This window comes from Rhinolophus hipposideros (assembly GCF_964194185.1).
Source record: "Rhinolophus hipposideros genome assembly, chromosome: 1".
NCBI lineage: Eukaryota > Metazoa > Chordata > Mammalia > Chiroptera > Rhinolophidae > Rhinolophus > Rhinolophus hipposideros.
The window spans coordinates 110,123,924-110,385,058 of record NC_138047.1 but is presented as its reverse complement, the minus strand read 5'-3'; the positions used below and the strand labels follow the sequence as shown (position 1 = coordinate 110,385,058).

The following is a 261,135-nucleotide window of genomic DNA, read 5'->3' as shown; positions in this document are numbered from 1 at the left end:
ATCAGGTCTGTCCTGCTCGTGGGAACCCTCGGGGCTCTTGGCTCCACCCCCTGAAATCTCCCCTTTTCCATGAAGGATGCCCCATGTCTGCAGCTGGGTAGTTTTCACAGCCTGTGGACTCCCAAGGGTCCAAATGCCTCCTTTCTTTTCACACTGCCTGTCCCTTTCAGTCCAAACTGGCCGCGTCTTTGCCAATGTAATCCTTTCAAAAGCTTTTTGAGTATCCTGTGAATCTTACTGGGATTAATCAGACAAAAGCCACATGCACAGGTCTCCTCAAAGCAAGCCCTTCTCTGTCTTGGGCTTCTGCCAAGGGACAAGCTCCTGAGTGTCAGAATTTACCAAATTGTCCGATGCAGCACCACTTCCCCAGCCCTAACCAGCGTGGTCCTGCCAGTCTCAGCTCCCTGGGCCCCATCTGTCTTCCCGGCTGGGCTCTGGGTCTGGTCTCTGCTCAGAAGCCCAGTGCCAGCCTCCCTTGCCATCTGGGGAGGCCGAGAACGAAGACAGTCCAGTGCCGCTCCTTTCCGCTCAACACCTTCTGTCGTGAGCAGAGGGAAACTATAGGTACCTTAGTTCAGTCTAGAAAGTCCCCTGGCTCCTCAGGCCCGTGTCACACTTTCTATTGCCCACCGGCGCTTTCCTCACAGCTCCCCAACAACCTCCCAGCTCTTGCGCGCGGTTCAGCCAGTGCCCACATCTGAGGGTCTTGCTGGCAGTCTACACACCACAGCCCACCTCAGGGCCTGTGCACCTGCTGCCCACTGGGGTGACTGCCCCTCCCAGCACCGCCCGCGGCCCTCCTCCACGCTTAAGTCTTACCTGACAGCGTAGTCTTCTGTCCCTGCTAAGTTGTGAGTGGACTTCAGAGCACCGTCCACTGCATGTCCCGTGTCCAATGGACTGTACCGACACAAAGTATGGGATCGACAACTGTGTCAGGTGAACGAAGGGCTTCTGCCCCTTTGAAACGCCTTGAACAGCTGCCAGAGCCATCCCTTGCGGAAGCGAGTTCAGCATCACTTCAGAGGGAGCGTCCTGGGACATGGCGCTGTGGGCTGGTGACCATCTGCCAGCAGAGCAGCCAGGGTCCGAGTGTGGGAAGTGGCAGACACGCCGTGGGCAGCACAGCCCGCTCAGGACCCAGGTCCAACACTTGCTCTGCTCCGGGGAAAACTGTGCAGCCCTGGTCTGTCTTAGGAAACAAGGAAACGCCCTGTCACCCCAGGTGCCGAGAAAGAATCAAACCTAGGTCCCCGGCCCCCTCGGCAGGTCTGCTGGGCACACACTTCGCTCAAGCAGGACACCTGGCCTGAGGGAAGTGCACACACGCACGGGATCTGGCCCCAGCTCCACACCTACAAGGTCGTCCTCGGCGGGCAGGGTGGGGTTTTAACGACCCTGGGCCACGGACTCTGTCACCACCGTGTGCTGTCCTCCCCAGTGCCATATCCTCCCAACAGAACTGTCGCAGCAGTTAGCCTATCTGGTGACATAAGCAATCAGTCACATAAGGTCCTTTACTTTTTATTTTTGCAATGTCATTCCATACAAAAGCAATAGAAACATAACAGTCTCAACAAGGAGTTTACAATTGGATATTTGAACAGAAAATCTGTATACATTCTCATTTACAGCAATTTTACATGGTAAATTAACTGTGTAAAAAACGTTCTTTCGAAATCCCACTGCTGCCTTAACTTGAAGTATTCTTGGTAGAATGCCTACCTGGCGCTATTTACAAGTACCAAATTCAGATCGCATAACTTACATAAAATCTATTCATTTAACAGCTCAACATCTTCAGCTATTCAGTGTTCTGTATGAGGGAAAAAGCCACCTTGCCATATGGATAAGAAATCAACTTACGTTTCCACAAAGATATGAAATGCATCCAGTTGCGAGAATACTCAGATACCATTAAAGAAAGCTGATGCCAGACTGAGCCCGTGGACACCAGTTAAACTCAAACCCACCATCTGACAACTAACTTCTAAAACACTGTGGAAACGAGTTCAAGTGTGCTTGTCTGGACGGTAGGGATTAAGCAAATTAAGTTTGCTGCGAGATTGCTTCAAGTTCAATTTTCATTGGATTTAGTTCCATTTACAATTTAAAACATGCAAAATACATTCACTATACATAAAATTGTTTCTTAAGAAAATAAGGCAAGAATAACGATTCACCACGACATAATAAACTATTAACAGAAAGCACGGGTTACAAAGGCACCATGCATGCTTGGCTGGCCCTCCCCTAGCCGGGAGATGTCAGTGGTCTCCACAGGGCACCAGTTAGCTCATGGCCGAGAAGTCTTTCAACGGTTCAGTTAAGCAAGCTTCCAAGTCAAACTCGTCCTCCGCTTGGCAGTCCACATGTCTAACTTTGGTGGGTGTGCCAGAGTACATATCCTAGAAAACAGAAGCAGGGGTCATGGCCAGTTCCTCAGAAACACGGGACTGCTCACTCCACCAAGGGAGTGAAGGCCTCTTCCTACGCCCACCACACTATGGGCCTGAGTCTGGTCATTACCAGCAAGGCTCTATGAATGCTGGAACACACGACAGGACACACGGATACCACCCAACTTTGCTGTAGCAGGATGTACCAAGTTCCCACCCATCAACCACCTCCCAGATTAGAAACCAACTGATCCCTTAAGGCCTCTGAGTAGTAGTGCCAGTCAGACAGGAGCTGCTGTGTGGCCTAGGCATCACCCTCAAGACAAGTGAAGTAGAATCACATCGAATCACCAAGCACCCTGTTCTCCAGCTGAGGAAGCTGCCTCCGCACTAGCCGAGGGCAGCCCCTTCCCAAGCCCATCTCACCCCTGAAACTTCTGGGGACCGCACAGGAGAACATACATCAAGGCCTGGGTGTCCGCTCACGCTGGAAGGGATACCACCCAAGGGAGCGGACGTACTGCTTACACAGCACTGTAGAACCCAAAGCTAGATGTGTGCACCCATGGATGCCATGTACAAGCAAAGAGAGCGCCAGAAGGCTGGACAGACGGGACAGGGGCTCTCAAGGCACGAGGTGACAACATTTAGTTTGATACATTTCTGGATTGTTTTAATAAACAGGTTTTGCTTTTTTCATTAAAAACGTTTAATTGAAGGGTCATACATTCAAGTATCAGAGTTTACAATTTAGGCAGTTTAAACCAGTTGAAGCCCAATGTTTATAGCAACTAAAACCAAAGTTTTAAATGAATGTTAAGAAAAAGTTCCTGTTTTCACAATGGAGAAATCTGGCTGATTCCACAATTTGACATCACTAATGACAAGACAAACTGCTATACACAACCCCCACTGTCATATTCTTGCCCAAAGCGTTCAGTCCGAGGCTGAGCCTTAAGGAAACAATGGGGCAGCTCTCGATTGAGGAATGTCCTGCCTAACCAGCCTGAACTCTAAAAACGTCCGAGTCATGGAGCAAAGGCAAGGAGGCTACTCTAAGTTAAAGGGCGTGTAAGGAACACGGCGATTCAAACGTGTGATCCTTGATTAAATTCTGGGTCAGAACAGACCCAAAGAACATTACTGGACACCTGGGAAGCTGAACAGACTGTTTATTAGACAGTAGTGTGTGCTCGATGTCACGTCTCGAGCACAATAACGAAACTGGTTATGTGCAATGGTTAGCGCTGACGCTTGACCCTGCAGCTCGCTTCCAGTGGTTAAAAACCACGCAAGCTAAGGTCTCAGCCCGGCCTGCTCCCCTCCCCTCCCTTCTGCACATCAGCCATCTCGGCCGCGGATGCCCCTAGGACCCCCCCCCCCAACCCTGCCCCTTGTTTTCATAGTCTGGCTCCCCTCACACACCTGTGGTCTCCCCTCCCCTCCCCCAACCTCTCTCAGTACCTAACGTCCCTGACACTGTGAGTGGCTTGTTCAAAATCTGTTTTTTTGAGTTGGCGTAAGGGTTAGTCTTCACCCCAACTAAGGATGCCTTCCCGAGTTTCTTTCTAGTCCTGCCTCTGTGTAAACAGACACCAAATCAGGACCACCCTATCATGAGATAACCTGTTTTCATTTACCTCAACAATTTCCCCATGTCATTAGTCTTCAAAACCAGTCCGAGACAGCTGAATTCTTATGACATAAACATAACCTTGTGTGGGGACAGAGCCCCAGAGAGCAGTTTCCAGGCTCTCGGCCTCACGTGGAGAGGTGCTGGCTCGGGTAGTAGATGGCCATCCACTGTTACCGGTTAGCCATTAGCCACTAACAAAACTGCCGTGGCTGCGGACTGCGCATCCTGTGGAGCCTGCTTCCTGTGTCTCCAGCCCAGCCGCCATCGAGAATACAGTGGAATGAACCCCCTATCTGTGACTCCATGGGTGTTCCTTTTTGGCCGCACCATGTCCTACGTTCCTGTGCGGGGAGCGGGAGCAGAGTCCCTGCATTACACCTTGCCTTTCCTCTATTGTTGGACATTGCTGCTACATCTAGCCTCTGTCACACACTGTCAGATAAAAGTGTGTGGTTTCAGGTGGTCCACAAAAACTAAGAGACATGTAGCAGGCTTGACACAGGGATGACACAGATGGCAGAAGGCAGGAAAAGCAACTACGTATCTTTGCATTTCCTGTGCTTCTGAACTATTCAAACACAGTACAGGACTATCTTACACAAAGCATGAGTATTTCACAAATAATTATGTTTTCTAGTTTTTAACCTATTTTTACACTTACTATGCTAGATATTTCCACATGCAAATATTGGGGTGGTCTCCTTTATGAAACAAAGGGGTCATTTTATTGTGGATGCTGCTATTTGCTGGTATACACACAGTCCGGAAGAACGTGCACCCAACCAGTAACGACAGGATTAGAGATGAGGCAATTTTGTATGCTGCTTTTGATTTTTGATATTTTTCCCTCAAAAACATGATTTTTTTAAATTGGCAAGTGTGGGGCAGAGCCCTCGGCCCAAAGCATCGCTTTAGCGAATAACAATTAGCACAAGTCTCTTACACTGTAAGTCAGCGGCACGAACTCGTACAGCCTAAAACTGATGCCAGCAGCAACAGCTGTGCGGATGCCGGAACCAGAGGAGAAAGGCCTTTTACTCTGAAATTAACTGGTGGGACTGATGAGTCGGCCTGAACCAAAACCCTAAATTAAGGTCACTTCTGGGAACTCCATTAATCTGACATTTTGATGGTATCAGAGAACGGGGTAAGAGGCCCCTCTGCCATAAGCAGCAGAATCAGATGTCAGCTCAAACTTCAGCTTATAGAGTGGCACATACTGTCCAAACGATGAGAGACAAAACCAAGGGAAGGAACTTACAAAGTTATCCTGGGAGCTGGTCTGGGACTCGGAGCTGCTTTCTGTGGATTCGGTCTCCATTGCTCCAAGGTCTACGGGATGTCTGTGAAATCAAACAGATGTGTTTGTCAGTCACCACGTCACAAAGTCAGGAGACACATGATACGGAAACCTTCTCCCAGTCTGTTCGCTCAGAACAAATACTATCAACCCCACGCTGCCCCGTGAAGACACTGACAAGTGTCTCCTCTGCTCCCCGGGGGACTCTATGTGCAGACTAACCCCCTGCCCAGTCAATCCAGAGGTCAAGCCAGCTAAAAAACCCCACCTGACTCAGAGCACACACCGCCCATCGCCCACTCTCAACTGCGGTGGGATTATTCACACCAACTAGCATCCTTCTGAAGGGTCGGGGGTGGGTGGACACTGCGACAGACCGAACTACATGTCATTGCTAATCTTTCCTATTTTCTACTCATATAGAGAACGGGGGGGGGGGGGGGGTGGCGGTGGCTCAGGCATTTGGAGCGCCGTGCTCCTAACACCAAAGGCCTCCGGTTTGATGCCCACATGGGCCAGTGGGCTGCACCCTCTACAGCTAAGACTGTGAACAACGGCTCACCCTGGAGCTGGGCTGCCGTGGGCAGCCAGAGGTCAGGGTGAGCTGCTGTGTGCTGCTGCGGGCTGCTGTGTGCTAACGTAAGTGGCTGGCAGCCAGCGTGAATGGCCAGCAGCCGTGAGTGGCCGGTAGCTGACGAGAGCTGCCGTGAGCTGCTGTGAGCAGCCAACCAACGACCGGCAACCGACTGCCTCATCCGGGGGGGAGGGAGCGCAAGGCTCTTAATACTAGCATGGGCCAGGGAGCTGCATCCTACAACTAGACTGAGAAACAACGGCTTAAAACAAACCCAGAGGTGGGAGGGTAGGGGGGTGGCTGCAAAAAAAAAGAGAGAACGGGACAACAGTGTCACACTAGAAAAATACTGGTGTGACATCCTGTGAGGCCAAATTTGTAGAGCCATATTAGAAATCATTTCAAACACGACAGTTTCTAACACATTTCCCCAGCACAGAGCAAAAACTCAAAAATGTGTTGAGTCAAAGTGTCTGAGCGGAGAGGCTCAGGTCAGAAGAGCTGAGACGAGGAAGTGCGAGGAGGTGAGGAAGCCCATCCTGTCCACCTCCCTGTCCACCCAGCACCCTGACTGCACGGCACAGGTCCAGGCCTGACATCTTCCCAACCAGGTATGAGTTTAAAAACCAGCAGGGAGAAGATAACAGCCTTTCCTAGTTAAACTATTTCCACAGTACAAAATAAACTACTGAAATGTTTAGAACGCTTATGTTAAGAACAAACAAAACTCCACATATTGCCAGCTTTACTAAGCTGCATTTTTTCTAACTACAGAAGTCAGCTCAGTCCGGGAAGCAGACTCCTCCCTCCAGGCCCACCCAGAGCCCACCTGTCCAGCCATGCACACACGTGCATAAAACGGACATGAAGCTGTGCAACTGGTTGCTCTCCCTTCGAACTTTCAGAGGGACTTCACACCATGACAACCTGCCTGCCACTCAAGAGACAGAGCCATTGCAGACGTACATTTCTTGAAAATCACATCCTTCTTCAGCTGGAGGGTCCCAGAAATGCAGAGCCACCTTCCAGAGCTTGATCTGCTGGTCCCACGATCGTCTACTGTACTTCTTGAATTTGTTGGGGGTCTTGGGGTGAATGCCAGGCTGTCGAAGGTGTCTACAGGAGAGGGAGATTACCCGCACACCAGTCACATTTGCACATAGCTTCAAGATGAACGAAACTGAGGTTGGCATTATTAAAACATTATAGATCAACTGATTCTACAAAATAAGCAAAGTGACAGATAAAAAAGCACATCCGACTCTGCTGTTCTTTTGCAGAGAAGTACATCTGAATCCTGCAAGGTGACACCCTTTCTGGAGGGGTATGTGCCCGCAAGGGGTGGGGGGAGGAGCACGCTGCCTGTACAACACCGGCATTGCTCACTATTTCCTCCAGGAAGAGCTTCAATCTGCAACTTGAACTTTTCCTTTTTTCCCCACCATGCATTTTAATAACTTTACATTTATAAGAATGTATTCTAAATAGTGAAATGTTGTTTTTTAAATCTTTCTGCCCTTGGCTTTTTCGTCACCAACCCATCCTTATTTGTTTATTTACATAAGTGCCTAGAAGTCCCTATCAATAGTTCTTGGCAGCTGTGACCTAAGCAGCTCGTCATACTTCTGGGGACACACTAACGAGACAAGACTACCTGGGGACTTCTTTGATATAGCGATCATAGGCGATGGTGTTCTTCCCGTAGTTGATCTGCTTCTGTCTTCTCATCAGGACACTCTCATCTGTCTCCAAGTCGGCGGGCGCTACAGATGCAGACTCCCTAGAATCAGAACTGAAGAAAATGAAATTAACAACCGCAAGAACCTTGCAATTAAGATCACTGTGCAAGAAGACGTAGACACACAATAATGACGGTGTCTTTGTCTTCTGGATTCTAAACTACATTAATCGTGGGGCAGTCCAGAAGCTCTGCATACGCGTATGTGGGAACTGAGTACACAGCAGACACGCTATTTCAAACTGGTGAAGAACAGACTAATCCATAAATGCTACTGGGACAATCAGCATCTTGTGTTCAGTTTTTTTCATTAACAAATTACAGGTCTATCAAAGTAGAAAAAAAAAACATTTTCACGGCATTTACCTTCCCGATGATGATTTTCTCTCTCTTCCAAAGTCGTTTATGAGGAGTTTTCTTTTATATCTGGAAGCAAAACAGATGTTGCTGTTTTTTAAAAGGTACAAACATGAACACCGAATGCTTTAAGAACTAAAAGATAACCTCGGGAATGAAGCCTTCTTCCTGGTGTGGTCTGAGTGGGTGGGTTAGGGTAAGAGCTTGTTGCTTCTTTGACTTTAAACCTCCCTCAATCACTTTGCCTTCTAAGAAGATGGTTATTTGCCCGAACTATATAAAGTGCTTGAGGCCTCAATGCCTCCAGGCACTACTGTTTATAATGCAGGAGTTCTCCAGGACAAAGACCCCAACAGTTTCAGTAGTGAGAGCCAAACATAAAAATGAAGTATCCCCAAAACCCTGTAGCCTTAGGAAAAAAAATAAACCTGGGGGCAGGCCCAGTGGCTCAGGAGGTTGGAGCTCTGTGCTCCTAATGCCAAGGGCTGCCGGTTCGATTCCCACATGGGCCAGTGCCAGATGGCTCAGTTGGTTGGAGCGCAGGCTCTCAACCACAAGGTTGCCGGTTCGACTCCTCGACTCCTGCAAGAGATGGTGGGCTGCACCCCCTGCAACTAACAATGGCGACTGGACCTGGAGCTGAGCTGCGCTCTCCACAACTAAGATCGAAAGGACAACGACCTGACTTGGAAAAAGTCCTGGAAGTACACACTGTTCCCCAATAAAATCTGTATTAAAAAAAACAAGCCTGAGTTGAAAGAAACAGTTTTTATTTCAAACACCATAGTCGGCACTAAAGGGACCCATGTGCCTGCTGGGCACTGCTCACCACCTTCTCTGACCTTGAAAGAGGCTGAGCACCATGGTCGTCTTGCTCCTTGTGGATTTCCCGAGACCCTTGCTTTCTGTCACAGCAACTACCAAACCCAGCTCTGCATAGTATGTCACCACAAGGTGTGTAGTGCAATCCAACCCTAAACCATGAACCTCAAGCTCATCTGAGGGAAAGTTGTCGCGTCACTGCATCTCCTTCCAAAATCTAAAGCACTCGCCCCTCCCAAGTTTGCTCTGGCGTCGCTGTGTAGTCTAGACACAGGAGTTAGTGAACTAATTTATTTCCTGTGTATCTAGAACAGCAGTGATTACATAGTGTCCTGTGAGAACTGAGAAACCAGTCCCTGCAATCATTTCCAGTGGGGCTTCCTTCTCTCCAGGACCCCTTGAAAAAGAATGGCTTCAGGTATAACTAAAACCCATGTTCAGATTTCCAGACAGCTGGTGTATAGTTCTGTTAACGTCCTTCAAGGACGAGCTGAATTCCCAGCCCCTTCCTGGTGGGGAGTAAGGAGACTTCGCCATCAGGGCAAATCCCCTGGGTATTACTCAGAGCAGCAGCATTTCATCAGAAAGGGTGTGATCAACAGTGACCCACAACACAGCAGGCCTGTTCTGCAAAGTAGGACAGTTTTCAGAGACAGGCCCTGGAGACAAAGAGGCCCGTGAGGAACAGAGGGTCCACCCACAGGAGGGTCAAGACAGACAGAGGTCTCCCTGCATAGAAGTACATCTGCATAGAAGCATAGGGGTGGTGACCTGGGGGTGGGGCGGTTACAGCACACAGCTATGTTACAGTCGTTATAAACTTTATGAGAACACAAACTGCAGAGATCAAGTCAAACATCCTAACTTTACAGGTGACAAAATTGAGATCTAGACAAAACAACTAATTCAAAACACTGGCGCCCACCCGTCAACTCCCAGGTCCCTTTTTCTACCACCCCACACACACATTTTGATGCCAAAAAGAAAGTAAGTGGCCCCTTGAATGTTCATAACCAGCCCCTTGGGTGCCTGTGCCTTTCCAAAGGAGGAAGCTACAAACGCCACCAATCACTGCAGTCCGTGTGTGGAGGGGGGGTGGCAGCCTGGCCTCCTCCCTACCAACTGAGGACACATTTTTCTCAGCAGAATTAACAGCCAGTGGACTCTTGGTCCAACCCACTCCAACTGATTATGAGCCACATTTTAAGTCAAGGCCCATTCTCAGCTGGGTTGGAAGGCATATATCAAAGGGGAGAAATGCCCCCAAATACCAGTGAGAATGTCCCCGATGGAGATAAGCGGTGGTTAAGGAGCACCGTGAGCTGTAATGAGTCCAGAAGAGGAAGCAGCTTGCAGTTTGTGAGAACTTGGATATACACGGCTTTGGCTACAACTGCAAGCTGTTCACAGGCTCCAAGCTGGGTACCCCTCCCTGAGCTCTGGCCACTTCCAGGCTGTTACATGAGTCAGCTGTCAGTCATGAGTGCACCCGTTTGGAGAGCACACCCGTATTTTGCAGGACTGGGAGCACCCCGTAGAGTAGATTCTTTGCCTCCCTCCCCCCATCTGGAAGGATGGCCACCAAGACAGAGGTCCTCACTCTGAGCAGACTCATCCGGAGAGCTGAAGGCACGGCTGGGCGGGCCTAGGAGTCTGCCCCTCTGACGTGTCCCCAGGAGCTGCTGATGGCGCTGGTGTGGGGACCAGAGTTTTAAGACCCATCGCTCTAAAACATACCTCACACGTAATATATAAAACACCACAGATAACATTTCAAAGCAGTCTGAAATGTGTACCTCGCAATTTCTTTGTTAACTCTGGTCCTCATTTCATCTTCTTCGACTGCACTGGCCCAGTCTGTGCATCTAGGACGGGGCTTTGGGCCTTCAGGAGTGGTAAAGCTGCAATCAAACAAAAACACGAAGCATGGCACATACTTTCAGTTTCCTTTCGCATCGTACATGAGGAAATGTTCAAATGTTTGCAGAGTGCCAAGTGAATGGGCTCAGGGGTAACCTCTGCCCTGTAACTTCCTGCTCGCTGAGTTTGGACAATTCGCTTAAGCCTCTCTGGTCTTCGTTCATTATTTTCTGTGTGCCCATCATGTGGCAGCATTGGCTAAATCATGAGGACAATGTCCACCAGGGAGAAAGGCAGACAAAGCCAACAGGCAGCATCATCACTGAGGAGGGTGCCGAATACAACTTATTCTTTTATGGGCTAAACCAGCTGCTTTTTTTTCCAGGATTTTAAAAGATTTCAAATACGCTTAGTGCTAAGCAAAGTACCTAACACATTAAAATGTACTGAATAAGCAGTGGCTACTAGTTACTTTCAGATGCACACAATTCATGATTCAGAACGTAGCACATCATAATCAAAGTTGGGAGTAAGAATATAGATGGGAGTCATCGCTGCATTAGCACTTAGTCAGGTAAAGGTCCCCCTAGGAGCTGGGTTCCATCCAAAACTCAAGGAAATCTTTAGTCAAGATCAGGCAGTTTAAAAACAGGCTTGATGCCAAGAATTCTAGCAGTTAGAATTGCTGGTATGTCTGTTCTTTATAGATTAGACGTAAACTTAGGCTTTTATATTTCCTCCTCAATTTTCTATTGGCCACTACTGGTATATCAAAACTAGACACTAACTTTAAGTGCAACAAAAAGCAACGTTGCATATCTAGCTGGGAACCACCCACAGGCTTTGAAAATGCAGCTGCAACAACAATCCCTCCAGGTAATCATCATTTCTTCTGGTTATCGCCCCTGCCCACAAAACTCAAATGAGATTTCTAAAAGTAAATTTCCGGTCTAAAAATGGTTGGCAGGGTGTGAAATCAAATTAATTGTGTCGCAGATGCAGAGAAGTACATGGAGGCTTCTCCGTGGTTGGACATCAACACCCTTGTTAGCCTATCAAGAGGTTCAGGTCTGGGTCTCCCCAAGACAAATACCCGAACTTTCAAAAGGTGCTTACAAGATGTACCTTTCGCTTCATCTCAAATTTGGTAGTATAGAAAGAATACCTTTCATGGAACTAATACCCATTTCTTAGATTAGGCAGTTTATATTCACCAACTTATCCTATCTTAGGAAAGTGCTCCAATGGCAAACAGCTTGTTTTACACACTGAGCTAACCTCCCTCCAAAGAAATCACTTTTTCACCCTACAAAAGGGATGTAGCTGGCTCTACTGCCCAGGCACCCACACGCATTCCCCCCAGGGGCCTGTGGGCAGAGCAAATGGCAGGTGAGAGGGCCCAGGGCGTGAGTGTTCCTCCCGGGTTAGAACAAGGAGGCCCGTCTGGCTGACTGGCGAGTTACAGGGGTACCCAAGGGGATACAGAGCACTTTTAAGGCAAAGTAAGGATTTCTCATTTTATCTTCAGCTAAATGGAAGGCCACCGGAGGTTTCCTGAGAAGCGTGGTTCCTCCTGGTACATCTAGCCGAGGGCTGTCTAGAGGCTCTGCCACACTCCTCTCTTCCCCGGTAATCGCATCTAGTCCCAACTCTTGAAGTCACCCGTGTATGCGAGTAACTCACACTTGTGCCTGACGTGAGCAGCGTCCCCATGCACACTCAGATCCCATCACCTTCCCAACCTCACCTTGCTCACCTTAGAAGCTTCTAAGCCTAACCACCCACTCCTTCCCCATGCCAGATCTCGTCTTGGCAAATGGTCCCACAAATCGACCAAGGTGTTGAGGCCTAAAAACTTGAGTCATCCTTTATTCCTCCCTGCAGCCCCCCCCCCAAATCATCACAAATATTTCGGAGTCCTGCCTTAAAGTCTATCCTAAACCTTGCTTCTTAGCACCTCTGCTCCATCTTTCACCTAACTTAGCAGTGGCTGTCCCCACTTTGTCGTCCTCTAATCAGTCCTCAAACAGGCCAAATGCACCCCCACCTGCGGGTGTTGGTACATGGATTCTCACAAGGGACAACCTTCCATTGCATCCCAGTTACCACACCAAGGCCTTGCCGGCCTTCACCACCATCCCCCTGCTTACTTTCTCCAGCCCTCCCCCTCCCTCTGAATACCTGTGGGACCTGCCGACACACCCACATTAGGGTACAGTCACAACAAAAATAGAAGTCTTCTTAGCATGCCATCTTGGCCTCTCCGGCACACTACCCAGCCTAGGAAATACTCAACTAGGTGTGCAAACGCTGCGATAAAGGCTCACCAGAGAGGCTGTGCCTCGGGAGCCCCATGATGGAAAGGCGGCGTCTGGACTTCAGTCTTTATGATCTGCATAAAACCACACGCCAGTCTCAAAAGTTTGCATCCTGGCAGCCACCTTTTGTGACTAGTGTGATACCCAGTTTCTCTGCATTGACTCTCGTAAGAGGAAACCTAACAGGCTTCAGTGGACCCTGTAAGGAGTCCATAGTGGCCCTCACGCTGTCCCTGGAATCTAACAGGCTGGCTGGCTGGCTGACTGAGGCCCCTTTCTGTTGCCACCTATCACTGGGACACCTCACAGGACCCTCAGGTGCCTCCGAGTCATGTTGAGACACAGGAACCACTAATCAAGTGTGGTGAGGGACAAGCAACTTAACCAGTCAAAAACACTGTGACCCAGGGGCACCACAACTAAGTGTTATGAAGCAGTGGCGCCTTAACTGGGTGGTGACCCGCCCGCCCGCGCCTTAACCAGTCGGGGTGGTGACCCACTAGCACCTTAACCAGTCGGGGTGGTGACCCACTAGCACCTTAACCCGTCGGGGTGGTGACCCACTAGCACCTTAACCAGTCGGGGTGGTGACCCGCCCGCCCGCGCCTTAACCCGTCGGGGTGGTGACCCACTAGCACCTTAACCAGTCGGGGTGGTGACCTGCCCGCCCGCGCCTTAACCCGTCGGGGTGGTGACCCACTAGCACCTTAACCAGTCGGGGTGGTGACCCACTAGCACCTTAACCAGTCGGGGTGGTGACCCACTAGCACCTTAACCAGTCGGGGTGGTGACCCACTAGCACCTTAACCAGTCGGGGTGGTGACCCACTAGCACCTTAACCCGTCGGGGTGGTGACCCACTAGCACCTTAACCCGTCGGGGTGGTGACCCACTAGCACCTTAACCCGTCGGGGTGGTGACCCACTAGCACCTTAACCAGTCGGGGTGGTGACCTGCCCGCCCGCGCCTTAACCCGTCGCGGTGGTGACCCACTAGCACCTTAACCAGTCGGGGTGGTGACCCACTAGCACCTTAACCAGTCGGGGTGGTGACCCACTAGCACCTTAACCAGTCAGGGTGGTGACCCGCCCGCCCGCGCCTTAACCCGTCGCGGTGGTGACCCACTAGCACCTTAACCAGTCGGGGTGGTGACCCGCCCGCCCGCGCCTTAACCCGTCGCGGTGGTGACCCACTAGCACCTTAACCAGTCGGGGTGGTGACCCACTAGCACCTTAACCAGTCGGGGTGGTGACCCGCCCGCCCGCGCCTTAACCCGTCGGGGTGGTGACCCACTAGCACCTTAACCAGTCGGTGTGGTGACCCGCCCGCCTGCGCCTTGACCCGTCGCGGTGGTGACCCACTAGCACCTTAACCAGTCGGGGTGGTGACCCACTAGCACCTTAACCAGTCGGGGTGGTGACCCACTAGCACCTTAACCAGTCGGGGTGGTGACCCACTAGCACCTTAACCAGTCGGGGTGGTGACCCACTAGCACCTTAACCAGTCGGGGTGGTGACCCACTAGCACCTTAACCAGTCGGGGTGGTGACCCACTAGCACCTTAACCAGTCGGGGTGGTGACCCGCCCGCCCGCGCCTTAACCAGTCAGGGTGGTGACCCACTAGCACCTTAACCAGTCGGGGTGGTGACCCGCCCGCCCGCGCCTTAACCCGTCGCGGTGGTGACCCACTAGCACCTTAACCAGTCGGGGTGGTGACCCACTAGCACCTTAACCAGTCGGGGTGGTGACCCACTAGCACCTTAACCAGTCGGGGTGGTGACCCACTAGCACCTTAACCAGTCGGGGTGGTGACCCACTAGCACCTTAACCAGTCGGGGTGGTGACCCGCCCGCCCGCGCCTTAACCAGTCAGGGTGGTGACCCACTAGCACCTTAACCAGTCGGGGTGGTGACCCGCCCGCCCGCGCCTTAACCCGTCGCGGTGGTGACCCACTAGCACCTTAACCAGTCGGGGTGGTGACCCACTAGCACCTTAACCAGTCGGGGTGGTGACCCACTAGCACCTTAACCAGTCGGGGTGGTGACCCACTAGCACCTTAACCAGTCGGGGTGGTGACCCACTAGCACCTTAACCCGTCGCGGTGGTGACCCGCCCGCCCGCGCCTTGACCAGTCGGGGTGGTGACCCACTAGCACCTTAACCAGTCGGGGTGGTGACCCACTAGCACCTTAACCAGTCGGGGTGGTGACCCACTAGCACCTTAACCCGTCGCGGTGGTGACCCGCCCGCCCGCGCCTTAACCAGTCGGGGTGGTGACCCACTAGCACCTTAACCAGTCGGGGTGGTGACCCACTAGCACCTTAACCCGTCGCGGTGGTGACCCGCCCGCCCGCGCCTTGACCAGTCGGGGTGGTGACCCACTAGCACCTTAACCAGTCGGGGTGGTGACCCACTAGCACCTTAACCAGTCGGGGTGGTGACCCACTAGCACCTTAACCCGTCGCGGTGGTGACCCACTAGCACCTTAACCCGTCGGGGTGGTGACCCACTAGCACCTTAACCAGTCGCGGTGGTGACCCACTAGCACCTTAACCCGTCGGGGTGGTGACCCACTAGCACCTTAACCCGTCGCGGTGGTGACCCACTAGCACCTTAACCCGTCGGGGTGGTGACCCACTAGCACCTTAACCAGTCGGGGTGGTGACCCACTAGCACCTTAACCCGTCGCGGTGGTGACCCGCCCGCCCGCGCCTTAACCAGTCGGGGTGGTGACCCACTAGCACCTTAACCAGTCGGGGTGGTGACCCACTAGCACCTTAACCCGTCGCGGTGGTGACCCGCCCGCCCGCGCCTTAACCAGTCGGGGTGGTGACCCACTAGCACCTTAACCCGTCGCGGTGGTGACCCACTAGCACCTTAACCCGTCGCGGTGGTGACCCACTAGCACCTTAACCCGTCGCGGTGGTGACCCGCCCGCCCGCGCCTTGACCCGTCGCGGTGACCCACCAGCGCCCTCCCCAGCCCAGGCCGCCGCCCGCCCCAGCCGCCCCCAGTGCCGCCCCGGCCGCCCCAGGCGTCCCCGCCCCCGGAGCCGGCGGCCCCGAGCGCGCGCGCCGTAGGGCCCACCTGTCAGGTCTGCGGTCGCCCTCCGGCTTTGCAGGGCCCTCGGCGTCCTCCGCCGTCCGGCGCCTGCCATCGGCTCTGCGCTTGCGCCCGAGGCTCCATCTCGCGGGGGGTGGCGGGCTGCAGACGGGAGGCCGCGTCAGGGCGGGCAGGGCAGGGCGGGCCGCAACCCCGCCGCCCCGGCGACCCGCCCGACCCGCCCGGAACGCCCGCGTCGCGCGGCCCGTCCTCACCTGGCGTCGCGGTCGCTGCGGTTCCGGTACCTGGGGGGGCTTTGCGAGCGGCCCGCCATATCCAGCGCGGCAACGGCCCGCGCGTCCTCTCCGGCGGCGCTGACAGACTGCGCGGCCCCGCCCCCAACCGCCTTTATCCGCCGCCGCCCCGCCCCGCGCCGTTCCCGCGCGCCCGGCCGGGCGAGACCATCGGGCCCCGCGGGAGGGGGGAGCCCGCTCGGCTGCGCACGCCGCGCAGACGGCCTAGGCCCGCGGGAGACGCGAAGCCGCCTCCCGGACGCTGCCGGCTACGACCCGGGTCGACGCTGTGGGGCTGACTGAGGACAGGGACGAGAAAAAGGTCGCCCCCCGGCGTGGAGGCTCCCGGGGCCCCTCGGACGCTGATTGGACGCGCCTTCGAGGGCGGGGGGAGGGGTACTGGCGGGAGATTCGGAAGCGCGCGACGCGGTCGCTCGGAGGGGCCAGCGGCACGTCCCCTGTTGGCCGGCCCTCCTATTGGTCCGGCCTGGGAGGGGCGGTCTCCGATTGGGTGGCCCGGCGGCGGCGCCCTCCGCGCCGGCGGGCACAGAACCCGGAAGGGGCGGCAGCCGGGCGGCGCGGAGGTCCGCTGCGCTCGCCCATCGCGGCTCTGAGGTAGCGCGAGAGCCGCCGGGCGCCGCGCTCCGAGTGGGCGCCCTGCCGAGCACGGCTCGCTTCCTGTGACTTCATCGCCCACCCGTGGGTCTTCCCCAGCCCGCCCCCGCGGAGCCCGGGCCAGTGTCCCTGCCTAAGACGCCGACGAGTGTGTGCACAAGGACAGTGAAGAGAAGCCGCGGTGGAACGACAGACGTTCGGGACGCAGAAAACGATTCCACCCCTCGTGGTTTTCAAGGCGTTCCACGGGCCACTTCCCGAGAGACGTTAGGGCCCGGCAGCAACGCGGGGAAGCGCCACGTGCCGGGGCCCTCACCCCCAGGACCGGCGGCGGGGCCGCCCACGCCGCACGGGCCAGGCCCACAGCGCAGGCCGGCCGCGGCCCCCCCGCCTCACTGGGAACAAGATGGGTGATGAGACGGCCGCGTTCCCACCCCCATCCCGGCGGGGATCAGGAACCACGACATGGCATCTGGAGAAAGCGTAGGAGCCGCGGGCTGATGCTTTATTGCACCCTAACGTCACGGCGACAACAGCCGTCCCCAGCCCGCAGGCCGGCGTCCCGGGCAGCACACGGGACCGCAGGCGGCGGCTGGCAAGGCTCCGCGTCGCCCGTCGCGCCCGCCGCACCTGCTGAGCACCCAGGGGCCCACGGTCTCTGCGCCCAAATCCTCAGGCGTCGCGTGGCCTCGGCTGAGTTGGCCCGGCCCAGCCCAGCGCCGCCTCCACACGGCCGGCCGGTTTTAGGGGACGTGGGCCTGGCACGGACGCCCCCGCCCCACCGGCACCCCCAGGAAATGTAGGGCACATGAGTGCCTTGACCACGGCCTGTCCCCCTCCATCAGCTGAACCCCGTGGAGCCAGGGTGGCACGGGTGCTTGCGCCTCCGCTCAGCGCCCACCAGCGGGGAACCTGAAGCCTGGCCCTCCCTGGACTCGGGGGCAGAAGGCACATAGGCGCTCACCCCTCCAGGGCATAGAGGGCCCCCACACCACACAGCGGAGGGAGGGCAGCTAAGGGCAGCCAGTCCCTCGCCCACACAGCCAAGGCCTGTGGGAAGCCTGGGGTCTCCCTGGGCAGGGAGCAGCCACCAGGCAGTCCCCGGCAATGCTCACCCCGCAGTGGCACTCCAGGTCTCCCCTCCACTCGCAGGCTGCCTAAGGTCCTCAGCGGCTTCCGTGAGGCCAGCAGCCGGCTTGGGAACAGGAGTAGGAGGACTTACATTAGCTGGTCTTGGACGAAACTGCGTCTGGCATGTAACCAGCAGGCAGACGTGCTCCACAAAATTAAGGCAAGTGGCCCAGCTTAGGGCCATCTGGGGCAGACGCCAGGGCCTCCGAAAAGCCAGCTCAGGGGACCCTGGACTACTTTGCCGATAGGCCCAAGGCCGTGCTCTGTGACAGGCACCCACCCGCACCCGGAGGAGTGGGAAGTGGAGGAGGCAGGAGCGCTGAAGACCCAGCCCACTGCCAGAGCTTGAGAACTTCCTTTCTGAATGAAAGCCCTCATCCTCCTGCAATTGGGGGAGCCCTGGCCTGGAGGCAGCGGTGGGGGCACTGGCAGGGGCTGGCCAACTCAGCGCACGGCACACACGTCCAGGATGCAGAAGCGCGCACGGCAAGTGGGACAGGGCACGCGGCTGGCCAGCCAGGTGTCAGGGCGTTGCGGGTCCTGGCGGCTGGCGAACCACTTGCCCATGCAGATGAGACACCACATGGGGCGGCAGTAGCACTGCTGGCACTCGCCTTCGGCCGCCTCCTGGCAAGTCTTCACCAGCTTCACGCTGGCACGTGTCTGCATGCAGCCGATGCATGCCTCCAGTTCCTGCGGGCAGCCCAAGGGGGTCAGAGGAGCCTGGCTGGACACCCCCATAAGGCCTCCAGCCCCCCAACCAGGGGACCTGGCCTGTGGGGATCTGGCTGTGGGAAACCACCCGCCCCTGCCCACCCCCCCACCTGGCTGCTGGGGACCGAGTAGGCCGGATTGGCATCCACCAGGGAGGCAAACGTGTCCAGGAACAGGTCACTGAGGCTCTGGCGGATGACCACATGGGCTGCACTGCGGATGGGAGCCCGCAGCTTCTCACACAGCTCGCCATACTCCGTGGAGTTGAGCCTGCACGAGGCGGGGGCCGCGTTAAGGCCGCTGGGCCAAGGCTTCTGTTCCCGGGGGCCTGGCGAGGACCCCGGGGCAGGCATAGGGGAGGCCGAGGCTGTGCCCCGAGGGTAGTGGAGGGGCCCACAGCCACACAGAACGTGAGGCCCCAGGCCCAGCCCAGCTTCCTGGTGAGAACCAGCCAGCAAAGATGGCCCTGAGGCCAGAGCCCACAGACTCGGCACCACGTGCTAGCCCCCACGGGACACAGGAAGGGTGGGAGGATTGCCACTGAGACACAGAGCATTGGGCAGGTTCCAAGTCGTGTCCTAGGAGGGGCCCAGCAGGCCAGCCATGGCCTGAGGTATGGAGGACCTCAGCTCCAGCCCAGGCCCCACAGGTGAGGCAGCACCACACCTGTCCTGTCCAACCCCCAGATGTCGCAGTGTGCTCCCCTGAGAAGCTGTGGAAGCAGCTCAGAGGACAACATGCATGAAAGGGGAGCGGAGGATACCTTTGGGAACAAGAGGGGGGCAGAGGGCCAGGGAGGGGGCCCTGATGGAGGGTCACACTGGAGGGGCCACTCCCACCCATCACCACCTCCCAGAGGGACACAGACACCGGAATGGGGCACAAGCTGGGCACACGCCCACCCGTGAGCCCCAGCCCGCCCTACCCCACCACAGGCGTGCCTACCGGATGTCGAAGGCCTGCACGGCAGGGCTGGCACTGGCCACACGGATGGTGAGGAGCTGCACAGGCAGGTTTGAGTCCGGTGACAGCTCATGCTGCTGTGACTCTGTCACAGTCAGGTGCACATCCTGCTGCTGGGCCACGTGCACACGGTATGTGGTCACTTTCATCACCCACGTGTCCGTCACGATTACACGGGCACCCGGTGCCCCAGTGGCAAACTTATCAATCCGCCGGAACTCAGTGTTGACTGAGGAAGCAACAGCCCGCCAGCCTGACTGCGGGAGGGCATAGAGGGCCAGGGTGCGGGCCAGCGGGTGGCGGGCCCACCGGTCCCGGGACCAGTTGTAGATGAGGCTGCAGGCGATGGTGGGCAGGGTCACCGCCAGCAGGAGGAAGAGCTGCCAGCCCTCAGAGGCCTGGCTAGGGGAGTAGAGCCGCTTCTCCAAGGCTGCAAAGCACATGCCCATGTAATAGCCTGCAAGGGACGGGGCGGCCTCAGCGAAGGTCGGAATGCCAGGCCCTCATCCTGCCCTGGTGGTGCTCACCAAGAGCTACAGTGCTGCCCCTGCACCTCTCGGGGGCCACTTCCTTTCATCCCCAGCCATGGGCCTGGCACTCTGCCCTGGTCAGCTCCCAAGGTGAGGCTGTGTACCTGAGGCCAGGTGAGTCTCACAGCTGGCCAGGTTCAGCCCTTGCCCATGGCACTAACACAGTAAGTGAAGGAAAAGCATTTTTAATTTCACACAATACGTGAGTACGGAAAACAAGAAAAACCTAGAAAAGTAAAATAAATACTAGGATCTGGTGTCACCCTATACAGAGCTGCCCACTGGCCCTCCCATTGGCCTACTGACCCCACACCCCCTGAGGAGGCTCATCCTGAGCTGGCACATCACGTGCCAGACAGTAAGCAGAGAAGGATGGGGGCACATCAAAAGAACACAGGAGCCCGTGCCCGGGCCCCTGTAGGCCAGGTGGGGGCCATCTGCAAGTCAAATGAACAAAGCAGATAGCGAGCAGCTGCACAGGCAGGTCTGCGACTGCAAACCTAATAGTAAACGTTTGCTGTTAGTCAAATCACTACCTTTTAGGATAATTTGTTAAGTTGCAATAGATGTTCTATCTAGAAGCCTCAAAGCTTTTCAAAATAAATTGAAAATCAGCCCTGTGTCTGGCCACCACCAGGCTTCACCACCTCTTCCAGGTGTGGCCCCCTGAATCATTCGGCCACCTAAATTCTGGTTTCCCACCGACAGGCCCCATGCGCTTGCAGCCTCAGCCCAGCCCCCTCCCGGCTGCTCTCCATGCCCACAGGGCTGTTGTGCCCAGCTGCCAGCTGAAAACCCCTCCCTGTGTGCACAGGGCTGCAGGTGGGGCGGGCCACCAGCCACCTGCTGTCCCAGACCTGCTTCTGCCTCGTCCTCCAGAAATCCTGATTAGTACCCCACTCTTTAGCCAGTCCCCCGACCAACCAGAAGACAGACTGGCCTCCCGTGGGCCAGCTAGCACCTGGGTCAGCGCCCAGCACAGTCTCTGGACAACCCCTGAGCGTACTGGCCACACACAGGCTTTCCAGTCTCTGCACCTGTGACACCCCCACCTGGCGTCAACCATCTCTGCCTGCCCTTTCCACACCCACCTTCCATGGCCTGGGCAAGACCACCTCCTCCCTGTGTTGGAATCAATTAACTTATGCTCCTCTCCTGGGAACTGCCACCCACGTAACATTTGGCGACCTGCCCCAGCTGGGGGAAACATCCCCTCTAGGGCTCTGCCACCTGCAAACGTCCAGCTGTCGCCGGCAGTAAACACACGGGCCTCGGCTCTCGGGGCGACCGGTGTTCCCGGCATTCTCCCTGACTATTCCCCATTGGGCGGTGACCCCGCGACCCAGCCACCTCAGGGGCCCTGGGGCTGGGCTACGCGAGCCCTTGACCCGGCCAGCTGCTTCCCTCCACCAGGGGAACAATGACCAAGAGCATCAGGCGCCTCACCCAGCGGCAGCAGCGAGTGGCACAGCAGCGTGGCGGCCGTGCGGCGCAGGTGGTAGGGCACGAAGGCGGCGTCCTCGCTGCCCAGCCAGCCCGACAGCAGGTTCTGCACCGTGAGCCCGGCCGAGTGGAACTCCGTGGGCGTGAACACGAAGCACACGGCGAACACCAGGTAGGCCAGCGTGAAGGTGACCTCGGGACTGTCCATCGCGCCGCCGCCGGCACCACCAAGCCGTCCCGGCAAGGCCGCCGCCCACGGCGCGGGGAACAGGCCCGAGCGTCCCGGTCCCGAAGACGCCGGGGGATGGGCGCCGGGTACTGTGGGAGATGGAGTTCCCTTCCGCGGAGCGCTCTGGGAAATGGAGTACCCCGCCCGCCCCCACGCGCAGCGCTGGGCGCTCTGGGAGATGCAGGCCCCGCGGAGCACTCCGGGAAATGCAGTTCCCCCGCTCCGCACACAGGCGTCATTTGTGAACCAGCCCGCCTGTCCTCCGAGGGTTTGGCTCCTCCTCACGCCCCGCCCGGAGGGCGGTGCTGTACCTGGTCCCATTTTACAGCGGGGTAAACTGAGACCCGGGCGAGCGGCTCAGGCCCCCCATTTCCGTTCAACCCAGTCACGTCCGCAGCAGAGCCCGAGACCTCCGGTCGACGGCGGGGCCTGCAGCCATCGCCCGTCCGCCGCTCGGCGCGCCGAGGCCCGCCTCGCCCAGCGTGCCCCTAGCCCCGGAAGCGCAACCGCCGGCGCGGCCTCCCATTGGCCGCGGGCGCCCCGTGCGTTCCGCCCACGGCCGCGAGCTGATTGGCCGCGCGCGCCAACCGTCGGTATTTGAATCGGCGGCGGGCGGACGCAGCCCGGGACTGCGCGCCTCCCGCTCCGTCTGCTCCGTGCGGCGGCCGGCAGGTAAGGCGGCCAAGGCCGGCCGACCCCCCACCCCTGACGCTCCCGCCGCCCCTCCTCGGGGGCCGCCGGCCGTCCTCGCGGCCGCGCGTCCAGGGACATCTCCCCGGTCCTCAGCCCGGCAGCGCGGCCGACGCCGTCCGGCCACTTGGTCTCCTGGTCGCCCTCCCGAGGCTCGGCCGTAGGGCACGGTCCGCAGGCCTCCTCCGGCCCCCTGGGGGCCTCGTCCCCGCAAAGTCCACCTGCGGCTGCGACTTGCAAGGGCCCGTGTCGGGCCCGTGTCCGCCCCGCCCGCGGCCGCTGCCGGCCCCGCGAGCCGCTTCCCGGCCCCGACGGGGCGGGCCCGCCGCCGTTTCCACCACGGCGACACCTGCGCTCGCGCCCTCCCGTCCACTGCACTCCGCGCGGGCGGCTTCCGCTCGGGAGCCTCTGCCGCGGCCTCCGTCCTTAGGGGAAGCCGAGCCCCCGTGGAGGCCGCCGTCGCCGTACTGCCCCCCCCCACTTACGCCGGTCACGCCGCCCAGAAACCCGAGGCAGCCTTGCGTGCTGTCGTTTCTCCCTCCACGCGCGGCGGGCCTGCTGGCCACGCCAGGCCGGCCCCTCGGCCTCGGCCCACCCCCGGCTCCGCGGGTCAGGCCCGCCGCCCGCTCTGACCTTGGCTTCCAGGCTGCCCCCCGGCTGCCGCAGCCCCCAGGGCCCCACCGTCAACAGGTGCCGGTAGGGCTCCTTGAGCAGCTCAGTGCTCAGCTCCATGGCAGCTCCTAGTTTGGGAGTCATGGCCGTGACCATCTGGAAGACTCTAGGAAGAGTGGGCTGTTCTAGAACCTTCTGGGCCTGACTGGAGGCCGCTGGTGCGTTTCTGAGATTCCAGGACCTCATGTAGAAGGTGTTCAACTCCCTGCTGAGTAATTCTGCCCGTGGCTGCTGCTTCCCTCCAGCTCCTCCCCTGGGCCTTTGCCCACCTGACACCCTCTTCTGGTCCCCATTTTCCAGCCCCGTGAGGGTGACAGGGAGCAAGCGTCAGCACCCTCCTGCTTTTCTGTTGTCTGCTGACTTGGCCACCTGCTCCAGCTCTGATGAGGCCTCAGCCCCTTGAGTGGAGGCCTGTGGGGAGCCCCACCCTTCCTCGCCTCCTGCAGTTTCTCCAGGCCAGCACTCACCTGGCTCCTGACTTATGCACCAAATCTGACTTAGTGCGAGAATCCGTTCTTCCTCCTTACCCCGTGGGCTGAAGGCCCTTCTAGCTCTTGGTCCTGGGTGGTGGCCTCTCCCCAGCCCAGCTGAAGAGCCACAGTCTCCCAAAGCAGGACAGGGGCTGGTAGAGGACACGCTGCCTGAGGTGTGACCCTCCTGTGCTGGACGGTGCATCTCCCTGTGACACTGCAGGGTCAGCTGTCGTCACGTCTGCATGTCTGTACGACACAGCCCTCAAACTGACAGAAACTGTGTTTCCAGAATGAGTCTGCAAATCTTCGATGACGAAAATGTCACTGGTGACAGAAGTACAGAAAACTGCGACTTCCTGTTTTCACCACTGGAACTTACCGGAAGATCCTCTGTTCTCTGTGTGTCACAGAAAGAAAATGTGCCGCCCAAGAGCATAGCTAAAGCTATGAAGGTAAACGTGTTTTGCCCTTATAAGAGTGACTGTGTGTCACATGTTAGGTCACTTTGGGACCTGGTGACTTATTGAGCTGGCAGGGCACACACTGCCAGCGTGGTGGTTGGAAACTTGAATTATTGAACAGGTGCTCTCCTCCCTTCCCAACAGGTGACTTTTCAGACACCTCTGCGAGACCCCCAGACACACAGGATTCTAAGTCCTAGCAGGAGCAGCAAACTCGAGGCCTGCTGTGGTCTGGGCGACACCTTTGGATTAGAAAACTCTCAAGTCTCGGTCCAGAAAGAGAAGTAAGTGTCGGTGCTTTTGCTGTACTGCAACATCTCTGATGGACTTGGCGGGCAAATGCTGTTTTGTTATCTGTCACATCTGTCGGGCTTCTCCTGGTCTCTGCTCTGCATCTGTGCAGTGCGTGGCCCAGAGCATTCAGCATCAAGTCATTTGTCAGTGGGAAGATGGATAGTGAGATACTGAGAATAAGTGTGATTCAGATTCCACTCCCCTGGCATGCCCTTGCCACCAGAGTGGCCTTGGCTGTTGCTTCTCTAACTTCCTGAAGTGTCCTGACCATGTCTCCAAGGAAAGACACGCTGTGGTTTTCTAGTTTTGCATTCCACTGGGGTCTCCCCAGCCCCGTGTTCTTAATGTTAGGCCGCAGAGATAGGTGTTCCTTTTAGAGGCTGAGGTGTGTCTGTCGTGGAATCTGGTCAGAAGACAAGTAGCCGAAGGGATCGGGTTTTGAACCCTTGACTTTCACCAGGAAAAGCTTCTTGGCAGCCTCACCAGGCATTCACTGTCTGGCTTGAGTATTTGGAAAGAAGGGTCCTGGTGGCAGCTCTTTACCCCCAGAGTGGGCTGACTGGGGCGAGGGGCCTCACTGGCACACTTTTGAGCTAACTTCTATAGACTTAAACTTCAAAACTTGCCTTTTATACAGATTTCAGATGTACAGAGAAAGATGTACAAGCAAAGCATCACTAACACATCCCTCTCCTCACTTAAGTAAAACGCCCACAGGGCCCTGCTCCCATCTCCCCATGGGAGCTTCTTGAATCAATCTTTTCCTCTCCCCAGGTTTCTGTGCTATTTTTCAACTTCACTATTGTGGTTTTCCTTTTGAGATTCAACTGAAGGAAATTAGAGTAATTCAAATACTGTTCTTTGTAACAACCCAAGACGGAAAGGAAACCCTATTGGTGTCTCTGGCGCTGCCTCCCCTTCGGGTTCCCACCCGCTCAAGGGCAGCAGAGCAGAGGCATGGGGGGGCCAGGAGAGGACCTCGAGAAGGTGACCTGGCTGGAGGCAGCCCCTGTCTTCCCCTCTCTGCAGTGAGGAGCTGACCCTCGTGTGCCATGACTGTCCCTGACTGTGTAGCCGGGGGCCCCTGACTGACGGGTCGATAGGCCAGCATGGTCACCTGTGTAGCACCTCCCTGCCCTGTCTCTCAGTCACCTGGGAGGCCTCCAGCAGCAATTGATGGGAATGTGCTCGTGTAACAAGGAGAGGGTTGACTAAATGTTCGTTTTGTCTGTCTTTAGCTAATATTTTCAGTGTGGGCTGAAATCTACACAGAAAGCTAAAATAGGTTCCTTGGTGTTAACTAAGTCTGTTTCTAAAAAGCCAACAGTTCCCCATGGAAGTGGACACCAAAACGACCAACGGGACCCCTCAGAATCCAGCAGTAGCTCATGCCACCACCCTCCCGGAGGACCTGGGAGCTGCCTCTGAGGACAGGCATTCCGGTGGGACCACCTCCACACCCCAGGCCAGCCTGGGCCCCCCAAGCTCTCCCCGGCCCGCAGCAAGTCTTGAAAACCAAGTGGCATGTGCAGGACAAATGTCTGCCAGCCCTGTGCAAGGCTTGGAGGACAAGGGTAGTTGTGATTTCCTAGAGAAAACCGTTGCATGCGCCTCCGACATCCTAGAAGATCCTCCCAGCGTGGCAGTCCAGGGCAGAACGGGGGAGTCTCAAAGAGCCACGGGAGAAAGGGTGAGCGGAGCCCCTGCCTCCTCAGCTGGGGCTGCGTTGCCCCCTGGTACTCACCCAGAAGTTGCCCACAGAGAAGGCCCCCTCGGAGGCCTGCCTGGGGCCCTGGCCATGCCGCCAAGTTCTCAGAACACAGAGGCCGAGGGCCAGATGGTCGACTCTTCAAGGAGTGGGCCCAGGAGGCTAGAATGTGACTTCTCTAACAATGCCACCAGCAAAAGGCCACTCCCACCCAGGGACCTGGGGAAGAGAGCCGACCCCCAGCCTCTCCCAAGAGCAGAGGCGAGGCAGGAAAAGGCCCCGGAGGAGGAGGGTGAAGATCCCGGTCCCCCTCCCCAGGGGTCTTATGACCCGGACTGGGACAAGCTGGATGACCCCAACTTCACCGTGTCCGGAGGTGATGGAGGAACTCAGCCCCAAGAACACCCCCAGAGCAGGCCTGTCGGGCCTATGGCCGAGCTGCTGAGCTCTGGGCCTGCGGCTGCAGGAGACTCATTTCCGAGCCAGTGAGTAAGAGGTGGCTGCTCCATGGCGTGCGTGTTAGAAGACCCGGGACCAGAAATGCCACTTACACAACCCTGAGAAGGGATCTTGGGGCAGGCAGGCTGTTGTGAGCTAGCGAAGCAGATCGAGGCCACACCTGGCGAGGTCCCCTCCACGAGTGGGGGCTGTCCTTGGCTTTTTAAGGGGATTGTCTAATACACTTGGGAGGTCTAGAAAGATATCTGGGGAAAACTAATTCCCAAGGCACTGAGGGCTGGTGGTAGGTGGCGCCTGCTGCCTCCCAGTGTGTTAGCCCTCTCACGCCACTCACTGCTCCCTGGGGGCAGCTGCTAAGTGGCCGCCAAGTGTTGGCTCATAAGAGCTCTTGGCCAGTGTCCGGCCGTCCAGCACTCACATTTGACGCAGAGCTACTGACTGTCCCCAGACTGCCCTCCTAGCCCTGGCACTGCACAGTGAAGCTGAGGGAGTCGTCACCCGGCACCTGGCTTTGCCAGTTTCCTGGTAAAAGGGGCAAATCTCAGGGATGCTGTCTGTTGCTCTGAGACAGCCTCAAAGCTCGCACCTGCTTCCGGTCCTCCTTCGAGGCTCGGATTCTCTCAGGTGACGGGGGCTGCCCAGCTTAGCCCTGTGCCTGGCTTTCTAGGTGAGAGCTCAGGACAGATGGCAGCTCAGTGCCCGGGGGGTGAGGGGCAGGGGGGGCAGGCCCTGCTGACCCTGTCTCTTCAGGCAGGTGCCTTCAGGCCCAGCTGATGACACACCTGTGACACAGACCACGGTGGGGACCACGGGCAAGGTACGGAGTCTGTGTGCCTGACCATGAGCGTGTCCTCCCACTGGCGCCACCGTTTACACATGGGGAGGCCAGTGGTGACAGGTGGACATGCTGCTGCCCCCCACCCGGGCCCCGCGACTGCGACATGCCCAAACTGAGCCCCCGGGGGGCCCCCACCTTCCTTCTAGGATGAAACGGCCATTTCTCCAGGGCCTGCAGCTCTCGCCAGCAGCTCGGGCAGGGAGCCCGCAGCCCTGCCTGCTGACCCAGCGCCCCCTACTCTGGAGGGGGGGCCGGAGCCTGTCTTGGACCTGAGTGAGGAGCGCTTCCGAGACCCAGCCGAGGGTATGTTGTCCCTGGGTCGCTGCTCGTCTGGCCGTGCCGTCTGGTGAGCGGGTGTGTTGAGTGGCGTTTGCAGGCGGTCATTCCCCAGGCAGCTTGGTTCCCAGCCTTCTGTGAAGCATTCACGTGGAAACTGCTTGGTCAAAAGGGGGCGTTTTGAGGAGGTGCCTTTAACATAAAGGACTTCTAGAAACGGGCTTTGTAGACTTGCGTAGGAAAACATGCCAAGGTGTGAACAAGGGATGAGGCCGTGCCCAGCACAGGTCCGCAGTCGCCGCTGGGGCCTCCGTAGTGAGGGTTTCTCAGCGAGCCTGCTTAAGACTCCGTAATTGACAAAAGTTTTCTCCCATTCTGGGGGTTCTTTGCACTTTCGCGATGTGCCCTTGGAAGACATGTTAACTTTGCAGTCTAATTTATGTGTTTTTTTTTCTGTTTTATGATTTTCGTCTCAAATCTAAGAAATCACTGCCCGAGTTTTCAGCATGAAGATTTACCCCGTATTTTCTTCAACAATTGCATAGTTTTAGCTTTCATGTTTAGGTTTTTGACCCATTTTGAGTTAGTTTTCATATATGGCATGAGGCATCCTTAGGTTTTTAAGGGAAGGTTATGTTACCAGAAATTAAAGGACTTTTCCAGGGTGGTTTTAAACAGTGCTTCTCAACCAGGACGATGGAGCCGTTGGGACACTTGGCTGGCACCTCTGGGGGTGCTTCTTAGCACCCCATAGGGCCCAGCACGGCCTCACAGCATGACCTGGCCCAGCCCCCAGGTGGCATTAGGGGGAGGCAGAAACTCCAACTTAAAGCAAAGGACCGCGGGTCCCAGGTCCAGGGTGGGCGGTGGGCGGGAGTGGTCACAGCTCAGGGTTTGCACAGCCAGCACTGGGGATTCTGGGCCTCCCCTGAGGGCCCAGAAGCCACTGAGCTGGCCCTTGTTTCCCTGAAGAACCGTGTCATGCCTTGAGTGGGGTGATGACCGTGGTGCTGACGTGTGCCCTCTCAGTCCTAGGTGCAGGGGCCGAGGTGGACTACCTGGAGCAGTTTGGGACTTCCTCGGTGAGCATGCGCCCCGTCACGACCCTGCCAAGGGGCCGCCTCGACCGTGGTCCAGGCCAAGTGGCAGCACCATGGCTGCTGGGTCTCTCCCAGCCCTCTCCCTGCACCCTCTCTTAGCCGGGCCCCAGGTCCCTGTAGAGGCCTGTGCCGGGCTCGCCCCGAGGCAGACTCCAGAGCACCCTGCCGCGTTCCGGGGTCAGCCGGGCCCTGGTGGCATCTCACCACGTGTTGTCACCTGCCCGGCCCATTGGTCGCCTCGCACTTGCCGCTATCTGTCAGGGACCACAGGGACCCTGCTGACTTGCCCACCCCTTCAGTTTAAGGAGTCGGCCCTGAGGAAACAGTCCTTATACCTCAAGTTTGACCCGCTCCTGAATGACAGCCCTCAGAGAGCAGCGCCTGCGGCCGCCGAGACCCACAGGTACGCCTCCCGTCTCAGTGCGCCGTCCGTCAGGGCCTTCTCGACCTCTGGACCGCGGGCTCAGAGGAGCCCCTTGGGTGCAGGACAGCGGTGCCACGCCTCACGTCCGTGGGTCTCTGAGCCAGGAGACAGTGACAGGGGCAGCACAGCCACCCACTGCCTGTCCTGAGTAAGGTCTCACCGCCAGTCACATGTCCCTCTGCACGGCCAGTCGCACTAGAATGGCAGCATGGCCCACAGATCCTGACACGTTGGCTCTCAGGCCCTTTGCGGAACCTGGGCTGGTCCTGCTCTGGGGAATGACACAGGTCCCTTCTGTCCAGTCTCAGTGTGCAGGGCGCGGACCCACCTACCTCGGGAAGTCCGCCTGAGGCCAAGCTGGTGGACCTCGACTTCCTGGGAGCTGCAGACGTCCCCGTAAGTGCTTCGGCCCACATGCTATGCAGACGTGTGTGTTAGGGCCTTGGGCTTCCATCCCAGGATCTGAAGCTTCTAAAGGTCGGCTGGGACCACGGGGCCGCTCCTATCACTGGTCACTGCTGTGCTGTCCCAGGAGCCTCCCTCATGGCAGGGAGAATGCAATGGGGGCTATGACCTGGCTGGCCTCTGTCACCCACAGGTATTGGGCCCACCTCCGTGTGTCCTCGGGCCCGGGGCCCCACTGCTGCCTGTGGGGCCCATCGTGGACGTGCTGCAGTACAGCCAGAAGGACCTGGACGCAGCGGTGAGGACAAGGCGTGGGGACAGGGTTTATGTCACGCTGGGCCAGGGACTCGCCGAGAGCTGGGTGGATAGCTCCAGGAGGCGTGTGTGGCCAGCACCTCACAGAGCCTGTCCACACCCACCTGCGGGCCCTACTCTAAGCCGCCTATGAGTGGAAGCCAGCTAGCGGGCAGGGCTGGGCCTCAGGGCCCCTGACCCCTGGGCGACTCCACCAGCAGCTGGCCTGGCCTGGCCTCATTGCCTGGCAGCCACCTGCCCCATTCAGAGCCAGCCGAGAACTCCCAGGGTCGGGCCCTCAGCCTCCCCATGTCATGTTCTTTCTGGCACCGGGCCTCACCTCGAGTGAGAGGTGTACCCAGGCCACACATCTGCAGGCCCCTGGGGCTGCTAAGGGACTGGGCTCTCGCCGGGCACCTGCCTGGCCCAGCCTGGTGAGACATGGTGCAGAGCCTGGCCAGGAGGGGCCACAGCAGCTCCCTGTGCTTTGTGCAGGTTGAGGCGGCACAGAAGGAGACCGTGGAGCTCAGGAGCACGTGTGATGCCCTGCGTGAGAGGAACCTGGAGATGGGGTAAGGCCTGCCGCAGGGCCCACTCCGGCCACTCGGATGCCACGGGCAGGCAGTCACCACACATCTCTCCCACAGGAAGATCATGGATGGCTATGAGAGGATCGTGTACCAGGCGATGGGTGAGCCGGTAGCCCACGGGCTCCCTTTCCTAGCAGCCTTTCCCACTGGGGTGAGGCAGGCACAGCCAGGCCCAGTGTGGGAGCGGTTAGGGAGACCGGTGAGGCCGTGCAGCTGGCATCTTTTGCCCCCAAATTCAGCAGATCCTGAGCTAGCAGCTTGGGTCCCTCCCACACTGTACATCCAACTTTGGCCTCTCTGGGTGTCAGGTTCTGGACTGGAGGGTGGGAGCACCAGACCCCACCCCCCGGCAAGGACTCGGGTTCCTGGAGGTCCCTGAATGTGGGGACAGGAGTGGCCGTGGGCGCTCGGCACCGCCCATCTTCCTCAGGGACCTGAGCTGTCGGATTTGGGGTGGACCTGGTATGGGGGAAGCAGCTGTTTTCTGGGCGCGGTGCAGAGCCCTCGCCACCTTCCTCCAGTGGGCCCCGGGCAGGCTGCAGCCACTGCTCCAGCTGCCCCCCTGTCCATGCCTTTCGGCCCCTGCCTCCTGCTCCCAGTCGCCTGTGTGTCAGCCTGGAGGCTGTCCCCCAACCCCACATGCTTGCTTTTCTCAAGAGGAGGCTCAGGAACAGAAGGAGCTGGCCAAAGCTGAGATCCAGAAGATTCTGAAAGAAAAAGACCAGCTGACTGCAGACCTGAGCTCCATGGAAAAGTCGTTCTCTGACCTGTTCAAGCGGTTTGAGAAACAGAAGGATGTGATTGAAGGTTACCGCACGGTAGGTGGGGGCCGCGCCTGCCCACCAGCCTGGCCGCACAGGGCTCTGCTGGGCACAGTCGGTGACCCAGCTGGGCTGCCGTGTCCTCACCTTGTAACCGGGAGCCCAAGTCCCTTCGGACTAGAGGCTGCTCTCCCTACTGTACCCGGTTCCTGGCCGTGGCACACGAGCAGAGGAACTGGAAGCCACAGCCTGGAGGCAGGACCGCACTGGGCCAAGGGGATGCCGAGGGCCAGCAGCTGCCTTCTGGACGGGGGTCTGGGCTGCTCGGACCTCAGTGGTCCCCCTGGGTGGGGGTGTGGAGGCGTCGGGGCCACACACAGGGCTGCCAGGTGAGGGACATCTCTGGTGCCAGGCAAGCTGAAGGGAGAGGCGATGGCAGCCGGGAAGGGCTGGGGGTCAGGCCCTGTGTCCAGGTTGGGAGGCCTGGGGCTGTGTGTGTGTGGAAGGGCCTTCCAAAAGAAAACAGGAAGTGCTGTTTTACTAGTCCCAGGGCTCCCAGAGGGGGCACCTGTCCACACCTGACCCAGGGCTTGAGAAGCCAAGCCTGACGCCCAGAGCAGCGTGCTGTCAGCAGCTGGTGTCCCCTCCTCCTTGCAGAACGAAGAGTCACTGAAGAAGTGTGTTGAGGATTACATAGTAAGGGTGGAGAAAGAAGGCCAGCGGTACCAGGCGCTGAAGGCCCAGGCAGAAGACAAGCTGCGGCTGTGAGGAGTGGGCCCGGTGGGCGGGAGGTGGGGGGGGCGGGGGCGAGGGCGGGGCGCCTGAGCCGCCCCCTGCTTGTCCAGGGCCAACGAGGAGATCGCGCAGGTGCGCAGCAAGGCCCAGGCCGAGGCCGTGGCCTTCCAGGCCAGCCTGAGGAAGGAGCAGATGCGCGTCCACTCGCTGGAGAAGGCCGTGGAGCAGAAGGTGGGCGCTGGGCCTGGAGGGGAGCACCTTCCAGAGGGTCATGGGCCACTGCCCTCCTGCCTGGCCTTGGCATCTGGCCAAGGCAGGGCGGCTGCATCTGGGGCTTGGTGTTTCTCCTGCAGACTAAGGAGAACGATGAGCTGACCAGAATCTGTGACGACCTCATCTCCAAGATGGAGAAGATCTGATGTGGTCCTGGCCCTGAGCCCACCCACCTCTGCCCTGCCTGTCTCCCTGTCCCTGCCTGTCTCCCTCTCTGTCTGTCTGTCAGAAGTTTTCATGTTATTTCTTCTCTCCTAACCTCAGCTCATTTTTAAACTAGATTACTTTAGAAAGACTAAATAAAGTTTCCCTTAAGTTTAAGCACTGTAGTTGCCGGGTCTTGATTCAGACGAAGTCTCTAGCTTTGGCCAAACCGCCCACAGCTGCCCACTGGGCCTCCAGCCCTTGCCTGGCTGTACCTTGGAGCTGCCAGTGGGCAGGTGCCCTGCTTGAGGGACAGCCACGCAGTCCTGGGGCGTCTGTCTTGTGACCAACAATCAAAATCCAAAGGGACTAAAGCCTTAATGAAACAGCAGGCAGGCAGACATGGTGACAGCTGGCCCTGTGGTGCCTGGCGAGCCTGCTCCCCATTAACGGGGCTCGCCCAGTGGGTGGGCAGTTGGGCTACTTAACACAGTGCCAGCAGTGACCTCGCCGCTGCGGTGGCTTCCAACCTGCTGAAGCCTAAGTGCAAAATGCTCCCCTAAGAAGAAAGTCTCCAAGTGGTCTGCTGCCGCCCGATCCCCTGGTGCCAGCTATACCCCATGACTTCCAGAGCTAGTCCTGGGGGGTAAGAGCATGTGACACAGCAAACAACCGAGTCGAGCCAGGGCTTGTGGCCTGCTCTCTGGAGAAACCCAACCGGAGCACAGTTGTGGCTCGTGACAAAAGTCTGAACGCTCCCAAGAAAATGTCTCAAAAGGGGTCTCAGAGTGGACATCTGGGCCACAGGGGCTGTCGAGCTGCATCTGAGCCTCACACCCCCCTACCCCACCTGTGGCCCACTCCAGAGGATGAGCCTGTCTCGCATGCTGGCTGGGCCCTTGGATACGGGCCTGAGCACTGTCCTTACCTGTTCTCTTCCTCACTGACCATGTGGTACAGGACATGAGGCACTCCCAGGGTGGCGGAGAAGCCCTGGGACAGGCACGGAGAGTAAGGTAGTTCCGAGGGGCCTTTCTGAACAGGCAGGGCCAGGCCTGCAGGGGCATCATGGGACCTCAGTCCCAGGACGCAGGTATAGAGCTGTCTGGACACTGATCACAGTGGCTGAGCTGTGTCCTCACACCTAGGCCCCCAGAGCCAGGTGGAGGGCACAGGGATGCTGAGTGCCTGACCCAGCAGGTGGGTGGGCTGAGGGTCTGCCTCTCTAACCTGTTCCGGCGGCTGGTTTTGCTGGGCCGACCTCACTGTGCTCCAGGAGCAGGCAAAGGGTACAGGGGTGTGAAAGCCACCTGGCCACAGATAAGGGGGAACCGTCGGCAAAAGGGTGTCTTCTCTCATTGGTAGGGAGTGGGGGGAGGTGTCCCTGCACAGGGACCCGGGCGTAGGCCTGCCCAGGCAGAGGTTTCTCAGCATCCCACCGGTTAGGGCTGCGGTACACACCCAGCCGCCAACAGAAGGCACTGCCAGCCATGGGCAGGGTCAGGATAGGGCAGTGACGTCCTGGCTGGGGAGCCCCACTGGGCGTCCAGCACCCCACAGGTGGAGGGTGAGTTTGTTCTCGGCACATTGGGAAAAGTGCCTGGTATGAGGACAAAAGGCCAGGCCAGGCACAGAGACCTGGGGGGCCACTGTACCCCAGGCTCCAAGTCCCCCATTTTCCCCCCCTTCCACCCTGTGGCCCCACTGTGCTCCAGTCCCATCATCTCCCCATCCCTGTGGCACCTTCCTCCGGCCTCTGGGACCACTACTGCCCCCATTCTCACACACGTACCCATGCAGTCAAGACCCTACAGTGACTCCCAGCTCCAGGTGGAAGGGCCAAGTGCTTGGGCTGGGCCAGCTGGACGCTGCCCCACAGCCATTCACTCTGTTAAAGCCACTTCTCAGGGGGGCTTCCCTTACACCCTCAAGTTAAACCAGGTGTGTCTGGCACCCCACCCAGGCCAGCCCCAGGATGTAGCCCTGTGGAAATAAGCTTGGTGGCATCACGGGTCCCTCCTATGCAGAGGCCACCCAACAGCTCCTTCCAGCAGGCAGGCCCATCCACCCATGCTGACTGGCCAGCTTCCCTGCTCAGGCCTCTGATCCTCCACGCCATCGGCCAAGTTCCACTCCATTGGACCATCTGGGCGGGGTGGTCGGCTTAGGGCGCTCAGCCCCTGGAAGGCACCCCACAATAGCAGATGTGATGTCGCAGGATTTGAACGTCTCCAACTTTACCAGGCCCCAGGGCACTGGCTGCAGGGGTGTGAGTGACAGGCGTGGGACCACCCAAGCCAGGCTGGAACCCCGTCAAGTCCTGTCACACGGAAGCAGGCTCTGCACCCCTCCTTGTCACGCTGGGCCCTTCCCCAGAGTGACCTCAATAGGAAATCCCCCCACCCCAACCAAAGTAACCTCTTCCCTGCCCCCACCCCCATGTCAGCTCCATGCCAGTCCCAGGCACCCCTTCCACGAGCCCCTGAACAAGAGCCTCCCCATCCCACCCTGCCCCTGCACAGGGACCCCATATCTCATCCCCACCGCTCGACAGAAATGGGGTGCACTCCACCCTGGAGGAGATTAGAAGCTGAGGGGCTTTCATGAGCTTGCCGGGGTCCACTCCACAGACAAGGAAACAGGCCCATGGGACCAATGACCATTGACTGGGGAGCAGCCGGGCAGGGCAGGTTGTGGCAGCACCCCTTCTGCCTGGGGTCGAGATGCGGGTGGGCGACGGGCCAGCAGGACCTGCAGCCTCGGGGCTCGCCGGCTGCCCCATGGCTCAGAGGGGCAGACGGCACCTGGACGCCTGGCCACGGTGGGTCTGGCTGAGAGGGTGGGCTGCCGGGTGGCCTCAGGGCTCCCCCCTTTTCTCTGTGGACTCAGGCTTATGCAGAAGGGCCTGGAGGGGCACCGTCCTCACCCAGCTCAGCCTATCTGGCCTCTCCGGCCAATCTGACAGCTGCCCAGCGCCCTGTGCCCCTGCTGGGGCCTCTCTAAGCCGGGCCAGGACGCTGCCCAGAGAAGGCCATGCAGGGCTGCTGGCAGTGCTAGGGCCACAGGAGTCCGGGCAGCATCCTAAGCTGAGAGCCTCAGGGACAAAGGGGCCTTGTGCGGCTGAATGGCTGTTTATCCTGGAGTCCGAGTTAACTCGGGGCCGCGAGGCCGGGTGGGGCCCTGGCGCTGGCCTTCCGCGGGTAAACATGACCCAAGCTGGGCATACAGTGGCGGGTCTGGACTCCCGCCCCTTGCATTTCCTGTCCCTTGACACCCAGCGCCATGGGGCCTCCTGCCAGGATGGGGACACGGGCAATCAGGAAGCTGTCCTGGGGGCAGCCTCCAGGTCCCCGTCGCTGAGCAGTGAGGCCTGGTGCACTAAGCCCCCAGGACTGCCTCCCAGGCTCAGGGTCCCCACACCTTCCCAGTGCACAGGAGGCGAGGGTCGCTGACCCCCAACCCCTGGTATGAGCCTGGGCCCTTAGGGACCTGACTAAGAAAGACCCCCCAGCCTTGACTGAATTTCTGCGTCCCCCCCAAACTCGTGAAGCCCTAACCAATGGCCGGTGTGTGCAGGGGGGCCCTTCGGGAGGTGAGTAGGGTTAGATGAGGTCATGAGGGTGACACCCCCAGGATGGGATTAGCGCCCTTGTCAGAGGAGGACGGGACCAGAGGCCCCTCCGCCCTGAGGACAGTGAGCAGGCGAGAGGCAGCGGCTGCAGGTAGGGACCTGGGTGCTCACCCAGAAGCACCTTGATCGTCACCTGATCTGGGACACGCAGCCTCCAGACGTGCGTTCTCTGAGACCCCAGCCCGTGCTGACTAAGACAGCCCTGTGACTGGGGCTCAAGCTTAAGGCCACATCCCACTGCCCACCTGCCTGCAGTTGTGGCCGCCTCCGGCCCTCAGAGAGACGCAGCTGGAGCTGAGTGCACGTGACCATCCCCTCCTGTCTTCCTTCAGCCCGGCCTCCCCAGCGAGCGGCACGGGGCTGAGTCTTGGTGGGGGAGGACCCACATTGGTGTCCATGTGTGCAAACCCAGGCTCCGAGCTCCCTCACTGGCCCCTCAGGCTGCCTTGGGAGAGATGGGCTCATGTCCCTTGTGTCCGGTTGGAGTGGTCCTGGGAGGAAGAGCCAGCAGGAAATAGGAACATACTGAGGAACAGCAGCCTGTCACCGTAGCTCCTGGGTCTGGAGGAGGCCGGAGCAGGGGTTCCGAGGTTCTGTTTGCAGGCCTTGTTGGGGGCAGGCGCACACACGCTGGCACTGGCTCCTAGCACCCTCCACTCCCCAGATCCCAGGAATCCTGTGCGCCCAGGCACCAGGTGTCCCAGCCCCAAACTTGGAGGCCCCGGGCTGCTGGGGTCAGGCAAGCTGGAGTTGCTGAGCTGGCCTGAGCCTCTGGCCAAGCAGCCACCATGCCCTGACTGCCGGGCACTGCCTCCTGGGTCCAGGCCTCCCAAACCACCCCCCCCCCCGGGACGCCTTCCCCACGCTCCTAGGTGTGCGGGGTGGGGAGAGCCATGCCCAGGCGGCACCATCGCCCGCTGAGCGAGAGCAGGGGGCTTACAGCCAGCCCAATGGGCCACCAGAGGTCGCTGCTTCCCCGTGCTCCCAGCCTGGCAGGTCGGGTAGCCAAGGACAGTTCCGCAGGCTGAACCAGGAGCCACCAACTGGCAGCCCCAGCAGCGAAGGGGCTGAGGGGAGCCTGAGGGTTCCTGGGCTTCTGCCCGGAGAGTCTCCTCACCTGGGGACCGCCCACCCCTGCCCAGAGTCTCTTCCCGGGGCGCAGTGCTGTGTGCTCCACAGTAGGGCTGGCTCCAGAAGGCAGCAGTGGTGCTGGGGGGTGGGGGGGCCCAGGCGTTAGCTCTAGGTAGACCCTAATCCAGAATCCTACCAACCCCCAAGCTGAGTGTCTCCATTAATCAAAAGGGGAGTGGGACCCCGAGACTCTCAGATTGCTTCTCACAGGGTCACTCATTCATTCACATGACAAACGTGCTGAGAACCTTCTCATTCCAGGCACTGTTCCAGGCCCTGGGGGATAACTGGGGACAGATCAGCCCACTCCCGGCCCTGGTGGGAGCCGACCTTCAGGCTGGGGGTGGGGGAGCAGACAGGGAAAGAAGAAACAATGAAATACAGAACATGCTGGGAGGTGACAGCACCACAGGGTGGGGGGGGCAGAGAGGGGAGGAAGTTAGTGTAGCTGCATCTTGGGGGGCTCCAGGGGCCCCTTCCAGCCAGTGAGGGCTGCTGCTTCTTCCCAGCGTCTCCTGCCTCAGCAGCTCCACACCCTGGAGGGGCCCCACCTCTGTGACACTTCCTGGGTACCTGAGGGTGCTCACTCCCCGCCTAGGCCAGCTGGGCAGGGGATCCAAGGTCCCTGCCGTGTTCAAGGCGGGAGCAGCGTGGGAGATGGACCACGGCGGTGTTACCCCACCTGGGGAGGGCCGGCCCCTGTACCCTGGCAAAGCCGAACATCCCCATGGGGCACAGACAGCCCTCGTCCCCGCCTGGCCCTCATTCCTCTGAGTTGCACAGAGGTTGTCCCCTGGACCTGGAAGGTGGCTTCCTGTCAGGGGCCAGCCCCCTGCCCCTGAGACGGGCTAGGGCCACGAGGTGGGTCGTCCTGCCCCAGGCCAGGCAGGCAGACGAGGCGGCCTGGGCACTGGGAGGGCTCGTGGTGGGGGGTGCCTGTTACACAAGCACCATGCTGGGGAGGGCTCGAGGAATCAGAAACACATGGTCAGCCCATCCCCATGTCCCTGTGGCCCTGAGTCCAGCCCTCGGGCAGCTCACACACATGCAGAGCCAGGAGGAGACCCAGATGGCAGGGCTGTGCGAGGCCTTCCCGTCACCACCAGACACGCCGACAAGTCTCAGGCCCTCCGTCATCCAGCTCTGCTTGCTTGCTTCCTATGCCTGGAGGCTCAGACCTTTACAAAAGCCTTGTCAGGTGAAGGTGGGTCCTCGGAGCTGAGTGTCAGCCCCAGCACAGCGAACCTGGCACCTGCAGGAGGCAGGCCTCTGGGCTTCAAGGGATGAATCAGACACACAAGCCCCAAACACCGTGCACCCCTCCTCCCGAGCTCCCTGTCACTGTGTGCTACACGCCTGCGGGAGGCGGGAGCTAAGGCTTCCTTTCACATCAGGGACACTCTAAGTGGCAAAGGGGGCCCACCCCCCGACCAGTGGGCTCACCCCACGCTGCTGATGAGGCCTAGGCCTCCAGCCCAGGCCACAGTGCTCACCACCCTCCCCGTGGGGACACACTGTGGGCCAGCCCTCCTTTGACGGGCTTCCTGGATTAAGAGGCTGCTGAACTGGGCTCTGAGGGGGAGTGGGCACTGCCAGGCCAAGCCCTCTGTCCTAGAGGAGGCTTCCAGAGCCACTGGGTACCGATGGGCCCAGCCTCTGACTGCGGAGGGGCTGGCCGTGTCCCCTTGGAGAGCCCCCGCCTGGCTGAGGGCCACGCGGGCCAGGCGAGCGTGGGCCGGGTCTACGCCCGCCCCGACGTGCCCTGTGCTGCTCACCTGCCAGGAGCATGATCTCATTTCACCCCCTCGGCAGGGCGGGCTGTGGCGACACCCCACCCCACCCCACAGGCGACGTGACTTGCCCGAGGTCCCACAGCCATCTCGCTGGCTCCCCCACTTGGCCCGATCATCTGCCCTCTTCTGCTTCTTGAAACAGGCCCGGGGCTCGGGAGCCTACCTGTCCTCGCATGGATAGTGACAGGCCCTGAATGGGGAACCCAGGATAGTTGGATGGACAGCAGGCATGGTGGGCAGGGGCTCAGCACAGCTCGGTGGCACCGAAGGAAGAAAAGTGATGGGACTCTGGCTGTGCCAGGGGCAGGGGACATCAGCGCTGGGCCACGTGTGGTCAGGATCCCTGGGCAGGGGGGGAGACCCACTAGGCAGAGGGGGAGACCCACTGGGCAGAGGGGGAGATCCACTGGGCAGAGGGGGAGACCCACTGGGCAGAGGGGGTGTTCCCCGAAGGCTGGCGATGACGTTGCTGCTTGCTGTTGATGATGTGTTTCTCCGGAGCCCTGGAGCCCTCCTCTCATCAAGCAGGAAGTGCCCGGGGTCCTCCTCTGGAACGCGGGCCAGACCTCCTTAGCACTTCTGGGAACCCCCTCCCCACATGCTCAGAAAGCAGGAATGTGCCCTTCCTTGCCCAAGGCCCAGGCTTGTCTGGCCCCGGATACCCCATGAGCCCAGCTTGACATACCTCTCCCTGGGGGCAGGGACAGCGGGGTGAGGCCAGCTTCCTGGAGGAGGTGCCTTGGGCCTCAGGAGGCCAAGCAGAGGGGAGGAGGCTGGTGGGCTAGGTCTCCGGGCGGAGCTTACTTCCTGCAGAGGAGGAGACGGATGGAGACAGGGAGCAGGCCACAGGGCTCCGGGGCCCCAGGCCTTTCCCTAGCTGTTCCTACCACCATGTCAGGTTCTGAACCGCATCTTCACACTCACTGCTCAGACCCCAAAACAAAGGGGACCTGGCAGGAGGAAACAGACATTCCCCTAGAGCAGTGGTGTGACAGGGACGATACTGATGCCGCCAAACCTCCTGCTGTCAGGCCAGATGTGTCCCTGCCCCTGCCTCCAGCCCGTCCACACAGGACCTGTACCCACTGTCCTGCTGAACCCGGGACTCACGGGCGGAGCTGGGCGCTCCCACAGGAGCCCCTCCCCAGTAAAGCTCACAGCACTCCCCACCACCTGCAGCCCAGGACAGGCATGGCCCCACTTCCCAGACCCCAGACCCCTCAGAGATGGTCCCACAGCTGGGACTGGGTTGCAGACTGCAGGCAGGGGGAGGTCAGTGTGTCAGCTGTATCTGTGTGGGCAGCCTGGGCTGGGGACCCACGTGCAGAGACGCAGCATGTCTCGGGGAAGGCCGAGTGTGGGGTGAGGACGGGGACCTTAGGAGATGCTGGGGAGTGGCAGGGATACTGGGTCTGAGGTGTAGGCACCAGAGCAGGGCTGGGGGGTCATGATGGGAGCCCAAGCGGCAACAGCTGCCGGGACCTGGGGGAGTGATTGTCACTAGCAACTGAGGGTCTCTGAGCTGCCCCTCGCTCAGGGAGAGGCAGGTGACGTGGCCACAGCAGGGCTGGCCATGCTGTCCCAGCAAGAGCCTGTGGAGGCAGTTGTCCAGGCCATATCCCACTTATTCTGGGTGATAACTAGAATTCCGCAGGTCCCCAGGCTCCTTCCTTCCCCTGGCCTGTCACCCATTCTGTGGCTGGATAGGCAGCAGGGAGGGGGAGAGCTAACCCCTGGGGCCTGTGCTGAAGGTCCCGGGCCAGGCTGCTGGGGACTGCTCAGGACACACAGCAGGCATTGACCGACCAGCATCTCCATGCCCTTTCTGTCCATCCCCTCCCTGAGGGGTATGATGTGGCACCCAGCACAGTGACAGGACACAGCAGAGCTTTGAGCAGACGCTCCTGGCATTTTCATGGTCACCCATAAACCACCATCATCCCCCCACAACCACCAATGCCAGCCCCAGGCCCTCAGCCTGCAACACTGAGCCCAAGCTGGGGGCCAGGAGGTGGCCACTGCTTCAGGTTAGTAGGGTGGGGACAGGGTCTATGCCTACCTTGGCCCCTCAGGGGGACTTGAGTTCAGCGTGTGATGAGGGGCCCAGTGCTACAGGCTGAGGGACAAGCAGAGAGGGCTTCCTGGAGGAGGCAGCAGCCTGTCCAATGCCCACCCCACGCCTGCCTCTTGGGCTACCCGTTCCCAGGGCTCAGGCGGGCAGTTCTCATCAGAATCCTGGAAACAGGTTTGGTGGAGGCTCCTGGGCTGGGGGAGGGGCTGGGCAGGCACCCCTCCAAGGCCCCTCACACCCCAAGTCTGTCCTGGTCCCACTCACTTCTTGGGGGACCAGGATGACCCTTAGATCTCCCAGTTGGGGCATATGGGGGGGCAGCCCTCATCCCTTGCGGGGGGGCTTCCTGGGAGAGGTGAGGATGAAGGACAAGGAGAGGGAAGGCTGCTCCCAGGGAGGAGGGGCTGGATGGCTACAGCCCTGCAGAGTGGTCTCACTGCCGAGCTCTCAGGAGGGCGACCCCCACGGGAGGAAGACAGCCTCCTCTGTGGGCAGGACCCCTGCCCAAGGCCTGCAGAATATGCCCCTGTGTGAACAACGTCACCCGCATGGGACAAGAGGCAGCGGACACCGGAAGCTGTGGCTGGCGGCCCCGGAGGCCCCCTGCTGCGTGCTTTGATGCCGGCCTTGAAGGCAGCCGGGCGGGTGTCGGACGCTCCCCATGCCAGCGTCAGCGCGATCAGCTTTCATAACCAGCCTGGACGCCGCCCCAGCTGAGGAAGGAGCATAAAAACCCAATATATTTTAATTATATCTTTGAGGGCCACGAGCACAATCGTTTCCAGATGGGGACCCTGTCGATGGCCGCTCTGCATTGGGCCTGAGCCTGGGGAGGGGAACAAGGGTTAGGAGCCAGGCTCCTCCTGGGTTATGGGGACCCTGTGACCCAGGGCTCACTGCCCAGCCTATGGCCCAGACCAGAGTAGCTGTTATTGGCCATGATTCCCATTTTACAGAAGGGAAATCGAGGCTCAGGCCTGCTGGGCCACACAACCTGAAATACAGGGGATAATATCCTGACCCCAGGGCCCTTCCAACCCGAGAGGTCCAAGGGCTGGACCCAGACCCTGGAGCAGGGACCAGCAGGAGTGCGGTGTGTCAGGGATATGGGTCACTCGTCAAGGTCCCAGGTCAGCAGAGGGCCTGGACCACACTGACCAGGAAAGCCATCTCCATGAGGGTGTGCTGAGCCCGAGCTGGCTGCTGAATGACAGCTCCATCCTGTCTCTGGGTGAGTGGGGGCCAGTCCTGAGCTTCCTGTCCCAGCTGGTGTGTGGGACCAGGAACTGGATGGCCTCCTTCAGCTCCCTCCAGGCAGGGAAGTACCTGGAGACCAGGCAGCCTTCCCAGAGCTGGAGTGAGAGCTGGGGGCCCAGGGAGGACCAGGGTGGCCACAATCCGGCTAGAGCACTGATGGAAGCTAGAGGCCCGGTTCTCCTGCTGGGAAGTCACAGCCCCCGGTGGGGGGGGGCATGCACAGGGTGGGTGGTGGAGGAAGGTCACTAGGCGGTCAGCAATGGGACTTCGGAAGTCAGCTAACTAATAAGATTTGCCCATCAGCCTCCCTGGCTCTTCCTGTGGGGATGGCGCGTCTGCTTGGGGCCTTCCCTTTTTGCTGCCCGCGGTACCTCCCAGTCCGGCTCAGCCTGGCCAGAGTGAGCAGGACAGACACGGGCCCCGGCTCCTTGCATGGTGATCAGGGGATGGGTGGTGTTGCTTGGGACCTCGAAGGGCTAAGACTCCATTTCTGTTTCTGCCCTGGCCTGGGGGCCTCCACCCTGTGGGCGGACGGAAGTGGGTGGACGTGATAGCAGATGTGACTATGGTAGCTGAAAGGGTTTGCGGGGAGGCTGTCCCCATCCTCCCGGGTGTTGTCAGAAGTAGGCCAGGTGGACCTTGGTCAGCCTGGCCCTCTCTTGGCCATGCTGCTGCTGGCCGGGACTGGGGGGCACCAGCCCATCAGGTGCGGGCTCTGGAGTCAGTGCCACAGGCAGTCCCTGGCCCTCTACTGCTTGGCCTCAGTGCCCACCTGTAAAAAGGGCACAGACAGAAGGTCCCTCCCAGAGCGTCCAGGAAGCTAGGGAGGGCTGGCTGTGTCCTGTGGGACCCCAGCATCCAGGATGACTGCGTTGGCTCTCCTGGCTCTGCTCATGGGGGATGCTCTACCATAACCACCCCTCGCCTTTGGCCACAGCCAGCGCCCCCAGAGGTGACCCAGCCTGCCTGACTCCTAGAAAGACTCCAGAGGAGTCTGAAGCAGGAGACAGGCTTGGCCAGGGCCAGGCTGCCACAGCCCAGTGACAAGACCGACAACACTGGGAGATCTGGAGACACCGCCCAGGGAGGACAGCGGGGTGCTCCTTCCTCCTCGCCATCCGCCAGTTTGCTGACCCTGGGATGACCCTCAGCTGGCAAAGGTCAAGGTGGGACCTGGGGCAGCCTCAGGCAGGTCACCTGACCTGGCACCTGGCCCACAATGCCCCTGGGCTCCGTGCCTGCTGCCAAGCCCCAGGGCAGCCGCAGCAGACGTGAGGTCATCCCACTGAGCCCACTGAGGCACGTGTGGGTGCTGGTTCACACCAGGCTCCCCAAAGCTGGTGACTTACCTCCTGCCTTCCCCCCGCAGCCCCCAGCTCTGCTCCAGGAGGAGGAGGCAGAGGAATGACCCGCGGAGTCCAAGACATCCTGGGCAGGACCCTCGGCTGACCCTGGTGGGACTCGCCTCCTGGTGCTTCCCCGGGGCCCCCATACTGCTAAAGCCAGCTTCCACCTCCCAGCCCCAGGCCCACCTGGTACTGAGTGGCCCCACAGGTCACCATCTCTGACATATAGGATTGGACAGGTCATGCCCACCCTCCTTTGGGACTTTCACCACCTTCCTGGCATATCAAAACCACACCCACTCGTGGTGTCAGCTGATAGGATTCTGGGAGATGCTGACTTCCATTTCCATGTTGTATCCCCCAAGACCAACCCCTCCCTCCACCGACCCCTCCGTCCTCCACAGACTCACCCCTCCACCCCTCCATCCTTTAAGACTTACCTCTTCACTCACCCACCCCTCCGTCCTCCACAGACTCCCCCCTCTCCCACCCTCCCCGCCCCCACTGCCTGAGTCCCGTGTGTCCACCGGCCATCCTGGTCTCTTCACCCTGCAGCGTGCACTCAGCCTTCCACACACTACTTGCCAACCACAGACCTATTGACTCACAGGCACCTACACGCACTGCTCTGGCCACCACTCTGCACCCTCCTCCCTCCACTGAACCAACTTCCCTGGTCCTCCAACCATCCGACCAGCATCTACTGACCATGCAAGTGGCCCCCAGCACTGCTGGGGCGAGGCCAGGGGGACTGCAGGGAATAAATGGATTGCAGTGCCACCAGCTCTGACGGATGTGGGTGTGTGAGATGCCACAGGCAGGGGGGCTGCTCCAGCCCCAGGCCCCACCAGGACAGTCCTGAGCAGGCGGGATGGAGGCAGGCTCAGCGTCTGGAGCACCTGCACACCTCCCTTCCCTCCTGCTCCCCCTCCTCCAGCCGTGCCATCACCGCCTGGCCAGAGTCCTGCCTAGGGAGTGGCTGGAGCATCCCCGCCAGCCCCAAGCCAGAGCCCACCCCAAAGCTGCCTTTCATGGCTGATGGTGAAAGAGAGTCTCAATTTGAGGGTGCCCACCCAACACGGATCTCACAGGCACTGGTTCAGGAAAGCCGCCTCTCCTTGGGTGTTAGCCTCTGCCCGTCTGGGCCCTCCCAGGCCCTGGGACCGGGCCAGCGGGGACAGCGTAGAGAGGCTGCACCGGTCAGGAGAGGCGAAGCTGACCTGCAGAGTCTGCCATCCACTGGCACGTCCACCCCGGGCCAGTGGGACGTGGCCACAGCACCTGAGGGTCACGATAGTCCTTCTCACTGCCAACAGTGCGGGTGGGGGTCACTGTGGCCCTCGCCAGATGTACAGGTGTTGGCAGGGTAGAGACCAGAGGGCATGGCAGCCCACATACATGGTGGCTGGAAACTAAGTTGGTACAGAAGATGGGGAGAGAATGCGACTGCCCAGGGCTGGTGTGCAGGGGTGGGCCAGGCACAGCTGGGAGCCCTGACAGCTGGGGTGGACACCAGGTGCACCTCCCATGGTGCACCTGGGCCAGACCATGGGCGGGGGTACACTGGTGGCTGGCAGAGGTGGAGGGAGGAGAGGCTCTTCTTGGCCTTCCTGTAACCCCAGGCCTGGGCACCGCTGAGATGGAGCTGGGAAAAGAGGTTTGAACCAACGATGTCTCAACAATGCTTCCCTTTTCCTGTGCTGGAACGTAGCCAAGGTCCCCAGGAGGGCCTCGTGGGCCATAAGCCCCTGGGATGGGAAGTGGGGTCCTGGCAAGAACCTGGTTCAGAATCCCGCTTTCATCCTCTTCCCCGCCTCAGCACACAGGAGGCACAGAAGGGCCTTTCCTCACTTGTACCCTCTGGGCATTTTGTCCATGTCCACATGTGCCCCAGAGCACAGAGCAATTCCTTGGGGAAAAGGGGGCCCTGGGATCCAGGCTGGCCCTTCAGGGCTTCTGGGTCTGCAGAGCCCACCAGCCTTTTCACCTCTGGGCAGGGCCGGGGCCTGCCAAAGAAAGCAGGGTTGGACCAGGTCTGGCATGGAGGCTCCTGTCCCTTCCCCCCAGCCTCCGCTGGACTTGGCCCCAGGGCCCTACCCCCCCCAGGATGCCACCCTGCCCCCCTCCCCAGGCAGAGATAACAGTGTGCCGCAGGCACAGATAAACTTCGCCTGCCCCGGCCCTGATTACTGGCAAATCCCAGGAAGTCCCGCCCCATCCTGAAACCCCATCTGGAGCCTGGCTCAAGCGGCAGCAGCAATCCCACCCATCCGCAGGCCAGCCGGGTGCTTCCACCACTGCACGCCCACCCCCCACCCGCCCCCAGGCCCCAGCCATCCCTGCCCAAGCGTCACACCCACTTGAGGGACGAGAGGACTGAGGGGTCCAGGATCTGACCGGTGCCCCCATGGGCCTCTCCCTCTCTTTATTTGCTCTCAATCAAGTGCAAAGACCCTGGGGGTGCCCGCTCTTCAGAGGCCAAAGGGGGGACCAAGTCCTGCTGTGGCCAGGGCTCCTAAGTGCCCAGTGGAGCCCTAAGGTCCTATGATGAGGGGTCAGTAAGGAAGCTGACCCCTTGTCATGGGAGTGTCTGGGGGACATGTGTTTCTCATGTCCCCCAGACACTTCTCTCCTCAGAGTCCCCCATAGGCTGGACTCTTCCTTTGAAGTGTTGGGGTCTATGCAGGCAGGTCCCACGTGGCCCTGCCGTGGAGACCTGACAGCCTGTGGGAGGTGGGACTGGCAGAGATCAGCCCTCACAGAGGCCCTAGGAAGGGAGATGGAGGCCCCCAGGGACCTAGGGGGACACTGGGAAGAGCAGAAAAGGCAGCTTGCCCCGGCCAGTTCCTGGGGCCTCATGGCAGCACCCCCAGCTCAGACTGGAGCTCTGGCTGCAGGGCATGGGGGGAAGGCACTTGGAAGGGCTTTAGACACCTGGGTGGGTCGGGACAGTACAACCCTGGCACTGGTGTCTTCAGATGTTTGTCTAGCCTCTGGGGCAGACGGGTACACTGAGGCAAGCGGCCTTGGCTGTGGCCACCTGCAGGTCAGCAGCAGGGCTGGCAGGGTGTCATGGGCACCTGGGCAGTAGAGGCCACAGGGTGGGGGATGAAGCCAGGACAGACACCTCTAACCATGTTGGGGTGCCTCATACTGGCCCCAAGGCAGGGCCTGGCTGGCTGCAGTACTACAGTGTGGGTGGGAGTGGCCCTCGGGTGGCCGGGGGCATGCGTGGCGCCATTGCAGTCGGGCAGATGACTTAATCACAGGCGGGCTTTGTCCCTGGGTACGCCTGCGATCCCGGATCCCCGCCAGTCCTGCGATGGCTGCGAGCCCCCACCCCCACCCAGCTCCTAGCAACCGGCAGCCAAGCGTGGGCGAATGTAAGGAGGGCTGGGGGCTACACCACGGGCCTGGGAATAGCGCAGGGGTGGCCATGGGGCGCGGCCGGGCAGATCACCCCAGGCTGGACTTGGGGGACGCCTGCCCAGCTGGGCCATGCCAGCCCCCCAGGAGGGCATCCTGGGAGTGGCTCCCAGCTGGCATCCTGGCAGAGAAGGCGCCAGGGCAGGGGCCGGGGGCTTTGTATGCTGTGGGCCGCTCTCTCTTCCTGGGCCCCCACCCTGCCATCCTGTCAGAGCCTTAGAAAGTGAGACAAAGGCCCAGGAGGCCCTGGGAGGCCCCAGGAGGGCCGGGACACAGGCAGGAGATGGGGTTTTAATGACCCAACTCTAACGTGGCAGCCGAACAGCTCATTAACCCTGTCATACCCTCACACTGGGCCCGCCCACTGCTGGCCAGGCCCCCCATCACTGACCCATGAGACAGGGAACAACGGGAACCAAGTGAAAATCTCATCTCCAAAGAGACAGGGCCCCCTCCCCAGGCAACCTGTGCCCTAGAGGCGCTGGGGAAGATGAAGCTCCAGAGGACGGCCGGGCACAAACCAGGAACACTCGTCTGTCCTCAGTTCCCTCTGCACTTACGATTTTCCCACTTCCTGACCTGTGACAAGGACCTGAACTCTGGTGGATGCGGTGTCACATGGCCTGCTGACCACCCGGGGGAGGCTCTGCCACCCTCCCCCATCCCTTCTCACAGCTTCTCCTCACACAGGCAGGAAAAACCAGGGCCCCATGTGGGCCATGGGGCCATGGTATGAGACGGTCAAGGTACCAGCTTCCTGCTTATGCCACACCATTCAAGAGCCTCCTTGCCCCTCCTGCCTCAGTTTGTCCACCTCTAAGATGGGCACATGGGCGTGGAGGAGGCTGAGTGTGGGTGGAGAGTGATGGGAGTGGTCTACCCCAGGTCCCAGTGTGGGGGTCCTGGCGGAAGGAGCCCTGTGGGCAGGTACCCTGACAGCCCCCCACACTCAGGACTTTTCTGCTCCCAGCCCCCTGAGGACCTCAGAGGCAACCCCCAATGCCCCTTACACCCCATTCCCCCCACTCTCAACGCTTCCCACTCCTGCCCTGAAGTGCAGAGCTGGACCTGGGCCTCTACCCAGCTGTGGCATTGGACTTGCCTTGTGCCCTTGGCAAGCCCCTGGGTGCCCTGAGCCTTGTTTTTCTGGAGGGGAAGGTGTCCAGGGACCTAGGGCAGAAGTGAGGCAGCAGATGGAAGTTTCCAGTCTAAGCCACACTGGACCAGCCACGAAAGCACCAAGGGTGAGGGATTGGGAGTGAGCAGCCCCCGGGAGGCGGGCAGGCCGGGACTGTCCATGCGGGGCTGTGGTGGGAGTAGGTACCTTCAGAAGCACTGTGCGGCCGGCAATTCTCCCAGCAGGCCCTGCAGTTGGTGTGAGAGCAGGAGCCCAAGGTCCAGACAGGATACATCTCCCAGGTGCTGGGTCCCTGCGTCCACCCTGAACTGGCTCCCTACACTGCACTGGGTGGGGATGCAGGGCTGAAATCACAGACTCCCGGAAGTGGAGTGACATGATTCCCACTCCTGCTGTGGGGCCGACTTCTCAAGATGGCTCAGGGTGAGGGGTCTTGCAGCCCGGGCAGCAGACAGAGGTCATGGTTTCCCTGCACGGCCACCCCAGCTCTTGGGACCCCAGTGCCAAGCATCTGCAGGGGGCAGTGGGGCCCACCCGTATCTCATCAGGCCCAGAAGAGTGTGGATGAGGACAGCCAGGGGCGGCCCAGATCAGACGGGTGCCCTGGTTTTCAGAGGCTAGGCATACCCGTCTGTGTCCAGGCCTGTGTGCCCTCTGTGTGTGCACATGGGCCTGTGTGTGCCGCCCCAGAGCTGGCCTGGGCCCACAATGCCACCAGGGTGGGTCTGAGTGGCAGGCACTGGCATCGAGGTACTCTGTGTATCCCTGAGTCACGGGCAACACCCCCTCTGAGTGGTCACACAGAGTGGTCAGGGTCCCTGGGGGCCCTTCGGGTTCTGCCCACCACAGCATGACACGCCTTCTCCAAGGCCTGGAGCTGCAGTCCATCTCTAGGGCCCCCAATCCCTGGCACCCCCCTTCCTCCTTGGGGAGAAGGTCCTGGGTTGGGGGGCTGCACGCACTGGCCTGTCAATGAGCACACCGTGAATGAAGCCATTTCCTGGCCTCGGGCAAGCAGGCTTCCAGCCGGGAGGGAGCCTCTGAACAGGACGAAGTTTCCTGGACGTGATTGAATCTGTCAATCCATATTCCTGGGAGGAAACTTAATCCAGTTGAACCGAAAAGAAGAAACTGCCCCTTCAGTGGCTGCCCAAGTCCCCTCACCTGTGGCATGGCCGGCTGAGGGGGCCTTGCTGTCCCGGGGCTGGGTGGGGGGGAGACAGCCCCGGGTTAGGGGCGCCGCGTGCTGCCAAGGCACAAACAGCCGGCTTGTTTTCGCCCACGGGGTTCCGCAGGGTTTCCAAATGTCTTAATAAGGAACGTGGCCTGGGCGGGAGCGTGGCGGCCGGGACGTGAATGGCGCCTGTGAGCACCGGAGAAAGGCGGTCCTCTGCGGCCGGCTGGGGGGGCCCGGGATAAATGGCCCCAGTCATGCTGCTGGCTGGCCCAGCGCGAGTGCGCTAAGTTGAAGCTATAAATTACCCCCGGCCGAGGCCAGCGCCACCGCAGGGCAGGCGGGGCGGCCCGGAGGGGGGCGCGGGGCTCCGTAAATCGGCCCTTTCACCACTGGAGGCCTCGCACGAAAGAAAAACTTTGTTTTATTAAAGCAACATCAGGGTTGTGGCCGCCCGGCCAGGAGGCGCCAACAGCAGGGCTGGGCACCAGGGGGGCTGGGGGCTCCTGCCCCACCCCGGAGCCTGAAGAAAGGCTCCTTCAGGACGGATCAGCTCCAACCAGGGGGGCTGGGGGCTCACTCCTGTACCCAGCCCTGCAGGCCCATGGCTGCAGCCTCTCAGGCAGCCTCACCCTTGCCCCCCATCCCAAGACACTGCCTGGAGCCCGTACGGGACCCCTAAGACAGCCTGTGACCAACTAGAGGGCCCTGTGCACAGAGCAGGGGTCCTTGGTAAGCCACCTCCAACCCCAAGTGCTGTGCTGTGTCTTTCCTTCAGGGTCTGGGCTGGATGAAGGACAGTCTGGGGGCCAGAGAAAGAAGGAGGAGGGGCAATCCAGGTCCTGTGCTCATCCCCCAGTGGGGTCAGGTACTGATTAGAGGAGCCCCATTCAGCTGTGGGGGCCACAACCACACGCCAGCCCTCTATTGCAGCTCCTAGGCAGAGGCTTCCACTCACTGCCTGCTGCTCCAGCTTGAGTCAGGGGACGCCAGGGCCCCTGGGAGCTGCCTAGGATAATATTTGAACAATTTAAGCAGAAATAAATGAAAACTAGGGGGCTTATCTCCATTCTTCCCCTGGCCAGGAGGACTCTGGGGTCCTGCAGACCCCAATGTGGAGGGTGGGTGGAGATCCAGGGGTCTGAAGGGGGGCACTTCTCCTGTCACATGACAGCCCCTCAAGGAGGCCCCTGGTGAGCCACACCCATGACACCCATGTGTTTGCCCTTATAGGGGCTCCCCTGAGCGAGGTCCTCTGCTCCTCGCCTTCTGTGCCTCCTACATCCTCCCCCAGAACCCCCCCAAGTACCCCAGCCCAACAAGCTGCAATGGAGGCTGCAACCTCGCCTGCAGTCTCCCTCCCTCCTCCCTCCTCCCTCCACGAATGCAGGAGGACAGGGCTCAGCTGCTTCTCCTGCACTCTGTACAGGATGGGTGCCTGGTGGCAGCTGGAGCCGGTGGGACACCTGCCTTGGTGGTGTGGCCTCAGGCACCAGTCAGGGAAGCCAGGCTTGTTTGGGGCAGAGGGTTGTCAGGCGTGTCTGTGGAAGGTGCAGCAGCTTGGGCCCACACCCTCTGGGCTTTCCAGAAACAGCTGAAAACAAGGCCAGGTGGTCAGGGTTAGGGTTCACCCTGGGCTTTGCTGTGAGCCGAAGCCCACCCCTCTGAGTCCCTCTGCCCCATCTCCCACCAGGCTGCAGATGCCCACACTGAGCCCCAGCCTGGCCTAGGGCTGTTCCATTGCTGGTCACGCGTGGCTTCCCTGGCCCCTCCAGCCCTTGCAGCCAGGGTCCTCCTTTTCCAGCCTCAGCACTCAGGGGAATGCAGGTTCCCAGGGGCACAAAGAGCTGATGGAGCTGCAGTCCAATGGAGGGAGAGGCTGCTAGGACCAAACATGACGTATCCAGGCAGCTCCTTGTCCCCAGGGTCCATGGGCCAGGCAAAGCCACAGGAACAACCTAGAGTCCCAAAACCCAGGCCTACCTGCCTGGCCCAGTTCATGCTACCACCTCCTATGTCACCTCTCACACCAGAGAAAACCCCCCTGACTTGACCAGGTCAGGGCTCATACTGACCACACATTCGCTTGGGTCTTGTCCCCTTGCCCCTGTCCTGGGAGATGGTGGAGGGGAGGTGCCCTGGGCCTGCCTGCTCATTCTCATCTCCTTTTATTTCCTGTGGCGAGTCAAAAACCCAAGTTCCCAAGAGTCACACAGCCATTTTCAGATGCCAACCCCAAGGGGCACCAACAACTGTCATCTGCCCTCTACCCTGGGTGGGGGTGCTGTGGACGAGGCTGGCCATGGTGGTGGTGGGAGATCACCCTTCCAGGGGAGAGAGACCACAGCCTGTGAAAAAGACCCTCCTGGGATTCAGGCAGTGACATGAGTGTGTGGATAAGAGGAGCTAGCACAGAGGGGTCAGGGAGGGCGCCCCAGGCGGGCACTCTGGAGCTGAGACCTGAATGATAAGGAAGTTGGCCAGAGTGGTCCCGAGGTTTGGGGCACCTGGTGGCCCAGCGGCTAGAGCAGAGAGAGCCAGGGGTCAGGTTGGAGGGAGGTGCTAGGGCCACAGGGCACTGGGTACTCTGACCTCGTGGGCACTACATGGGCTTTGGCTTTGACACAGAAGCCCCTGCAAATGCAGAGTGGCACATGGATTGAGGGGGCAGGGCACCCTGCAGGCAGCACAGGCCCTGTGAAGGGGATGGGGTCTGGGTTCGATGGGGGGCAGGGGTGGAATGCCAGGCTGCCGTGCTTGGGCCCTAGGCCAGGGTACTGCTGGCCTGCCCTGGCGCTCCTCCCTGATGTGGCAGGAAGAACCCAGGCTGGGCTGGGGTGCCTGGTCCTACCAGAGTGCTGGGGGAAGTGCCTGCGCGGCAACCATGCCAGGATCATCCACACCCCGGCCTGCCACCCTGGAGACCAAAGGTCCTGTCTCAGAGGGCCCCAGGGCCCTTTGAAAGCTGTCACAATGCTTGCAGGGCAGAGGGGTGCCAGGCACTGGGAGGGGGGCTGCTGGTGCTGTGGCTGTATCTGACACGACCTTCTGGAAGAGCCATGCCCACCCTCCCAAGGCCACACTATCATGCCCTCACTTTGTTCAAGACACCAGTGGGCAGGATGGACCACCTTCCTTGACCCAGCGGCAAAGAACAAGCCCTATGACCAGGGCCTCCCCATCTGGACTGCTGTATAGACAGAGGGCCTAGGAATGTGGGGGGAAGGGGAGCAAGACTACATCCCACCCTCAGTGTCAGCCTTACAGGGCCCAGTAGAAGGCAGGACCTGGAGGCCCCTCTCTAACCTCCGGTCCAGGGTCCAGGGTCCAAGGTCTCAGGAGACACTGCTACCACTTAGTGGTCAGCACAGCAGCTCCAGCCAGAACTGGGATGCCCAGCCTGGAGCCTGGTCCCTGCCCTCTTCAGTCCAGACACTGACTGGGGAGACGATGCCCTGCCCTGGGAGGGTGGGCAGCCTCCCCCATCACTTTGTTCTGGCTGGTGACACCTGATGGCCTGACCAGGCTGCCACAGGGGTGGGGGTGTGGGGTGGGGTGTGGGGGGTGGTGTCATTCTCTCAGGACCTGCTGGCAGGGCGGGGCCTGTTGCTCCCCAGGGCTAGTCTGGGGCTGGAATGTTTGCACTCACTGTTTGCCCGAGGGGGTGCCCCTAGCCTCTCCTGGGGAGCCCCTCCCCGAGCCTGGGGGCCCAGGCCCAGCTGAGTCCACAGCCCCAAGCAGCTGGGGAGGAGGAGGGACCCTTCAGCTGGGATGGGGAATTCCAGGGCTGACTGTGACACCAAAGGGTCCATCCTGAGTCCAGCCTGTCTGCTGGCCTCCTCCCGGCCACCTCTGTCCCCTGGACTTGGAGACCCTGGCCCAAAAAGTTGCTGAGCGGGCTCCTCCCCCGCCCAGCCCTCCAGCTTGTCCCGGGCTTCCCAGCCCGTCTCGGAGATTATGCAAATCCCGGCGGCTCCTTAATTAAATCCCTAACGAGGCGCTTGGGGCCGGGCCAGGGGCGGTGCTGGGGTCACGCTCCGGAGGGGCCTGGCCCGTCTGCGACGTGAACCCCCGCGCCCCTCCGGGGCCTGGGAACCTCCGCCAGCCGAGGGGGCGCAGGTTGCCCCTCCCGGATCGATCCCCGCCAGCCCAGCGGAGGGGAGCAGGCCGCCCCCCTCCCCGCTGGCTCCCCACCCCCATCCCGGGGCCGGATCTCCCCAGCACGCACGAGCCGGCGCTCGCGGCACCTGCACCCTGTCCCGCGGCTCGGGTCCTGGCGGGGGGCCGCGGGGTCGGAGGCGGGGCGGCGGGGGCAGCGGGGGCAGCGGGGGCAGCGGCCCCCCGCACCCCGCGCTCTGCTTTCAGACGCCTGTTGTTGGGCCAACAGCCCGGCCGGGCCGCCTGAAAGGCCGGGATTAGCGAACATTAGCGGCCCTTTGAGCGGCGCCCGAGGCGCCCCGTCCACGGCCGCCCCGCCCCGCCCGCCGGCCGCGGCCTCAGTCCCAACGCGGTGCGCGGCCGGAATTCCCCCAGGCAGGGTCAGGCCTGGGGTCAGGCTTTGCCCTGCTTTGGAGCAGAGGGGCGCCGGCTGGGCAGGAGGCCCGCAGCTCCGTGGACCTGGAAGCCCACCCTTCGGAGGCAAGCATCACCGATGGGGAGGCCCCCTTATCCTCCATGGCTGTCAGGGGCTGACCGCGGAGGTCTCCAAATGGGAGGAGCGGTGCTGCCCTCGAGGCTCAGCTGGCCTGGTGCAGGGGCCCCTCAGTCCCAGCATTGCCCCAAGGGCAGGGCTGTTCCCACACCCACCTTCAGGCCCTGCCTCCAACCTTCTCCCACCAACCTACACAGCAGCCTGCCTGGGTTTTCCCAAGCTGAGCTCCAGGCCCCTGGGTCCCCCAAACCACCCTCTTCTCCTGGAACCCCTAGCTCCAAGATCCCATGGATGGGTTAGCACCCCTTCCTCATCGCCCAGGGATGGAGAGTGTCTCACTCTCTTCTCTCTAAATAATTCCTGGGCTTCTGATTCCCAAGGGGGCCAGAGAAGAGGCTACAGAACCGAGATGACCCTGTCCCCAAATGGAACGCAGAGCTGACAGGTACTGAGCTCTGTCTGCATGCTGGACCCAATCCTAGACCCCTTTCTCAGATCAAATTACAAGAAGAAGCTGTAACTATTACTCCATTTAACACATGGGGAAGCGGAGGTGCAGCTGGGGAAGCAGCCAAGGTCACGCTGCCCGTGGTTGTGTAGCGGGCATTTGCCCCTCAACTTCCATAGCCAGCTGCCTTTTTGGGGCAGCTATTGGCCCAAGGTCCCTCAATATCTGCTCTGCGTGGGGACATGGGGTGTGGGTCTCAACCATGCAGTGGTGGCCCTGCCACCCCAGGGTATGGCCTGGCCTGGGCGTCCCCTCTCCGAGCCTCCGTTCCTGCTCATGGCTAGTGCCAGCTCAAACTCCACATGCCTCCTGAGACCCACATACAGGCATACACGTGTACACACGCACATACATGTACACGCACGCACTACAGCCAGGGTCCCCACCCCGGGAAGAGTAAACAGCTTCACCAGAGGAAGTGACAGGCCCGTCTCCCAAGAGAAAAAATGTGGCCAAACCAGACCCAGGCAGCCTGTGGGCCCCACTCTTGCTACCACCCCAGAGTCACGATGGCCTCTCAAGTTTGGTGGTAAAACATTGACAGCCACCCCCACGGGCCTGCACCCACCCCACGTGGGCGGGTGTTGGAGATCACAGGGCCAGTCAGGCCTGTGGGACCCACATGGCACTGTGAGTGATCCCGTCCCCTCAAGGAGTGATTCTCGGGTCCTCTCTGGCCCCCAGGGCAGCCCCATCTGTTGCCTGAGAGAAAACCAGGTTGCCCTGCCCATGGGCCCACAGCCCCACCGCTTGTGTCTCTTTGCACGCCGACCCTGTCCCCAGATGGCTCAGGACTGGCTTTAGGCAGGCATGGAGCCTGTGGAGCTTGAGGGGTACCCTGGCTGTGAGAGGCCCCAGATGGAGGCTCCCTAGGTCCTGGCCCCGTAGGATGACCCTGAGTCCAAGAGTCCTGCCTGTGCTGGCTGATGGAGATTTTGACTGACTCTGACCCCTTGCCCTCTGGAAACACAGGAGAGAGGCAGGCCCAGACACCCCACCCCCCCAGGAGCCTGCGCCCCCTGGCCAGGACAAGGACAGGCCTGGTCAGATCCTATGACTCTGGAGAAACCACGCGGAGCCTGGGGTTTGCAGTGGGAAACCTGATCGAGTAATGACAGGGTTGGCGTGGGGGTGACCGGCTGAGGGAGCCACACGACGGGCCTATCAGCAGCAGAGAAGCCCCGTGTCCCCCGCACTTCCCACTGACAGCAGGCTCCAAGGCCGCCTCATCATGCTCCTCATCGGGCCCCTCTGCCTTTTCCCCTGATCCCCCAGCCTCTCACTCAGCCGGGCCACCTCCCCACCCTGGCCAGCCCACACCACAGCTTTCTGGCACTTCTGGGACTGCTCTTCTGGACTCAGCCCCAGCAGGAGTGTGAGGCAGAGGGGAAGCTGTGTCCCCAGCATTGTCATCTGGCCCCTCTGTTCCAGCCCTCAGGGGCCTCCACGCCCCCAGGCTCTGAGGTGAGGGCCTGAGACACCCGGGAATTCATATGAAGTCAGAGAAACAAAGGTTCACAAGTATCCTGCAGTCACTAACCCCAATGGACCCGTCCCAGCAGCCCAGCCTAGTAGAAATACACAGGGACCCACACACGTACACACGCGGGCTCAGCCCAGGCCTCCCGGAGTCCTTTGGGGGCTGCTCCCCTCTTAGGCCCGGAGTCTATGCGGGACCCCTTCAGGCCTAGTGTCCAGCGCCCAGCCAGGCCTTTGGGCAGCCCCTAGTAGGCTGGAGGCAGAGGCAGGCCTGCAGTGCTCGGATTTGTCCTGAGTGACTGGCCATTCCCAAAGCCCCATTCAGAAACCAGAATCCACTCAGGAGCCTTATTTTACCCTCCACCAGCAAAACTCTGTGACTGGTGCGCCCTATCAGTCCAACTTTCAGAAGGGGAAACTGACTGCCCTGGAGGGCTGGCCGGCAGGGCAGATGTGACCTCCCAGGACTCCTGGGCTCGGGGTAACCCACTGCAGCCTGGAGGGGCAGGGCAGCGCCAGAGCCTCCCGCTGCTGCTGTAGCCCTGCGGGCAGCTTTAATTACCGCTCGCTGGGGCCATTGAGCCGCGCTAATCCGGGCTGCCACCACGGGCGGCTCAGGCGGGTGCCCCCTCCCCCTGCAGCCCGGGCACGGGGTCCCCGGGTTCTCACGTCCCGCAGGCCCCAATTAAAGCGAGCTTGGCGGGGCTGCTGCTGCGCTAATGAGCTCCGCGGGCCACTGGGCTCCCAGCCAGGGGGGCGTGGGGGCTGGGAGGGTGGAGTTGGCTTGGGTGGGGTGACTTGGGACTATTCCTGAGGAGAGGCCCAAGGGACTCCCCCTATCTGTGCCCACCTGCTGGATGGAACTCTGTGACCACCGCCCCCCCAAGGAGAAACACCTGACTGTGAGAAGCTTCAGTGCCCCCCTCAGCCCCCTCGTGTAAAGCTCTGTGACAGCCTGCTGCAAAAGTGCTCAGAAGTGAGCACACCCACACTCAGAGCAGGGGCTGGCAGGGGCTGGGGTCCACAGGTTGCTGATGGGGTTAGTGGTGGGGTTGGTGGCCTGGCCAGTGGCTTCCTCTTCCTAGTGTCTGGCTGATGTCCAACACCTTGTGGGGCTTAGACACCAGGGCTGCGTCCTCTTGGCATTTCACTCAAAGGACCAGCCTGGGGCCTGAAGGTCAAGGGGTGAGAGGCTGGAGCGTCCCGGGCCCTGGCACTCCAGGCTCTGCAGCCCTGGGTAACTAGAGGGGGTAGGGTGGCCGTACCAAGAGGATTTGCCAGAAACTTCTGAGGCTGCCCTGGGGTGCCAGCTCAGACTGGGAAAAGCAGCCTTGGGAGGTCCCTGGAGGGCTTGGTGTGTTTTACAAACTTCCCCCAACCCAGGGCTTCAGATCACTCAGGTGCTGAGCAGGTTCCTGGCTCAGAATTGGGGTTCCTGCATAGTGATAGGGGGCCTGGTATAGCACACATGACTCACCCAGTGGGTGGGGGATTGGAGGGTCCCTAGCCAGATTGGGTGCTGGTGAGTAGCGACAGACGGCTGTGGGTGCTGCATTTGGGGTGTCACAGCAGGGAGTGCCCCCATTCTGCCTAGCCTGGTATGCAATGCGACTTTGGAGAAGCCATCCCTCTTTGGAGGCCCGGCTGGGTGTGTGGGGACCCTGCGGGGCTAGGACTGCAAGCCTGGAGCCCCCTCCCCCTGCTAGTCTGCCAGGTGGGGGACTCAGTGCTGGGCCTTGTGGTTTCACTGGGGCCTCCAGGTCTGGCTTGTGGTGCAGCCCCATTCCCACTCCCATCCCCCGAGTTATGGACCGCGGCTGTGGGGCCCCAGACTTTGAAGGGGGATGAGCGGGGCCTTGGCAGGCAGAGGCCCCAACTCCGCCCGCAGAGGCCCAGAGGGGAGCGACCGGCAGTGTTGGCTGGGAGTACAGGCCTGGGTTTCCTGGTGTGTGCGGCCTGTGCGGACCCGGACTCTGCTGACCTGAGCACTGAGGGGACCCAGGGCCTGATGAGCAAGGCCTACCAAGGACTCTCTCCATCCTGGCCCCTCTGGGCACACAGATGTGGAGGCACACATGGGAGCAAGGCCCTGGGCAGCCGTGGGCCCCAGGCCGGGGAGGGGTCATGGGCTCAGTGAATATTTGTGGCGTGTGGCAGTGGAGGAGGCTGAGAGTTTGTGCAGAGGGAGCTGGAGGCCACACAGTGACCCAGTTTCCTGGGACAGCCAGAGCCAGGCAGGGAGCCCAGGACGGGCCAGGGCAGTAGAGGACTGGCCAAAGCCAGCTCCAGGCCATACGGAGGAATGGGCACCCAGACACCCTGAAGACGCAGTGATGGTGGGGGGATCAGGGACAGGCCAGTCCATCTGGCGGGGCAGAAACTGAGGATGTGGGAGGGTGTTGCAGCCACTAAAAGGTGCCCCTGGTTCCCTGCTCACAGGGCAGGGCTGGTGTCACAGAGCCAGACGGGGAGCAGGCTGGGCTATGGGTCCCCAGATGGGATGGCCCACCATTTCCAGCCTCCCTCCACCTCCACCCCTCTGGCCACTTCATCTGGCCCGGGGTTTGGGGCCTATTGGATGCAGAACACATGTCTGTGTTCTGGAGAGGAGGGAACCCTGTTGGAGCCCCCCACTCTGCTCCTACCTCGCCCATGTCTTCCAGGAAGCCTCCCACCTTTCATGCCCCTGGGGGCCCTGGGTTTCGGTGCTGGGGCCACTCATGATGTGGACGAGGTTTGAGCTCGTGGGAAGCTCATGAGGGGGGCAGGCTTCTCACTTCCAACTGCCCCTCCCCTGGGCCCTGGCCCACTGCACCCACCTCCCTGCCTGGCCGGAGCCCGGTGCCAGCCCTTGTTCCCTGGACAGCCGGTGAGCGCTGGAGGTGCTATCTGTGGCAGCAGCAGAATGGGCCCGTGGCACCCAGGGCAGGTGTCGGCGCCTGGGACGGGGCCAACTGGAAACCCAACCCCGCCCGCCACCCCCCACCCGCTGCAAACCTGGCAGGCCCTCCCCAGAGACTCGAGATTAGCAGGGCCCTTGTCCTGGCCCCTCCCAGGTTGATCTGCCCCAGATATGGGCAGGGGCCGGGCCCATGGGGCCTGCAGCCACTTCCAGAGTGAGAAGAGGTGGGTGGGGGCAGGGGAGGGGACAGGCTCTCAGAGCCTACACTCTCAGTACCCAAGTGGGGGGGGGGGGCAATCTCAGATCCCAGCTCCCTTCCTGCTCAGATGGCAGCAAGATCTGGGTCAGGATGGGGGCCGGGAACAGCAGTGCATGGGTGTGGGCTTCCTGCTCTCACACCCGCCTCCCTCTGGCACCTGGGCCCAGACTGTCCCGGGGGTGACACGCGGGCCAGCTCACACATTGCCCACCTGTACTTGGCCCAGCTGTGGCCTCCACCTAGGGCCACCCCCGCAGCCCACCCAGGCAGTGCCCCTTCACTGGCCATGCACACCCGAGTTCCCTAGACTTCATCCCAGCTGCTGTGGAAGCTCTTCCGAGCTCCGACTCCAGGCCCTGCCCTCCTGGCTGGACCCCCAGGCCCTCACCACCTGGGATGGGGGCTTCCAGGAAGGGCCCTGACTTGGGGCTCCATACATGGGTGTATGTCCCGGCCCAGAGTGTCCAAGTTCTGACTCCCATGGCATGGGGGAAGGGGTGAAGTGGGTGTGGGAGGGGCATCAAACCCCAAGGCGGGGTCGGCCTGTTCTCCATCCTTCGGAACAGCTCACCCTGCGTTCACAGCCTTGCCACTGGCTGCAAGGTCCTGCCCCCTCGCCAGTCACCTGGACAGTGACTCAGCGCCTTCCCCTCTTTCCTGCCTTCCCCTCACCTGCCTGGTCAGCTGCACCCCAAGCTGACCTATTCTTCAGAACCCCTCTCTGGGGCCATGTCTGGCTGCCCCCACAGCCCTAGTCCAGGCTGGGCCTCTCTGTGGCTCTTTGCCCCAGCTTTGCCTTCTGCCTGGGGGGGGCCTCTCCCTTGCGTCCTCTTCATCCCTACATGCCATCCACCTACCTGCTGCCCTTGGCTCCCCCCACCGATGCCACACAGTGAGGGCTTCATGGCATGTGACTGCCCAAGACCTCGCCTGGGCTCTTCCTGCTTCTCTGACTTGCCCCTGAGCAACCCCACGGCCCAGCTGTGGGTCCCATTGGCTACTGTCAGCCATCTCCAGGCCCAGGGAGCACCTGGGCCCCAGAATGAGGCCAGAAGAGGGGCAAGTAGAACCCACCCGTGACCCATAGGCCAGTCCAACAGTCCTGCGAACCCCACCCACCTGGGCTCTGTCCCCGGACGCCAGCCAGAGCACGTCAAAACCACGCTGCTGTAGTTCTATGAAGGTGCCTCCTGGGCTAAGACCAAGGACGGGCTGAGGCTACGGCTGGTGCTGCCCGAGGAGGCTGGGGGCTGCGGAGGGCAGAGGTCATGGCAGCGTGGGGCTGCCTGGGACGCTACGAAGGCCACCCAAGGAACGGCACCCATCTTCCCCCCATGGTCCCTACCGCCTGGGCTCCAAGTCGGGACTCTTGGCTGAGCCACGGCAGACGCACGGCTGACGGCTGCTGCGGCCAATGGCTCACGCACATCCTGGTGTCAGACTGAAGCAGGTATCCCCTGACGGGGAGCAGACTGCCAGCACTCAGGTCCAGGGCTCCCTGGGGCGTGAGGGGACTAGTGAGGCCCCCGGCCCCAGGACTCACACCTGAGGCCCTTAGACAGGCTGGTCAGCCTCAGCATCAGGGGGGTGTCCCCAGAGGGAGCAGATCTTTTGACTTCAATGGGGGGCTCCTGGGCACGAGCAGGCCAGCCCGAGGGGTCTGGGGCCTGAGCCCTGAGCTGTGCCCCTACCTGGGGCTGTCAGTACCCCCTGCAAGACAGCCCCCTCTGCAGGGCAGCCCCAGCTGGGACCTGAGCTGGGCCCCTTCCCTGACCTCTGCCTGCTTCTTCCCATGGCTTCCTGCCCCACCTACCCATCCTGGTCCCCAGACGGCAGTCACAGTGGCTGGGTCACAGTGAGGAGTCCAGCCGCCCTGGACCAGCCGGGCACAACCAACCTGATGTACACAAGATTGACAAATGGACACTGCACGGGCAGCCCAGGCCGGGCCAGCCAGTGGGCGTTGATGCCTCCTGACTCGTGGCTGTTGCAGTGTCTGGGGCAGGGGCCAGTGAGGCCGCGCTTGGGATGGGGTGGCCAGTGTTGGGTCAGCATTGCTCGCAGCCCAGGGCAGGTGAGGAACCTCTCCCACCCCGTGGGCTGAGGGCCCAGGCCATGCCCAGGAGGGAACATGCTGCTTATCCCAGCCTGTCAGCGTGCTTCTCTGCCTGCTTCTTCCTCCAGCCACAGATGCCTCCACTAGGAAGCCCTTCGGGAAGCAGATGGCCTCTGTGTCCCGCTTCTCCAGTGGCCTCCAAGGCCCTCATCCAACATCAGCCTTCGGGGGTGTGAGCAGGCACGGTGCAGTGGGGTGTCCTGACCTCGTTCCACGGGGTTGTTGGAGGCTGGCAATGAGGGGGCCAGCCGGTCTAAACCCAAATCCCTCACCAATGGGCCCCCATCCCTCTCACACCCACTGCCCACCTGGCCTTTGCCCAGCTGTGGCCTCTACACTTCTCATCCTCTGTGTCGTACCCACTGGCCCAAAAGCCCCCTCCTCCTTACACACTTTGAGAACCTTCATCAGGCTCTATGCGGCCTTGGTCAGCTCCCGGGCTCCTGTCTCATCTCACCTCAATAACAGTCTTTATAGTAACCCACTGGCCAGGCTGGCTCCCTCCATGTGCGCCAGCCTCTACTCCCTCACTGTTCCTCAGACTTGTCAGAGGGCCTCAGCCTCAGGGTCTTTGCAGGGGCTGTTCCCTGGGCCTGAAGCACTGTTCCCTGCATATCAGGGTCATGCAGTGGTCAGGGGCCATTTACCCAGTGTCCCTTCTCCCCACGCTCAGCTCGGCCGCCGTGAAGATTGTTGGTGAGCGTGGCTGGCTAGTGGAGCACAGTGGCCACCGTGCTAGGATGTGGCTCTTCGTTATTTCCCCCATGGGGCTTCTAGGGCTCCGGATCAGGGCCTGTGTGCCCTGTTCAGGGGTCTGTCGTTCCCAGAGAGCCCAGCCTGGGGTGAGAGTGCTCGAGGTCCGCCCCCAGTGGGCTCCATGCTGGCCGTGCGCCCCACCTCCGGCCTGGACCACTGCCCCCACCCCCACGAACACACACACTAGACTTTCCTCAAACACAACTCCGTCCCATTTGTGCCATCGATTGTCTGCATGGACAAAGGCCCCTTTCAGGACGTCAGAAGTTTAGCAAATAAATGAATGAATGAACTCTGGGCAGAGGAAGAGGCGGTGTGAAGGGCTGGGGGCCAGGCCTGTGTCCTCCTGTCAGCGGGCTGGGGACAGGAGGATGGCAAGAATACCAGTGGCATGCCCACCCAGCCTGGGGGCCTTGAGCTACATTTGGGAGGTTTGGGGCATGAGGCCTGGGAATCGGGGTGTTACACAGAGGGCTCACCCAGATGCTGGCTTGGTCTGCACTTCAGTGTATCCCCACGCACCCCGGGGCATTACGGGGAAGGCAGGAGAAGAGGTCCGGGGGCCGGGTGATGGCCCCTGTGTCCCACAAACAAGGTGCCACCCTTGACTGTATACCTTCGTGGGGTCCCAGCTTGGTCCCAGAGACAACCCTTAGCCTAAAGAAGTGACCGCAGGCAGGATTTGAGGGCGCGTGTGCTGCCTTGCAGGGAGGGAGACCGGAGCTGTGTCCCTGTGCCTGGTCCAGCACTGAATGCAGAGCCTGAGGACACTGCGGGCTGCTGGGGACCTGTGTGCCTCCCTTATCCCCGCTCTGCCTGCGTCAGGCCTCTCGGAGAGCCCTGCGCTGCCCCTGGGCTGAGGACTCCTCTGAGGCTGCCCCTCTGCCACCACCACTGGACTCGAGGGTACACAGAAACCCACACCAAACCCTGAGACCCTGGACCTGATGCCCCTGGAATATGGTCCCAGAAAGGGTAAGGTCTGCGTTTCAGAGAGGGGCCAGGCCCAGCCAATCTGGGAGACAGCAGGTGTGGGTGAGGCTCCCCAAGGAAAATAGATGTCAGGGGCCCTCCAGGACGGACAGACCGGAGATAGGCATCTAGTAAAGTGGTCTGGAGGGGTCCAGGAAGGCTGCCTGGAGGAGGGAGCTGGGGGAGAGGCCACAGGACAGAAGGGGCTGGCCTGCTCAATTGGCTGCCGCTCTAGTCCAGGCCTGGTCCAGCCTCCAGGGCAGCACTGACTCCTGGCCATTCTGGGGACAACAATGGCCAGCATTTAAATTCCAATTGAGTCAGCCTGAGTGGCCAGCGGGCGTGAGAACAGGAGCCCCCACCCCCAGCCTGGGCCCCGCCCGCCACATTCCTGCCTCCCTGGAGATGGCCATGGCCAGCCCGTCGCCAGGGGGCAGGGAATGTGGTGCTCAATGGCCAGGGACAAGGGCCCATTGAGCGGGTGACGGGCTGGATTGAGCCGTCAGCGCCCCTCCACTGGGGATCCCCTCCTCTGTCCCACCCCCTTCCAGCCTTACCCACGTCAGCTGCTCATACCCTCCTGGGCCCAGAGCGGGCCTGGGTCCCCTCCGCTGAGGGACCGAGTAACTGCCTCGGCCTTCTCAGCTCCTCCTGCCACGTGAGAGAGAGCATGTTAATTGGATCATGTCACCTCCTGCCCAAGGGCTACAGTGACAAGGCCACGCTCCTCCTCCTGCAGGGCCAGCAGCCTCCCTCATCCTGCCCGGTGGCACCCAGGACTGCCCGCCCCTCTCATCTGCCTGGCCTCGTCCCCCGCGTGCTCTTCGCTCCTTGCTGGCCGTCACTCACACGCAGTCAGCCCCGCAGAGGCTTGTGTCCAGCCCCGTCTCCCGCCCGGCACGCAGGGCACCACAGGGTCTGAGGAACCAGGTTCTCATGTAAAGCACACCATCCCCCCAGGGGGCACACAGGCCACAGCGCTCACAGCAGCCCTGTCGGAGGAGGAGGGGCCTGGCCGTAGGCCTTGTCCTCCCTGACCTGCCCACAGCCTGAGCTGTGTGCACCCTACCAGAGGGTCACTGTGACACACCCCGGGCACAGCATCCTCCCAGGCCTTGCAGGGGCCTGTCTCAGGCCAGGGCCGGAGGATGTCACATAGGAAGCCGGGGAACCTGAGCCCACAAGGCTGTCCCAGGGGGCGCTGGGTGACCAGGACGGACAAAGCGCTGGCTGCTGGGGCCCCGCTTGGGAGAGAACTCGGGAGCTGGAGGGAGGCTGGCACAGTGCCCGCGGGTGGCAGAGTCCCTATGCAGACACCTCCTTCCTCCCCTCGTGGGAAGATGAGCTCACCAGCCTGTCTCCTGGGTGCAATGGGGGTGGGGGGAGCAGGCTGGGAGGGCTGGGGGGCAGCCTGCCAGGTCTGGCATGCATCCTGAGTGAGCTCGGCGGCCCACCTACCCCAGACAGGTGTCGGGGAGCCCCAGACATGCAAGGTGTGATAGTGCTGGGGGCCGGGTCTGGGCTTCATGGGGCCCAGGAACAAGCAGGGGCTCCAGACAGGCACGCCCTCAGCCTGGTCACACTGCCCACATGGACAGCCACCCCCGGGGCTCCCCAGAGGGGCCTGACCACATCATCTTCATGCTCAGGACCTGATCCAGGGCCACACAGCTAGAGGTGGAGGTGGGGACCACCACATCAGGTCACCACCCAGCCGGCCCCTTGCACGAAGCATGTAGAACACAGCTTGCTCATCACCCAAGCTGCCCACACCCCAGAAAACCCCTCCAGCCTCCAGCCTCTTCCCTCGCCCTAAGACCCCCAGTCAAACCAGCTCCTGCTCAGCTCCAGACCTTCCTGGGCTACCAACCCACAGAGGAGACGCCAACTTACCTGCCAAGCAGGTAGCAGCTGAAGAGGCCTGAGTGGGTGAGGTGGGGTGCTGGGGAGCTGGGAGAGCATGGGGCTCCTGGAGAGAGTAGCCGTGCAAATGCCCAGGGGTAGAGGTGAACTCAGTGTGTCTGAGGACCAGCCAGCGGGCGCACGGTCAGAGAGGTTTTTCTCTGAGCCCCCAGCTGTGTTGACAGCCGCAGGGTCCTGGGCAAAGAGAGCTATGGTCCCACGCAGGCTTTAGCAGGACCCTTGGCTGCCTGAGAGCAGGGACTAAGGAGCAGGGCCCAAGAAGAGGCTCAAGGAGGCATGCAGATGTCTATGTCCAGGGCCCTGGGGATACTGTAGCCAGCAGGGCTGGGCCCATCCAAGAGGTCCTTCCCCGCTCATGGCCCCACCTCACGCCCAGGTCTGGGCCAGCTCCTTGAGCCCCAGATATCCCTGCTCGGAGTCCCTCAGCTCCCCTTTGCCTGGGATGGAGTCTGGGTCCAGAACTGGTTATGACCCCACAGTGGCTCTGTGCTCTGTTGTCAGTCAGGTCACTGAGGTGACTGTACAGTCCCCTCAGGGCACACCTGCAGGGTGGGGGCCATGGTATTGGTTTTGAGGGAAAGCTGGGCCGCAGAATGCCACGGGCCCCTCCATCTGCCAGCTGAACCCTTCTGCACTGCTCTTTCCTCGGTGTGGAGAGCCAGAGCAGCATCTTCTTTCTATCTTTGCCCTGGCTGCCAGGGAACTCAGGATCAAGCCAAGGGCTCACAAGCAACAACTCTCCTTCCCCAGGTTCTGGACTGTGTCTCCTTTCTTGACCTCAATAAATTCAGTGTAAAAAAGCTATGTTTCTTTCAACGCTTGAATCTAAACCTGAACAGCAGACGTGACCGGTGCCTGCTTTCCCAGGGTGCACATTCCTTCTGTCTCAGCCCCAAGGCTCAGATGAGGCAGGGACCTAACCTCCCCCGGCCCCGCAGTCCTGGTGTGGGTCAGGCTGGCCTTGGAGAGCGCGGCTGGGGGCAGGGCAGCTGTGAGCCTGGACTGTGTTCCTGCAAAGCCAGTTCTCAGGTTCCAGGGAAGCCCCAGAGCCCGTTCTGTCTCCAAGGGCACCAGCACACATGAACACAGCTCACCTGCCTGCACAGGTGGCCTCTCTTGTCAACTACCTGGGGACTCACCTGAGCCCCCAGCTGCCTCCCAGGTGGGAGGGGTGTCCTGAGCAGGGTGAGTTCCCTGTTCCTGAAGGGCTCACGCTGAGGCCACTGGTGTCCAGAACCCTGGCAGAGAGGCCATTGCAGGCGCTGGGCTCGGTGGTGTCACACCCTAAGTGGGGTGTGGCCAGATGGTAAGGCCCTGACACCTGGCGTCCTTCGTGTCTGGCTGAGGCCCACCCTGCCTGAATGCTCCCGGAGGCAGGGTTTGGGGAGCTGGCTGGGGGCCTGGCAGGTGTCCCCAGGTGAAGATGGCTGTGCTCCGGCCACTGTCAATGGGCCACTGTGCTCCTCAGGGCCCGATAATCCTGCCCACCTGGCAGGACAGATGTGTCTTTGCTGGCAGACCCCGGCTCCAGCTGGCAGCAGCTGGCAGCCACACACAGCCCGGATGTGGGGCCTCTTGGCCAGGGACTGGTGTGCAGCTGGGGGCTCTGGGAGCCACCCCTCCCCCTGCAGAGAGTGAGCCTTGCACTCTCCACCCCTGCACTCTGTCAGCTGTCCCCAAGGCTGCACTCCCTGCCCCCATGGGCAGGGGGACAGGCGGGCGCCTGATGCCAGCCTTGCACAGCTGTTCTTGCCTGTGCCACCGTGGCCCTGTCCTGAGGACGCAGGTCCTGACTCTTAGGGGCCTGAGTCCTCTCATCCCAGCTTGAAACCCCCTCCACTAGCCCCAGGTCACCTCCACAAATACTGGGTTGGGCAGCGGTGTGGAGGCGTAGCTGGCCCCCTTGACCCCCCCGCACTCTGGGCCCCGCTCCTTGGACAAGGGAGCCCCAGTGGTCCAGGACTGACCAGGGAGCAGCACTAGAGACCTGGGGGTGTGGTGAAGTAGGGTGGACTGGCTGAGACCCCCCCAGCCAAGCAGATCGCTCTCCAAGGCTGGCCCCGCTGAACGGAAGACGTGGACCCAGACGGCCCCAGGAGTCGCAGCCGTGGTCGGGCAGCGTGTGCAGAAGCACTGAGGACCCAGCCCCAGCGGGAGGTGTGCTGCAGCTGATGGTGCTGCTCGCCTCTGCCAAGGGGCCGACGGCAGACACCGGCGGCGTGTAGGCCACGTAGCTGCCACCCGAATGGTTTCTGACAACCAGCTCTAACCCTCCGGAGTCACAAGCACAGCCTTGAGCTGCCAGAGGCCCCGCCCAGACCCTCCTGGGCCCGGGGTCCTGGAGTCCCCTGAGCTGCTGGTTCTGAGCAGAGGGACATCAGAGGCCACCTCTCGGGGCCTCTGGCAGAGGGCAGTGGCCAGGTCTGACCTCATGGGGCTGTCCCTCCAGGGTGGGAGAGAACAGGGGCAACCACAGGGAGCCTGGGGAGGGTCTGAGGCCACCCCCTCTGCTGCATGTCCCAGGCCCTCCAATCGAGACACAAGTCTCAGTCACCTCACCTGTGAAATGGAAGCTCTACTCTACTGTCCCTGTTGGACACAACTCAGCAAGTGCTGGTGGAGCTGGGACCACCTCCTCAACAAGAAGGATGGGGTCAAGGGGGGAGTGGGGAGTGGGGAGCCAGAGGCTCAACATCAGAGGTGGGAGAGCGGCAGGTGGCTCACTTGCCTTGCTCCCCTTTCTGAGGGTGGACTTCGGGGGTTGGGGGCAGGGCAGGCTGAGGGGAGCCTGAACAGCGGCAGGCCCCTGGGAGGGGAGCGGCTGGCCCTAGCGAGTCTCCACCTGCCCAGCAAGCATGATTTCTGGCACTACCAGTTCTGTGAGCTCAACAGTAGCAAGCAGCCCAGAATCCTATAAGCTCTTTACAAGGAGAACACGGTGTCTGGGCCGTACACGCGCTCGAGCACGTCTCGGGGGAAGGGGTGGGGGGGCCATTCTGACCCCCCAGGTCCTGCAATGCTGGGTGGTGCATGGGCCTCCCAGGAGTGGGACGGGGGCCTGCAAAGCGGCAGGGAGCCCGGGCAGGGTCAGCCTGTGAGTTGGGCTGCATGGTGGACCTGCCAGCCACCTATGATCCTTGGCAGGGCTGCCTTGTTTTGGGGGCTGGACTAAGGGTCCCCTGGCAGTGAGGTGGATGGGTAGGGGCAGGACAGAGACGGGGCGTGGGGGCGAGGGGACCTTTAAGGCTCCACTGATTCTGGGTTTTAGAGATTCGCTGCTCCCCTGTCCCTCAGGGCGATGGATGAAGCAAGGAGGCATGAAAGGAAGGCCTTACCAGGAGCTGGGGGCCACCCCCAGCACAGTATGCTGTGTGGACAGCCAGTGACCCTGGGCTGTGGGGGCAGAACACGGCCCATGGACCAGTTGGGAGCAGAGGAGGTGCCCGCCCCCAGTGAGCTGGGGCCCAGGACTGGGCTGCTGTCTTCACCCGCTTGCAGCTGTACCGGTAGGCCCTGCCACCAGCAGGATAAACCTTGAGCACCAATGAGCCCTAAAGGGGTAGGGCCAGCCCCAGGGCTGTAGGGGACAGGCCTTGCTGGACCCCTAGAGACCTCTGAGGCCACCATGAGGTGTGTGTATGGGGTGTGGGCAAGTGTCACAGAGGACATGGCCGTGTAAGTCAGGGGCGGGGTGCCTGGGACAGCAGCGAATGGAGACACTCTGGGCACCAGAAAGCCCTGGCCACGGGCATGCAGAAGAATGGGCCCTTCTTGATTTGCTGTGTGCTCTGGGCAGGCCGCTGCCCTCTCTGAATCTAAGTGGATTCCTCATCTGTCCACCTGACAGCGCTCATCTCCTTAGCCCCATTCATCCCCAGAGAAGGGGGTCCTTCCCAAGCTGGCCAGGGTGGGCCCTGCGCTTTTATGGGAACTGGGCTGGCCTGGAGTCGGCACTGGCCAAAGCTGCTCTCAGCCAGGTCAGAGCCTGTGGGACTGGAGGACACCCAGAGCCCTGAGCAAGGGCTGTCAGCAGCAGCCTCAGACCCTGCTCATGCCCCCATGACATGCACACGTGAGCACACACATGTGGACACGTGCACTCAGGCTCGGGCGGGCCCATGGGTGTGCTGGGACCTGGCCCCCTGCCCCCGCTGGGTGCGTGCTCAGGCGGGTGAGGAGAGCCTGCCCAGCCTTGCTCTGACCCAGTTTCCTGGGCCCGCTCTCAGTGCCTGGGCAGCAGGTGGGGCTGGACTTCCACAGCGTGCATGCCCTGGGCCCGGGGCAGTTTCCCGGGGGGCCCTGGCTGGCTGGATGTGAGAGGGCTTGGCTGCTCCCTGGGGACACATGAGGCCAGCGCACGCGCACACAGACATGTACACGTGCATGTGCCCAAAGGTGTGTCCCCACGTGTCCCTCTGAGAGCTCCAGGCCCACACTGAGTACCAGCGGGGAGGCGCCCCTCCCAGGACTCAGGCAGCCACTCACAGGGCCCACCTATACCCTGTTCTGTGCTTCTGCCTTCGGCCATAGACCCCAGCTGTCCTGCCCACCCTGTCTTCAGTACACCATCCAAGACCAAGCTCTATGCCCGCCCCCGCCACTGACCTTCCAGGTGCTTCGTTGTCACCCACCCTAGAGGCCTCATGGCCGTACTGGCGAGCTGGAGCCCGTGGGACGATGGATCTGTGCCTAAGCTGTGAGGCCACAGGGGCTGGGAGGGCCCCGGACAGTGTCCCACAGGAGGGGCCGGAGGTAGCAGGAGTCCTGCCAGGGCTTAGACTGCTGGAAGGTTGACGCCGGCGGGGGAGGGCGGAAGGGTGGCCGTGGGAAGGGAGCCCTGGCCTGATAAGCCACTTTGATCCGTACTGAAGCAACACAGACCCCCATCCCGAGATAACCTGGGCCTGGGAATGCAGGGCTGCACAAAGCGCCCTCCCCAAGGGCCCCCCAGCTCTGGGCAGGCCCGGCCCAGAAGGTGACAGGTCCTCAGGGCAGCTCAGCTGGAAGCTGGGGCAGGAACCCCACAGAGCAGGCCTGGCTGCGCAGTGGGGAGCCTGCGTGCCTGTCTCTGCCCAGGAACTACCTGGCCCTCTCCATGTCCTCCAGGCTACCTCCAGCCTGGGCGGCACTTACTGGATCCAGCCCTCTCTGGCCCAGTCTCCCTGCCCAGATCCCACTCACTTTCACCCTGAGCCTAGGGGCCCCCGAGAGGCCCCTCCCTGGCTGCAGCCTGTTGGACGGCCCCCTCTGACCTGGGCTGCAGACCAGTGTGGGTATAGGTGGCGACACAGCTCTGTGTGGATGGGTGCATACTGCCTGGGGACCCTCTCCATGACTGCTACCTCTGCCTGGTCGGTGTCCCCATACCCTGGAGGGCTGCCGTGACCTGCACAGCGCCCTCAGTCCCTGTAAGGCAGGCCAGCTGGTCAATGAAGCTGTCAGAGGCCTCAGTCCATGGGGAAGGCAGGCAGGCAGGCAGGCGTGGTGGGGGAAGCCCCGCAGACATCTCTATTATGGGGCTGCACACCCTGCCCGGCCGGAGAGGGCTGGGAGGAGTGGGCCAGCATGGGCAGAGGTGGCCCTCAGGCTAGGAACAGGCAAGCGCTTCACTGTCCATCACGGCCTCCCATTGGCCCCAGATTCAGGCCCTGGAGGTCAGGCGCATTTAGCAGAGGAGCAGACAGGCTGGGGGCTGTTGAGGCACTGGCACCACCCCTGCAGACCTCCTGAGGCACTGCGCCCCACATCTCCCTCTGAGTGGGAGTGCCCGGGGGGTCACGCTGCCTGCTCAGTGTCTGATCAGATCCTCAGAGAGCAGTTGTAGGGCCAGAACCCTGTACGTGGTTCCCACGCTGTGAAATGGTGCGGTGCTGACCGTCTGGGCACTCTCCATGTGAGTGGACACGTCCTCCACCCCCCATCCCAGTGCCCGCCTGCCACGTGCCACTGGGGCTACAGGACGGCTCGGTCGCCCTGCCTCTGGGCCTCATGGGATCAGGGTTCAGAGGAGTTCAGGGCCTGGGGGACCCCCAGAAGCCCCAATCTCCCGGGGAGGATGGGGCCAGAGCATCCTCTCCTTCCTGAAGGAGCCCTGGCTTTAGCCATCACCCTGCCCGCCCTACCCGAGTCAGGGGCTGGCAAGACCCCACGAGAATCACAGCCCCCCTCCTTAAAGACCCAACAGCTGGGCTTGGGGAGAGGTCCCATGTGGCCAGCCACTCCCCACGTCTCCCTCCTAGGGGCTGGGGAAAGGCAAGGGATAGGGTGCCCCAGTGGTGCTGGATCAGCAGAGCGCAGCCAAGCATCCTCTCCCAGAACCCCCAGACCCTCTTCTGGGAAGTCCAGGCCCCCACAGGCCCACCTCCTCGCCACACGCTCTCTGAGCACATTCTCAGTCTGCGTGCTTCCTCCCAACACCCTCTGAGCAGGTGCTGTTAGAGCCCCTTCATAGATGGGAGACTGAGACCAGGGGCTAGTGGCCCCTTGCCGAGACCACGGAGCTGGGCCACAGTGGTGTGGGCCCAATCCAGGACTCTGCCTCAGACACCAGGCTTTGACCTTTCACCCCCAGGCCACCCCCAGGCCAAGCGCTGCTGCAGCCTCCAGCCCAGTTGCCCACAGTGTCATTGGCGTCATTCAGAGCACTGGAACTGAGCTGGCCGTTGGGGCAGCCCGGAGTGGGAGGCTTGTCCCCCATGCTGCGTCCTCCTGGGCAGAGAGCCCGGCCAGTGCTTGGGGGGGATTGTGGCTCCTGGTCGGCCTGGCTGGGGGTACACACTAAAAGTAGGGCTCCCAACAGCGGCTGCTCCATGAACCGGCAGCCTCTGCCCAGCCCCGGCAAGTTCACCCTGCAAACAGCTGCACCCTCTAGTTAGCTTTGTGCCAGCACCCCCGGCTGGGCCCGGGGTGGGGACAGAGGCCAGCCCTCCCTTCACGGTTGGGCACCTGCCTGAGGCTGGGGGCCCAGCCTGCTCTCTGGGCTCCCTAAATACTGCAGAGAATACCCCACCCTTCCCAAGCGCAGTGGAAACCTCTCAGGGCAGAGCAGCCACACGTGATCGCTGTGTACCCGAAGCTCTGTGCCTCAGTTTCTACACCTGTCAAACAGGGCTGATGATGGAGCCATTGTGAGGATCCGGTCCCGGGGGGTGGTCTTTGTCAGGAGCCGCCATCACCACTGATTTCTCTCCTCCCGTTCCCAGGCCCACAGGACGTGGGTTGCCTCAACCCAATTCTTGGGGGAGTCCCCTGGCCCTGGCCTGGGCTGGACGGTGTCTATTGGCTCCAGCCGGCTACGTTGAGGCCCCCACTAGCTGCTGGACCCAGCTGACCCCTCTGAACTTGCAGGCTATGGATCGAAGCATAGCGGAGGTTTGTCCACGGGTGACTTGTGCAGGGACCAGCAGGGGCAGAGGAGATCCTGGCCCTGAGGGGGACTGTGGATGAGGCGTCTGGGAGCAGGTGACACCTGGAAAGGCCAGCAAGACCCAAGCAAGGGGCATTCCCAGGAGGATGAGGCTGCCGCTGGAGGGTGGATGGTGTGACGGGCTGGCCCAAGGGCCTGGGCCCTCATTCCTAATTCAGCCGGAGCCCGAGGGGTTGGGCTTGTTTATTCTTGGCAGGAAGGCTGGTGCTGGGGGGCAGGGGGGTAGTGAAGCCTTTTCAAAAAATAATAATAATAAAAACGCTCATTTAGAAGACTCCCAAGACGTGCTGAACTTCCAAAGGGTCTTGGAAAAAACGCTGAGAAGGTTTAAGTGTAAATGGACCCAAAACATCATAATTAAATTTCCCTTAAATTTACCAGAGTTTGGGGTCAAAGAAAAAATAAAACTTAGGGAAAATACACTTGAGGTTTCAGACAAATGCCAAGTGCTTAGGAAAATAGATTTCTGAGCTGCTCAGCGGCTACCGGCCTGGCCCCGCCAGCCCAGCCCTGGAGCTGCGGCGGCCTTAACCCCTCCCTGGCCAGCTCTGGCCATCTCCACACTGCCCTCCTTCTGGGCCTGCCCCCAGGGCCTTCCCCAGCCTGACTCCCCCGCCCCCCCCCAGGGCAGCCCGCTGTGCCAGGCTCTGGCGGGAGCTGGGGGCCCCACACCCCCAGCCTGGGTTGGAGCCCAGGGGAAGCCTGAGCCTTCATCTCCCTTCCCCCACGCCTGCTACCACTCTCCTGTGTCTACAGACAGCCCTGGTCTCCTTTTTTTGCTCATCTGGGAGCAACCACATTTTCCAAACCTAAAGTCAGGATTTGAGGTCTAGCGGTCTGAGTGAACCAAAGGGCAAAAAGGCTAGATTGTTTGGACTGGGGCTGTCACAGCACATCTAAGAGGACAGCCTCTAAACAGCACATGATTCATGGTGTTGCCCTTTTTGCTCAGCCTGCCAGGAAGCTCAGAGCTAAAATTAAGGATTGTGACAGTAGCTAGTGGTGGCCAATGGATTTTGGAATATTTTCTCTTGTCTTTGTTCTTTAAAATTCCATTTCTGTTATAATGAGCATATCAATTGTGCTTTTTATTTTAATCCTCTTCAAATTTTCCAAGAATACATTTGAAAAGGCAGAAATTATCCACAATCCACAATAGCCACAGCCTCTCTCAAATTTGCTGTTTTTTCTTTGGGGGCTGGGGATCAGCCCAGCCCAGCTCAGCCCATCATCAAGAGGCCCCTGTCCTCCATCCTGTGGTGGCCTGCCCTGGTCCTGGGACCCCAGCCCTGTGCCCTGCCAGTACGCAGGGGCTGCAGTGTTCCTGGAAGGTAGGGATGTGTGTTGCAGATGGTGAGCTCCAGGGGGAGATCGAGCAGCCCCCCGGGGGTCCCAAGAGCCTCCTGAAAGAGATGGACAGGGAAAAGGGGACTAGAAGTTCCCTTGGGGCATCAGTGTTCCCATCCCTTCTCTTGGCCGTGGGGCAAGGCAGAGAGAAGCTCCCACCAGCAGCGCTCTCTGTGGGCCAGGCAGTCGTCTGGAGGGGAGCTGATCAGGGGGCTCCCCTACCCTGGCACTAGCCCTGACGGGCACCTATTGGGCACTGTGGCAGCCACTGCCTGCCAGGAGCTCTGTGGATAGCAGGCAGGATGTGGATTAAGTCCACAGTAGGAAAGACCCCGAGGTTGAGGGCACCTCACTGCCATGTCCCCAGTCTCAGCCCAGGCCTGGCAGGGAGAGGCAAGGAGGGGTAAACACAGGGCCTGCTGCACCCAAGGCACACTGCATCCGGGTTGCCCTCCCCCGGCAGCCCTCTTGGAGCTCCAGCACAGGTCCCAGCAAGCCGGGCCGACTGGCTCTGAGTCACCGACCAGGCTGTGCTGCGCTGGGCTGCCCTCAGCCCCCTGACTCTCACCTTGCCCTTGGCTTCCCACACTCACCTTCACTCAGGAGGTCCTGTGGGTGTGGACCTCAGGGAGACGGGGCGGGCGTATGGGGGAGTGGGCAGGGACTTGTGAACACTGAGGGGTCTAGAAGTGTGGGGGTCCTCTGCAGCGGGCTGGCCGCCCCTCAGACCCCTGCGCCACCACGCACCCTCAGCGGGCTCTCTCCACTCTCGTACCTTGCTCACCTACCTCAGTGGGGAGGTGCCAGACGATACCGCAAAGGGTCCTGGGGGAAATGCTCCGTCAAGGAGGCTGTGATGAAATAGTGGCTACTCATGGCTCATTTAAGGAGAGTTGACAAAATCTTGGACCTGTGGCGAAGAAGGCACTGTGAACAAGGGGCCTGCCCCCATGTCACGGGAAGGCCTGTGAAGCATGCCACGCTCCAGGCAGCATGTGAACCCGGGAATAATAACTTTATTTTGTCAATGATAATAACAGCAACACTTCAAATAGTGCCCCCTCCGGGGGGCCAGGGGGACAAGCGGGTAGCGACTCCCTTGGCATGCTGGCAGGGGGCCGTGCCTGGACCCTTGAGAAGCAATTTGGCCAACTCAGCCCAGAGCCACAAAAATACTCCTGACCTTTAACCTAAATGCCACCACAGGGCCACTGGAGAGGCCGAATGCAGGGACCACTTCGTTTGTGGGCAGGAACACCAAAGGGACCAGCCAGTATGAGGTGTGTGGTGAGCAGAATGGGGGCCTCCAAAGGAGCGGTCCTCAGACTGCCCCCGGAACCTCACAGTGAGACCTTATTTGGGAAAAGGGTCTTTGCAAGGGGTCGTTACGGGAAGCTCTTGTGATGAGGGGATCATCTTGGAGCATCTGGGTGGGACCCACCTCTGATGACAGGTGTCCTTATAAGTGCTAGGTGGCCATGTGAAGATGGAGGCAGAGGCTGGAGCAATGCAGCCAGAAGCCCAGGGATGCCTGGAGCCCCCCGAGACTGGAAGAGGCAGGAAGGAACCTCCAGAGGGAGCCCAGTGCTGGACACCTGGATCTGACTTCTGCTTCCGCGACTGTGAGAGGAAATTTCAGCCATTCAGTTAGTGGTAATCTGTCACAGCCGTCTGGGAAATTAATACAGGGTGTGAAGTACTGAGGGTCAATCCAGGCCTATTACAGGAGGAAGAGGGGGCTCACCACCCCTGAAGGCCCGAGAGACGGGGATAGGGGCAAAAGTGGAGGTGCCCATCCCCTGCCTCCCTCTGCTGCTACTGGGCATGCCCATTGGCGAAAGCCACATAGAAGCTGGAGAGCAAGAGGGCCTAAGATACTGCGTGGGGCTTGTGGGTGGGGCTGGGATGGGTGGGAGAAGAAACAGGGCGGGGGGAGGCACAGAGAACAGCTCACACAGGCCAACACCCCACCACAGGCACTTCTGAGAAGTTCACAGCCCTGGGGGCAGAAATCAGAAAGCTACAGAGAGATGGCTGTTCACCTCTCAGAGACCGGTGGATGCAGGACACACTTCAGGGGGCCAGGGAGGGGCTGCGGGCGCCATCCTGGGAAGGGCCGTGCCAGAGACAATGCAGAGCTCTTCCTGAACCTCAGAAGAGCCTTGGAAGGCCAGGCCTCAGGTGCTGACAGCTGGCCCCTCCTGCTTATCCCACCCAGGCTGACTCCTGCTTCACCTGCCAGCTCTTTCCACAAAACAATGGGTGTGTGGGGGATCAAGCCCAATCCAGCCCCCCCACCCCGAGGAAGGGGACCAAGGGGACCAGCAGTCCACATCCATCCTGGTATACTAAGTAACTGATTAAGTGACCTGTGTAATAGATTAGAGCAGAATGTGTCACTGTGGCCCCGGAAGACGGTATATCCTAGAGGAGGACCTAAATGTGGGTGTCCTGGGACTATGCATTGGAGGGGTCTGGACAGCCCACTTACAGCTCAGTGGGCCCCGCCCCGTCTGGGGTACATGGTCATGACCAGAGCAGGCAGTGATGGCAGCCTGTGGCAGAGAGGGGTTGATCTGCCAGGTGGGAACAGAGGGGTGGGTGTGAGGGCTTCCTGGGGGTGGGGCCCTTCTCAGGCTCTGAAGTCTGGCCTCCGAGGCCTCTCTGGCAGCAGAGGTAGCACCTGAGATGTGGGTGGCCCCAGCAGCCAATCAGAGGGGCGTTTATTGCCCATTTGCCCGGTGAGCAAACCGAGTTCTAGAAGCCACAGCCAGGGGGGCCAGAGGCACTTGGCTGGAGCCTCTGAGCCATGCCCAGGTGATACCCTCTCGCCTCTTTCGCTCCTGGAGGGCCTCAACACTCCTGGGCTTGCCTGAAAGTGGAAGAAGAGCCCCCTTGTGAAGTTGCGCTCAGAATCTATAGTCACATGGGGTCCTCCCTAGCTCAGCTCTGCACCACCCTGCAGTGCCCCGGGACCTGGCACACCTCAGGCCAGCTCAGACTTTGCCACCAGCTCCCCTCGTGATCCTTCCTCAGAGCTCTAGAGTTGGCCCCCCACCTGGGGCCCCTAGCCCTTGCTCTCCATTCTGATGCCCGTCAAACACCCAATCTCCAAACTTATGTCACCAAGGGATGCAGGATAATGACGCCCTCTGGCAGGGAACTCAGGCAGCTTAGCTACATGTGCCACAGGTGCTTAATAAATGCAGCAGTGAGCCCACAGCTTCTGGGGTGCCATCCTCTTGCATTCTGGCCCCAAGCAGACAGGCAGAGCTGCCCTTCACCCTTAGGCTTTTGCTCACAGCACCAGCCCCGGCACAGTCCGGCGCTCCTGCACCTGAAGACCGGCTGCTCACATCTCTGGGTTCAGCCTGGGCAGCACCTTCTAGGTGAAGCCTCTCAGACATACTTCACCCACCGAGACCACACTGAGCCCCCAATCTGCGGCCGGGTGGTAACCGGACTGCGCGCTGAGCAGAGGCGCCGAGCGGTGCGAACCCGGACCTCACCCTTCCAGCCCCGGCTCCCACGCCCTCGGAGACCGCCCGGCGCCCCCGCCCGGCCCCGCCCGGCCCCGCCCCCTCTAATCCCCTCAGCGGGCGGGGACGAGGCGAGCCGCGGCCCCGCCTCCGGACCGCCCCAGGGGAGGGGCGTGTCTCCGCTCCGGAACGCGCCGGGGCGGGCGGGGCCGGGGCGGGGCCGGAGGCGGGGCGCGCGCGGGCCGGCCCCCACTGGCTGCCGCGCGCCGGGCCGCCTAGGCTCAGTACGCGGTGGCGGCGGCGGCGGCGCGGGCATCTGGCGCCGCGCGGTCCTTCTCGGCCCGGCGCACGGACGCACCGGCGAACCGACGGCAGAAGCGACGGGCCGCGGGCGCTGGGCCGGCAAGCAGCGAGCCGAAGCAAGGGCCCCGCGCAGCGAGTGGGGCGCCGGCAGCCGCCAGGTCGGCGCGCGGGGGCCGGGCAGGCGCGGTGGGGTCGAGGTGGGCGCGCGGCGGGGCCGGAGCGCCCGGCCGGCCGGGATCCCGAGCAGTCTCCATGGCGAGGCCCGGCCGCGGCGCGGGCTTCCCGCTCTGGAAAGTTTGCGGCCGCCGCCGCCCTGGGAGGGCTCTGCAGCAGCCAGGGAGGGAAGGGGGGGGGAGGGAGGGACCGCGGCGGGAGGAGGCGGCCGGCGCCAGGCGGCCAGGGTAACGAGCTGCCTGCCTCCTCCCGCAGACTCCCGAGCGGCGCCCTCCTCCCGCCGGTGCCAGAGCCGGGCCATGGGGGGCAGCATGCCCACGCGCTCCGCCTGAGAAAGCCGTCGCCCCTGCCCCCGCGATGGTCGCCCCGGCTTGCGTGCTCGTGTTCTGCGTGGCCGTGGCGGTTGTGACCTGCTCTGCCTCGGGTCCCCAGGGTGCGGTTCAGCGCGTCGTGCGGAGAGCGGCAGGTAAGGAAGGATCCGACGGGCACAGGAGAGGGGCCGGGGGCCCGGCTGGCAGAGGCATCGCGGCCCGGGAACGAGCGCCTGGGTGGTGGGGGCCGCGGATCTGAGTGGGTCCGAAGGCGCGTACCGGGCTGGCACCGGGAGGCCTGCGTCCGGGTTTCTGCCGCCCTTCCTCCCCGGGGATCGTGGCCAGAGCTGGCGCGGCAGTTTGTGGGGCGCCTGGAGCCGCAGGGCTACCACCCAAGTGCGAGGCTGAGGCAGGGAACTGGGCACGAGGTGGCGTCCTCAGCCCCCGCCCCCGCTCTTCCCTAGTGGGCGCAGTCTGCCCCCAGGCGCCATCGGGAGGGCGTGGGGGCTGCGTCTCCACGATTCCTATTGTTGTTCTGCGGGTTTTGCAGTGACGGAAAGTTTCTATTGTTGGTGCTGTTCCCCCAACCCCTCTAGGGCCCCAGTTCATGGCTAGCTTCGGCCAAAGCGAGGGGCAGGACTTTGGAGGGAGGGTATGGGAGTGCGTCAGCCCGCGGCCCGGCCCTTGCCACCCAGTAGCCTGCATGACAAGGCAATACCTTCTAGTGCCTCCGTACTCCCACCCTCCGCATGCCCTCTGGATGAAGGTGTGTTCTCCCCCACGAGTGCGCGCCGAACGCCAGGGGGGACGCCAGGAGGTGAGGGGGCGGACGTCCGAGGGACGTGGAGCCGCGGACCCCGGCTGGTGGTCAAGGTCCGGCGGGACGTCGAGGGTCTCGAGGAGGGCTCCGCCCGCTGAGCTAGGGCAGCCGAGGGGCGGAGCGCATCTTTGCTCCAGGCCCCGCCCCGCACACGCGCCGCGGCCCTGGAGGTGTAGCGCTCGCGCTCGGCGGAGACCGACCGGGCGCTCCCGGTACCGCCGCGCCTAACGCGCGCTGCCAGGCTCCCGGCGGCCGGCCACCGGGAGCCCGCCCCTTGGGGACAGCCAACTCCTGGGCGCGGGCGAGTGGGCTGCGCGCACCCTGCCCCCAGCGCGGCGGCCGCGCGGAGGGAGGCCTTAGCCCGGTGAGCTCACGCCCCACCCGGGCGGACCCGAACAGCCGCTCCTTTGTACCTCGGCGTGGCCATAGACGCGTATTGACGGCGGGCGCCGCGGCAGCCTCGCGGGGAGGTGTGAGCGCAGCGGCTGCGGGCGCGCGGTGCCAACGAGGCGGCGGCCGCCGGCAGGACCCAGGCAGATGGCGGCCCGCCCCTCCCTGCGGCCCCCCCTTCCCCGCGCCCCTCTCTCCGGCAGCGGCTGCAGCCTCCCGGAACAATGTCATTTTTTTATGAATGAAAGTGGGCCCAGCGCTTGAATGTGCGTGTCATTCAGCGGCGTGACAGAGGCCGTCGGGAGGTCAGCGCGCGCTTTTACGCCTGCTCGGGCGGCCCCCGCTTCCAGGGGCGCCGAATAGGCGGCCGCGGGGGGAGCCCCGCATTAGCATTCGCATTCAGATAAAGATATTACTCTCTACGCCCAGGGAATGTCAACTAGCTCCGGGGGAGGGGGCAGCGGGCGGGGCTCCAGACCGTCTCCCGGGCCCCCTGCTGCGCGCGGGGGTAGTGGCCTCCTCCATCCACCCCCCTTCCCGGAACTGGCGGTGACTGCGAGGCCAGGTCCTGGGACGCAGAGCCTGTGGTGCCCCCACCGGGTGCGGGCGTGGGTAGAGCGATAGGAAGAACCTCCAAGGATGCGGGAGGGGGCTCGGCGCCTTCTCCCTTGGCCACAGCCTGGGCGCCCCCCGCACTTCCGTGTCCGCAGTAAAGGTGGTGAAACAGGTAGTGAGTTGATAGGTCAACAAACTTAATCCAGTTCCTTAAAGAGATGGGCCGGACAGTAAAAATACAAAGGCCTCATGAAATTTCCAGAGGTCCGGCCTGGCTGGCGCTTTCCCAGGATCATAAATTATAGAGCCAGAGCTGGCCAGGGTCAAGGACGGGGTGGGAAAGGTGTCAGCCTTGGACTGCCCTGGTCACCTCAGGCCCTACCAAGGCAGGGTCCATCTCCACACGAAGGCATGTTGTTGGTAACGTCTGGGCAGGGTCTCCTACCTGGAAGGGAGCAGCAGGACGCTGCCCCCACCCACCCACCCACCCGCGCAGCCTGAAGGGGTCTCTTCCGTGCACTATTTCACCATTTCCCAGAAGGCATTGGCTGCAACCTCTCCCACTACCTCCTCCACAGAGCTGGACTTTGAGCCTCTAGGGCGTCTGGGTGGTTCATTAACCTGGGCTGAGCCCCCGGCTGGACTTGTGGCCTCTGAGCCCCTGCACTGAGCCCATGAGCGCCCCCTCCCCCAGGGCCTCAGGTTCCACTTGGGGCCTATCCACGAAAGAACCACCAGCCTAAGAAAGAGCCTTAGAAAAGTTTATTTGAGGCAAACTGACAATTGCCGGGAAGCAGAATCTCAACCAATTGAGAAAATACTCCCGAGAACGGCAGTTTTGCAGCTTATTTTATACATTAGAATCAAAGAAGGAGACGTAAGGGGGTGACATGGAATCCATTGGTCGGAGGTTAGGGGAGTGGGGGAAGCAAAGGAGGGAACTCTCTGGGATTGGATAAGAAGTAAAACAGAGACACAGACTTCTTTCACATCGGCGGGTACAGGATAGGTAATAACATTTACAGCACATGGAGATGGTATTCAGGGGACAAGGCAACCAGGAGGGGTTCTGTGGTCTGTTCTGGTGGGAGGTTGTGCCCTGTGGGGTCTGGAAAAGGAAATTACTCTGACGTTTCAAGGTATGTTATCTTAGATGCACAAGACAATAGATAATTTTAGAGGTAAAGACTGACCTTTGTCAAGGAAGCTGCAGGCCTAGGACCATACTACCTGCCATGACCCACTTCTAGAAGGTTAGAGATTTTTATGTTCAGACCACCCTGTGTGGTTGCTTTGATCTCTGGGTTTGTGAGGCCCCCATGCAGGTCTCACCTGAGCTTGTCAGCTTTCACATGTGGCCCCTTTTCCGTGCACAGGCCCCATCTGGGGCCTTGAACACCCCATTTTACAGTTGAACCTAGGAGAGGAAAAGGGGTCGTTTGAGGTGGCACCAGAGTCTGCCCAGGCACGCGCGGTCACTCAGGCCTGAGTGATGCACAAGTGGAGCCGTGAGTGGGCCTCTCCTGGCTGCGAGGGGGCCGGGGGCTCTGGGGGCCCTTCTGGAGCCTTGGTTTCTCACCTGTCCAAGAGGACTGCTAATGGAAGGGCTGTTGGGAGGATTAGGCTGGATCACTTTGTAAGCCTTCATGAGCCCGCCCAGACAGCACATCCCCCCCTTGTTTTCTAACTTTGTTGGGAATCGTTTCTTCTGAAAACTTTTCACAAGAAAAGTTTCTGGGAGGGGCACCTCCTCCCTTGAGCTATTTTAAACCATGTACCTGGCAATAGGTCCCATACTCCCAAGAGCAGCAGGGAGCTTCCTGCACTCCAGAACCAGAAGCTTTGTTCCTCATCCCACCCGAAAACCCACAGCCCTTGAGCTGCCAGCTCCAGTGGACTCCTTTCGGACAGGTCTGAATTTGATGCTTGTTCTCTGGGGTCACCCCCAAGGCCTTCCTGATGGGTTGTTGCCTGACCTGGTCACCCCGCATGCCTTGGGGGGCCTCAGTTGTAGTGACCCCAAACTGAGAGCAAGCCCTTCTGAGCAGGCTGGCTCTGGCCGAGGCCTGGTGGCCATCAGAGCAGGGAGGGTTTCATGCCCTCATTGTCACATACTCCAGCATTTTGTTTGTGGTGGTGTCCTGGTCTGCTGGTGGGGTTTTTACCCTGTGCCTCAATGGTGCAAACAGTCGTGGGGCCAGGGAGTAGTAGAGTCAGGAGGACTCTATGACTGGGAGATGTGCCCGCAGGCCCAGCTCAGCCCCTCCAGGATGCAGAACCCTGGGACTCAGGCTGCCCTCGGCCTGTGGCCCTCTGGTCAAGCTCAGCCCCATGTGGGGGGTGAGTGCAAAGGTGGGTGCAGACATTCTGCTTGTGCCCACTTGTATACCTGCTGTGGCATGCAGCACTTTTGTCCTCTGATGTGTATGGGCTACAGTGCCTGTCTGGGTTTGGGCAACCCCCCTTTGTTGATCAAGGAAGACTCCTTCCTGGGGCCACTTTGGGGGTGAGACGGAGGGCCCCACTGCTCCCTAGGTAGAGCCAGACCCTGGCCGTCATAGCACCCCCTTGTGCTGCCTCCACGTTCCCTGCCTGACACCATCCACTCAGCTGCTGCTGGGTCTCCTCAGGGCTCCCTGTGGCTCAGGGGGGCCTGGTGGATGGGGTCGGGAGTGGGGGAGACTCTGCTGCTGGTGTCTGCCCCGGTCTGGGGGTCCCTGGCCTCTGTAGGCACCTAGCAGGGCAGGGTGGTGGGCAGGTCTGGTGGGCCTCCACTCCCACCCTGGCAGGTTGCTGCCAGGCCTGGCTGGCCTGGGGGCTGCTCTGTGTCCCCACAACCCCCTGCTGGACGAGGTTGAAACAGATACTTATGCAGATGGCTTGACTTGCTGCTGCCCAGTCCAGACCAGACCAGGCCGGAACCAATGGCTGTTGCCCTTGGGCTGCGGCCTGGGGCTCAGGCTTCCACATGCCTGTTCTCAGCCTTCTGGGGGGCCTCAGACGGCTTCCAACAGTGGGTGGTCCCCACAGGACGTGGTTGCCAGGACTGGGGGGCTGGAGGTCAGGCCGGTTGCCCCCAGGCTGTGGGGTCCCTAGGGATGCAAAGCCTGGATACTCAGAGACCTTCTGGTGGGCATGGGGCTCCCGGGCTGTCTGAGGTGGGTGGGCAGAGCTGGGCCTGTCCAGGGAGCTAGGGACTGGTGTGGCCAGAGTGGGCAGCTGAGCCCTCAAATCTAGGCCATGCATCAGCAGAATGACAACTAACAGGACAGCCGACCCAGCTGGGTCTGGGGAAGGAGGCCTGAGCAGCGGGCCACCCACCCCTGTCCCGGGCCCTAAGCCCGGGCTGCCCGCCTGCGTTGGGCATTGTTTAGCCCTGGCAGGGAGGACTGGGAGTGGTGGTCAGCCCCACCAATGGTGTGCTTCGGGGTCTCAGGCCTTGTTGGCCCCTTGGAAGCTGGGCAGCCAGTGGCAGGGCAGGGGTCCCTGGGGGTCACTGGTGGATGTGTACCCTTGGCAGGAACCATCCACCCCAACCTCTCAGCACCTGTAGGGCGAGGTGGGCCAGGCTTCTCTGCCCATCCTGTGTCTTCATCTGAAAAATGAGTGTTCCAGGCCCTTAACCCCAAATGCGTAGTGAGTTTTACATTTCTAAATGGTTGCAGAAAATCAAAGGAAGAATAATACTTCATGACACTTGAGATTGAACTTTCAGTGTCCGTAAAGTTTCATTGGTGTGCAGCCACACCTGTCTGTCTGTCTGTTATGTATCAAAGTGCTGAAATGGCAGCACTGTACTTGGGAGGGACAGGGTGGAGGGCAAGGCTGAAACTGACACCCCCAGCCCTTTGCAGGAGCACAGGCTTTAGGTGTAGGTCCTTCCCTCATCCAACATCACGCTGGGCCCTGCCCAGATCTCCGCGCCCCAGGCCCCAGGCCCCAGACGTTGCAGCTCCATCAGTGCGTCTGCAAAGTAGGCTGCCTCCCAGGGCTATTGAACACCCAGTGTTCTTGGGTTGGGGGCCCCTGCCTCACGGTCACCCATCTCGCCCACAGAGGTCCTGGAACCTGAGCCTGGCCAGCAGGAGCAGCTGGTCTTTGGCAGTGGGGACACCGTGGAGTTGAGCTGCCACGCGCCTGCAGGGAGTACCACGGGGCCCACCGTCTGGGTTAAGGACGGTGCAGGGCTGGTGGCCTCGGACCGCATCCTGGTGGGCCTCCAGCGGCTACAGGTGCTAAATGCCTCCCATGAGGACGCTGGGGCCTACAGCTGCCGGCAGCGGCTCACGCAGCGTGTTCTGTGCCATTTCAGTGTACGTGTGACAGGTGAGTACCTGCCAGTGTCCTCTGAGCTCCCTGAGCAGCCAAGGGTCTCAGTGGTTATGTAGAGATGAGGGCACCCCTGGTGACGGTCTTCAGCACAAGGCTCCCTGGGCCCTCCTGGGCGAGGCAGGCACAGACCAGACAGACCTCGCAGGTGAGGGGCAGCAGGCCCCTGGTGTGGGTGCTGGGTGCACGCTCAGTCCTCCATGTCCCTTCTCGTCTCATGGCAGATGCCCCGTCCTCGGGAGATGACGAAGATGGGGAAGACGAGGCAGAAGATACAGGTGAGACCAGGCTCCCGGCTCACGGGGCGGCAGGGGCTGGGGACCTGCTTCCCACCTGACAAGCCCCGCCCTCCCCAGGTATGGGGCCTCCTGCTCATCAGGCAGGTGAAAGACAGGCCTGGGGTCCACCTCCTTTGGTCACAAGTGTGGGACCCCCTCAGTGTGGGATGGCAGGAGCCCATGTGGCCAGGCTGGGAGGCCTGTGGGTGGGGCGTCCATCCAGGTGTGAGTACTCCTGGGCAGGGGGCTCAGGTCTGGCTGCTGGGCCAGTGGACTGGGGCTTTGGGGCAGTGGGAGGGGACTGAGACAGCTCAGGTAGTAGAGGAGGGTGGCTATGGGACGTCAGGGACACCAGGTTTTGGGCACATTTATTATAAATGGCGCCACCAATGTTCCCGGTGGCAGGCTGTTGGGGTGGCAGCACCCAGTTATTTTGGCCTGGGACAGTGGCAGGTGGACTTTGCCCAGGTGTGGAAGGGCCGGTTAGGGAAGATGGGGTATCTATCTGGTTTTGGAGGAGCAGAGTTTGGTGCCAAGTGATGAGGGGCAAGGGGCCCTTGTGCACAGAAGCTGGGGGGACCACACTCAGTGTGTGGTCTAGCCATCGAGGATGTGAGCAGGAACCAGCCAGGAAGCTAGAGGGGAGTGAAAACCAGGAGGGGGTGTCGGGGTAGAGCGGGTCTTGGGAGAGCCAGGTGTCCTGCTTATGTGCCCTCCGCCTGGGGGATAGGCTCCATGATGGAGGCAGGAAAGGCTCCTGTGAGAGGAGCATGCGTCCTCCCTTTGGCTGCTAGGAAGTTCATAACCCTACCCCCTGCCTGGTTGCCTCCTTCCACCCCCTCTGCCAACCACACTCTTGGTGCCCCTGCCCAGCCAGGCCCTCTCAGGCGGTGTCTGTGTGGGCTCCGGGACAGGGCATGAGGCATTGCAGGCTCTCAGTCCCAGGGAATAGCCCTTCCCACACTCCGCTGGGCCCTAGGTGCCCTGGGTCTCTGTCCTGGACCCTGGAGGCCTGAGAGGCGCCTCTTGTCAGTGTATGTTCACACTGCTCCCCATCTGGGGCTCAGCGCCCTCCTCTGTGAGGTGGCTTCATGGACAGTGACCCCCGGAGAGGGCTGCCTCCCTCCTGGGGGACGCCTGCCCAGCCTTCTCACAGCAGGAACACAGCCCCCACCCAAGCCCGGAGAAGGAGAAAAACCAGTTGGACTCTGAAGGTGGGGGTGGGGCAGCCTGAAACCTGGATGGGAGGGCGGAGCCTCCTGGCTGTCCTGTCACCACCATGTCAGCCTGTCCCCACCCACTGGCCATCAGGCTCTGGAGTGATGCAGAGGGTAGCTCAGGGTCTCGCAGATTCTAGAGGGCGCCTGGCCCTGCTCGTCCATCCAACTGGGCTTTGTAACCTGGGCTGACCCGGCCCCTCTGCCAGCTGGGTCTCCCCCTGGTTGGGTAGGGTGCTCGCCTGGGAGACACTTTTTGTCCTGAAGGCTCGGGGCCAGTGTGTGCTACCCTAGACCCTTGGCTGGAGTGGGCACTTGCGGGAAGTGGGCAGGAAGGAGAGGGGACATGTGGCCTGGCTTTGACACGGTGGAAGGTGGTGTCGAGGCTCTGGGACCCTTGCCCAGCCCAGGCAGAGGCCCTTGAAAGGCCAACACTGCCTACAGAGGGGAAACAGGCTGGAGGCGTGGGCAGTGGCCTTCACGTGCCCCTTGCCTGCAGGGGCCCCTTACTGGACACGGCCTGAGCGGATGGACAAGAAGCTGCTGGCTGTGCCAGCTGCCAACACCGTTCGCTTCCGCTGCCCGGCTGCCGGCAACCCCACCCCATCCATCTCCTGGCTGAAGAATGGCAAGGAATTCCGGGGTGAACATCGCATCGGGGGCATCAAGGTGGGCTTGCCGGGGGTGCCGGGCCACTGGGCTCTGGCGGGGCCTTGTGCTGCCCGCTCACCCAGTGTCCCCTGCAGCTGCGGCACCAGCAGTGGAGCCTGGTCATGGAGAGCGTGGTGCCCTCTGACCGCGGCAACTACACGTGTGTTGTGGAGAACAAGTTTGGCAGCATCCAGCAGACGTACACCCTGGATGTGCTGGGTGAGGCCCAGGGTGTGCAGGTGGGTGGGCAGGAGGGGGAACGCTGGGGCGGCCCCTAAACCCCCATCTGTCCCCAGAGCGCTCTCCGCACCGGCCCATCCTGCAGGCGGGGCTGCCGGCCAACCAGACGGCGGTGCTGGGCAGCGATGTGGAATTCCACTGCAAGGTGTACAGTGACGCGCAGCCCCACATCCAGTGGCTCAAGCACGTGGAGGTGAACGGCAGCAAAGTGGGGCCTGATGGCACACCCTATGTCACCGTGCTCAAGGTGGGCGTCGCCCCCCGCTGGCCCAGGGGCTCCTGCAGGAGTGGGGACAGGGAGGGCGTCCCCAGCAGGGAGGCCCTTTGGGTTAAAGGGATGGTGGTCAGGGCCAGGGGTTGGACTTGTGGGGAAGCAGTGGGGCATTCCGCTCACCAGGCCCTGCGGTGAGTCCTCAGTTTACCTGTCTGTTCTCAGGGTTGGCCTCTGCCCGGGGGGAGGGCTTGCAGATAGCCCCCTGGGGTGAGCCCAAACTCAGGGGCCCCTGCTGGGCAGGTGGCCCTTGAGCCCACCCAGCACCCTCTAGGTCTGGGGGGCTGGGCCGCACTCCTTGAGCTGGCCGGCTCTGGCGTCGTGGGCGTGTGTGGAGTGGCTTGCCACCCTGCCAGCCTCCCTCTGCCTCAGGACAGGACAGCCTCAGCTTTGTTCCCACGGCCCCAGGGTGGGGGCCACCCAAGTTGGGACGGTTGCAACACTTGCAGCCCAAAGAGAAACATCTGTTTAGAGACAAGGCGGGCTGACGGGGGTGGGGAACAGGAGGCCAGACCTGATGTTGTGTGCTGTCTCTGCACCCTGGGCCGCATGGGTGCTCTCAGCCAGTGACGTCACAGTAGGCCCAGCCAGGACTCGGGTGGGCGGGCCAAGCGCCAGCCCAGGAGGGCCTCTCTGGGGTGCCTGCCAGGGCCACACTCTGGGTTGTGGAGGGTGGATGCTGACAAGGCGCGTCCTGTGGGGCCACCGGCCACTGCCGTGAGGTGCCTGCTCACCTCCTCCAGGCAGCCTTCCTAGCTGGCACGGCCCTATTCATTCCTCAGGGGTCTCCCACTTCCTACCTTGGAGCCTTGGGATCTAGGGCCGCCCTCGTGGCGGGGTCTGGACTGGGGCCACTTCTGTGTAGCCATTCTGTGCCCGGCAGGGCTGCCACGGGCACGCCTGAGCCGGGTCTCTTGTCCCCGCAGTCCTGGATCAGTGAGAGTGTGGAGGCCGACGCGCGCCTCCGCCTGGCCAATGTGTCCGAGCGCGACGGGGGCGAGTACCTCTGTCGAGCCTCCAATTTCATAGGCGTGTCTGAGAAGGCCTTTTGGCTGCGTGTTCACGGGCCCCAAGCAGGTAACAACTCTGTCCCACGCCTGCCTGGCACGCCGAGCTCCAGCTCCGACGCCCTGGCCATGCGCCGTCCTGCACGCCCCATCCTGCTCGTTCCCCACCCTGCAGCTCGCGCTCCGCTCCGTACATGGTCGCCTCTGCAATGCTGGCGCCTCTGGCATCCACTGTGACTGCCCGCTTCGGGCCCTGTGGCCTGTGCTGACCCTGCCTGCACCCTGTGCCACCCCCAGAAGGCACTCTGCCCAGCAGGGGCCTTGCCCTGCGTGTGGCATCTGCCCGCCTCCCCCCCCACCCCCGTCTCCGCTATCTGCTCACTTCCTGTCTGTCTCCTGTCGCCTGCCTGCCCGCCCGCCCTCAGTGTTGGCGGTAACCCCTGCATGCTGCCTCTGTGCAGCACGCTGCTGGCCGCACGCCTGCCACTCACCTGGGACAGAGGACTCGCCGGTGGAGGGACTGGCTTCGGGCTCGGTGTGGACGCACGAGGCGGAGGAGCCGCAGCCGCCGTGGCGGTCGCGGTGTTGGTGGCGGCGTTTTCTTTGCAGCCTAGCTGGATCGTCAGCGTGTGGACTCTGGCTCTGGTGCCCGTGGGAGGTGCTGGCGCTCGCCTATGGTGCTCTGTTCTCTCTTTGTAGACGGCGGGCGCTAACACCACCGACAAGGAGCTAGAGGTTCTGTCTCTGCACAATGTCACCTTTGAGGACGCGGGGGAGTACACGTGTCTGGCGGGCAATTCTATCGGGTTTTCCCATCACTCTGCGTGGCTGGTGGTGCTGCCAGGTATTGGCTCCTGCTGCTGCTGCTTGCTCTGCACCTGTCCTCTTGGGGTTGCTGGCTAGGGACACACCAAAGCCGCCAGACATGGGCCAGGACCCTGAGGCCCACGGCCGCCGTGCTCTACGGACCCTTCATGCCAGGCCCTGGACCTGCTCTGGGAGGCCCTGTCGTGGCCCAGAAGGGTGTCCCTTGAGCCCCTGCCTCCCAGCCGGGCTCACAGCAGCCTGTGCAGGGGTCTTTGGAGTCTCCCTGGCTGGCGGGCGTGGGTGCTGCTGGCTCTGCTGGGCTCCTCTCCTGGGTCTGCCTCGGGCATTTCTGAGCGCAGGGCCATCACCACGTGGGGCGTTGAGGTGTCAGCACCCCTCCAGGGCGCTGAGCCCCCTGCCCGCCCCTGCGGCCTGCAGCTCCGGCCAGGCGGCCCATGGGGGCTCCAGTGCACCTGGGCCAGGCCCCCAATGCCCTGTGTTTGCAGCTGAGGAGGAGTTGGCGGAGGCCGGTGAGGCTGGCAGCGTGTACGCAGGCGTGCTCAGCTACGCAGTGGGCTTCTTCCTGTTCATCCTGGTGGTGGCCGCCGTGACACTCTGCCGCCTGCGCAGCCCACCCAAGAAGGGCCTGGGCTCGCCCACGGTGCAGAAGGTCTCCCGCTTCCCGCTCAAGCGACAGGTAACAGAAAGTAGATACCAGGTTCCGAGCCGCCTGTCCGCCCGCCCACGGCCTCCTGGACCCCCGCCCCGCCCATGACCCAGCCTTCCAGGCCTCTGAGCTCAGGGACCCTGCCTGGGTCACGCATGTGCTCTGGGTGGGCCGACTCCCCCTGTCAAGGTCACCACATGGAGCCCAGTTTTGGAGGTCAGATCCCACCTCCCAGGCCCAGTACTCAGTCCCCCCCACAGCCCTCCACTCACTATCCCCTGGCTGCACTCCCCCCGGCCCCGAGCCCCCATTATGTGGCACCAACCTGCCCCTGCTGACCCAAGCAGGTGTCCTTGGAGTCCAACTCGTCTATGAACTCCAACACGCCCCTGGTGCGAATTGCCCGGCTGTCCTCAGGGGAGGGCCCCACGCTGGCCAACGTCTCTGAGCTTGAGCTGCCTGCTGACCCCAAGTGGGAGCTGCCTCGGGCCCGGTCAGTGTGGAGATGGGACATGGTGTGTCGGGGATAGGGCCCTGACCTGTTGGGGGGCAGGGCCGCATACAGGGTGGGGTCCTGAGGTGGAGAAGGGGGGCCACCACTCAGATCTGACTGCATTCAGTTGGGAGTCAGGTAGCAATCAAGGTGACTGACTGTTGGGGATGTGAGGCCGGGGCCTTGGACAAATGCTCCTGAGGTGGGGGCAGTGGGTGAGGAGACACCCTAAAGTGCTCTGTCTGGAGGGCATGGCAGAAGGCCAGAGGCCAGTGGGGTAACATCCTTCATCCTCATGAGCAGGCTTGAGGGGGCAAGTGTGGAGGGCTTCCTGGAGGTGGTGGCACTGAGCCTCCAAGGCTGCCTGGGAGCGGGCTATCAGTGGCAGGAATGCTCATTGTCTCTGCTTCTGCCACCAGGCTGACCCTGGGAAAACCTCTCGGGGAGGGCTGCTTCGGCCAGGTGGTCATGGCGGAGGCCATTGGCATTGACAAGGAGCGGGCCACCAAGCCTGTCACTGTGGCTGTGAAGATGTTGAAAGGTGAGGGAGGCGCGTGGCACTGGGAGCTGGGCTGGGCCTGGCTGCTGAGTGATACGCCCGCCCTCTCCTCCACGCAGACGACGCCACGGACAAGGACCTCTCGGACCTGGTGTCAGAGATGGAGATGATGAAGATGATCGGGAAGCACAAGAACATCATCAACCTGCTGGGCGCCTGCACGCAGGGTGGTAGGCGCCTTGGCCAGCCAGGTGTGGGGGCGCAGGGGCGGGGCGGCGGCCCCTCTGAGGCACCTTTGCCCGCAGGGCCCCTGTACGTGCTGGTGGAGTACGCAGCCAAGGGCAACCTGCGGGAGTACCTGCGGGCCAGGCGTCCCCCGGGCATGGACTACTCCTTTGACACCTGCAAGCTGCCCGAGGAGCAGCTCACCTTCAAGGATCTGGTGTCCTGTGCCTACCAGGTGGCCCGGGGCATGGAGTACCTGGCCTCGCAGAAGGTGAGTGGGGTGGGAGGAGAGGGCCACACCGGCACTGGCCAAAGGGGTGTCGGCCTGCAGGGGGCCCGGCAGGGGGCAGAGGGAGCGGCTGTTGGGGTCGGCTCAGCCCTGGGCCTGTCTCCCAGTGCATCCACAGGGACCTGGCAGCCCGCAATGTGCTGGTGACCGAGGACAACGTGATGAAGATCGCAGACTTTGGCCTGGCCCGGGACGTGCACAATCTAGACTACTACAAGAAGACCACCAACGTGAGCTGGGCCCGGGGCGGTGGGGGCTGCGGGCCTGGAGGGCCCCGGCCGCCAACACACCCCTCCCTTTTCCCAGGGCCGGCTGCCTGTGAAGTGGATGGCGCCCGAGGCCTTGTTTGACCGTGTCTACACCCACCAGAGCGATGTGTACGTGGCCCCACAGGTCTTGCGTGGGGGTGGCGTGGGGAGCTGCCAGGGGCGGGGCCATTCGAGGACTGGGCCGGGGTGCTCCAGAAGTGGAGCTGAGACCCAGCTGAAGCCTGGCTCTTAGCATAGGGGAGGAACAGGGGAGGCTCTGAGGCAGGTGGGCTGCTAATGGCGCTGTGGTCCCTATAGCTGGTCCTTTGGGGTCCTGCTCTGGGAGATCTTCACATTGGGGGGCTCACCGTACCCTGGCATCCCTGTGGAGGAGCTTTTCAAGCTGCTGAAGGAAGGCCACCGCATGGACAAGCCAGCCAACTGCACCCATGACCTGTGAGTGTGCAGATGCATGGCCACCCCGCCCAGGGCCCACCCATGGTGCTGATTCCCGCCGGGCCCCTCCGCTCCCAAGGGCTTAGCTCATTATCCCACTTCAGTCTCTGACCCTGGGCAGGGTTGGGGCCAGCGGCCCACGAGGCCGGTCTTGAGGTGGGGGACCCTGGCACGGGCTGGCGGTGGCGGGCAGCGGACAGCCGCCTTACCCCGCCGCCCACAGGTACATGATCATGCGGGAGTGCTGGCATGCAGTGCCCTCTCAGAGGCCCACCTTCAAGCAGCTGGTGGAGGACCTGGATCGCATCCTCACTGTGACGTCCACCGACGTGAGTGTGGGCCCCCTGCACGCCCCTGTGGGCTGGGGCTGGGGTGGGCTCAGTGCTGGCCACTGACCGCCCGCCCGCCTGCAGGAGTACCTGGACCTGTCAGTGCCCTTTGAGCAGTATTCGCCTGGCGGCCAGGACACCCCCAGCTCCAGTTCCTCGGGAGACGACTCTGTGTTTGCCCATGAGCTCCTGCCCCCAGCCCCACCCAACAGTGGGGGCCCGCAGACGTGAGGGCTGCCAACCTGCAGGCCGAGCCCTCCTAATGTGAGAGTGGACCCCAGCCCACCCCGTCGACCACTGGGGCCCAGCGGCCCAGGCCCGAGACCTGGCAAGGATGGACAGATGGACAACTTCGTGTGTGTGTGCGTGTGTGTGTGTGTGTGTGCACGTGCGTGTGAGTCTCGAGGCCCCCGTGCAGGGGTCCCCGGGGTGCCCGCCCTGCTGTACAACGACCTCCTGGCCACCTGTGCCAGCAGCACCAGGGGGACCGAATAGAGAATGTAAGGGGTCTCCTCCCGTGGGCCCCTCCCAGGCTCCCTTGCCCCTCACTGCCACCCCACAGGGAGCTTAGGGGGCAGGCTGGGCTCTGGTGTGCCTCTCTCCCCAGCAGCACCTCGCACCTGGGCTGAGTGTTAGCATGCATCCCCCAACCCCAGGCCAGGCCACCCCACTTCCCACCCTGCCCCTCAGAGACTAATTACGGGTACCTGAAGGCGGGAGCCTTTGACTTCTATCTGAAAGGTTTATTCCAGAGATGAGTGTACATTTATATAAATAGATGCTGTGTATGATATACACATACATATATATAAATATCTATATGGAAGAAGAGAGGCTGCGCCAACGGAGGCACAGGACCCCAAGGGTGGGGGGGGGCAGTCCTCTGTGGGACTCACTGTTGAGACAACTGCAGAAACTAGCAGAGGATGGAGGGGCTTTCCCAGCACCACAGTTTTGTTTTAAAAATTGTACCAGGACTTGTATATTTGTAAAGCTATTTATGGATCCCCAGACCCTGTCTGCACCCCCCAGAGCTGTAGTGTTTAGCTTGCTGCATGGCAGCGATTTAAGTCTTAACTTATTAACAGCTGAGAAGGTTTGTGCTTCGTTCCAAGGGTTCCCTGAGGGTGTGCACCCCGTCTCTGGGCTCACCCAGCCCACACCCCAAGGCCTGAGCAGTTCCCTCCTACCCAAAGGGTCATTAATAGTGTGAGGTGACGATAGTGGGGATATTGTCTTTCCTTGGGCCTTTTGCAGGGGAACGAGGTTTCTCTAGGATTTTTCTTTAGATTTATTTTTTTGGACTTCAAAGCAAGCTGGTATTTTCATACAAGTTCTTCTAATTGCCATGTGTTCCAGGCGGGGAGGCATTTCCAGTGGGGGCCAGCCCTGCACGCAGGTTTAGATGTTACAAGTTTATATATATATATCTATATATATAATTTATTGAGTTTTTACAAGATGTATTTGCTGTAGATTTAACACTTCTTACGCAATGCTTCTAGACTCTCATAACCCGGCTGCTACCTTTCAAAGCTCGGGAGGGAAAGCTACCCATTCAGTTTTGTTGTTTTTCGTACTGTTACCGCCCTGAGTTCAGGGGGCTGTTCCCTGTTTGTCAGCGAGCTGGCCTGGTGGTGGCTCGGGGTGGTCTGTTCTCAGGGCCCCAGCCTTGTGGGGACCAGAAGTGTCGGCCCAAACTGGCAGATGTGCTTTCCCAGAAATAAACAATGATTCAGTTCAGGTCGCTGCTCCTGCTTTGTCTCCTGCCCTTCGGGGGTCCTGAGCAGCTGTGTGGCCTCACTGCCCACCTGGGACACGTTCTCTCAACCTGCCCTGACGAAGGACGGGTCACCAGCTGTTGCTAGAACAGCAAATGTCGGGTGTCCCCCTAGATTGGGACTAGCTGCCTAGGTCACGGTCACTCCAAGGGTTTCCAGCCCAGGTCTCTGGCTCAGTAGGGCCTGTCCTATGTGTTCAGCTGTATGGAGGCCCAACACTGGCCTCTGGGTCACCGATGGGCTTCATCGCCTGGCTCTGGGGTCCCCAAGGGCAGGGAATGCCGACAACCTGGTGTCCGTGGGAAGGGGTAATGGGATCAGTATGGTTGTGAGCAGAGTGAGGAGGAAAGGCTGGGCCTGCTGAGCCCCTGGCTGCCCCCAGCTCGTTGAGTCCAGGAGGGCTCGGGGGGCATGTCCAGACACCTCCAGCTGGTTCTGAGGCTCCCCGCTCTCAGCCCTTGCGTCTGCCGACCCTGTCAGCTGGGCAGGGGGAGCTTTCTAGGTAGGTCCCTCAGGGAGCCACATGGCGGCAAGGCCTTCACCTAGCACCCTGCTTCAGCCAGACTCCAGGAGAGTGCCCCTTGCACTCCCCCATTCCTGTTACTTTGGGCGGATGCTGCATGCCGACCTTGGGGCACTGAAGACCCAGTGACCGTACCTGGCCCCTTCTCCAGAATTCACAACCTGAGGGAGTGGGAAGGCCGAACTGGGCAGGAGGTGACAGCAGGGCAGCCACATGGCAGTGGTGCGGAGGGAGGCCTCCAGGAGGCGGCGCAGTGCCCAGGCCAAGGGGGGAGACCGGGATTCAGGGACAGGTCGCCAGGCGGATTTCCCCAGGTCCCGAACCCAGCGCCGCGCAGGCTGGCGGGCCCTCCCGGACCACCCCTGCCTTGCACACTGGCCCCTCGCCGCCTGTCCTTCCTCACCTCTAGCTACTTGAGGACCTCATCCGGTAACCGGCCACGCTGGCTTCTGAGAAACCCCCCTTTTGCGGAGTAAACTCCCTCGGGTGGGGCGTTTCTGGGGCCTGTAGCAGGTGCTGCGCAACACTTTCGCCCCGTGCCCCAAGCTCTCGCCCCTCACCCCATCCAGCCCGCTAGGGCTGTGGGGACGCGGCGACAATGCGGGACAGGGCGAGGGAGGCCAACGAAGGCCCGAGCCTGGAGGGACAGCGTGGCGGGCAGGCGGAGTGCGGGCCGGGGGCGCCCTCTAGCGTCGGCCGGGCTGCCTCTTCGCTGCGCCCTGTCGCCCGCCCCGCCGCCTGGGCCCCCAGGTGCGTGCGCACTCGGAACACCGCGGGGTCTGGCAGCTGGAGGCGGGGGGGACGGGGAAGCGGCCTCTACGGGCGCCGGACGGAGACGTCGGCTGGGCGCTGGCCGGGTCGATCCGGAGAGGCGCAGGCTGGCAGGTTGGGGCGTCGGACAGACAGTCCTGAGCTGCTCGGTCCTCCGAGCCTCCCCGCCCCTCACCTGCCCGGCTCCACCTCCTCCCGAGGCCCCGCCCCTCACCTGCCCGGCTCCACCTCCTCCCGAGGCCCCGCCCCCGCCTGCCCGGCTCCACCTCCTCCCGAGGCCCCGCCCCCGCCCGCCCGGCTCCACCTCCTCCCGCGGCCCCGCCCCCGCCCGCCCGGCTCCACCTCCTCCCGCGGCCCCGCCCCCCGCCTGCCCGGCTCCACCTCCCGCGGCCCCGCCCCCGCCCGCCCGGCTCCACCTCCTCCCGCGGCCCCGCCCCCGCCCGCCCGGCTCCACCTCCTCCCGCGGCCCCGCCCCCGCCTGCCCGGCTCCACCTCCCGCGGCCCCGCCCCCGCCTGCCCGGCTCCACCTCCAGGCCTGTCGTGTTCCTCGGTCCCTTCGCCGCCTGGGATGGCTCACCTGGTCCCTCCTTGTTCCCAGCCTGTGACGGCCGCCCGCCTACCCCGCTCCCTCGTCCAGTCCCCAGCTGGGTGTGTGAATACACTCGGACGCCAATGCCCAGGTCTCGGCCCCAGGGTCTTCAGGGCGGCGTCACCGCACGTGAAACATGCGCTTCCCGCCCGAGTGGAACGTCCTCCATCTCCCCACAGCCGTCGCCGGATGTTTTAAATCGGGACCCCATCTAGCTGCCTCTCCTTAGCGTCTAGTCTGGAAGAGCGCCTGCCCTTCCTCCCTCTGCTGGTAGCTCTGAGGGGGACAGCTGTGTCCTGTGGGGCTGGCCAGACTTTCCTGGCTGGGCGTCTGGGGCGGGAAGCTGCCCGGGCTGGGGGTGGGGCAGTGCCTGGGCGCGAGCCAGTCGCCCTCACCCAGCGCCCCGCCCCCAGACCAGGGCACCAGGGGCGCTGCGGGGCAGGGGGGTGGAGCCCAGCGTTTCTGCCGTCTGTCAGCTGTAATTCTCCATAGAGAGCTTCTGACGGCCTAATTGTCTCCTGAGAAGACAGGGTAGTACCTAACTCTTTCACTCACCTGTTTTCAGTGGGACATTGGTGTGATGACCTCCACGTGCGGGGCACACTAGCTTTTCTCTTCTGAGCATCACTGCAGGTGCCTGGGTTTGGTTTACAATCAGCTCTTGGCTCTTTCGATATTCGTTCTGCCCCTTTAGGCTGGCTGCTGTGTGCCCTGGACCTCAGCCCCCAACCGGGCAGGTGAACCCTGCCCCACCAGAATCAGCCTGCCCAGAGCCCTGGGGCCTTTATGTGGCCTTCTGAACGCGAATTCACATGGTCTCGTCTTGGGGCGTCTGCTGCAGACCCCCAGCTGCATGCAGGCTCACACAGCACCCGTCCCCGGCCCCCAACTCCCAGGGCCTGGCCTGAGGACAGACCCATAGTGGACGTATGTCCACATAAAGGATCTGGGTGCCTGCTGGGGACACCACAGTGAGGTTGGGTGGACACCTCAGGTCCCGGGGCCAGGCAGGGGAAGGCAAGGGCTAAAGCCACACCTGCACCCTCAAGACCTGTGGGGAGAGGGGGACAGTGACCAAGGCCAGTCTCAGAGAGAGATGGGACACGGGAGAGCAGCCCTCAGGCAGTGTCAGGACTCAGCAAGAACGAAAGCCCACATGACAGCCTGAGGAGCCCGGTGCCAACGCAGGGGTGAGGCCACCTGAGCCAGGCTGGACATCCTGGGCTAGGCTGGGTGGGGCGGTCTGCCCATTGAGCGCCTGGGAGGATGGGGACACCAGTTGGTGCCTGTCCTGCTGCTGGGATCCCACGCTTCCCTGCCCACCTTCCCAGCCAGGCCTCAGCTCTCCCGCAGGGAGGCCACCCCTTCAGAGCCTAGGCACGCGAGCTGGGGGAGAGGTGGGCTGGCCCCCTCAGGCCAGAGGCCACCGCCCGTGGGCAGCACTGTCCCTGCCCCCAGGGGCCATTTTCCAGGAACAGACCTGCGCTCTCCTGGGCAATCCCTCGGCCAGGGTCCTAGCACTGCCCGCCCAGGGACTGGCTTCCCCTGGGATCCCCGGCCGGAGCCTGGTTAGGCAGTGGCCACCTCACCTGGACAAATAATTCACTGCATGGCGACAGGTCATCAACATAGCGCTTTATTAAACCTCCTTACATCAAACTGGGTGTCTAGTCACCAGCACACGGATCAGTCTGGGTACAGTGTGACGGGGGACGAGGAGGGCAGTGTCACAGAACAAGAGGACTCCTGAGGCCAGGGCGTGACCTCCTGAAGGTGAGGGTCCCCGACTCTGGCCTCACGCAGCACATCCAGACCCATGGCCCACTCACCAAGCCCATCTGCTGCAAGGCCAGACCCAGGCCCCGGGCCATACCGCTGTCACAAAGGCAGACCCTCAGACAATTGTGACATTTTCCACCTTGGCTTGTGATGTGTCACACTTTAAAAATCTGACTTTAAGCTGTTACAGGAACATTAATTTGATATTTCAATAAAAACATTTCTAAAAAAGGTGGTTACACATATAAACCCAGGACAGAGAGACTCGGGGGAGCTGGCTCGGACCTTGGAGGACGTGTGGACACAGCCGCACTGCACAGGGTCCAGGAGGTGCCACCCCACCTGAGCCACCCCAGGGCCCCACTGTGAGAACTACTGGCTGGAGGTCATTCTTCAAAAATTACAAGGTGCCTTCATTTTTAAAAGTCTGGATTTTCATACTCCATCCAAAATGACTCTGGAAGCCCTGTGCCAATTTCCTGAATGTCTACTGAAAAACTGGGCATATAGGTGGAGCGCATGAGGGGACATGTGCTAAGGATTCCCGGTTCATTTTCAGGCGGTCACAAAGAGGGCACTCCTGATGGCACGGGCGGTCCAAGCACAACTGCCTGTCAAACACCTTGTCACACGAGCCTCATTTCTGGGCCCATCCCTTATCACACCTGCACCTGGACCCTAGCTTCAGCTGCGACAGTAAAAGTGAAGATAAATGAAGGGGGGAGCCTATAGCAGACAGTTGCCCACATCACAAACACTGAAGGTGCCCACTGGCAGCTGGTGCCATGTGCATGCACAAAGCCCCAGCAGCACTGGGCTGGTGGCGTCCCCATGTGACATGACCGGGAGGGCGATTCCAGAGCAGGAGGGCAGCGGCGTACTGCAGTGACAGCAACGTTGGGCAGGCAGGGCACCCAGCAAAGACAGCGAGGGTGAGGGCAGGGCTGAACCGTGCACCCCGATTGGGCCCAGTGCACCGCTCCCCAGAAGGACGGCCACCATTGCGGGCACAAGGGCAGAGCTCACAAGCAAGCTGTCTACAGCTGCAAATCTGGCCACAGAAATATGTGCGACAGCTCGTGAGTACCCTGGAAGCATCTAGAGGTTGTTACTGCTCAAGTAACAACCCAACTGTTACTGAGCAGAGGTTTAACCTCAGAGCACAAAATCCTATTCTTGTTTTGTCAAGTTTCTTCCTCAACAGCCAAGCAAGTTTCAAGTCATTCAGCAGCTCTCATTTCTGAGTCCTGGCTAATCTGGCCCCTCTGTTCCTACGTCTTCCATTCCTATGTTTGGAATCTCCTGAAAGAATGTTCTTGTGGGTCAGACAGAGCAGAGGCCCCAGGCGGCCAGGTGCCTACGCTTCTGAAAGCCCCGTGGGGCACCGCCCACAGCACTGGCAACAGTCAGATGCCTGCTCGTGCTGGAGGAGCCGGGCTGAAAGGGTCGCGGGCACAGGGACACGCCAGTCCCGGGCCCCTCCAACCACCCACAGGGCAAAGAAGTGGGGACAATCCAGATTAGGAAACATTCTAAAAGCCACAACAGCACAGTGAATCACTCAAACATAAAGTGCTTCACCTGCGACGGCTTCCCTCATCGACTGCTGCCCATCAGGCAGACTGGCAGGTGAAACTACTGGTAACTGCTTAAAGGTGAACATCAAAGGGAAATCAACAGAGCTGATACACAGAGATCAGGAAATGTGCATGACACACTGATTTTGCAGAGGTTTGGTGCCATTGACAGACGTTTCCTCTGTGGTTACTGATGGGACAGGCAATGAGCACGGCCGCTCCTACTGACACGCCTTCAGGAAGCTGTGCTGGCAAGACTCAGTGTCTTCTCTAGGGCTGAGGGGGGCGTGCTGGGCGTCCAGGCGGCCGGTCCTCTCCTCCTGGGGCACCAGCAGGGCGTGGGCCCGAGCCCACCTGTGAGCCAGGGGGCTGCTGTGGCTGCCACGGTGCGAACGCAGACACATTCCCTGGAGGGGCTCGGGCCTTCCAGACTGATTGGATCTTCATGGAATGATGAAAATTAAAAATTACTTGATTACGGAAGTTTCTGATTTATTGCAGACAAAATACTAGGTCTGTCAGTAAGAATCACCTCAGAGCAATCACTGCGGTGGCCGGAGGCAGTGGCGGGCAGCTAACCCTTCACCTCGGCAGCCTCCTTCTCCTTGGCCTTCTCCTTCTTCTCCTTCTCCTCCACCTTCTCCTCTTTCTCCAGTGTTGCCACAATCTCGGCCACCTGGCTGGTGGAGATGTGTATGTCTTCTTTGTCCACCAGCTCGATCACCTACACACACAGGAAAGGGACAAGGAACTCAGGACCGGTCTCCTGGGCCACCAGGCTGAGACGGCCACTGGAACTCGCATGCTACACTGTCCAGCCAGGGGTCCCCCTGGGGTCCTCACTGCCCTCCACCCCAGGGGGCCAACAGGCCCCAAAGCCCCAGGCCAGGTTCCAAGCTACCAGGGGCCTGAGCTGCAGGAAGGACTGTGACAGAGGTGGCCGACAGCACAGCAAGGCTGCGAGCCACATCCCTGGGGGGCCGGTGGCGGCCCTGGACAGAGGCCCCCAGGTAGACGGCAGGGTGTGGACGTCCGAGCTGCTGTCCACACCGAGGGGCCCCTGGGAAGGGACAGGTAACATGGGCTCAGCCCTACCAGCCTGTGCTGCTGGCGAGGTGACGACGCTCGGTGAGTACCTCACGTCCCACTGAACGGAACTAAGCAGCCAGTCTGGTGAGGGTGTGAAAACCCACTAGCCAGCTTCCCAGTGGGAGCCATTAGAACCACCTGGGAAGGCACGGCCTTCGCAGACTAGCACACCCCCATCCCAAGCCCCCTGGCACCAGGGGCCCGAGTGGTGACTTCAGGGTCACCTCAGGCAGCCCCCATGCCCGGTTCTGAGGACAGCAGGGCACCTCAACCCTGGGGGTCTGCACACCCAGCCACCTCACCACCAGACCAAGCCCCCCCGTGTCCTGTCATAAAGCAGGTGAGCTGTTCCAAAGGGACATTCTCACTACACTGTGCTTCATTTGGGTGCAGAGTGAGGGCTGAGACCAGGCCACGGGGCCTCGCGGGTGGAGGCGTGCACGAAAGTGCCTGGGTGAGGCCGCCAACCCTCACGGGGCCACGTCACCCACCTTCACAAGGTCGTCAATGTTGATCTTGCCGTCCTTATTCTCATCCAGTGCTGCAGCCAGGCTGACGAGCTTGTTTTCTGGAATGTGCTTGATTTGCTTCATGGCACTGATGAGCTCAGTGACACTGATGACAGTCTCCCTGGGGGGGACAGCCTGCATGTGGCACGGCTGGCCTGCACCCCCAGGTCAGCCCCTCCCCTGGGCACACAGGAGGCAACGGCGCTGGGTCCTGGATCCCGTGTGTGCAGCCCCAGCCAGCCCTGTAGCTGCCCGTGCTCACTGGGCGGCACGCGGTCAGCATGAGACCACGGGGCACAGCAGGAGACGCCGACCTCGTCTGGGGGTAAAGGGCCTGCCCCCAGGAGCACCGAGTGTCAGTCACTACCTACCGCCTGGTGGGTGGTTTCATTCACCCCACAGCTGCCGCCGCCCTCCCCCCAGGATCTGGGACACACCAGTGCAGAGGTGGCCCGGCCCAGCACGGGGTTCATTACGGAAGGCCTGTGTGTTGGGGTTCAAGAGGGAGGAGGCAAGAGAGGGATCCTAACAATGAGGCAAGTAGAGCTGAGTGTGGCTGAGGTCGGAGGGCGCATGGCTTCTGGGGGGGTGGGGGTGGCTGTGAGCCAACATACTCTCTGGAATGGCAGCAAGTCAGCTGCCTGGGGAGAGCGGTGGCTCAGGGCAGACCTAGCGTGGCAGTGCGTATGGGGAGAGGGGCTCAGAGCTGGCAGGAAAACGCAAGGGGGAAGCTGGGCACGGCAGCCGAGAGCTGCACCTGAGTCAGAAAGGCACGCACTCACCCCGCGGGAGAGCCCGGGGCGGCCGGGCCCAGCCTGCCGGCCTCCTGATCGGCCTCCAGCTGTGTGAGCAGCCCGTCTATCTGGCTGATCATCTGCTGCACCCTCTTGGTCAGCCTCTTGCTGGCTTTAGATTCTTCCACGTCCATTTCTTTGCCAGTCTTTGAAAGTTCCTTCTTGATCTCTTGCAAGTCCTAATGAAATCATTTAGTTGTAAAAAGACTATCTTCAAAGCAAACCTGACTGAAGCTTGCCCTGTAATCAAATACACCAAACCAGCGTCCTGAGCGTGAGACGCCCCAGGCTGTACCCCGTGTAGCACATTAGTTGCCAGCACAGAAATGTGTTCATTTTTGCAAATTCTAACGTTTTGTGGCAAAGGACATGGAATCTGTTCTGAGTTCCAACTCTCTTCGTGTTTTGCTTAAAATAAATGAATAGATGACAGAATCAAGCAATGGTGTCTCCTTAAATTCCAAGCCAGCTGTTCCCCAGAAGCGAACCTCACAGGGAGGGTGGGGGCGGGGCAGGGATGAGGAAAAGGTATCTGATAAACAAGGTCTCATTTATTGAGTGACCAGATTATTCACCTGATACCTTCACGTGTTTAGAAACTAAAAAAGACAGATATTTGTCATCTGCAGGGTGTCAGGCTAGCTTCCAGGAGCAAGTGACCCAATACGATAGCTGCAGGGAGTTAAAGAATAAACTTACTAAGAAGGCAGTTTTCTCTCAAATCGCCCCTGGCTGGCTTATTACATATTTGATGGAGGTGCACTGGCACCACAGGCCTAACGACGGCCGACCCACCGTCTCTGCAATCATGGTCTCAGGAGCAAGCCTCATGCGGCCCCGGGGGCCACACCCCACACCCCCAGGGCACCTGCACCCATGTTCCCAGGGCGGCTGTACACGATGCTCCCCACACCCCCTGCCCCCTGGGCGCCTGCACCCCACACCCTCCCAGCGCGCCCGCACCCCACACCCCACCTCGCTATACTCCTGCACGTCCCCTTTCAGCAGCTCTAGTTCCTCCTTCTCCTTTGTCAGGGATGACTTCTGCTCCTTCAGTTTCGAACAAGCATCACTGAGCATGTCAATTTCCTCCTTGGTTATTTCCTCCTCCTGGGAAGAAAACACGACACCTGGTGGGAAATCACCTGCACAGGTTGTGTTCAGTGTACGCGGGGGGTCTCTGCTCCGCGAGGCCAACAGCGCGTGTGGACACCATCCAGTCCTCTCCGAAGGAGTGCGCCCGTGGATGTGTCATCTGACACATGGACACTCGTGAGACAGCTGTCACCTCGATGCCTTGTCGTGCCACGTGTCCCTCCTTCCCACCCATCTGCCTTCCCTCGTGAGACTAGTTTGTGTTGCTGGAATTGTACGCACGCGCACACGGCATCTGCCTGACGCCTGACCCCAACCTCCATGCTGTAGTGTGTCCCCTACACGCTGAGTGCCACCTCACTGAGTGCACAGGCCGAGCTCACTACTACCTTGGCTCTTTTGGGTCCTTTGAATTTCCATGTACATTTCAGAATAACGTGAATTTCAACAGAGAGGCCGCTGGGACCTTGAAGATCCGGGTCTAAGGGCAGCTGAGGACAGCCCCACCCACAGCGCACACGTCCCCCACTGACCCCCCTCTGGTTGGCCTCAGCGCCGTTTACAGCGCTCAGCGCGCAGGTTCTGCATATCTGGCTCAGACCTACCCTACAGCCTCCTTGTTTACAAGGAGCTCCTGTAAACGGTGAGCTTTTAAAATTCCCAGTTCCTGTTCATACACCTGCAACGCAGGGAAGCATGGCTGATCTCCAGGTGTCCACACCACTGCGAACAGTCCACTCACTCCTTCATGACCTGCACGGTTCTGTGTCCCTTACCTGCTGAAAGCGGGCGGCCGCGCCAGCGTGTCCCCGTTCCTACAGGGCTCAGAACCACCCTTAAGCCTGCTCTGCTGACTTTTCTCATCAGAAACAGACCCTGGATTCTGTCAAGTGCTTTTCCCACCCCCGCTGAGATGGTCTCACACAGGTTTTCTCCCGAATCTGTTAATACAGTCCTTACACTGACTGATGTTTTTATTCCCTTGAAAAGCCCCAGGAAGTCATGCTATCACCATCCTTGTCCTAGCTGCATTTGATTTGCCAAAAGTCTGGGCAGAGCTCTCACCCCTGTGCTCATGAGGCCCTGCTGATTTCTGTGCCTACCTGGCTTTGCATCAGGGAGTCCCCAGCTCAGAAGCTGGGACAGTCCCTGCTCTCGGGCTTTCTGCCAAGAGTGCAGCACTGCAAGGGTGTCTTTTGAGCGGGGGGCCACCAGTAACTTGCGTGGGAAGCCATGGGGCCTGGGCTGCTCTGTGGGAACCTTTTCAGCTGCAAACCCAATGTCCTTACTGGAGTGAGCCACTCAGGCTCTGGGCCAGTGCTGAGACAGGCCCACAGGTACGAGGCGCCTCCTCTCCCACTCTCTGGTGCCTTTTCAATGCGCCCTAGCTCTTCACTCCCATTTTCCATAGGTGTTCCTTGCTGACCAATTTGTGTCACCCTTAGTCCGTAAGTTCTGCTAGTTCTTAAAGTACTTTCACATCTGAGTCTTGAACCCACTGGAAACGGAAGACGGACAACCACCTGGCACTACTCACTGACAGGTGCCCCTTCTCCCAGAACATCCTCCGTGGGCCCCACCAGTCTCCACCTACTCAGCTGTCCTACCCCAGCCCCACACTACTTTAAATATGACCCTGTGTCTCAATCCCCGATCCTTCTCAGGTCACCCTACAAGTCCCTACAAGCCCCTGCCAAGGCCACTGACGCCCACAGGCTGCCCATCAGGGGTCAATCCTCAGGCCATCCACCTGGCCCTCTCAGCATACCCTCCTCTGAACACACACCATCCACCGAGGTGTCTGCACACTCGCCTCATGGGTGGCCCCGCCATGATGTTGCTCAGAGTCCCGACATAAATGTGCTGCCTGGGTCTCTCCCACTCCAGCTGCCGAGTGGACGTGGCCGTCTGGCTGGTAGATAGCTCCTCCCCCAACGTGTCCCACCTGCTCTGTGCAGTGTGCCCCCTGTACATGGCCCACTGGGAGTTCCAGACAGAAGGCGTGCTCCCCGTGGAGCGGCTACCCCAGGACAGCGAGGCCACTGGGGACGAACATCCCCACGTCACAGGACAGGGGTGTGGAGAGTGCCTGAGCCAGGGCTACTGGGAAGGCCTCTGTGGGGGAGCCACACCCGCGTCCCCTCCCGCTGCGTCACCTCTCCTTTCCAGGCACGCAGGCCTGAGGCCGGCCCCTCTCACCCCAGGCCTCCCAGGAGCATCTCAGACCGGTGGTCTCACCCTCCTCACCCCTCCTGCTCAGCTCGGAGCTGCCTCCCTCCTGGGAGTGCTCAGGCATCAGGTACCTTCACGCCCTCCAGGATGGGGGCCGTGTCCTTCAGAGACTCTGACGGCAGGATCACGTCAGCTACTTCCGGCTGCAGCTCTGCCGTCGGCTGCCCAGGGGTAGCTTCTGCCACCACTTCCGGCTGCACTTCCTTCTGGAACATAAGATGGCTGCGGCTCAGCACCACACATCACACCAGAGTCCCCAAGGCATCAACACCAGCACACACGTGCCACTGGCCAGAGGGCAGTGTGAACAAGCCTGCTGGGTGCCGGCCGCGGTATGTAAAAGCCCACCGAGCGGCAGCGGTGACCCGCCTTCTGCAGGCCTCCCTGCAGGACTCCCCAGTGGGGGTGTTCCGAGGACCAGGTGCAGCCACACTGCTCACGCAGCTGGGCCCCAAAGTTCACCAGGTCACCCGCGGCCCCTACAAATCCCAGCGCCTCATTTTCCTGACAGCTGACTGCAGCTACCCTGTGCCTCGCGGACTAAACACCTTGTGGGCACAAGTGCCAGGAGTGGCAGCACCCCACAGCCTGGACAGGGCCGAAGCTGCCCCCCCCGTGCGGACTGGCCCCCGGACCAAGGAGAGCGGGCCAGCTCACGCTCCGGCCCCCGGCATGCCCACACCTGGAACGTTCCAGGAGGAAGGAAGGTGGAGCACAGCCCCAGGTGCCAGTCCCAGGCCCCCGAGCCACCTACCGCGGCCGCGGCCGCCGCCTCCGAGCGCTCCTGCAGCCGCTGCTCGCGGAGCTCCTGCCGGATGGCCGCCTCCTCCTGTAGCGTGGCCTCCAGCTTCGCCTTGTTGTCCACCTGCTCACCCTCCACCTCAGCCACCTTCACCTGCGCCTCCTTCGCCTGCAGGGGAGATGCCTGTGAGCAGCTGGCACACAGCCCCGCAGCCCCTGCCCTTGGCAGACTGTCATCACCACCGGGGCTACCACAGGCAACGGGTGCACCACTGGGATCCAACCAGACCGGGCACCCGAGGGTCACCTTGCCCTTGGTCCACAGGTGTCCTCGCTATTCAGAGAAAGGGCAGACGCGAGGGAATGGAGGGCTGGGGGCGGGCCCAGGTGCCCATGGCTGGGGCTGGGTGCTTCCTCGGCCCCACCCCCCAGGAGCGAGGGGTCTCCGGCAGGCCGCGCGTACCACAATCTCTGGAAGGGTCTGCAGCGTGGACTTGAGCTGGTCGGCGGGTGACAGGGTGTCTGGCAGGTACATGGCCCGGGACAGGATGAGTAGTGACGTCGGGATCTCCTGGTGCAGGTGCAGCTCCAGCCACTGGAATGGGGGTTCAAGACCCAGACTCACACACAGCCTCTCCCACCCACACCTGGGACCTGGGCGAGGGCTTCTGTTCTGGTTGGGAAAGGGGTGGAGGGGCAGACTGAGCTGGAGTCGCTGGGACGCATTCTCAAGCCCTACCAGGTCCATTTACTGCTGCGTTTCATGATTCAATCTCACCCGAGCCGCCAAAAGACGGAGAATTGGCGCCCTGAATGCCAGGTTTCAGGGCATGGAAATCTGGGAGGCATGGCCAGGTTCCCTGCTACCAAAGCTCTTCACTTAAAAATGGCACAGAACTCTGAAGGTGCTGTTCGGGAACTCATTCCACATTCAAGGTTTTAGACACCTACTGTGAGTCAGGCACTGTTTCAGGCTATTTTAGTGTTGAAAGATAGTGTTCAAACTGACCAAAAAAACCCTGGCAATGTCTGGGCACAGGACAAAGGACGAGAAGGAACTATAAGAATAGGAACAAAATGCCAAATACGGGTGAAATAATCAAGAAAAACCCAGAGCACTTGAACCAAAAGGCGTGACAGTCTTTGGGGCACCAGCCCACAATCAGCCGCCCCGAGTCTGTTCCAGGACGGGAGGAACCACCAGGCACTCAGGCATACGCAGGGCCACTGGTACCGCAGAGCAGGACCTGCTGGGGAACCCCAGCACAGCAGGCCGCGCTGTGTGGGGGGAGGAGCCGCATGCGAGCTGGAGGCCGCCAGCAGCAGCGGCGTCGGTGCGAACGGCTGGCCCTGCACACCGTATGCCTTCTGCTGTGAGGCTGGATCACGGGGCAGGCCGCCCTGCCTCGCCGCGGCCTGACTATTCCCACTGCTGCCGCTGGGCCGGCACAGCTGCCTGCCTGCGGTGCTGGAGGGACAGAATGCAGTCAGTGGTCCTGAGCGCACAGCAGGGCGGGATGGCCTGGCTCCTATTTCCCCAAAGGCCCAGCCCCGGTTCAGAGCGTGCCCGAGTTTCCAAGGAGGTTACTTAGCCCTCACCGGCCTGCAGGTGACCAGGAGCAAGAGATAGGAAGGACATCGTGCATGGGCAGGTGGCCAACACTGCGGTTTGCGGGTGCCGCAGGACCAGGTGCTCACACACCCTTGTCCAGGACCCGGCCTGGCGCAGGTGAAGGCCAAAGAAGCACGTCACCAAGCCCGCTGCCGTCCACACGCCCCTCCATGTCCCCCGCTTCCCACAGAGCCCACGCTGGGACGGGAGGGGGAGCTGCACCGCACACGCCGGCCAGGACCACGCACCTGCTTCAGCTGGTCCCGCAGGCGGTCTTCCGTGACGCCCAGGGCCCGCATGCCTCGAGCCCGACACGCCGCCTGCAACTCCTTGACGCTCAGGCTGTCCACTCCTTCCTCAGAAATCAGCTGTAAAGAAAGGCAACCTGCTGTCGTCTGCAAAGTCACTAGACGTTCACGGTGCTTCTGGACCACACTTGGGGGCACTAAGTGTCTCATTATAAGCCGCTTTGCCAAGTACCAAACTACTGCCGCCAAAGCCCCAGTTCTGGGTTTGCAGGGACAGGGACCATCCAATGGAGGGAGGGGACCTTGGAGAAGCACGCAGTGACTAGGACCAGCTGCAACCTGAGACTTGAAGAGCAGCCTCGTCCCCAGGGCATTCTCAGGGTTTGCAGGATGGCAGAGGAAGGACGGAGAGCAGGGGTGAGCCTAAGCTCCGAAGATGAGTCCCCCTTCCTCCCCGAGCCTGAGGGAAAAGAGGGAGAAGCAAACAGGTGTCCCAGAGACGGGCCCAGAGCGCGGAGCGACTCCCACAGCGTCTGTGCCAGCGGGTCCCACTCCCCGTCTCACCCGACCCCATTCCACCTCAGTGATTCTGCCAGGGAGGCCGCTGCCCGTTTTCTTAATGATGCCTTTACCTGGAGATGACTGAGGATGGGTGGACATGTGGTTGTAGGAGGCACAGAGCTCCTGGGCTTCTCCCAGGGGTGACAGCTCACAAGCTGCAGTCCACAGCCACCACCAGGATATGACACGAAGTGGGTCAGGACAGACACCTCTGCACCCCAGCAACCACTAATCTGGTCTTGGTTTCCGGGACTGTCACTCGCAGCACATGATATGAACGTGACTGTCCGGTGTGCGACCACGTGGGTTCCACAAGGATCCACGTGGGTTGTTATGTGTTGATGATCGTCCCTTCTTTTGTGAGAAGCCTGCATGGTGCACACACAGTCCTGGTTTAACCTCTGGTCCACAGAACAACATCTAGGTTGTTCCTGCTTTTAGGTTCTTGTGGAAAAACTGCTTTGCATTTGCTTTCTGGTCCCCATCTTCTGGTGGGTGAGGTGAATCCCACTGGGACTTCTCGCGAGTGCTCCTGGGTGAACCTCCTTCCAGGGTATTTCCAGAGGCTGCTCTGGGTACAACAGACACACGTAAACGTTACAGGCTGTCAGTGTCCTCACTACTCCAGTTCCAGTGAACTGTGGAAACCTCACTGCCCGACGTCCCCACTGTGCTGTCTCCACAGGCCACCGGGTCATCGCTTCTGCTTCAACCACCACACCCGATTTAGAAGACACACAAAGAGAAGGGAAGCCTGCTGGTCTCCCCATATCGCTGCTACCCATGCTCTTCTTTCCTGACGTGTCAAGTTTCCTCCTATCTTTTCCTTTATGTTTGGAGAACATGTCCACTGATGACAAACTTCTATTTGGCTTCATCTGCGAACATCTGATTTCCTCCTCGTTCCTACAAGATATTTTTGTTGGACACAGGACTCTAGGTTGACGGTTCTTTTTTTAGCCTGTGAAAACTACTGTTCCACCTCCTTCTGGCCTCGTGGTTTCTGATGAGAATTCGCTGCCATTCGTATTGTTTTTCCTGGAGGTAAGATGCCATTCTCGCTCACTGCTTTCCCAATTTCTCAAGTGCTCATTAGTTTGACTATAACGTAGCGTGGTGTGGATTTCTTTGGGTTTATCCGGTCCGGGGTTCACTCACTTTCTTAAATTTATAGATTTACTTCACTGAATTTGGAAAGTGTTCAGCCATCATTTCTTCGAGCACTTTTCCTGACCTTCCCTGTCTCCACTCCTTCCAGAATTCCCACAACAAGTATGTTAGAAGTTTTGCAGTCGTCCCACAGGTCCCTGGGGCTCTGATCATTTTTTCACCTTTTCTCTCTGTTGTTTTATCTTGAATTTCACCAATCCTGTCTTCTGTTCTCTCCATTCTGCAGCATAGCCCACCGAGTTTTTCTTTCTGGATTGTATTTTTCACCTAAATTTCCATTTGGTTCTTCATATCTTGTTTTTCTTTGCTGTGACTGCATTTCTATGTGACTCACTTCATCACTGCTATGAAAGCATTTAAGATCGTGTAGTTTCTCTAACTTGTCCCCAGTGCTGCCATCCATTGGTCACCTTTATTCATTCACTTCGGGATCCTTTTGGTTCTTAGCAGGAGTAGTTTTTGACTGATACTGGACATTTTGATGATATGCTCTGAGATTCTGGGTCTTATTTCAGACCCTGTCTGTCTTAGCTGTCTCCTCTGATACGCCTCTGGCATGGCTTAAGGGGTAATGTTCTAACCAACTTTTTACAGATCTTATAATTGATGATCTGGCATCAACTGATCCAAACTAACAGCTAAAGTTATTTACATCTCCTCCGCGGCATTCATGAGCGCATGCAAATCGTATTTCAAATCTTCCAACCACAAACCCTAACTTCTATGTTTCACTTCCTGCCCAATCCAGAATGTCTCTAGCTGGCCACACCTACCACATGAGTAATAAAGACCAAGCCATGGTTCCTCCCTCCTTCCCTTGCTCCTGCTTCCTGTCCAGGTGTGTCAAGGGCTGGTGTGGCCCTGAGTGGGTGTCAGGCCTGTTTCTATGGAACTGGGAACAGGCTGCTTTCGCTGGCACTGAGCTCTGTGTGCCATCAGTCAAACCCACAGGTACATTTTGAGACAGGTGGGTTGCTGCTTTGTTCCTGCCAGGCTCCCCATTCGCCTCAGCGGACCCCCAGGGAGAGCTACTTCTGTTTCTGCTGGGAGGGGTGAGTGGGGTTCTGTCTGCACAGACCTCCCTCATTACTGGCCAGCCCGACCTCCACTGACACCACCCCCGAGGAGGGCGGGAGGATCTTGAGATTGTCGGGAGGGGTGGAGGTCTCAGCACCCCCTACTGTTGCATGTGGGGGCAGGTCAGTGTTTCCTGTGGAGTCTGGCTGGAGCAGAGCGGTTACTGTCTGGAATCTTCTGTCCTGCTAGGCAGCCTCTTCCTATGCTTTGGCAGAGGGCAAGCTTTTGCATTTGTCCGCGTTTCTGGGTTGCTGACTTCTTCAGCCCCAAGGCTGGCATCTATGAGGCATAAAGCAGCCCCACAGCATAGTTCCTGGGGTTCCAGTCTTCATTTCCCCACTTCTCAGATTCTTCCTGTTTGTTTTCTACTTCACTTCCAGGGGAAAGTGTGCCCACTCCACCTTCACAAGAGCGGAGGTCTGGCTGCTATTCCATTTCATCAGGATCTGAGATTCTGTGGACCAGGACAGAGTAGGCAAGTGTGGAGATGAGCTGCCCGGGGACCCAGCGGCATTCGCCAGCCCCTGGAGCAGGCTGAGAGTGCAGGCCTCAGGCTCTGCTCAGAGGCAGAGACATCTCGTCAGGCTACGGCGACAGCAAACAGCTGGAGTAGGGAATGCTGAGGCAGATAAGCCTGAGGGCTGCAGTCCAGACACAGGGATGTGTAGGGACCAACCCGAGGTCACGTCTCAAGCTGAGCAGGACCGAGGTGAGGGGCTGGCAGAGCCTCTGCGAAGCAGAGCAGGGCCTTGCGGACTGTGCTGAGCTGGGAGCCCCGTGAAGAGAGAGGCAAAGCAGAAACGCCAGGCCCAGCCCTGGATCGGCGGATGGCCACAGGGTGACAGCCCCTCCTGGAGGAGAGCAGCACCAGCCAAGACCTCTAGAATTTTTCAGTGTCTCCATTTGAGAAAAGCTAAATACTACAAATAAAAGCAAGAACGAAAATGAAAAAGGACCTACAGATCACTCTGTTACTGGACAAATCAGACATGAACTACAATTAGCATGTTCAGGAAAACAGGACAAGACGGACAGTTGTACCTGAGAACTGAAATCTTAAAAAAAAACACAACTATTTCTAGGACTGAAATTAAGAACTCAGGAGATGATTTAGGAGTAATTAGACCCTGAAGAAGAGATCAGTAAACCGAAAGTCCAAATGGACATAGAGTACGGAGAAGGGCAGGCGAGGCTCAGGACGTGGCAGACAGGAAGGGAGAAGCGGGCGGGATCTGGGGAGGAGGGGAGGGACTTGAGGGGAGCCGGTGGAAGCGCTACAGCAGTCCCCACGAGAACTGCAGACAGACACTCCCAGGCACCTTATTGTCATCGAATGGCTAAAATCCCCAACGAAGAAAACCTCAGACACTGCAGAGAAGAGAGGGACATCTAAGGAACAGTAATAGGCCCATCGGCTGCCACCTCACTGAATGGCACTTTACAGTCTAGAAAGAAAAAAACGGCACACCTGCAGCAGCTCTGTACCTGGCAAAAAATACCCTGAAACCTAAAGAGATATAAAGACACATCCACACAAACAGAAACTAAGAGAAGTCATCACACAGAAATGGTAACGGGAGATGGTCTGGATGGAAATGGGGGGTAAACATGGGGCGTACCGTCAACATCTGGGGTGTGAGATGGAGGGCGACCAGGCAGAGGCAGAGACGCAAGTGGGGGGACTCACCTCCAGGGGCCAGCACTGACGGGGGAGGGGTGGGAAAGCACTTACTCCTCTGAGGCTCCTACATGTGAAGAAAACTTGTAGAGAACTCTAGGGAACTGCTACAACGACAGCACCAAGCTAGTGGGGGTGGAATAATAAAAGCGTACTTGATTCATCCAGATGGTTAAGGGTAACATAAACAGATGGGAGGAGTGTGCCCTAAACCATCCAATTATAAGGCCGGCATTATCAAACTGTATGGGAACAATGACAAATATGCTGTAGATAAACGGATTCACGAAGCTTAAAAGTAAAAAGATGTGAAAAGCTGTTGGAATATCAGACACTGTAGATTTTTAAGGCAAACAGAGTTTCTAGAGTAATGGAGAGATGTTTCCTGAATCCTCCCCAGAAGGTCCATGGGAGCCGCCAGGCTGTGGGCAGGCGGGTGGACAGGGCCAGTGGTCTTGAGCCCAGGCAGCTTTTGACTTCCTGCCCTTTACCCCGGAGCCCAGTTCTAGGCCACTACACTAAGGAAATCAAAGACCTGCGGCGAAAATCCCTGTGACTTATCGCAGTGCTATTTGGGGGTGCAGAAGGCTGGCTAAAAGTACCGTCAGTAAGCGTGATGCACCCATGTAATGAAGCGTCAGCAGGCGTTAAAACTCACCTTTCCAATAGTGAGCAACACGGGAAGATCTAACAGGTGGAAAATCGTATGGACCGTGCGACCCCAACGGTGACCCCAGCAGACACCCACGCAGCCCTGCACACGCACCCACGCACATGCACGCACCCACACGCACACGTACCCATGTACACGCACCCACCCCCCTGCACCCACGCACACACACCCCTGCACGCACACCCACCCATGCAGCGCAGGCACAGCCAGAGGCTTCAGCTCCTAGCTCAGGCCCCTGCTCACCTTGTCGTCTGCCTTGATGGAGCGCAACCGCATGGTCAGCTGGAAGCGCAGGAAGTTGTTGGTGCCAATGGACTGGAGCTCCAGCAGCTTGCATAGCGCCACCAGCTGCGGTCGCGTGAGGTTATCCAGCGTCAGCTCATCCTCAAACAACTTGGAAAAACGCAAGATTTCCTCATTGCTGGGTCTCTCTCCCGTCTCTCGGATCTGCAAGAGCAATCCTAAGGTTATGCACAGTGGGGGCAGGTTCCTCAGCACCCCCAAAGCCCCCTGGGAGCTGCACCTTTCCTGGGGCAAAAATCCATGTGACAAGATACTTATCACAGTGCTATTTGGGGTCACAGCAGGCTGGCACTCATGTAATGACATATCAGCAGGCGTTAAAATTCATCTTTAGTGACTGGGAAGAGGCGATGGGCCTCTCACTGCCGGGCAGGAGGCCCTGCCACCCTGTCCCCACCGCGGACATGGCTGTGGTGCCAAACTCTCCCTCCCCGGGTCTGCTGCCAAGTCAGAGACACAGGCAAGTAACTGTGAATGTCAGCAGGTTCCAGTTCTCAGGACAGAGGCTCAACCTCACTGAGCACGGGGAGCCTCCTGGTCACACCCCCATGGCACCAGCCACTGCCCACCTGGGGGTGCCATTCGTCCCTACAGGAGAAAAGAGGGCAGCACGGTAATGATGCCCACTCCCCAGGAAGGCAGGGCGGCCCGAGGCTCTACCAGCACCCAGCACAAATGGGTGCGGCCCCAGGGGCTCCGTAGAGCACCTTCTGGAAAAACACGGAGAAGTCTTTGGTGGCGCTGCCCTTGGCCGCCTTGTTCTTCAGGGCCATCTCCTCAATGGTGTCCTGCAGAAACTTGGCCAGCTCCAGCTTGACCCGCAGCTCTTTCTTCAGCCTCTCCTCCTGCAAGGGCAGACAGGGCGCTGCACTCTCCCATCGGTGGCCTGCAAGCCCAGCTCCCACGTCAGCCCAGTGCCCTCACAGAGACGCTTCCTCCCCCGGGGAGGGCAGAGCTGAAGCCTTTTCCTCCAGCCTCGTTCCACACACGTGTTGTGAGCTGTGTGGTGTGAAACCTGCCTCAATTCAGCTGGGGCAGAGCCAAAGCTGCCGGACAACACACTCTCAGCCAGGCACACGCGTCCCCAAGAGACCCTATTGACCAATGTGGGCCGAGACGGATCCTACCCCCCGAATGGCTCTCAAGCTGTGGCTGAAAGAACACTAGGCTACAGAAACCACATTTTAAAACATTTTAAGAGAACCAGAAGGGAAACCCAGCACCTATGAAATATTTGCAGCACAGCACGACTGAATTACAGAGACACAACTTCAAAGTATCTAACATCTGGAGTGTCCATCACAAGCCACGCAGTTGTGGAAACCGCATTTCAATCGCCAGCCCCGTGCGCCCGTCACCTTGATGGACTGGGTCTCGAACGTGGATGGCAGCATGTTGGGGAAGAGCTTCACCACGACCGGAAGCAGGAACTCCATGAACGGCACCACCACGAAGACCAGGAAGGGGACCAGGCGGAAGAGGTCAGCACAAATCCGGAGAAACTGCAAAGAGGCGGAGCAAAGGGGCGGGTGGGGCAGGGGTCGCAGGTGAGGCCCACTGGCGGGAGCTCTAGGCTCCAAGCAGCTCACCAGGCACCTCCCGAAGGCCACTTCTTTGTCCAGCACCCAAACATCGTGCCGCGGCCTTCAGGGCACCAGCACCACATGCTGCCCGCTACCCAGAGGCATGGCAAGTGCCTGCCCACTGGGGGCCTGCTCTACGGAAACAGCTTGAGGCAGACGCAGTGCTGCCACGTGTTGGCGCCAGCCAAGAGGAGTGACAGGTTGAGGGCTGGTCATTCCTGGCAGCAGGCAGGCCACCAGGGAAGGCTGGGGCCACACCCCCCACCCCAAACGCTCCACAGAAAGGACTGTTAGCTATGCATTTCTCTGGTTTTGCCTGAGATGGTTCGATTTAAGGCTGTATTACATAGCAATCATTAGAAAAAAATCGAAGTGCTTCATCACTATAAATTACTGCTGACGCCATCAAAGAAATGGCAACTTGGGGTGATCAAAACTGCCTGGGAACCACCGGCTGGGTCCCCAGGCAGTAAAACGTTCTCTCCAGTCAGTCAACTTAGCGCACTGCCGCTCCCACTAAAGCTGTCAGGCTCACAGGAACCGAGCCTACTCCTCTCCGTGCCGTCATCTACGTGTCCATTCTAACGAGTGAGCGTTCTGTGGAAGAGTGGCGGCATTTCCAGAAGCAGCCTTGTTTGGGGCTTGTCTGACAGCTGCACAATTGGGTCTGGGTGACACAGTCCCGTGGAGCACCGCCTCCAGTGATGGCTGCCCTTCCTGGGCGGGGTCAGGAATAAGCAATGTGTGAGGAATCAGTAGGAGGCCATGCACATACCCACCTCTCTCTCTAGACACACTCATCCGTGCGTCTTCCAAACCCGTCTCTACTCTGATGTCCCCACACAACAACTTCCTGACGCAAGTCTATCTCCCCATTTACTAAGCCTGCTTTCTTGCACATTTTTTATTATCAAAATGGACTCATGGATTCCTACATTTTTTATTTGTTTATAATTCATTTCTATTTTTATTTTTGTGCTCAAATGGTCCCAGATTTGGCCATGGAAAGACCCTCCAAGTTGGTGCCTGATGTTTCTCCATTAAAATTTTCTTAGCAGTTCTATTGAGGCTAATTTCCATACCACAACATTCACCCATTTTAAATGTACAATGCAATGATTTTTGCTGAATCTATAGATTGTGAAACCATCACCAAAATCCAGCTTTAGAACGTTTTCATCATGCCAAGAAGTTCCATTGTGTCCATTTGTAGTTGTCTCCATTTCCACTCTTAGCCCTAGGCAAACAGTGATTTGATCTGTTTCTATAAATTTCGCTTTTCTGGATAGATCCCACACATGCAATTCTTTCAAGTCCGTCTGATGCTGGTATTGTGAATGCTGTTCTCTTGATGACCTGACCCCTTGGTCCTTATGAAGTGGCGTCTGTCACCCCTAGTAATCTTCACTCTGAAACCTGCTTTGCTATCAATGTGGCCACACCAGCTTTCTTTTGACTAGTGTTAGCACCACTTACCCTTTTCCATTCTTTTACTTTTAATCTATGTGTGTTTTTACATTTAAGGTGTTTTTTTTATAGCAGGCATATAGTTGGGTCTTGCTTTGTTTTAATCTAATCTAACAGTCTCAACCATTTAATAAAACTAAAAAAAGTAAAACTACACGATCACCTAAGTAGAAAACACATTTGACAAAATCTATTCCTGATAAAAACTGATGAAGTTTACAAAAAAGGTGTTAGAACTAATAACTGAGTTTCTAAGCCTGTGAGACACAAGACCAATACACATAAATCAATTGTATCTCTACATAGGAGCAAGCAACAATTGGAAACTGAAAATTTAAAAATTCCATTTACCTGCAATAGCCAAAAGGTAGAAACAACTCAAGTGTGCACTGCAGAATGAATGAACAAAACGTGGTCTACACGCACAGTGGAATATTATTTGGCCTCAAAAGGAAGGACACCCTGACACCTGCTACAACACAGATGGACCTGGAGGACACTGTGCTGAGTGAAATAAGCCAGACACAAAAGGACACACAGTGTGTGACCCCACTTATAGGAGGTCCCTAACATGGTCAGATTCATAAACAAAAAGGAGAATGGTGGCTGCCAGGGGCTGGGGGACGGAGAAGGGACCGAGTGTCAGTTTGGGGGACAGAGAGTCCTGGGAGAGCGGTGGGGATGGTCACACAACACGAAGTGTACTTAAAAATGGTTAAAACTGTAATATTTAGCTTGTGTATTTTACCACAATAAAAATAATTCCATTGAAAATAGCATCAAACAGTAGGGAACCAGGCAATATTCCTGAGAAAATGAAAACGGTCCTGTTTCATTCCCCACTGGCTATCCCGGAAGTGACCCCTCGTTTATTTCTGAACCTTTTCTCAGGTTCTGGCACAGGTTCACCTTGGACATTGCTGCCCCAGCCCTGCATCAGCCACATTTCCAAGGAGCCCTGGCTCCCCTTCATGGGGCAGCAACACGCCAAGGGCTAGGGGCCAGGTGTGCTCACTATTACCAGGTGTCAATGCTGCTAGGTCGGGTCACCAGACGGAGAGGGAGCAGAACGTTCAATTGCACCAAAGATCAAAGATCAGATGAGAGTCACTTAAAGCCAGAAGCTAAGTCACAAACTAGCAGATTCATTCACAGGGACTCATAAGCCAGGCAGTAACTTCAACAGTGGACTTGGCACGGAGGGCGGGGCAGCAGTTTAGTCACCCTACGAGGATCGCCGTGAGCAAGCACGGTGGAGCTGCCCTGGGGAAAGGGGCCGGGAGTGCACGCACTGCAGGCTGAACTGGGGTGCCCATGACCCAGCTGCCCCTTCCCTGCAGCCCTACAACAAGCGTTGGCCACACTGTCCTGTCCCAAAGTGTGGGAGAGAAAACTCTGCTGACTCAGGCCAAGAGCTAAGGCTTATTAGGGGATGGTCTCTCCCTGCACGGCCACTTCACATACGTGTCCACGCAGTTCAGGCTGTGAATTCACTCAGCTTTACATTTGTCCTGTCACTTCCAAGCATTTCTATGCAGAAGCCAAATCTCCTGTGTCAGGGTGACCGTCTAGGGGACAGAAACCCTCCTTTCACTGAACGCTGTAGGTCCCCAGTTCCAAAGTCGGGACAGAGAAGTACTTCCCAAATGCCCCTGTTCCTCAGCAATTCTCAGACACTTTTGTCATTCCCCACTGAATGTGATGAGCAAGCACTCAAGTTACATAAACTTACATTCACATTTCAAATGTACCTCCCACTAGAGCAACACTTACATCAAATGTATTAAGACATTTTAAACTTTCTAATGTGATTTTCCTTTGCCTTTGTAAATATCCTCATTTTAAGAGTCACTTCTCTGTTATCAGGCCCATGAACATTTTGTTCACATTCCAATTACCTACGAAGCCCTAAACCAAGGGAAAAACAGCCCAGCTGCACAGCCCCTCTTCGCAACACTAGCAACGGGGACCTGCCACCACTGCCGACGCCGTGTCCATGCTGGGACCTCGCCCTGAGACTCATCATCTGCTCTGACTTTTTTCCTTAAAGGCTCATACTGTCTTCAATGAAGTAGCAAAACAAAACAAACAAAAATAACCCCAAACGAACTTTCTCAGCAGAACGGGATGGGAGGCGCACAGGAAGCCTGGCTCAGGAGGCATTATTATCTTGTAATCACGTAGATGACAATGGGCGTTGTGATCAGAGACCCATGGACGCTCACGGGATGATTCTGAACTTCTAATAAACTGCTCTTTCTTCAAATTTCCAATCGGTACCCTTCTAAAACAGCATCCCTTCGGAGAGTCCAGCCAGTTAAAGTAAAGCAACCTGTGTGCTCAATGCAGTTCCTGAGAACAAGTATAAAACGGAAGCCAGTTACTGTCACAGGTAACAGCTAATTCCCAAGATGTGGGAAAGGCCCCATTTTCTCATGAAGGAACCCTCTGAGGGTCAGTTTTGAGGGGAGGGGCATTTCTGTGCCTTTCCTTGGGGGATCATAGGGCACTGGCAGCTTGAAGGTGCCTCTTGTCCCTTGGGAGTCAGCAAAAAAGGAAAAGAACAGGGGAAAAAGGCAGTAAAGCTTACAGCGTAACTGCGTTACTTCACGGACCAAGTAAGAGACCCAGAGGTCTGAGCACCTGGAAAACAAGACTCAAAACTTGTAAGAGCTGTCGGGGACAGAACGGGCTGTGCACCAAATGCCCAACCGGAAGCTCCCGAGGGCCCCGAGCGCGGGAGCAGGAAGGTTCTGGAGCTGGCCACAGACGCGCAATCTCTGGGTCAGGAGCACGGATCCCAAACAAAACTGAAATTCCACAGGAGGGAAATGCACAGCCCTAGGACAACGAGGAGCAACGAGACAGAAAAGGCGGTTGTTCGCCTGCAGAACAAACACAATCCGGCCCCTGCGGACGGTCGGCAGGAAGGAGGAGCGGAGCGCACACACGCCGAGTCCTGGGAACCCCTGGCCGCGGAGGCATGGACCGTCAGCAGCGTGCAGCGTGGCGTTCCGGCCCCGGCCCACAGGGGACCTTCTCCTTTTCCCCCAAGCAGGAGAGAAGGCCTGAAGCGGTTCAGAGCAGCCGCAGGGGCGGGGCAGGCCGTGGCGCGCATCACCTGCCCGCGCGCGCATTACCTGCCTGCGCTCGCGGCGGGTGAGGCTGTGGCCGTGGAGGATGCGCCAGAGCATGCGCGCGGCGATCTTGGTGTCGATCCACAGCAGGCGGAAGCCGTGGTAGTAGTGCTTCAGCTCGTCCAGGACCCGCTGCCCCAGGGACTTCTTCACGGCCACCTCCGCAGGGGGGCTGTACACGGGGCCTCCCTCCTCCAGCTTCTTGTTCTTGTCCTTCAGGGACTTGAGCGACTTCTCCACCACGGAGTCGTCGGCCAGCGCGGGCGACGAGTGCCAGCAGCGCGCGGGAAGGAACCGCGGCCCGGTGACAAGCAGGCCGGCCGAGGCGGGGGCCCACGGGCCTCGGGCCACGGAGCACGTGCGCTCGGGCCTCGGCGTGCAGCCGCGCGGGGGATCACCTCTGAAGGAAAGGTACACGGGGTGGAGCGGGACGCGGCCGCCCCATGGGACATGCCTAGAAAGAGAAGAGAACAGCCATGTCTCTGAGCTCCGACTGCACCCCAGACACCCGCCTGCCCAGAGCATACAGCTAACTCCCCACCGCTTCCCGACGCCTGGAAAACACCGGGAGCCCTCCCCTCCAGAGCCGGGGTGAAGGAGCTGCCCCACGTGGGACAGTGGCAGGGGCTGGGGGTCTCAGCTGGGCAGGCTGCACATGAACACAACCAGCAAGGCCCAACAGGCAGACAGACCAACTCTGGGCACTGTCTGACCCGGGATCCCAGACTTGGGGAGTTTGGGGGTGGGAGGGTGGCGCAGGGAGGGCCTCTTCCCTAAGAGGTGGCTTTCTACAAAGACCTGCAGTTCCTGAGTCCTGAAAATCAGTGAGGATGCTCGAATCAACAGTGGTCCAGACCCCTGTACCAGCCGCCCAACGGCGTTTGTACAAAATGGCAAAAACAACAAATGAAACCCAGGGCCCCTTCCCCTCCGGCTCACTCTGCTCTGTACTGGCCTTCCCCCGAGCCCCAACAACACACACACCCGCAGGCCCATTCCAGGTCCACAGTTCACTCCAGCCTCCTGCCCCCAAGTGCTGTCCTAGCATGCCATTCTCGAATCCATCACACAGGCTCCCACTGGACCAAGGGCTCTGTTAGGCCCAGTGAGAAGCCACAGAGCCCTCTATCCACACTCTACAGCTCACAGGGCTGCCCACGTCCCAGTTCTCTCTTCTGGGCCCCGGGCAGCTGCATATTCGGTGTCGACCCACAAAACAGCCGTGCAAGGCAGGCCACTTCGCCTGCATGTCTGGAGCATGTGCCAGACATGAACCGTGCCCCGCAGCTCTCAGTGCCCAGCCAGAGCCAGGCACAGCCCAGGGTTTGTGCACGATGAGGAGATTGTCTTCCAACTGGAGCAGCGACAGACCACCATCTACAATCCAATACTGGGACAACTGGCCCGTACAATTCTCTTTCAGTTTCACAATCTTCCACTCATCTCACCTGTCACTAGAAACCTCTCCCCTGCTTGTCACAAATCTAGCTCTAGGTGGCTGGCCACATGCTCTAACTTAACTTCAGAGGCACACTGTTTATAGCACACACAACCCAGCTTCTTCCCACCTGTCGGCCATCTCTCTGCACCTAGCTCAGTGCCAGCTATGAGGACCTGACCTCTGGAACAGACTGTCCCAGTTCAAATTTCAGCTCCACTTATTGCTGTGTGACCTCGGGCAAGTAACTTAACCTCTCTGTACTTTGAGTGTCCTTTGTGAATGTGTGTGCTAATATACATGAAGTACCCAGAATACTGTCTAGCACACAGCAACACCCATCACAGAAGTGGCAGTATTCCTACTGACCTATCAAAGCAGTTGAGAAGCCGCCAATCGGGAGTGGAATAAAGCTGGGAAACGTCTAGTTTAGCTGCTCCTTTTACAGATGGGGACACTGAAGGACAAGCTCGCAGCCTGTAATGGGCAGGTGCAGCTGGCGCAGGGCACCGCTGGCCCCCCACCGACCGACCCATCCCCCTCCCTCCCGGCCAGCCTCTCTTCCGTCCTGAGCCCATTTCTGCCTGTGAAGGGCAGGGTCCGTCCTGTCCCGTGGCGGGTCCCTCAAACCCTCCCTGTCCTGACAGTCACAGCCAACAAGGGACCGGCTGCAAGGAGCACAGCAGAGCCGTTCAATCAGGCTCTGGCCACAGCCTGTGCCCCTTGGTGCAGCGAGGGCAGAACCCGCACAGAGACCAACCTTACTCCCAGCTACATCAAGCTATGTATCCAATTTCCAACCCTCACATAGCAAGGAAGTGAGTGGCTCCCACGAGAAGGCATGATGCCAGCAGTTGCAAGGGGCAGCCAGCAGGCAGACATTGAAGGCAGTTGAGCAGAAACGCACCAGCGTGCCGGGGGGGCCGCAGACCTGCTGCCTTCAAGCACATTACAGAGACAACTATTACTAACGTTCTAGTCACAAAGGGGTAACTATTTTCAAAAACATAAAACTAATTTATTGTTTCAAAAATTCCTGTCAGTAGAAAACCACTCTGGGCACTGCTGCCTTTCTGGGGGCAGCTGGGACAGATGGCATGACTGAGAAGGGAGTCTGCTCTGCCCCAAGCCGCCAGAGCCTGCAGCGTCTTGAGAAGCACCCGCTCCCTGCCCTGAGTGGGGCCAGCGGGCACGGCCTCCCACCACCCAGTCACCACACCTCCTGCCTTTTCTCCCCTGACCCCTTTTTTTGATGTCACCTTCAAAGTGGGTGAAACCCTTTGGCAAAAGCAACATCTCAGATAGAAACACATGGTCACCAGAGGAAGGCCTGCTCAGTCTCATTGAAAAGCATGGGGGCTTCCATTAGTCGCCTGTTCGCTTTAGGAAGCTGATTCCTGCATGCGTCTCAACCCAGACGTTTTGTCAACCCCTCCAAGAAGAGAAGCGCTGAGCAGTGCCTGGCAAAGGAGCAGCGTTTGGCGTCAGCCGCACGACCACTGGATAGCAGGCACAGCAGGTGGGGACCCAGACCTGCTGCGGCCACAGCACCTCCTCGACTCTTGTAAACAGCTGTGAAAACGCCACAGGCACAACGCCTGCGGGCCACTAAACTTGTGGTAACATGTGGGCTTGAAGGGGACAGCGTGCCAAGTCAATGGTCCAAGCGCGGCCACAGAGGGTGCCACCCCCAGTTCCTCAGGGACACACCACGAGCAGGGCAATGTGGTGCCAGCAGCACCACGACCGAGAAGGATGATTCTAGAGGTGCAGGACACCTCCCTGCCAGAGACAGGAGGTGAAACCACACTCGCCTGCAGGACAAAGCGCCCCTCACAGCAGCTCCTGGAGGCCACACGACCTCCAGCGTGCCTGCTGTGTCACCAATGCGTTCACATTTCCACTGCCAATTGTCTGAGCAGTCACACCAAGTGAGGCCTGAGAGGACACAGAGCCTCATGTCCACTTAGGTTTTCCCACTGAATAGGGTTTCAGAACTGTTCCTGTCTGGCTGCTTCTCAGTCTTGGGTGCTTCCTCTGTGGGTATCTCGTGACAAAGGAGTCAGCAGCGGCCGGATCACGTCCACGGCGCTGACAGAACCCTCCACCTGCTCACCCAGCAGGCGTCTGCACCATCTCACCTGAAGACGCCGCGAAACAACTCACACAAATGGCTGCCACTTGCAGTTACTTATCCGTGTAACTCAAGATTTCCGGGACTGTGCGATCAAGATGAAAAGTAACACTGTTCCGATGCTGAGACTGATGTAAGACTTTGACTCTCATCTGTAATTCCTAATTTGAACTATATGAGTTCAATAAAGCAGCTTTACAGTTCTCACTGCTCAACTTTCTATAGAAAGTATTCAACATTCTAAAACTTGTGAACGTATCACTCAGTTTTTATGTTTTAACCTGAACCTTAAATGCTTGTGCATTTGAATCTTAAACTCAACGTCCATTCCCAATAAAAATAAGAATAAGAATAAACAGACATGGGAAAGAGTACTCAAAACCAGGAGCTACCAACACAGAGTAAACACCAGACTCTACATCAGCTGTTGTGAGAACGCAGGAATGGCTACAACTGTCTGACAACAGATCTGGCTACTGCACTAAGACCTAAAACCACAACAGAAGCAAAAGCACAGGGAAGAAAGAGACAAAAAATTATCCGTACTAGGAGGATCCCCTAGGAGGATCCCCTACCATTAACTAAAAAGGTATTACAGTAGGAGCAAAAAATAACGAATGGAGCTGGGTGAGTGGCCAGGCACAAGAAAATAGACACAAATTAGTAACTCACGAGGCGCGATCAAACAATATGGTGTTTACACACAAAAAAACTTATTACAATAAAAGACACATTGCTATTAATTCCCCTCAAAATCCTCCCCCTGGCTTCGAACACACTCATCCCGTGGTTCTTGCCACTCTCTGAAGCAGTTCTGGGAGTCCTCTTTCGTGGGTGTCTTTAGCTGCACTGTCGTGGCTGCCTCGATGTTCTGAATCATTCTGACTTTGGTTCCCAAGGGGAAGAGCCAGAAGTCCCGCGGTGCCGGGTCCGGTGAATAAGGTGGATGAGGACACACTGTAATGTTTTTATGTGACAGAAATTGCAGTACCAGAAGCAATGTGTGACATGGAGCCTATCCGCTGTGATCACAAAATATGGTGAGTGCTGCTGCTGAGTGCCATCCAACGGAAAGGCAGGGACCTTCAATATGGGAAGCGGCCGTGGAACCTTAGTAACAAAGTGTGTGACAAGTTTCAACTTGTTCAGTGCTGTCAGTCCGGTGTGAGCTACGGTTGAGAGAAGGTGTGTTTTAAAGTGTGCTGTAAATCATCCTCCATCATGACAACGCTCGATGTCACACATCGCTTCTGGTATATGGTAATTTCTGTCAAATAAAAACACTTCTGTGTGTCTTCCTCCACCTTATTCACCAGATCTGGCACCATGTGACCTCTGGCTCTTCCCCAAAGTCAGAATGATTCAGGACATCGAGGCAGCCACGACAGTGCAGCTAAAGACACCCACGAAAGAGGACTTCCAGAACTGCTTCAGAGAGTGGCAGGAATGATGGGATACGTGTGTTCGAAGCCAGGGGGAGGATTTTGAGGGGGATTAATGGCAATGTGTCATTTACTGTAATAAGTTTTTTTTATTTAAACATTCACCATAGTTTGATCATACCGCACACATGCTAGCAACAATCACTTAGAAAAGATAATGAAAGGAAGGTCCATAAACACCACCAAATAGAACACATCCAGGAATTGTCCGAAAGGCGATGCATGTGGCCTATACAAAGGAAGTGACACACCTTTTGTAGAAAGAAAGGTCTTAATACAGAAAACAACTTACACTGGAAATACTACATGTCATTTTAAAAGTAAACATTCCCAAATGATTTTATGGGTTTAATGACATTCTAGTTACAATCCCAAAATGACCATTTTAGAACTGAAACAATTCACAAGAACAGTTCAGAAAGAAGAAAGGCATGAAAGGCCTGGTCCCTGAGACCACAGCTGGCTGGAGAACTCAGTAAGCTGAATGACAGGTAGACTACCCCAGAAGGACAGATGCCCCGCCCCCACAGGGAAACAGGAAGAGGGCCCTGCCAGCTGCTGGCGCCCCTGGTACAAGGCGCCGCCCTCCACACCTGGGGCTGGTCGCAGCAGGGAACCCAGTCCTTAACCTGATGTAGCCACCAGAACTTTAAAATCAGACTACACGCCAAAATCCAGATTTCCAGCTTGTCGTGAAAAACCCTGAAAGCTGGCCATGTGGGGCCACATCCTTCATGGGAACCATGACCATACCCCCAGGTCACGGGGCCATACTGCTGGGTCCCAGGCCCCTAAAATACCACCTACAGATCAGAGTTCATTTTAGAATGAAATCTAGAAAGGCATGCTTCGGCAAGAGTCAAGCTGTCCCATGCTCACACGTTAATAGTTCCACATCATAAAAATATTTTTTTTTTTTTAAGGAGGACACAGCTCACAGTGGCCCATGCGGGGATCGAACCAGCAACCTTGGTGCTACCAGCACCACGATCTAACCAACTGAGCTCACTGGCCGCCCCCCTGACAACAGTCTTGTGACTGCAGAAGAGAAACCTACTTAACATAAAAGTCAAGAGCTGGGCGGAGAGTTGGGGGGCTGGGGGACTGCGGCTGGTGCTGGTCAGGGCTTTTAAACAGACTTTGTTATGTCCCTACCTCATGCTGCCCTTGCGTGACGCTGGCCACACACAATCGCGGATGCATGTAGGGCCCCGGCTGGCTGCTCACTGAGCACTTTAAAGGCTTGAGATCCAAGATGGTGGCCAGCAGCAGGCAGCCGATGAAGGCACCCCTCCCCAAGGGGAGGGGCCTTCAGAATGGGAATCAGCTTCCCAGCACAGCACCCATTCACACCCCCGAAGCTCCATCGCCAACATCAATGAAAAGGGGCAGGTCCGTCTGCCAGTACTTATTGCTGAAAACTGGAAGCCAGCAAACAGAACTGACCAAGGGATCCAGTTTGGCACAGCACTGGTGAAGGGCCCCCAGCTCGAGCCCCCTACCCCACGCCCACCCCCGCTTCAGGCTGACCCAGCTCAAGAATACTCCAAGGGGCCGGCCTGGTGGCTCAGGCGGTTGGAGCTCCGTGCTCCTGACTCCGAAGGCTGCCGGTTCGATTCCCACATGGGCCAGTGGGCTCTCAGCCACAAGTTGCCAGTTTGATTCCTCGACTCCCGCAAGGGTTGGTGGGCTGTGCCCCCTGCAACTAGCAACAGCAACTGGGCCTGGAGCTGAGCTGCGCCCTCCACAACTAAGACTAAAAGGACAACAACTTGACTTGGAAAAAGACCCGGAAGTACACACTGTTCCCCAATAAAGTCCAATAAAATCTTAAAAAAAAAAAAAAGAAGATCAAATATATGGTGATGGAAGGAGAACTGACTCTGGGTGGTGAACACACAATGGGATTTATAGACGATGTAATACAGAATTGTACACCTGAAATCTATGTAAATTTACTAACAATTGTCACCCCAATAAATTTAATTAAAAAAAAAAAAAAGAATACCCCAAAGGCCGTAAAATGAATGTCTTTAAAAAACAGACACATAAGAAAAAAGCCCAGAAGAAGATATACCAAAATGCTGACACTATTTGTAACAGGCGCGGGGATCACAAGTGGTCACTGATATGCCACAGACTCGCCAATGGATGTGGCTCTGCATTTCAAAATGAAAAGGTAAAGGTTTGATAGGAGCAAAAATGCGGAGCGGAGCGGGAAAGTCGGATCCCCCCAAATCGAGTCACACATCCCTCAGGCATTTTCAGGCCCCTCTTCCAGGCAGAACGGGATCCGTTTACTTACACACGGCTTGTCAGCCCCACGGCACTGGCACAAGTAAGACAAGCGCGATTCCCCAGACCACCTGCAAAGGAAAAACAAGAAAATCAGTCTCAAGCAGGCGCTTTATGCTAATGTCTCTTAGAGTCCAGACTGTGCTGCTCTCTTTTGTAGAGGAAGTTCCTGGAAGCCTGTTCCGCTGTTGGAAGGTTTCAGAGCATTGCTAAGTGCAAGGCCATCCCAGTTAGGAACACAGCGTCTCGGGGTGGCACTATGGAAGAAGGGGAGCCTGAGTCAGACCCTGGCTCCTCGCATCCCAAGTGAGGGTACCAGGCTCTGCCAGCCAAGGGCCTAGGGAGTCGGGACCTGCAGGTGTCCCCACTCCCCACTTGCTCCAGCTTGGCACTGGTGGGCAGAGGACAGGGTGCACATGACCCCCAATGCACAGGCAGCCCACAGAGCGATCAAAGGACAGGTCCAAGTGACCCAACACTCTCCCTGCCCAATTTTAGGATTTTGATGTATTTTTTATGCTTCCTTCCTCTCACTCGCTCTACTTCCCACAAGCATAAATTCAGCGTTCATTCACATGACCAACATTCGGGCCTCCCTGTGATCAAACCCTGGGCTGGAGAAGCACCTGTGGTGGGGCCAAGACTGAGATGGGAGGAGGGAGGGCCAGCGGCATGGTCCTGGCGGCGTCACAGCCCTTCAGGCAGCAGGAGTGCCAAGAGCAGGTCTGAGAGCCAGCATGAGAAGAGAGGGGGGAAGATGGACAGGGCAGGGGGACAGGCACCACTCCTGGCACTCAAGGAAGACCCAAACTGCTCCCCGTGGACCCTTTAGGGACAGACTTCCAATTGTCACTTGTGTAATTTAGCAGAAGACTAGTACTGTCAACACAGGCAACTCTCACTTTTTTGTGCAAAAGGCCATTCCCGTCAAACATTCAATTTTCAGTTAAAAATAAAAAGCCCATGGCAAAGAACACACTGCTCCAACTGAGGACCTGCCCCTGTGTCCTAAACAGAAGCTTGGCCCACCTGTGCTTGTCCCCTCCACCCCTGCCCTGGGCCAGCCACCCCGCCCCCTCAGAAATGGCTCCGCCCTGCATATGCCCTCAGCCAAGCAGACAGGCTGTCACAGCTCCCAGGGCTCTGCCCTGCCCCCCATCTCTGAGTGGCTTGAACTTGTACACCCCGTCCTACCTGCTCCCTGCCCAGGGTCACCCCACTCCGAAGGCTTCCATCCCATCCCTCGGAGGAAACCCCAGGGTGGGCTTCCAGGTTCTCTCCTGTCCTCCCCTCCCCCTCCACGACAGGGCGTGCTCCATGGGCCACTCCCTCCTTCTGGAAGCTTTTCTGTTTTCTTTTTCGCAGCACCCAATTCTGCATCTCTCCTACACCAGCTGCATGTCCTACAACTCAATTCTGACTCTACCCAGAGTTGGTGCAGACCCACCAGTTAAGGGCTCAGTCCCACGAGCTCACCCCCACCTCACACATCAGTTGCAAGTAGGATCCTCAGCCCACACTTCTGCCAACTACAAACTCAAGGGTTCCCATGAACCCCTCAGTTTTGAGAGTTTGCTAGAATGACAGAGAACTCTGGAGCGTGCTCCACTTACTGTTCCAGTTTGTTATGAAGGATACAGGTGAGCATCCAGATGAAGACGTACATAGCGCTACGTCAAGAAGAGCCCTGAGTGCAGGAGCCCCTGGCCCCATGATCAGCAAGAGCCACCACAAGTGCCACCAACCCAGAAGCTCCTAAAGCCTCCCTGTTCAAGAGTTTGAATCTTTGTCACCTAAGCACGATTGATTACACCCTTGGCCATTGGCCCTGGACTCAGTCTCAAGGGCTGCACCAAGAGTTTGGGGGTGGAGCTGGAAGGTTCAGATCTCGAATCACAGGTACCTCATTCGCATAAACTCAGGTCAGAGGAAAGGGGCTCATGTGAGTAACAAAAGACAGCCTGTCACTCAGGAGATGCCAACAACTTTAGGAGCTCTGGCAAGAACCAGGAAGGACAGGGGACTGAGACGAAATGCATTTCTGCTCATCCCTCACCTTCCTTCGCCTGGCTTCTAGGAAACCATGCTCTCCGGATTCTCCCCCAGTTACTCCAGGCGGCGTCCTCTCTCCCCTTCACCAGCTCCTCCGGGGCACGCTGTACCTGAATACCTGTGGGCACATGTGACCCAGATGTCCATGGGCCCTCACACTCAACAGCTCCAAGGCTTCCCAGCTGCCCCGCCTGCTCCTCCCCAGTGCTCCCCGTCTTCATAATGGCCAGAGGCTGGGAGTGTCCCTTGGCGGCCGCTGCTCTCACTCCCAGTCCTTGGTGAAGCTGCTCAGCCCACCTCTGGGCAACCCCGGCCCACTCCCAAGCGTGTGCTGCACACAACTTCCTCCCAAAGAGCACGGCGTGCAAAGGGAACTGCAGAGTGGGGTAACCTGGCAGACACCGCCTCCGCCAGTGACCAAGGTCACGTGGACTGCCACGGTCACACTGACAGCAGGCAGCCCTGACAGGGTGTGATGAAAAGGACCCTTCACCTCTATGGTCTGCCCCCCAAAAGCCACAAGCCCAGTCTAACCATGGGAAACACGTCAGCAAACCCCCTTCGAGGGCCACCGCACAATGTGTATGACCGGTCCTTCCCAAAACTATCAAAGGAAGTCTGAGGAACTGTCACAGCCAAGAGGAGACTGAAGAGAAATGTGACTAATTGTCATGTGCCATTCCGGATGGGGTCCTGGGACAAAGACCGTACATCACAGTAAATAAAGTGTGTGCAGAACAAGAAGAAAGTATGTAACAGGAAGAGTATCCGGGCAAAGGGAATCTGAGCAGTCAGGCGGCACCTCAGTTACTAATGTATCAGTGTTGGTTTACTCGTTGTGACAAAGAACCACACTGATGTCAGACGGTGACAAAAAGGGAAAGTACTGCAGAAAAGCCCGGCAGCACCGACTGGGAGTCCTCCCCGAGGAGCAGCCCCCTTATGTCTGCGACCATGGACAGAACTACAGGAAACATTTGTGTTCCTGAAGCGACGCGGCCACAAAACAGAGTCACTAACTTCTCAACCTTAAACGTGCTATGCAAATACGAAGTGGCCAAGAGTCAGGAGCGCGCTGACAGCAGAGACCAGGAAAGCTGCTCAACGGCCGGGCCGCTCCAAAGGTCTAAGCGGCCATCCAGCCGTGACCGGTGGAACGACAGGAGTCAAACGTCCTGGGGCACCTTGGCCCACTGTCCAGCACCGCGGGATACGTCACTTTACTTGCGTGCCGATGTTACGGGGCCAGTTTATCTCTGGCCCAACCCTACCAACAGGGAGCAAACGCAAGAAGGTTAATACGAGAGGGAGGGCGAGGGGAGCGTGGGCGCCTAGCGGCGGCCCCCGAGAGCCCAGCACGAGGCGTGGCCGCCAAGGCCCAGCCCGGGCCGCTGAAGCTCAGGGGCACGAGCGCGCCCGACACCACGCCCCGCGACGCCGCAGCGCGCGGCTCCCACGGACGTCCCTCGCGTGTGCGCGGCCCCCGCCCAGCCTCGTCTCAGGAGCCCCGCAAGTGGCCGAGGGCACGGCTGTCCTCGCGCGGGCTGGCCCACGAGGGGAGCGCCCACCCCGGCCCAGGGCTGGCCGTCAGCGCCGTCTTCGCGACGCTCCTGCACCCGCCGTGCACGCAGCAGCCGGCGGCCGGGCGGCTAAGGTCACCTCGCCAGTGAGTCACCGGCCGCCGCGCGCACCACGCCCGGGCCCGGGCGGGGCGGAGGGGCAGGGCGGCCCACGGCCCAGCCCGGCCTGACCCCGGCCCCGGGCGCGTCCGAGCGCCCGCGCCGCCCCCTCCCAGGTCGGCGGCCGCTCACCTCTGCGGGCGGCGGTGCGGGGCGCCGGGACGCAGGGCCCCCGACCGCGGCAGCTCCTCAGCAAGATGGACGCCATGTGCCCAGCTGTGGCTGCTGCTCCCGCCCCCTGCCGACGCCTCCTCCTCCGCGGCGGCCGCGGCTCCTCGCCGGCCCGGCGGCGCCTCGGGCCGCCCGCGCGGACGGTTGAGAGCGGCAGTTAGCTCCCGGCGGCGGACGCTCAGCTCAAGGACCCGGCACCGGCGGCGGCCATATCCCGGCCCAGACGTCCGGCGGCGCGGGGCGGGGCGGCCGGGCTGCGCTCCCATTGGGCCCCTTGGGCGCCCGCCGCCAACCAGCTGCGGGAGGTCCCGGCGTGCCCCGCGGCTGACTACCGGTCCCGGCGTGCCCCGCGGCTCGCCCCCGTGGCGCGTTGCATGCTGGTTCTCGCCGCGCCGCCGCCCTGCTGGCGGGCCGCACGCGCTGAGGGAGCTGGCGGCGCACGCGTGGCCGGCCCTTCCGCGTCCCCGCGGCGGCGGGCAGCAGGGGGACGGGCGGGGTCGGGCGCTGCAGCGACGCGCGGCGGACGGCCCGCGGGGGCTCAGGGCCCGCGCTTCCTGCGGTCCGCCTCGGCCCCGCTCCGGGCCGGCGCGCGCAGCCCCGCGGCCCCGGGCCGCCGTCCTTCGGCCGGGCCTGCCCCACCGCCAGTGCGCGCCGGGGCCTCTGGCGCCGTCTGGGCCGGCGGGGCCCGCACACCCGCCCTGCGGAGCCTGACCCCCCTGAACCTCGGAGGGCGAGACCCACCGCCGCTCCCGAGCTGAGGTCCCACTCGCAGCGGTCGTGGGGTGTCGACGAGGTGACGCAGAGCGAGCAGGCGGGGGCACGGGCGGATGCGAGGCCCCGCGGCCCGTGGACCCCGGGCTTCCCCAGCAGGCCGCTCCCGCCGCCCGCACCCCGATCCGGTGGCGCCAGGCCCTTCCCTGGGACTCGGGACTCGCCGCGCCGCTGTGCAGCTGCCAGCCTCGGCTCGTCTGCGGTCCTCTGCCTGGAAAGGGCGTCCATCCCTCTTGCCCCGTCCGCCTGTCCCTCCTGCTCGCTGGAGGGACCCCGGGGCAGAGCGAGGTGTGGGTCCCGCAGGCACACGCAGTGCACGTCTGTGCCCTGGGGCCCACGAGCACGCGCCCCGGTCCCCGGAGGCTTCCCCGGCCGGCACTCAGCCGTCACCACCTGGGAGAACAGGTAGCCGGCCTGCGGTGGCTTTCCTGAACCAGAACTGCCAGGTGCCGACCGGGATGCGCCAGGCGTTCCCACCTCAGGTGGGAGAAGGGCGCTAGTCAGTGCGCGGCACTTCGGAAACGACGTGAAGTGCCTAGGCTGGCAGTGGGCGGTGAGCGCTGCAGACATCAACATGCGGGAAGCCCAGGCTCCCCTGCCAACAGAGCCACGCCCCCTCCCTGCCCATCTCCCCCGGGGGCGAAAAGAGAAGGAAGGGGGGTCCTCGCCCCTGCATCCCGAGGTCAGGTGTCAGGCAGCACTGGCATTGTAATGCCCAAAGCGGAGGAGCGTGCTGACCCTCATGCTAGTAGCCGACGTTGGGTTGAGCCGTGGAGGGGCAGGGATGGAGGCCCCACAAAAGGGGCAGACGAAAATCAAAGCTGGTCCCTGGCAATGCTGTGCGGTCCCAGCTGCCCGGAGACAGGGCCGCGTAGGAGGCAGTGACCCACGGATGGACACGAGGGTCTGTTTGCAGGACCTTGAAGGACACTGGATTGAGAGGGGAAGGAAGCCCCTTCCCACCTCTGTCTTGCGTGAGGCTCCAGGTGTGAAGAAAGGTAGCAATACTGCTCACCTACCCTTGGGATGACTCACCCCTGACCCAACCAGGTGGGGTGGGAGGGAGAAGCCAAAAATAGGGTCTCTACAGAGGGGCAGGGGCCTGTGTCGGGCTTCTGGGTACCATCTGCAGCCCAGTGAATAGTTTTCTTTTTTTAAAGAGGGCGCAGCTCACAGTGGCCCATGCCGGCGATTGAACTGGCAACCTTGGTGTTATCAGCACCGCGCTCCAACCAACCGAGCTAACCAATCACCCCCCGACCCCCCGATGAATATTAGAGACATTTATTTTTCAACAATAACTCACTGGGTTTTCCACTTACCTAAAAACTGTGTTTGTAGTAGCCATTTCAAGTTTATAAAAATAAGTATAAACAAAAGTATGGCACCCCAGCAGCTTGCCATGCACACACACCCCAATGCCAAATGAGTGGCCGTCATCCTGACCACTCTGGAGTCCAGGAATCGTGGCACAGCCGGTTTGTTTTAATACTGTGACTCTTTTTGTCTTTTTCTTTTATGGGAGTCCCTTTCTCCTCTTCCATGCTCCCCACAAATCGTACACAACCTTCCACAGTCTCTCTGTTTCTACGCAAGTGACGAGAGTCGAGAGAAACGGGCTCAGATGTCCTGCAGCACAAACGCCCCAGCTAGGGGGGGTTAGAGAATCAGGTTAGAGGTGAGGTTAGGGTTCTGGTTAGGAAATCAAGTTAGAGGGTCAGGTTAGAGACCGGATTAGGGAATCGGGTTAAGGAGTGGGTTAGGAGTCAGGTTAGGGGGACAGACAGGAGGACTCAGCAGGGCTTGGCTCTGTATCGTGTTCCCCTGAAAATAAGACTTTGCCAGAAAATAAGCCGTCGCATGATTGTTCGGGATGACATCCCCTGAACAAAAGCCCTAATGCGTCTTTTGCAGCAAAAATTAATATAAAACCCGGTCTTATTTTCAGGGAAACATGGTACTTCAGCCACTCTCAAGTGCACAGCCAGCTGGAGTAGGATCTGCCCAGGCTGGGGTTTTTGCCCAAAAGTGTGAGAAAGAAAGGAAGGGCCAGTGGAATCAGGTGTGTGTAACAATGACTATCAGGCTTGACTGGGAAGTTTAAACGGGAAGAGAGGAGGAGGTGGGAGCAGCTTGGGACAGTGGACAGTCACAGGAATACTGGTGTGTGGGGCCTGCTGGGCCTGAACGGTGTAGTCGGATACCAGACCGAGTGAGCTGGCAAGCGAGGGATGCTCTTTAATGGGCTGGTGGCTGGCTGGCACTGATTGGCTGTGGCAAGGGCTAAGATGTGAGCCCAGAAGAGCTGGAGGCGAGGCTGGAGGGCAAGGTCCTGGGGGAGAGGGGCCAGGACAACTTTGCCTCTGAGCACAGTGTGGATAAATGTGCCTTCCTCCAGCTGGAAGCAGCCTTAGCCAGGCACACGCAGAAGGAGGGGTAGGGGCCAGCCTTGGAATCACCAAGGTGGAGGTCCTGGGCTGGGATATGAGACGGAGGTGTGTTTGGATCTTGGGAACCCCAGAATGGTGTCTGTGGGAATGAGGTTGAGCTTACTGGCTCCCCACAACAACACCACTCTGTCCTTGCTCTTCCTAACAGAACCCTGGGTTTACTGGAAAACACTATTTGCCAGCCTCCCCTGAAGCTAGACCTGGGACTTCAGGGGCAAGGTCATGCAAGTGAAGGTGGCCCCTTGATCCTTCTGCTTCCTTCCGCCTGCCAAGCACTTTTTTCCCAATGGAGTGGAAAAAAAGGAGCCTGGACTGCCAACCTCCGGCTTGTTTTACGTACACTACTGAGAAAACATTTACCTTCCTTAGCCACTGTTGGTTGAAGGGGTTTCTGTATATAAAGCAGGACTCAAGCATAATGGATTCAAGGTCACATCCCACGAGAGGCTGGATTGCTGGGTCCACGTGACTACAAATGTATATTTTTGGTAAACCTTTAAAATGACGAGGTTTTAATTTTAACTTTTTAATTTTCCTTCCCTGTATTAAAGTGAAGTAACGTGGCCAAGTCCTCAGTGTACCGTCGAAGCATTTTTCCATTATGCCCATGCCCAGGCGGCCCCCACTCCCATCAAGGCAGAAAGCTGCCGGCTCTCAGAAGGCTTCTAATGCCCACTCCGACACCACCCCTTCTCATGAGAGCCCTGCTCTGGCGCTTCTACAATCAAAAATCACTTTGGGGAGGCTGGTTGACTCAGTGGTTAGAGCGCAGTGCTCATAAAACCAAGGTCGCCAGTTTGATTCCTTCATGGGCCAGTGAGCTGCACCCTCCACAACTGGATTGAAAACAACGACTTGATATGGAGCTGAGGGGTCCTGGAAAAACACAGTTCCCCAATAAAACTTAAAAAAAATCACTTTGCCTGTTTTTACCACTTCATGCAAATGGAATCAAATAGTGTACACTTTTTTATCTGGCTCTTTTCACTGAACATTACATCTATCAAATTCATCTGTGCTGTGGGTAACATTAGTTTGTTATCTTTCATTCATACAATGTGCATCCCATTCTAGGAACCTACCACACTGTGTTTGTCAATGCTGTGTTGACGGACCCTCTGTTTTGGCCATTATGAACAATGTTGCTATTAATATTCTTGCACATGATTTTTTGCCCTTAATAGGAAGAGAATTGCCGGTCATTGCCGGTCAGCCTGTGCTTAAGTTCAATGTCAGAAGATACGATATGTACCGACAGATGGTTTTCCAGAGCAGTCCTATCAGCTTACCACCGACAGGGCAAGGCACCACCGTCATCCAGAACCCCGCCAATCACTGCTCTTGTGTATTATGGCGCTGGTAATCGTTCTGGAAGGTATGGGGCATATTGTGGTTCCTTTTCCATTCCTTTCATGACTAAGAATTTCGAGGCACTTTTTCATATGCCCTTGACCACTGAGACCTCCTGTGAAGTGCTTGTGAAAGGCTAGTTTTCTTGTCCTTTCCTCCATTGGGTCATCTGCCTTTTTCTTACCGTGATGTGAGAGTTCTTTGTATATTCTAGATAGGGGTCCTTAGATAAATGTATTGCAAGCATTTTCTCCCATCCATGGATTGCCTTTTCAGTTCTTCATGGTGTCTTTTGATGAAGAGAAGTTCTTGATTTTAATGACTTTATCTCTCTTTTTTGGTGCTTTTTTAAGATTGAAGAAATCTTTGCTACCCCAAGGTCAGGAAGACATTCTCTTATGTTTTATTCTATAAATGTAACTGTTCTATCTCTCACATTTAGGCTTATGATCATTTGGAACTGATGTTTGTTTTGTATATCATGAGGCAGATGTCAAGGATGACTTTTCCTCTATGGGTACAGGATAGATCCAGCACCATTTATTGAAAAGACCATCTTCCTCCCCCTTCAGTAGGCACAACAATGGCCCCCAAAGATATCCACGTCCCTTCCTAATTCCAGAATTTATGAATGTTACTTTACAAAGAAAAAGGGATTTTGTAGAGGTGATTATATTCGGGGTTTTGAGATGGGAGACTATTCTGGATAACCCAGGGGGGCCCAATGTAATGAAGTGTCCTTAAAAATGGCAGAGGGAGGTTTGATGACAGAGGAGGTCAAGTGAGTGGCGTGTTGGGGACTCGAGCAGCCAATGCTGGCTTCGAAGGTGGCGGAATGGGGCTTCAGCCACGGAATGAAAGCTGCCTTTAGAAGCTGGAAAAGGCAAGAACATTAGCTTTCTCCTAGATCCTCCAGAAAGAAATGCAGCCCTAATGACACCTCAGTGAGACCTGTACCTGATTTCTGATCTACAGCACTTCAGGATGATAAATTTGCATCGTTTTAAGCCATTGCTTTTGTTGAGAATGTGTTACAGAAGCAAATAACTAGTATACCCCGTTGAATTACAGTGGTACTTGGGTTATAAATCATCTGGCCATGTATGCTGGCACTCTGTTCTGCTGCTTGGTCTTTTTGTTTATACTTGAGCCAATACCAAGTGGTTCTAATTACTGTAGCTTTCTAACTTGTCTTGATATATGGTGCTGTCAGACCTCCTGCTTGTTCTTCTTCTTCAAGGTTGTTTTGGAAGTTCTTGATGTCCTTTGATGAACAGAAGTTCTTAATTTTCATACAGTCAAATGTGTCAATCTTTCCTTTGATAGCTAATGGGTTTTCCCCCCTGTCCTTTTAGAGAAATCTTCCCTGACCTAAGGTCAGAAGGGTATTCACTTATGTTTTCTACCAAAAGATTTGAAGATTTTCTTTTACTGTTTAAGACCTCAATCCACCTAGAGTTTCCAGCAGTGTGGAAGTTGCCTGCAGGGTGAGGTACGAGCCCAGTTTCATTTTTCACCCTGTGGCTAACACAGCATTTTCCCAGGCCTCCTTATTCAATAGCCTCTCCTTCCCCCAGTCTGTGTGCTCCTGTCATATATCAAAGTTCCTGAGTCTGGCCCCAGAGTCTGTTTTCTCTTTCTTCCTCTTCATTGGTCAGCTGTTCCCTGTAGCACTTACGCCACTTCCTGTCGGTCAGACCTGAGGCACACACAGTCGCCTGAAAGCAGGAGGCCCCTGTGTGAGACCTTAACAAGTCAGTGTATTCACATGGCCCTTTGCCTTTTCGGAGAAATTTGCAAAAGTGCAAAGTTTTTACCATGATTAAGACCACTGTCTCTTTCCTCACTGCCTACCAATCTGGTTTGCAGTGCCCTCGCGTGGTTGGCATCTCACCAGGCCAAATCCTGCCTGCGGTTCGCTGAACTTCTTCGATGTATAAAGTCAGTGTTTTTGTCAACTTTGGAAAAATTCTGGTCATTATTTTGGCCAATAGTTTTTTTCTATTCCATTCCTACCTTTTCCTCCTTCTCAGGCTACAATATACATGTTAACACTTTAATCTTGTCCATTGAGTGCTTGAGAAGCTTTCTTCAACATTTTCCTCTCTGTTCTTCAGATTGGATAATCACTGTTGGTAAGTTCACTGACTCTTTCTTGTGTCACCTTCAATCTTCTGCCAAGCCCGTCCAGTGATTTTTGTCATTTATGTACGTTTCATTTCTAGAATTTCCATTTCATTCTTTTTAACAGCTTCCATTTTTGTTGAGATTCCTTTTTTCTCTACTCATTAGACCATATTTTCTTTAATTATTGAGTACCTTAAAACAACTGCTTTAACACCTTTATCTGTCAAATCTGACACTGGACTCAGGGTTGGTTTCTATTGCTTGCTTTATTCCTTGATTATGGCCACATTTGCTCTTTTAGTCATATGTCCAGTCACTTTTTATTATATATTGGTTATGTTGTGGATATGTTCTAGAGTCTCTAGATTCTTCTATCTTCCCCTAAAAATGAGTGTTACATACAACCTGCTCTAGGGGAAGCCAGCCAGTGTTAGGCGGAAACTCCAGTGCCCTCCCCACAGATGCCAGCTGTGTCCTTTTAGAGAAATCTTCTCCGTGTCACTGCCCCTCGGCTCAGAAGTATAGTGTGTTCTGGTTGGACGCCATGTCTATGGTAAGAGACTGCCCACTCAGAGAAAGCTGGGGCGATCAAGGCGGACCTCATGTTTCCTTCACTGGGCATCAGTCCTGAGAATGGCCAACTCATCTGTTTTGTCCATGTTATGGTTGTTTACAGTGGGGGGCAGGTCTGGTTGTAGGTTTCTGTGTTGTAGCCCTCAGCAGGAACCTCAAGTTTGCTTCTTAAAAGAGATCCTTTCACATCTGTGGGAAAACTGGGGAGCTCTGATCAAGTCTGGGATTTAGTTAATGGCAAGGGACCAGTGTTGGTTCCTTAGTTTTGACAGAGCTACCATGGAAATGTAAGGTGTAGACTGCAGGGGAAATAGGTGTGTGTGGGTTCCGTATTAGCTTTGCATTTTTTCTGTAAATGTAAAATTATTCCACTAAACAAATAATAAGAAGGATCCGTCTGGCTGGAAGGGTGAGGAAAAGTGGGTTGGGTGGGAGAGGACAGGCTCTGCGTCCTGTGTGGCTGCCCGCCAGGCTGCCTCAGAGTGGCCACTCCCGCTGTCTCTGGTCAGTTCCAACTCGGGTGGCGGGCGAAGCCTGTCACCAGTCCAGAACTGAAGAGGTCCAAAGCGCTCCCCAAGCTGTTACTAGCGCTTACATCTCGCTGCCCCGTTCAGGGCTCAGGAAGAACTTTTGTTTTCTTCTTTCTGCTGTTATGGGTTTTAATTTCCTGCGATTTTCATAATTAGGAAGAGAAGTGTTACCTTAGTACAAAACGCTCTTTCTTTAGCCAAAGCCTGAGTGCGTGGGCAGCGCTGGCTGCGGGCCCCGCCCTGGGTGGTCCTCGACCTCTGGCCCTCCCGGTGGAGGATGGGGGCAGGAGCCGCAGGAGACGTGCGGACGGCCTGGCGGAGGTTGCTGGTCTTCGCGCCATTGCCTTGGGTTTTCAGGCATCGTTTCCTTCGCTCGGAACGACCCAGGAGCTGCAAAAGCGGCTCGGTCACCCGGGGGGCGTGGGGTCTGGAGGCCGGAAGGTAAGCGGCGGGCGGCGGGGCGGGCGCGGGGGCGGGGCGGGCGCGGGCGCGGGGCGGGCGCGGGGGCGGGGCGGGCGGCGGGGGCGGGGCGGGCCCGGGGGCGGGGCTTCGGGGTGCGTGGCCAATGCGGCGGGCGGGACTGTGTGGGGCGGGCCCAGGGAGGCTGGAGGCGTGCGGCGGACTGGCGGGACGGTCTCTAACCCCGTGGCCGCGGCGGCCGTCGGGGCGTCACATCCTCCCCCAGGACGTGTGAGCTCGGCTGTCCCAGCCGTGAGGGCCCCGCTCCGCTCCCACCGTCCCCTCTGCTGGGCGTCCCCTGCGCGTTCAGGAGGGCGCGCAGCCGGGCAGGTGCGAGCACGCGCCCTGGGGAGGCGGGCTCTGACCTGACGCAGCCACTCGGTCCGGCAGCCGCTTCCCCAAGGGTACTGCACTGTTATCGACAAGGTTTTGCACACACAGGCCTCACAGGTCGTACGACTATTAATAGTAAGAGAGGTGTGCGTTGGATTGCATTGCTCAAGAGACTCGTTCAAGTCCCAACTTCCTGCCTGTGAATGCGACCTTATTCAGAAACAGGGTCTTTACAGATGATCAAGTTAAGTGAGATCATTAGGTGGGCCCTAATCCAACGACTGGTGTCCTCCTACGAGAAAACAGACAGGCGGGCACACAGGGACAAGGCCACGTGAAGATGGACCCTGGGACAGGAGTGACGCTGACACAAGGCAAACAACACCAGGGACCAGCAGCCACCACCAGAAGCTAGGAAGAGGCAAGGAAAGATTCTTCCCGAAAGCCTGCAGGAGGAGCGCGGCCCTACGCGCACCTGCTTTCAGGCTTCTGGCCGCCAGAACTGTGAGAGTAAGTCTGTTGTTTTGTGGTACTTTAACTGGCGGCCCTAAGGGATCAGCATTAGAGGGAACAAGGATTGGGGGCCTGGCAGTCCAGCTCCGGGCAGTGTTGCTACCTGTCGATAAACACGGGCTATGAGTACCCTCCAGGCGACTCAGCCAGCCTGGGAGGAGGTGTCACAGCTAAGACCTGGCATGGGGTGGTGTGGGGGGGGGGGAAGAAATTGAATCCAGCACCTGTCTAGGGTGTGGGTGTGTGTCTGTCCAAAGGCTGATGTCCAGGGTGGAGTTAGCTTCACAGGTAGGTGGGGGGCGTTTGGGGAGAGGCTGGGCTGGAGAGGCGGAGCTAGACGAACTCCCATTCCTGAAAGTACACCATGAGGCTGGCCGAGGAGCAGGATTTGTGTAAGGGGCACTGGATTTTAAACAGGTGGTCTACATGGTCAATTTTGTGGTTGGTTTTAAAAAAATTCCCCTGGCTGGGTGCAGAGAATGGACTTGAGGGGGGAAAGTGGGGCGGGGCAGGGGGGTGAGGAGAAAGCTGCCCTGAATTCCAAGCGGGAAGTCCTGTGGGTGGAGGGGACAGAGCAGGAGGAGAAGAGGATTTAGGAAGTGGAATCCAGGGAGGAGAGGAAGAGCCCTCCGCTGGCTGGCACAGTGGAATCTCCAAGAAGCAAGCTGCCTTTGGGGTGGAGATGAGTCTGTAGTTGCCCCCAGGACCCTGGTCCTGGGCTGCGGTTTGCTCCTGCAGGTGACCACTGAGACTCTGATGACAGGCGCCTCAGACCTCTTGGGGGCTCCCGTAGCTCAGCCCCCAAGGCAAACTGAGAGGGGTGGGCAGAGAGGGTAGGGAGGCCTCCTGCTCAGGCCTCTCAGGCCTTGGGTGGGGGGAGGTTTGCAGGGCTTCAGTCTGCACATCCATCCCACTGCCTGACAGACGCTCAACAGAGGGTTGGCCCATGTGACCCAAGGAGCCTTGCAGTACTGTCTGCTGGTTCCTGGGGTTGACCCAGTGGACTGAAGTGGTCCTTGGGCTGACTGGAGCTGAGGCAGAGCCTGTCCTTGGGAAAGGCAAAGCGTCCAGCTTGGAGAGCAGAGTGGTCATGTCTGGGAAGGGGCTGCTGGGAAGATCTGCGGGTGGGAGGGCCCTGCTACTGCTGGCCTGGGCTGTGAGCCTGCTCTGGGCTGAGGGGAAGGGGCCTGCCTTCCCTCCCTCCTTGGAGGCCACCTGGGGCACAGGAGGAGGGGCAGCTTGAGATCACTGGTTTCCACTTGGAAGCCCTCTTTATTTGGCCAGGGATGGAGAAAGGCTGGGGTCAGAGTGCATGTATCCCCATGGAAACAGCAATGAGCCTGGCCCCTGGGGAACCCTGGCCCTAGTGGGGGATGGGGAGGCCAAGCTGGGGCGGGGGGCTCCTTTGGAAGCAGCTCTTACAGGGAGTCTGGGCCAATGAGCTGCAGGACCTACAGGGATGAGGAGGAGGGAGGCAGAGCACGCTTCAGCAGGGCCACAGAGAGAACATGAAGGGGAGTGGGTTGTGCCTCTTAGAGCTGTTTGCTCGAGTGGGCAATTAATAGATGGTGGGCAGCCAGAGGTAGTGAGGCTTCAGGCCTTGTGGCCAGGGGACTCCTAGCTCTGCTTGAGCCCTCGTTCAATGGCTACAGGGCTGGTTCCAGAGCCAGAAGGCAGCCCCGGGGTACCTTGGTCCTAAATGCCTTGCCTAGGTCAGCCTCGGTATGAGAGCTGAGATGGAGGGGAGCTGATCTGCAGTGGGCCAGAGCATGGCAGCCCTTGCCCTATGAAGGTGCTCGTCTGTGATTGTTGCTTTATGTCGACTGGATTCTTAGCCCCTCCATCTGCTGCAATTGCTCCGTCTGAATGCGGAGTTTTCATTCAGAGAAGTGACAAGAGTCTCAGAGACCAAAATAAAGTTTGGCCCCAGCTGCTGCCGTCCTCGAGTGCCCGGCATAGCCAAGCTCAAGGCTCCCTCGCCTGGCTCTCACCCCCCTGCCTGAGGCCTGCTTTCCAAGAACAGTACATAGTGAGGGGGCTGGAGAGGGGCGGAGGTACTGCCCCGGCTCAGAACTTCCAAGCTGTGTGCCAGCCAGTGCCCACCTGTGGGAGCCTCACAGGTGAGCACCTACAGATCCAGGCACCTACCTATGGACTTCCTGCAGTCCATGGGGCAAGGCCCTGGTGCATGGAGGGCTGGGGACTGTGCAGCTGGTGAGACTTGCTGTAAAGGCCTTAGGACCTCCATGACACAGCCAGGCTGGGTCCAGGGAGGGCCACACTGGGTGGGAAAAGACCAGCCAGCCCCAAATAACTTTAAGGAAATCCAAACACACGCTTGAAGGTTTTGAATAAATTTGCATGTTGATTGCACTATTGTAAATGCAGATTTTTCTTTTTTCAGAAGAGGAGCTTTCATTCTAAATCTGTGAAATCAAATGAGACCCGGTGCTCATTTGTCTCATACTGTAGGGACTGACAAGGTGCTGGGAGGCGGAAGTTTGCAGGCCGGTGCTCCAGTGGGGTCCAGGGCCCAGGGAGGGCACCAATTCCCTCCACAGCCAGAGGGATATGGTAAAGTGCAAATGTGAATGAGCCACCACCCAGGAGCTCCTGGTGGCCAAAGGTGTCTCTTCTGGTCAGTCAGGACCCCCAGTACCCTGCAAGGGCGCAGCACACAGCAGGACCTCACCATACAGTTCTGGGACAGAGGGTGAACAATTCCATAATCCCTGTCAGCTGGGACGCTGGGGAGGGCCTTGTCCTGGCCCTGGCGTGCCCTAGGGCAGTCCCTGCTCTGGTGGGAAGCAGCTGAAGGTCTTAGCTGGCTGAGTGCCAACTCCTCCGAAGTGAGTGTTGTCTACTAGAGTCCCGCACTGGCAGAACTGACCAGGCCTTTGTACCCCAACCCCCAGTCACCCATGTGGCCACTCCAGGGAAGGGCGAGGCTGGCAGTGAGGTGTCAGGGCCTGAAAGTCCTGACTCTGCCCGTGGATCCCCCACTGCACCCAGCTCCAGGCCAGACCCGAGCCTGGAAGGTCGGGGGAGCCGCTGAACGCACGCCCTGCAGACACTCTGCAGGAAGACCACCGTGCTGGTCCTCCGGCCCTCCGGGGAGCTGTTTGTGACCACCTGTGCCAAGTCGGTACTGCAGTGTTCAGGAGCGCAGGCCTGGGGGAGGCTGTGCCTCCTGCTCTGCAGCCCGGCAGCCGCCTCCACGCTCCCGTTCGCTGGGTCTCCGCGTGGAGGGGCCGGCGGCACACCAGGCCCCGCGCCTCCTTCCTGCCGCCGCGGCAGGGCCGTGGTGAGCACCTGGGCACCTCCCGCGCGGCGCGAGCGAGCGCAGGGCGCGCGGCGTGGCGAGGAGCGAGCGGCGCCGCGGGCCGACGTCCCGGGCCGGGGCCGGGCGCGCGGGACGGGCTCGCGGGCTCGCGGGCCGCGATTGGGCGCGTGGCCGTGACGTCAGCACGCGCCCGCTCGCGGCGGCCTCCGGCCTCCCGCTCGGAGCTTTCGGTTCAGCCGCTGCCTGGCGCGCGCCCGGCGGAGTGGCGGGAGCGGGGCGCGCGTCGGCACCGCGGAGAGGCGGCTCGCGGGGCCCCGCGACCCCCGCCCGGCCCCCCCGGCCCTGCTGCCCGCGCCGCCGCCCCCGCCCCGCCCGACCGGCCGGCGCGGATTTGAAAAGCCCGACCGCAGCCCGCGAGCGCGGCAGCCAATCAGCGGCGCGCACTTTCCCGCGGCTTCTGCGGCGGCGGCGGCCCGGCAGCAGCGGCGGCGGGCGGGAGGCGCGGGGGCGGGGTCGGCGCCGCGCGCGGAGAGCTCCGGCCTGGCCGCGCTGCGCCCGCCGCCGCCCCCTGCGCTCCGCGGCCCGCCCTCCCCGCGGCCCCGGTCCCCTCCCCGCCGGAGCCGGGGCTGGCACGCCGCGCCCGCAGAGCCGCTGCCGCCGGAGGATGCGACGCACCCCAGGTCACTGAGCCGCCGCCCGGCCGCCGCGGGCCTCGGGCTGGGGGTGCGGGCGGGGGCCGGGGCGCGGCGGGGCCGGGGCGGGGGGCGCGCGGGCGGCGGTAACGGGGCCGGCGCGCGGGCGCGGCCATGTTGGGCCCTTCGCCGGCGGCTGCACCTGTGCCGGCCTGCGGGCCGGCGGCCTTTGTTCGCCGCGGCGCGGAGCGGGCCGGGCCGGCCTTTGTGAGGCGCGGGCCGGGCCGGGGCCGGGCGGTGGGAGGGGCGCGCCTGACCGGCGGGGGGGCGCTTTTTGTCTGCAGAGGGTCCCCGGTGGCACTGGCGGCTGCTGGCCGTTGGTCAGCGCGGGCGCGGGGAGCCGGGCTGGGCCTTGGCAGGTGGCGGTGCGGGGCCGGGCGTGGGCACTGGCGCGGGGCTGTGGGCGCCCGCGGTCCCCGCCCGCGCCGCCCGGGTGCCCCCGCCCGCGCCGCCCCCGGCCCTCGGGGCAGACGAGGGTCCCCGAGGCCTCAGGACGCGCAGAAACGCCGTCCCGGCTCCGCGCGGCTAGCTTGGCCCCACTCGCAAGAAGGGCGGTTTAAAATCTCGGCATTTAAAAAACGCCGGTCTGGACTTTCGGTAGAAGGGACGCGCGCGGACCCGTTGCAGCGTTAGCCCGCTGTCCCTCCGGGGCCTGAGAATGAATGGTCGCGCCCTTGACATTCGAGCTGAGACGGTAGCACGACGCCAGCCGTCTTGGGCGGATCACTGGGCTCCGGAGTGTGTGTGTGCACGGAACCCGCGAGGGGACCAGTGAGAAGCCGGGGAGCGCAGAGCGGCGTTTGGGAAGTTCCCGGGGCGCTGACAACCCGTGCTCGCGCTTTCAAGGCTTTGACTTTTAAATGAGTTAACCACCAGGACGCTCGGGTTTAATCACCGAACGACGAAAACGCCTCTTGTTAGGACCGCACGTCCGTTAGACGGAGTCTATCTTATGTACTTTGAAATAAGGTTATCAAGATGGAAAAGAAGCCATCCCATGTATGCAGCTGGGACTTTCACTCTTTTCTTTTCCAAAATGATTTCAGTGTTCTAGTTACATGTGTAAATGCCCCGAGAGCAACACTATTAAAAAAGCCCACCTCCAAACAGTAACACAAAGGAGGCAAGTCGTGAAACACAGCCCTTGTGTACTTGCTGTGTACTCAAGCCCACTACCGACCAATTCAAATCTAAACTGCCGCCTGGGAGTGAAGAGGACTCATGCCTTAAGCACGATGACTTTGAGTCATTTCCTTTTCTCTTCTTCCATTTTCTCAGCCGCCCAGCAGCCTGCAGTTTTAGGCCAGTGGTTGCTAAAGTGAGGGCTTGCTGTGAAGAACTCTGCTGTACCCCCCTCACGCCCCCCCCCTGTATTACTACCAGTTAGGCTGGCTCTGATTCTAGCAGTAAACATCCCAATGAGAGTACCAGATAAGTAACTTTATGAATTTTAAAGAATGATGGACATTTATTTTTGTGTGTGCACATATGTGATATATTCATGTGGAATGTATAAAGTAACTCAAAATGTGTGGAGACATACAGAGAAAAACAATAAGGTAAACAGGCTGCTAGATGTGGCTTACCAGGCTTATGGTTTTTATGTAACCGATTTACACGGGGCTGTTAACACAGTCTTTGCTTAAATGTGAGGAGGCAAATGAAGAATAAGTCAGATGCAGGAAAATTGGAGGCCCTGTGGCTTGGCTGGGGAAGAGAGGGTCGAGCCTTTACCTACTGGGATGTCCTCCTACGGGTGGTCCAACTTGAAAAGGTTTGCTCATATGGCAGATTGTAAACTAATTAGTTACTTCCTTTTTTATGGTTTGGTGCTGCAGCGTAAAACATGTAAAATGTGGAATTACAGTTACTGTGAAGTGCTGGTGAGTGGATCGAAAACACTAGTAAAATGTGTGCTATGTGAGTGACGTACGGGATTCTTGTCACCAAACACATGTAAAAGAATGTGCTAAAATGGTGCTGAAGTTCACAATCCAAACAAGTGAATGCTTTAATCAGCAGGAACTGAAGATACCAGGCTTTATGCTCACGTGTCCTGGTACGCTGGGTTGTAGGGTTTTGGGGTTTCAGGTGGATGCTTGGGTATGGACCGTATGCAGGTCTGGGTAAGCATCTTAGTATTCTGAGCCTCGCTCTGCTTCTGCCGGCCTGCAAGAAATGTGTCCTTGTTCCCCAAATATTTGATGCTCTGTCCTAATTCTAGGCTTTTACGTGGACTGTTGTTGGGTGTGGACCACTGCTTGTCCTCCTTTTCTGAGTACAGAGTACCCCGCCTTTCAATGGCCACATGTGACTTTTCTCCCCTGCTGGGTGAGCTGTTGGAGGAGGAATCTCTAGCCTTGGGCAGCCCAGCCTCTGCTGGTGCCCCCTCATGGCAGGCACTCAGTAAATGCTGAATAAATGGGCATGTGACTTGAGATAAACAAATAACCCATTTTAATGCCAGCTCCTGGCCTCTCTTTTTTGTAAGTCATGTTGAAGCAGAAGGGGACCCTCTGGAAGAAGCTGAGTGCGGAAAGTAAGGGGCTGGCCTAAGGTTACCCTGTTTGAATCAGGGAGCCAGCCAGCATGTTTGCCAGGCAGGCCTGTTTTCTTCTCCCTTTCTCATCACAACTAACTCAAACGTTAAAATAAAAATTAATTTTGAAACACTGCAAGCATATACGTACAACAGTAGAACAGATGTGTACTTGCCAGTGCGAAGAAGCAGGCTGTGATATTTCTACCGTATCCCTGGGTATCACTGGGCAAGGTAAAAAGAATGTAAAGTCTACAAAGTAACAAAGCAAGAGGGGACATGGGAGTTGTAGAGGGTTAGGCTTATATTTTATAAACCGTCTTTATGTGATGTATTCATTTATTTTCCAGGAATGATTATTATCTACAGTAAACATTTTGGGGAGAAAAAGATTTAAGTTGGTTACCCCAGGGACTCGCTGGCATTTCGCATTGGTCTGCTGGTTGCACTGTCGCTTTGGAAGGGGCTGATTGATTTGACGACATTTGGTTTGCTAGTTACAAAGCATCAGGACAGACCCCACATTAGTTGTGTGTCTGCCTTCCAGGAAGCAAACGGCCAGCGATGAGTTTTTTCAAAGCACCTTAATGTCTGTAATAGTTAATGGTTTCCACAAAGTACACGAAGATAGAAATTGCAAACTGTGGATGAGCTGAGGAGTGGGGTGCAGGGAAACAGGTTTTCCTGCTGGAAGGAGCTGGCACCTCAGTGTTATGTGGACTCGCTTGTCATCGGAAAAGTCAGTGATACGAATTAAGCCTGTGACTGTTGGACGGTATATTTCTATCAGCAGTGTTTTCATGTTTCGATTGATTTTTCACGTTTTGATGGAGCTTTCACGTGTGTTTTTGCTGCTCTGTTACGAAGGCCAGCAGATGAGAAAGCGTGTTTCTGAGTCCAGTTCTACCACCCTCAGCTCGCTCTCCGCACCTCACCTGGTCTTTCTAAGATGTGCATGACCACGCAGGCCCCACTCTTCAGGGCTCTCCATTGCCCTTTGGGGGTCAAGACCAGCCTGTCCCTGGGTTTTCACCCTCTCCCGGCCCGTCAGACCACCTCTTGCTGCTACTTTCCCCTTGGGCCTTTGCGTGGTCTGTTTTTGCCCCTCCTCCCACCCCATGTGTAGCCCAGTGCATGTGTGGGCACTGCTAGCTTTTCCTATTGATTCCTTCTCATTCACTCTCAGTCGGACGGCACTCTCAGAAAGCCCCCTGATTCCCTGCCTGTTGTGGGGTGTTGGGTGTCTCATTATCTGGGTGCACTCTCCGTGTCCCCCCCCCCCCACCACCATGCCGGGCCTCAGGCTGTCGCACTGCTGTCCTGCTGCCTGGAATCCTCCCCCTGGTCACTGCATGCTTGCTTCTTGCTCCAAGCTCCCCCTTCTTAGGCCCCTTCCTTGCCTGCCCTGTCGCCAGCAGGCACAGCTCTTTTCCACAGACATCCCGTGTTATTGTCCATCTTCCTGACTGCATTGACATTGATGTCTCCTTTGGGCTTTGATTACCCCCAGGCCTACCAAGGTACCTGAGTGACCGTCAGTCTTCCTGTAACTAATGAAGGGACCCTCAGCCCCTTGTACTTAGTCCAGTGTGTAAGGTACCCCAGAAGTGGTGTGGATGATGAGTGGCATGAGCCTGCCCTAGTGTGAGGTTGGAAAGGTGTCACCTGACTGTGGACTGGTAACAGAGGTCAGAGAAGAGGCTCATGGACCAGTGCTGGAGACGGTGGTAGGCGGGGAGGCGGGGTAGGAAGAGCGAATAGGTGCAAGAGGGGGCCGCATGGGGCTGCGAATGAGGGAGAGTGGGCCCCCGTGATTGTGGGGTTCCCAGTTTGAAGGCTTGGGTGCTAGAGCACCATTGTATCACTGTGAGCCAGTCGGAAGTGACTGGGCAGGGCTTCTCATCTACCTCCGTTCCTTCCTGGACAAGCTCTTTCCTCACCTCCCAGCTGCCAACGTGGCCTAGGGCTTTCCTGCTCACTCGGGAGCGTGCTGTGTGGTCCCTGCGTGTTCTGGCACCTTCACTGGCCCGTGCACCGCACTGCCCTGAGAGGTCGCTGTGCTGAGCGTGCTTGGTCCCATCCACCCGCCAGCCGGTGCGTGTGCCGTGTGCCCGGCTTCTTCCCAGCGGCCTTGCCTGTGGGTGCAGGGCCCTGCCAGCTGCGCTTTGTGTGGGCTCCCACTGGGGCGCGAGTTTTCCACAGCGAGGACCCCCTGATTTGTCTTCTGGGCTTTAGGCAGGGCCACTCAGTTAACACGTGGAGATAGTTTTGGAGTTCTCTGCTGTTTTCCTAGAGACTAATGTCGTAAACATGTGAATTCCTAGTTTTTTAAATGAAAATATATGTTGGAAATAAGAGGCTTCTGTGTTGCTTTCCCCAAAAGATTTGAAGACAGGGTGCCTCCTGTGTGGCGTGGCCCCCCAAGTGGTTTTGAGCTGCGAGACTTGTGTACCTCAACGCCTCCAATCCTCTCAGCAGGAAACCCACTCCCAGATGTTAATTGTGACCCAAAGTCACAAGGCTGGAAGTGCCTGGAGCGCCAGCAGGCCCTGACCTCAGATTCTGTACGATGGCCCCCTAAGGCTGTGCGTCCTGAACTAGGAGGGTGGCCGTGGTATTATTGTTAGTGTGGCAGTGTCATTCCCTCGTTCACTGAGCAGCACCTGTGTGCCAGGGATGAGCCAGGCCCGCGTCCTTGGGGCTGCGACCTCACCAACCTCTGAGTGGTATGAGGCGACAGGAGCCAGTGGACAGAAGAGCACATCTTTGAAAAAGCTGTGAAACAGTCTTGCCAAATAATTGAACTGTAATCTGATCAAGCCATTGTTGCCAGTGACCAATTTCCAGGAAATACAGGGGCGAAAAGAACACGTTGACCCACACTGCAGGAGGGTCAGAGCAGAACTCGGCACATGGGAACCAATGAGCCCAGTAGCCGGCCTCTTCAGCAAGGAAACAAAAAGCAGGGCTGTGCGTGAGAAGACGTTGGTGGCACAGACTAAACACCACTTACACTATTTGAGACAATGAGAAAGTGGAACACCGACTAGATTTGTTACTAAGGGATTCAGATTTTTAAAGTTGCCATCGTGGTTTTGTTGTATTTCAGAAAAGAATTTGAACCTTTTAGAGTGCATGCAGATACATACTGATGAAGTGATTCGCCATCTGGGGTGTGCTCCATGGTTCTATGGGGGAAGGGTGGGGGCAGAGAGGGTGACTGCATCAGCACCAGCCTAGATTGATGGTGGCATGGTACCAGGGGCTCTACCTGTTGTCTCTCCCTCTGTGTGTATTCGGAATTTGCATGACACGTGCAAAAAACTAAAGTCACGAAAGAAAAATGGGGTGTACCTAGCAGGTCCTGTAGGGAGATTTACCCAATGGGGGTAAATTCCTTGCTTCTCACCTTCCTCCTTTCCTCCTTCTCTCCCACTTTCCTCCTTCTCCCACTCCCTTCCTCTACCCTCTTCTTTTTTCTCCTCCTTCCTCCTTTCCTGTTTCCCTTGCTCCCTTCCCTTTCTCTCCTTCCCTCCTTTCTCTTGTCCTTTTGGCAAGACTGTAGGACGTGTATGACATCTAGTTGTCTTCTTTTGTTCCTTAGCAGTTGTGGAATGCTGTTATAGAGTGCTGTAACTTTTAGTTACTTTGGGAATTTTTTTTTGCATTTATAATTTTAATAGATATTGCTACATTCCTCATAGAAGTTGAATACTACAGAGGTGCCCAAAAAATGTGTACACATTTTAAGAAAGGAAAAAAACTATTAAAATTGTAACAATATATACCGATAACAAAAGATGAATACAAGTCATGTTTGACTTCTGCAATTACAAGAGGTGCTCAGAGTGGTTCCCATCAGCGTAACTTTAATACAGTTTTTTCCTTTCTTAAAATGTGTACACATTTTTTTGGCACCGTGTCTCTGTGTGTGTGTGTGAGTGTGTGTGTGTGTTTTAGTTGTAGTTGAGATTCAATATATCATTTTGAGATTATTTTTACATTTTCATAATCTTCCTTTAAACACCTAAAGAAAAACTTTAGATAATACTATTCCCATTCTTCAGAATTAAAAAGTGTGTGAAGCTCTCTTCACTGCCCCAGCCCCCGAGTCCCTGGCCCCCCGGTTCCCCAGACCCCAGTTCCCTGCTCCTCTCTCCCCCGTTCTCCTCCCTAGCTGCAGCAGCTGAGCCAAAGTGGACCTGAGGTGTGTGCTTCAACTACAGTTCTTAGAGGTTTCTCTCATTCCCTGTCTGTCCCACGTGTCCCCCAAGTTCCCAGTTTTTTTTTTTTGCTTTGAGTTCTTGTCTCAGCCCGTTTCCTTGGATGAAGGCTCATCATTGTTGATGTGGAGGGAAGGTCTCTCCCCAGGAGGGGCTTCACTCAGGGCTGATTGGTGGGACCCCACGATCAGTGTCACAGGCGCTGCCCCCTGGGTCCTTCACATGCCCCCTCCCGGGACTGAGCTGTCTCCTGGGCCAGACGTGGCCTTCACACCAGCTGCTCAGACACCGAGTCCCCCTGCCATTGCAGTGATGGTCATTACGCTCCAAGTACGTTTTGGAGGGAAAAGGGCAGTGTGTTACAGAAGTACGAGCATGCAGCCTACGATACTTAAGGCCTTTCCCGTCAATAAGAGATTGGACATATAAAAATTGACTGAGAAAAGTGGCCATTTAAACTATTTTACAGTGTCCAATTCAGTGACTTTCTGTATTTTCTCAGTGTCATACGACTGTCACCCCTGATGCCTGGACATTGGCATCGTGCCAGTTAGAAGCCCTGTACCTGTGACAGTCACTGTCTGTCCCCTGCCCCCAGCCCTGGCGCCCCACCTTCTGAGCAGCTCACAGGAGCATTCACTTCGCCTGGGGCCTGGGGTTCCCTCACTCCACCTCATCCACATCATGGCCTCCCTGCTCACTCCTCAGGGTGTGGCCCCTGGGAGGATTGAGCACGTTGCCGTTACCCGTTACCAGTTGTTGGACGTTCGGCTGGTTTTTGCTTTTACGAGTGATGCAGGTTTCTGTGTGGACAGATGTGTTCAGTTCCGTGAGTCTGTCCCTAGGAGTGGAATTGTCAGGTCACATCGTGCTGTTTAGCTTTTGGAGGAACTGCTAGACATTAGCGCAGTGAGCGGATCCTTTTACGTCCCCCCAGCAGTGTATTTGGGGTGCAGAGATTGGACATACCACCTTGAAGATGCATGGAGTAAAAACCGGGAATGGGACCAGGGAACACTGCAGCTTGCGTATCACCACAAGGTCAGGCCCAGGGCTCGGGGTTGAGGGGGAGAACGCGGCCCTGAGCTGCTCTGCAGCCAACACAGTACAGGAAACAGGTCAGTTACACGGCCCGTACTGTCGTGGGCACGAGTCTGTAAGTAAATTCTAAGTTCTGTAAAATAAAGCTGCTCACTAGGGAAGCTTAAGGAGGAACGAGTGCAAAGTGTCCAGCCCTGTTCTTTAGCAAACTCCTGATCTCGTTGTTGTTCCCAGAGTTCTTTGATGGGAGAATGGGGGTCCTGTCCTCACTCAGTGAGGGCATGAGCCAAATATGTTCTGGGTAGATCCGTGTGAAGTGGAAAACGGGACTCGTGGGGTGTATGTGTGTGTACCATGTTTGCGAACTTGGGTTTTCCGGTCTGTCGGCTTCTGGAGGAATGGCTCGGAGCTTGGTCCCTCTCCTGGCTTGCATCTGGGGGATGTCCTGATGGCCTCCTTGCTGTCCCAGCATTGAGACCTCTCTAAGGTGGGCCGAGTGGGCTGCAGCTGGTGTCTGGGCAGTGGGAGGGTGGGCAGGGAGGCCGCTGTGCCTGCCCAGTGCCTGCCCCCTTCCCAGCCTGCACTGCGCCTTTCCCCTTCCTCTCCTGACATCGTGTCTGTCCCCTCGAGAATCTTAGCTCCACCGGAGTAAGGCCTGTGCTTTGTCTCCGGACCTGTTTCCAATGCTGGACCAGGGCCTGGTGCTGCGAGTGGCTTTGAACGCTGATTGTCGTTGTGCAGGCGACCTCTGCCTCTGAGGGTGGCACCCGTCCCCTCACACTGGAGACCCCTCCTCTGTCCACTTAATACGTCCAGCCCCCGTATGTCTGTGCTGTGGAATGGCAGGGATGCGTTCTCTAACTCTGAAGCGCTTGGTACAGGAAGCGGCAGTGTGACGCTTCGCTGCCCCACACACCCCTGCTGCCCTTGGGCAGCCCCTGGTGAGGCTGCCTGAGCTGTTCATTGGTTCTCATGTCCACATTTTCCTTTTTCACTGCGAGTGCCTCCATGTTTTCTTTCCTTTTTACAATGATTATGTGTTACATTTGTTATCTGAAGACATTTTGAAGGGAAAGTATTATGAACGAGGGAAGTTCTCGTTATCAGCCTCCCTCTTACAGCAGCAGGTCCGGAGTGCAGGTTCTCTCCCACGGTTCCCGTCGCCTGACACTTCCCTCTCCTCTGAGGTTTGTCCCTGTGGGCGTACACTTTGTGGAAATTCCTTTGCTGTCATTTCAGTTGAGGTTTGTGGAAGGAGCATGGAGAAATGTGAGGAAGGAAGCCTCCCGCTCTCGTTCCCTATGAACACGGCTGAGAGTCGCCGCTCTTCTCTGCGGTTCTCCATCCTGCTCTCGCCCTCTGGCTCTGTCCTCGCGGCAGAGCCTCTTCTGGCTTCTTCGCGAAAGGGGTGTGTGCCTCAGCGCCCTCGGCCTTTGCGTGTCGTGTCGGGAAGTGTGTTTGCCTCAGGTTTGAATGGTGGTGCAGTGGGAGTTGTCTTCCCTTCGCGCGGTGGGCACAGCACCTTCCCCGCCCGCTGAGGCCACCAGGGCTGTGTCACTGCAACGTCGTGCTGGGCTCTGGCGGGGAACTTGCTCTTTATGGGCACTGCGGTTTCAAGGGTTTCTTTTTACCCTTCGTGTCCTGTAGTTCCCATATGAAGTGTCTAGGTATTGATTTGTTGTTCTAGCTTGTTTAGGACTGTGGGTGCTCTCCTATATGTTTTATTTTTTCACCCTCCCCACCCCACCGCCATGCTCTTTTAACCCGAACACTTGAGTGTCCTTTCATCTCTGGAGCTATTTCCATCATTGTCTCTTTGAAAATTGCCCCCCCCCACGCCGTTTCTCCTGGAACTCCATTGCAACGTAAGCTCCCTGAGGGCAGTTGTTTCGCTGGTAACATTCATAACGTGAAACTGACCATCGTAACCAGTAAGTGCACAGTTCTGTGGTATTAAGTACATTTCTGCTTTGTGCAGCCATCCCCTCCGGAACTTTGATCTCACACGACTGAAACTTTCCATTAACCACTAGCTTTTTATTCCTCCATCCCCCCCTTCTTGTGCAACCCCCCATCTACTTCCTGTCTCTGGTTCTGACAACTCTGAGGACCTCCTATAGGTGGGGTCACAGTGTGTGTCCTTTGGTCACTGGTTTCTCACTCAGCACAGTGTCCCCAAGGTCCATCCATGGTGGAGCGGTGTCAGGGTTTCCCTCCTTTTTAAGTCCGAAGAGCGTCCCACTGCGTGGATGGACCCCCTTTGCTTCCCACCATCCGTTCACGGACACTCGGGCGGCTCCCACGTTTTCGCTGTAGTGAGCAGTGCAGCTGTGAACACGGGTGTGCAAATCTCTCTTCGAGACCCTCTTGCACTCCCAGGTGTATGCCCAGAAGTGGATTCCTGGGTCACAGGAAGGTCTGTGTTTAGCTTCTGAGGATCCCACACTGTCCCACAGCGGCCAGTGCTTACAGCACAGGGCTCCCTTTTCCGCGTCCCGCTTGCACGTGTGTCTGCTCCTTTGAGTGGCCGTCGTCCTGGCTTCAGGGGCGTCCCCCTGTGGTTTTGATGCAAAGCGTGGTGCTTGGCTGGCTTCTATTCCGCAGATGGACTCCCGTGTTGGTCGTTGTACCAGCCGGGCTTCCCGGCTTGTGTGTGCTGGGACCTGGGCTGCGTCACAGGTGGAGTGTGGCCCTTGTGGTGCCCGCCGGCTGCTGCTGTCACCTCAGATTCTCCTCCGCAGGTCAAACTAAAGGTGCACATTTGCCCCACGCCGCCCCTTTCTTTCCTGACCCCCATTCTTCTCTCCCTGCCTTTGGTCTCTTTGCCTACTTTTTGGATGTTGTCTGCTCGGTCCACCATGAGCTGGACCAGGAGCCCCCTCGGGAAACAGTATGGAGTGGCCCGAGCAGGACAGTCCTCCCTTTGCCCTGGAGTAAACGGTTGCCCACGCACGGGAAGCTGAGCGGGACGGATGCTCCGGCCCCTTTCCCGTGTCCGCTCTGCAACGTCCCCGTCTGCCCGCCCCGCCACTGCTGTGTCCGTCAGGTGTGTGCACCTCAGCACTGGTTTTCCGGCTGGACAGCTCCTGTGTGCGGCTGCCCCGTGTGTGCCAGCGTGGTGAGCTTACCCTCGGCCCTCCCGGCGTTTGTCAGTAGCAGACCCCGGAGTGGCAGTCACGAAGTTTCCAGGCAGGCTGCCTGTCCTTGGGGAGCAGGGCCGTCCCCAGGTCAGAACTGCCGTGTGCATTGTGGGTCTCCAGGCCTTGCTGTCACTTGTCCCCCATCTGACTCTGTGCTTGCCAGCTTCCTGGAGGGACCTCCTTGGTGGATGTCCTCCCCTCTGGAATGGGTACCTGCCTGCTCCTTGTTCCTAGCTGCCCTTTGGGGTGTTGCTGCCTTCACTGGGTGTCCCCAACTGGGGACTCCAGCTCTGTGCTGAAGACCCACATTACTCTGAAGCCACCGTCCTCTGCACTTGCCCTGTGGGGCTGGCGTGGCACCTGGAGGGGCTTTACATGGAGGGGTGCACACCAGGGCTCGGCAGTCGCCTGGACCTGCTCACTGCCGATGGCAGCTCGGCAAAGTTTACAGCTCTTCTGTCACAGCATTGAGTCTGGGCCTGGGCAAGTAGAGGAACTGGGGTGGCGCCCCTGGTGTCGACCAGGGCTGACTCCTAGCTTTCTGCTTTCCCCCGACAGCCTGGCACTAATAGTGCGCCAGGCTTTGGAAGACCTGGTTTTACTGTGCTGAGCAGGTGACGCTGTGTGTGTCACTGAATCTCTGCCTGGGAGGCCTCCTCAGCTGTGACAGGCCTGGCTCTGTGCTAGCCCCACGTGGCATGTCGTGGGCCGGTGATTGTCTCCCTTTGGGAGTGACTAAGCCGACCGAGTGATGTGTCCATGGCCACATTGCCAGTGAGAGTGGTGGCACGTCGGGAGGACCCTAGCCAGGTTTCTGTTTCTCCTGAAAGTCTGCTCTTGCTCGTTTCCTTTCATCTTTACCATCCTGTGATTTTTGTGTCATTTTTGTGGTTTTAGGACTGCCTCCTGTGGCCTAAATCATTATCTAAAACATTGTGAATGGCCTCAAAAAGCCCAAAACAAACTCCACAAAGCTGCATACTCATCTTAGGTTTTAAGTATGTTTCTTTCTCTTTCTCTAATACTGCAGTGTTCTGAGCGAATCCTCTGGACTGAATGGAAGTCAGCGTCAGAAAAGGTCCCCTTTCTGTCCCGAAAGCTGTCAAGTGCATGAGGATGAAGCAGGCCCCGGAGCTGCTGGGCAGCGCCAGTGGGAAGCCCGCCAGCTGCGACATGAACCGCGAGTGCTCTGTGTTCCTGGGCAAGGCCCAGCTGTCCGCCAGCCTGCAGGACGGGGTCATGCACAAGTTCAACGGCCACGAGGCGCTGCCCTTCCTGCCTGCGGACAAGCTGAAGCTCAGAGACCTCGCTTCCCGCGTGTTCAACGGGGAGCCCGCTGCTCACGATGCCAAGCTGCGTTTTGAGTCCCCAGAGGGGAAGGGGGGGATGGGGACCCCGCCGAACGCCACCCCTGTCAAAAATGGCTCTCCGGAGATTAAGCTGAAAATCACCAAAACGTACATGAATGGGAAACCTCTCTTCGAATCTTCCATTTGTGGCGATGGTGCTGCTGCTGTGTCCCAGTTGGAAGGAAATGGACCAAAAGCAGAAAACAAGGCGAGGCGGAGCAGGAAGAGGAGCATAAAGTACGACTCACTGCTGGAGCAGGGCCTTGTCGAGGCAGCTCTGGTGTCCAGGACGTCAAGTCCCGCAGAGAGAAAGGTGCCTGTGGCTTCTGTCCGGGGCGGTGGGGCAGTGCGGCAGCCAGCCTCGAGCAGGGGACCTGTCGCCACCCCGCCCTGTGCTCGGTGGCAGGGGAGGAGGTGGCACAGGCCCCCATGGGTGTGTGCACGCGGCTGAAGGCTGAGGAGGGTGCCTGGGTCTCCGCGTGGGCCCTGACTCCAGGGTCCCCAGGTCGCTTCCTTTGAACCTCACAGGGGCCTCCTGAGTCAGTTGCGAGGCCCAAGCAGGTTAACTCAGCATCTAGATTAAAGTGGCTGAAAAGGGGAGAGCGGTTTCTGAACCCGGGGGGTGGGTGGGTGGGGTCCCGTTCCAGGTCTGGAGACCGTCTTTAGCCTGGTTGGTCAGTGGGGGCACACTGCCATCTACGTGGGGCTCCGTGAGTCTGTCCTGTCTTGGGACCTGGAGGCGGGACTGCTCCCTCCCACACGGTTCGCTGCCCCCTCCGCAGTCACCCCCACCAGACGGCTGTATCTTACACGTCATGTTCTTGGTCCCCAGCACAGGATACACGTGAACAAGCGTTCACTCATCAGAGCCTGGGGTGGAGAGCCCTTACCATGAGACAAGGCAGCACTTCCTGTCATCGTGTCTTAAAGTGACACTCAGGCTGGCCCACCACCGACGAGGATGAGCCTATAGAGCCGCCCAGCCACCCGGGCCTTGGCAGAGGAGCCCAGACAGGCTGGTGGCGTTGGGCGCCTGCGGCCCCCTGGGCTCTGGTTGAGGCTTGGGCTGCCTGCAGGGCCAGGCTGGGGAAGCTGGGGGTCATTACCAAGGCTGGTGTATTTGCTTTGAACTTGAGAGATTTTATGGACAATTTCCACAGCTAGGAGGGGAAATGGCTCAAATTTCTTTGAAATTGTGCAAGTAATGAAGAACTTTGAGGGTTTAAAAAGTGGTTTTTGAGTGCTTGAGAGCTGTTCAGTCCTTTCTAATGTAATTCTAAAAGGCCCAAGGTTAGTGACCTGGGCTGGAGACCTTGGAGGTGCCCCTGGGTGGTTAGTGCACACAGGGGACAAGGTTGGTTCCTAGCTCGTCACTTGGTTCTGTTAAAACTTGGGTAAATCACCTGATTTTTGATTCTCCATCTTTAGACTGGGGATCATAATACTCGTCCTCATAGGTTTGCCATGTGGCATAGATGACACGATAGATGTCACATTGGGATGCTGTGGGATAATCTGAGAGCCCACATTTTTGAAAGTGTCATGTGCCAGCCCTGTGCCAGCCCGCAGCACCAGGCACACTGATCTTTGTAAAAGAGGTTCAGCGTGTGCCCAGGAGTGCCGCCTCTGACGGGAGGCTGAGGGTCACGCCCAGGAGGGTGGCAGGGGCCACGCCGACTGCTTTGTCCCCTGGAGAACAGCACGAGAGTGGTGGGAGCAGGGTGACCAGTCAGGTCTTCAGTCAGCTAATCCCACTGTGTTCCAAGATGGAGAAACTGAGGCTCAGAGAGCCATCCCATGACTCAGCTCAGGAGTGGTGGAGCTGAGACTGGCTGCCAGGCCCTCCTGATGTCCTCGTCACACTGGGTCCTTCCACGCTGTGGGTGCAGGTGCTTCAGAGGACGGGCAGACACGGGGCGGAGGGGCCAAGGGGTCAGGATGGCCTCGGGGTTCCGTGAGCTTTCCTCTTTGACAGGTGAGTAAAGCGCCATTAAAGCAACCCCAGGAGAGGAAGTAGGTCTAAGTAGAGATGTGCGTGACGTTGAGCCCCTGCTGCGTGCAGACACTGGGCCAACCCCCACTGAGAGCTGAGGGCAACAGTGCGATTTCGGTGGTGGGGTCAGGGCTGGTACCTGGAAACAGTGCCGGGGATGCCCTTTCTTTCCGGGTGTGTGTGTTTGGAACCTCTAGCCTGACTAATCCTCGGTCTCCTACGGGCGGGTAGAGGGCATTTAGGGGTCATCATTGGGTGGGTTAGTATGTCTTCTGTTGTTCATTTTCAGATTCCAGCTAAGAAAGAGTCGCGTCCAAGCACCGGCCGAGACCAAGACCACCTATTGAAATACAATGTCGGCGATTTGGTGTGGTCCAAAGTGTCCGGGTACCCCTGGTGGCCATGCATGGTTTCTGCCGACCCCCTGCTACACAGCTACACCAAACTCAAAGGTACTGCGTCTGGGCGTTCTTTCCAGCTTTCCAGCTTTCTTCTGCCCTCGCTCTTTCTCTTCTCCATCTTCTTTCTCGTTCTTCCTTAAACAGCCCTGCTGTAGTTCTTTTCTTTTTCCTTTTCTAACTGTGTTACAATACGCATAACAGAATTTACCATCGTAACCACTTTCAGGTGCACAGTTGAGTGGCATGAAGTGCAGCCACACTGCTGTGCAGCCGTCCCCAGCGTCCATCCCCAGGGCTCTTCATCTTGTAAATCTGAAGCTGTCCCCACTAAACAGCTGCCCCCGCCCCCCAGCCCTGCAGCCACCATCTATTTCCTGTAGTTTCGGCGTTTCCCTGGTGATGCGTGATGTGAGCGTGTTTCCGTGTGCTTATTGGCCACTTGTTACATCTTTGGAGAAAGGACTCCATTCGAGTCCTTTGCCCACATTTGAATTGGGTTGTTTGTTTGTTTGGTTGCTGTTGAGTTGATTGTGATTCCTGTTTGCAGCTTTAGCTGCAGTTAGTGATGGATCAACGGTGGCGCAGTGCTGTTTCTTTTTGTGTCTGGAAGCTCTGTGCTCTGTGTCTGCTGTGTTAGTGTTAGACGTTAGAGGGGCTCTTCACCTTGTCCTGCTTTCCAGGTTTTATGGTGAAGAACTTACTGTTACTTAGCTATGCAGGGATTGCTCATTTTAGCATAATTGTCAGAAATAGCATATATGAAGTTTGAGTGACAAAAATGTTCCAGTTAATTTTATTAGGCCTGTGGGAGGAAGGGGCCATGAAACGTGGGAATACAAACTGGTACAGGGAACAGTAGAACATACTAAGAATACAAAGTTATTGTACAGATTAGAGCAGATGGTAATTTAAATAATGGGCAACTCATAAAACAGAAAATCTCGTGTTTTGGAGGAAAAGACACAATCATGTGATTTGAGTCTTCTAGAAAGTTTTGCTGGAGTAAAGTTTCAATTTAGTTTGAGGAAGGTGAGGTGTAGGCAGTGCAGCCCAGAAGGGGGGCTGAGCAGGTTAGCTCCCCAGGCGGCCGGCACACCCTTCGGAAGTGGGGTGACGGGCGCCCTGTGGCCTCAGTGGCACCAGAGCGAGAGCGCACAGGGTCCCTCCCTCCTGGCCTTCGGCGGAGGCTGGAGCTCCCTGAGCAGCCGTGCTTTGGTTCCTGCTGGCTGGCTGTGGGAGCAGGTGGCACCTGGGACCGGGGGTGGGGTGGGGGGGATGGTGGTGCCTCGCTGGCAGACAGACTTGGCTGGGGCTGTGGGACTCTGCCTCGAGGCTCAGGCACGCAGGGTGCGTGGGGGCCGGAGGGGGGCCTCAGGCTGACCTCGGCTCTGACTCCTTGGAGGGTCCTTGGCACCCTAGCTTCCCGGAAGCTGGCAGTTCCCCCAGAGGCATCCAGACTTGGTCAGAGTCTGAGAAGAAACACTGGTGAGACCGAAGCGGGGTGCCGCCCTCACGCGCCTGCAGCCTCTGCAGGCACACGTGTGTGAGGTGTTGCCCATTCTTCCCAGCTCTCTAGAAGCATGCATGGCCCCCACACAGCAAGCCAAAGACGGCGTCCACGGGGCACCGTGACTTCGTGTCATTGGTTTGCACAGCACAGCACACGCTGACCCCTCGCAATTCCTCTCAGCGTCGGCGGGTTTCTGCCTCGTTTGTCTGAAGGCCATGGCTCCTCAGCTCAGACCTGTGGAACTGAGGGCGCCCCACCTGTCTGCCCCCACCCTGGGGTAATGACCTGCACTTGCTGTCATTGCCTCCTTCCCTGGCTTAGCCTCTCGGGACCACAGCAGCATCTGCCCCCTCTATCCTGCTTCTCTCGTCGGGGCCTCTCTGGGTAGAGCTTTTACTCCTTGTGGGAACATCTCCCAGGGGAGGCGTGGACTCTGCACTCAGCCTGCCGGGGTGCCACTCAGCTGCTGTGTCTGGGGAGGAATGGACTTCTTCAAGCCTCAGTTTCCCTACGTCTAGAAAATGAGGGCGGTGCAACTCCACGGTTGGGAAGCTGTTAGCACAGCGACGAGTGGGCCCTCGAACTCTCACCCTCTCCTTCACGCTCACAACCTGAATTTGGTGGCACGTGCTCCCTCTCCCCTGGTCGCCTCTTGGGCTCTTCCTGAAAACATTCCCGTTGACCAGTTACTTCCCCTGCAGGATCCTAGTGTTTGGCCATTTAATTTTAGTAAGTTTGTACCCATGTTTAGTGCCTTTATGTCACCAGGCATTCCCCTAGTTTTCACAACAATGCCAGCTGGCTACCCTTGGATTCTGTCTTGATTGGTTTGTGAAATACTTGACTTATTGTTTGCTTGTTTGTTTTTTTATTTAAAAACTTTTCAAGCCCACTGTTCGAAGTGGAACAGTCCAGTGGACAGCCAACCTTAAAGGTTTTGTTGGACCTGCTCCATTTCTCTCTGTCAGCTCTCCCCTTCACCAACCCATCTGGGTTTAGGCTGGGCACGTCAGGGTGCTCCCTTCTCAGGGAGAGAGTCTCCAGGCAGTGCCAGTGGGGACCTTCCAGGAAGAGGCCAGCTTCCCAATAGACCCGGCCCTCCACCACACTGCAGGAAACATCACGTCAGTAATGGCGTCCATCACTGAGGCCTGCTTGGACTTCCCCGGTAGGCGTCAGGATTTTCCCAAACGGCTGTGTCTTCATGCCAGTGTCGCCTCTGGCGGTCACCTCTGCAGGCTCCTGCAGCCTGGAACAGCACTCCCTGCCCCCTCCCCTTCTCCACTGGGCTCTGCAAGGCCAGGCAGGAGCCCGTGGGAGTGTCACGGTGGGAAGGGCTCAGCTCGGCCCTTCACTGAAGGCCTTTCTGCAGGAAGAAGGGTGCAGCCCTGACAGTGCTTCTCTAGGAATGGTTCTGGGCTGTAGGGGAGGGAGCCTGGAATCACAGCAGATCAACCGCAGAGGACTGCTGATGTGCATCTGAACAGCAGTGCAGAAGGAAGAGTGCTAGGGTGAGCGCCCTCCCGCTGGAAGGAGAGTCGAATGCCCTTGGAAAAGAAACGCTGGAGAAGACCATGGAGGTGAAGGAAGGCCACCTGCGTTGCTCGAATGGCATCTGGCACCCGGAGCTGCTGGGGCTGCTCTCCCATAGCCCAGAGCTCCCCTTTGGGAAGGCACGTCCCTGTTGTCAACTGGGGAATGATCCGTGGCTTTGCTTGGAGTCCAGGTCCTTAGGCGTAGTGCTCCCTGTCAATCCACTGGCTCCTTCCACAGTAACTGTCCTCTTTCATCCTGCTTTCTGTGTATAATTAGCTGGCATTTCTTGTGAAAATGAGCTCCCTCCTAAAAACAATTTGTTGTGGATCAGTCTTCACTCTTTTTAATGCTCGCATCGTCCCCAAATTTGACCAGTGGGAGTCCCTTTAAGTCTCTTTGAGCTGAGTCCTTCTGACACGTCTCCGTCAGCCTCTGAGCACTTCTTCCACGTGACCTGACAAGAGGTTCCAGGCCACTTTGTACTTTGTTTGCCCCCCACCCTGGGATCACCCATTTCTCGGAGGAAACCTGGGTGCTCTTAGCGGAGGCCCAGATCGGCCTAGATCAGCACTGCCTGTGGTCATCACTGTGGGGACGCTTCTCAGGGAGGGAGTCTCCAGGCAGTGCTGAGCCCTAGCCCCGGGGGCTCGGGGTCTGTTTGTGATTCCCCACCACGTGGCTTGCAGCTCCCGGGCCGGGGCAGAGATGGTGACTGATGGTGTCCTTTGGGGTTTAGGGGACCTTGTAGGGGAAGGATGGGCACGAGGAAGGGACAACCGTGTGGAGCTGGCCGAGCATGGGGCTGGGAAGCAGGCACTTGTTGTCCTATAAGATGGAACCCTCTGACCCTACCCCCTATTCCCACCCATGTTTTCTTTTTCTGTGTGGACTTCTTTTTATTTATCGTGCATGGGATTGTAGATGTGCTTCAATCTGGATCTTAGGAATATACTCACATTTTTAAAACCGAAGTATAATATACCTGCTGAAGAGAACACAAGTCGTGAACTGCAGCTCAATCTAGACTCTTTAAAATGTAAATTTCCCTTGAAACTCAAAGTTAATACAAGTTGAATGGTGTCTCTGATACATGGGAACAGAGCCTGCCATGGCTGCTGCGTCCCGGGCAGCCCTGATGGACAGCAGCTTGGAGGCCTGCCCTGTCAGTTGGAGAGAAATTACACGTCTGATTTCAGCATCAGACCATAGAGAGAGCAGAACTCCAGTGCATGCGGCAGGCTCGCCACCCTGGTACGTCTGCTTCTGACTAACGGGGCTGGAATCAAGTACTTTTCTGCTGTGGAGATTTTTGTCAACACTTTTTCTATTTTATGGAGGGAACCTCATTGCTTGAGTTTTAAATTCAACATTTTCTAAAATATGACAGGTAACCTGGCTTTCCCATGTGGTGGGGTATTTGGCAGTATACTTTCCTTACTGTTATTTTTTTTTTTCTTTTTTGCTTGTCCTGTCAGCTACTAAGAAGGGTGTGTTAAAACCTCACACTGGGAGAGTGGATGTGCCTTTTCTAGTTGCAATTTTGTTAAGTTTCTGCTTTACCTATTTTGGGACTCTGGTGCCCCCCAGAGACTGAACTAGGAAACTCAGGCACGGTGATGCTTGCCGTGATGCTTGTCGTTTGTTCCCCAAGAGCTCTGGTTTCTTGTCTCTGTGACTTTGTCCCTGTGCCGTGTTCTTGCTTCTGGAGACACCTGGCTTCTCTTCCTCCCTGGAGGTAACCAAGTGTCTGGGACCCACACGCGAGGAGGGACGGCAGATTCCGGAGAAAGGCTCAGGTCAGGGCCACATGAGTGGAATGGGCTGTGATGGGAGGAAAGACCAGCGCACCGTGTTAGGGTCCTGGGCTGTTGGTGAAGGCCAGGGCCGCTCAGCCTGGGAAGGAAGGATGACTCATAAATGCCGGTGGGACGACTGTTAATTATGTGGTAAGGAAAAGCAATGAGATACTCACCTCCCAACTTGGACCAAAGTAAAATTCATACGGATTAAAGAAACCCCTAAAAATAGGAGAAAATTGGGTTACACTGTTACCAAATTTCTAGGCAGGAAAGAACTTCAAACATGTTAACATTTCTTTTACAAACTTGGGATCAGACTGTACTATGCTCTTGTGTTTTTCCACTCACTTGACGTGGAAGGAGCATTTTTTGTGTCACTAACGGTTTATAAAAGATGATGTACGTTCATGTTATTTCATGATATGGACTGTAGCAGTGTCTTCATTAGCAAATGTGCTGCCCTACAGCTGCATTCATTTTCGTCACCAAGGAAAGTTCTTTCAAAGTATTAAAGTGCAATGGAAGAAGTCACAAGTCACTTGACATGTTTTTGAATCTTAGCTGTTTTAAAGTCAAAGAAGTATACATACTTAGAAACAAATCAAATTGTACTGAGAGGTTAATAGTGAAAAACAGCCTCCTCCACTAGTTTTCACTACTGTTTTTTGATTTATCAGTTAGACATTTTCTGTTGACTTTCTGTTATGGAAAATGAAAACGGATCTCTTCAATCATTTCCCATTTCTTCCCCTCCTTTATAATTAACTCACTGTTTTTATCAAACGTGAGTGTGTATGTAATTTGACTATGTAAATATCAGAAAAACCAAGTTGTGTTCTGTAATTGTATTTTCTTTCTTATACAACCTTTTGTTTTTCCTGGATTTAATTACTGCCTTTCTTTTACAATTACATTCTTTGCTGTTCACATAGCCCTAATTTTTTTCAAGTATTCATGTCTCTGTCCTTAAAACTAATCCTGTTTCTCCTATTGGGGAAAGAAATGAAAACCTGTGTTTGACCGCCATTTCCCTTTTCTGCTTGTTGGATCTCTTCGTTTTACCGTCTGTCCTTGCTGCCCAGATTTTCGTTTGGTGTGGTGGAGTTCTTTTCTGTCACCTTTTCCCCTGCGGTTCTCCTAGAATCTTCCTTTTCCTTGAGTATCTGTTGCCGGCACGCTTAACTTTGTACAGCAGCAATCTTAGACTTCCTTTAAGATGCTTTCCCGAGTTACATGCGTTGTTTTCTGTGATTCCACACTGCGCTCTGTCTTGGTCAGTTTTCACTTCTTGTTGGAGGACATTTTGGCGCCCTAAGGGAGTGCGTGTGGGATGTGACGTCGCGTCCCTGTGGCTCAGCGTGTGCTGCTTCTCCGTCCCCACACTTGGTTGATGGTTTGGCTGGGTGTAAAACTTTCTGTTGGAAATAACTTCTCAGAATTTCAAGGTATCGCTTCATTTCCTTCTAGCATCCCGAGTTATCACAGAGTTGGCAGGTACCTGTCACCCTGCTTCTGGTTTCCTGAACGTGGCAGCTGTCCTATCCCCCTCTCCCAGCCGCGTGACTGGCACCGAGATGTACCCTGGTGTGGGTGTTGGTTGAGGCTCTTCCGGTGTTTTAGTTCTGAGGCGCGTTCTTGTGTTTTTATTCTTTGCTAAGTTTCCCTGTTTCTCTCTCCAGAAGGCCGGTTGTTTGGGTGTTGTACCTCCTGGATTGGTCCTGTAGGTTTCTTAGAGGACTAGATGTTTTTCATCTTAATCTTTTTCTTCTTTCTGGGAGATTTCTTAACTTACCTTCCAACCTTCCTTCTTTTATTTTTATAATCATGTGTTAAAATTTCTAATAGCACTTTTTTTTGTTGTTCTCTTTCCATAGCAAACTTGAGTTTTTCCTCCGTCAGTATCATCTCTTCCTGGCACTGTCTGTGTTTGGGAATTGTTCGTGCTCGCGGCCTTCTTCAGTGCTGGGTCCGTGCCCTCCAAGTGGCGGAGAGCCCGTTTATGGGGTGGCTGTTAGCCTACTTTCGAGGGTTGGGCTGCTGTTGGCCGCTTAGTTGGGGGGATTCTCCAAAAGATTCAGTGCAGAGGCTTTTCCTCTGGGTCCATCAGCTCTCTGATTTCTTGTGGCCAGTGTTTTGTACGAGGGAATGGGGCCTGGCAGTTCCCCGATGGAGGACCGCCCCCTTTCGCTCACCTGGCCCAGAGATCTGACTTTATAACCACTTCCTTGTCTCTGCCTCATTCTGCTGCAGCCGGGTCTGGCCCCCTCTCTCTTGGGTTTTGGAACAAGTGTCTCTTTCCTCACCCAGTTCCCTTTTGGCTGCACTGTGGGATGTGGCTTCTTGTTGTCTGCTAAGGGTGATAGCACTGGACATCTCGGGTTACTCTGTGGCTTCAGGGCTGCCCTCGGAGGTCATCAGTACCCTTACCCCCCACTAAGCTCCGAGAGAGTGGCTGGCCCATGGCTCGGATTTGAACCCAGGCCACCTGACCCATTCTGTGCCCCTTCACTGCTGCCTAGCCCCTCTCTGTTGAATGGCCTTTTGCTGATGTCCTCTCTTATTGATTGGGCATCTTGTTAAGTGGGTCTTGGAAGGGATGAGATAAAGGAGTGTGTTTAGGCAGCTTTCTTTCTCGATGGTTTTGAATCTTATCCAAATCTCTCGTAAATGCATTTCCCTCTTTGGCCTGGAGCATGGTGGGGATAGAAAGAGTAGGATTTATTCTGAGGTTAACACTTGAACAGCACCAAGTAAGACAACTTCAAAGCAGCTCCCAACTCCATGTCAGTAATTATTAATGGATTTGCCTAATTTCATCACAAATTCTAACTTTCAAGTTCTAACATTTTATTTTAAAAACTAGGTCAGAAAAAGAGTGCACGCCAGTATCACGTACAGTTCTTTGGTGATGCCCCAGAAAGAGCTTGGATATTTGAGAAGAGCCTTGTAGCTTTTGAAGGAGAAGGACAGTTTGAAAAATTATGCCAGGAAAGTGCCAAGCAGGCACCCACGAAAGCTGAGAAAATTAAGGTGATAGATGTTCCTTAAGTACAATTTTAGACCAAAAGTTTTATTTTTATTCTTAATTATTGATCTTGTTTTGAACTTAACGGTTGCTTGAAATAGTGTAATAGCTTCTTATGTCTGCTATTGTTTACTTTGCTCAAGTATGCTGTCATAGAACATGACACGTTAATTAGAGACACAATTTATCCTTTTTTCTTATTTGATGACTCCCAGGGATAATTTGTTTTATAATTTCTATTTTCCTTTTATTATAGATATGTATATATGTTATAGGTAATATGTGTGTATCATCTTAATTTAATGTGATTAAATTTGATTTGTAATTTAAAGAAAGTTATTGTATTGGGCTGAACTCTAAAATCTTGAAGTTAATCGGTTTTTAGTTTTTGATTTCTAAATTTATGACATTCAAAAAGTATTCTTTAAAGTGGGTTGGCTTTTTATGTTTTATAATGAAACTTACAAACCTTATGCTTTCTTTTCAGCTGTTGAAACCTATTTCAGGGAAATTGAGGGCCCAGTGGGAAATGGGCATCGTTCAAGCAGAAGAAGCCGCACGCATGTCAGTAGAGGAGCGGAAATCCAACTTCACGTTCCTCTACGTGGGGGGCCAGCTGCACCTGAACCCTCACGCAGCTAAGGAGGCCGGCGTTGCTGTGCAGTCTCTGGGGGCCATGATGGGGTCCTCGGGGCTCACTGAGGAAGCTGCTGAGAACCACAAGCCCGTGAGAGAAGGGGGCGTGCCCATCAAGAGAAGGCGGAGAGCCAAGCTGTGGCGCTCTGCTGAGAGCCAAGAGAGGGAGCCCGGGACAGCGAAGACCACTCCTCAGAAGCGGGCAGAGGCTGATCCCAAGAGAGGAGTCGGATCTCCTCCCGGGAGGAAAAAGGCCGCAGCCTCCACGCCACGGAGCAGGAAGGGGGACGTGGCATCCCAGTTCTTGGTCTTCTGTCAGAAGCACAGGGAAGAGGTGGGTACTGTGATGGCTTCTGAGTTGTTGTGTCTTCCTTCTGGGGTGTTGGTGGATTTGCAGAGCACCCTCATTACAGAACTGGCTGCTTCTCGGCGTTACCAGCATAGTCTGTAGTGAGCCTTGTGTGGGTTTTAGATGTAACAAAGGAGTGTTGTGTGGGGATGGCCGTTCTCACCCTGGGTTTAGACTGAAGTGCTCCTCCCAGTGTGGCTGAGATGGTGCTGGACTGCGGGACGTGGCTCGGGGGTTTGACAGGGCTGCCCTGTGCTAGAAGCTTCCCCGAGAGGCTGTGCCGAAGCTGCCGGCGGGGGTGCGGACGCCGTCACGGACTCAGCCTGAGAGGACTGCTTATGTCCGGGATATTTAAAAGGACAGTAATGTGTCAGTGAGGCAAGCATTTGAGTAATTTGCTTAGTCTTCATAGATGACACCATTTGTTAGCACGGCAAGAACTGAGGGGTTAGGCCTTCGTTTTGGTTGTGTTCACTGCTGAAGTGAGTGGATTGGGAGGGCTTTTCTCAGGAATGCAAGGGTGGTGGAATGCCAGCATCTTTTCCAGTTTACTCTGTCTCATTGAGGGGCTATCTCACTAGATGGAGAAGAGGCATTTGGTAAAATCCATCGCTCTGTGATGCATAGTTAGGCCAGGATGAGAAGGGAACTCCCCTAACCTGTGGAAGGGCTTCTGTCAAAAGCTATCAGCAAGCGTCATACTTACTAATGAAACTTCAGAAGTGTTCTCTTTAAAATCATAAACAAGACAGGATGCCTTTGTCACCATGTGCACATTAAGTGTTGCGGTGAAAATACTAGCCAGTACAGTAAGATAAGAAACATAAAACAGGCATAATTGTTTTTTCCCCCCTTTCTTCTGCCTCCGCCCCACTCTGGTTCAAGCCGTTGTTTCCCAGTCTAGTTGTGTAGGACGCAGCTCCCTGGCCCACGCTGGTGTTAAGAGCCTTGCGCTCCCCCCGGCTGAGGAAGTAGGTCGCCAGTCGTCGGTCGGCCGCTCACGGCCGCTCACGGCACCTCTCACTCATGGCAGCACATGGTAGCCCACAGCAGCACACAGCAGCCCTTGGCAGTCCACACCGATTGCTCTAGGCAGCCCAGCTCTCCCGTTCACAATTTTAGCTGTAGAGGGAGCAGCTCACTGGCCCATGTGAGAATCAAACCAGCAACCGTGGCATTAGGAGCACGGCGTTCCAACCACCTGAGCCACTGGGCCGGCCCAAACAGGCATAATTGTAAAGGAGTAAATAGGGCTGACATTGTAGAGGTCTGTGTATTACAGAAAGCTCAGGAGAACTGACAGAAAATCTGTAGAGCTAAGAAGAGTTCACCAAGACTGCTGGATACGAGATCAGTGTACAGGAGCAGAGACAAATAGGAAATGGATTGTTAAAAAGATATGCAACAGGGCCGGCCTGGTGGCTCAGGCGGTTGGAGCTCCATGCTCCTAACTCTGAAGGCTGCCGGTTCGATTCCCACATGGGCCAGTGGGCTCTCAACCACAAGGTTGCTGGTTGGACTCGAGTCCCGCAAGGGATGGTGGGCAGCGCCCCCTGCAACTAACAACGACAACTGGGCCTGGAGTTGAACTGCGCCCTCCACACGTGATTGAAAGGACAACTGAACTTGGAAAAAATCCTGGAAGTACATGCTGTTCCCCAATAAAGTCCTGTTCCCTTTCACCCACCTCCAAAGCTAAATAAATAAATAAAAACATAAAAAAAAGAAAAAAAAAGTTATGTAACAACAATACAAGGTACTGAGGAATAAATGGAACAAATTATGTGTAATCTTTTGAGAAAGATAGTTGCTATTTTAGCAGACCTCAGTGAATAGGGGTCTTCTAATGACAGGTGGGAAGGTTCAGGATTGTGGAGTTGGGCCTGTCAGTGCCTCTATGTTGGAGGGTGGATCAGTGTAATTCTAATATTAACACTCCCATTAGGACTTTGTCTGCACTTTTGAAGTGAAAGCTAACGGAGCCACACAGAAGAGAAGCTCGCCTGAGGGCTGGCCCTGCCCAGTGCTGGTGACAGGGCAGTGACACCGCCCAGAACAGGCCCAGAAGCAGCCCCTGTGTGGCGCTGACAGTTGGCTGAGCGTGGCACTGTTGGGTTTAGAATGGTGCAGGGCACTGAGCGGTGTGGTGAGCACATCGCCTAAGTAGGTGCGGTGGCGGGAGGCAAGCTGGCTCGGGTGCGCATGCGCAGTGCCTTGTCAGGCTACGCCCTGTCCCACCGGGCTGGACGCCGGGCAGAGCTCCATGGGCGACACCCGCCCAGCCTGCCACACTCGGGCCTCTTCCTAGTCTGTTTCCACTTGCTCCAGATTATGAAAGAAAAGAGGGTCTGGGAGAATCCAAGTAACTTTCCAGAGACTTCCCTTTGGCTTTTGGGGACCCAAATTGCTCTCAGAGGACCCTGCTAGTTAGTACTAAGAAAGGTGCTGAGAACCAGCTGTTACTGCAGAGATTGCCAGCATGCCAACAGGCGGTGCCCTGACGACTGGCCCATTCGTGGGGCTCTTGCAGTGGGTGTGGCCTTTGGGCTCTGAACGCCCCTCCCACGCCCCCGCTCAGTTTTGCCATGGCATCACAGAGCCGGAGGTGCACAGCGAAAACTCACTTCTGTGTCAGCGACAGATGTGCTGCCAGCCTGCGAGCCTATTGAGGGGGTGGGGTGAGACCCACGGGCCCTCCCCTGGCTGGTCCTGAGTCACTCGTGCCATCGAAAAGGGAGCACGACCAGGCTGTCCTGTGACTGTCTCTGCCACACTGTTGTTCCCCAAGTGTCTGTGCTGGCTCTGTCCTCAGTAATTCTGGACTTGAACCAGGGGGCAGCTCCTTGAACCCCCGTAGAACAATCTGGGTCTTTCTAGGTTGTTTTCCTTTTTTGGGAGTGGTGGCACATTCCACCTAGGCTGGTTTTCTTTTGGTTGTTAGTGGATTAATCAGTGGCCAGGCCTTGAGGGACACACCAGGTGGAGCCTCCTCTCTGCTGCCTGGACCCTCCTTCTCTAGGGCCACTAGACAGAAGACTATGAGTGTCAAGGACCTTTGGTTGCCACCTGCTGTCTGCTTTTTGAGGTCAGCTTCCAACTGTTTTCTTGCAAATGGAGAAAAGCATTACGCTTCTTGAAATAGGTTGAGTTCTCCTTGACATCATCTGCTCGTCAGCCTTTGTCCAGCAGGCTTGGCTCAGGCGTGCAGCCCACGGGTGTGCTTTGAGGTGTTCTGGAATACAACCAACAGGGTGTGCCGGGCCACCCACAGTGGGAGGGAGGACAGTGGGCAGCCCTGGCAGCAACCGGGGAGAGGCCCCCTGCACAGTTCTCCGAAGGCCACGGTGTTAGGAGCAGTTTCATCAGCACAGGCTTTTGGCCTCAGTTTTCAATTTTTAAAGAATCTTTTCCACCTTCCCTGATCCTAATTTTATAGACCATTCAGGTTGAACCCGTGCTTTTAGTCTTAGTTCTTTTTTTGTTTTGCCCTCTTCTCCCCCCGGTTTTTAAGCCGTTGTTTCTCAGTCTAGTTGTGTAGGGCACAGCTCCCTGGCCCATGCTGGTATTAGGAGCCTTGCGCTTCCCTCGGCTGAGGCAGTCGGTCCCCAGTCGTCAGTCGGCCACTCACAGTAGCTCACGCCGACCTCCCCCTGCTCACGGCAGCCCAGCTCCAGGGAGAGCCATTGTTCACAGTCTTAGCTGTAGAGGGCGCAGCTCACTGGCCCATGTGGGAATCGAACCGGCGCTCCAACCACCTGAGCCACCGGGCTGCCCCCCAGTCTTAGTTCTTTATGTAGACATTTGTATTATTGACTATTTATGTAGTCATCTATTATCGCATCACAAGTTACCGCAAAACTTAGTGCCTTAAAACTGCGCCACGCACTGATTGTCTCACAGAGTGTGGGTCAGGAATCTGGGGGCAGTGTTGCTGGGTGGTTCTGCCTCAGGGTCTCCCATGCCTGTGTGCGTACGTGTGTGTGTTTGCAGCTTGTAGCCATTGCCCTGTGCCGTGTCATTGTGAAATAGTAGACTGGTGAGAGGCATGGCCTTATTAACCCAAGGTGACGAGGATGGTGCTGTCTCTGCCCCCGGAGTACACAGTATATGGTGAAGAATGAGAAGGGAACAGGGGACCCCCACCCCGAAGGTGGGCACTGTGGGGTGAGGTGGTGTCTGCTGTTACAGATTTGTCTCCTGTCCATGGCACAGTGCTCCTTGAATGAACGAGTGAATGAATGAAAGAAGCATGGTAGCTGAAACTTAAAAGGATGCCTGGAAGTCAGCCTGGTGGAGGAGACCGTTTCAGGGAGAGTGTGATCTGTGGAGATGTTAGGAGGTACCGCCTGCTGTATCCACTGCCTGCTGGGGACTGTCCACAGTGTAGCTTGAGTGCAGAGTTGCTGGGGGAGTGACGAGAGTGGTGGGATTGGTGCCCAGTTGTGCGGACCGTGGAAGGCTTTGCCGAGCGGCAGGATCTCGCCCCGGTTGTGGGCTGGGCCGTGGTCTCTCTGGTTGCAGCAGGGAGACCTTTTCGGCTGAGAGTGGTAGCAGGGGAATGGGGAACAGAGAGCCAGGGTACAGGTTGCTGAGCATGGCGGTCTGGAGGGAGGCGGGTCGGGGCAGGGTGTTCAGGACTGGAGCTGACAGCCTGGCACAGACTTAGCTGCAGGGGGAGGGTGGCTTCAAGGGGGTTGGGAGTCTTGTCTGATGAAGCCGCTGTGAGCTCTGTTATGGTTCATTGTGATGGAGGATCCCTGATGCTTGCAGGGTCCGAGGCCAGTCGAGCTGACCCCTCACGAAGGGTGGTGGCAGGACAGAACCCTGCTGGGCTGAGGGGAGGGGGTACCCCAAGTTGAGAGGAGGAAGCCGGTGTGGGGGGGCTGGAAGTGCCCAAGCAGGAGCCGAGTGGGAGTGGTGACATTAAGAAGTATAATGACTGGCCAGCCCGGTGGCTCAGGCGGTTGGAGCTCCATGCTCCCAACTCCGAAGGCTGCCGGTTCGATTCCCACATGGGCCAGTGGGCTCTCAACCACAAGGTTGCCGGTTCAATTCCTCAAGTTTTGCAAGGGATGGTGGGCTCCGCCCCCTGCAACTAAGATTGAACACGGCACCTTGAGCTGAGCTGCCCCTGAGCTCCCAGATGGCTCAGTTGGTTGGAGCGCGTCCTCTCAACCACAAGGTTGCCAGTTCAACTCCCGCAAGGGATGGTGGGCTGCGCCCCCTGCAACTAGCAATGGCAGTTGAACCTACCTGCAGCTGAGCTGCGCCCTCCACAAATAAGACTGAAAGGACAACAACTTGACTTGGAAAAAGTCCTGGAAGTACACACTGTTCCCTTTCCCCAATAAAATCTAAAAAATAAATAAATAAATAAATAAACAAACAAATAAATAAATAAATAAATGAGAGAGAGAGAGAAAGAAAAAGATTCAAATTGAACTTAAAAAAAAAGAAGCATGACGACAGATGGGCGGGACAGCGCCCGGTGGTGTGTGGAGGTCGGAACCTGACTCTGGGTGCAGGAGGCAGTGCCAGCAGAGGGCTGGGTGGGGGTCAGTGGGGTGCTGGTGTCTAACAGGGCCAGGAAGCACCTGGGGAGGGGTAGGGCTGCACCGTGAGGACGGGTTTGGCGACCTCTGGTGGTACTGGTAACCAGCCAGCATTAACCGGTGACCCTATGTCACGGGAGTGAACACCACACTCCCACTCACCCCCGTCAGCAGAGCCGCGGGGTGGAGGAACCATATACGAACCTGGGGTCCGGCGCCCCGCCGGGCTGGCGCTCTTGAGTCAGTTGGTGGACCTGTTTGGAAGGCTGTGAAGGTAACGGGTGTCCCAGTCCTCGAGAGCAGCCCAGGAAGTGCGGATAGGAATGCTGTGGCTGAGTCCCAGGAAACCTTTGTTTACAGACAATGATGCTTGAGTTCCCGTAACTTCCATTGGAAAGTGTAAAATCAGTTCTTCACTCACAGGCCTCACGACAAGCAGGGCCTGGGAGCCACAGCTGACCTCTGCGCACCTGGCTCTTGATGTGGCTCCCACCCATGGGTGCACAGGATGAACCCACGGGGTTCTTTAAAATGCTGCCACGGCCTGCTGGGTTGGACTGATCTTGGGCGGGGCCTGAGACCCCCCCCAGGTGACCGCAGTGGGGACAGCACACTGGGCTTCAGGGAGCATGAACCACCTGCAGGCCGGGCCGGGGGTGCTTGATGCTGGCAGCCCGACGGTGCAGGCCTGTGCCCCGCGAGGTCTGCTGGCTGACCTGGCATGGGGTGGGCATGGTGTGACACACCACCTGCATCCCATCCTTCCTGGCGTGTACCCTAGAGAATGAGTGTGGGCGTGGGCGCTACGGCCAGCACGGAAGCCAGGCCGGGACCCCCCACCCCTGTCCACAGGCAGTGTTGCCACTGCACTTTCCTACCACGGATTTTTCAGGGAGGCCTAGAAAGTTGTCGTTTACTGATAATTGAAGGGCCTTGGACAGGTAGTTTTTCTGTTACCGTTTGTCCTTTTCTGAATGTGCGTAGGTACAGTCGGATGGTTTGCAGCCGCGCTATTTCCATTTTTGAGTTTTCAACAAGTTGTAACATCACGTAAGCACCCTTTTCTCTTTGAAGCCTCTCTGGGACGTGAACGTGGGAGTAAGTTCTGCAGGGCTGTGCATTGGATTTTGTGCAAAACAGAACTCAAATGAGTGTGGGTGCTGAGGCTCCTTACCACACCGTGTCCTGCATCCCCAGGTTGTGGCTGAACACCCAGATGCCTCTGGCGAGGAGATTGAAGAGCTGCTGGGGTCCCAGTGGGATATGCTCAGCGAGAAGCAGAAAGCGCGCTATCACACCAAGTTTGCCCTGGTGGCCTCCGCCCAGCCTGAGGAAGACTCCGGTAACTTGGTCCCCTTGCGCGGGAGGCGTGTGTGCATTTCCTCACTCACTGTCGTGAGCACTGTTCCCTGTGGTCCCGGCTGGCCTGCTGGTCCCTCACTCCTGTGCCCAAGAGTGGCACTCTGGCCACTGCGGCGGTGGGGTGGGGTGAGGTGAGGGAGGGTGCTGAAGGAAGAAGGAAGGGAGTGCAGCAGTCTCTGGGACTGCAGGCTTACGCGGCGTGGCAGGGTCAGACTGCAGGCCTGAGCCCCCAGGGACGCTGGCCTCCGCCGGCGGGTGGTGGCATTCTCGGCGTGTTTGCCTGAGAGCTGTCAGGGGGAGGAGGGTGACTGGACTGATCTTAAATGTGGGTGCCCTCTGCTTAGGCTTCAGTTTAAAAAACAAATAGTGGTGCTTTGCTTGGGCAGTGGCCAGAGAAGGGAGACTGCACTCTGTCCACTTTGGAGACTGTGTAGCGGTGGTCAGGTTTGTCACCGGCGAGCTTTGACACGTGTGGAAATGGGCGTTTTCGATGTACGAATAAGTATGACGTATTGGGGTGTCGATTTAAAATATAAAACATTCTGTATCTCTCAAGGTTCATCACTGAAGAGTTTTGGAGAGGCCAAACGTAAAGTGTTTCAAGACTCACCTGGAAGGAGATCGAGACCCGGAAGTAATTGGCGCCTGCCTTGTGTGTCCTCGCTGTGCTTCTCGCGCAGCTGTGTGTGTGTGTGTGTGGCTGTGGCTGTGGCTGTGCACGTCCCGTGTCACCTTTCTGTTTGTGCACAGATGAGTCCGTTCTGACTTGGCAGGGCTTCCTAGGTCTCTGTCTAGTTAACATTAATACTGAGCTTTGTTCACTTTGTCCAGTGTTTGTTGCAAATGCTGTAATTTGGAACAGTGAGGAGGTTTAGGATCCGTGTATTTTCTTCAAAATGCAAACGTTGAACCTGACTCGGCATCAGTATGCCAAGTCTAGGAAAGGGTCCCTCTTCTCTGACAGGCTTGTTTAGGAGTGAAGTGAGTTTTTCTGACCCTTAAAGAGTGAGTGTGGATGTGACTGTGTGTCACATTTTGTCATTTGGGACTGTTACCGAGTACTTAGTAGACAAGAGGGAAAGGTCCGTTTCCGCCTTCAGGGTGTGTCAGGTGTGCGCTCCTTCCTGGAAGCCCGTTAGCCCTTCCTTCCAGGGACCCCAGTGCTGACAGCCAAGATGACGGGTCATGTCCATGGTGTCCGCTGTCCCATCGTCTCAGTGTTAGGCACTCGGACAGAGCCCAGAGTCCTTATTTCTGTCAGGAGCGATGGCTACATCGTCCTGGACCAGGAGGGTCCTTCAGTAAAGGAAAGAGGAGGCACGGTGACAGCTGCTGTGGCAGGTGGCAGATGTGATTGAGGGGTTCTGGCCAGGTTGGGCCCTGTGGTGGCCTTGCTAGGGCAGTAGCCGGGCAGGTGCCACTGCCCCCGCTCCACAGCTCTTCCTGGAGTCCCCTTGCAGCCAGGAATGGAGCTTAGTGAGTCCGCTCTGGGACTGGCGACTGGTGAGGGCCAGTGCTCCGTGGTGCCAGGCCTGGGCACCGCTGGATGCCACGGTATTCAGGATGACTGCCCTCCCACGTGACGTTTGATGATAGTCCAGGCATAAGCCCCGGAACTCTGGAAAGCAGTCATGCAAAGGAAAATACTGGATCTGTATTTAAAATAAACATGGGTGTGTTCAAACTCCTCATCTCTCCAGAATTTGCATTCGTATTCTGCCTTGCTTTTCCCGGCAGTGCTGTTCGGGCACCTTAGGTCTCAGACTGGCTGATACTCCTGGGAACACCTGAGCAAGCATGTGGACAGCCCTCCACACGCAGACAAGTGTGGTGTTGCTCTTTAAGATGCTCCTTAAGGAAATGTATAAAATGAAGTCCAGCTTCAATTCCACTCGTCTTTGAATGTTAGCAAGTAAAGGATTTTTAAGAAAAACTGGATTATATTTAAACTGAATGCTGTAGTGCGTTGGAATATAATTATAACAAATACCAGGATTATGATCTCCAGGTGAGACGAAGGGTTTCCATTGATGTGACAGGTAATGGCCTCTTGCAGTTATGAGACGCAGAGCTGTATGGGTGCCGCAAGGCCCTGGGTGCCCACGGGCCTGCAGGACACCCATCAGGGCTGGGTTTGCACTGAGTACCCCCCGGCGCTGCTCAGTGCTCAGGAGGGCGGCTCCTGGACTGTTCCTCATGTAAGTCTCCCCCCTCCCATTCCAAGGTAACTTAAATGGGAAAAAAAGAACCCACACAAAGAGGACGCAGGACCCCATTGGAGATGCTGAAGTTGAGGACGCGCCCAGGAAAAGACTCCGGACTGACAAGCACGGTCTTTGGAAGGTAATTACATCCGGTTTGCCTGACTGTAGGACCTGTGGCCGGAGGGCCAGCAGCGGGGCAGAGGGCTGCAGGGGGCCACAGGGGGCCCGGTGGTGGGAGGGGCAGGGTGGCTATTGTGCTGGGTGTGGCAGGGCTGGCTTCTCTCTCGGTGCCTTTGAGAAGGCTGTGAAGAAAGCAGGTTGTGACCTGCCGGGACTTGAACACAAACCTGTGCTACTTGGCTGTCAAAGAAAGACATCCGTGCACCTAGAATGACACTTGATGTTTAGATCCCACCCAACTGTCACTAAAGTGTCTTGTTTGTAGGCTTATTATTCAATGTGTAAATGATGAGTTGGTGTGAAATCATGAAATCTGTTAGCTATGCATGATACACTTCAATAAAAAGTTTAGAAGTCCACTAAAGGCATTGGAAGTCAACTTTAGGAAGTCCTCCGTTACCAGTGATCCATGCTGTTATTTACTGGGAATAGGAAGTGGCCGTGTGGCCCAGCTCCACAGAAAGGCGGCCCAGGACCTTCCAGTCGTAGCGTATTCCAGCCGCGCCAAGGCCACAGTTCACCTGATGCCTGTTGGAGAGGGACCCTGGGCAGGGTCCACGTGGCCATGGGTGGTGTGGCCTGCAGTGCCCACGCCTGCAGTGCCACAGCAGCCCTTGGCACTGTGCTTCCCCCAGCAGCGCCGTGTGTCTCAGCTGCTTGGACATCTGCTGGGACATCGGGTCACCTTCATCCTGGCTGAGAGCTCACATGGGCTTTGTGCTTTGCATGCACAAAGTCTGTGCTCAGTGGTGGTTCTGACAGGACTTGTACTCTCATCTGTGACTTTGGGTGGAGCTGACACTGTCTTTCACGGATGTGAGTTAAGCAGCTCCTCCTTTTATTTTGCTCCGCTGGAAGAATGGAAAATAAATGGCTTGCGTTGCTGCCGTGTGCACGTGGCCACCGCAGCATTCGTCTTGTTTCTTTAGCGCCATCTTTGCGGTTCAGGGGAGCAGGCAGGCCCTGCCCCAGGTGCCCTGCCCGGGTGGTGCGGTTAGCATCAGGGTGCAGCGGTGAGCTGGGAGCCATTCACGGTCGGCGGGGGAAGTGCACGCTCGCCCGCCTCCCGCACCCGCTGACACTGGCTGCTCTGAAGTATTTGTAGAAATGACACATAAAAAGTGACATCTGAAACATGATAGTTCACGTTAAGTAGCCAGGTACAGATGTTGTCACTGATATCTCTGGAAGTGGCACGCAACACAGAAAGCCACAGTGTCGCCTCTGCTTTGGTTTTTACAAACCTAAGTGCGCCGCAGCGTGTCTGGTCCCCAGTGCACATGCGTCGTGCCAGCTGCGGTGCCCTCTCAGCCGGTGACCGCCCCTCCCCGGGGTCCCGCCCCCAGCTCCCGCCCACAGCCCCGTGACCGCACTTCTGGGGTCCCGCCCCCCTGCGGTCCCGCCCACAGCCCCTTGTCCACCCCCTCGAGTCCCGTCAGGGTCCCGCCTGCGGCTGTGTTATGGAGAGGCCCTTTACAAGCACATCGTCCCCTTTCTGAGCGCTAGATAGAATGTCAGGGTCCCTTCTTTCCCGCCACTTCACAGTTGTGATATGTGCAGTATCGATGTCTCAGAATTGGAAATCCTCAGTGTGGTGACTTGGCGGTGACGTTGGCACTGACCTCGCAGGCTGCACTTGAAGAGGCTCAGGCAGCCTGTGGAGCAGGAGGGCCACTTCCTGTCAGCCACACTTGACTTTGAATTGGGGAAACCTCGGGTGACATGTTGAATGCGTTCATTTGGGGCCTGTCGACCAGGGGGCTTGGAGGCCCTGCCAGCCCTTCCTGCCAGCAGACGTCAGAGCCCGGGGCTGGGAAGCACCGTGTCGGGCGCCGGGATGTTTGCTTCCACGGGAAGAATTCTCTGTGGCGAAACTTGTCAGCAGCCTGTTAGCTCACACTGGGTTTTGTTTTGTTTTCCCTTTCTCTTCTCCTTTTTCTTTTCTTTTAATAACAGAGAGAGATGATCACCGACAAAACAGCCCGGACAAGCTCTTATAAGGCTTTGGAGGCAGCCACCTCCCTGAAGACCCAGGCAGGTAATGTGTCCACACCTCTTCCTTGATGGCTCCTTGCAGGTGGCCTGGGCTGCGCAGGGAGGGCAGAGTGGGGGCGGGGCGGGGCGGCGCTGGGCGGGCAGGGGTTAGTAGCCTTCAGAGGAAAGGACAGTGAAGCTGGATCGGGTGAAAAGGAGGCCCTCGTGCGATTGAGGAACAAACCGTTTTAATGTGTTAGTCGTCGTAATGGTTCCGCGAAGTTTCATGGAAGTTGCTTTTCTGCGGATTTCTACTTGGCTTTATTGTTCTCGATTAAAATTATACTAGAGAAGTGATTTAAGCCAGAAGTGATTTAAGCCAGAAATGTCTTACTTGATGGTATCAGTTGTTTCTAGAAGCTCCACTACTTTCCAGTAATCAGGTCCTCTGTATACGTATGAGCGGGAAGTAAAGTGCTGACTTGTTATTTCTATTTCCCATGAGGAAACGAGCTTAAAATGTTTGTGCAAAATAACTGTCAAAACAATGAAAGGTAGAATCAGGCTACCTTTTACCTTTTCGTTAATTATCTTTTTGATGTATCTGTCTGGTAGCTTATTAAAGAAAGCGTATTATCTGCACCTCTTAATTAGAAAGGAAAACAAAATTCAGGGAACAGAGTAAATGAAGATTGGAATGGCTCTGATTTCCTTTTTTTTTTTTTTTTTTTTGCATGATGTGCTGTAGTGGATTTTAAAAATCAGTTAAACACACTATTAAGAAAAAAACATTTGTGAGCAACTTGAACACTGACTAGATATTTGATATGAAGGAGTTGTTACTTTTAAGTATGCTAGTGGGATTGTGGTTTATTTAAAACCTTTGAGTGGGTGAGACTTGTCTGGGCTGTGGAACCCGGTGTGGATGGAGCCATGTCGGCCCCAGGGTGACAGCTTTGGGGGCAAGGCAGGGGCACGTTGGAGGTCCCGGCAGAGTTTGTCTGCCTTTGTTTCCTCTCATCCTCTCCCGCATTAAACAGTTTGGCCCTTGGTACGGCAAAGGGGCCCAGAGGGTCACCTTCAGAGCTTCATTTATTAGAGGGGAGATGCAAAGTAGTGAAGAGACGGAGGGGCCAAGATTTCAGTCTTCACTTTATAAACCAAAATTATTTTGCAGCAACGAAACATCTGTCTGACGCGTGCAAACCCCTGAAGAAGCGAAGCCGGGCGTCCGCGGCAGCGTCCTCAGCTCTTGCGTTTAGCAAGAGCTCCTCTCCTTCCGCATCCTTAACTGAGAACGAGGTAAAATAATAATGATAATGACAGCCATGGCATTCACGCGAAGGCCATTCACTTACCCAAGCGAAGTGTGATCACGGGCAGGCTTAATCAGTGTAATACTGGTGTTCTCCACAAATGGAGGTGAGTTTTAGGTTCTGTAAACTGTGTAAAAGTCTTGAAATGGAAAAAGTCACTCCTTAGCCTACTTGAGCACTTCAGATATCAGTACACACGCACACGGTGTATGTATAAATGTACATGGATACGTGTTAGGATCGACGCAGTTGTTCTTGAAATGTGTCTTGAAGAGTTGTGTCCTTTGAAGCCCTCACACTGTACCTTTTCACACGAAAGCCAGTCTGCTTTGTCCTGATGTGACAGTCAGCCGAGCTGACTCGGGTTGTTGTGCACTCCCCCAGCAGGGATGAGGGTGGCCCACACACTACACCGCTTTCTGTGGCCTTGTACGTTCTGGCACGTCCTTAGAGACATGAGTGTTGGTGGTGAGTCAGAACTACCATGGTCATTGCACTGCTAGTTTTCGGACGTGCAGAATACATGAGACAAGACAACAGTTCTTTGAGGCTGTTACTGTTATTGTATTGTGTGACATCTAGACTTCATCACAAATCTAAAGTCTTTGCCATGACACGAGAAACAAAACAAGAAATAGCCTCCCAATGTAGATATGATACTTTTTGGTCCAGAGGGAGTTTCAGAGTCCTGCTTTTAGTGACTACCCCAGGGGCTTATTTTCAAGTTTTAATTCTTGTTACTTTGTTTCTGGTGGTTCTTTGCTCAGTGTAGACATGAGTCCTGTTTTTAGAATACCAATGAGGACATGCTGAACTTGGGCTTCCTTGGGACCAGGCAGTGAGGCAGGGGGTGGAGCGGCCCCTCGTCCTGTTGGGTCAGAGGCCACTTCTGACCTGATCTCTGGCCCGGTCCCTGGTGGGGACCAGACGTTCCCCTGCGCTCTCAGCCTCAGTTGCCCCCTCTCCTCAGACGAGGGGCAGGCCTTCCAGCGTGTGAGGTGTCTTCCGTTCCAGCAGTGCAACCTGGGCCCAGGGCCAACAAGGAACTGCACAGAGGCCTGGGGCTTGCTCCGGGTCCTTGGTGTGTAGACACCACGCAGCCTCTGAGTGGTGTTTTCGTCAGGGACTCGTGCTAGCCCAGCTCACGTGTCAGCACTGGGCCTCCTCACAGTTCAGTGTGTAGGTGATTAAACATCTCTTCCATCTGGGCACACCCAGGAAATGCAGTAAGAATTCTTCTCTGACCTCTAGCTTACTGAAACATGAAAAGACACATTCTATACAAAATATTTTTCCTTTTTAACTCGTCCAAGTTCAGATAAGTATGCTAAAAAATTAAATGGAAAGGTGGCCTCCAATTCTAAAGAAGAATACTAAAAATAAAAGGTTTCAGCTCCATAGACCCTTTTGCTTAAGTTGGTTTTTTTTGTTTAAAAAACTTTTAATGAATTTTTCTTGCATCATCATATTTTGTTCCACTTACTCAGTAGAGTTTTTACTTACACGCTTGTCAGATGCAATCAAGAGAAAAACAGACTGCCAAAGTGTTGCCCCGTTGTTCCTGGCCTACGTTTTGTGTGCTGAAGGCTCAGGTTTAGAGTAGCGCACCGTGAGGTGACATGGCGAGGGGGGGGACGAAGACACATTTGTTAGACATGCCTGATAGTCTGACACTACTCTTAACCAGCGTGATCTCTGTGGCATGGAAACTTGTTCTGAACTGGGGAAGACTTAGATGGAGCGTTTCTAGTCATTAGACTGAATTATTACTTCTTTTGAACTTGAAGTGAATAGATTGTTATATATACTTATGTATATATTAAATATGTTAAAACCACCCACTTGCCTGCATTTTGAAAGTGACACATAAATGCCATAGTGTGCGTTCTGTTCCTTATATAAAAACATTTCAATCATTGGGTCTTTTCCATCAGGTCACTTTTGTGTGGCTTATGTAAATCTTCCATTAGAATTCATTTTAACGGAATGATACTGTTCCTTAAAGCTACTGCAGGAGAATGGGAAGGTTTGTCACATGTTAGCACTACTGAACCGTGTCCCGTCTGTGTTTATAACACGCCGTGCTTAATGAATGCCTCGGAGTGGGTAGTGTTATAAAAACACCCTTACACTGCAGGTCCCCCTCTGAGGGGATAGGTGACGACGGGACTTGGTGTTGGGGCTTCAGACCTGCCCCTTATTCGGGTCACATGCCCTCTACATGTTTATATTTCTTCCTTTCCATCACCCTTGATCGAAATCAGGAATTTTTGTGGGGTTGGTATTTCAAGACATTTTAGGTCATGTTGTGGCTTAAATGCTTTTCGAAAAGGTGTATGTGATAAATAAAATGTACCTTAGAGTAGCTGCTACGTAGTACTGCCTCGCCCTAGGGAAGAGACGAGATGGGGTCGCTCGGCAGCATGACAGGCCTGTGAAGGAATGGGTGTGGCTTGAGTGCTTTGTGACATCATTCTTATTCCCTTAGTAGAGCAAATTCTTATTTTTCTCACTTCACTGGTAACAGCTTTTATGGGAGCCACATCAGTCAAGTTGGATTTGAACCCAGCTGCCCTGTACTGCACTTAAAATGCTGTAATATTCCAGGATGTCTGCTGCAGTTGGTGCATCATCGTACACACAAAGTGACATTGCTGTCACAGCCATTTTATGGAAGATGTGTGATAATCCTTTAATTGGTACAATAAACACATACCATGAAGAAAACAGATAACAAATGTTAAGACCAAGGTAAGAACGTGATCAAGGCCATTGACCAATGACATTCATCTCATGATAGAAACGCATCCACCGCCCTGTGCTCAGGATAGATGCCCATCAGCAGGGCCGCCCTGGACTGCGGCAAGGACACCGCTCTGAGGGGTTCATCTTGCAGGGATCGTTTTTCTCCTCCAGTTCACAACTAACTGAATTTTTATTGAAAATGTCAGCGTCTTTTCCTTCAAAAACCAAGTACAAACAGCACACATTAAGAGGGGTCCTTGTCAGCTCTTCTCATTGCCAGTGGAATGGATTCAGGACTGTAGATATTTAACTAATTCCAACATAAAAGGCAGGACGACTTTTGATTCTGTCATTTTTACTAAACAGTTTTACTGTGACACTAGACAGAATAAATTTGTAGGAACAAACTAGCATTTGCAGTATCACCGGGAGCCATTTAGCTCTGGATCCAGGGACAGCAGTCAGGTCGTTGTCACCCACGCCACCATTTGCTTTTGTAGAACATCAGTCATCTATTAAGTGTCTCAGCCTCGGGGACCACTGATGTCGTGCCCCCATCCTGCATGTTTGCAAGGTGAGGACAGGCCTCACAGGCCCTTCCGCTCCCGGACGCAGGGCAGTGAAGCTCATGTCACCGAGAGTGGCAGTGGGGCCGTCCCCAGCAGGCTCTTCTGATGGGTTTAACCTTTCATGAAAGTTTCTGACTAATACTTGTGTTCTAAGCCATTAAGTGATGTGACGCGTGTAAAAGACATAGGGTGCCTGGAGCCTGGCCAGGACTCAGTAGTTCGCTATTGTGACAGTATTGGTTATAACAATAAAGTAATAAAATTACCATCATTCCATTTTTATCCAAAAGTATAAATTTTGTTTGGCCTGAAAAGCGACCCTGTTGACTGCATCCCACACATGAGGGTAGAACAGACCCGGAAGTGGCAGACACTGGGTTTGCTTAAGTGACACCTTGGTACTGGGATGGCTGAGGGCTGGGATGTGTGGCCTCAGAGACCGGCTGGGTTCTCCTGGGTTCGGTGCTCTCCTGAAAGGATGTGAAAAAGCTCAGTAGTAACTTAGGATTCTCAAAAAGCAAATCACTATAAGTTTAAAAGTGTAAAAAAAAAGAAAAAGTATAAAAATGGCCCTGGTTTAAGAAAGATCACCGAAAGGAAAGCTTGCCTGAAAGGCCTCTGGCAAGTTACGAGGCTTGGTTTGACATTGTAGTGAGGTGAACTCTGGGTGGTGGCCAGCCGGCTACCAACATGCGACAGGTGCATGAGAAGTCAGCCAGCACATGGTGCTTTCCTCTGTGAGGAGGGAGGAGCGGGCTGTCACGATGTCTCAGTGGTGTGTCCACAGAGCAGCATAAAGTGAGCCTCAGCTGAGCACACGGGGCTCCGTGGGGGAACAGTGTCCCCCTGAGGACACTGGGAAGGTGGCCAGTCAGGCACAGGCAGGTGTGCTCAGCATTCTGCAGTGAGGGGCAGTCCCGGATAGGGCCCAGTTCCCGCTGCAAATGCCAGGGGTGGCCTCACTGACGGACCCTCTGGCGAAGGGCTCCTGTTCTGAGTGAGCTTAGGACAGTGTCTGCACGAGTCCCAAAGCCTCTCATGCTACTTGTTTTGTGTCCTAAAGAAGCCAAGACTGTGCAGATGCGGGTGCAGGTGCACCCTCGTCCCGAGTTGTTGGAACTGCCTGTCGTTGAGGTGGATTTTGCTTATGCTCCCAGGAGCACTGTGGCGACACTGCCCTCCATCCACCTCGTGGCTGGTGAGGACAGGTGGCCCCGAGAAGGAACTAGAGTACAAAACGGGCGTTTGCAGCAGGTGGAAGCTTGTCTGAGGCCACGGCAGTTAGATCATAGGTGTTCTGAAAAAGAGCAGCACCCTGCTTGCCTGTGCGCGTGCGCGGCAGGGCTCCTGTTTCCCCACCACCACCACCTGCGCGAACAGACGCCTGTCTGCCCTGCGCGTCTGTCAGCTGAGAAAGAAGGTCATGTATGCAGGGGGACGGACTCAGGTGCAGCTGCGTGGCAGTGGTCTTTGTGCTGTGCCTTGTATCTGTGACGCCTGCGTCTCCCAGCTGGAAATAACCCCAGTGTCTAAGGGGATATTCCTGAAAACCAACAAGGAAGTTTCAACAGGAAGCGATTTCGGGGACCTCAGGCAGGGGGTGCACTGCGCAGCCTGTGGAGTCCTGTCCATCCAACGTACAGGGGCCGATCGCCGGCTCCTCAGGTGATGTCTGTGAGGTGCCTCAGCTTTAGATCTGCCCGATTCCTGGCTTTTCGTAGAAAGCTCACGGTTAGGTTTTAAACGGAGTGCTCAGGATGCCCATTTTAAGAGGTGTATGGGGTTGGGGGCACTGACAGCTGAGCACATCAGAGGAAAGGATGGAGGAAACTGACGTCAACTTCAGGAACAAGTTTGACCTCCCTCTCCCCCCAGGTCTCTGGCCCTGACCGGCTCTCCCAAGATTTGTGACCACAGGTGTGTGACAGTGGCCAGGTTTGAGGGCAGAGCAGAGCCAGGGTTTGCCCAATGGTGGGCAACTCATACCTACCGAGTAGAAATGTGCTAAGAAGACAAGTAAGATTGAATTAGCATCTACTTCCAGAACCAAAAGAAGTGCCCTGTGGATATAAAGCAGTGATTTAAAAACGTACTTTGAGTGTTCTTGACCCAAGCCTGATGTGAGTGGGCGCTGGGCCTGTGGGGCGGACCATCAGTTGTAGTCTCAGCGTTTTTACGTGGACAGTTCTCCATCCATTAGGTCCCATCCAGCAGGAGGGGGGCTGCTTGGGGGCCACTGTCTGCCGCTGACTCCTCTGCGTGAGGGACCGTGTCTGAGAGGGTGGATGGAAGGAAGATAGGCCCGCTATAACTCTGGCAAGTTTACCTGATTAATTTTTCATTTGATTTCAAAGTTAACATGCTTCTGAAACATATCTAGCCCCTTTATTAACTGATTTTTAAGATTTTTCTGGCCAGGTAGAGGTTTACACATGGACCGGGTGACAGCCCTTTTGACGTGGTGTGAAGCTAGCATTTTAAATGCTTTTAAAATCAAGAATTTCATCACCTCGGTTTTTTTAAAAAATCTATAAACAGAAAAGTCATTGTTCAGGTCTGCTGTTTATCTTTCAGATTGTGAACCTAAATTAGTCTTGCTGAAAGAAGTGCAATGTCATGTCTTTTTAGAGGACGTTTCTCAAAATGCTCTCAGATCTCTTGTTACTGGCTTCCCATTGGCTTTCAAAGTTGAGTTTGGTTTTTTAAAGAAATATGCTGACTCCTCTCTACTTTAGTGTTTTGGGTCAGTGAAATTGATTTTGATCCTTTACGTACCTGTTTGTGCTGTTTTACCTAGAATATTAGAAATTACCACTGGTTTATTTGCCAGTGATGGAAAATGGACTCTCCTTAGCAGGTAGAAAATTAGGTGTGTTGTAGCCATCTTGTTCCTCGTGCTGTCTGGGGAGGGGCATGCTCCCTTTGGGGTATAGTCACCACTGGTGTCCCTCCAGCAGCGCTCAGTGTCATTTGAGGAACATCCCATCTTGTTATATACCTTTGCAACTAGCTGGTTACACGTTACACCCACATGTATAATTTTTTCTGGCCCACATGTAGTTGCTGGATTTTTGCATATAATTTTTTGGCATGTATTTTAAAGGGTGCTAACCATTCAGGCATACTGTATCTTCCAGAAATGACTGAGGTGGCAGTGGGGGTGGCCTGGCCCAGCGATGGGGTCTGCTGAGCCTCGTGCTAACAGAGCTGCAGAAGCAGCAACTGTACGTGGTCCGTCATTGTCTTCAGGTCCACTCTCACCAGCCCACTCTATGGCAAGGCCACGGCTAAGGGCACAGTTGGGACACAGTTGGGCTGATAGGATCACTTTAGCGACTCGCTCTGCCTGTGACGAAGGCTGGCTGTGACTCCGGAGCGGCAGTGCATGGCCTACTCTGCGCTGGGTCCCCTTGGCTCTCGCTGGCACCTGCTGGGGCTCTGGGGCAACCCTGAAGCCACCTGGCTTAGGAGGCTGTGAGCAGTGTCTACGTGTGAGCTGGACGTTTTGTTCTCACGACTGGGACCCAGCCCTGGGATTCAGGGGCAGCCAGGAAGGTTCTAGTCTCTGTCACCTAGTAGGGCTGCTTTAATAAAAGTTATCAAGAACCATAGTATCGTAGATGACGAATGACTCATTTAAAAATTATTTTAAACCCACTCGAATATTTCACTGTGATATTTACTTGGAAGACCTGTTTGAGACCAGTCTTGATTTTAAGTTGATTAAATCTGCTGAGCACAGGATTCTTACCGTCTGTAAATCCTAAACACCATGTGAAAGTCTTCTAGTTATCGAGCTGTTTCTTTACAAAAGCGTAACTTAAGCATGAAAATGTTGGTTTATAGAAATATTTATTGTTCAAGGTCTGTATTTGTATTTAAAAAATGATGTAGTATTCAACTTGTGAAGGGATTTGTTTTGTCAAAAACTTAAAATTTCCCTGTGTCACACCCCTGAGGCGGCCTAGGGGCCTGCTGCCCAGTCGCAGCAGGGAGGACCTGCCTGGGATTCGCATGTCACCCACCCCTCATGGCCGCACCGTTTCTAGGAGTTGGTTCAAGTATGTTCACCAGGTTACATTGTGTTCGTGAATGTCATCTTGCAAAGCCCCGTCACATGGGCTAAGGACACTGCTTTCCCGGGAAGGAATGTGTTTCTGAGGCAAATAGGCGAGTAGATACTGTCACACTGAGTAGAGAGCAGAGAAAGTGTTTTCAGACACAAGAAAACGTTGAGAAGTCAGGAATTAAGCTGCCCTGGGCGCGGCTGTGGTGGATTCGGGAAGCACCGGGCAAGTTCTGAGCGTGTGTCCGCTCAGTCACTCCACTTTTCTTTTTCCAAATGAACCCTGTTGGATATGGAATAGACCTTAGATGTCGTAGACTGAGATGTGGGACTGTGTTGGGACCGTCCAGGGGACTGTGTGGAGGTGGGGCCGCAGCTGGAGCCATGCCCTGTGCCCGCGTGGGTGGCTTGGTGGGCGGAGAGCGACCCACCTGCACTCCTTCTCTGGTGAGTTGCTGGGCGGGGGAGGAATGAGGGCGGAAGGGCGGGTCTGCACTGTGTCTGCAATGGATGTACTGTTGTAAGGTCTGTATTCTGTATGTGTGCCTCAGGGCCCGACCAGGAAACGAGCCTTCTGTGTGTCTTTCACATTTATATTTCCATTCAGAATGTGTACTCAGTGTTTATTTCCGCAAAACAGACTTTGTTAACTTAGGAAATATCGCCAAGTGGAAACGTGCTAACTTTTTCTGTAAATCTTAAATAAAAGGTGCTGTTCCTTCCTCTGACCCAGGACTGGTCTGTGTTTTCTGTCTTCCTCTCCGCACTTTTTCTTGTAGCTTCGAAACTTGTCCAGCCTCGCCGAGGGAAGAACACAGGTTGGCGAGCGAGGCGCCGGGTCTCCCCAGCCCACACCCAAGCCTCGCTCTTTGGGTCCTGGTGCCGGCATGCTCCATCAGGTCTGCCCGAGGCAGTGTGGCTGGTCCCCGATGCCCGGTGCCCGGCCCCAGTGCCACTGCAGCCTTGCCACGGTCTGCAGTCCCCGCCGGGGCCCCACATCTGATGCACGTGTCAGATTTGGAGTTTGAGCTCAGAGCGTTTTCCCAAGTTGCCTTCTTTCTGGGTGTTAGTGTTGAAGAAGTTGGAGGCGCCTGGCGACTCCATCCAGGCAGCCTCACAGCGACAGTTTTACAGTGTAAGACTCCTGGAATTTAGTGTTCATTCCCGCTGCAATTTCCATCTTCCTGGAGAAGGTGAGGAAATCAAGTTTAAAAGGTCGCTCTCTCTTAAGACTGTTATTATGGGATGTGTCAGACATCAGAGTGTTGAGGCTGGAACTGTGGCCACACACCTGTCACCCCCGCCACGTACTACTCAAAACTAACAGATCTGTCAAAAAAAGTCAGCAAAACCGTCTTCACTGTTTTTTTTCTTCTGCTCCCTGTGATATCACGGAGCTAAATTTGGAGAAAGCTCTTTGATAGGCTACAGAATTGGGCAGATTGCTGGGTGGGGTTTGTTTTGTTTTTCGTTTTTTAATGTGGCCCAATTTCAACTTCTAGCTTTGTGTTCACTGGCAAACAGCAAGCCTGTAACACAATTACTTGTTACTAGGTGTACAGGAAACGCAGTGTATACTTTTGCTTTGTTGAAAAATTCAGTTTTCAACATTTATTCACCTAACATCAGACTAATATTAAGTGTGTTTTTTTAAATCTGAAATTGATATATCAGAAAGTTTTCTAATTAAAGACTTACTGGTTTCTATTTAAAGATTTATTGTTGCCGGGTCAAGTGAAGGAAAAGTACTGTGTACCAGGATGGGGAGAGGGACTAGCGGCCTATGGGCTCTGATAAATGGGCCAGACATTCAGGTGAAATGCAGCCCCTCACTCAGACTCTCATGTTAACAGGGCTGGTTGGCAGGTTTCCCTTTGACTTTCCCACCCTCCCCTCTGGTGAGGAATGTAGGCAGCGGGAGGGGGACAAGAACTGGACGCTGAGTTAGTTGCAGGTGTGACTAGTGGCACGTGGACATGCCTCCGAAATGCAGGACAGTCTGGCACGGCCATCGCAAGGCGAGCATGGTCATGGTCTGGAGGCTCACATGTCCGCGCTGCATTCCGGTTCTTTTAAAAATCCATTTGCCATTAATACCTTTCTCTTACCTTGAAGTAGTTGGACCCTAACTGGTTGGGGTAAGAAAGGTCAAGATTCTAGGTCCCAAAGTCCGTCTTAGTCCACCTACTGGAGCACCTTAGGTTTTCACGAAAGTTACTCCACTCTTAAGGGCTGTTAAATGAAAAGGGCATGTTCAACATTTTGCTTCTTATATACATATGTATGCTAAAAATTAAATAGAATAAATTCCATTTCTGAATTTCTGTATAGCTTATCGACAGGCTGTATTGTCACAAAAACAAGTTGATGATGGACATTTGCCATAAAGGGCGTGTGTGGCATGGGGCCAGCTGGGTGTGTCTCTGAGGCTGCTCTGTGACTAGTGAACTGTCACCCACCTCCTTCTTCTCCAGGTCTCAGACGGTGCGGGAGACGAGCCCTTGGAGTCCCCGTATGAAAGTGCAGACGAAACACAGACCGAAGTGTCCATCTCATCAAAAAAGTCTGAACGAGGAGTAACTGCCAAAAAGGAGCACGTGTGTCAGGTGAGGGACTGGCTGCCATCTGTCCCTTACCGCACCTGCCTCCTGTCCCAGGTGGATGGGAGTGAGTCTGGTTGCAGCTTCTCCCTCCAACCTCCGGTCATCCTATCGCCACCCACTGATTTCTGTTTTGATGGTGTTAGGCCACCAGCACGTCCCGGATGAAGGGCTCCAGGTGGCACCATGCACTTGGATGCAGGATGTGTCTCCTATATGAATGACACACACACACGTGCAGACTTTGTGAGGGACATGAAGTGTGTGTGGATGAGCGGGAGCTGTGCTGACGCCGGGCTCCACCCCACACCCTGGTGCGCTCTGTGCTGGAATGGGGATGCTGGAAGGAAGCACTCTGTGTGTGAGCAGCCTGTCACTCAGCTGCGGTGGGGCAGGCTTGACTTGACTTCTGATGAGACGGAGGACGGTGCCCAGTCGGCCTTGAAACCTGTGTTCTCTAGGCCTGTGTTCCCGTCTGTCTCCCTTGCTGCTGCTGAGGGTCCCTTTGTGGACGCACACCCTTCACTGTCTTAATCTGACCTGTGTGGGAGTGGCCCGTTCCTTTGTGGAGTGTGGGTGGGGAGGGGCTTGTGGTGCTGCGTCTCCTCACCGCCCCTTGTCCCTCCCCCGCAGCTGTGCGAGAAGACTGGCAGCCTGCTGCTGTGCGAGGGCCCCTGCTGCGGCGCCTTCCACCTGGCCTGCCTCGGCCTCACCCGGAGACCCGAAGGGCGGTTCACCTGCAGCGAGTGCTCTTCAGGCAAGTGCTGTCTTGGCTCTGGCTCACAGGGAGGGGCTTGTCCCCAGGCTATACAGCCCTGTGACGTCCCATTGCATCTTCCCTTCATACCTGAGGGCTGGGGGCCTTTCCAGGTGCACATCTGGGCCACCAGCTGAAGGGAAGCCCTGCTGCCCTGCCCGCCTGTCTCTGTCTCCCCCGCCAGCTTAACACGCAGGGGCCGCAGCCGTTCGTTCCCCTCAGGCCATAGGTGTGACTGCTTTCATGAAAAAGTCGCTCAAACCGTACAGTATAGGACAGTAGACGGTGACAGGCAGAATGACGTGCTCACTGGCTGTGGGCTTTGCCGTGCCCCTTGCTGAGGGTTGGTGTGAATGGCAGGGCTCCAGGCGGTTGGTGTTACCAGTGCAGGTGGCCTGGTTGCTCACAGGACGCCGGAGGCCAGGGAACATGGAGTTCTTCCTGGAGCTGTGGTGTGGACCTGAGCTTCAGCTCAGCGGAAAGAACAGCTCCGTGCTTGTCCCGGACAGATGGTCCCTGCTTTGGTTCCGCCGCCTCCGGCCTCACCAGCAGTCTGGGGTGACGGGAGCCGGGCAGCACATCTGCTGGCACCGGTCACCTCCTGTCTGCTGGCCTGGCGTTCCGGTCAGGAAAGCCACCCAAGTCAAGACCGCGCGGCAGGACACCACTTCCAGGGCTCTTGTCTGCCTGTCGCTGGATGATGGCTGTCGGGGCAGAGAACGCCTTCACAGGAGGAGCCTGTCCTCCAGGCTTCTCGCTCGCTTGAGTGGGCCTCCTTCTCACTGCCCGGTCAGACCTGCCCTGCAGGTGAACAGAGCTCAGGCTGCGGCAAGGTCACTGAGCCGACCGGCCTGCCCTGAGCCTGCGGGCCCCGTCTGCGTCCGCATGGCTGGGACCAGAGCCGGGCTGTCGCAGCAGGGCCCCCTCCCACACAGTTGCCGGGTCGCAGTGGCTCAGGGACTAATTCCTGTCCTTGCACCTCTCTCCCCTCCCACCCCCCTTTAACCGTTTGTTAGGGGTTCACTCGTGCTTCGTGTGCAAGGAGAGCAAGGCAGATGTGAAGCGCTGTGTCGTGTCACAGTGTGGGAAGTTCTACCACGAGGCATGTGTGAGGAAGTCCCCCCTGACGGTGTTCGAAAGCCGGGGCTTCCGCTGCCCTCTGCACAGCTGTGCCAGCTGCCACGCCGTCAACCCATCCAACCCGCGGCCAGCCAAAGGTCAGGCGCCCTGGCGGCTCTGCCTCCCTTCCGGGCTCAGGCACACGGCGTGTGGGAGGCGGGCGTGCTGTCCCTGGGATTGTCGCCAACGCCTGTAACTCTAGTTGTATTTGGAGTAAGCATTTTGTTTCAGTTACTGACTTGACACAGGTTGGGTTAGGGTTTTTCTTGACAAGGAACGGCGCCTCCCCCACATCCCTTCTTTCTGCCCTAAACATCATCTTGAAGATCCTTCATTTTAGAGGGCCACCTTTGCATCATTTTGATAAGAGTCTGTCCTGTTTTAATGGTTCTTCCTGCATGAGTTAAATATTTTGAAGCCAAATCACATCTGTATTATTTTATGGTAGGTGTGTGGGATGAGGACGACCGGTTATCTCTACTTAACACCGAGTTCTCAGCCACCGGTGGTTTTGCCCTTCCCGTGGGCATTGGGCCATGTCTGGGGATATTTTGGGGGTGTCTCCTGGCACCTAGGGGTAGAGGCCAGGGGTGCTGCTGAGCACCGCGCACCGCCCGGGCCGGTCCCACGGGCCCCACACGCAGCAGTGCCCAGGCTCAGACACGCTGACCTTGTTTTAGAGGGTCCGGTTTCAAATGCTTGACGGGCCGCCGCAGACGTCGTTCCCAGACGCCTTTCTTTGCCTTGAGGAAACGTGTTTTCATGACGTCCATTAGACGTTCTCATCCTCTCCAGCCTAGTTACTGTTTGCTCAGTTACTTCGTGACTTCTAACGCGGGCAGACGGCTTGTCTCTAGCCACCTGTCCACTGTGCGGGTCTTCAGCGCGCCTCTCTTTGCTGCAGGTAAAATGATGCGTTGTGTTCGCTGCCCCGTCGCCTATCACGGAGGGGACGCCTGTCTGGCAGCGGGATGCTCGGTGCTGGCTTCCCACAGCATCATCTGCCCGGGCCACTTCACGGCCCGGAAGGGGAAGAGGCATCACGCCCACGTCAACGTCAGCTGGTGCTTTGTGTGCTCCAAAGGTGAGGGCAGGCGGGGAGGGAAGTGCACGGGGCTGGTGGCCTCAGGGCTGGTGGCCCGGAGGCCAGAGCTTGGCTTCTCGCAGCTCCAGCTCCCGGTGCACGCAGGCCCCGCCCCCACACGCACACGTCTGGGAGCCGGGTGCCCACCTGCTCTGCGTGGCGGCCACGCATGTCCGTGTTTTCACGTGTGCTGGCCCACGCGGCCGTCTCCGACTCGTGGGACGTTACTAGTGGTCCACCACTAGTGGGCGTACAGGCCACTGTTGAAACGGAGCTGGAGGGGCCAGGGCTGGAGGCGCCTGCCCCACGGGGAGCTGAGCCGCGCCCTCCTTTGCAGGGGGGAGCCTGCTGTGCTGCGAGTCCTGCCCGGCGGCCTTCCACCCCGACTGCCTGAACATCGAGATGCCGGATGGCAGCTGGTTCTGCAACGACTGCCGGGCGGGCAAGAAGCTGCACTTCCAGGACATCGTTTGGGTTAAGCTCGGGAACTACAGGTGTGAGAGCGAGAGCCCTGTGCTGCTGTTGAATGTGTTCTTTTTACTTTACAGAGCTTACAGTGTTGAAGTTACTGTCACTCTCTCTGAAGAGTCTGTGAACCCTGTTTTTAATATTTATAATAGATGGTGGCCGGCAGAAGTTTGCCATCCCAAAAATGTTCCCCCAAATATTCAGAAAATGAAGCACGAGGTTGGAGAATTCCCTGTGTTTTTCTTTGGGTCTAAAGATTATTACTGGACGCATCAGGCGCGAGTGTTCCCGTACATGGAGGGGGACCGGGGCAGCCGCTACCAGGGCGTCAGAGGAATCGGCAGAGTCTTCAAAAACGGTACGGAGCTTTCCAGGCGGCGTGAGGCGGCCCCCGCGGGGGCTAAGCCTGCTTTCTGCTCTTCGAAAGTGGTGTCTGTTGGGAACACTGGACTGAGCCTGCCGGCCGTCCCTGATGTTAGGCAAGAGTAGGTTTGCGGGCGGCTTGTCGGCACAGAGCCGCTCAGGGGCATGGGACTGTGACTGACGTCACTACGATGCGGGAAGTTGCTTCTGGGGAACCCTTTCGGTGCTGACTGCAGGAGTGTCGCAGCTCACCTCGTGGGTGGTGGCGATGGAGGCGCCTCCTGCGTCCAGACCTGAGCCCTTGAGCACACTCGGGGCGTCTGGTGGGGGTCGGGTGACAGGAAGCGCAGGCGGTGACCAGGCTGGAGGAAGTGACGCTGGGTGGGGCTGGCGGGCGTAGGGCTATCCAGGGGGAGCGACAGTGAGTCGCGGCCGGCCGATGGCACTGTTCTCTGGGCCCTGGGCACAGGGGAGGCCCTCAGCAGTCCTGCTGAGGGTGGGTAGGCACCAGAGGTTTTCACAAGTGGTGATTACAAGAGAGGTGTTGGATTTGAGAGGCCTCTGAATGTGGTGAGTGGGGAAGCCAGGGTCTCTGCAGAACTAGGCCCAGAAGCAGACCTGCCTGGTGACAGCCACACCGCGGTGTGCCCAGACCCCCAGCGCGGCTCCTGTTCTTTCTCATTCAGCCCGCTGCCCACTCCTCCGGTCGCTTTATCCTTGAGAGAAACAAAACTGCATTTTCATTTTTGATCTTGGGACAGTGAGTGTTGGTGCCTGGTGCTTCGTCATTAGGTCACAGCCAAGCGTGGGGAACCTGGGGCTCTGTGCTAGGACAAGCTGGCACAGAGCACCACCCAGACTTTAGCCAACCAGGTTTAAAATGTCTGCAGCCTTTAAAAGCCCTGCCCTTTTCCAGTCGCTGTGCTCTCTGTTCTGGGAGGACTGGAGACTGCCTCCAGGAAGGGAGTCTGCGGAGGACAGTGAGGCAGAACTTAAAGGGCAGACGTTGTTACTTAGTCACGTCTTTTCCTTGTGTTTCATCGACTTTTCAGCACTGCAAGAAGCCGAAGCTCGTTTTCGTGAAATCAAACTTCAAAGGGAGGCCAGAGAAACGCAAGAGAGCGAGCGCAAACCCCCGCCATACAAGCACATCAAGGTGACGCCAGGCAGCGCGGCACCCCGCGGTCGTGTGTGTGTGTCTCTCCCCGGTGTGGGCAGCTGTGTGGGCAGTCGCAGGCAGACGGCATACGCTGTCCACCAGGCGTGTCCTTTTCCATGAGGCTGACTGGGTGGGTGCAGCTTGGCCTTTGAGCAAGAGGTTCAGCCCTGCAGTTCTGGCTGGTGCCCGGAGCACGTTGACACCAAGCTCTGGAGATCAGCTGCCCCGGAAGTGCTCAGCCCGAAACCTCTGAGACAGATGACCATCCCACCTCAAAGGGTGGGTGGGACGAGCCTGGCAGGACAGGGTGTTCCTGAATACGGCCCAGAATGGACTCCAGTGAGCCCAGGAGCCCTGCAGGAAGCATGTCTCATGTCCCCACGGTGCGCGAGGAAGCATAGCCAGGGCTCGGCTCTGAGAGGGCTAGGTGCTCTCCTCGAAGCCGCCTGCCCTCGGTGAGCCAGTGCCAGCTGTAGCCCAGTGCCCAGGGCCTGGCGCTCTTGTGACACATGTGTTCTGACGCCTTCTAGCTGGTCAAGGGCTCTGTCTTTGCTCCTAAAATTGGGGCCGTAGTCAGCATGTCTGCGTGTAAAACAGGCGTTCTCTGTACTAACTGCACTGACTGTCTGCTTGGGGTGAGTCCCAGGAAATGGCACTACTGGGTCAGAGAACCTGAAACTTAGATTCTTGGGACGATTCTTGGGGTGTAGTTCCAGAGTGTTCCCCAAAGTGTCGCAGTTTGCCACCCCCCAGCAGTGAAGCTGTGTCACGTTCCTGCTTCAGTTTGTTTTCTCTGATGCTTTGGGTGCTCTCGCCCATTAACCAGAAACAGTTCCCGGGGCGGGGCTGTGCCCGTGGCGCCTCTCGGGGGCGCTGTAGAGAGCGGGTCTCCCCATGCCTTGCGTGTGTCGTCCTGGATAAGTGTGAGCTCTTGTACACAAGGAACACAAACGCTAAGATGAGAAATGGGGTGTGGGGTGGGGCTGGACCGCCCCTGAAGGTCCAGGTCCCCCTAAGGCTGTCTGCTGCCTGGGCGGGGCCGGTGCTGGGACTGAGGCAGCTCACCTTTCCCGCAGGTGAACAAGCCTTACGGGAAAGTGCAGATCTACACGGCTGACATTTCCGAGATCCCCAAGTGCAACTGCAAGGCCACGGATGAGAGCCCATGCGGCTTCGACTCGGAGTGTTTGAATAGGATGCTGATGTTTGAGTGCCACCCGCAGGTGTGCCCCGCCGGGGAGTCCTGCCAGAACCAGTGCTTCACCAAGCGCCAGTACCCCGAGACCAAGATCATCAGGACAGACGGCAAGGGATGGGGCCTGGTCGCCAAGAGGGACATCAGAAAGGTCTGTGCCGGGCGCCATCTGCCCTTAGGAGTTGGCTTCACGGGTCGCTTAGACTGGGATTCGCTTACTGTACTTTTGCTCAAGGAAGAGGGGATTGTAAAATGTTTTTGAGTTAGTACAGTTGAATATTGTAGAACGTTATGTGAAAGTTACCATCCAGGTAAGACTCCTAACATCCCTTGAAACATGCCTTTCATCAAAATTTTGATGTTGCTTCTGTGAAGATATGTGAAATGACCGGGTTCCGTGGACAAGCAGCCCGGGTGCTGTGGGTGGTGGCCGAGGGGACGTGGGAGGTCCCGGGATGGGAGGGACAGAGGTGACCTCGCCTGCTGCACTCGGGGGCAGGAGCGGCCATCTGTCCATGTCTTCACTTGCGCTGTCTGATCCCAGGGCGAGTTCGTGAACGAGTACGTGGGTGAGCTGATTGATGAGGAGGAGTGCATGGCACGCATCAGGCATGCGCACGAGAATGACATCACCCACTTCTACATGCTCACCATCGACAAGGTAACGTGCCGAGGCTCCATGCAACCTGTGCTCGCGGCTCAAGCCTGTGCCCCCCCTTGGGGCAGGTACCTGGAGGCCACAGCTGGCCCACTGAACAGTCTGAACTGTCTGTGAAGCGTCAGGGAGGAGACGAGAGCACAGACGTGGGAGTGACGCACCTTGTAGCTTACACAGTGCGGTCATTTTGTGGCCGTAGCGTGTCTGAGCCCAGATTAGTAAACAGCTTGGGACATAGGCCAGCTGGCAAGGCCAGCATTCTCAGAAGGAAGGTGGGTGACATGCTGTGTTTCCGAGTGAGGACAGAGATGGTGTGTCTGGGACTCTGTCAGGCCTGTGAGTGACGCATAACAGTGAAGGGCTCTTTCCAGGGTGACTTCTTTCAGAGTCAGCAAATTTATGCTTCCCTCTGCTGTCCCCCCTTTTGGGGGAGGATGAGCAAGATTATTAGTAATTGAAAGCCTAGGCCTGTGTCTCACCTTGTTGTGAAAAGTGCCACGCTGACCATTTAACACACAAGTTGGTCCCTGAAATGATAGTTCCCCCAGGGCACCTGGCGGAAGTGAAGGAAAGGAGACACTAAAACATTGCCTGCTTGTGTGTTTCCTACTAGAAGAAAGCCGCGTAGGGGTGTACAAAGCACAGTGGGTGGTGGCCTCCTTAAGCAGACTCTCCAGGTAGAAGCGTCGCTTTTGGTGAGGACCAGAGGTAGTAAGACCAAGTCTGAAAGGAAATACCGAGTAAGGCTATTAGAAGAGGTCAGAACCCCAAGAGGAGATTTAGAGGTCACAAGAAATCGACAAGACTTTGAGGGGGAGTGAGGCAGCTTGGATAGTTGAAACGGGGGTTAACATACAGTCTCTGTATCTGACCCAGCAGGTGGGTCAGGAGGTCCTGGATGGCCGCAAAGGGAGTTACCCGAGTGGCAGGTTGTGCTGAGGAAGTTAGTGCGGTGGCAGCGCGGAAAGTGGGGACAGGTTACGAGGGGAAGGCGGAAACGTTTCAGTGAGGGGATGAACTGTGACCCGTGCCATGTTTCTGGTTCAGAGATGAAATGTGGGAAGATGGAAATATTTCCAAATGTGAGCACGTTGTAATTAGAGTATTAACAACGTTTAAATATAGCTGGACAGGCAGTTCCAAAGTCCATGCTGAAGGCGAGTCTGCTAGCCTGGCCAGCGCTGTCCAATACCCCTGTGAAGTATGGGCCTCCTGTGAAAACAGTGGCCCAAGGCCAGCAGTAGGTGATAGGCGGCAGGAAGGCCAGGCCAGTGCCGATGACTGCTGACTGCCTAGGGCGCGGCGAAGACTGTCCTTAGCTGCCACTGACGTCCCCATCACTCCACTTAGCAAAATAAACTCCACATGGATTGAAGCAGTAGGGAGGCATGGCGTACCTTGTATAATTCAGGGGTTGGAGGCTGCGTGAGGCTAAAACCCTGGATAAGTAAAGCAAAAGGTTGGTAAAATAGTTGCAATAAAACCAAGTTTTGAGTGAGGAAAGGTACAAGACAAGAAGTAAAAATTCAGGTGTCATCTGTGAGGAAGCCCCTGACACACAGTTGCCCAGGGTCTGGTCTGCAGAATAGACACGGGACAGACCTGTGCAAAATGCCAGGAAAAAGGTGCGTGAAACGGTGAAGATCTGCGGGGCTGCCCTGCTCGCTGACAACCCGGTAAAACATTGGGCCTGTGGCCATCGACGGGGTCGAGGGCCCTGGCACGCCTCCCCCGGGACGTGTTCTAGAAAAGTCTGCAGACAACAGCACGGACACGTGAGCGCACCGCCTGTAGCCTTCTCACAGCAAAGGTGGGAGCCGGCTCGGCATGCGCCAGTAGCGGGAGGTCCGCACCACAGCTTCTGGGTCAGGGAGCACCGGCAGCAGTGACAGACAGTCCAGTTGTCACCATGCGAAGACAAAAGCATGTTCTGATACCATTTCTGGTTTTCAGGGTATGGAGAGTCAGGGCGCTCAGGGCAGCGGATCCTGGCAGGCGGCTCAGGCCTGCCGCTGGTGTGGGGCAGTGCCCAGGGGCCACGGCAGCCAGACCTCACGCCTGTCTGTGTGGACACTTACTTATCCCCATTCAGACATCGTTTTGCATTAATGCAGGATTGGTGGCCTTATTGGAGGGACCCTCCGTCCCCCTACACGTTTCCTACCTCAGTTGCTCCCATCACAGAGCAGGGACTCCTCCCAGCCATGCAGTTGGTCTAAGACTGACTTTTAGGGTGAAGATACCCAAGGCTCTGTTCTGATTTGTCCCCCTTTCCTGACACTGGGCGACTGCGTCACCTCTGGATTTTGCCGCAATAGATGTGTGTCCTTGTATACACGGGCACTTCCTTTCAGCGGGTCTGTGCCCAGGAGACGAGAGCAGAACCAGTGTGCTCATAGGAGATTTTCGTCTCAGCACAGTTCCTGCCGCCCTGGGCGGCCCTCGTGTGTCATGATGTGAAGTCAGCACCCATCGTGTCACTTGCCTTTGCTCAGCTGCTTGGGGACCTGGCTTGTGTGTCTGCATCTGCGCCTTGGCAGTTGCCTGTGTCTGTCCCGTGCCCGTCTCGTAGTTGGGTTAGTTGTGTTCTTCTCTGTCCGTGAGTGTCCTGTGGGCTGTGGGTGTTGGCCTTCCGCTCCGAGGTCCTCAGTGCTTCTGGCTCCCTGGCTTGTCACCTGGCGGCTGGTGTTGGGAACAGGCTCACTGCCCCCTGCTCACCAGGGCTCGGTCCTCTCCACGTGGTACAGACCCGCCCTCCATGAGCGAGAGAAACGGGACTGGTTTGGGGGTCTCCTGTCTGAGTGGACACGGGAGACCACGGTTTTCAGTGCGACACCAGCGACGCTCCTGATGGTGGAGACCCCCTTACATCAGACTGTGATGGCTGAGAGCTGAGCCGTGTAAATGCTACTTGAAACTTGAGTTGTGCCTTACAGGACCGTATAATTGACGCTGGCCCCAAAGGCAACTACTCCCGATTTATGAATCACAGCTGCCAGCCCAACTGCGAGACCCTCAAGTGGACAGTGAATGGCGACACTCGAGTGGGCCTGTTTGCTGTGTGTGACATTCCCGCAGGTACGGCGCCTTGGGGGGCTCTGCACCGTGTCCTGGCTGAGGGGAGGGACAGGGCCCATCTGGAGGTGGGGCGCATTCTGTCGTGTCTGTTTTAAGAAGAGAATTGCAAAGGCACTGAGCGCAGTGTAGGCGTGGGTGAGGCAGCAGTGAGTGTGGGAGAGCTGGCGAAAGCTTCCGGGCGTTACTAGATGGTCAGCATTTTCTGTGCACTTTGTCTCCTGTCACCCAGGGACAGAGCTGACTTTCAACTACAACCTCGACTGTCTGGGGAACGAGAAAACGGTCTGCCGCTGTGGGGCCTCCAACTGCAGTGGATTCCTAGGGGACAGACCGAAGGTAACGTCACCGCCGACGTGTTTCCAGCTGATGTCAGCATTTCAGACATCCGGGACACATCCCTTTTAGTCTTGTTGCCATGACAGGCAGGAGGGTCTGTGCAGGGTGTGGGCGAGGCCCTGGGAGCTGCTGGCCTTTCTGTCCATGGAGACGGCCCCTTTTCACCGCACGGTGTGCCGGGCACCCCACACTGGCTCTTAGTTCTGGGGGCCAGAAGGCCCAGTGGGTGTTGTCAGGGCCGCGCCCCTCTGAAGTCTCTGTTGGCATCTGTTCCATGACCCTCTCCACCTTCTGGGCGCTGGGCAGTCCTTAGTGTCCTGGGCTTGTGGCTGCACCCCTGCAGCCCATCAGCACGTGGCCTCTCCCAAACATCTGTGTCTCTTTCCCTCTGATGAGGACACCGGTCAGATTGGCGTGGGGCCACCCTACCCCAGTGTGACCTCACCCCAACTTAATCACATCTGCAGTGACTCTGTTCCCGAAGAGGTCACATTGTGAGGTTCCGGGAAGAATGGGATTCTGGGGGCACATGTTCAACCTAGCCCAGCACACTTACCTGCCACCCGGAGCTGGGCTGTCCACATGGCGTCTGCTGTTTCAGCCCCTTATTAGTTTGCGTTCATGACGAAGTTCCCAACAGGAAAGCGAGGCTGCAGCTGGGGGGCAGGCTGAGCTGGGCCCTCTTGGTGGCTGGCCTTTATTATTTCACCTGCGCATGCGCTTCTCATCAATGGGCTGTACTTCCTTCTTTGTTCTAGACGTCCGCATCCCTGTCTTCAGAGGAAAAGGGGAAAAAGGCCAAGAAGAAGAGCCGGCGTCGCAGAGCGCGAGGCGAGGGGAAGCGGTCCGAGGACGAGTGCTTCCGCTGTGGCGACGGCGGCCAGCTGGTGCTGTGTGACCGCAGGTCCTGCACCAAGGCCTACCACCTGCCCTGCCTGGGCCTGGGCAAGCGGCCCTTCGGTGGGTCCCTGCGGTTCTACGTGTCCCCGCGCCGGGCCTGTCCTGTCCTGAGTGCGTCCCGTCACATTTGTCAGATTTGCTGGTGGGTCAGGTCAGGAGTCCCCAGCCCAGGGCGGCAGGGCCTCGTTCAGCTGGGCGTGCGTGACCGTGGGCCAGCCGCACAGGGGGATCCAGCTTGAAAGGAGCAGAGCCCGGCTGGTGACTGGGGGAGGTGGTCGCCTGAGCAGAGTGCTCCCCAGGGGCCCCGCCGGCTGTGGCAAGAGGCGTGTGCACAGCCAGCCCTCCACTCAGGCAGCTGCTCGGGGCCGATGGGCACACACCTGGCTCCCTGTGGGGAAGACCAGCGTGTGGGCTCCACTGCCTGCCACCACCAAGTGTCAGGGTGACCACGGGCATCAGTGGGACAGTAGTAACTAGTCTCAGAAAAAAATAAAGAGGTCTTTACAAAGACAAGAAAGCGAAAATGTGTAGAAAGAAAAGTCAAGCATGTCAGTAAAGAAAAGAAGACGTTTTTGGGTAGCAAAAGACAAAGCCAGGTTAACAGACACGCCAGACAGAGATGTCTGACAACAAAGCCTTTACGAATCAATGCCAGGAGGGTGAGTGCCCCTGTAGGACACAGGCTACAGACAGGTGGGCACAGGACGGAAGCCATAGCCGCCGGGGGCCGCACAGCTCAGCCTTGTTGGTGGGCAGAGTGCCGCCCAGTGGGGACGCGCGACCCAACACAGATGCCTTCTGCGTGTAGCTGAGCGTAGCGCCAGCTTCTCTGCTTTGATGGTTCGATGGGAAGCAGTCTCTCGCTTGGATCTGTATCCATCTGACTAGACAGAGGCTTAGCATTTCTTTTCAGTGATTGCTTCACTTCTGTCTGGTGACCCGTTGTGTTTCGTTGCAGGGAAGTGGGAATGTCCTTGGCATCACTGTGACGTGTGCGGCAAACCTTCTACTTCATTTTGCCACTTTTGCCCCAATTCGTTTTGCAAGGAACACCAAGACGGGACAGCTTTCAGCTATACCCAGGATGGGCGGTCCTACTGCTGTGAGCATGACTTGGGGACAGAGTCCATTAGAAGTGCCAAGGCTGAGAAGCCCTTTCCAGAGCCCATGAAATCCAAGGGGAAGAGGAAGAGAAGGAGGTGTTGGCGGAGAGTCACTGAAGGCAAATAGCGCCCGGCGGGGACTTGGTTAGATCCAGGGGCGGCATCCGCCGCCAGCTTGCCTTGTGGGCAGGGGCCGCGCGTGGGACTGGCCCGAGGACCCAGCTGGAAGCCGCTGTGACGGTCGGTCAGGCCTCCTTGGGAGGGAGCGTCTCCCCACCACTGAGCCATGCTCAGCAGTGCCCGCTTCGTCTGCACTGACTCGTCTGAGCCGCGTGCTTCGGAACGTTCCAGGACAGACAAGCCGGACACAGCATTACAGCTGCACTTGAATTTCAGAGGATGTCAAGGTCCCTCCCGCTCTGTTTTCTTAGGTTAAAGATATGACTGTGCATTGATGGCATGTGAAATGTTTTTATCTCACCTGAAACGTAGAGTAGTGTTTTTGCTGGAGGGCCCCCGTTCTCTAATCTTCACGATGTCACTGGGCCTGCTTACCTGTCATCACTCAGGAAGGACCAGGGTGGGGCCTGCTGGGCAAAGACTCAGACCCTGAATTCCTTGGGAACCATGATTCTGATCATTATTTTGCTTTTATGAAACAGCTGTTATTTTTTTGTACTAATGTGAAATTTTTCCTCAAAATGCTTTTTCATCCTGGGGAGAAGTTGGCCCAGGGATGGTGGTAGCGTTGTAAGATTTCCCAAGTCGCTTTTTTTCTCTTCACTGATTGGAACTAGTGCCATTGCGTGTGGCCCAGAGACCACAGGGCCACGCCCCCGTGCCAGCTTCTGGCCCCCACTTGGGGGAAGACTTTGTGCAGTTTTCTCATTTGGCTTTTCTTTATCAGTTTCTGGCTTTTGTTCTCAATATAGTCTTGCCAAACCTGTCTCACTCATTACCACCGACTGAAATGTGTATTTACTGACGCTGCCTGAGTCCTGGCAGCCCGAGGAGTGGCGCGGCGCCTTGTTTAAAGGGCTCACTTCGGGAAAGGGTGTTGTGTGTTGCGTTCTGCTCCGCAGCAGCTGGGCCCTGTGCCACGTTCCCTCGGGATCCAGAGCGTGTTGGCCGCGTGCATTTCCAAGAGCTGCCCTTTCCAGTATCTGAAGAGGGGCCCCGAGTTTAGAAGTGCTGTCATCTGAAGTTCCTTCCATTTCATCCCACATTGTGGGGCTGCTCACGGCAAACGTGAGCTGTGCTGGTCAGGGCACCACCTACCTGCCTGACGTCGGTTATGCTGCCCCCTTAGAATTCCATTGCCTTCTGTTGTTAAAAAGGCCTGGCCTCAGGAAATGAGACCCTTCTGGGAAGTACTGTTCTCTGGGAGACACGATGCTGCTTTTCCGGAGTTGCTCTTCACCCTGGGAAGTTGGGAGCGTCCTGCCAGGCCCCCATGTGCCCTCAGGCCTGTCTCCACGTGTGCCGTGGGAGGGACGGGGGCACTCGGCCGAGGTGCTGTTTTCTGGCCTTTTCTTCTTCAAATGGCTCGAGGAGAACATCTGTTCTGTAGAAAGTTTACACAACTGCTCTTGCAAACTCCTACTGAGGTCGCCTGCTCATTTCTCGTCTGGTTTTGCCTCGTGGAACTGCAGGGCGGCGTTGGGCCCCAGGCCCCTTCCACTGCTCCTCCGTGGTTTTGTGGCGTGAACCAGGGGTGTGGGGTCTCGCCAGGCCGTGACCCTGGTGGAGTCTGCTCCAGGTGTGAGGTTCCCTGGGGCCGGTGGGGTGCACATCTCCCGAGCGCTGGCTAGTAGGAGTTGGCCGTCCACGTGGCCCTTCTGTCGTGACCCCGAACAAGGAACCACACACAGAACCAAAAGGAAAACCCGGAGCTTGGCCATCTGTCAGCTGCTTCTGCAAGTGTGGCTTAGTTCTCTGGACATGGACTTGGTTGCTGAGACCTGGTCACTGTGGAGTATTGCAGTCGGTCTGAAGGAAATCCTGGGTCGACTTCCAGATTTGTGCTCCTTTATGCCAACACTTGGGAGGCTGTGCCAGGGACCGGCCAGGAGTGGCCTGGCAGCGTTACACACCTGCGTGTGTTGCCTCTGGGCACAAGTGGCACCCGACACCTGGTTCTTTAGAGCCGAGGGCCCTAGGTGCGGGCCAGTCTTTGTCCCTTCCTGCCAGCTGAGGGCTTCGGTGTGAGTCACATCAGAATTGGTTTTGCAGTGCACTTTGGGGAGCAGATTAACTTATTTTTGTCTTTGACAGTAGTAAAATCTTGGGATTTTGAGTCACTTTGATATTATTTCCAAATTCTTTTATGACCTTTCCGAAAGAAAATACTAGGAAAATTTTCAATATGGTTGCCCTTTCCAAAACTGTTCAACTAATGAACAGATTAACACTAACTTGGGACCTCTTTAGAAAACCAATTTATGCACCTGAGCACAAGTAGGCTTTTGGAGCACCCCCGAGCTTGAAGGGCCCTGCCTGCCCACACCCTGTCTGAGGGAGTGCTTGTTTGGGGGTTCAGTCTTGCTGATTATCAGCTTCTGCCCCTTGTCATGAATGAGAAGCCAAAACAGAACGAAACCTGCTCAGGCACCTCAGGATTCCTCCTGTGCCCATGCCAGCCTCTGGGAACGTGGGTACCTCTCACAGCATGTGGGCACAGGAAGGGGCCCAGTTTGGCCGTCATAAAATGTGACCACTGTGGGGACAGAGCCTGGCACCCGCAGCACGTGGTAAGGCTGTCCCGTCCTCCCAGGAGTCACGTGGACACCCAGCCTCACCCTCAGCTCCTGGGTCCCCTCCACACTCAGGTCTGTGCTGACGCCTTTGAAGTATTTATCTTGACTCATGAACATATGTATAGTGCCCATCTTCCAGAACTACCTTATTTTCAGGAGTTAAAGATAAGCCTGTTTTAATGAAAGCTGACAAACGACTGAGTTGCCAAATTCCTGATCCTAAGAGAAGTGTAGTGTTTGATGCGTGTCAGTCAGTAGTGAGATGTTGTGTCTGTGACCTGGCGAGGTGTGAACTTCCGTCAGAAATGAACTGTAAGTCGAAAAGGTGTCTAAACTTTATACATCGTGGGGTCAGGCTCCTTTTAGGAATACTGGGTGCTATCACCAGTATGATAGACATAAAAACTTGAAAATTCACTTTTAGGGGGAATATACTGAAATGTAGATTTGGGAATTACCAGTTGGGGGGAAATAGCATTTAAAATGGGAAGTTGTGTTTGGAAAATTGTGTATGATGAGTATTTTTGTATTAAAGAAATTTTAAAGGCTTTTTTCTTAAACTTATTTTCCATGGGATTTGGATTTTGACGTTTGGGCTTTCTTCCACTTTTCCCGTTACTTTGACTTGTCGTTCCCAGGCATGTGGCACAGTCCTCTGACACCCCCTTAGAGAAGGGCTCGTGTCCTCAGACCGCCATTCTGCTTTTGATTTGCCAGGCAGAGGCTAACGCGGCCTTGGGAAGTGTAACAAATACCGAAAACAGTAAGTGTAGTTCTGATTTTGGAAAAATTGTTTTTTTATTTTAAAAATAGTAAGTTGGTTCCCAACACCCCATTAAAGGTGATGTGGTCGGGAGAGGGGGGTGCTGCTGACCTCCCAGGCCTGCGGCTGGCTGAGTCCCAGGCTCCGAAGGCGCCTGCGGACAGGACAACCGGCCGGAGCACAGCTCTGGGCTCCCTGAGTTACTCAGCATCTCTGACAGTGAACACAGGCATCAAGGCTGGTCTCTGCTGAGAACTATACAACAGCCATACAAACAGCGGTGGGGAGCATGGCCCGGCCGCCCCCCACCCCTTGTCAGCCAAGCCGGGCACTCCCTTTGGTCCCCTCAACCTCGTGGGGCAGGGCGAGCTTGTACGAGCCAGGAAACGCCTTCCCTCCACGATCCGTGGAATTTAAGAAAAATAAAAAAGGTAAAAGTCAACCAGGCAGAAATGTTGCTAACATTAGGAAGTAATAATGTTTTTGGTTAACCTTAACATTCAAAAGTGTAATATTGAATCCAAAAATGTGTCTTAGATCACACAAAAAGTAACCCACATTAAAATGTAAAAAAGAGTCCAAAACACCCGAGGCGACTGCAGCTTGCGCAGGCCGGGCGGGCAGAGGTGGCGGAGCAGGCGGCCCCTAGGACACGTTGGCCATGGGCTTGTACTTCTTGAAGCGCGTCCACTGGCCCGTGGCGTAGTTCATCTCGAACACCGTGTCCACCAGCATGGTGGTGCTGCCCTGGCCGTCCGACTTGGGTAGGTCCTCCGTGTGCTCGCTCAGCTTGATCTGGATGACGTCACCCTGCTCCTGGCACGGGTTCTCTGTGGAGGGCGGGGGCTGCTGGGAGCACCTGGGCCAGGGAGCCTGTCCCCCACCCCTGCAGGGCTCACGTCCCGCACCACCGCCAGGCCGGCCACAGGGACCCACCTCGGGAGCCAGCCATGAAGCCCAGGATGAGGGCCTTCTCCGGCCGCGTGACTTTGTTGGCCGTCTTGAACATCTCCTGCGCGGCAAACATCTGCTCTCTCTGCAAGTGCGGTGAGGGGTGTGAGTGCCCAGGCCCCGCCAGCCCCCACACTGTAGGTGTGTGTGTGGGGGGCGAGGCCACAATACCTACCTGATGACCCGCAGCCCCTCGGGGGCACACCTACCGTGAGGGACAGATTCTTCTTAGGCTGCTGCTGGGTGGGGGGCTGGGTCTGCGGGGCCACCATGGCCACCGGAGGTGCCTGGGCCATGGGGGTGACAGCTGGGGGCGTGGTGGGCGTCAAGGGTGAGGTGGGCGTCAGGGGTGAGGTGGGTGCTGTGGGCGTGGGCGTGGCCGGGCTCAGGCCGCTGTTGTACAGGGGCGCCCTCTGCTTGAACTGCGACGGCAGCGCGGGACTTGGGGTGCTGGGCTCCTCGGGTTGCCGGCTGGCTTCCCGCGAAGATGGGGCTGTAAGCAGAATGAGGCCTGGTGAGGGCCGGCAGGACAGAGACCCCCGACTCCTAGAGAACGTGGGCAGCCCCTGACGGCAGGAGCCAGGAGCAGCACCACTAGTGGGTGTGGGCACAAGCCGGGAGCCCCGCCCTGGAGGCAGAGGTCTCGGGCCTTCCCAGGCTAGCAGACCACACATCCTGGCCCGGGCCCGGTCCCCAGCCTGGCACTGCTGCAAAAACGGGACGGCAGCTGAGCCCACTAACCCAGTCCACGTTTCCTTTGATACCTTCTCCAAAATTCTGGACCGAGGTGCTGTCACCCTGGCAACCCTCCCCACTCACAAACTGGGACTTGCTTCTACTGAGTGGTCCCAGGGGCAAAGCAGGTGACAACTGCGGGTTTGTCTCTGTCAACTGTGCCAGCCAAGAGGGTCTCCCTCAGCCAGCACCAACAGGGCTGGAGGAGGATGTACAGGACACATGTCCTGGTGCCAGAGGAAGCACCATGTGGTGGGGGGCACGCCAGGTGGGTGCTGGGGCGCGGCCTTGGGAAGCCTGGGCCCGGCATGCTGCCCACGCCCATGAGCCTGTGCACAAGCCCCTGCCGCGTGCTCACCTGGTGGGGTCTCAGAGCTGGGGACATAGGATGAGGCTGGGACCACGCTGGGTGTGGCAGGCAGGTAGCTCGTGGAGGGCAGCGCAGGCTCGTTGTTCAAAGCCCCGAGTTTCTGGAAGGCAGAGTTTTTGGTCCCTCTAGGAAGAGGCCCGTGGCTGGGCTGGCACCTGCATGGGCCTTGGTGCCTCATTCCAGAGGACATAAACCTGGCCCCCCAACCTGGAGTGCCTGGGCTGCTGTTTGCTTAAGGAGCCGCCAAACCAGCCATCTTCGAGGAAAGGAGCAAGTTCAACAATGTTTTTCTTGTCACAAAAGCACATAATAAAGGGAAGACACAGTGTAAGCAAATGAGAAAACACAGCTGTGCAACAGGAAGGAGCCCATTACCCAGAAATGACCAATGGTGACAGGCCTTCTCCAGGCCCTGCCCGTGGGGACCCCAAAAGCGAGCTCGCTTGGCAGTGGGGCCGCCGCAAGGGCAGCGGTCTCCTGAGCAGTGGAGCGAAGCGTTCCCAGGAGCCACGTCTGGCCCCCAGCAAGCCCCCGCCTGTGCGCGGCCGGCACCGCCTCACCCACATCCACGCACCTGTCCGCGCACACACGCACGACGCACGCATGGACATACACGCTCTCCGACAATAGGCTCTAGCGGCTGGCACGTGGGGCTCTCGCCGTGACGCGCTGGAGGGCGACACGGCAGGCGTGGGGGCGCGCCCGTGGGAGCCCTACCTGCGTGGACACCAGGCCGGCTGCGTAGTCCGGGGTGGCGTTCTCGATGACTGTCTCTTCCTTGGCTGGCTTCTCCACCACTTCCGTATCTGCTGACAGAGTCCCTGTCAGTGGCGCCTGCGCGGGCCTGGCCCTCCCGGCTCAGAAAGTCCCGAGCCGCGCGCCACGCCTGCCCTTCCGACAGGTGAGGCAGGAAACGAGCGCTCAGGAAGAGCGCTGCCAGCTGCCGTCACCTCTTGGGGAAAGACGGGCTTGTTCAGACATGAGAGGCACCAGGGAACCCAGAAACAGGCCTCGGGGAGCAAGGGACGCCAGGGGACACGCCCCGCCCCGCCCCGCCGGCGCCCCCACGCACCCAGCGTCTTCCTCCTCCTCTTCGCCTCCCGGCCGGCGCCCACCATGTCTAACTCGGAAATGTCGAGCAGCTGCCGAGACAGACAGGAGCCCGCGCTCAGCGACGGCGCCAGCGGCTCTGGCCAGCGCCGCGGGGCCCGCCTCGCGGGGAATGCCCACCTTCACGCCCCTCTCCTTGCGCAGAGGTGTCCTCGAAGGCGGGATGGGCGTGCGGTTCCCGGCCGGGCTGAAGACACTGGGGGTCGTGGGGCTCCTGAAGGGCGCCTGCTTCGGGATGCCTTTGAGTGGGGCTGCGGAGAGGCCCGTGCCCGTCAGGGGCCCGGTGGCAGTGGCCGGCAGGGACGGCCAGTGTGCAGCCGCCGCCACCACCTCCGCTGTCTGTCCCACGCGGAGGCTGCTCCGCAGCGTGCTCTGCAGGAAGGGCCCGCGGGGCCCTTTGCCCCGCCCACGGCCCGTCGCCCCGCCCCTTGCCCCGCCCCACGGCCGCTTGCCCCGCCCCGCGGCCCCTCGCCTCGCGACTCTGCTGTCTCTACCCGGCAGGTGGAGGTGACGCCCCAAGAGGCCGCCGTCCTTCAGGAGCAAGAGCCTGCCCTCTCCTGTAGCCAAGCACTCGGGCACTAGGTCGGCCTGCCCAGAAGGGCGAGGCCATCCCAGCTGACCCAGGACATTCTTGCCCAAAACACTGAACAAGGAGGCGACCCTGCGTCTCCGCCTGCACAGACGGACTCTTGCACCTCCAGCCGAATTGATGTGCTGCAGGCTCTACGGCCCACACGCAGCGGGGTGCCCAACGGGGTCGCCCTCCGTCTCCCCAAGCCTGGCCCCACCGCGCGTCTAAGGGAAGTCACTGCACAGCCCAGGGACACTTCCCCACTCCTGCAGCAGAAGGCTCAGGTCTAAAGGGAACGACTGGCCCTGGAGCATTTCATTCCCCATTAAGTGCCGAGGTTCACGCGGGGAGGGGCCATGCTCACCACCCACTGGTGGCCTAGTCCCCTCCCCACCATGAGAACAGCATCAGGGGCCAGAGACACAGCCACTGCAGACAAGCAAGGGACGCATGGGGGCCCCTTCCTCATCCTAGCACATCCGTGCATACCCTCCAGGCCTTCCTGGAAGTGACAGCCTCGGAGGCCAGCCTAGGCTCTGGCCTCCCCTCCCAGCGCTCCCCGGGGGCCTGCCATCGGGTCAGACCTCCTGGCTAAGCTAAGGAGCCGGGAGCCTATGGTTGAGGTCAGAGCCTCGCGTCTGCCGGGCAGGTGGCTCTGAGCACAGGCGAGCGAGCGCAGAGGCGTCCAGCCTAAAGCGCAGGCAGCGGCCTTACTCGTGGTGTCCATCTTCCGCAGCAGCCCCCGGCCCTTGGCGTGGAAGGGCACGCCCGCACTCCTCTTGAGCTGCTGCGCAGTCTCCGTGGCTGCAAGGAGAAGGTGGTAGGTCAGGCTCACCCACACGACAACGCGACTACCACCGCCTGAACTACCACGTCCACAGAGGCCGCTCTCTACACAAGGGCTTGTCTGCAACCCCAGGAGCCCACACAGGTTCCACCGAAGCCGCGGGGACGCTGACGGCTTTCCATGTCCCCACTGGAGGTCACCGGGCAAGTGTCTCCCACACACACTTTATGAGCTACCATTTGGGAAGACACTGAATAAATGACCAAACAGTTCTAAAGTCACATGAGGTCACCGTGACTCAAGAGGTGACGTTATAGGAGCAAAAAGGCCTCTGCAAGGCTGCCTGCCCATCGCCTGTGTAACTCGGTTGGTACAGATTTCATTTCTGTGACAACGATTACAGACGCTGTAACCTGAAAATTCTGATGTTTCTAAAACAGAGTTTTAGAACACAGTTGGGCGAAGCAATAAATAAATTTGTAAGAAAACCCAAGAACTTTCTGTAGAACCTGACTGCCTTGAAATGACAGTTCAGGCACCATACAATCTGAAAGAAATCGAAGGATAAAAAGCACAGAAATAAGACAAAAGCATGATTTGCCCCCATCTGCGAGCTCCCCGGGGCAGGCAGGGTGGCCTCGCTGGACGGTCCCCACAAGGCTTGATGCCCACTCCCTCAGTTTCCCTGAGGTACCCCCAGACCCGCGTGGGGACAGTGGCCACTCACATTTCTGCAGAAGCTCTGCTCTCAGCGTGGCACTCTTTGGTTTCCTTTTTAACTGAAAATGTTTCACTGGGGGAGTGAGGGGTCCGGCGAGGGTGGTCAGGGCGTTTTTATTCAAGTACTGGCACTCCAGTGGCAACATGGCTGACGCTTCACACTCGTTCACTACTTGGTGAAGAAACAAGCACGTTCGTTAGGCGGTGCGGGTCCCTCACACAGGCCGCGGTTTCCACGGCTCACAGAAAAAGCCAAAATGGACTCTCCTATTTATAGCCGTGGACCTTCTGCTTTGTTTTCAAAGCCGACGCAGTATCCACAGGACTGACTCCCGGTGTTGAACCCTGCCATCACGCAGCCGTCACGGCCACTGTGGGACCCCTACCAGCAGCCTCCTGGCCTCGGCCCGAGGCCTGTCTGTTTGAACAGCCAGGAGACACGTGGGGGAAGGAGCTGCAGCCGCCCCACTGTTCACAAGTTAACCTGTCCCCTGGGGGCCGACAGGCCCACCTGGAGCAGAAGACAGAGCACAGCCCTCCGCCCAAGAGACGTCACCCAGGTGGGCGTGGACCGCGCCTGGACCCTGGAGGAAGCCTCGTCAGGCTGAACAGCAGGACAGAGCAGCTCGGGTGTGCTCCCCACGCCCTGGAAGCGTCTGTGCTGCGCTGGCCAGGTACAAGTCCAGTGACAGCATACACAGGGAGAGTGAGGTTCCCTGGTAGGTGAGGTGGCACAGGTTCCACCTCAGGGCCGCCTGCCCCAGCTCCAAACCAGGACAGCGGCTTGGCAGGAGCGGACCTCCTCAGCCCTGCGCTCTGACAGACACAGTAAGTATTTTCTAACTGGTATTGTTTCGCGTCCTAAACAAGTGAGCTGCTGCCATTATCAACCCACCTTTCTGAGTGTCTGCTCTGTACCCTCCAGAATGTTCTAGGTTCTGGAGCTACAGGCACAGTGCGCGCCCTTGTGGGCTGAGTGGGGAGACTCGTGAACATGGAAATAATACCAAATTTTAAAAAAAACAAGTGCAGTGAGGATGGGGCCTTGTCCCTCAGACAGGCAAAGAGCTGGACAGCAGCACGTGGCCAGGGGTGGGGTGGGGGGCGCACAGGTAACCCTGCAGAACCACAGAGCACAGGGCAGCACACTGGGACACCCTACAGGCAAGTTCATTTGGAAGAGGTGTCTGAAGGGAAGCCGTCTGCCCTTCCGGCACGGTGGGCCCACACATACCCTTTTCTCGTAGCTCCCCTAAGATGTCCTGAACGTTGGGGTTCTGTTCTTCAAGATCAAGGTTGAGCGAACCCGTGTCAGGGAAGGACTTCAGAATGTCGGCCACCATGAGGACCCAGGGGTCCGAGTCCAGGGTGGCCAGCTGGATGATCTCGGTGAGAGCACCCTTCATCTGCCAAGAGAGGAGATACGGTGGTCCTGAGGGGCTGCTACGCCCCCCGCCCCATCCTGGCGCCACCTGCACGTGCACAGAGGCCGAGCTGGGCAGAGTGAGCGTCCACGATCCTCTGTTCCACACAGAGAAGCCCCCTTCAGGCCCGGCTGTACCTCACAGGGCAGCGTCCCACCTCTGTGGCAGGGGCCCCCACGCCCTGCCAGGAACCTGTGCCCCTGCCCCACAACCATCCACTTCCTTGGGCTCCCACGGCCTCTGCCAGGTTGCAACACCCACTCAAGTGCGTGCCCCCACCTTGGCCTACTGTTGGGAAGGCTGTACCCCAAGGCCCCCACGGAAGCAGCCAGTCTCCTCATGTGCTGATACAATACGAAGTGTGAAGGTCACCCTGGACGAGCTGACACCTCCCAGCTCCTGCCTTGAGTGTGCGTTGCTAAGAACGACGCCAGGTGCCGACACCCCCGCCGTTCAGGAAACCTGCTCATGGAGAGCTGGGCCCAGAGTAGTGGTGGACAGGGGGGCAACCTGGCAGGCAGGTGGCCCTGACCTGCTCAGCAGAGCAAAAGGCCAGGGTCTCGGCTACCTGTGGCTACACACAGGGGAAGGGGGTGTGCCAGGGAGGCGTGCGGAGCTCCTGCCACGTTCCGTGACCTGCCAGCCTCGCATTCGCCGAGGCCTCCCCGTGGCACAGAGGATCGCTGTCGGGGGCCGGGGTCAGCAGGCGATCAAGAGAACAGGAACCTCCTGAGGACGCTCAGGAAGAGGGGCCAGGCCCTGCACCTCCCACGGCTGGACGCCGGGCTCACGTTATTCGCTCCTCACGGCACAAGAAAGAAAAGAAATCCGGAGGAGGCTGGCATGCCCGAGGACCAGGCTGATGCGGCGCCCCCGCCCGCACCCCTCAATGCCTAGGAGCTGAATTCCCCTCCCATTACTGCGCTGCCCACCTCGGAGGCCCAGCGCCCAGGGATCGCTGTGGCCAGTGGGGTCCCCTCCACACCTGAATACCCTGCCCCTCATGGCCATACTTCCTCTGACAGGTGCCAACAGAGTGGAGCGGAGCAGCGGCCAGCCATCTGCAGGGCACAGGGCCCTCGCTGTCTGAGCCTGACACATCAGAGGGCCAGTCGGAAACCTGGACAGTCCCCCTTACACCTCCCCCCCCCAAGTTCTGTCCTAAGAGGCCTGTGGCCAGCACCTGTCACCTCCACACCCGACTACTGCCAGCTCTCAGCAGGTGCCTCAGTCTCACCTTCATCTGACCCTCATCGTCGCGGCAGTGGACAGAACTTGCAAAGTGATAAACTGGACCCCATGCATGCTCCAGCTTAAATCTCATCGCTAGCCCGTCACTGCCCTTGGGACGCAGGCAGCCCCAACCCGCCTGAGGAGGCCGCACCTGCCCTGGGCGCTGCCCGCGGCCCCAGCCTCTGTCCTGCGGATGTCAGGAATGAGCCCGACCAGGCTGCACGTCAGGTCCACTGTCCCAGTGCGGGTGGAACCCCGCTCCACACCTCTCACCTGCACAGGCCCTCACTCTGGCCTATGGGGCAGTAACTGCCACCCTGAGCCCCAGCTCACCACATCGAGCAAACTGCACATGCCACCCACTCGAGGACAGTGCCATCGGGGGAGGGCTTCACGGCTCCGGTGTCCCTACTAATGTGGGGGGCCTGTCGGCCACACGCAGGATCGGTGCCAACTGACCTGATGCTAAAAGGCCATCTCTTGAAATATGCAGAAGTATGTTCTTTTGATACGTGGCAAAATGGCAAACATTTCTATATTAACATTTGTGGTGGGAGCCCCGTCTATCACCTCCCCTTTTATTTAGCTGAGCTGTAAGCTCTGTTCTATGTTTAAAAAGCAAAAAGGTATGGAATGAAAAGTTAATTTTATCTATCACTTACTACAATAAGTTAAGAGTAAAAACATGTCCCTGGCAAACTAAAATTATGTAACAAAAAATTACACCAAAGTCTGTTTTAAGTGGCTCAGTAAAGATAGCAGGTTCCACCCAAAGCACTAAGAACAAGAAACACACAGAGACCGTGTTGGAGGAAATGGGAACGGCCTGTTTCCCATTCCCATGTTGGAGGAAACGGGAAAGTGCCTGCAGATGACACGTAGGACAGGAGCAGCAGCGCAGGGCCCACCTGAGGCCCCGGCCCTGGCTGGGCGTCATGTCCCCAAATGCCAGGCGTCCGAGTGCCCGGGAAGCACAGCTGAGCTGTCTCTGGAGGAGACGGGCTGGGGACAGCCCTGCTGAGCCAAGCTGGGCTGGCCGTGTCCGCCAGTCCCTGACATGGAACAGGGCTCCGGCCTCCGACACGAAGCTCCTATAAACAGCTGGGCCAGGTCAGGGAGTTGTACAACTCTCTAAAACAAGGGCCTAAAGCAGGGAAATGAGTTCAGCACAGCAAGACGACAGCAGGTGACAAACCAGTAGAAGGACTGTACCCAGAAATACACCTGTGCTGCTGTGTCGCCTCTATGAACGTGACACTGACAAGTCCTCACAAGGCTTGAACAGACGGCGAGCTGCATGGCGTCTCAGCCAAAAGGACGGACATTCCCCTCAGCTACTCTGTATCTCTGGGGCGACCCACTCAAATTCCAGAGAGATTGTCTTCACAGCACATGACAATCTGATTCTAAACTTCCCACGAGAAAATCAGCAAATATAAGAAGAAAATTTGAAAAGGTAAAAAGAGATTAATCTCACCAGACATTAAAATGCATTATAAATGCCTCATGATTGAATACATTCTTTACCTCTCGTTTTATTCCCATGTAAACTTCAAATGGACCAGATTTCAATTTGAAGAATAAGACCATAAAAGTACTAGAAGAAACCACAGAACTCTTTCTTTTTATGACTGCTAAGCGAGAAAGCCTGTCTCTGTCAGCATGAGTCCAAACCAAGGACCATAAAAGACGAGAATTAACACAAAAAACTCCAAACCCTATAAATGAAATCAAAAGAGAAAACGATAAACTGGGAAAAAATACTTTCAAGTCCTATCACAGGTGGTTAAAACACGCAGGCGCAGGTGCACACAAGTCAATCCTGCAAGTCAATAAAGTTTATCATTAGAAAAATGGTTCAAAACCTTAAAGACACAAAGGATTCTCAGCTTCATTCAACACAAGAGAAATGAAAAATAAAAGTAGGTTGACACATCCTGTCCCACTCGTGGGACAGGCGGGGCAGGCAGAGCAGGGCTGGCCTGTCAGGTCAGGAGGATGGCAAAGCACCGTCAGCACGCGCTACCGAGGCCGGCCACCTAGGGCCAAACCTGAACCTGCTGCTGCTCCCCCGGAAAGCGCGGGCACATCCCCAGGCTGAGTCACCTGAGGACAGTGTCTGGCCGTAGCGACACTTCCCCGGAGCCGGTGACCACACACTGCCGACTAGTGCCTCAGTGGGCACGAGCTCTACTCACTCACTAAGCAGGCTTTCGGCCTGGGCACTCAGCACTTCCCTGTACAACTTACTGATACGCTCTTAGTAAGAAATTACATGGGAAAACAAAGACTGATGTGCATTTAAAACCGTTTCATGTGTTCTGAATCCTCAGGTCTTTCATTGCTTAGGTAAACTACAACTTAGTATTGCAAGAACTCAACTTTGCTTCCAACCACTCTACTTTTTGTAGCTGCCTGTGATGATTAAATCTGTAATTTAGTATTGACCTATGGTCCTACTTAACCAAGCACACGTTTAACCAACTCCCCAAACTCCAAAACTTAAATAGGAGCTTGATCTTCACGTGAAGGTGACTACGGAATTCTTTGTAAGGATCCCTGAAGCCTCTCAAAGCAAATCTCTCTCTTTAAACTAATTAAACTAATTAGGTCTATTTAATAGGCTAGAATTTTGAGGTTTGGGAAATAGATTTTTAATCCAGTTGCCCCTTCTTGAGGATAAAAACGTACTAGTGATGGTACGTACGTATCCTCACTGGGCAGAAATAGTCTCAGGCCAGAGGACTCAGCAGCAACAGCTACTCAAATACTTCTAGAAAGGACTTTTGCTGCTGGGGCAATCCCCACAGGCGCCATAGTGACGGGGGAACCTACATTACAGACACGTTTTATGGACCCCACGCAGGCACATCCGGCCGAGACTGCGGCATTCCCGTTGCACTATGAGCCCCAGGCTCTGGCTTCGCGGGACAGACCCAGGAGGCAGGCAGTGTGTAAGTGGCACGGCTTGCTGAACCTCTCACGCCTGCCTTGGCCTAAGCCCTCCTTCGTACTGCTTCCCCTAAGATCTACTGGGTCCCTTTGGTAACTGCTGTCTCCTTTCAACAGCATCACCGGGAGACCTGAGACTTGATCAAGGAATGTTCGAGTCTGCCTTGCTGGGAAGAACTTCTGACTTACTATAAAACCCCTGATACTAACTCAGAGTTCGTACAGTAGCCACCTTTCCACCACGCGCCCCCGGGAGGCGAAGGCTTGGGGCATCGCAGCTGACAACCAGAGAGACTGTCTACTAGAAAAGATCTGCGGGCCGGCCGGGTGGCTCAGAGCGTTAGAGCGCGAGCTCTCAACAACAAGGTTGCCGGTTTGACTCCCGCATGGGATGGTGGGCTGCACCCCTGTAACTAAGATTGAAAATGGCAACTGCACTTGGAGCTGAGCTGTGCGCTCCGCAACTAGACTGAGGGACAGCGACTTGGAGCTGACGGGCCCTGGGAAATGCACACTGTTCCCCAATATTCCCCAATAATAATAAAAAAAATCTTCAGCCTCACTGGAAAGGACCGTACCAGGGACTGTGCCATGGAGTTACAACACATGGACTCTCATTTTAAAGGCGCGCTCGCCCACACCTCATCAGCTGGCTGGACATGCCAGCCTAGAGGAGACGTCATATGAAGGTTCTCCAGAGCAGACAGCTTTGTCAAGACGGGGCCAGGCCAGTAGAGTCAGCTCCTGCTGTGCAGAGTCCTACATGTATTCCACCGTTGGCTTCATGTTTGCATTCCTGGGTATATTGATCTTAATTCTCTTGTGACAGCCAGTTACCTTCCCTATGTTTTGGGTTGTATGCTCACTGACCTTGACTACACCCTTCCAAACGGGAAACAATGGCACAGAAATGTCATGATCCAATGCTTTCGCACTGTGGCCTCCTCAGGGAAGCTGCCTAAACACTGGACAGTCACCCGATGCCTGCCTCTACCTTTGCTAAAACTGACAACTCCAGTTTTTCCTGTTAGCAATTCCTTGAGCGTCCACTGTTAATTTTATAAAAGCCTCTGTAAAGCCACTGTGGCGGCGATCAGTCCTGTTCAGCATGCCCCCCTTTCGGCCGTTGCAACTGCCATTCCAGTAGTTTTGCACACCACCTACTGGGGACGTGGTCAATCATTAGGAAAAACCGTGGCCTCACAGCTCCCTTCTCAAGTTGCTGGTTTGGACCTACATGCCTTCTCCTTTGTTTCCAACCAGGCAGTGAAGCCAAATCTGTGTCCTGGTAGAATGAAGTGCTGCTAGTTTTTACGACAAGTCCATCATCGTAAGTGTGAATTATTCCCTTTATCTTACGCTAGAAGGGTGCTAACCCCTGTACTGACATCCGATCAGTTGTTCAACTGGAAGGACCCGTATCTCAACTGAGATGACTTAGAGCAACATGTGAGGCAAACACGGGTGGCTAAGAGAAGCTGTGTGTACCATCTTTATGAAAATTTCCACATGTGTACTGTCCTTGCTTGTCCCAATGGCTTAAAGAAAAAGGAGCAATTTCAAATATAAGAAAATTTCTCTCAGATAGGAATACTATCCTGACAGTAGTCAGTCTGCCAGCTTAGGGCTGTTACGTCTCTGACCTCTCTCAGGACTGAATGTAATTCAGTCATTTGAAGACGACTTCCTTTTGTCAGTTGCTTGTCCTTCACCTCATGTCAAGGTTGAAAAATTGAAATGCACTTTAAGTGAGATCAGAGAAAATGGGCCTTACCTTTTAGATATCTATCAGCATGGATAACACTTAACATAATTTGGAAAAGTAAATGATTCCATAAATTGTATTACTGGAGTTAAGGTTTGCTGTCGATGGGCTGGGGCTTTCTTTAAGGCACAAAACCTTTCTTCCAGGTACCACCCACCAATGGCACTCCTGCCCGCGTGTAATCTCTTACTGAGTGGGAGAGATACAAGCACCCAAACGGTTTGTTCTTTTAGACAGTGACAGGGGACACTGTCTCCAGTGACAACAGCAGAGATTCACTCTGGTGACTGGCCCGAGTGGCGGGTGGAGTGAGGCCTCGCCGTGACCACATCCACGTGACTCAGTTCCTGCCCCACCACTGATCATGCACCTTGAACATGCACCTTTGGTCTCTGGTAGGTGCTACAGAGGACATGAAAAGTGTGGGAACAGATCCTGTTCACTGAGAACTTTGAATAGAGAAGATCAAACTGTCATCTGACGGTGGGAACAGCCTGACTTCACTGGCAGCTGGTCTTAACTTCTCAGCCATTGATCCAGAAGACATGGCTTTCTTGGCAGACAGGCTACCCGTGTTCTGGAACCTAGAAATCAATTTCCGGGATTCTTAAGAGCACCTAGCTTAGCCTAGACACTGCGATAAACTCGATCAGATTCATGAGGATGGGCAAGTGGTAGGGAGATTAAACTGTTCGCCTTTCACCTCTGAAAGTATGCAGCGTACTGATGGGGAGGAGCCTCTAAAATCTCCCTTCTACTGGGGTAACGTTTCTTTAGGTGGAGCCACGTTAACACTGAGGTGAATGCTTAGAAATTCAGAGGTATTGGGTCTTTACCCATATTAATTTGAGCTGCTTACTTAATTGGTGTAATTTGCTACACATTAGTGCTATATTCATAATGATTTTGTTCTATTAACTATTACAGATTTCACAGTAATCTGCATGGTAAACAAACTATTTCGCCTCTTTGTAAACATGAGTATGATTCTGATACTTCTGTGGATGTGAACGGTACTTTATTCCAACACTAACTCATGTACATAGCAAATAAATCCAGTTGTATAGTTTTCAAATGCCATCAGTAAAAAATATGTAAAAGCACGTAAGGATTTCCGTCAGTTCCATTCCTCTTAGCTCTTCTCAGATACAGCTGAATATTAATCGTTCCAAGACGGCGGCAGGTGTAGAATTGTGAGATTAATATTTGGGGGGAGGCAACCACTCCTTTAGAACTGCAGGCTCATGGGCTGGCCCAGGCACTGCGCTGGCCCTGGCACTGCTCAGTTGGACATAATGATGTGACATCTAATGAGAACAGTTAATGGAATGGCCTGCTTAGCTACTAGAAACAGCAGAGCTCGACAAAGATCTTTAGTTTCCCGAGCTCGAGCAGTCCTCGACAACAGGAGTGCTTTAGATTACATGTTGCAGTCCAGGGAGGACTTTGTGCCATAGCTAATGACTCGTGCTGGATAAATTCTGCTTTCCAGGTAGAATCAGAAACAACCAAGCTTCTTAAACTCGCAAAATCCCTTAAGGGACATTCTAGTTTCACTGCAAGTGCTATTAGCTGGTTGGGTTAAAATTTTGGTTCAGAACTATTTTAAGGTCTGGATTGCAAACTATTTTCATTGCTGTTCTAATTTCGTACTGGATCTCACAGTCCAGCTGTTGATGTTCTGTACAGCCAGGTGCTTAAAACCCCACAAAGACTTGAGGAATGGCTGCACAAAGGAGAGTGACCCATCAAGCCACAGCAACCCTTAGATTTTGTAAAACCATCGTGGTTAAAAAAAAATGTTTTCCTATTATACGACAGGTTGTCTACTGACCCAAATCAAGAAACTAAGCTGAGTAGACCCCCACGACTGAAGACTGTTCGCCAGTTGTGCTGGTTTTCTTGATGCTACAAACTGATTGCTTTTATTTGTTCTTTAACTCCTCCTAAATTGTTCTAGCCATTTTACTGGAGATTGTTAAAAAAAAAAAAAAAAGAAAAGAAAAAGAAAACAACCCTATAGCGACAAGGCTAACTCAGCACAAACCTAACTTCCAAGAATTTCTTTGCGTTGAACAGATGCCTGGGAGACCTCTTCTAAGCAATGGCCCTAGTTACTCTACTGGCTACTGCGCCAGTCAAAGCCAGTCTCTGGATTTGAACCGAAACATCGGCTCTTCTTGGGTCTCCAGCCTGCTGGCTTTCGGACGGGAACCGGGGTCTCAGGCTTGTTGGCTACAGACCTTGCAACTCCTCAGATGCGACAGTCACACACAGGCGATTCCTTTTAAAGGCCCTCTGGCATATTTAGGTAGGTACAGGGCGTACACGCGCATGCGCACGCGCACACACACCCCTAGAGCTCTGGTTCTCCGGAGAAGCCGGTCTAATACAGCGTGGAACACACCCAGCACGGTGATCTAGGCCCCTGCATATGGTCCTGTGCAGAAAGGCTTAATCTTCAGAATGACACCCCTAAGGTATCAAGACCCTTAAGTAACTGAAAAAAATAACTAAGACAACTAAGTGAATTAGGATGTCTTAGAAAGATTTTTTAATACCAATAAAATAAATAAAAATGCTTTTTAGAAAAGTAAATTACTCATAATGGCCTAGTTCTTATGCTATCTATATCTAGCTAAATGAATCCTTTATTATAATTTCCTGTAATATGGACAAAGTCCAAGGATAAACTACTACACACACACACACACACACACACACACCAATGAAAGAAAGCTGGTATACCTATATTAGTCTGGACAGAAACAGACTTTACGGACAAAACACTACCAGACATAAAGACCCATGATTCAGTTTACCAGGCAACTAAAACAATTCTAAACTTGCATGCACCTAGTAACATAGTCTCAAAATACATAAAGCTAAATTGATAAAACTATGAGGAATAGAGAAGTCCATAACCACAGTAAAGATCAACAAACCCCTCTCACTAATTGATAAAATAATTTTTAAAAGCTCAGTAAGAATACAGTAGACCTGTACAACACAATTAAACAAATTTGACATAATGAACACATACTGGACAATAGATCTCAAAACTAGAGAATATGTGTGATTCTCAAGCTCACTCACAATGTTTACAAAAACTGACCACATACTATGCCATTAAGCAAATTTTAAATTTCGAATGACAAGTTATTAGACTACATTCTCTGACAAATACTTAATATACTAGAAATCACTAATAAAAACTAAAACCTCTCCCTCCTTTGATGTATAGAAATTAAAAACATTTTTAAATTACACAAGCATTGTCAGTGAAGAAATCATCATAGAAATTTGAAAACATTGTGACTTGATAATGAAAACACTATCAAAACTTGTAAGATGAAGCTAAAGTTGTGATGTAAGAAAATTTGTGGCTTTATATGTATATTTTAGAAAAGCTGAAAAAAAAGGTCAGCATCCATCTTAAGAGATTAGAAAACAATAACAAAATAAATACAAAGAAAGCAGAAGAAAATAAAGTGCAAAAATTAGTTAAACAGAAAACAGAGTATCAATAAAGCCAAAAATTGGTACTTCAAAAAGGCTTATAAAATTGACAAACATCTGGTGAAATGGATCAAGGAAAAAAAAAAAGAAACATCACTGTACATGCTTCTGATATTAAAAATATAAGATATTAACTATTTTATGCTAATAAACTTGAAGTTTTAGTAGAATGGTCAACTCCTTAGGAAAATACAACATCAAACCTTTACTTAACATAAAACCAAAACTCAATGCTCAAAAAATCCAGGTCCCCCATATGGCTCTATTACTAAATTCTACCAAACATTTAGGAAGAAATAATTCCATTAGTAAACAATCTTTCCAAAGAAGAGGAACATAGAGGATACGCTGTAACTCCTTTAATAACAGTAGTGTAACTTTGATACCAAAATCAGATAGTCTGGGAAAGTAAAATTAAAGGCTAATCTCATCCATGAACATAAATACAAAATTCTTACACAAAATAACAGAACAAAATAATCCAACAATATAAAATGACCAAGTAAGGAATGCAAGGTTGGTTTACGATTAATCAATTGTGTTCTGTTAATGTAGCGAGTTACACATCAACAGATACTTTAAACATTTGGTTAAAAATTCATTCATGTTCACACACACACACACACACACACACACTCTCTTGGTAGAACTTAGTAATAAAGCCATCTAGGGGACCTGGATTTTCTTTGTGGGAAGATTTTTGAGTACTGATTTTTGGGTTTATGTTAAGATTTGATGTTATATTTTTCTAGGGAGTTGGCCATTCTTCTAAAACTTCAAATTTATTATCATATATACATATATATATATATATATATACATATATATATATACATATACACAGATACATACATACACACACACACGGTGTCAAAAAATGTATACACATTTTAAGAAAGGAAAAAACTGTATTAAAAATGGAATACAGAGTGGCCGGTGGCTCAGGTGGTTGGAGCGCTGTGCTCATAACACCAAGGTTGCTGGTTTGATTCCCACATGGGCCAGCGGGCTGCGCCCACAACTACATTGAAAACAACCGCTTGATTTGGAGCTGAGCCACCGTGAGCAGTGGCTGACTGGTTCAGCTGGTTAGAGCACACTGCTCATAATACCAAGGTTGCCGGTTCAATTCCCACATGGGTCAGTGGGCTGTGTCCTCCACAACTAGACTGAGAACGGCTTGACTCAGAGTTGCGGGGGGGAAGTAATACAATGAATAACACTAGCATTTATTTGATTAACGCTGTGTTTTGAGTGAATGTCATACTACACATTGCTACATAATTCAATTCAATTTCAAAAAGTAATACATAGATAACAGCTCTTATAATGTGTGTACACTTTTCTGGCACCCCTGATATATATACATATATATGTATATACACGTGCACACATGTGTGTATATGTCTGTGTGTGTATATATATGTGTACATATATATACACACACAGATATATATATAAAACAAGGGTTGGCAAGGATGTGAGAACTTAGAACACTCAAAAATCACTGGTGTAAAATGTAAAAATGGTGCAGCCACTGCGGAAAACAGTCTGGAAGTTCCTCAAAATGTTAACCATAGTTACCATATGATGCTCCTAGTATATACCTGAGAATTGAAAACATATGTCCACACTGAAAATATAAAACATATGTCCATAAAAACTTGTCATGAATTTCCATAGCGGCATTATTCGTTACACTAGACAAAAACTTGAAACAACCCAAACGTCCATCAGCTGAGTAGTAATTGATGAATAAAATGAGGTCTATCAATATAGTGGAACTTCATTCTGTCTTAAAAAAGGAATGAAGTATTGACATTGTTAACCTAGATAAACCTTGAAAATATTATGCTAAGTGAAAGAAGCCAGCCAGTCACCAAAGACCACATATTATATGATTCCATTTAGGATTTCCAGGCGGGAATTCCCGCCCGTTCTCAGGAAATATTTTTGCTTTCTTATTTCCAAATCCCGAGAAAAGTTGGTCATGAAATCGGAAAAATCGGCTCATGAAACCTAGTAATACCCACAATGGGAAATAAAGGTACCATGCACAGTGTATCTCTTAAACATTTTTCATATTTATCGCTAGGGTTTCCAGGAGGGAATTCCCACCCAATCTCGGGAATGTTTTTCGCTTTTCCGTTCCCGAATCCTGAGAAAATTTGGTGGGGAAATCGGGAAAATTGGCTCCTTGAACCTAGGTGTTGGTAGTATCAGCTATCATTTTGTGGAAACGATTCATCGTGGAGAACAGAAAACAGTTTATATTTCAGGATTTGGGAATGGGAAAGCGGAAAAACATCCTGAGAACGGGCGGGAATTCCCACCTGGAAACCCTAATTCCATTTATATGAAATGTCCAAAATAGGCAAATCCATAGACACCGAAAGTAGATTAGTGGTTGCCTAGGCTGGAAGGTGTGTGTGTGGGGGAGAAGCCTGCTAACAGGTAACAGAGTTTATTTTGGGGTTGATGAAAAATGTTCTAAAATTGACTAGGATGACAGCTGCACAATTCTGAATATATTAAAAACCAATTCAACTGTACATATTGAATGGGTGAATTCTGTGATGTGTGAGTTGTCTCAATAGAACTGTTACAAAAAACTCATTCATGATTAAAAGGTTTTTTTTTTTAAATCTAGGAACAGAAGGCAATTTCCTTAACCAGTAAAAAATATCTGCCAAAAATAATAGGAAACATACTTATTGGCAAATATTCAAAGTTCTTCCAGTGTTGTTGTCACACAGCAGCCTAGCCGACTGTCCCCCCGTGTCTTTCCTTGAGGAAAGAGGGGTCTGTGAGACTGTGCCTTTCGGGGACTTTGTTTTATCTTGATGTTTTACACCTCATGTCTGTCTGGTCCCCAAAAGATGGTTTGCAGCCAATGACGAGTAAGATTCCCCATGGGGGGGACAACTTAAGCCAGGCAGAACAGAGTGGGGACCCCCAATGAGCTGCCTTGGAAGATCTGGGAAGGGGCCTTGCCTCCCCTCCCCGCTGCCTGGGAAAAGCCACTGCTAACTCTGGCTTTCCCCTCTCACCTGATCGTGAGAGAAGTCATGAGAGCGATAATATCAGCTCTCCCTCTAACCCTACAATTAAGTTTCAGCATGAGAGACCTGTCCCTAAGGGAGGCACATACTACCGTTGTTAAGACATCATGGGACTTTCTGTTTCGGCTGTTTACAGGCAAGAGTGATTGGTTTGAATCATTTTTCTGGTATGATGTATGAGATTTGCAGACCGTGGAAAAGACAATGCTACTTCCTTGTATGATAATCAATAAGAGCCACCAGTCGGCTCAATTCTGGGCTCCAGTCTCTTGTTAGGCTGTGTTAGACCCCCTGGCCTTCTGAGATTTAACTGCATTCTCTGTTTCTTTCTTCCTTACAACTTAACCCAACGCCACCCCTTCTCGTCCCCTCACTGCCCGTGTTGCGCTGGACGCGACAGTGTGACCAGAAACAATGTACTGGAGTGTCCTGGTGAATGCAATAAGGCAAAGGAATGAATGAATGATTGAATGAATGAATAGTAATTGGAAAGAGAAATAAAATAAGAGTAAGTACACAGAAAAATGAAGATTCTATAGGCACATTATTGCAATTAGTAAGACTAGCACAGATGCTATTCACAAACTCATCTAAAAATAAAATTTTAACAGATATCATTTATATTAGCGCAAGAAAACATGAAATATCTAAGAATATATCTAACAGAAACTAAAAGACCTCTGCTGAGAAAATCATGCAGCTGTATAACAAATATTAATATTAAAGAATATCTAGGAGCTCGTAAGGCGGGAGAGGTGTTCTCTGGCAGCCAAGTCCGGCAGGGGCAAAGCCAAAGCAGGGCCTGGGGCTGCTCCGAGCACCCGGAACCTGCTGGGCCTGGTCCCTCCTCTCTCAGGAGCACATCTCTGCCAAGGTCAAGACTGTTCACGTATTTTTGAAATAACAAGAACCCAACTGCTTCTGGATGCTCACGGAGGTGTCCACGAGAGGACTCAACCCGGAGCAGCAGTGACCAGGTTGTCTCCACGCTAAAACAAACAAAACACAAACCCAAATATTAAAGATGTAAGTTGAGATATGCCTATATTAATAATTCATGAGAGTCAATATTATTAAGACGATTTAACCCCAGAATGAACTATAAATGCAACTCAGTCTTAATCAAACCCCAAGTTATACATGGGTGTACGCGTAACCTGAGAAGTGAAGGTAACACACACGGAAGTGCAAAGGGCCAAGAAGAGCTATAGACCCTGAAGAATCAAGTGGGCGGGTCTGCGCTGTTAGCTGTCAAGACTTACTGAGCTAGAAAGTGGCAGGAAGAGGCTTCGTGTCATTCATACGTAGCCTAGAGGAACAGAGGAGAGCCCAGAAACAAACGCACAGCCTAAGTGACAGAGCAGATCAGCGGGCTGTCTGCCACTGGGGCCAGGTGGGCAAGGCTTCCAAGGAGCCTCCGTGCGCTTTGGGTGGCTTTGCGGGACTCCCGCCTGAACTGAACAAACTGGCACTTGTGTGTGCGTTCACGCTCACAACAAAACAAGCACAAACCTAACATGCAATCGTAAGGGAACGAAAAGGAGTGGGGGAATGGTCCAACAACTACGGGGTTCACTGCACGAAGAACCCACAACACACCGTTCCGGCGCGAGCAGTGTCACCCACATCAGGAGGCTGCAGAAACGGGCCTGTGGGGGGAGCACAGAGGGACCTAAGTGTGTGGCCACTCTGTGGGCTAAAAATAACAACACGCGGCCCACAGTCACTGGAAAGTTCTCCGCAGGCCGTCGTGGCCGCTCTGCTGCGCGGCTTTCACATACCCAGGAAAACCTAGACAGACTCCGCACCCCCACATCGGGGCACTAACCTCCGTGCCCTCCCGCAAACACACAGGGCACACACCGCCACCTGCGCCAACAGGTGGTGCCCTAACAGGTGCCCTACAGCCAGCTCGGGTTCCCATCCATCCCCGCTGCCCTGCTTCCCAAACTCCCCTGCAGGTCGAAGGGCTCTGCTTTTCCTCACCAAGAATAAGGGGGGAGCCTGTGAGGGTGACAGTCGGGGGAGGGGCTGTGAGGGTGGGGAAGGGTGTGCTGTTGAGGGGAGCCACTGGAAAGTTCCACCAGGAGCTCGGAAAACCCAGTGCGGCCTGAGAAGGGGGCTGTGAGGGTGGGGGCCTGAGGGAGGTTGTGAGGGTGAGGGGCTGTGAGGGGCTGTGAGGGGCTTGAGGGTGGGGGGCTGTGAGGGGCTGTGAGGGTGGGGGGCTGTGAGGGTGGGGGGCTGTGAGGGGCTGTGAGGGTGGGGGGCTGAGGGGGTTGTGAGGGTGAGGGGCTGTAAGGGGCTGTGAGGGGCTGTGAGGGTGGGGGACTGTGAGGGGCTTGAGGGTGGGGGTCTGTGGGGGGCTGTGAGGGTGGGGGGCTGAGGGGGTTGTGAGGGTGGGGGCCTGAGGGAGGTTGTGAGGGTGAGGGGCTGTAAGGGGCTGTGAGGGGCTGTGAGGGTGGGGGACTGTGAGGGGCTTGAGGGTGGGGGTCTGTGGGGGGCTGTGAGGGTGGGGGGCTGAGGGGGTTGTGAGGGTGGGGGCCTGAGGGAGGTTGTGAGGGTGAGGGGCTGTAAGGGGCTGTGAGGGGCTGTGAGGGTGGGGGACTGTGAGGGGCTTGAGGGTGGGGGTCTGTGGGGGGCTGTGAGGGTGGGGGGCTGTGAGGGGCTGTGAGGGTGGGGGGCTGTGAGGGGCTTGAGGGTGGGGGTCTGTGGGGGGCTGTGAGGGGCTGAGGGTGGGGGGCTGTAAGGGGCTGTGAGGGTGGGGGGCTGTGAGGGGCTTGAGGGTGGGGGGCTGTGAGGGGCTGTGAGGGTGGGGGGCTGTGAGGGGCTGTGAGGGGCTGTGAGGGTGGGGGTCTGTGGGGGGCTGTGAGGGTCTGAGGGTGGGGGGCTGTAAGGGGCTGTGAGGGTGGGGGGCTTGAGGGTGGGGGGCTGTGAGGGGCTGTGAGGGGCTGTGAGGGGCTTGAGGGTGGGGGGCTGTGAGGGGCTGTGAGGGTGGGGGGCTGTGAGGGGCTGTGAGGGTGGGGGGCTGTGAGGGGCTGTGAGGGGCTGTGAGGGTGGGGGTCTGTGAGGGTCTGAGGATGGGGGGCTGTAAGGGGCTGTGAGGGTGGGGGGCTTGAGGGTGGGGGGCTGTGAGGGGCTGTGAGGGTGGGGGGCTGTGAGGGGCTGTGAGGGTGGGGGGCTGTGAGGGGCTGTGAGGGTGGGGGGCTGTGAGGGGCTGTGAGGGTGGGGGGCTGTGAGGGGCTGTGAGGGTGGGGGACTGTGAGGGGCTGTGAGGGTGGGGGGCTGTGAGGGTGGGGGGCTGTGAGGGGCTGTGAGGGGCTGTGAGGGTGGGGGTCTGTGGGGGGCTGTGAGGGTCTGAGGGTGGGGGGCTGTAAGGGGCTGTGAGGGTGGGGGGCTTGAGGGTGGGGGGCTGTGAGGGGCTGTGAGGGGCTGTGAGGGGCTGTGAGGGGCTTGAGGGTGGGGGGCTGTGAGGGGCTGTGAGGGTGGGGGGCTGTGAGGGGCTGTGAGGGTGGGGGGCTGTGAGGGGCTGTGAGGGGCTGTGAGGGTGGGGGTCTGTGGGGGGCTGTGAGGGTCTGAGGGTGGGGGGCTGTAAGGGGCTGTGAGGGTGGGGGGCTTGAGGGTGGGGGGCTGTGAGGGGCTGTGAGGGTGGGGGGCTGTGAGGGTGGGGGGCTGTGAGGGTGGGGGACTGTGAGGGGCTGTGAGGGTGGGGGGCTGTGAGGGTGGGGGGCTGTGAGGGGCTGTGAGGGGCTGTGAGGGTGGGGGGCTGTGAGGGGCTTGAGGGTGGGGGGCTGTGAGGGTGGGGGGCTGTGAGGGGCTGTGAGGGGCTGTGAGGGTGGGGGTCTGTGGGGGGCTGTGAGGGTCTGAGGGTGGGGGGCTGTAAGGGGCTGTGAGGGTGGGGGGCTTGAGGGTGGGGGGCTGTGAGGGGCTGTGAGGGGCTGTGAGGGGCTTGAGGGTGGGGGGCTGTGAGGGGCTGTGAGGGTGGGGGGCTGTGAGGGGCTGTGAGGGTGGGGGGCTGTGAGGGGCTGTGAGGGGCTGTGAGGGTGGGGGTCTGTGGGGGGCTGTGAGGGTCTGAGGGTGGGGGGCTGTAAGGGGCTGTGAGGGTGGGGGGCTTGAGGGTGGGGGGCTGTGAGGGGCTGTGAGGGTGGGGGGCTGTGAGGGGCTGTGAGGGTGGGGGGCTGTGAGGGGCTGTGAGGGTGGGGGGCTGTGAGGGGCTTGAGGGTGGGGGGCTGTGAGGGGCTGTGAGGGTGGGGGGCTGTGAGGGGCTGTGAGGGTGGGGGGCTGTGAGGGGCTGTGAGGGTGGGGGACTGTGAGGGGCTGTGAGGGTGGGGGGCTGTGAGGGTGGGGGGCTGTGAGGGGCTGTGAGGGGCTGTGAGGGTGGGGGTCTGTGGGGGGCTGTGAGGGGCTGAGGGTGGTGGGCTGTGAGGGGCTTGAGGGTGGGGGGCTGTGAGGGGCTGTGAGGGTGGGGGGCTGTGAGGGGCTGTGAGGGGCTGTGAGGGGCTGTGAGGGTGGGGGTCTGTGGGGGGCTGTGAGGGTGGGGGACTGTGAGGGGCTGTGAGGGTGGGGGGCTGTGAGGGTGGGGGGCTGTGAGGGGCTGTGAGGGTGGGGGACTGTGAGGGGCTGTGAGGGTGGGGGGCTGTGAGGGTGGGGGGCTGTGAGGGGCTGTGAGGGGCTGTGAGGGTGGGGGTCTGTGGGGGGCTGTGAGGGTGGGGGACTGTGAGGGGCTGTGAGGGTGGGGGGCTGTGAGGGTGGGGGGCTGTGAGGGGCTGTGAGGGTGGGGGGCTGTGAGGGTGGGGGGCTGTGAGGGGCTGTGAGGGGCTGTGAGGGTGGGGGTCTGTGGGGGGCTGTGAGGGTGGGGGGCTGTGAGGGGCTTGAGGGTGGGGGGCTGTGAGGGGCTTGAGGGTGGGGGTCTGTGGGGGGCTGTGACGGTGGGGGGCTGAGGGAGGCTGTGAGGGTGGGGGGCTGTGAGGGGCTGTGAGGGGCTGTGAGGGGCTGTGAGGGTGAGGGGCTGTGGGGGGCTATGAGGATGGGGGGCTGTGACAGCGGGTGTTGGGGGGGCAGTAAGGTCCGGGGTCTCGGGTCTAAGGAGCACGGCCGCGAAGTGGAAGGCAGGCCCTGCGCCCCCAACGGCGCCCGCCTCACCTCGTCCACCGTGCGGCGCGGGAGGTGCAGCGTCCCAAGCAGCAGCTTGAGCTTTACGGCCGACGAGAGGCTGTGGAAGCAGAGGCGGATGTTGTCGATGACCGCGGCCGTGAGAAGGGACGCGATGCTGGGCGGCGCCCACAGCTCGTCTGTGGCCCCCAGCTTGTTGTGCAGCCACAGGCCCGTGTCGCTCTCCCGCATGGACGCCATCTTGGGGGGGGGAAGCCGGGCGCCGCCGCCGAGCCGGCATCTTATGCAGACACCTACGCGCCCATGGCGAGGACCCCCAACATGGCGGCGCCAGCCCGAGCAGGCTGCGGTGACGTCACCGGAGGGCGGGGCCTCGGCGAGACGCTTCGTGGTGACGCCCGCGCAGGCCTGCCGGCCGCCCGTAAGTAACATGGCGGCGCGCACGACCGGCTCTCTGGACAGCCACGGGCCGAGGCTCGCGACTGCTCCCGCCACGGATCCCAGGGCTTGAGCAGCGCGGGCATCCGGCTCAGGCCTCCCCCACGCCTCCTGAGGGAGGGGTCCGGGTCAGAAAGACACGCAGGAGCGCGTTTGTCCAAGACAGCCAGGGCCAGCTTTCACTCATTCCTTAAGCAGTCCAGATGGGCTGAGCACCTACTGTGTGCCTGGCACTATGCTGTGCTCAAGAAAGGGATGGAAAATTTCCCTGGGAGTTTATTTGAGGCAAATCTGAGGGCCGGCTAGAAGCAAAATCTCAGAGGATTGAGAAAATGCTCCGAGAAGAGCAGTTTTGCAGTTCTTTGCATGCATTTAGAATGGAAGGAGAGAAGGCCGGCACGTGGAATGCACAGGGGGCAGGTTAGGAGGCTGAGAACGCCGGGCGGGCCGTTTCTGGGACTGGATAAAAAGTAAGGCGGAGACTCGCCTTTCCACGGGTGGGTGCAGGACAGTGAGCACAGACATTGTGTACAGAGCGTGACTTAGGGACACGGAACGGACGCTAGTCATTCTGAGAGCTGTCAGTCACAGAGTGACAGTCATGCCAGGGCATCACGTGAAAGACGTGGAGTGTGACCACGCGGACGCTTTCTGGGACTGCAGGGGGGGCACCCAGTCTGGAGCATAAAAGAGCAGCGCTCACTGTCGGCTCCTCGCTCAGGCCGCAGCCCACGCGCTGCCAGCCGCGCCTGCATCGTCCCACGCGGGGCGCTTGAAGCCTCGCCTCCTGACCGTGTCACCAGCCGCACCCAGCACCGGAGGACTCGCGCCGGACACCGGACTCTCATCCTTCTTTCCTAGACCCCGTTCGCCTCGCCTCACCCTGTTGCTTGCAAAGCTGTGCGAGCTCCTGTGTGAAACCGCTCGCCCTCGGCTACTGGAGCCTGTCCTCCGACCAGAGCCTGGGTTAATGCCGGTGGGAAAGCAAGCCAGCAGGGCTAGACCCACGCTTTATCCTAATAAAGTCTGTCGTTGTGGAAAGACACCAACGTGTGTGAGACGGCTACTGTGACAGCCACGTCCCGCTCACGACACATTTACAGCACTGACAGATTGTATGCGGGGGGGCAAGGTAACAGGACTGTGTGGTCTTGCTCTGGTGCCAGCAGTTGTGCCTCTGAGGTGTCTGTAAAAGAGAATTACTCTGACATTTCAAAGGTACGTTATCCTAGATGAGCCCAAAGTAAAGGCCAGCCTTTGCTAAGGAAGCTGTAGTCCTGCCTCGTGCCTACCCACCAGGACCTGCCCAGTTAGGGATTTATGATCTGACCGTGGGTGGTTACTTTTGGTCACTGAGCTTGTCAGGCCTGCCACATAGCCTTGTACGTTCACATCTGGGTGCTGGGGGTATAATAGTGAGACCCAGACCTTTGCCTTTGTGGGTCCGTGACCCAGGGGAGTGGGCTTCTACAGAGGTGAAGGTGGTGTGGACAGAAGAGCTGGGCAGGTGTACAGGGAGTGATGGGAGTGCAGTTTTACGCAAATTATGTCTAAAAGGATTTGGGCAAGCTTTCTCAAGCCTGGCCAGTCTCTCTGGTCCCTAGTACCCCTGTGATTGCCATTTGCCAGGCAGCTGTCCCAAGAAAGGGCAAGTGGCTATGCCTGCAGCTGCTCCACGTCCTCAGGGTCAGCTGCAGGTGGCCTTCCTGAGCCTGTCCCTGGCATCTGCACCTGCCAGGTTTGGGCCTGCGCTTTCCAGATGCCCAAAGGGGGATCAGTGGTCAGGTACCTTTTGAAAGGGAATCAGCCCTGCCTTGGGGGTAAGGGGGTGCTTACCACCCACAGCCCTGAGTTAGTCTTGTGCATAATCAGTGAAGGCACAAAATCAGGGCTTTAGCCAAAAGCTGAGTGCCCCTCCGTCTGGAGGGGGGCCCTGTCCTGCCCTGGCCAGCCCCTTCCCACCAGGCCAGCTTCCTCACCTGCCTCCCGTGGTCTCTGTCACAGGCCTCAGAGTCGCCGATGGGCCTCTAGTGGGCCAGGACAGCAAACTGGAGGGACTCCCTAGTGCAGTCACAAACTGAGATGAGTGGGAACTTGTTTACCATGACACAGCCAGGGCCACCTCTCTGAGGAGGTGACACCGCAGCTCAGGGTGAGAGAGGCTGCAGGCAGTGAGTGGCCTGCACAGGGAGCACCTCAGGCTCAGGAGGTCTCCCCACCACATCCCTTCCCCGCGCCCTCCCCACCTCACAACCTGGACCTCACCTCCCGAAACAATGCTTGTACCACATTTTCCCTCTGACCTCCCCCTGCCCATCTTGCCCATAGGCTCTATCTTCTACTTCATTGAGACCATTTGGGGAACGGGGTTGGGGGCACCTACTGCCTTGCCCTTCTTTCTGTACCTGGGCCGTGGAGAGATCAGCAGTTAGACCCCTCAGACCAGGGTCCTCGTTGGTTGGGATGAGGCCCACCTCTGGTTTTATTTCATTTGAGTCTATTTTTCTTCCTTCCACTATCAGTCCCAAAGCTCTTCTGTCCTCAGACATCTCACCCCTACTCTAGTGTGTTTGGAATATGTCTTTGACAAACATAAAGGGTTCTTATGTGTGTTTGTGTCTTCAGTGGACAGAGATGGGATTGTACCGAGTCTCATGTCCACCACATTTTCGTCTCCATCCCCCTAGGATTAAACCCTCATATCGCATCCACTTGCCCACCCTACAGACAATCTATGATGAGGATGCTCGTACGAGTCCGCCAAGGACTATGGGCAAGGGTTTGGGAGGTACAGGCCCAGAGTAGGGGTATTGGCCAAATGGCACCCCTGTAATGTCATAGAGGGCTGCCAAGGGGGGCTGCACGTCCCCTCCCAGTCATATGCTAGAGCCAGCTTGCACAGGCTTGCAGGAACTATTGTTAATTTTCAGGAATTTTATAAGCCTGTCATTAAAAACAGCCATTATCAAAAATTAAACTTTATTGTATTCATTTTATTTCTTTACCTTTTACAAGGCAATTTACTTTATCTCACTCTTGCCCATATTCTAGATGTTATTTACGTCTAGTGTAACCAAATGGGAGAAATACTGCACATTTTGTTATAACGTTGATGAGAAAAAAAATAGATTCCCAGCCTGGGCCACTGTCTCTGTGGAGTGTGCACTTTTTCCCTTCATCTTCTCTGGTCCTCCAGTTTCCTCCCGCGCCCCAGAGATGTGCTCGTGAAGTGAATGGTGTGTCTACATTTTCCCAGTGTGAGCGAGTGGGTGCACCCTTGATGGCAGGACCCCCCTTGTGCCCTGAGCTGCTGGGACAGACTCTGGCCACCTGTTACCCTGAACTGGAATAAGCGGATTGGAAAATAACAACCTTACTTGTTTTTATTAATTGTTCTTAAATGTATGTGGAGCTCACATTTACTTCAGTGTTTAATATTAGAAGTGTTTTTTTTGGTGTTTATTTGGAAGTTTGGCGAAGTTTTTGTGACCAGAAATATGCCATAGGAACTTAGCTCTGGTTTATACAAATTAGCCGAGGGTCAAACTGATTTCCTTAAACTTCCTTTCGCTTCAAGTCGCAGTTTCCAAGAACCTACTGAGGATGTTAGGTGAGGACTTCCGGTAGCCCAGCTGGAGTGCTGCCCAACTCCTCCCAACTCCATGTTCACTGAGGTCGCACTGGAGGCTTGGACTCAGCCATGGTGGGAGTGTTTACACTCTGGGAATGGGCAAGAGTTACAAATCAGGGCTTGACGGACTGGTTGATAGTCTAGGCTTAAGAAAGTGATGGAGAAAATGCTAACAATGAAGATTAAACGTAAAAGCGTGTTGTGTCTGTTGTCATTACATTGTGACTAGCACACACACACACACACACAACACTTGAAGCAATATTTCTTCCAGTATTCAAACCTTTTACCCGACTCAGCAGAAGTCCCTCGTGGCACTGACTAACAGCTGAGTTTCTGGGGTAAGTGATGCTAACGCTAAAAGAAGTCTAAGTTAAATAATTGGAAGTTTCTGAGGTGGAGAAATAGTTTTGCAGGTGATTACACATCGAATTTAGTGACAATGCACTTACCGGGGAAGAGCCGATTGGAATATAAGCCCGTATGTCAAACAATGCTTGAACTGTAACCATTACTTGGCAGAGATGAAAATCTTTGTTCACTGGATGCAAATGTTCATAGCAGCTTTATTCATAATGGCCAAAAATTTGAAACAATCCAAATAACGTTGACCCCATTTGTGGCTTTCTATGGAATATGCAGTGCTTGGTGTATTGTCCTCAGTTTCACGTCCTTGAAATCAATTGTAAGTCATCAGGAGGAATTCTACTTAACCACTGGGTTAACAAAGAGAAGACAGACCACCAGGAGGAGGCCTTTGCAATATCAAAAACCATCAAAAAGCACCAGTGGATTAACATTTAGAATGTAAAAAGAAATGCCTATAAATTGGTGAGAAAAAGACAGGCAATCCAATAGAGAACTGGGCAAACGATAAGAAAAGGCAGTTGATAGAAGGGAAACCAGATCCCTGAGAGTTAACAAAGAGATGCTTAACTTATCAATAAACCTGAAAAATCCAAATAAAAATAACATGATGCCTCATTACATCTATTACATTGCGAAATTAGAAAGTCAAAATTTTTGTTTTTAGATATGGATATTTAATTGTCCCAACACTATTTGTTGAAAAGACTATTCTTTCTCAAAAGAACTGCCTTTCAACCTTTGTTAAAAATCTGTTGTCCATGTATGTATGGGTCTATTTCTGGACTGTTTTCTATCCTGATTTATTTACACTATCTAGCTGTACACTAATACCACACTGTCTTGGTTACTGTAGCTTTATAATAAGTCTTGAAGTCAGGTAATGCTAGTTGTCCAACTTTGTTCTTTTGAAAAATTTTTTGGCTACTTTTGGACTTTCGCATTTCTATATACATTGTAGAATCACTTGTCAATTTCTAGAAAAAAATTTGGGGGCACAGAGTTGTTCACAGTGTCCTTTATTATCCTTTTTAATGTCCATGGGATCTGTAGTGATGTCCCATGTTTTATTTCTGATGTTAGTAATTCGGGTCCTCTCCTTTTTAAAAAATTGAGATATAATTGACAAACAACAATATATTAGTTTCGTGTGTACATTAAAATTAGTAGAAACCTCACCTGAAATGAAGTAGGGAGACCAGAAGGGGGAGCTCTCACCCCCCACATCGCACTGGGTTGTGTTATAATAACCCTCCCAACTTCCTCTTCCCGGCTGTAGAAGTTTCCTTCGTTTTCAGCGATTGCTGGTGGCCCACCAACCGTGGTTGCCTGTTCCAGATTACAATTCTTCGTTGTTTCCAAATAAATCTATTCTTCTGGAGAAATATCTGGCTGAATTTTTGTTTAAGGTCGACATACGCAATAACAATGATTGGATATTTATATATAGTCCTTTTTTTTTCTTCTTAGTTTACCTGGCTAGAGACTTCTTGATTTTATTGCTCTTTTCAAAGAACCAGCTTTTGATTTCATTGCTTTTTCTCTATTGATTTTCTCTTTTCAATCTCATCAATTTCTCTTCTAAATTTTTATTTCTTCTGCTTACTTTGGATTTAATTTGCTCTTGTTTTTCCAATACACTAAAGTAGAAGCTTAGGTTATTGATTATAGGTCTTTCTTTTTTTAAATATATACATTAAATACTACAAATCTCTAAGCACTGACTTTGTGGCATCCCACAAATTTTAATGATTCATTTTCATTTTGTTCAAAATATTTTAAAATTTCTCTTGCGATTTCTTCTTTGACCCATGAGTTATTTAGAAGTGTGTTGTTTAATCTCCAAATATTTTGGAATTTCTTAGCTACTTTCTGTTACTGATTTATAGTTTAATTATATGTGTCTGAGAGCAGACAATGTATGTTTCTATCATTTTCAACGTGTTAAGGAGTGTTATGTATGGCCGAGAGTGTGGTCTGTCGAGGTGAATGTGCCACCTGAGCTTGAGAAGAACGCGTGTTCTGCTGTTGCTGGAGGGCGTGGTCTTTAATGTCCACTCTGTCCAGTTGGTTGATGGTTGGGCTCAACCATGTCCTTACTGATTTTCCATCTACTGGACCTGTCCAGTCTGACAGAGGACTTCTGAGTCTCCAGCCATAACAGTGGGCTCTTCTGTTTCTCTATTATTCTTGCCTTAAAATGTATCTTATCTGAAATTAACCTAGTGATGCCAGTCTTGTTTTTATGAGTATTGACATAGTCTAACTTTTATCTATTCTTTTACTTTCAGAGTTATTCCTTTACTTTCAGCCTTTCTATATCTTACAAATTAGTTGTGTCTCGTAAACAGCAGATAGTTGTGTTGGTTTTGCTTTTTTTTTAAGGTGACAATCTTTGTTAACTATAATATTTTGTCCATTTCCATTGAATAAAAATCATTGGCATGCACCCTCCTTTTGTATCTTCTTTTGATTATTCTTTTTTTAAAAAAATTTAATTGGGGAATATTGGGGAACAGTGTGTTTCTCCAGGGCCCATCAGCTCCAAGTTGTTGTCCTTCAATCTAGTTGTGGAGGGCGCAGCTCAGCTCCAAGTCCAGTTGCCATTTTCAATCTTTAGTTACGGGGGGCTCAGCCCACCATCCCATGTGGGAATTGAACCCGCAACCTTGTTGTTGAGAGCTTGTACTCTAACCAACTGAGCCATCCAGCCGCCCCTTTTGATTATCATTCATCACTCATTTTATTACACACACATTAAACGTTATTTACTCTGAGTGTTTTTTTTAGGTTGGTGCAAAATTAATTGCGGTTTTTGCAGTTATTTTTAACCTTTTAAACTGCAATTACTTTTGCACCAACCTAATACCGTGTTTTCCCGAAAATAGGACCTAACCAGAAAATAAGCCCTAGCATGTTTTTCAGGATGACATCCCCTGAACATAAGGGCCTTATGTGTCTTTTGGAGCACAACTTAACATAAGACCCGGTCTTATTTTCAAGAAAACACGGTAGTAGTTTTGTTAGAAATCACAATGGGTCTACTTACTTAGCTTATTACAGCTTACTTAGCTTATTACAGTGTAAAAATGAATAATACCATCTTCCATTTATGGTCATATGGTCTACCACTTTAAACGTCCAAAAAACTGGACACGATGCACTAAGTGGAAAATCACAAGCAGCCAGCAAAAAATAAATAATTTAAAATTAAAAAACTGGACTCAATATGAAACAGTGCTTTTCAGGCAGGAGATAACACGCAGTGCACGGCAGTGATCGCAGAAGGAGAACGTCCAGGTGAGTTCTACTTGAGCCCAGCCTCTCCCTGGAGGAATGTTCCAGGTTGCAGGATACAGCTGGTCAGTATCCTGACTTGAGGAGACAGCAGATTTTGGGGAGCCCCAGCTGACTAGGACTTTTAGGGCAGAATAGCAGGGAGAGCGTTGCATAGGGAAAGCAGAAGCTCTGAGTTCTGTGGTGTGCCCCCCCCCTCCCCGCATGGTCTGCGGGGTGCTGGGCCGCGGGGGAGTAGGAGGGGCTGCCTACCTCGGGGAAAGAGCCCCTGGAAGGGTAAGGCTGGACAGCACTCACTCAGGGCACATGTGGCCAGAAATCGGTGTTGCGCACACCAGTCACAGGACACTGAGTCCTCAGACAGCTCTTGCCTAGTAGGGGGTTCAGTCGCCTAAAGACTTTTTTGAGCTCACTAACACAACTTGCCAAAAAGGTCAGATTTCCAAGTAGCTTGACTGCATTCCAGAACAAAGCTCAGACATATATCTAGGAATGAAAATCTCCAGGACATTGTAAAATTGACAATACCAACAAAAATTGTCCTAAATGCAAAGAAGCAGGAAAACACAACTCATAATGGGGAGAAATGGTTCCATCAGCACTGAAGGGCTGGGCTGACTTCTGGTCTCCCTGCTTCACGCGTGGTGTGTCTGTCTGACCAGGCGCAGAACCAAGTCACATTTGGGGCCACAAAGCCTAGGTTCCTACTTCTTCACTCCCCGCCCTGTTCAGCTGTCAAAGCCTCAGCTGAATCAACTCGACATGACAGGTACCAAGTTCTGCCCCTTGGACCTAGGCCTCCCGTCGCCCCCAGGCCAAACTTGATGCCACCTTTGCCTGCTTTCTTCCACACCTTGTGTCCACTGGCAAGGCCCCTGGGCTCCACCTCCCCATCTCAGTGCCCCCTTCTGGGAAGGTGAATGCAGGAGTGAGGGGAGGGTTAGTGCAGGGGGCAGGTGAGGGCATCCTGACCGCTGAGAGTTGGGGTGGTGGGCCTGGAGACGCATCTGCTCTGGGAGGAGAAGGTCCCTCAAACACTGTCCCTGGCAGATACCAAGGCAGGTGTGGGGCACCTGACCCAGCCCCTTCACGGTCCCAGAGAGCAGCATTCAGATGCCCCTGGGCCCACCTCGGTCCCAGAGTGGTGGCGGCCAAGAGAGTGTGGTGGGGTTAGGGCTCCAGGTGTGGGGGTGGAGGACACCAGGGGGGTTCAGTTCCCAAGCTTCCTGGCATCACTGACAGGCCATGTTTACGCTGACAACTCTCATACTTCAATGGTCACCCCTCGCGGGCTCTGAGCCCAGGCCGACAGAGTCCACGTCGCCAATGCGCAATTTCTGACCTGAACACCACCCCACCTGCATTCTCCCTGCACCCACCCCTTCACTCCCTCATCTCTGAAGGCCCCTACCTGCCCCCCACCCCTGCCGCCAGCCCAGCCCACATACCCAGTTACCCAGAAAGCACTCCGTTTCTCCCACCATCAGCCTCCACCTCCCCTTAGTGGCAGTGGCCTCCCCATGTGCCCTTTGTCCTATCTTATCCCGCCCAGGCCCGGGCTGTGCAGATGGCGACTCTCTGCCTGTGTGAGCAGAGAGCAGCACCTGAGTTTCCAGGTGCTGCAGACACGTCAGGGAGCAAAAGGGGCAGGCTCGTGCCCTCCAGGCCTGGCAACAGGACAGAGACCAGGTTTTTCAGCGGCAGCACCATCCACAGTTTGGGCCGGGTCAGCCTGCTGGGGGTGGCCTGCACCCGCAGTCTGCCTCACAGCACCCTTGACCTCTACCTGGTCGATTCAGTGGCACCTTTCCTTCAGCCAGCCGTGAGCCCACAAAATGTCTCCAGACATCACCACATATCCCCGAGGGCAAAAATGTCCCCCAGGAACTCTGGAGACAAGGAAAAATCAACACATGGGGTGAACTGTAGAGTGAGTCAGCGTGTGAGAGGTGTGAGAACATGAGAACTGTAGAGCAGAGGAAGGCGAGCTGGAGAGGATGGGGTGGCACTTTGTGTTGAAGGTCTGTGTTCCCCCAAACTCATTTGCTGAAGCTGTAACCCCCAGTGTGGCTGTAATTGGAGATGGGGCTTCTAAGGAAGAAGTTAAGGTTAAACGAGGTCATGGGGGTGGGGCCCCAATCCCACAGGATTAGTGTCCTAAGAGACACCAGAGAGTTCTGTCTTCTTCTCTTCTGCCCTTTCCTCTCCCCTCTCCCTTCTCTACTCCCCTACACACACACACACACACACACACACACACACACACACACACACACACACGCGCGCGCGAAAGGTCACGTGAGGACCAGTGAGAAGACAGCTGTCTGCAAACCAGGAAGAGAGTCCTGACCAGACACCAAATTGGCTGGAACTGTGATCTCGGACTCCCAGCCTCCAGAACAGTGAAAAAAGAAATGTCTGTTGTTTAAGCCTTGTCAGTGGGGTTTTTTAAAGCGGCCCACAATGGACCAAGACAGATGGAGTGGGTGGGCCGCTTTCAGCTTTCCCTGAGAAGGAAAGGAGAGAGGGAGGGAGGGAGGGAGGAAAGGAGGGGCAGCTCCAGGTTCTCCGCAGGAACTGGAGGCCCAGTTCAGGGAAGGCCCTGGAGCGGGAGCAGCCTGTCCCTGGCCTGGCAAGAAGGTGTGGGACAGGCATGGCTTGGGCAGGGAAGGGGTGGGATGGGAGGCTGCCAGATAGAAGGCCTCCCAGCCTCGTCAGGACTTAGATTGTCACTGGGGTGAGGTGGGATCTGCGGAGGGCTGTGAGCAGGGACGAGACAGTGTCCGACGGTGATTTAAAAAGTCACTCTATCACGGCAGCATCATTCCAATAGCTGAACTGTGGAAGCAGCCCCAGTGTCTACCCACGGATGAAGGCTAAGCACACACAGTGGGTGTGACTCAGCCTTCAAAAGGAAGGAAATCCTGACACCTGCTACAGTACAGCATGGATGGACCTGGAATACAGCGCTCAGGGAAAGAAGCCTGTCACACACGACATACATTGTGAGATCCCACTTCCCTGCGTTACTTAGAGCAGTCAGCTCCATAGAGACAGGAAGTAGACAGTGGGTGCGTGGGGCTGGGGACACTGTCAGTCTAGGAAGCTGGAAGACTCCTCCTGGATGACGGAGGGGATGTTCAGGACAGTGTGAATACTTAATACCACTGAGCTGGGCATTTAAAAATGGTTGAAATGGTATATTTTATGGTATATGTATGTACCACAATTTTAAAATAAGCTGTAAGAAAAGGTCCTTCTGGTTCTTACGGAGGCTGGACCACAAGAACAGCAACAGGATGACAGAGGTGACTAAAGAGTCCCGCTGAGGGGCAGAGTGGCCCAGGGTCAGAGGGCATGGGGAGGACAGGACTCTGCTGGCTCTAGGGGTGGAGCAACAAAATTTCTAGGACTGTCTGTTGTGGGTTCTTGTCATGCAGGGTGTCACGTGGGGTCTCAGCTCCCGCTCCCCACATAAGAACGCAGGAGATGGTGAGGCCAAAAAGGAACACCCACGGAGCCATAGGTAGGGGAGTCACACCACTATAGTCTCGCTGGAGGCTGGGTTGGAGACACAGGAACCTGCCGTCAGTTTCTCTGCCCTCCAACCTCACTTGCTAGCTGCAATCCACCTCTCTGCAACCCGCAATCCACAATCCGCGCTTGCCAGCTCAGCCACCATCCGCTGCTAGCATAGCCACGGCAGTTATACTAGTGGCCAATGGCTCACTGGTTACAGCTGACGGCCACCTAGTCACAGCTGATGGCCATCTACTACCCGAGCCAGCACCTTTCCACGTGAGGCCGAGAGCCTGGAAACTGCTCTCCTCATTCTGTCCCCACAGTTCTGTAGGTTCCTTCTGAGCATCTGCAGGACCCACACTGCCCTCACCTGACATGGGACCGCTATGGACAGAGCTGCTGAGCTTTATCTTGGGGGGAGGATGGCATGTGGAGGGTTAAATCAGACCAGTTTTGGTTTCGCTGACACTGGGAAGTCTATTCTCCAAGTGCAGATAGGTGCAGGGGCATGGACTTAGAGGGGCACCTGGAGCTGCATGGCCGCTCTCCACAGCAGCGACTGCATAAGGTAATAAAGGGCCGGGTGTAGTGGAGAAGAGGCCCAAGGACATGGTCATGGTGATGGGACACTGAGAGGTGGGGGGCAAAGGACTGCCCAGCAGCACACAGCAGGTGGCAAAGGTGTAGGGGGAGGGGCCGCAGGGCTGCCCACGGCCACGTGGGGAGGACCGAAGATTGGTCCCTGGACTCCAGGTGGGTCAGGGCCGGAGAGGAGTGGGCTCAAGACAGAGAGGAGAAGCTGGACAGCGAGGGGAGGTACTGGTAGGAGGGGTGCGATGGGCTCACGAGGTTTGTTTTGTTTGGATATGAAAGAAATCACAGCCTGTTTGGGAAGAGAAGCGTCGATGGACAAGGAAGTTTGAGTGCCTGCGGGGGGGGGCAGGCTGGGGCGGGGGCACAGCCTGCAGGGTGGGTGGGGAAGCACCACCGGCCGGCACTCAGGACGCAGCAGCCGCAGGGCCCCCGACCGTTGGCGCTGTCCCCTCGGCCCGGGCGCACGGTCGCAGGAAGGATGCGCAAGGAGGTCGAGGGTGTGCGGAGGGCAGGATCGCCAGGCTGGGCTGTGGGAGGAAACGAGCCGGAAGGAGAGCATCCTGGGGTGCGGGGGAAGGTGCGCGATGATGGGTCGGGTATCCGGACATTGGGACAGCGGACCGGCCACCCCTCTGTAAGCAGGACGCCCTGGACGAGCTCTCTGCGATGCCGAGAAAAGCATGGTTCCATCGCACCGCCGCCCGAGGCCTAGCCCGAGCCTCGCTTCTGGGGTAGACTGGTTCCCGTTGCGCACTTGGGCGCAGGCGTGCGTGTGCGAGGAGGGGGCGACAGGAGCAGGCCACGAGCTGGAGGCGCGTGGGGCCGCAGGCAGAAAAAAGCCGGTGCAGCGCTGCGTCCTCGGAGCGCACGGCCCACCTGCCGTGGGGCCCGGGGGCACGAAGCGCACGGAAATGCGCACGTCCCGCAGCGCGGCGCGCGGTGCCCCAGCCCCCGGCTCGAGGCCTGCCAGCGTTTCTGGACGACCCCCGCCCGGCCGCGGCCGCAGCGCGAGCCTGTCCCCGAGAGCCCCAACCGGGGCGTTCGGCCCCGCGTCCGCCGCAGGGGCATGAACAGAGCGGCATGAACACGGCCCGGGTCCGGCCGGGCAGCGGCCGTCCCTGTCCCGCGCCTGAGCAAGGACCGACCGAAGCCCGGGGGTGGCGGTGGGGGCGGGACGTGGTCCTGGGGCCCCGTTCCCCCGGGTTGCGCGGCCTCTGCGCTCGTGCTGGGCCCTGTAGAAACCCGTCGATGCCAAGTGGCTCCTGCTTCTCAGAGGGGCCGGTCTCCCCGCACGCGTGAGCCCGGCGGGAACCTGAAATCCGCGCGCATCGGGCGCGCATGGGTAACACAAAACAACTCTGCCTTCACAGGAGAGAAAAGGGTACGGAGAGGTCTAGCGACCACTCCAAAGTCACGCAGTTGGAGGGAGGCGATGGAATCTCTAGGCTGGGGGAGGGGGCAGAAGGAGAGTGGTAAATGGGCGTCCGGCTCCGAGAGGTGGAGAGGAGGGGTCGGGAGAAAGGCCGGGCCGGAGTGAGGGCTGGAGAACCCCAAGGGCCTGAGTCGCTCCGAGACCGGATCTCCTGGGACCACACCGGACCGGGGGGAGCAGAGGTGCGCCTTTCACGCACTGTCCTTCAAGTTCCTCGCGTGTAATAGCCCCTCCCTCAGGATCGGCCCCAGGAACACCCCAAGCTCCAGACGCAGATCTCCAGCTTCCTCAGCTTTGCTCCCGCCGGCGATGGCTCTGAAGGTTCCGCCAGACGACGCCTCCTCCAGGCAGCCCTCCTGACTCCATCCTGTGGTCCGGACCATGCTCCAGGCGCAGCCTCCCGCCAGGCTTGGGCACGCAGAGTCCTGAAGCCACCTCGGTCCCTTTAAACTAGCGGTTCTCGCAGTCTTGGGGGGTTTCCATGACGACGACGTCGGAAGGGGGTGAGGGGGGGGGTCAGGACGGAACGCATGCGCGGTGCGTGCCGGACGCAGCACGTCTTCCCGAGTCGCCCGCGTAGCTGTCGTGGGGTCCCCGAACCGCGGTAAGGACGGGTTGTGGGGGGTGTCCCTGGGACGGGTGTGCGGGGTGGGATGTTCCGGCGATGGGGATCGGGATGGGTGTTCGCAGGATGGCGGCAGCGTGGGGACTGCGCTGGGCCTAGGGGGCGGGGTAGGTGTTCGAGGGGTGGGGGGGCGGAGTGACGGGTCGCGGGGATACGGGCGGGGTGGGGGCTTGGCTTGGGCCGGGGTGGGGGTTGTCGCAGAGGAGGGTGGAGGGGCGGGCGCCGCTGACCCCGTTCTCTCGCTGCAGGGCGGCCGGCTCCCTCCGCTCGGCCATGGCCCCCCCGCCGCCGTTCAGACCCCCGAGACCGTCGCGGCTGTTGCTGCTTCTGCTGGCCGTGGCGCTGCTGGGCTCCCAAGCCCGCGCCGAGCCCGCCGCCGGGAGTGCGGTCCCGGCGCAGAGTAAGTGCCGCGCGCCGGGGTCCCTCGGCCCGGACCCCACTCGGTCGTGCGAGAAGCCCCGCCTCACCTTTGTTCCCGGGCGGTCCCCGAGCCCCGCCCGCAGCCCTGTTCCCCCTCCGCCCCTGAGGTGGGAGGTGGGAGGTGGGAGATGGAGGGCGGGCAGTGGCCGGCTGCTTTGGTGGGACCCGGGCTGGGGCGCCCACCTGGCCCCCGCGCTGACCCGCGCCCCCGCAGGCCGCCCGTGCGTGGACTGCCACGCGTTCGAGTTCATGCAGCGCGCCCTGCAGGACCTGCGGAAGACGGCCTACAGCCTGGACGCGCGGGTAAGAGGGCGGGACCCACCAGGACCTCAGGGCGGCGTCCCCAGGCTCCTCACCCCCGGTGGCGGCGCAGCGCCCTCATCTGGCTCTAGTTATCCGTGGGACATTCTGGGTGCAAGTGTCACCTGTGAGCACCCTGGTCAAATGCCCTGCACAGTTTCCAGGCCCCTTTTCTCCCCAAGGCCTCACTGGGCACTTTTCCCTGTGACCCTCCGACAGCCAGACTCTGAGGAAGAATCGCCAGCCCCAATCCATCGTGGTCGGGCGATGAAGCCCAGTGGGCAAAAAGGAAACTGAGGCAGGGGGACGGGAGTGTTGAGCATGGTAGGTCACTTTAGGCAGGGCGATCTGGGAGGCTCCCCACTCCCCAGCCTCACCTATGGAGGGATGGGTGTGTGCACAGGGTGCCTCAGGGTAAGGGATGCATGGGGAACCCCCAAGTCTGGAATGAATAGTGCGCTGCCGCTCCCCACCCCCGCTCTTCTGTGCTCCAGAGAAGGAGTTTACATTTGACAGAGACAGGTGCTCTTTCTAAAAAAGGAGGTGATTCCTGTAAGAAGAATGGGAGGCCCCACCCTGGTGGCCTTTTCTGGCCAATTTTGAAGGGCCCAGACAGGCCTGTAGCACCCCAGGATCTGAGGGACCGAGTCTCTCTGAGAAGAGCTGGACTCCTGAGAGAAGCAGTGCCCACCCACTCTCCAGGATGGGGTGGGGTGTTAGGGTATGGGGGGTCCTGAGACAGAGCAAAAGAGTTGGAGAAGCAGGGAACAGTAACCCGGTGAGGGATGAGCTCACAAGGCCCCCAGGCAGGACGGGTGCACACATAGGACCTGCAGAGAGGCTAGTGGAGAGGAGGGGGCGGGAGGGACAGAGGGGAGCAGTGAGGGGAGAGGAGCAGTGAGGGGAGAAGACCAGGAGGGCAGCAGGTGGTCCCTGCAGTAAGTGGGGGGTGGTGACAGTCAGGTGGGGCTCTGAAAGTCAGGAGCAGGTGGACGCTGGGCTGCCAGTGGGTTTTGGTGGGAAGCCAGGAGCTGGAGCTGGTGGGCGGGGCTGGCTGTGTCGCGCTTATGGCCCCTTGTTGCTTTGCAGACCGAGACCCTCCTGTTGCAGGCCGAGCGCCGGGCCCTGTGTGCCTGCTGGCCTGCTGGGCGCTGAGGACCCTCATCAGCACTGTTTGCTCCTCAATAAACACCCAGCCCAGCACTCCTGTGTCCTGTCTTCCTGGTCCAGCTACCAGAGTCCCGCTGCGCCGTCTCCGGTTTCTGGTTGGGCCCGTCTCTGGGCCTTGATTTCCCCAGCTGTTCCAGGCCCTCTCAGCACCTATCCCGTACCAGGGGCAGTGCTGAGCAGACAGGCACATCCAGCCCCGCACGTGGACCTGTACCCACAGGCACTGCGTGGCTATGGCAGTCCTTCCAGGCACCTGTTTTCTTTGCCTGCCTGCCCTCATTTGAGGAACGGGGGGTGTAAAACCTGGCTTGGTTCCTGGAGTGGCCGCCCCAGCCCTGAGCTGCTCTCCAATGCAGTGGGTGGTGGTTGTCGGAGCTCTCTGGAGGCCCCGCCAATGGGCCCCACGTAGCGGGACCTGCTGAGGCCGAGAAGCCCAAGGCTGCCAGGATAGGGAGGATGAGTGGGTAACACAGAGAGCACCTCCCCGACGGGAGGGCTGGGGCCTTCCCCACAGCGTCTACCCTGCCTTCTGGGTCCCTTCTGCAGCAGCTCCCAGCCCAGCCCCTGGACAGAAGGGACTCCCGGATGGGGATGTGGGCATGAATACAGGTGTCACACCCGTGGCAGCAGGCCCAGACACACACAGACGCGCACACACACACACACACACACACTGTGCCCCAGCTCCAGGCAGGAGGCCTCAAGGGGAAGCAAAGGACCCCCTCCCTCCCTCTATTCATTCTGAAGTTTTTATTATGAAAGCAATGCTGTGAGACATCCAGGAGCACAGTGGGGCTACAGTTTTCGGAAGTGACTACTGTGGTTCACTCTGCCTCTCGGGAGCTTGAGTTCCCCGGTTGTGGCCGCCTCAGTGCAACACGGCACCCTGTGCTGCTGCCTGAGCAAGTATTGCAGGACGGTCCTGGTCTACTGCCTGAGGACAGCCCAGCTTTAGCTCACAAGTCCCCACCCGACCTGGGGCTTATTAATTATCCCCTCCGGGCCCCAGCAGGACCTGCCCTGCCCTTCCCCCACGCCTACTGGCCTCCCAACATGTGATGTGAGCTGTTCTGTCCTCAGTGCTTTTGTGCCTGGAAGCCCAAGCATGCAGGTGTTGGGACAACCGTGAAGAAACCAGAGTCCCACTTCAGCTCAGGTGGGAGGCCAAGTTACACGCCTGGTGGCCATGACGCCTGTGGAGTCCACAGCAGGCTAGAGTGACGGGAGAGGTGCCGAAGCCATGGCAGGCCTAGGCTGGCCCTCAAGCCTGGGCACGAGCCCGGAACAGGAGCAGAAGGCTGGTGCTCACATCTGATTGGCTGACCCCAGTCACGTGGCCATTCCTGGGGGCAAGGGGGTCCCGGGATGTAGCCTGTGTTCTGGGCTTGGGCTGCCACACTGAGGAAACACATATACAGTATTCAGTATTTATACTGAATACTTTTCAGGATGAGACAAAAGTGCTTTTAGACCAGCGCTTTTTAGAGTAAGTACATTCTATGCAATATTCCGGACACAGTTATACTAAAAATTATTTGTTGCTGCCTAAGATTCAAATTTAGCTGGGTATCCTGTATTTTGGGGGCAGCCACGAGCCCTGGCCCAAATTGGGGTTTCTATTACAAAAAACGATGGGGACAGCTGAGAGTGCTTGTCATAAAAAGCCTGTCGGGAAGTGCCCTTGGAAGGAAGTAGGCGCTGGAGCCAGCACCAGGGTGTGGGTGGCAGGGGCAGCAGGTGGAACCTGGAGGCTGCTGTGCATGGTCCCTCCAGCAAGTGGTCTGTGTCTGCAGGGGCGGCGGGGGGGTCAGGAAGGAGTGGGGTCTGCCCCCTTGGGAGACTTTGGGGGCTTGAGCAAGCAGGGACTCGGTGTGACATCTGAACAGGACACTGGCTGCTGATTGAGAACAGATTCTGGGGTGACAAGGACAGAATCGGCCCATGAGGAGGTGAGGCTGAGGCTGGGGGGTGACAGCCTCGGCAGCGGGACAAGCAGTTGAATTGGAAAGTAGAGCCAGTGCGATTTGCTATTTTCAGGTGGGTTTTGAGAGGGAGGGAGGAGGGGCGGAGGGGTGGTGTTTGGGAGAAGGGGAAGGACAGGTCGGAGCAGGGTAGGCTGGGCAGAGGCCCAGGTGGTGATGGGACAGATACTCCTGGAGAAGGGGCTGGAGAGAGAAGGTTGGGACACAAGTGCTGGCCAAGATCTCTGTGGCCTGAGTGGACAGGAGAGGCGAGGGACCCCCAGAGGATATGGGCAGCCGTGAGGGCTTGGGGAGGAAGGTAAACATGTCACTTGCTGCTGAGGTCAAGCAAGGCCCAAAGCTGGATCACTGCATTTGGCAACTCTGGTCACCGTTGACTTTGACAAAGGTTGGTTGGGGGCGGGGAAGGCCCAAATGGGGGTTTCATTGGAAGAGCAGAAGTGGAGAGCCAGCACAGATGACTCTTGCAAGGAGTTTAGCCTTGCATGTGGCCAAGGCCAGTGGCACCCAGGGTCTGCCCTAGAGCTGGGATCTGTCCTGACTGGATGTAAATGTAATTCACGCTTGGCTAAGCAGAGACCTGGCAATGCATTACCTGAAGGATGCTTTTGTTGCCCTGGACTTTACGTGTCCTTGCCTTGTTGTCACTGTCTGCCTTTATCACACCCTCACATTCTCCAGCAGTCAAGCTATCCCCCCATATCTCCTGCTGGTCCCTTGCCCCTCTGCTTCCAGCCAGCTAGGCATTGCCACTGCCCACCACCCACCATTCACTCTTCAACTTTGGAGCCACTGTTTCCTAGACTGCGTGTCATCTCCCTGTTGCATGTCCTCAAGTAGCCTCCCAGAACACAGCATGGTAAGGTGACTTCCTGAGCTGGCCTGTCTGAAGGTACCTCCTGCTGACACGTTCAGTTCATAGCCCTCCTACCTCAGGGCCTTTACACACGCTGTCTCCTCCTCCATGACCTGCCTCCCGCTTCAGCTCCTTCCCCCACCTTATTTTTCTTTGTCCCTAAAGGACACTGGGGAGGTGATGAGCAGCTTCAGCCCACGGGCCTCCAGTTGCCCACAGCTGGGGGCTGTCAGGAGCTTGGTCCCTCCCGCACTCGGGAAGCCCTCACTCTGGACTCGACAGGTTTTCATCAAGGTGCTGGACAGGTTTTGCTCAAGAGTCTGGGTCCTTTAGCTTGGGGAAATCTTCCTTTCCTTCTCCTTCTTTCTCCATCATCTTACTGATGCTCCCTCCTTTTCTCTGTGGACACCTTGTTCGTTGCATAGAGTGTCTTCTCATCTGGTCCTGTTTTTCTTCTTTCTTCCCATCACCTGGCCTTTTGGTTCACTTCCTGCAGCACTCCCACACGCCTTTGTCATCCTGCCCAGTCTCATTTCCCAGGGACTACCCTGTGACCCTTGGTGAAGCTTCTCTCACTCCAGAATTTCCTGCGGCCAGGACAGGTGACACCCCACCATGTCCGCGATCCTGTGGGTCTGCCCTGGGTCTGCCTCTGGAATCTGGGCAGGGGTCTCGCTGCACACACAACCCTTCATCGGAGACCCAGCGGAGCTCTGGTGGTGGTGCCCGAGGTGGTGGAAATTGACTTGGTGGGGCAGTCCTGGGAGGCTGGGTAGGAAGGGGACTCTGGGCCAGCAGAAGCAGAGGAGTAGGCGGGATTTCACCACCAGGCAGGGTTTGGAAGGAGGGCGCTGGGAGAACAGACGGTCCACAACTGTCCAGTCTTGGATGCTTTGTCTGTAAAATGGGCTCCTGATGTGGCCTGAGGGTGTAGCCTTCCTGGGGCAGGTGTGGAGCCCTCGCCTCTCAGGGGAGGAAACTGAGTGGCAGCCTGGGGTCGCTCTGCTGCCTGCGCCATCTTCCACAGCCAGGCCACCCCCACTCTAAGTGAGTGAAAGCGCAGATGTCTCCAAGACCTTCCCGGTGGCTGTTCCTGGAGTCCAGCCCGTCCCTTCCAAGCTGAGTCTGGCTGCCCCCTCCCCGTCTCGTCCTAGCATCCAACAGACCCCTCTGGACCAGGGGGCTGGAGCACTGGACTAGCCAGGTCACCAGGGTTCCTGGGGACTTTCAGGGACTTGTAGGGGCTAAAGGGTGAGGTCAAGCCACTTGGAGAGAGGGCCCTCTGTAGATGCAGAACCGAGGGGCCACCAAGGTCACACTGAGTGGAAGCCCGTGCCCCTTCCTCCATCCTTGGGCCTGGCTGTTAGACTCAGAGAAGGGTGGTCTCAGTTTCAGGGTCTGGTGGAGGGATGTGTGGCTAGAAGCCAGCAGAGGCTGTGGCCCTGCAAGGGCTGGGTCACTCTGCTCCACGGGGCCACTTCACACCCAAGTCTGGGATTAGTGGGCCTGATCCGGCCCCTTTTCTGGTCCCCATTACCAAGCATGATAGAGTGCTCCCCAAATCCGTGATCTGGAGCTCCAAGTCCACATTCCCTCCCCTTCCTCTGAAACCCCTTAACCCCTCAGGCACACCTGCACCCCATTCCTGTTTTTCCTGCCAGGCCCCCTTGCACGCTATTGGCAGGGACACTCTGCCTGGCCAACCTCAGGACACTGCAGAGCCGGGCCGGTCCCATTATGCTGGTCAAGATCTCCTGCGGCAGCGCTCAGGCAGCACGTGCAGGGGATTGTGAATGGATCCCCGAGTGCCTTGGAGATTTTCCGTGATTCTACTTCAATCTCCTGGAAGGTCACAGCCAGGCCCCAGACAAATCCTGGCATCTCATGGAGCTGACGTCCCAGCTTGGCTACCCCTCCCCCACGGTCCTTGCTTGGCAGCCCCAGCCGTGGACTAGTTCAGCTCCTGGGTCCGGGGTCCTCCCTCTCCCCACTCTGCTAGGGTCCCTTAGCGCGACGTCCGAGTAGTCCCTTCTTGGCCTCTAGGTGACCGCAGCTGGGCCCCACCGCGGGCTGACGGTCCTCAGGCCTGGACCCCTAGGCCTCACCCCCACGTGGGTATGGTGAACTCAGCTCCAGGTCACCCCCAGGGGACTGAGGGGAGACGAGACAAAGGGGGTGCAGAGCAGCAGGAGGCTGGGTTTGTAAAGTGCCGAGGGGTCTGGGAGTACCTGTTCCCTCACCTCCACCCTCACCCGTGGCCCGCAGCGTCGCCGGGTCGGACTCGCGGGGACCGGGAGGACACCGCCACAGCATCCCCCTGCACCTGCACCGAGATCCCAGGGCGCATGCGCGGGCCGCGGAAGGCAGGGGCCGGGATCCGAGAGGTCCAGCGGGCCCCCGCACCCCTCGTGCCTGCAACCCGCACACCTGGTCGGAGCGAGGGGTTGCTGCGCAGCGCCCGGCGACGCGAACATCAGACCCCGCTCCGACGGCGTTCCCGCGCCTCCAGCCCGTGTGGCCCCGGGCGCAGGTTCCCGGGGACGCCGGGCGGGGAAAGCCGGGGCGCCCCCTCCCCAGGGCCCCGGCGGGGCGCCGCGCTCAGACAAAGGGGCCGGAGATGGAGATGCTTTCGTGACTGCGCCTGGCGGCTGAAGAGCAGCAGGACGCGGCGGGGTCCGGAGGCCCAGCCCCAGGTCCGGGCGCTCCCGGGCCCGCGCGGAGCCCGGCGGTGCGGGGACGCAGGGCACCGGCGGGAGGCGCCCTGCGAGGAGCTCCACTGAGCGCCCCCTCCGGGCGGGGAACCCCGGCCGCGCGCTCGCTCGGCCCCGGCCACCTCGCGGGGTTTGGTCGCTCCGTGGTGCCCCTGGCCGCCCCCGCCGGCCGCGCCGCAGCGCCCAAGTGTGCCATCGGGCGGGCGCGGAGGCGGCGTCTGCTCCCACCCCCGAGATCACATGGTGACCCTCGGCAGCCAATGCAGTGGACGCTAGGACCCTGCGGGACCCCGGGCGCCGCGACTGCACCGGCGCCGCCGCATTATAAATACTTCTCCAAAATGCGGCGCAGCTCCCAGCGCGCGCCCCGGCCGCACGCCGCCTCCGCCCCGCGCCCCTGAGCCGCCGCCGCCGCCGGTCCGAGGGCGCCGCGCCCTTGCCCTGGGCCCGGCCCGCGTCCCCGCGCTGCGCCGCCCGGCCGGGTGCATGCATTGTGAGCCTCCCGACATGGTCTGCGAGACGAAGATCGTGGCCGCCGAGGACCATGAGGCGCTGCCGGGGGCCAAGAAGGACGCGCTGCTCGCCGCCGCCGGCGCCATGTGGCCCCCGCTGCCCGCCGCGCCCCCGCCCGGCCCCCAGTCCTTGGGCGGCGCGGGGGGCGCGGGGCCGCCCGGGGGGCGCGGCCTGTGCATCCGCGAGTTCCGCGCGGCGGAGCAGGAGGCGGCGCGCCGCATCTTCCACGACGGCATCATGGAGCGCATCCCCAACACGGCCTTCCGCGGCCTGCGGCAGCACCCGCGCACGCAGCTGCTCTACGTCCTGCTGGCCGGTCAGTGCGCGGGGACCTGCCGCAGGCCGCGCCTGCCCGGCCTCCGCGGGGACACGCGCCGGACTCTCCGCTCCGCTCGCCCCACCTCGGGCGAGCCCGGGAGGGAAGCGGCCCCTCCGCCCCCTCGCGCGCGCACGGACACGCACCCGCGCGCCTCCCGCGTTCTGCGGCGGCCGGGGCGCGGTGGCCTCTGGCCGTGGGGTCTTTTGGGGCCGGGGCGGCGGGCCGGGGCAAGCCGGGGTCTCCACCTGCGTGCCCGCCTCTCCGTCCCCTTCCGGTCACCCGGGTGGGGGCGGGTGACGGCAGGTAGCGCCGCGGCTGGGGCTCGGCGCCTGGCGCGTGTAACTATATATAATCCGCGGGGCGGGGGAGGCTGCCTCGGCGGCCCCAAGTGCAGATTCATGAGGGAAGACAGCCAGCTCCGGGGTGCCGGGAGGGTGTGTACCGAGGAGGCGGGGCGGGGGGGCCGTCGTCCCTCCCGCCGCAGGGGCTTCGAGGCCTTTCCCCAAGCTCCGCCGCAGGATGGTGCTTCTCTCCATTTCACAGATGATCTGCTTGAGGCTGGGGGCGGGGTTTGTGTAACTCCAAGGTCACGCAGCAGAGGCGACTTAAACTACACGGAGCCTGGATGGGGCTGAAGTCATCTCAGCCCTCCCTCTTCCCTGTCCTCACACACGACCCAGGGGCTGGCCCAGGGAGGGCTCTCGGTTAGGGCCCTGGGAAGGTGTCTCCCGCTTCTCAGGAGTGGGATGGCCCGCGGGAGCCTGGCAGGGCTGCCTCATGCTTCCCACCAGGCCCGAGTGGGCATGGATGTGGGCAAAGCTCCTTCCCCAGCTGGGGGACCACATGGGTGGTGGGCGAGGGCCGCTCCCCAGGAGCCCTGCTTGGGGCTGCTCCTGCCAGCCACTGAGGGCAGCCTGCCCAGAGGCCCTGCTGTGCTCCAGACACTGTGTCGTGTGGGCCCGTAGGGTGGAAAGTTTGTGTGATAATCAGGAAAGATGGGCAGGAACAGCCAAGGTGACCATCGCTGCACCACAGAAGCCAACGGGCCTAATTGGCACATGTGCCTACCCGGCTTGTTTCCTGGGGGCTGCCTGCGTGCTCACTGTGCTCCCCTCTCCCCGCAGCGCTCTGCTTTGCCGTCACCCGCTCGCTGCTGCTGACGTGCCTGGTGCCGGCAGGGCTTCTGGGCCTGCGCTATTACTACAGCCGGAAGGTGGTGCTGGCCTACCTGGACTGCGCTCTGCACACGGACATGGCCGACATCGAGCAGTACTACATGAAGCCCCCCGGTGAGTGCCAGGCCCGGGGGGAGAGCCAGGCAAGGGGCGCCCATGACCTGAGGCTTCTAGGTGACTGAGGGTTCCGAGTTGGGGGTGCAGTGGGCTGGCACGGGCTGGGGGCAGAGCTAGGTGCCTGCTGTTGGGCCAACGTCGTTGAGTGTCCACATGAGCCCACCGGGCCCTGGGCCTCTGTCTTTCGTCCTCTGAGGGCTGGGTGCTGAGTGGCTTAGCTGGCCCTGGGCCACATCATGCTGGCCTTGCTCATCACTGCCTTCCCATGCACTTACTGGAGGGTGGGGGTCTGCGTCACCTCTTGTTGGTCCCGTCTAGTCCAAGGCGCTCACTGGCGTCTTGTAGGATCCTGGTCTGGTCTGGAGTGCCAAGGCCCTGGTGGAGGGGGGCGCAGAGGACCCGATGGCTGGAAGAGGACCTGAGGAAGGGCAGAGGTCACTGCAGGGGGCAGGGCCCTGGGGGAACATGGGTCTTCGGTCTTGGTCTCCACTTCTGGTCTCTGGGCCACTTAGTGAGCCAGAGGGTCTTGCCCCAGGCCTCTGGGGAGGTGTCCTGTAGAGGGACAGGCCAGCAGTCTTCCAGGCTGGCCCATCGGCAGGCTGGGTCCTGGGAGGCAGGGCCACTGGTTCTTTCTTTGCCTGGAGCCAGAGACAAGATTCTTCACATCGGCCATCTGGGGCATAAGGGTCTTCCAGGTGCGGGAGGGTCCCCGAGCTGAGAAGAGAGGTTGGTTAGGGTCTAGCAAGAGCCTGGTCAGTGCCAGGGAAGGGCAGTGGGAGACCAGAGAGGCAGGGAGTCCTAGAGCAAGACAGACATTCTCTGGCACTGCCAGCTCCTGTGCTCCCAGCTCCGGCTGAGCCAGCCCATCCTGTGGTAACTGGTCCCGCCCCCACCCTTGCCCTGCAGCTATCTGGACGGCCTTGGGAATCTTTGGTTCTCCTTGACCCTTTCCCAAGCCCAAACAAAGCATCTTGTCAGCCTCCATGGAGCCCGAGCTTCAGCCTGGCTCTGCCCATGACAGGAGGCGGCACAAGGGTAAGACCTACCTGGCTGGCACCAAGGCCCAGGCCGCAGGAGCTGAAGGGGCTCGGGCTGGGGGCAGGTGTGATATGAGGACCCTGCTCGCAGCCCTGTCCTCTTTGGACTGCAGTCTCTGGCTGTGAGACGGCGGGGCCCTGCTTCGTCTTCCTGAACATCCGCGGGTCTGCAGGAGGCTCCCACAGGGACGGAGAGCTTGGCTGGGAGCAGCTGCTGGGCCAGGCTGGCTTCGCGGGAGCTGCTGGTGCAGCTGGGAAACAGGCCTGGGGGGTGGGGAGAGCCAGAACCTCTGGACAGTGGACAGTTGGGGGCAGCGCTTCCTCAGCATCCCGCTCTGCCGTTCCCGCGCTCGCCCACTTGCTAGGTCTCACAGTGTGGCAGTGAAGATGACGACACCTTGCAGAGCTGTGGGCGGAGAAGATAGTGGGGGACCCCCCCGGGGGAAGGTGGAGGGGTGAGGAGTGTCTTCCGGGCAGGGGTCAGGTAAAGAACTTTTAAAGGGAGAGTTGAGCCACTCAGAGAGGGAGGTTGGGGTGGGGTGGGCAGTGGGGCTTGGTGGGCGGGAGGACACAATGACGGGGAGTGGCTGGAGTGGCCATGAGTAGGGCGTGAGCAGGCTGCCTTGGAGTGGGCACCCCCCACCCGGCCAGCCTTGCCTCTTGCAGCCCCTAGGCCTTCAGGCACCGGAGGTGAGCTGGCTCTCCCTGTGGCCTGTGCCCTACACCGAGTCCTCTCCCCTCTGGGCTTCGTCCCCTCTCCCCTGCTTGCTTCTCTCCTCAGCCCTCTGAGGCCTTCCCCACCTTCCTGCCCTGCATGGGGCTATGATCGCTCCAGGCAGTGGGTGGGGATGGCTGGCCTGGCCCCCGGGCTCACTGCCCAGGAGAGGCCAGGGTCAGTGAGGGGTGTGTGTGGTGCCTTTGGCCATCCTGGGCTCCCCGCTTGGATTTCTCAAGTGTCCACACAGACTTTCCCCTGAGCCTGCCAGAGGCCCAGCTCTGTGTCCTGACATAGGCAGGTCATGGGGCTCGCACCCTGCAGCCCCTGACCCAGGAGAATGGAGGCCACAGGGTTGCCCTGAGGACCCCGGGGTTGTGGCTCCCAGAGGTGGCCTTGCCGCCGTCGCGTGTCCTCCCAGACCCCTCAACCCCTGTGGTGTCCTGGACACTCCCGCATGGCACCTGCCTCTCTGCAGCCCCCTGCTGAGGACATACAGTGACGAGTGTGGTGCGCTCCAGGTGGTAGGGAGCCAGGGCAGGTTGGCTGCACCCGCGGCCTCTCCGTGGCCATCTGGGGCCAGCCAGGCGTTCAGTCTTGGGGTGGCCAGGCAGGAGAGGGTCCCGTTCAGCTGACGCCCACCCAGGTCTTGGTCCCTTGGGGAGGGACTCGGCAGTCCTGACCGCCCTGTCCCCCGCAGGCTCCTGCTTTTGGGTGGCAGTGCTGGACGGCAACGTGGTGGGCATCGTGGCTGCACGGGCCCACGAGGCAGACAACACAGTGGAGCTGCTGCGGATGTCTGTGGACTCGCGCTTCCGTGGCAAGGGCATCGCCAAGGCGCTGGGCCGCAAGGTGCTGGAGTTCGCCCTGGTGCGCAACTACTCCGCGGTGGTGCTGGGCACGACGGCCGTGAAGGTGGCCGCCCACAAGCTCTACGAGTCGCTGGGCTTCAGACACATGGGCTCCAGTGACCACTACGTGCTGCCCGGCATGACCCTCTCGCTGGCCGAGCGCCTCTTCTTCCAGGTCCGCTATCACCGCTACCGCCTGCAGCTGCGTGAGGAGTGACCGCTGCCCACCTGCGCCCGCTGCCCGGCCGCCCCGTCCGCCTGCGCCCGCCTGCCCGCCGCCCAGGCCTGCTTTCAGACGCTCACCTTGGCGTTCCTGTTGGGTTTTTCCTTTTTCAACATCATGCGGTTCTCTGGCTGGTTCTGGGGGACGGAGCTGTTGTTCAGCCATGACACTTCGGGGGGTGGGCTGTTCGCAGCCACGGCCCCTCGCCCTCCCCAGCCTGCTGGGACCATGCCCTGAAGAGTGACAGCATGGAGCACCACACCCTCGCAGCTGCCCGGCCCTGGACTATAGGGCTGTTCTGGCCCACGGCCACTGGGGCAAGCCGAGCCTTGCCCACCGAGCACAGAACCTCTGCAGTGAGGCCCTGCCCAGCAGACCCCTGGCCACCGGCCAGGCTATGGCTCAACATTGGTCCCGGGAGGCGTGGCCTGCTGGGCCAGCCGGCCACTGTCCCGTGGGGCACTGAGCTTGCCGCGGGCCGCTTTGCTCTGTGCATGCTGAGCACGTGGCCTGGCTGCAGCATGCCGCACGCCCACGGCTCCTGCCCACCCTGCCCAGGCTGGGCCCAGGCTGGTGAGCACCCCCACCCCAACCCTGAGCTTGCCCCAGACAGCCACCTGCTCTCTGGACGGCCTGACTCACAGCCCCATGCTTCACCCCGTTTAGCTTTGCTTTCACACCAAATCACCTTTCCTTTTGGTCCCAACCCCTCACCTGCCCGGGCTTTGCTAATTGGCGTCATCACCCCCATGTGGTTTCCATAGCAACCTGCTGCACACCTGTGATCAGGGCCTTTGAGGAGAACAGAGTGGAGAGGCAGTCTTGGGGTCACCTCTCCCCCAGTGCCAGCTAGATCATGGTGGCCTCTCCCAGACCCCCCGAGGACCTCCCCGCCTCACAGCCGACAGGCTCTGTCCTGTGGATCTTACCCACCCAGGCCGCTGCCAACACCACTGAGCCCACAGCTTCTCCCAGCCTGAAACCAACCTGTTTTTTAATAAGTTATTTAGACAGAATAGCATTCTGCATGTCTTTAATACGTGGGACAAAACAGTAGTTTATACCTTCACACACACACACACCCTTACACACCTGTGTGGTCTAGAATATGCTCTATTTATGGCCCAGTTTCGTGGGGGTGGGTGGCCGGGTGGGTGGAGGTTTTCAAAGTTTGAAATCTGGAGGGAGACCCTAATTTAGCATATTTCCCCCCAAAGAGCATTCCTAGTTTGTGAGAAGGCTGTGGGCCACTCCTTATCAGCCCTGACGTGCCACTGCCTTCGGGAGTAGCAAGTGGGTCTCACTGTCCAGCGAGGCTTGGGCCGGCTGTGCTCCCTGTTTCTTTCCTGAGGTTGGAGGCAGGGCTGTTGGGCATGGTTGGCCTGGACGGGGAGAGGGAGGTGGTGGTCAGCCGCACCCGCACGTCCAGCTGTAAGCCTGAACCCGGCTGTGGTGGCAGGAGGGGCATAAGTGTCTGCCAAGACCCCTTCATTTGGGGGCTTGGGGCAGAGGACAGTGGCAGGTGTTGCCGGCCACTGAACTGGGTCCCACATGCGGGACCACAGAGGGGAAGTTCTTAAAAAGGCACTTTGGAAATCAGCAAATGAATGAAAAAGCCCAGTTTCCCGAGGAGCCTTTTGTGCTGCCAGCAATTGAGGTATTTGCAGAACACTGTACAGACCCCGCTCTCCCCTGTACATACCCCTGGTGGCGCCCGGTCCCTGCTCGGGGATGGGAGTTTTGTAGACTGTACAGAAATCGGCACCCTATTTTCTTGCAGCTCTCAGATTTTGTTAACCTGGGTTATACAGACAGACGTAAAGTGTTTTAGCAAAATGAAAAACAGTGTGCCTTTTGCCTCTTTGTTTGCTTTGGTTTCGGCTGGAGGCAGCCTAGTTGCCGTGGGGCGTATTGGGAGCTGAGGCTGGTCTGAGGCCTGGTGGGGTGGAAAGGGCAGGTGGGGGCCCCGCGGGGCCACCATGGTGGGTCATGTCAGTGGTAGCTTGGGGAACGCTACCAGCTTCCTTTGATCCTGTGCCTTTGGTGTCTCTGGTCCCTGGGGTGGGGGTGCGTGGGTGGGGGCCACTGGAGCCCACAGGCCCTGCGGTTGCCAGGGTCGGGTTGATGACCAAAGCACCCCTTGTGTTGCTCCTGGGCAGTGGTGTGGCCCTCTTCTGTTCTGTTGGCATCTGCCTAAGACCTGTGTGCTAGGTGGGCTGCTGTGTGTCTTCTCCAGTTGGACAGCGCAGGGGGTGGAGAAGCTGCCTGGATTCTTGACCTTTACTATCCTTTTGTTGCTGCCAGGACTCAGACAAGATGGCAGGAGGGGTGTGGCAAGGTGGTCTCATGTCCGGAAGCCCAGTGTTCCGCTGCTACCCACCACTGAGGTGGGCTGAGGCACCTGTGTGCCCACCAGGCCGGGTGTGCTCTGAGCCCAGGACAGGGCCCTCACCTGGCCAGTGTGCAGCTCGGCGAGCCCCCAAGGACCACGTGGGGGCAGATGTCCCATCCTTCCCCTGGGTTGGAGGTTGGGCACGCTTGTGGGGGGCCCTGCCCCTGGCCAGCTGCCTCCCTCCTCCAGGGAGCTAACTTCTCCGAAAACATGCACTGAGATGTGAATTTTATACGTTTGTAGAAATTCTGATGTCACTTCTTCTACCTCTGTGAAGTATCCTCCTGGGGTCCTGCTCAGTGATGTGTCTGGACAGCAGCTCAGAGTTGGCGGCGCTGGGTCCCGTCCTCCCTGCCTGCCCCCTGGGCCTCCCCGAGTGGTTGCCTGGTGAGGCCCAGGGAAAGCCAGCCCTGGCCTGGTATCTGTGCTCTGGGGTCGGGGCTTCCCGGGCTTCTGTTGTCTGTTTGGAAGCCTGTTTTTGGAGAAGCGGGAGGTGGAATATTCCAGAATGTCTTTGTTAGATGAGCCTGGAACACAGACCCCATTAGCAGCTCCAAGCAGTGGGATCCAAGGCAGCTGAGGATTCCAGTACCTGATGACTCAGCATCACCAGGCTGCTGGCATGTGGGCCAGCTCCAGGGCAGCTCCCACTGCCCAGGTATGGGTTCTGCAGACAGCTGGCACCCCAGCGTTGGTGGTCAGCATGTGCCGAGGCCACCGTGTGGCCTGTCCCTGGGAAGGGCCATGGTGGCATCTCCCACCTTGCACCCCCACCCAGGTCAGCTGGCCTCCCACCGCTGCCCTTGGGTGAGGGGGTGGGCGGATGGGCCAGCCTGTCCTGAGGGGTAGAGGGCTGGCCCTGGGAGAAAGGTCAGGCTGGAAGGCCCTGAGGTCCAGGTGTGGCGCTGTTTCTGCTCTGGATAGGCTTCCTCAGAGAAGGCCCTGAGGGGACAGGGGGGGTCAGCAAGTGCTTGGGAGGCTCTCTGGACCATCGGGCCAGGCTCCGGCCTCAGGGCTACATAGTTCAATGTGAGTGCCTGCCCCTGCCTGCCCCGGGGGTGTCCGGCACTGTGTCACTTTCCTGGCAGTGTCCAGGGGATGGCTGGACAGTGGACCCTGAGCCTTGGGAGCCAGGTAGGCGGTACCGCCTCTGTGTCCTGTGTGACCTGCTGCTCCTGAATCTGTTTGAAGCCACTTCTGTGAATCAATTTTGGCCACGGGACCATGTTTCTGTGCTGGTGGCCCTTGCACGAGGCTTAGAATTTGTGATCTGGGCTGGGTAAGGGGCGGGCAGGTCCTACAATACATTTGCCCTTTGGTGCCAGCGACGTGCTTCACGGACGAGTGGGCAGCCAGGGCGTGGTGCAGGAGGATGAGCCTGACCCGCCATTGTGGGAAGTGTTTTCTTTAACAGCAATAATTAGCCATTTTGAAGAAGGGGTGTGCCCGTGTGTGCCCACCTGCGTGCCTGTCTGCCTGTCCGTGTACGTGCACACGTGTGCACGTATGCGTGTCAGTTATAGCATGTGCCTGTGTGTGTGCCTGCACGTGTGGGGACAGGGAGGGAGCCTGGTGGCAGAGGGCGTCCTGCTGCAGCCTGAGATGGGGCGGCCTTGCTGTGCTAGGCCTGCGCTTTGCCCCGTGGACCATGAATGGAATGCTCCTTCAGGTGGAGGAGCTGGATGGGCCTGCGTGGGGATGGCACGACCCAGACAAGTCTGCCTGGGTGTCTGGGTGTGTGGGAAGGGTGGCTAAGACCAGGCTGTTTGGTCACGGCTGCGTGTCTTGGAGTGAGCAGAGCCCAGAGCCTGCCACAAGGCCTGGTCCCACCTGCCATCTTTACTGTTTGTGAGCCCCCAGGATGTGCCAGGCAGCCCCTAGAGGGTTCCAAGTGGCAGTGTGCCAAGTCCCAGAGGAGACAGGCTGCAGGGCCAGGCAGGTAGGGCGCCAGGCTTCCTGTGGGTATGTGAGCAGCAGGGGTGGGGGTGCTCCTGCCTGCACAGCCCCCCAGTGCTGCTGATTGTCAATAAAAACAGAGTTGGCAGAACCGGGCTTCCTTGCTTTCTTGGGTCCCTAGCCCGGTGCTGGGCCGGGAAGTGCTAATTTTCTGGGGACACTGGGCTCCTCCTGCAGGAGGCTGGACCAGGTGTGGTGGTGACCTGTGGGGCCCAGACGCCCCTGTCCCTGTCCGGCATCCTCTGTTGGGGACTCCATGGCAGGCCTGGGTATCTGCAGGTGGCGTCAGGCCCACTTGGGGAGGTGCGACCCTGGTATTTGTAAGGTGAGGTTGGGGGTCCAGGCCAGAGAGCAGGGGCTCAGTCCGGCTTGGTGTGGACACAGCCAGGCCCTACTGACAGGGTCCTGAGCCTGCCCAGCCTGGACAGCCCCCCACAGTGACGGCCCAGCCCCCAGCACAGCCCTTCCTGAAGGACCTGCCGCTTCTGCTGTCAGGAGGGCGTCGCGAATGCTGCCTTTTCTGGGACCTTTTAAGTCAGTGGGTCTTGAAGCCTGAAGGCGCCAGCACTGGGACACGTCCTCCCTGCGCTTCGTCCCTGCATGGCCCACTCTGGCCCAGGGCACATCGGCCATGTTTGGCTGGCAGTTCCCAAAGCTGGTCATTTGTTTTGAGCAATACATGCCTTTTGAAACCCATAGTGGTCATGCCTCTGAGGTGACAGTGTAAAGCAGGCCTCCTGAGATGTGGCCGTGCACACATGGGCACACACAGGCGGCTGGCCTGGAGGGCCCAGCAGCAGCCCTGGGCCAGCTCTCCAGAGTCAACCCCTGAAACCAGTGACAATGACTTGGAACCATGAGAAAAACGGGCCTGGGCACAGCAGACTGGGGCGACCGCATCACCCAGTGGACTCTGCAACGGAGGTGGCGCTAAAACCCAGTCGCCATTTAAACAAGAGCAGCCTTGGCACGTGCGGGACGGAGTACCTTTGCCCAGACCTGGAGCTGCGCCTGGGCGCCTGTCAACGTGTTCACCCCGCCCCAGACGGGCCATGGGGACCTGTGCCTCATTTGGAGGGTGGCATGTGGAGCCCGGATCCAGACAAGGAAGCGAATGGGAGAGGCCTCGGCCCTCATGGTGTCAGGGTGG

At 57.3% G+C, this 261,135-nt stretch overlaps 9 protein-coding genes and 1 long non-coding RNA gene across 26 annotated transcripts; 5 read left to right on the top strand and 5 right to left on the bottom strand.

The window, feature by feature from the left end:
- Positions 1 to 1,512: 1,512 nt before the first annotated feature.
- On the bottom strand, positions 1,513 to 16,793 carry SLBP (stem-loop histone mRNA binding protein). Of its 2 annotated transcripts, none has more exons than XM_081051011.1 (8): positions 16,323 to 16,793; positions 16,093 to 16,209; positions 10,626 to 10,730; positions 8,017 to 8,076; positions 7,567 to 7,704; positions 6,879 to 7,028; positions 5,300 to 5,381; positions 1,513 to 2,411 (listed from the first exon to the last, which is right to left on the bottom strand). In XM_081051011.1, exons 1-8 carry the CDS (start codon positions 16,379 to 16,381, stop codon positions 2,295 to 2,297), a joined length of 828 nt encoding a protein of 275 aa, XP_080907137.1. In that variant the 5' UTR covers positions 16,382 to 16,793; the 3' UTR covers positions 1,513 to 2,294. The 2 variants fall into 2 exon arrangements, with proteins under 2 accessions (XP_080907137.1, XP_080907138.1); XM_081051012.1 differs by having other exon boundaries at positions 7,567 to 7,692; positions 16,323 to 16,474.
- A 638-nt stretch (positions 16,794 to 17,431) lies between these two features.
- TMEM129 (transmembrane protein 129, E3 ubiquitin ligase) lies at positions 17,432 to 22,444 on the bottom strand. Its single transcript, XM_081051001.1, has 4 exons — positions 21,740 to 22,444; positions 19,746 to 20,220; positions 18,911 to 19,070; positions 17,432 to 18,779 (listed from the first exon to the last, which is right to left on the bottom strand). Exons 1-4 carry the CDS (start codon positions 22,284 to 22,286, stop codon positions 18,531 to 18,533), a joined length of 1,431 nt encoding a protein of 476 aa, XP_080907127.1. The 5' UTR covers positions 22,287 to 22,444; the 3' UTR covers positions 17,432 to 18,530.
- On the top strand, positions 22,351 to 32,737 carry TACC3 (transforming acidic coiled-coil containing protein 3). The gene is made up of 16 exons (XM_081050994.1): positions 22,351 to 22,637; positions 24,090 to 24,252; positions 24,406 to 24,545; positions 25,876 to 26,748; positions 27,473 to 27,539; positions 27,707 to 27,863; positions 28,866 to 28,918; positions 29,236 to 29,339; positions 29,663 to 29,756; positions 29,959 to 30,063; positions 30,555 to 30,631; positions 30,707 to 30,750; positions 31,307 to 31,467; positions 32,068 to 32,174; positions 32,256 to 32,376; positions 32,499 to 32,737. The coding sequence occupies exons 2-16, from the start codon at positions 24,091 to 24,093 to the stop codon at positions 32,562 to 32,564; spliced, it is 2,331 nt and encodes a 776-aa protein (XP_080907120.1). The 5' UTR covers positions 22,351 to 22,637; position 24,090; the 3' UTR covers positions 32,565 to 32,737.
- Positions 32,738 to 73,753: 41,016 nt separating this feature from the next.
- LOC308497373 lies at positions 73,754 to 75,480 on the bottom strand. The gene is made up of 3 exons (XR_013993317.1): positions 75,310 to 75,480; positions 74,657 to 74,778; positions 73,754 to 73,924 (listed from the first exon to the last, which is right to left on the bottom strand). It is a non-coding gene; the product is annotated as an uncharacterized lncRNA (long non-coding RNA).
- Positions 75,481 to 77,611: 2,131 nt separating this feature from the next.
- Positions 77,612 to 93,649, top strand: FGFR3 (fibroblast growth factor receptor 3). Of its 4 annotated transcripts, none has more exons than XM_081044103.1 (18): positions 77,612 to 77,808; positions 78,080 to 78,290; positions 83,957 to 84,226; positions 84,454 to 84,507; positions 86,224 to 86,393; positions 86,471 to 86,594; positions 86,672 to 86,862; positions 88,593 to 88,737; positions 89,207 to 89,397; positions 89,715 to 89,860; positions 90,280 to 90,401; positions 90,479 to 90,589; positions 90,665 to 90,855; positions 90,981 to 91,103; positions 91,180 to 91,250; positions 91,440 to 91,577; positions 91,801 to 91,906; positions 91,991 to 93,649. In XM_081044103.1, exons 2-18 carry the CDS (start codon positions 78,182 to 78,184, stop codon positions 92,135 to 92,137), a joined length of 2,409 nt encoding a protein of 802 aa, XP_080900229.1. In that variant the 5' UTR covers positions 77,612 to 77,808; positions 78,080 to 78,181; the 3' UTR covers positions 92,138 to 93,649. The 4 variants fall into 4 exon arrangements, with proteins under 4 accessions (XP_080900229.1, XP_080900230.1, XP_080900228.1 ...); XM_081044104.1 differs by lacking the exon at positions 88,593 to 88,737 and adding an exon at positions 87,813 to 87,963 and having other exon boundaries at positions 77,614 to 77,808; positions 89,712 to 89,860; positions 91,991 to 93,648; XM_081044102.1 differs by having other exon boundaries at positions 77,637 to 77,808; positions 89,712 to 89,860.
- A 3,541-nt stretch (positions 93,650 to 97,190) lies between these two features.
- LETM1 (leucine zipper and EF-hand containing transmembrane protein 1) lies at positions 97,191 to 130,348 on the bottom strand. 8 transcript variants are annotated; one of them, XM_081056666.1, is made up of 16 exons: positions 130,068 to 130,341; positions 128,261 to 128,374; positions 126,215 to 126,275; positions 118,899 to 119,349; positions 114,067 to 114,210; positions 113,416 to 113,553; positions 112,649 to 112,852; positions 107,247 to 107,366; positions 105,850 to 105,981; positions 105,400 to 105,555; positions 104,717 to 104,851; positions 102,294 to 102,428; positions 101,307 to 101,497; positions 100,507 to 100,645; positions 99,459 to 99,650; positions 97,191 to 99,367 (listed from the first exon to the last, which is right to left on the bottom strand). In XM_081056666.1, exons 1-15 carry the CDS (start codon positions 130,141 to 130,143, stop codon positions 99,501 to 99,503), a joined length of 2,346 nt encoding a protein of 781 aa, XP_080912792.1. In that variant the 5' UTR covers positions 130,144 to 130,341; the 3' UTR covers positions 97,191 to 99,367; positions 99,459 to 99,500. The 8 variants fall into 8 exon arrangements, with proteins under 8 accessions (XP_080912792.1, XP_080912794.1, XP_080912791.1 ...); XM_081056668.1 differs by having other exon boundaries at positions 104,717 to 104,848; positions 130,068 to 130,283; XM_081056665.1 differs by having other exon boundaries at positions 97,191 to 99,650; positions 130,068 to 130,343.
- An 8,730-nt stretch (positions 130,349 to 139,078) lies between these two features.
- NSD2 (nuclear receptor binding SET domain protein 2) lies at positions 139,079 to 204,835 on the top strand. 4 transcript variants are annotated; one of them, XM_081053820.1, is made up of 23 exons: positions 139,079 to 139,209; positions 155,161 to 155,792; positions 157,762 to 157,924; positions 165,582 to 165,748; positions 166,231 to 166,713; positions 173,478 to 173,622; positions 174,199 to 174,276; positions 175,867 to 175,985; positions 177,983 to 178,064; positions 179,178 to 179,302; positions 189,171 to 189,302; positions 189,930 to 190,053; positions 191,070 to 191,270; positions 192,077 to 192,256; positions 192,594 to 192,750; positions 192,877 to 193,082; positions 194,140 to 194,243; positions 195,323 to 195,592; positions 195,986 to 196,102; positions 199,036 to 199,177; positions 199,407 to 199,513; positions 200,272 to 200,473; positions 201,372 to 204,835. In XM_081053820.1, exons 2-23 carry the CDS (start codon positions 155,187 to 155,189, stop codon positions 201,641 to 201,643), a joined length of 4,182 nt encoding a protein of 1,393 aa, XP_080909946.1. In that variant the 5' UTR covers positions 139,079 to 139,209; positions 155,161 to 155,186; the 3' UTR covers positions 201,644 to 204,835. The 4 variants fall into 4 exon arrangements, with proteins under 4 accessions (XP_080909946.1, XP_080909947.1, XP_080909949.1 ...); XM_081053821.1 differs by lacking the exon at positions 139,079 to 139,209 and adding an exon at positions 143,011 to 143,175; XM_081053822.1 differs by lacking the exons at positions 139,079 to 139,209; positions 199,036 to 199,177; positions 199,407 to 199,513; positions 200,272 to 200,473; positions 201,372 to 204,835 and adding an exon at positions 143,036 to 143,175 and having other exon boundaries at positions 195,986 to 196,357.
- Positions 204,836 to 205,040: 205 nt separating this feature from the next.
- NELFA (negative elongation factor complex member A) lies at positions 205,041 to 229,674 on the bottom strand. 2 transcript variants are annotated; one of them, XM_081053853.1, is made up of 11 exons: positions 229,374 to 229,674; positions 211,514 to 211,685; positions 210,287 to 210,448; positions 209,487 to 209,576; positions 208,322 to 208,452; positions 208,164 to 208,233; positions 207,809 to 207,897; positions 207,080 to 207,191; positions 206,196 to 206,479; positions 205,972 to 206,071; positions 205,041 to 205,865 (listed from the first exon to the last, which is right to left on the bottom strand). In XM_081053853.1, exons 1-11 carry the CDS (start codon positions 229,581 to 229,583, stop codon positions 205,681 to 205,683), a joined length of 1,605 nt encoding a protein of 534 aa, XP_080909979.1. In that variant the 5' UTR covers positions 229,584 to 229,674; the 3' UTR covers positions 205,041 to 205,680. The 2 variants fall into 2 exon arrangements, with proteins under 2 accessions (XP_080909979.1, XP_080909978.1); XM_081053852.1 differs by having other exon boundaries at positions 205,042 to 205,865; positions 210,287 to 210,451; positions 229,374 to 229,654.
- A 13,431-nt stretch (positions 229,675 to 243,105) lies between these two features.
- On the top strand, positions 243,106 to 245,171 carry NICOL1 (NELL2 interacting cell ontogeny regulator 1). 2 transcript variants are annotated; one of them, XM_081046658.1, is made up of 4 exons: positions 243,106 to 243,227; positions 243,497 to 243,648; positions 243,883 to 243,971; positions 245,058 to 245,171. In XM_081046658.1, the coding sequence occupies exons 1-4, from the start codon at positions 243,154 to 243,156 to the stop codon at positions 245,121 to 245,123; spliced, it is 381 nt and encodes a 126-aa protein (XP_080902784.1). In that variant the 5' UTR covers positions 243,106 to 243,153; the 3' UTR covers positions 245,124 to 245,171. The 2 variants fall into 2 exon arrangements, with proteins under 2 accessions (XP_080902784.1, XP_080902783.1); XM_081046657.1 differs by lacking the exon at positions 245,058 to 245,171 and adding an exon at positions 244,188 to 244,803.
- Positions 245,172 to 251,021: 5,850 nt separating this feature from the next.
- Positions 251,022 to 257,469, top strand: NAT8L (N-acetyltransferase 8 like). Its single transcript, XM_081062111.1, has 3 exons — positions 251,022 to 251,516; positions 252,644 to 252,808; positions 255,264 to 257,469. Exons 1-3 carry the CDS (start codon positions 251,174 to 251,176, stop codon positions 255,629 to 255,631), a joined length of 876 nt encoding a protein of 291 aa, XP_080918237.1. The 5' UTR covers positions 251,022 to 251,173; the 3' UTR covers positions 255,632 to 257,469.
- The last annotated feature ends 3,666 nt before the right edge of the window (positions 257,470 to 261,135 follow it).

Excerpts from the sequence above, each read along its gene's own strand:
- NAT8L (XM_081062111.1), top strand. The coding sequence starts at position 251,174 with ATGCATTGTGAGCCTCCCGACATGGTCTGCGAGACGAAGATCGTGGCC. Across the intron at positions 251,517-252,643 it reads GCTCTACGTCCTGCTGGCCG|CGCTCTGCTTTGCCGTCACC; the intron begins GTCAGTGCGCGG and ends CTCTCCCCGCAG. Across the intron at positions 252,809-255,263 it reads GTACTACATGAAGCCCCCCG|GCTCCTGCTTTTGGGTGGCA; the intron begins GTGAGTGCCAGG and ends TGTCCCCCGCAG.
- LETM1 (XM_081056665.1), bottom strand. The coding sequence starts at position 130,143 with ATGGCGTCCATCTTGCTGAGGAGCTGCCGCGGTCGGGGGCCCTGCGTC. Across the intron at positions 104,852-105,399 it reads AGGCGGCGGCCGCGGCCGCG|AAGGAAGTGCAGCCGGAAGT; the intron begins GTAGGTGGCTCG and ends CTTATGTTCCAG. Across the intron at positions 101,498-102,293 it reads ACGTGCAGGAGTATAGCGAG|GACTTGCAAGAGATCAAGAA; the intron begins GTGGGGTGTGGG and ends TGATTTCATTAG.
- NELFA (XM_081053852.1), bottom strand. The coding sequence starts at position 229,583 with ATGGCGTCCATGCGGGAGAGCGACACGGGCCTGTGGCTGCACAACAAG. Across the intron at positions 206,480-207,079 it reads CAGCTCTGAGACCCCACCAG|CCCCATCTTCGCGGGAAGCC; the intron begins GTGAGCACGCGG and ends TTCTGCTTACAG. Across the intron at positions 206,072-206,195 it reads AGAAGAATCTGTCCCTCACG|AGAGAGCAGATGTTTGCCGC; the intron begins GTAGGTGTGCCC and ends CCGCACTTGCAG.
- TACC3 (XM_081050994.1), top strand. The coding sequence starts at position 24,091 with ATGAGTCTGCAAATCTTCGATGACGAAAATGTCACTGGTGACAGAAGT. Across the intron at positions 27,864-28,865 it reads CTTCCGAGACCCAGCCGAGG|TCCTAGGTGCAGGGGCCGAG; the intron begins GTATGTTGTCCC and ends GTGCCCTCTCAG. Across the intron at positions 32,377-32,498 it reads AGAAGGCCGTGGAGCAGAAG|ACTAAGGAGAACGATGAGCT; the intron begins GTGGGCGCTGGG and ends TTTCTCCTGCAG.
- FGFR3 (XM_081044104.1), top strand. The coding sequence starts at position 78,182 with ATGGTCGCCCCGGCTTGCGTGCTCGTGTTCTGCGTGGCCGTGGCGGTT. Across the intron at positions 86,595-86,671 it reads GTACACCCTGGATGTGCTGG|AGCGCTCTCCGCACCGGCCC; the intron begins GTGAGGCCCAGG and ends ATCTGTCCCCAG. Across the intron at positions 91,104-91,179 it reads ACTACAAGAAGACCACCAAC|GGCCGGCTGCCTGTGAAGTG; the intron begins GTGAGCTGGGCC and ends CCCTTTTCCCAG.
- SLBP (XM_081051011.1), bottom strand. The coding sequence starts at position 16,381 with ATGGCGGGCCGCTCGCAAAGCCCCCCCAGGTACCGGAACCGCAGCGAC. Across the intron at positions 8,077-10,625 it reads GTTAACAAAGAAATTGCGAG|ATATAAAAGAAAACTCCTCA; the intron begins GTACACATTTCA and ends TTTTGCTTCCAG. Across the intron at positions 7,705-8,016 it reads AGAAAATCATCATCGGGAAG|TTCTGATTCTAGGGAGTCTG; the intron begins GTAAATGCCGTG and ends CATTTTCTTCAG.
- NICOL1 (XM_081046657.1), top strand. The coding sequence starts at position 243,154 with ATGCGCGGTGCGTGCCGGACGCAGCACGTCTTCCCGAGTCGCCCGCGT. Across the intron at positions 243,228-243,496 it reads CGTGGGGTCCCCGAACCGCG|GGCGGCCGGCTCCCTCCGCT; the intron begins GTAAGGACGGGT and ends CTCTCGCTGCAG. Across the intron at positions 243,649-243,882 it reads GAGTGCGGTCCCGGCGCAGA|GCCGCCCGTGCGTGGACTGC; the intron begins GTAAGTGCCGCG and ends GCGCCCCCGCAG.
- NSD2 (XM_081053820.1), top strand. The coding sequence starts at position 155,187 with ATGGAAGTCAGCGTCAGAAAAGGTCCCCTTTCTGTCCCGAAAGCTGTC. Across the intron at positions 189,303-189,929 it reads AAAAGGAGCACGTGTGTCAG|CTGTGCGAGAAGACTGGCAG; the intron begins GTGAGGGACTGG and ends CCTCCCCCGCAG. Across the intron at positions 190,054-191,069 it reads CTGCAGCGAGTGCTCTTCAG|GGGTTCACTCGTGCTTCGTG; the intron begins GCAAGTGCTGTC and ends ACCGTTTGTTAG.
- TMEM129 (XM_081051001.1), bottom strand. The coding sequence starts at position 22,286 with ATGGGACCAGGTACAGCACCGCCCTCCGGGCGGGGCGTGAGGAGGAGC. Across the intron at positions 20,221-21,739 it reads CCACTCGCTGCTGCCGCTGG|GCTATTACATGGGCATGTGC; the intron begins GTGAGGCGCCTG and ends CGTCCCTTGCAG. Across the intron at positions 19,071-19,745 it reads GTGCAGGCCTTCGACATCCG|GCTCAACTCCACGGAGTATG; the intron begins GTAGGCACGCCT and ends CGCCTCGTGCAG.